This window comes from Stigmatopora argus, chromosome 3, assembly GCF_051989625.1.
Source record: "Stigmatopora argus isolate UIUO_Sarg chromosome 3, RoL_Sarg_1.0, whole genome shotgun sequence".
Classification (NCBI taxonomy): Eukaryota; Metazoa; Chordata; class Actinopteri; order Syngnathiformes; family Syngnathidae; genus Stigmatopora; species Stigmatopora argus.
In genome coordinates this window covers 4315409-4603766 of record NC_135389.1, presented here as the reverse complement: position 1 = coordinate 4603766, position 288358 = coordinate 4315409, and the positions used below count along the sequence as shown (strand labels likewise).

Sequence of the window (288358 nt, the reverse complement as noted above, 5' to 3'; positions counted from 1 at the left end):
GGCCACCATCTACAAATTCCAGTGCTTAAGGAGGGCAAAGAGCATCACCACCTCTTCAACCTCCATACTCAAGTCGAGTTCTGCACCTAGGAGGACCTAATCAAAACTTATCTTGTACTGTACTAAAATTCCATAGGCTGCTAACCACTTTAGTCACTTTTTGTGAACACTTATTCATATTGATTACTACTTATTTATTATGCTGACTACTTATTTATTAATTATTTATTTAATAATATTGATTGATTGATTTATTATTATGTATTGATTATTTATCTGTCGGTTTGATGTTGTGTTGACTACTAATTTATTTATTACTTATTTGTTGAGTATGTATTATTATTTATTGATTATTTATTTGTCTATTTGTTTGTTGTTGTCATTTGTGCACTACATGGTGAAGCTTTAAATCTCATTATACTTGTATCATGACAATAAAAGCATTCATTTCAATAAAATTCAATGCAATTCAATTTAATTACTTACATCTCCACTTTGGAGCCAGTCTTTGAGGGCCTTTGCTGTTTCTTTCGGCAATTTTGTCCTGAGGTACTCTCTGTCTTCCTGTTTAGGCTGGCGTTCCAAAGCAAGTTTGAGGTCCGTAGCTAACTGAATAACCTGCAGTGGTTTGGGACGGATGGCAGAACCAAGGTCATACAAGGCATTTGTGAGGTCCAACTCTGCTGATTTTGAACCTGGAGTGTAGGTGATAAAGAAGAGGGAAAAACATTACTGTGATACATGTGAATTAAATTCTATATATAAGACACGCTGGTCAATATAAATAATCGTACCAATATATGAAAAACAATCCATATAGTAAAACATCAGACGAAATCAAACAAACACCAAAACGTAAATATATACACTTCCTGTATCCAGTAATAAGAAGAAAATTACGTGCTTGAGTTGCTTTCACATTGGCTGGCCTCCCATTCGCTACCAAGAAGCTGGGTCTCCATGATGCCAAAAGCTCAATTGTGTGACATAATGCCCTTTTTCCATCAGGTTTTAATATTTTACGGAACCATGACTGATCAGCTCCGGCCGGCAGCAGTGAGTTCCTGATTCATGTGCCTTCGAGCCTCATTCGTCACTAAGATGTTTCTTGAGTTTTTCTGAGTGTGCGTGACATCACTTTAAGTTGTGCGTTTATGTGTGTGAATACATATTGTAACGAATAGGTATCTAATGTTGTGGTTGTCTTTACATGCTGTTATTGACTACACTGTATGAGCAACGTTCCCTCTAAGCTGTGCAACTGCACAATTGCGCACTGGTCGGATACTCTGCACAGTGAATGCAATACAAATGAATTCTTTATGTAACTTTTTGTCGGTATCATTTTGCTGTGTAATTCAGTGAGTGACAGGTGGCCAGCCAATCCTAGGATACCATGCAATTACGCTACGGAGCATTGACAGTATACTTGCGCATTACAGTACGGCGTAGTTACGTGGTGTTAATGCTAACACTGCTTAATTGAAATGTGATACGTCGACTCCCCAAACCAAAGTAAAAAACTACTGCACTTCTTTCAAGTTGGAATGACTGTCAGAGTAAGTGCAAATAGCCGAACAAGTGGTAACACTGGGTGAGGTCTTTTCTTTTTTAAAAGAGAATGGTCTGCTCTGCAAAACATGCGGCAAAGCTAAAAATGTAAGCGAGTTTTCCGATGGAAAAATAAGGTAAAATTTATGTCAGATTTGTGCATATTCTAGTGACATTTATTAAGATGTTTTATTTATGGATATTAATCATTAAATTTTTTTATGACTAGATCATTTATGGGTAGTAAAAATGCACCTGGTGATGGCAAGTGTGATACTCAGTGTGCTCAGGGAGGTTGTCGGTAAGCCAAGACATATGAAACATTAGATAGAACATTGAATATGAGTGACGAGAAAAAGCAGAAGAGATGCTTTCGGTTTTGTGTTTTTGTTTCTGTGTTACCGACGGCGGACAGTTCTTTGAATTCCAAAATAAATTAATAACCTGACAAAGCTGGCAAATTCTTTGTTGTTACAGTATGTTTACTGAGCTGCTACTTGCAATTCACAGCATTGAAAAATATCTTTGCATTACTTACTCTTTTTAATGATTTAATAAATACATTTGTTGTCTTTTTTCTATAATTTTAATTTTGCATACCGTATTTACTCGCATATAAGCCGCATTTGTTGGACAAAAAATGATGACTGAGATACAGCTTATTCGCACATAAAAAGACGACATGCACGAAACTGCAAGGTATCAACGACGAAATGCCATAACACCATAACGCAATTTTAAGGGTGCGGCTTATACACGCTGGCGGCTTATAAGCGAGTAAATACGGTACACACATTTGCATAAATATTTCATACAAAAAGTACCATTGTTACCAAGTGATGTGACTGCTGTACGGCGTCTTTGCCCACCACGTGCTGTTCCATTTTGTTTCAGTACTGTGATGACCAACATTTTAGTTGTTTTTTTCCCCAAGAAATTCAATCGTTTTATCGGAAATTAATTTAATTGCTGTGTAAAAATCTATGATAGTAGGAATTTAAAGAAATATGTTTGTAAATTCTATAATATGCTTGTCAACTTAGATTTTCCAATTTTAAAAGTTGGCATCTCATAAAAACAAATGTTATATGCAATATGGGTGTTGAGTACTACCGTATTATGCTGTTTAATATACCCCCCCACCCCCATTTGATATACCCGGGTATATTAAACGGCAGGGGTAGGTGATAAAGGGGCACACAAACGGGAAGGTACCATCCACTACGCACGTGACGGGGGTGCATCAATGTTTTGCAGACTATACCTGTATTAGGTTTAAGTAGGTCATGTAACAGGATTAACCTTAATCTGTTTCATTTCTAAACAAAATAAAGGCTGCACTTTAAGTGCAAGAGATTTTGGTACCTTAGCCAAGTTTACTAATTTAACAGTACAATCTACCGTATTTTGCTGTTTAATTTACCCCCCATTTAATATACCCGGGTAAATACGTTATAAGTGATTTTCTGCAGTCACTCATTCAATATGGAAAGCACAAGCAGCACGGAAGCTTTCGACGACATTGCGTCTACTTCCAGCACAGTGAGTAGGAAAAATCGGACGGAACTGACTGTAGAACGAAAGCTCGCCATTCTACACGAGCTGCAAACCACTTTCAGCAACAACAAGCGAAAATGTGCTAGTAAATACTTACTGCTCAATAAAGTCTGACTTTGAATTTTAATGAACTTAAGTATCTATAATTATGCCCCCATGAACACCATACAAATCTTGCCAAAAAAGCTGAGTTGCCATTTAATATACCCGGGTATATTAAACGGCAGGAATATATTAAATGGCGCACAAACGGGAGGCTCAAAAAAGCAAAAATCATTTATTTTTACCCGAGTATATTAAACAGCATATTACGGTGCACAATAAATATTGCTGCACAAACATTAAGGGCATTTTCAGACATCTGGTCCATTTGTTTTGTCACAATTAATAGTTTTGTCTCAGCTTCTGTATTTGCAACTATACCACGTGTAGTTCGTCAAAATTGCAGCTCCACTTGTTGTCACTACAAATTTATATACAAAAACAGCGATAGACACAATGTTTCGCCTCCTGTGAGTGCTATTTAGCTATAGTCCCAAATGACACACCTGGTGAACATTTGAGCTGTAGTAGTAGTAGTATGGCTTTCCATTACCAACTATGACAGGAATCAGAACGAGAAGCGGTCTTTCCATTGATTTATTTTTTTTGCTGGGAAATTTTAATTTGTCAACGGTGTCAACAGACGCCAGGAGAAACACACTGTCTGTCCAGTGCAGTTTTTGTATGTAAACTTGCAAAGACAAAAAAGTTCTCAATTTTTGAGTTTACATAATTGTGTACCACATACTACAATTTTTATATAGTCCAAAAGTGAGCCAAGACCACGCCCTCTCATCTCGGGTTGCATCAATTGTGTTCACGTGCCCAAAACAACCATTCTTTAGGAGGGAACGTTCCCTTTTTCAGAACAAACACACCAAAGAGGACAGCTTGGCAAGTTGAAAAGTGTTACCATAAACCAAAAAACCCAAAACAAATGAAAAAGAAAAAAAATGTTACTCTTAATTAAGTATCAAATAGAGGGATGTTCCGACTGTTCATGTTGGAGCAATTTCCTGCACAACACGTACTATTAAATATTCTCCTGTACAGTATTAGAAACATTTTTCTGATACAAATAATTGAAATTCTAGGGGCAAAAAAGCTTACAACGTCTTTTTGAGTCTGTATCCGTTTTAGCTACCGCAACCAAGATGGCGCCATTCAAGCGGCAGCCGGCGGCGGTAGCTCCGTCCACTCTTGCTCGTTTTGTGTTTTTGCTGCTTTTCTGTCTTAATGATTTGATTTGGTGATTCTCAATGATCCCATTTACTTTGATTTGCTTTGTACTTTGGCTTTGTTGTTCTGTCTAATCACCCTTGCTACTGTCAAGATTAAATATCCCGAATACGGGATGAATAAAGTTATCCAATCCAATCCAATCCAATCCAATCCAATCCAATCCAATCCAAAACGCTCACTACCACAGCAAGGAAACCAAACGGACGTGGGTGATGCGCACGAAAACCCTTGCCTTCGTTTACGTCAGACCAAGTTACTGACTGTGACCTCCTGGCGAACAGCAAAATGGGATTTAAACTGTGTTTTGCGCCTTTTTGGTGCATTTTGTAAACAAAAGCACCATGGGCGGTGTCTCTGTGAAATCTTAGGAGACAGTGGGATTTTAAACAGTTTCCATTAATTAATTCAATATAATGTGATAACATTTTCGACAAACACCAAACAAACAGACAAGCATTTAACACACTAATTCAATACCTGCAATGATGTCATCCATCTGCTCCAGAGCCGCCTCGAGCATGTGACTTGCCTCGGTTTCCATGATAATGTTAGGCGTTATTAGATGTCAGATATGCATCTGCAGGCGAGATATTTGGGAGTACAAATGTGTTACTTTGAAGGGAAAATCTTAAGAAAAATCATCGCACGTGGTATTTCTGAGATACTTCATGAATCGAAAGGATCGTCTACTTGATTGCACATTTCTAAACGGTGTATCCTGCACGTTGACAATTAAAAAAGGAAGTCATGTGAGCAGTACAACCAGGAAATGTGTTCGTAGCAGTCTAGTTTGTCATCCCTGGGTAAGATGGCGGCGCCCTGAGCGAGCAATGGTAGGCACAAGTAAGTGAGTTTTTTCACGTTTTATGCAAGATACGGTTTATTTTTTCTTGAATTTCATTCATAGACGTCAAAATAAATTTTGCTAAGCATTTTATCCGTTTATCTTTTCTCTATGTTGAAATAAATGACCGCATCGGCCGCATTGTCTTGCGTTATGGCGTTTCGTGCATGTCAACTCTCATATAAGCCATACCCTCGATTGAGTCATCATTTTTTTGAGCAACAAATACGGCGCATATGCGAGAAAATACAGTAGATTTAGAAAGCACCAGATTTTTTAATGGGTTTAAGTTGGTAAAACACCATCAGACAAGCTCCCACGAGGAGTAACCAAAGTAATTAGCAGGTAGTATGTTCTTTAATCCTAACTAAAAAATAGGGCTTTCGCCTTTTTTCCACAACTATCCCAGGAGACACACTGTAGTCATGGAAAACAATGCTGACTCATGGACGGTCCATTCCCCGCCCTGGAAAAAAAAAATAATAATAACTGTGTCCCCAGACCTAACATGCCTCATAGTGTGTGCATCCACGAAATGGCAAATGGTTAAACCAGGTCTGGGAAAATTATTATACAAATATCCGCAGCGGGTACAGGTTTTCATTCTAACCAGGACACCTTTTCAATCTGATGGTTTACAAGTGTGATTAATCGTTTTCAGTCAGGTGCTGCTTTCCACAGAATGCCATTGTTAGATTGTTCATGCTGGATCGGTTGGAACAAAAACGTGCACTCACAAATCAGTTTGGAAAAACTCTTGATTTAAAGGATTGGGGTGTTTTTGTTTTTATTGTTTATAAGAGCCACCATGATTCGTTACAATAATGTCCTTAATTGTGAGAATGGAAAGGAACTGCATACTTCTAAAATATATATTGAATGCTTGAGAAATAACAAAAAACTATAATAAGTATAACTGGGCGGCCCGGTGGCTAAGTAGTTAGCGTGTCGGCCTCACCGTGGGGGGCCTGGGTTCAAATCCAGGTTGGTCCACCTGTGTGGAGTTTTCATGTTCTTCAGGCCTGCGTGGGTTCTATGCGGGTACTCCAGTTTCCTCCCACATTACAAAAACATGCATGGTAGCCTGATTGGAAACTCTAAATTGCCCCTATGTAAGAGTGTGAGTGTGCATGGTTGTCCGTCTCCTTCTGCCCTGCAATCGGCTGGCCACCGATTCAGGGTGTCCCCCGCCTCTGGCCCGAACTCAGCTGGGATTGGCTCCAGCACCCCCTGTGACCCTAGTGAGGAAAAAGCAGTTCAGAAAATGAGAAGGGATGAGATTTAAGTATAACTGTGATCTCAACATGAATTTCCACACGTCGAATGTATCCAGTTTGGGATTATCCTTCCATCTCTCTTTGATACTACCTACCCTAATTGAGGTTTTGGCCGGAGGCCATGCCAGCTGGCTTCGGGCAAGATGCAGTATTCACAATGGACTGATCATGAGGCAATTACAAGGTACATATCTAGACAAACAAGCATTCATAGCTAAGGACAGTTTAGTGTCTTCAACAAATGCAACAGATTACTAATGCCAGGTCAAAACCTTTTTTCCCCATTCAGTTTCCGTATTGCTTATCCTCAAAGAGTTTGCGAGGGTGCCAGCCAAAACAGGTTGGGGACATCCTGAATTGCTGGCTAATCACACTCATACATACCTAGAAGCAATTTTGAGTGTTCAATCAGCCCACCCTGCATGTTTTTGGGATGTGGTGGGGAACCAGAGTACCAGGAGAAAACCCACACAAGCCCAGGAAGAACACGCAAACTCCACACAGGAAGGTCCGGTAATAAAACTAACACGTGCGAACCACTCAGTCACGGGGCCCCAAATGAAGACTTAAAAAGTCCAATGTTGGTCAATTTAATATTTTTTCACAAACTGATACATTTGCTCAGTCCCCAAATTGATGTTATTTTTTTCATATCGTTGACTATTTTTCCCAAAGACAGGGGTAGGCAAACCGGTCCTCAAAGGGCCCTGGGGGTTCAGGTCTTTGTTTAAACTGATCAAGTGCAGAGAGTTTAACCAAGGTTTCTGCGCAAACAAGAAGCTCCATCCACAGTTCGCACATTTTCACCAGATAGGTTAAAATGGGTACACGGTCGATTGGTCGCCGGTCTTTTGGTCGCCGATCTTTTGGTCGCCGGTCTTTTGGTCGCCCAGAAGGGAAGTGATAATTACCATTTAAATCGTTGCTCAAATTCCCTAAATACAAACTGCGAATTACTATTTAGTCATACTTAATGCCCTAGTAATTATTAGGCTAAAGAAAAGCTCCAAATTTACCGGACTTTTATTGTTTTTTGTTGGAGAACTTGTTAAGACCCTGACTGACAACTCATGTACATACAAACTCTCATACACTCACACGTCGGCTCAGTGAAACTGCTCATGGCCATTGTTTGCTTTTATTGATGCGTAGACCGTGTTGTTTTACCTTGTTTTGTCGCCGGTCTTTTGGTCGTTGGTCTTTTGGTCGCCGGTCTTTTGGTCGCCCGTTGTCGCGGTCCGGGCGACCAAAAGACCGGCGACCAATCGACCGCACACGGTTAAAATGTGTACACTTGTTTGCAACGAAAACCTGCACCAAAATCCACCCTTTGAGGAATAGTTTGCCTATCCCTGCGCTATTACGTTCATGGCACAACAAAGTAATTTGGGTCACCCAACTTACGTAACGTATATGTCCCCGAGGGCTGTACAGAGCTGTCAGTTTTCATTAAATACACGTGGAATATTCAGAAACAATTGTTCAAGAGACGCCTGATGGGGTAGTGGTTCAGACGCCTGACTTCGGTGCGGGCAGGCCTGCGCTCAATTCAGGTGGCGCCATGTTTGTGAGTGCAAATGATCATTTGTTTCTCTGTGTGCCCTGTAGCTGACTGGCGACTGTGACTCAGATTTTAGTCAAATAAACCAATTGAACTCTCTTGTGAAATGCTGTAGATGGTTGCACAAATATATTTGTTTGTATGTTTACAGGTAACATCGTCTTGCTGAGACATAGGAGAATGCACAGTGAACACAGACCGATTTTATCACCACCAGTGTCAAAAGATGACATTTGCTGGACAAAAGTACATCTACTTCACAAGTTGAGTGTCTGTGGGTGTGCAACTGTTTCTAATACAATGCTCGCAAACAAGAATATATTTTTTCACTTAATTAAACTTCTGTTTGCTTCTTATACCAAGAAGAGTGTAGGACAGGGCGGCCCGGTGCTGTGAGTGTTTAGCGCGTCAGCCTCACAGCTCTGGGGTCCTAGGTTTAAATCCATGTCATGTCCAACTGTGTGGAGTTTGCATGTTCTCCCAGGGCCTGCGTGGGTTTCCTCCGGGTACTCCGGTTTCCTCCCACATTCCAAAAACATGCATGGTAGGCTTATTGGACACTCTAAATTGCCCCTATGAGTGTGAGCGTGAATAGTTGTTTGTCTCCTTGTGCCCTGCGATTGGCTGGCCACCGATTCAGGGTGTGCCCCGCCTCTGGCCCTAAATCAGCTGGGATTGGCTACAGCACCCCCAGCGACCCTAGTGAGGATAAAGCGGTTCAGAAAATGAGATGAGATGAGATGTGTTGGATTTGCTATGGATATATGGAACAATCAATCTGGCGTACCAGCTTGCTCATCGGTAGTCGCTAGATATGGATAATGACAAAGAATACAAATGATATGGGAAGAACTGAGAAGTTTCTTCTTCAATGACCCACCATTGAATATTGAACTTGGGTCTGTTTTACTTGTACAAATTGGTTCCTTTCACAATAAAATCTAAGTCTTAGTCCATATGTGGTATCAATTGTATCCTTTTTTTTCTTGCCTGCTATGTAAAATTTCAAAAATTTAAAATGCTCACTGTTATATTAAACTGCATTTCCTTTAGTTTTACATTCACACAGGGAGACCCTCCTTTTTCCAACTGAAGAGGTTAATCTAGAAAAACTAGTTCAACAACGTTACTTATTTCTTAAAGTTCGGTTAGAGCAAGGGATGCACTGCAATGAAAATTCTTGTTCCAAACCAAAACTGAGGCCGAAAACCAAAACTAGAAATGAAAAAATATTGTTATAACTTATGTAAAAACACAATTGGCATCATTACGCATTCAGAGTATTTTTAGAGGAATTATTAATGTTTAGAATTATAAAAAATATTTACTTGAGTATATTTACTGCTAATGATTTTTCAACAATGCACAACATGAAATTATATTACTAAGTTCAGGGGCTACCACTATATAGAGTAAAATACTAAAATACTAAAATAGTTCAAAATGCTAGTAAGGATTTTTCTATTGGTTCCCAGACACTCCCTTTGTACTTTATTTTCACTATTTGTATAATATATTGGTGTATTGTCGCTTTCATTTGTGTTTCCAGGTGGCAAGTGAAAGGATCATTTATGAAACTCTTTTCTGGAAGTGTCCCTTAAACACACCCTTTACCTGTGTTCACTGCCTTTCAGTTCAGACATTGTGAAAAAAGAGCTTCCCCTCACATGGAAATGAGAGAAAAAAAATCTTTCCAAAGTTGGATCCAAACAAAGTTCTAAGGGTGTGGATATTTACAGGTATAATTGCAATTTGCTAAATTGAGAAGACAATGTGTCAATTAACAGGGCTTTCAAGTCAAGCTGGCTGTTACATTTATTGGAATCTGGGCATCTGCAGTAAACCTCTCCAATGAATTTCTGGCTTGTCATTTCCATACTGTATATCTCACCGCAAAGTAATATGGTACCTAGTTCAGTCTATTCTTCTGTTGTTGCACTTGTGAGGTAGATAATCGCAGCGAAATTTTTCAATATAATAAATATTTCAAACACACATTAGACATCAGGTCCGGTGGTGTGATTGGTTGGTGTGTCGGCCTCACAGCTCTGGGGTCCTGGGTTCAAATCCAGCTCATGTCCATGTTAAGAAATATATTGAGGATTCTTACAACAAATGTTGATGTTATTTAATGTAGAATTCAGCTTTATTTGGATAGCGCAGGTCCTCAAATTAATTATGCAAGTACTACATTTCATTGAAATTATTAAATCAATCAAAATAATTCATTTTTCATTTCATTTTTTTGTATATTATGTGTATATGTATATCTGTTTGATTTAATAATTTCAATACCTCTAGGTACAACATTTTCAAGTTACGAATTTTTTTACATGCAAATGAGTGCCTCGAGATACAAAAAAGATCCAAGTGACAAAATCCCCTAAAAAGTAAATGCACTTCCTTATCCGTTACTTTATTTTGAAAATGTTGTCACGGATGCAATGATCTTCACTTTAGAACATCGCTACCCTCTACTGGGCTCTCATTTCATCGCTCTCATTTTATCTTATATAATGACAATAAATGCATCCCATTCAATTCATTTGGCTGTCTCACAAAAGCCACTATCCATGTTTCAAGATGCTCTCTTACATACCTGTCCACTCCGGCTAAATAATCCCCTTATTAATGATTGCAATTTCCCTTATTAAGCGATTAAAAACCATACAAATGCAACGCCGCACATATTTTCACACACACACATAGGGCACACGTAAAAGTCTAAAATGTAGTACAAAGTGGGCAGCTTCACCATCTGGCGGACAAACACGGGTATTACACCCCCATTATAACAGCCGCGGAGGGAACTATTTCAGCGCTGCAGGGCATATTTCCATATGCTTGATTTGTTTGAAGAAACTAATAAATTATTTTGTGTGTTTCCTCACATCTTTCATTCAAAATTGGGACACTAATTGTAAAGGGTTTAGTTGGTAGTTGTGTGAGGACCGTGGAACGAATTAGAGAATTTACATATAAAGTACACCTCTACTTACGAAATTTTCAAGTTACAAATATATATATATATAATGTTATTATTATTATTATTTTTAAAACTAGAAGCACCTGACTGCAATCCACTGATTTGTGGAAAGGTTTCCTCTTTAGGAGGTTGGAACGAAAGCCCGTCCCCACTGCGTCCCTTTGTAGAATACTTTGCCCACCCCTGGTATATAATTAAATTTGCATTGGTGATGGTGTGTCTGTGTGTTCACTACCAGACAAGGGTGCCGAGAATTAAAGCATGGCAGTCGCAACAATATCAAAGCCCTCGACTCAATGACGGTCATTTATCTTAGAGTCGGAGGGAACAGGCAGGAGAGAGAGAAGCGCGGCTGTACCTGAGCCGAAATAACAGTTTTAAATTGATTTTTTCATGTCGGCCAGTCAGATTAAACAAAAGGACCGATACCGATCTACGTCAAATTCCCGAATATCGATCCGATATATCGGCCGGCCGACTGGCTTAGTCTGTAAATTCTATCCGGCACAAAACTTACAATCCTGAGAATCATCATTGAACTGAGGGAATGTTAAAAAAACTGTCAAGACTGTAATGTTTAGAGAAATAGCTAGATTAGATTAGATTAAATTTTATTCATCCCGAACTCGGGATATTGACTTTGTTGCAGTTAAACAGCTATGCTCAACCAAAAATTTTATTTTTTGATATGCTGTATTAAAATTGTCAATATTATGGAACAACATTACATATACTGTACATATATTTACACAAAGGAAAGCCATGAAAAGCTCTATTTGAACATATACAGAGATCCCAGAGATTTGGAAACAGGGTCACCACTGAAATTCCAGTTACACCAAAACCTTCACAATGAGAAGGAGAATCCCTATGCATGTGAACCGACGTGATGTACAGGAAAAGTTAAATTTTAACACACTTATCTACGCATACGCACACAAAGGGGTGTTTGTGTGAGCCATTCCTCCTCATTTGACTTAGCCTGTTTGGATTAGTGTCAACAGCAAGAGGCCAAATCTTTGCCTCAGGCCGTGAATAGATCTCTGCGTGTGTTTGGTCAATCTCAAAAAGAAGAGCTAATGATTCTTGACCAATTAATATCGAAAAGACAGCATCTCTGACATTTAAGTTTTGGCTTTTCTTCATTATATCCTTCATCTGATCTAAAATGAAAGAATAAATAAAGCTCTATTTGCTTTTTTGTACATAGATGAAAATCTTTCTCCGTGAAAATACATTGGGAATGTTGCTTCATCCAGACTATGTACAGTCGTATGAAAAGGTTTGGGCATCCCTAATCAATTTCAAGATTTTCCTTTATAAATCATTGGTTGTTCGGATCTGCAATTTCAGTTAAGTACATCATAGAGCAGACAAACACTGACATTTGAGAAGCAAAATGAAGTTTATAATTATAATTTCAATAATTAGTACTTCAAAGAAAGTAGGCAGGTGCATGAATTTGGGCTCCCTTGTCGTTATATTGATTTGAATAACTTTAGAACTAATTATTTAAACACAAAATTTGTTTGGTAAGCTCATTGATCCTTGACATACATACACAAGTGAAGTCAATCATGAGTAAGGGTATTTAAGGTGGCCAGTTGCAAGTTGCTCTCCTCTTTGGATCTTCTCTGAAGAGTGGCAACATGGGAACTTTAAAACAACTGTCAAATGACCTGAAAACAATGATTGTTCAACATTATAATTAAGGGAAAGGATACAAAAAGCTACTTCAGAGATTTCAGCTTTCAGTTTTCACTGTGAGAAACAGAGAAAATGGAGGCGAAGGATGGTGAGAACAGTCAAACTCAACCCACAGACCAGCTCCAAAGACCTACAACATGATCTTGCTGCAGATGGTGTCACTGTGTATCAATCAACTATTCAGCACACTTTGCACAAGGAGATTTTATATGGGAGAGTAATGAGGCAAAACCCTTTTCTGCGCAAGGGAGTCACTTGAGGCATGCTAAAGCACATTTGGACAAGCCAGCTTCATTTTGGAATAAGCTGCTGTGGACTGATGAAACTAAGATTGAGTTATTTGGACATAACAAAGGGCAGTGTTCATGGCTGAAGAAGAACACAGCAAGTAAACCCACAGTAAAATTTGGTGGTCTAGGGCACTGTGGCCAGTGCGGGTGCTGGAAATCTTGTTAAACTTGAAGGGTTGCATGGATTCCAGTCAGTGTAGCAGATACTTACAAACTAATTTTAAGAATTAGTGACAAAGTTAAAGTTTCCTTGGGGCTGGATACTTGAAGACAATGACACTAAACACTGCTCAAATTCTACTAAGGCATTTATATAGACGAACAAGTACAACGTTGTGGAATGGCCAACTTAGTCCCTAGACCTGAATATTATTGAAAATCTGCGATGTTATTTAAAGCAGGCAATCCATGCTCGAAAACCATCAGACCTGACTGAACTGGAGATAATTTGTAAAGAAGAATGGTCAAAAATACCTTCAACCAGAATTTTACAACCCTTTTTTTAAAATCATCATATTTTATATTCTTTTTTTAAGTAAGGTAACATTCACAGAACTTTGAAGTTTCAGATTTCAAAAGAAAAGATGTGATAGTTATCATGAGAATTATGGGTAGGCTGATTCATTCATTTTCTGAACCACTGGATTTGAACCCAGGTCCCCCACTGTGAGGTCGACGCGCTAACCACTCAGTTGCCGGGCCGCCCAATTTCAACTCATCTCATCTCATCTCATTTTCTGAACAGCTTTATCCTCCTTAGGGTCGTGGGGGTGCTGGAGCCAATCCCAGCTGTCTCCGGGCCAGAGGGAGGGGACACCCTGAATCGGTGACCAGCCGCTCGCAGGGCACAAGGAGACGGACAACCATGCACACTCACACCCATACCTAGGGGCAATTTAGAGTGTCTAATCAGCCTACCATGCATGTGTTTTTTTGGAATGTGGGAGGAAACTGGAGTACCTGGTGAAAACCCACGCAGGCCCAGGGAGAACATGCAAACTCCACACAGGTGGACCGACCTGGATTTGAACCCATGACCCCAGAGCTGTGAGGCCGACGTGCTAACCAATCAAGCCGCCGGGCCGCGGGTAGGTTGAACACTTTAAATGCCTTTGGATAGGAGTGTGAGCATGAATGGTTGTCGGTCTTCTTTTGCCCAGCGATTGTCTGCCACCAATCCAGCTTGGTGCCCGTAGTTGGCTGGGATATGGTCCAGCAACCCCCCCTCCCCCGAGATCCTTGTGATGATAAGTTGTATGGAAAATGTATGAATGTACCAAAGGCCAAGGTAACTAGGCTACATGAGGATACGATTACACAAGCAGCCAATACAAACTCCAAACCAAGGTGGACAACACCACATGAAGATCAGATGACAGGATAATGTTCCAGTCACATGGAATAAAGTGTGTTCTTCTCGTACTGATGTTCTGGGGTAAAGCGCACTAATCATCAAAGACACCCATTCATACTGAAATCACTTTTCTTTTTTCACGATTTTTTTACCAACATTTTGGAATTAGTATTTTTACCCTACCATGATCACTGCAGTGCTTTACATTACAGAAACAGCTGAGCTGAAGATGTGGTCACGTAATAGATGTTCATGAAAATTGATTTTTTTTTAAAATGTATTATAAAGGTAAATGCCTTCCGTGCACTGCAATAAAAATGTAGGGAAAATATTGGACAATAAGGTGTATCTGCTATCTGGGAAAGAGACACAACCTGGCACACAATTTGAGAATTGCTGCTGGAATAAACACTATGAGCAATTAGAGGAATTTGTTTTAACTTCTTTCTGACAGGTGACTATTGTTGCATTTTGCAGAGCACACTTTTTTCACCTACCGTTTTTTTCCTTTGTCATTTAAAAGACTAAGAGCAACCCACATTTTACGGGAAAAGTTAGGAGTGTGACAATAAATCAAAATGTTTTGATTTATTGGGATACATTGAATCCCAAAAGGTTATCGATGTGTCTGCTAAGAATCGATATATCATTATAAAAAGGTGTCACTGTTGAGAAAAAAAATGAACCATCTAGTTGCTACTAAATAGTGTCTTCATTAACTCATTTGCTTCCATTGGGAAGACGTCCAAGTGATTTTGACTGTGAAATGGTGAATTAAAACACATAAATAGCTCTAAAACCAGAGAATTCACTGTTGATTGCATGTTGCTGATTTTGAGTAACAAGTATTCATTTTGAGACATCTCCAATTAATTTGGTGTCCAGTGACTCAAACACAAAATGACCCAAAAATTCCCCAAAATCAATAGGATGTGACCCAGAAATGCCTGAAATTTAACCTTTTGACTGCCATTTAACAATTATAGAGGTACAATCCGTTTGAAGGGGGATGGCAGCGAATAAGTGAGTTCAAATGGATTTCACATCTACAATTCACAGCAGAGGGATGAAACATGCTTGTTTTTCTGTTTATTAGGGATTGCAGAAAGATTTCCTGACCCATATATCAATAATTGTTGTACCCCCAGTGCTGGAGTGTTCAGCATATCTGCCTCACAGTTTTGAGATCGAGGATTCAATCCCCAGTAGGTTCCAATCTTCCCGTGTGGAGTTTTTTTGTTTTCCCAGTGCCTGCCTGGGTTTTCTTCAGCTTCCACCCACATCCCAAAAGCATGCATAGTTAGGTTGGTTGGTCACTCTAAATTGTCCCAAGGTATGAGTGTGGATGGTTGTGCTAGCAGCCAATTTAGGGTGTCTAATACATGATTTACATACTTTACTATTTTTTTTATCGGCCTTTGAAAATCCCATATTGGTCAACCTCTAATAACTACTTATAACTACTATTACCCTATCCCTACCCTTCCCTTAGCTGTGTGTTTAGACTACCCCGTTGGCAACAGAAATAATGACATGACAGGGCGCCTATCTAAAAAGCACTGACCCAATTTGTGCCATGAGGGTTGCTTATCCCTGCAAAACGCATACTGCATAGTTAGTTACTGGACTGATTTTCCTTGGCAGCCCATCACATTTTTATAAGGCAATTTGTTTCTGTACCACTCACATATCCAAAATATAAAGTCATTCTTTCAACCAATTGGACCAGTTTGTTTCAATCAATGATTGGTTGGAATGGTTGGTTCCAGTGGCAATAGATATGTCTGATGATTGAGACAGAAACTATTCTTAGTGTCGAGTTTATATAATATTTTTTAGTTATTTTTAGGACACTTTTTGACCAGTCGCTTAAAAAAATGTCAACATTTTATTTGCCAAAATGCACATTCTATGGCGGCACCTTAGACAGCAATTGGCATCCAATCCATTTGGAATGGGAAGGGGTTAACTACCAAAAACACATACTTCGTTTCCTGAGCTGGCATTCATTGTGTTGATAACCGTGTGATTCATATTGTCTGAATAAAGCCAGCGAAACAAACAGACAGACAGACAAACAGATAGTGGTGAATAATAGACAATGACGATTATCATTCCAATTTGATCTTTTGCAGGAACAAATTGGAGCGGCCTCGTTATATCATGTCTTGGACTTTTTATTCTGTACTTTCTCCATTTTTATATTTCCTTCCGATTCTTCCTTCTGCTAACAGCAAAGGAGATAACAGCTAAAAAAGCAGTCATTTCAAATTTTGCTTCTTTCTCTCTTTCTGATACTTTTTACCCTTCATCACGACAGTGAGCAGAGGATTAATTCTAGCAGATTAGCAAAAAGACTCTTGTGGTTTCAACTCCCTGACTTATATTTCTGTTACTCTTTGCCTTCCCTCTCTACAACACCTATGTTTTTCATTCTTCTTCAACAGCTGATTACATGAAGAAATTAAACTGACAGAAAATCATATTACAGACGCTCCCCTACTTACGAACGAGTTAGGTTCCGAGCAATTGTTCATAAGTTGAATTTGTTTGTAAGTTGATTCAGTGCTATATTTTGTATTATAATTTATGTTTAAGGCCTATATAAGTATATTGAAGGTTTATATAAGTGCATTTGTATGTTTAAGGCTTTTATAACTAACACGCATTGGTTTGTACTAATAAACATTTAATAAAATGGAGAGAATATGTACAGTACTGTATAGAGAGAGAGATTTATGTATTAGAAACTGGCCGAAAGAAGCGATCTAACGACGATTGCACAGTTTTCTTCTTTTTTTCATCATAAATGATGCGGTAGCACTGTATGGCATCATTAAATTGATTTGCAAAATTTGTGCAACGTTCAATATTTGGGTCCTGCTGCTCGATCTTTCTGTTTATAAATGGTACTGACAGTTGAACGATTCAAGTTGTATCCCCGTGCAACGCTCACCACTCTCACGCGCATCAAGCTTCGTTATTATTGCCACTCGTTTCAAATGAAATGGCTTGCCTCTTCCTTGCACCTCCCTCACTAGAAGCCTTTCGCTTTTCACCAACCATATTGAATAATGGCTGCACGAGATATTTCATGATAAAAATGAAAAAGGTTCTTTCCGCACTGGAGATAGGTCACGCACTTACGCAACTTACGCACTGCAACAAACTGGGCAGAGGAAGGTGGATGCTGGGTGAGCTGAGCGCTCACAGCGCCAGGCGTCGGTATTAGCGGCGGAAAGAAGCACTACTCGGAAAAAGGCGCGCAATACAAAATCGAACTTAAGAACATTTTTCGACATAAACGCAATTTGCAGACATGTTCGTATGTACCTTTGTTGGTAAGTCGTATGTTCGTAAGTAGGGGAGCGTCTGTATGCTGTAAAGCAGGGGTAGGGAACCTATGGCTCAGGAGCCACATATGGCTCTTTTGATGGGTGCATATGGCTTTCCACTAACCTGTGAGGTAAACTATGGAAACTGCTGGTGAGAAAGCAGGAATAGGAGCGTTACGTTGGTATTATGGCATTGACACTACCCCAGCACCTTATAATCATTTTCCCTTACACTCTTTTTCATGGATTTTCTCATTGATACTCATTGATTAGCAACAACGTAACAATGTTGTCAAAAGAATTCAGAGACTTTTTCTACTTTAAAAGTGGTGAAAAAAAGGCATACATTTTCATGTATGTTGACTTTTAAATTCGGAGCATGGCTCTCAAGGATTAACATTTAAAAAATATGAATTGTTTATGGCTCTTTCCATCAAAAAGGTTCCCGCCCCCTGCTGTAAAGCAACAGATAAAAACACTACCCTAGGTATCACGAGGCGCTTTGATCACAGCGAGCATCCCTAGAATCCCCTGGGCCATGTACCTACATAGCTACAACGTCACACAAATTATAGGGGAGTCTTTGTACAATTTTGGACAGGAGGTGGGTTTATAGGGTACTCGGCCGTTTGGTCGCCGGACGTTGGGTCGCCCGGAAGGATTGATAATTACCATTTAAAATTGTTGCTCAAATTCCCTAAATACAAACTGCGAATTATTATTTAGTCATACTTAATGCCCTATTAATTATTAGGCTAATGAAAAGCTCAAAATTTCCTGTACTTTTATTGTGTTTTGTTGGAGAACTTGTTAAGACCCTGACTGACGTAGCTTCTTAAAAGGGACAACGCATGTACAGATGCTCCCCTACTTACGAACATTCGAGTTACGAACAACGGTACATACGAACATGTCTGCAAATTGCGTTGATGTCGAAAAATGTTCGTAAGTTCAATTTTGTATTGCGCACCTTTTTCCATGTAGTGCTTCTTTCCACCGCTAATACCGACGCCTGGCGCTGTGAGAGCTCAGCTCAGCTAGCATCTATCTTCCTCTGCCCAGTTCGTTGCAATGCAGAAGTGCGTGAACGTATCTCCAGTGCGCAAAGAACCTTTTTCATTTGTATCATTAAATATCTCGTGCATCCATTATTGAATATGGTTGGTGAAAATTCGAAAGGCTTCTATTGAGGGAGGTGCAAGGAAGAGGCAAGCCATTTCATTTGAAATGAGTGGCAATAATAACGAAGCTTGATGCGCGTCAGAAAGTGGTGAGCGTTGCACGTGAATACAACTTGAATCGTTCGACCGTCAGTACCATTTATAAACTGAAAGATCGAGCAGCAGGACCCAAATATTGAACGTTGCACAAAGTTTGCAAATCAATTGAATGATGCCATACAGCGCTACCGCATCATTTATGATGAAAAAAAGAAAACTGCAATCGTCATTAGATAGCTTCTTTCGGCCAGTTTCTAGTAAATCTCTCGCTCTCTAATGTATGTATACAGTACTGTATGTATTCTCTCCATGTTATTAAATGTTTTTTTCAGTACAAACCAACGCGTGTTACTTATACAAGCCTTAAACATACAAATGCACTTATATAAACCTTCAATATACTTAAATAGGCCTTAAACATAAATTATAATACAAAATATAGCACTGAGCAACTTACAAACAAATTCAACTTATGAACAATCGCTCGGAACCTAACTCGTTCGTAAGTAGGGGAGCGTCTGTACATACAAACTCTTATACACTCACACGTCGGCTCAGTGAAACTGCTCATGGCCATTGTTGGCTTTTATTGATGCGTAGACCGTGTTGTTTTACCTTGTTTTGTCGCCGGACTTTTGGTCACCGGACTTTTGGTCGCCGGACGTTTGATCGCCGGTTGTTTGGGTCCGGGCGACCAAACGTCCGCGACCAAACGTCCGGCGACCAAAAGTCCGGTGACCAAACGTCCGGTCACGGGTTTATTGAGGTTCCGGGATTGAAGTAATGGGATTTTATTTAGCATCACACTATCAACACCCTGGGCGGCCCGGTCGTGCGAGTGGTTAGTGCGTAGTGGTCCTGGGTTCAAATCCAGGTCATGTCCCGCCTGTATGGAGTGTGCATGTTCTCCTCGGGCCTGCGTGGGTTTCCTTCGGGTACTCCGGTTTCCTCCCACATTCCAAAAACATGCATGATAGGCTGATCGGACACTCTAATTTGCCCCGAGGTACGAGTGTGAGTGTGCATGGTTGTCCGTCTCCTTGTGCCCTGCGATCGGCTGGCCACTGATTCAGGGTGCCCCCCCCTGGCCTGGACACAGCTGCGATTGGCTCTAGCACCCCCCACGGCCCTAATGAGGATAAAGCGTTTCAGAAAAATAGATGAGATGAGACTATCAACACCAAATTTATCAACTGTTGTTTTTAAGAGCCGATTCTATCCCATAAATAGTCTTAATTCACTTTTATAGGGCCTTTCAAACTCCTATCAATTAAATGAGCTATGCAGTAGGAAGAGATTTCACCAGTTGTGGTGGTGTGTATGCATGTTCTGGCTTAGATGCAGCAGATGCTTCAACTAAGGGGAGCCACACATTAGTCTTGATCTGCACCATCATCTCCCCAAAAAATGTGTGTAAACCTACCCTTGCATGTCAGAAATTAATGAGGTACAATTACAGCAGTGGCGGGCCGTCGGGGCCTTCAAGGCCTTCTCTGCTGGCCTAAGAAATATCTGAAGCATATATTATATTTTCTCCATCAATACTTATTAAATAATTCCAAATTGTCTGTTAGCTTCCTTTCATTGCTTTTCCCCCTGGTTGCACTGCTTCCAGATGTGTGGTTTCATATTGAAGCATTTAACCAATCACATTTCAGCCATTATTTGTTGCCAGGGTCAGAAATCTGCCTCAAGGCCTTCACAATCAGTTCTGCAGGCTCTCCTGCATTAAACAAGCATCGATAAGACTGTTGCTTTAACCAATCAGATTTCGAGTTGGCAACACCACAATGCCTTGTCGTAGGCGTAAGGATACGTCATTGCCTTCTCGCAGGCGTAGGGATACGTAATCGCTTTCACCAACTATGATTGGCTAGTGATTAGCTAGGACGAGCTACCAAACTGTATCTGGAGCGAGCTGCACAAGCAAATATATTGTTGTGTTGATTTAAAGCCATTTTCAAGACGGACTATGCCAGAAATACGACAGGACAGGCTCGACTTTCAGCATTAGCTTTGATGGCGATAGAAAAGAAGGAAGAAAGAAAGGAGGATGGATATTGTGTACAGTTAAAAAGGATTTTTGGCGAGTAAAATATGGCTATATTCCTAAATAATATTTCAATTGTGGGCCCGGTTCTGATTTCTGAAAAGCTCCAGTGTTTGTATTTAAGCTCCAGTGTTTGTATTTAATCACTAAATGATGCTAGGAAGTGGATTTTACCCCATTTTAGTGCAATTTTTGTCATTTCGCCATTGACATCCATCGCTGTCTTTTCCCGGTGAAATCACCCCCCTGGCACGGTTGTAATGTCTGAAAAGCTCCAGTATTTGTATTTAATCAATAAATGGTGCTAGGAAGTGGATTTTACTCCATTAGCGCAATTTTTGCCGTTTCGCATATGGACGTATATGGACGTATCGACGCTCATCGCTGTCTTTTTCCCGGGGAAATGATACTCCGGGCCCGGTTCTGATGTCTTAAAAGCTCCAGTATTTGTATTTAATCAATAAATGCTGTTTTCGGCTGGATTTTACCCCATTTTCGGGCAATGCTTGCCGGTACGCCATTAACGTTCATCACTGTCTTTTCCCGGGAAAATCACCCCCCCTGGCCCGGTTGTAATGTCTGAAAAGCTCCAGTATTTGTATTTAATCATTAAATGCTGCTAGGAAGGGGATTTTACCCCATTTTTGTGCATTGATTTATTGATTATTTTTTATGTGTCGCAGCTGTAGCTGCAGTAGAGGTTTTATAGCCATAAAATAGTTTTTGAGGGTTGGATTGATTCGTTGAAGGCGCTACGAGGAAATGCACGGACCGCCACTGAATTACAGTGCATGTGTCATGCGACAGCACATAATTTTATATGATAAAGCTAACAGTACACAAAAGAGCAAAGTGGGATATGAAGATAAACTTTAAAAAATAGATATTATTTTTTATTCTCAGGCTAATATAATGCAGTCAGCTGCGATTGGCTGGCCACCAATTCATTGTGTCCCCTACCTGGTAATCATAGGTCGCCTGGATAGGCTCCAGCACCCCCCACGACGACTCGTGGGGGAAATCTGTATAATCTGGGTAGTGTTTATGATGTTAGACTTTAGTGGAAAGCTAAATTTGCTAGATTGTCCAACGAGGACGCAGAAGGGTTAATGGTGGTGGCTCCCATATTAAAGGAGCAACGCAAAGTGTCAAAAAATATGTGACTCAGTACTGAAAAAAATAATAATGGTAATATTGAAATGGAATAACAATAATATTTGAGTCCAAGATCAGAGTTTTTTTTCCAACTGTGATCACTTAGCCAGATTTTGTCAAAGCGTTCGCAAGTCACGGGTTTGTTTTTGCAACGCAGACGGGGATAACAACACTCGATTATTTCCCACAGACGTCAACTTCACACAAAAATCAGTAAACAGATGTAGTAAATGTATTTACCTTAGTTTCACTTAGAGTGGCGTAAAATCCAGACGGTTCTGGAACGAAATCATTTAGTATGTACGTTTGTAGACGCCTCCCGAACAAACGAGTCCACGCGGAAACACAAACATTCCCAAAGTGACACAACCGCGTCGCACACGAGGTGAGAGGAAGAGTACACTTCTCTTCTCCCCCTTGTAGTCGCTCAACCGTAGCGCGAGCTCCATCAACTTCACTTGCCATGTGACAGCTACGATGCATTCAAATACCCCTCGGAAATAGTACAAGGCTGCCCATGAGTCATGTTGTGATCCTGGTCATCAATAATTGAATTCAACTCACCTCATCTCATCTCATTTTCTGAAATGCGCGCTGGAGCTGTCTCCAGGCCAGAGGCGGGGGACACCCTGAATTGGAGGCCAGCCGATCACAGACCACAAGGAGACGGACAACCATGCACACTCACACCCATACCTAGGGGCAATTTAGAGTGTCCAATTAGCCTACCATGCATGTTTTTGGAATGTGGGAGGAAACCGGAGTACCTGGAGGAAACCCACGCAGGCCCGAGGAGAACATGCAAACTCCACACAGATGGACATGACCTGGATTTGAACCCAGGACCCCAAAGATGTGAGGCCAACGCGCTAACCACTCGCGCGACCGGGCCACCCTGCTTAAAAATCTAAGAACATTTTATTCATTCATTCACCGAAAATGAAATTCGAAAATAACATCAGAAACCATCACAACATCTTAATGCTAGTGTTTTTTTCTTTCGGGTTAGGGTTAGGGTTCAGACACTCGTCATTAGAAAGTTATTTCTGATAGGTTATACATATAGTATTAGTAAAATAGTATACATGTGTGAGCATAGTTGTTTAATTTCCCTTATGACATTACTGATTATCAACCCCCTGTCTATGTACAGTCATACTTCCACTTACAAATGCCTCTGGGTACGAAAGTTTCAGTCTACGATTTTTTTTAATATGCAAATGAGTGACTCCATATACGAAAAAGATCCAAGTTACGAAATCCCCCAAAAAGTAAATGTATTTCCTTATCCATTATTTTATTTTGAATTCTCCTTAACAAGCGATTAAAAACTACAAATGCAACGTGGCACATATTTTCTCTCTCTCTCTCTCTCTCACACACACACACACACACACACACACACACACACACACATATAGGGCACACGTAAAAGTCTAAAATGTTTTACAAAGTGGACAGGTTTGGCCGCTGGTAGAACGGGCTCTTGCCACCATCTGGCGGACCTACACAGGTATTTCATCCATAACGGCCACAGGGGGAAATATTTCAGCGGCGCAGGGCACATTTTCATATGCTTTATTTATTTTAAGACATTAATAAATCGTTTCCTTATAATTTTCTCTCATTTTGTGTGTTTCCTCACATCTTTCATGCAAAATTGGGACACTTTGACCAATTTTAAAGGGTCTAGTTGGTAGTTGTGTGAGGACCATGGAACAAATTAGAGAATTTACATATAATCTACACCTCTACTTACAAAATCTTAAAGTTACGAAAAAAGTCTTGGAACCAATTAATTTCGTAAGTTGGTATGACTGTATTTTAGAAAGATTAGATTTGTCTTTCGTTGATATTGTGTAACTACAAACAGGCAAAACCTGTTCTTTTTGTTGATTTTTTTTCTTCCCACGCAGGCAGTCTTTGCTCCCTGCCAGCATGCGTCGCCTCCACGCCGCCCGAAACCAGTCTTTCGAGCCTCAGCCTCGTCTCTCACTCTCTCTCTCTGTGGTAAACCTTTTTCCCACCGCTGGATCGTGGGAGGTCGCTCACCTACGGAAACCTTGTTACAACTTTTACTTCCTCTAGATCAGGGGTGTCAGACTCGGGTTGGTTCGCGGGCCGCTTTAACTTCAACTTGATTTCACGTGGGCCGGACCATTTTAGATATAATATTTAGATTTTTTTTAAATAAACGGATTAAAAGAACTGGATTAAAAGACCTGAATATTCAGTTTTTTATAGATCTAAAACAATGTTTATTTTTGCTTTTTATATATATTTTTAGATTTTACAAAATGATTTTTGAACTAAAAACACGGAAAAAAATGATTAAAAATTTACAATTATTGATTTAAAAGGGCGAAAATCAGGAAATTGAATATACATCTATACTCTTCATTTTAATTTGATCCTAAAACTGAAAGTCGGCACTCATGATTTACTTTCCCGGGCCACACAAAATGATGCGGCGGGCCAGATTTGGCCCCCGGGCCGCCACTTTGACACATGTGCTCTAGATAGTCATGTTTGATTGTCTTATTGGCGCTGCACCAGGACCGGAAATGACCCCGACGGGGGCGATCCGAGGACCTCACTAAACCATCCAATCGGTAGTAGCGATGGGCGACGTGTACAAAGGGCACGGACTTTATCAATGCGATCTTATGACCCACGCTTACTGGGAATTCCTCATTGGTGGGAAATAGTTGCAATCCCCAGTCCAGTGGTTCTTAACCTTGTTGGAGCGACCGAACCTCACCAGTTTCATATGCCCATTCACCAAACCTTACTTTAGTGTAAAATAAAATACATTTTTTTTTTCAAATTCAAGATACAGTATTACCTATAGTAGTACCAATTTTGTCATATGCAGTTTCTGGGTATGATGACAATGACAAAGCCTATGTATATTATTATCATTATTATTATTATTACCTTGACATACGAGTTCCCCGACATACGAGGAATTTGAGATACGAGTTAAATCCGGAGGAAATGTTGACCTTGAGATACGAGCATACAAGACAGCCAGGTGGCCAGGCCGTGAAAGGCTGCTTATGATTTTTCGCCGCATCTCCCTCGTACAAATGTTATTTATTACTGTGTTAGTAAATGGAGAATTATCTCATCTCATTTTCTGAACCACATTATCCTCATTAGGGTTGCGGGGGGTACTGGAGCCAATCCCAGCTGTCTCCGGGCCAGAGGCGGGGGACTCCCTGAATCGATGGTCAGCCGATCGCAGGTCACAAGGAGACGGACAACCACGCACACTCACATCCATACCTACAGAAAATTTAGAGTGTCCAAGCAGCCTACCGTGTTTTTGGAATCTGGGAGGAAACCGGAGTACCCGGAGGAAACCCATGCAGGCCACACATGACCTGGATATGAACACAGGACCCCAGAGCTGTGAGGCAACGCGCTAACCACTCGCCCCACCGGCCCGCCCCACAATGCACTCGTGTTACTGAATTCTTCCAGTTTACAGTGCAGTTGAATCAAGATGGCAGAAGGCATAGTGATGGCGTGAATTTCGAGGCTTTTAAATTGGCTTTTTTTTTTACTTTTCAGAAATGGTTCCTTCAACACAAAAAAATTACATTAATTTTTTGGGGGGGTTTCCGGAGTTTAGGGAGGTTGTCCGGAGTTTGCGTTGCATTTCCGGAGAAACTCCTGAAATCACGGAGTAGTTGGCAGCCCTGGAATAACGGCACCGGATCGGTGGTCAGCATCGTTAAGGGTAGAATTACGATGGTATCTGATTGTCCACTAACTTTCGTTCTTGATTAATGAAAACATTCTTTGCAAATGCTTTCTTGCGGCAGTCCAAGAATTTCATCCCTAGTGGCACATTACAAATGCTCCCGGCTGTCCCTCTCAATCATGGGCCCAGTTCAGGAAGGAAAACCCACAAAATAGAACCGGTGTCCTATTCCATTATTTCTAGCTGCGCTATTCAGGCGAAGGGGCCTGCTTTTAACACTGTTTTCAAAGTAAACGCTTCAGGCCCCAGAGGTGCGGGACACTCAGTTAAGTGCATCCCGGGGGCGGCCAAGAGGCAGGGGCTGGGACAGACGGTGGCTCGCCTCTCAGCGGACCGTCAGCTCGAACCTGAGATCCAACTATACAAGCTTTTTAACTGTTGCAACTTTAAGATACGCTATTGGGTTTGGAATTACCGCGGCTGCTGGCACCAGACTTGCCCTCCTATGGGTCCTGGGTATATGGTTTCGAGCAGGGGTGGGCAAACTTTTCCACAAAGGGCCGCAGTGGATGCAGGTTTTCATTCCAACCCATAAAGAGTAGACCTTTTCACCAATATGGGGGCCTACAAGTGCAATTAGTGGATTGCAGTCAGGTGCTCTTGTTTTCTGCAGAAATCTCATTGGTTAAAGTGTCTTTGCTGGATTGGTTGCAACAAAAACCTGCACCCACAGCGACCCTCGTGGACCGGTTTGCCCACCCCTGGTTTAGAGCATGCTCATTCCAATTACAGGGCCTCAAAAGAGTCCTGTATTGTTATTTTTCGTCACTACCTCCCCGTGTTGGTAGTGGGTAATTTGTGTGCCTGCTGCCTTCCTTGGATGTGGTAGCCGTTTCTCAGGCTCCCTCTCTGAAATCAAACCCTGATTCCCCGTTACCCGTGGTCACCATGGTAGGCGCAGAAAGTACCATTTAAAGTTGGTAGGGCAGACATTCGAATGAGACGTCGCCGCCACGGGGGGCCAGTGGTCAGCTCGAGGTTATCCAGAGTCCTCGGTGTGGGTTTTAGGTCTGATAAATGCTTACGTTGGCATGTATTTGCTCTCAAATTGCCACAGATATCCGAGTAACGTGGAGCGATCAAAAGAACCAGAACTGATTTAATGATCCATTTGCAGTTTCTCTGTACGGGCCGTGTTTACTTAGACTTGCATGGCTTTATCTTTGAGACAAACATATGCTACTGGCAGGATCAACCAGGTAACCCGGGCGGTGCGGGGCGACAGCGGGCGCCGGTGGGGTTGAGCGAGATGGCGGAGGACGGGGTGCGCCCAGATGTCTCCGTGCAGCCGCCCTTCAGCTAGGGGGTTGGGCGTGTGGTGCCCATCGCAGCGGCAGCTGTGGCGGGCCGGTAACCGCCACCGCTCTGCTGCCGCGAAGCCATGAACAGCACGGTGTGATCGAGAAAAAAATGTTCACCGGAGTTGCTGCCGCCGCTGCTTGGATCAGCCCAGCCAAAAGAGGCCGCCGGGGGAGGCGGCGGGTTCCGCAGTAGGACATCTATGTCAGACAGGGCGTTTCGGTCTCCCTGAAATGGTTCAGAGTGGCGAATTTCAACCTGGGCGAGTGCCCAGAAGGAAGAACCGCTACCCCGTCCTTGGTCAAACGCGCAGGCCGGAGGAACCGACGTGGGTCACAGTTGCATATCGGTCAGAGAAGGGGAAAATAGTGCTCATGGGGCGGATTCGACAGCTGCCCCGCCTTAATGAATTCCTCGTGTAATTCTCCAGAGGAGAGCTTTTTTTTTTAAGTGCGAGCACCGTCCAAAGTCGGCGGGGCGAGTTGGCCTCACAGCTCTGGGGTCCTAGATTCAACGCCAGGTCGGTCCACCTGTGTGGAGTTTGCATGTTCTCCCGGGCCTGCGTGGGTTTTCTCCGGGTACTCCGGTTTCCTCCCACATTCCAAACAAATGCTTGGTAGGCTGATTGGACACTCTAAATTGCCCCTAGGTATGAGTGTGAGCATGAATAGTTGTTTGTCTCCTTGTGCCCTGCGATTGGCTGGCCGCCAATTCAGGGTGTCACCCGCATGTGAAGATAAAGTGGGTCAGAAAATGAGAGAGAGAGAGAAATACTATCAACTCGGCAAAATCCTGGCGCATTTTTAAAAGGTCTGGTTTATTTTTTTACAAAATTGTTAAGGAGGTTATCATTAAGTCTGGATGGTTGAAACGCTATGTCATTTGTATGTTTTTAATTTACTACCTCCATCTCCGACTTTTAAAAAAATAACACCGTTTGAAAACTGGTTCAAATCTGATCAATTTATATATAGTTTCACGTACACGCTCAATAAAAAATGTTGTTTCGCTAACAGCACTGACACAAGATGGCCAGTAATTGATGATGCCGGTCCGAGTTGGCATTCATTGTGCATTATGCATCTGACGTCTACATATATGTCATAACTATGGTCACCACCAGCACCACACATTCGCGCGCAAGTCGCCTCTCCGTTCGCTCGACTGCAAGTTATAATTGGTCAACTCTAACGTCCGTCATGTTTTAGCATCCAAATCGCGTTTCCGATTGGCCAGAGCCCAACCAATGGCGGGAGCGCTACTGCCATTGGTTGCAAAACTAGGTTAGTGGTCCGACAGGCATGACGCTGAAGAGAATCTGGGTCACCGATTGAAAATCGTTTATGTCACAGTTCTTTGACTTTCTATAACACATTACCCAGTGGCCTTCAATGGATAGTGAAATTGTAGCGGACGAAATGTAAGTATAAATGGGAAACTAAGATGCTAATTGCCTCTGTTGTATTTCGGAGACTTTTCTGCTTATCCGGGGGCTCATGGCTTACATGATGTAAGTCGTCGATGTTTTCCCAGCCCTGGGAAGGAGGGACATTAGCTCGCTGCCCAGTTTCTGACAGAAGAGGTTTCATGGCTTGGGGATGAATGCTGATATTAGTCTTGTGTTTGTTGTGGCAAAAAAATGGAATCCACCTAAAGGTTGGGTTTATACATTCATATAGCTAACTGCGTCTTTAAGAAAAACCCTGTCTGCAGTATGTTTGCTAAGTAAGTGCTAACGATCAGGTGAATAATGCTATCTAAAGCTAGGTCGCTAGCTATGTAAACAGGCCTTTGTGGGCCACCTGGACTGGTTTTCTTCGACAGCATCCTCTCTGTTCCGAAAACTTCAAGAGCTGACATGAACTATTTCCGCCAAGCGGACGACAAGGTGTCCACCCTAAAGGCCGAAATGCCTTCTTGATATGACGACAGGCTCATATTTGGTCATGAAAATCGTGACAGCGTTGGCACTGGCTGGAAAATGTGGCGATTGTACTAGTTAGGCTCCCTGCGGAGGATGTTAACCACGTCGGTGTTTAATTAATATTGAACTACCCTTAATGTTTATTCTTCCATGGGCTACGAAATGATACCAACTCTCTTTTAGTCGCACTTTTTCCCCCAGTCGTAGCTTGCGTGATTCGTTTTTTAGATTTAGCTAATACATATTGTTGTGCACTATCCAATCATTCATTGGGGGCTTGTAACTAATTCCCTGATAAATAAATACAATTAAAAAAATACCAGTTTACTTAAGTTGTTGTTGAGTTTGTATTGTAAACCCGAGAGCTCAGTTCTGATTTTTTTTCCTGAACCGCTTTATCCTCATTAGGGTTGCGGGGGGTGCTGGAGCCTATCCCAGCTGGCTTTGGGCCAGTGGCGGGAGATACTTTGTATCGGTGACCAGCCGATCGCAGGGCACAAGGAGAGGGACAACCATTCACACTCATATCTAGGGGCAATTTAGATTGACCAATCAGCCTACTATGCATGTTTTTGAAATGTGGGAGGAAACCTGAGTTCCTGGAGAAAACCCACGCAGGCCCAGGAGAACATGACCTGGATTTGAACCCAGGACTCCCACCATTGAGGCCGACGCGCTAACTGCCGGGCTGCTCAGTTCTGAACTTCAGACGGCGCTTTTTTTTGTCTTCCAGATAGTAATCGTCATTTTGAAAGTTGCCACGAAGTCATAGTGATAAGACATAAATTACTGTGAGTCAGTCAATACTTTCATAATTGTTTGCTGACTTTTCGTGAATACAAATGTTAAAGTTGTCAATGAAATCTTAACAAAAAAATGCAGGTAGCCTATATTGTTAGCATTTATCCAAAGTTATCTTTATTTGCTTTGCTCTTGTGATGAACTGCCCTGAAGACATTTCATTAATCCGACTAGTTATAAAAATATCAACTGACAACTCTTAACTCTTTGGCGACACTTGTAATCACAGAATTGTACTGTTATATCATGTGGACTGCTGTAGATATTTTTGGTGGCACAACTTGGGTCAGAGTTTTATTTTGGTCACATTGAAGTTTAGATGAAAAGATTACCTAGATCTTGAGAAGCCAGAATGGTCAAAAATGTTGTCTTTTGTAAGTTGACATTGGTTCATTTGAGCTACACTTGCCAATAATAAGCATTTCTGGTTTATAGCAGGATTAGATGATTACTGTAAATGTGTACTAAAAAATGAAACCAGTTATGAGATTACTGGCATAAGAACAAAGATTTAACTCAGGTAATTATAGCTACAAACATGTACAGTGGTACCTCGACTAACGAGTGGCCCGACATACGAGCAATTCGAGATGCGAGTAAAATTTCGGGCAAATATTTATTTTGAGATACGAGACAAATTTTGATATACAAGCAGACAGCGGACGCCGTCTCTCTCCCCGCAACTCCCTCGTGTAATGTCTCTGGTCGCAACTCCCTCTTTGTAATGTCTCTGCGAGCACTGGGTATAATCCACCCAAAATGTGAATTATACACCATTCCACTCATGTTTTTGTTCTCCTTTCGTTGTGCAGTTTAGCTAGTGCTACTCCGATGCGACTTATTGTCTGAAAAATTATGTATGTATTGTGTGGTGTATGTTTCCTCCCATATCCCAAAAACATGCAGGGTTGGCTGGTTGAACACTCTTTGGAAATTGTCCTTAGGTATGAGTGCGAGCGTGAATGATTTTTGGTTGTCCCCCGCCTGGTGCCTGTAGATAGCTCAGATGGGCTGCAGCACCCCCCGTGACCCTTGTGAGGATAAGCGGTTCAGAAAATGAATATAATAAAATATGTAATGATTTTCCTCTGATTAAGCTTTTCATCTCTTTCCAGAATTACACTGGCTGCACCTCTTACCTTGGGACCAGATCAGATAGGGAGCACATGACCTACCTACCAGAGACCACATAACATTGACTTTGAGCACCCTGCTCTTTATCCTGATTGGCCAGCTAAGAAGGCCTGTTTCTGTTTCCAGGTAATGCAAGCATCTTTCTCCTAAAATCTTGGTTATGCACTCTCAATTTAAAAGCAGTTGAAGGCGCACAAGATCTTATATTTACCGTGTTTGCTCATATATGAACTGCTTTTGTCGGACAAAAAAATGCTGACTGAATCAAGGGTACGGGTTATATGCGCATAAAAAGACATGCACGAAACTGTGAGTTGACAACGCCATTACACCATAACGTCATGGCCCCATGACGCAAGACAATGTGCCCGATACGGTCATTTATATAAAAATAGAGAAAAGACAATAACAGATAATACGCTAAACAAAATTTATTTTGACATCTATGAATGAAATTCAAGAAAAAAAACTCACTTGTGCCTGTCACTGCTCGCTTGGGGCGCATCCATCTTACCTAGGGCTGTGTGCCAAAATACGGTACGTATTTCATTAAAAAAATGGTAGGTTTTTATCATTTCTATGGGGATTGAGCATAGTATTAAAGACAGTGGAACAATTTATGATAATTCAATATAAAATACGCTTCTACTTACGAAAAGTCCTAATTATGAAACCACATTTGGAACAAATTAATGTTGTAATTGGAGTTACCACTGTACATAATGTGTTTTATGTTCTATATCCATGTATATTATACTAAATAAAATGCTAGGCACTACATTAATGAAAATCAACAGAAGAAGACGAAGTCTGTCATATACCAGCGACATCACTCAGTAACAACTAGTTTTCTGGCCAACAAACATTTTTGAGCTTTTTTTGGTTTATTTTACAAAGAATGTGTTGGGTCAGTGAAGTCCAAGCTATCAGAATCAAGGAAATGAAAACATGTTAGTGGACTTTTTATGTTTATTGAAATATTGCAGCCACAAATAATTGAATAATTGAAGTTCACTTCTTACATATGGCTGCTTTAAGATTCACTCTTTATTAGATTTAGCTGGGGTGTTTTAATACACTATTTAGAAATGTAACCCAAAGGTCATGCCAGCCAGGTTCAACATCCACGTGATTCACAGTGACAAGGCTTTTCCTGCCCCTGATATACAATGACCCTTTTCTCTTAAGTGATACCCAGTATGTACATTGATTCGTTAAACATGTACATCATTAAGAAAATTGTTTATCCTTGTGTTTTTGAGAAACATATGGCATAGGTTTCTTAGTTGTTTGCAGCAGTCAAGGGGACTTCTTTTATATGCATTCTATTATCACTAGTTTCAATCACCAGTATTCCTTAAAGCCTGATTTTTTTTTTATGTTCACAGTCGAGGGTTAAAGAGTGGATGGAAGGAGATGATTTTAACGCAGAGGCTGTGATGAACATCTGTGGTGAGTGTTAGTTAGTTAATTGGTGTCCTCATTTCCCAAACCTTTATTTATTCATTTTAACTTGTCCTGTTTGAATGCTTAGACTTAGCGAATGGGAATCTGAGTCTCTTTAAAGTAGTGTTTCCCAACCACTGTGCCGCGGCACACTGGTGTGCCGTGAGCAATGGTCAGGTGTGCTGCGGGAAATTGCAAGAAGTCATACAATGTAATATTCAGAGAGAAAAACTAATCTGAATAAAAGGAGATTAAAATTGAACTATTACAAGGTTAAAATCAAAATGCAGTAATCCCGCACCATTTCGCAGTTCAACTTTCGCGGGTTCACTACATCGCAGATATTTTTTTTTTAACTTCATAAAAATGTAAAAATCCACGCTGAAACTCGGAAGCAGAAGCAACTCCCCTGTCTTCTGCTTGCTACTAGGACTCCGCACTGAAGAAAAAAAATGTTTTTTTTTAAGTTCATAAAAATGTGAAAATCCACACTGAAACTCGTAACCAGAAGCCAGCTTGCTACTAGGACTCCACACTGAAGGAAAAAAAACAAAACTGTTTTTTTTTTAATAGTTGTGACCCTACTCTGTCTAATGGATATAAAACACAATCCCCTACTACTACTACCACCACTACTCCTACCACGTTTTATTATCTGGTGAGCCTTTATATATGAAACCATTTTTAAAGTGGGCCAATCATTGAAGGTGCGCCCTATAGGAGGGAAAATACAGCAATTCATATATTTTTCACAACACATTTTCAACACTTTCATACATATTTTATGCCTACAGTATGAGTATCCTCAGATAGTAATTTCACAGTTGTGCTTTTCTGTCCCAGATGACCTGATGGCAGACCAAAGGATGGACATTACCTCTACAATGACTGACTTCATGTCCCCAAGCTCCACCGACCTCATCTCGAGCTCGATTAGCACTCCTGGCATGGACTACACGCGGAAAAGAAAGGGAAGCACCACAGAATACCAGTAAGCAACTGAATATGTAAAATAAAACTAGAGCCGTCACTGACAATTTGTTTCATCATTTGTTAGAAGCAATATTTGACAGTATAGGCATTACCACAGTCTCTGACAGCCAATGTCATTTTTGGATGACCTTTTAGTTTTAGTCCTTTGAACAAAAATGCTTATTAGTTTTAGACATATTTTTGTCATTTCTAAATGTATTAGGTTTCATCTAGTTTTAGTCTAAAAGCCTAAAAAGTTGTCATAAAAATATAAAGGTTTTATTTTAAATCTTGAAAAAAAATTACATTACAACCCTGACCATAAATGTCACTGTCATTGCAATTTCAGCTCTAAAATGTATTATTTGTATGTATTTTGTTAAACAAATGGTAAACTACATTTTCTAATTGGAAAAAAACATTTCATTTTGACATAAACAAATGTATTTTAATTTATGTTAACTAAATATCAATAGATGTTACATCAATAGATTTAACTCCACAAAGTTTTGTTTGTTTTAGGTGGGTGTTCTGTAGAAAACATTTTCTTTTTTAAAATCAGCTGTATAGATGAGGAAGACAAAATACCAGAGATCATATCAACTACTGTATTTTCTCGCATATAAGCCATATTTGTAACTAAAAAAAGATGACTGAATCAAGTCTACGTCTTGTATGTGCACAAATTAGACTTGACATGCACTAATCTGCAAGGTGACAAAGACAAAACGCCATAATGCAAGACAATGCGGCCCATACGGTCATTTATTTCAAAATAGAGAAAAGATAAACGGATAAAACGCTAAACAAAATTTATTTTGGCGTCTGTGAATGAAATTCAAGAAAAAAATAAACCGTATCTTGCATAAAAGGTGCATTGCAACCTGAGACTTGGTGATTAGGGTATGACAAAACTAGAATGCTCGCTGTTTGTTCTGCTCATGACTTTCTTTTAATCAAAACTGATCCATAAATATCTTTCTTTTCAGAATCGATGGCTTCTCATTTGAGTAAGTTCAAACATTCAGCAGTTATGAGCCACCTTATTTCTGTCAAATAGCAAGAAGAAAGTTAGCATGCCAAGCTATTTACACTGTTGAAAGTTTTCAATTGTTTAGTTAACAAGTAATCTCTCCTTTTTGTAGTGATATGGACTCCGATAAAGATAAATTGGGAAGGTAAGTTATCATTCTTACATAAAATGTTACAATTATTCATGCTATTCTGAAAGGAATACATACATTGACATTGATGTCCTGTGCCAGCGTTAACTAACAAAGCATCATGTTAGCCTTCAGCAAGTGACTTTGTATCAGGTTCTTATACTGTACTGTATTTGCATAAACTTACCAGTAGTCTTTATTTGCTCAAATGCAATCTAGATATAATATTTGAAGCGGAGAGTATTGGCTCTCTTGATATCACACCAGATCATCTTGAACACTACTTAGATCATGCTATTTTGCAGTGGCGGTCCGTGCATTTCACATCTAGGCCTTCAGTAGTTCTACGTCTAAAATCCAACCCACAATAACAATTTTATGGCTATAAAGCCTTTACTGCAGCTACAGCACATATAAAAAAGTATCAATAATACCCTCATAAAATTGAAATATTATTTAGGAATATAGCCATATTTTACTCCGTTCCATCAAGAAGTTTTTTGCTCTCACCATCGAAGCTAATGCTGAAAGTCGAGTCTGTTCTGTTGGTTCTGTTGCTGAAAATATCTGTTCCCGGTTGTAACAGGCTTGATAGCTTTGGAGTTGTCCGACCTTTTTTAATGATGTCTAGCTTTTCTTGAAAAGTCTGTCTTGAAAATGGCCTTGACGGCAAATCTGCAACCAGATCCATTTCTTCTCCTCCTTCAGCCATTGTGGCTTGACAAACCTGCTATTAAATCAACACAACCACCGCTATTAAATCAACACAACAATATATTTGCTTGTGCAGCTCGGGAGATCGCCATATTTTATATCCATACAAATTCCAAACAATATTTCAGTCTTTTTTTGTTAGAATTTATTGGTGTTGTGGAGGTTTTTATTTTATAATAATAGAAAATTATTATAAAACTAATAATTGAGTATATGTATTTGGCCATATTTTCACTATGCATCTTTTCTTTTTTTCAGTGACCAACCAGGGCGAATAAAGAATGCCAGGTATAACTTTTTTTTTTCTTTCTTTAATTTGACAACACATGCATTCATTTTAAGTCGTCAGGATCAAATCAGTGTAGTACAACTTGGAATAAAACCTCATACAACTCCACATGTACAGTATGTGCTATTGTTCACTATCCTCTTTGCTTCTAAACAGAGAGGCTCACAGCCAGATTGAGAAGCGTCGAAGAGACAAGATGAACAGTTTTATTGATGAATTGGCATCACTGGTGCCAACATGCAATGCCATGTCCCGTAAACTGGATAAACTCACAGTTCTTCGCATGGCTGTTCAGCATATGAAGACACTCAGAGGTTAGAATGGACTACATCACTCAAGGCTTGCATTTGGAGAAAGTCCAGATTAATAGCTTCATAATACTAAAAAAAATTGTGTGTACAATTTCAGAGCAAATTTCAGAAAACCAGATTAGCTGTTGTATTGATCTAGACCAGTGGTTCTTAACCTCTTTGGAGCTACCGAATCCCACCAGTTTCATATGCGGATTCACCGAGCCCTACTTTAGTGTAAAATTAAATATGATATTTTTTCTAATTCAAGATATATAAATTCCTTGCAGCACTGATTGGCCAAGCAATGTCACTTGATCATATGCAGCCAGTGATGATCATGCGCGGCGTGTTATCGTATATAGACATGATGAGTCAATGTGTCTTGACCTCCATGGCAGGGGCTCCACCGAACCCTTAGGGTTTGATTGAACCCAGGTTAAGAACCACTGATCTAGACAGTATCCATCAAGTTCTCCAATTTATAGTACAGTCATACCTCTACTTCAGAAATTAATAGTTTCCGGAACTTTTTTGGTAACTTGAAAATTTCGTAAGTAGAGGTGTATTTTATGTGCGGCCCTCACACATCTACCAACTAAACCCTTTAAAGTTGGTCAACATGTCCCAATGTTGTAAGAAAGATGTGAGACACACACAAAAATAAGAGAAAATTATCATAAAATTATTTATTAATGTCACAAAATGAATAACAAGTATATGTACAAATCCGTCTTAAAACGCATGGGAACAAGAGAAAGCTACCAAGATACAACATAGAGACACAAACATGAACACACATTTAATAAACACAGCATTAAGAATTCAAACAACATTAATCAACAACAATCATTAACGTTTTATGATTTCTTTGAAATTACACCCATTTTATAAGTCACTACTGGTTCTTACCTGCGTCTGCAGTGCTGGTTGATGAACATTTTGAAAAAAGAAATAGAGGGTTACCGTGGTTACCGGGGGAAAAATGGGTCCTAAGCAAGGCGGTGCAATGAAGGGTACCCATTTCAGGGTTAAATTGTGCCCCTGTGAAAAAAATGTTGGTGGAGTAGAAAAAGGATATGCAATAGGATTTGTTAAAATTTGTTCTTGGTTCGAGATAATTGATTTGAATTGAATTGAATGCTTTTATTGTCATTATACAAGTATAATGAGATTTAAACTACGTTTTCTATTGTATGCAGGGGCAGCAAATCCCTATACAGAGGCCAACTACAAGCCTTCCTTCCTTTCAGATGATGAGCTGAAACATTTGATATTAAGGGTGAGTGCTACACTTAAATTCAGTTCTGCCCTTTATCATAAAATATAGCCAACAGAGATGATTCCATTTTAAACTCTTAAATATATGCATGATTTTTGCTACATTTTTTTTTGACTGACAAGTATCAGTGAAAATTTACTCAATGTAATTAGAGGCAATTATGAGTATCTCTAATTCCCCTCCCCCTCAGACACACAGTTTATTAATATATGTTCTAGCTTCGCACAGCTTTTAATTGCTGGATTTGTTTTAGTTAACTAAATTAAAGGACAAAAATGGCAAATTAATTTAGCACTCTAGGTGGAACTGCAAATTCTAAATGCTTTGTGTGCATGATGTGTTCATTGATGCAGGCTGCTGATGGTTTCCTATTTGTGGTTGGATGTGATCGTGGAAAGATTCTTTTTGTTTCTGAATCAGTTTACAAGATTCTTAACTACAGCCAGGTATGCATTGAATGTTTGCAACATACTGTTGAATAGATTTAAAAGCTCATCATGGTTCCTGTTATCCCATGAGTACAAAAACTGTGGATTTAGTTTATTTTTTACTCACAATCTTAACGTAAGCTAGTCCACAGAACTACAATTAAACATGCAGTAAATTGGAGTAATGACTAAGTGTGACTATTGACGTTTGTTTTCTGTTATCTTCTTTCAGAATGACCTCATAGGTCAGAGTCTCTTTGACTACCTTCATCCTAAGGACATTGCCAAAGTCAAAGAACAGCTGTCTTCTTCCGATACAGCCCCCCGTGAGAGGCTTATTGATGCTAAAAGTAAGATCCTTACCAAATTCCTTATCAATGTGTTTTGAACACCCCGAGAAACAAATACAGTGGTACCTCGACATACAAGTGCCCCGACATACGAGCAATGTGAGATACGAGTAAAATTTTGAGCAAATATTTATCTTAAAATACAAGACAAATTTTGATATACGAGTGACTGAATTTGGTTAAAAAAAAAAAAAAAAATCCCCCTTCGCTGGTGCTCTATCCCGTCCAATTCGCCGAGCAAGTTTTATTTTCAAATAAGCGCCACAGCATAACATCGCCCGGGGTTCGCATTTATAAACAAACAAAAAAACCTTCGCTGGTGCTCTCTGCCGTCCAATTCGCCGAGCAAGTTTTATTTTCAATGGCGTAAGATCGCACGGGTCTCACATTTCTGATAAAAATCTATATTTTCATACTATTACCAATAGGCAAAATTACGGCCGAAGGTCTCAATTGTGCTCAAGTATTAAAAATAATTATACTTCTACTATAATGAAAATACGATGGACTGGATTAATTTTAGTTGTGGTCATGAAAAAACAGCCTGAAGTGATCTTTTATTGACTTTCTAAACAATGATGTGTTTTGTGGCGTTTGTGTTGTTTTTTGCAGCTGGTCTTCCAGTGAAGACAGACATCACGCCTGGGCCGTCTAGACTATGTTCTGGTGCGAGACGGTCATTTTTTTGTAGGATGAAGTGCAACAGGCCGTCTGTCAAAGTAGAGGATAAAGACTTTCCCTCAACCTGCTCTAAGAAAAAAGGTAATGTTTCGGAAAAAAATCTTTCTTATCACTATATTTCCCAGAAATGCAATTATTTCAAATACACATCATCAGCTTTACATGCACTTGTTTTAGCTACCTCATAAAACATTTCTTTCCCTGCGTTGATCCCTTTTTTTTCCTTTTTAACGCCACATCCTCGTTATAGCCAGGAATCACGCTTCACTTTGCACATGGATTACACAATAAAGGAAGTTGGCCTTTTAAGTGCATATTCATTTAACCTAAAGAAACAGGGAGAAATTTTACATGCCAAACCTTGATCATCGTAATAATTAGACAGCTTATGCACAACTTGTTCACAACTTAAAATTTGTAATTGTTATAAAAGCTGTAAAAATAGTCATGGCAATTGGTACTTTGAGCAGATATTTAGTTTTCCGAAGTAGTAACTTTAATTCTTGTTCTTTTCAAACGTACAGTAATCCCTCGAATTTCGCGGATAATGTAGACCAGACATCCAATAAACACGAAGTAGGATCACCTTTGTTGTTACTACCATACTATGTTTTCACGCTTATACAAAAATAAAAGTACAATTATCAAGAAGTGTATTTAATAAATGTTAGTTATTTGTATATGAAATGACTCTTCTATATATCTAAGTATAATCTATATATTTACAAACAATGTAAATACTTTAAGTACTGTACTCACACTGAAAATAGTTTCTCTCCATTTAATATAAATAAAAACAAAAAAAAACAGTTTATTGGGAGCTTTGGTCCCAGTCTTATTTTGTCAGCTTCAAGAAGCATTTTCAGGAGGAGCTTTTGCGAGAAGTTTTTGTTGATGTTGATGGGGAGTTGTGATCGCTGTTTCTTTTTTGGTACAAATATGCTTTTGTACAAGGACATGAATGACGCTGTCAAGGCGATTGCCATATTCGATGGTGATGACCATGTTGTCATCAATCTATGGGACACTTCGCTTTAAACTACCACTACGCTCCTCCATGCCGTCCAGCCATTTTACCTGCCCAGAGAGCTCTATTTTTCGATAAAAGAAAATGGCGTTAGCCCGCTGTCATTTTTCACCAAGGACCTGGACAGAATTTATCCATCAGTGCTTATGTACCCAAACTTCCGTACTAAAGTCAAGCAATAATATCATAAAACCTTCAATTTATTCAGTCATCATACTACTACAAAAATAAATATATATTTATTGCATTGCTTGGTTTGTGATTAAAAAAACTATTTCTATAAACTTGACATCTTAGTGACTAATCTGACTTGTATTTTCATTACAGATAGTCGCAAGAGCTTCTGCACCATCCATAGCACAGGGTACTTAAAAAGTTGGCCGCCTACAAAAATGGGTCTCGATGAAGACAATGAGCCTGACAATGAAGGATGCAACTTGAGCTGCTTGGTAGCCATTGGTCGGCTGCACCCCCATATTGTCCCGCAGCCTAGCCTGGCAGACATCAGAGTGAAGCCCACTGAGTATGTTTCCCGTCATGCCATTGATGGCAAATTTGTCTTCGTTGATCAGAGGTAAGTCAAAAGAATGCAAATCAGCAACGTAATCATTTATCATCGTAATTGTTGATTTTCCATTAAGCTCAACTATATTTATTATATTATCATGCACAATTAGTTTTATAGACTAAATAGACACTTTCATAAAAACTTTAATTGTACAGTCAATTAGTCAGTCAATGAGTAAATCCATTAAGTGAAAAAGGCACACACTTTTCACCAATGATGAGTGGCCAGGGATAACGTACACTTCTTACTTGGCAAAAATACTAATTGAATACTGCACCAGCCTTTTATGCTTCAGATTTTACCTGGTTTATAATTTGATACATTTTTACTAAAATATCTCATTTTAGCAGTTATTGTGACTCTTTCCACTGGTCAAAAGGTAAAACACTGGAACCTATTTCTTGAGGTCTAAATTACCTTCCGCTGAATTAGAAAACTGAGATCAACCAGATCTATCACAGAGTCATCGGTTTGTTTACAACAGTGACCTACATAGAATCCTGCCCTGCTGATAGAAATGTGTGTCACAGGTTATGACGCAAATCTTCGTTGACAGAAATATATTTCTCTCCCCCATTTTCAAACTTGATTGAAAAATCTACAGGGAACCACTAGTGGGCACTGCTATAGAGCCGTATGCCGCTCCAGAATTTATGGTTTCTGACCCCCGATCTAGTGGATGCAGAACGCAACCCCCCCACCGCTACTTCCACCACGTCTGTTGTGCCTTATAATGCAGTGCAACCTATATGTGGAAACAGTTTTAAAATAGGCTATCTATTGAAGATGCGTGTTTTAGCGAGGAAAACACAGTACTCTAAGAGTCTATCATTTAATTACGTAGTGCATAAAAATCTGTGATAGTGTGACAAGTGCAAAATCAAGTCTTCTTTTTTTTTCTCTTTAACAGAGCAACAGCAATCCTCGCCTATCTGCCTCAGGAGCTTCTTGGAACTTCTTTTTATGAGTATTTCCACCAAGATGATATTGGCCATCTGGCAGAGTGCCACAGACAAGGTATCTGGAAATGCATTAGTCTTAATAAATCAAATCCACCTTCTTTTTAAAAAAAAAATCCCAGAAATCTTTTCAACGTAACTGTCTCAGATATCTTCAAATTGCTCTCATTTGATTTTTTTCTGTAAATCTAGAGATAAAGGTTAAATAATTGGGAGCATATATGCAGGCGCCCATGCACACAAATGCTACTCTTTTTGGCCTGTGCTGTGTTGTTTTCTTCAAAACAACCTTCCCCTGTGTTGACATTCCATAAAAGTTTGAAAATTATTTTTGATTTTTATAATCACTGGATTCTTGAGGACCATGCTCAAAACAAAAGTATAATGTAAAAAGTAGAATTACCATTTAAAAAAATATATCGGATAATGGCTAATCACAAATTTAGATTTTTTTTTTCTTAACATAACACATCCAAATTCATATTAGGTTTTCTATATGTATGCCTTAGCAGGGTTCCTGCAGGTCCTAAAAAAGTATTAAATCAAAATTTGTGTAATTAAGGTCACTATTTGCAGCTTGCCTGATCAAAGTCACCTGGAGAACCCAGTGTCCGTATGTTATACAATTTGAATAGTCCCACAATTGTCCACGTGACCAGTGGAGCCTAGAGTTGGCTACAATAAAACCACACCCGCTTCCATCGAATCACATTGTTTATGCTTGCCCGGTAATGGTTAGCGACTTAGCACATCTTCACGAACAAATTGCAAATCGATAAAAAATGTCAAATTTCGCCCCATCTGTCTCAAAAAAAGGGCTGCTGAAAGTCAAAATAAAACAGCGGTTTGTATTTTTTACACCTATTCCTCCAAAAACCAATAAAGAACCACATTGCTCGGGAACTAAAATGTCAGTTGCCAGCCATCTGCAACGATTTTAATTAGATTTCATAATAATAATCTGTGAAGCCACAGGGAGCTAATATGCTTGAATACCTCTAGACACCTCGTGTAGAAGCAACAAAGACAAATTGGTTGGACATCTTTAATTTGGGTCCAATCCATAGTTTAAATTCAAAGGTTTGATATTAATACTAGGTTGGGAAAGCTTGGGAAAAATTATTGCACATAAACAGTCAAATGTATTTAAAAAAAATAACCGGTCAGCTATATTTAAACTAAAGCTTGTTGTTTGGTAGTGGTCCAATGTGCAAATTTATTCAGTGCATTTAATTTTGTATGGTAGAAAAAAGCGAAACTCTGGTCATGTGAGTAAAAAAGAAATATTTTTTGGAGCATTCTTGTACAGTTTGATAAAAATCGGGGCTTCTTATATATCTGTCTAGTCTTTGTATTATTTGACAAAATTATTGCCCCGGTTAATGTTCATACCTGAAGCCATATTTTTTCATTCTTGCTGAGCACAGGGCAGTATTGTGAAATGGCGTTCTTCAAAAGCCAATATGCTGTTCAAGTAGGATAACTTGCACAATTGGTGGTTGACTACATACTTATTTGCCCCACTGTATATGTTTGTGTGTGTGTGTGTTATAATGCAGTGCAACCTATACACACTCATTTAATTAATTTATTTTGTATATTGTAGTGCTGCAGATGAGAGAGAAGATTAACACCAACTGTTACAAATTCAAAATCAAAGATGGTTCTTTCATCACATTGCGGAGCCGATGGTTTAGCTTTATGAACCCGTGGACCAAGGAGGTGGAATACATTGTCTCCACTAACACCGTTGTCTCGTAAGTGGCAAAGGGCAAATAAAGGATGTGAAAAAACGTTTTTCAACAGATGACTTCCATATGGTTGTTTCTCACTAGGTGTCCCTTGATGGAAGGATCAGAATACACTCAATCTGCTGCCTCCCCACAGAGTATGGATAGTGTTCTAACTTCAGAGGGTAAGCTTACAATACTGCTTGGCACACTACAGGGTGCAACCATGCCCATTCGTGATTCTTGAGTGGAAAAAACTAATCTCCATTCCGTGTTTCTTTTGAAAAGTCGGTGGAGGAAGACGAGCATTGCAGACTGTGCCTGGTATTCCTGGTGGCACAAGAGCAGGAGCTGGCAAAATTGGAAGAATGATTGCAGAGGAAGTGATGGAAATCCAAAGGTAAGAAAATATTACTCTTGTAACGACATACTGTAGTTTTGTGGCAAAAAAAAGCAGTAAAATAAAGAATATACCGTAGAGCAGTCAACCAGTGGCCCAATGTGTTTTTGTTTTAAAAAACAAACAAAGTGGGCTTTGGACATTTTGACTGTTCTGTTTTCAGATTATCTGTGGGGTCTTTAAAAGACTTTAAAACAAAGTCTTAAATTCAATCATTTGAATTAAAGACCATATCCAAATATTGACGTTTGAGGAAAAAATAATAATCAAGACAACAAACTTAGACCTTATCGCTCAACACTAGTCTAAATGCGTTATTAGCTATTTACATATCATACCTGTGTTTTGATTGCAGGATCCGAGGCTCCTCCCCTTCCAGCTGTGGTTCGAGCCCATTGAACATCACTAGTACCCCTCCGCCGGACACCTGCTCCCCTGGAGGAAAAAAGGTGACACAGGTGCACACAGACACACAATACCTACTCCAAAAGAAAGTCTTGATGTCCTGATCAAGTTATTCATAAGTGGCCCAACAAACGAACAAAAAGGCACTTGGAAATCCAATGCAGAGTTAACTGTGTTCTCCACTGATCAATCGGGAGTCTCCTTCCAAAAATAATTGCTTGAGAAATCAGTCTGCCATTTTTAATTAAAAAGAGGTTTGGTGCTCTCCAATTTTGATCAATTGCCATAGATTAATACATCATTGTTGGTGATGATGGAGATTACTATAAATTGGTGTTTTGTACTGGATTGGAGCAAAAATAGGTTGCTAACATATAGGCTTATATCACTAAGATAAACTGTAAAATATTGAATGATTTTTTTAAACTAACCTGTTTTGAAGCTGTTCTTTTCCACTAGGGGGATTTTTTTTGTTTTTGCCACAGTGTGTGTGTGTGTGTGTATGTATGTATGTATATGTATATATATATATATATATATATATATATATATATATATATATATATATATATATATATATATATATATATAGTGTATATATATATATGTATATATATATATATATAGTGTATATATATATGTATATATATATATAGTGTATATATATATGTATGTATATATAATATATTGACATATATTATATTTACAAATATTATATTTATATATATAGACCTGTATTCTATTATCCAGTAAAATATTGCTTCTTCTGCGCTGAGTGCCACCAATTTTAGCGTCACAGAAGCAGTGCCCTAACTTCCGCCATTTTTCATCTGTCTTCTGCTTGCGAGTTTCAGCATGAATTTTAACAGTTTTATGACCATTTTTGATACTTAATATAAAAAACGCAATGTATTGAAGCTGAAAATGTTCAAGCCGCGAAGTGGTAACAGTATCACACTAGTGTCATCTGATACTTATGATATGTTATGTTGATAGATTCATAATGGAGGAACCCCTGAGCTGGGCAACACTGGGATCCTTCCTGGACCTGATTCCGTCGGCTATCCCTACTCCAACCAGTCCATCATGAGTGAGTATTACAATGACATATTCATTACAGTTCCAACCCAATTACAAATTCAATTCCCAAAAAATTGGGACCTCATACAGATTGTGAATATAAATTCAATGTAATAATATGGAACATCTAAAATTCAATATTTCATTCAAAATAAAACAGACGACAGATCAAAATTTTATCTAACAGTTGAATTTTATCTGACAGTTGTGAGAGGTGTCAGTAAGCGAGAGGCTTTATGAAGTTATTTGCGCATATAACGAACAGCTGAAAGATGAATTTACGGTAAATAGGTCTATTGGTAACATGATTTAGTGTAAAAATGGCTTTTCAGACTGAAAGTCTTTCACAATGGGTCAAGGATTACCAATTCCCCAAATGCTGCGCATAACGATAGTAGGGCAATATCACCAACGTGCTTCCCAGAAAACTTTTGTCATTTGGAAGGGTCAAAGCGAGTCGTGGCTGGTTCGATAATTTTTAAAAACAAACTGTGATACACTCGGTTGTGAGGCATGCGAAAGCGGTACACAGACATTTCGTCGACGGACACTTCGTCCCTGGACGGTTCGTCGAACGGACGCTTCGTCGCCGGACAGTTCGCCTAACCTTAATCACTATTAAAGAAGACAAAGGAAATTCACATTCTTTATTAAAGAAAATAAAACAGCAAAAACTCGCTCGACAACACAAACACATTAACATTTGGGCGTGTGCAAGTACTAAATGTCCTCGTCTCTAAACACACTACGCACGAAACGGTTCCTACGTTGAGCACTCCACGTTTGGAAAGACCCCAAAAAGAATCAACGTGAAATTCACAGATGGGACTTTTTCTTTTTCTTTATTAAAGAAAATAAAACAGCAAAAACTCGCTTGACAACACAAACACATTAACATTTGGGTGTGTGCGAGTACTAAATGTGCTCGTCTCTAAACACAGTACGCACGAAACGGTTCCTACGTTGAGCACTCCACATTTGGATAGACCCCAAAAAGAATTAACGTGGCATCTGAGTTTTTATGTCACAACTCAGCTAATTTGCTAAATCCTGAGCCAAACGGAAAATATAGTGGGCACTCCCTTTATCTTCATGCTCACACTCTGGACTAATTGATGGCATGACTCCCTCCAGGCGACAACTCCCACCTGAGTATCGACATCATGGACGAACCCGGCTCCAGCAGTCCCAGCAATGACGAAGCAGCCATGGCTGTCATCATGTCCCTTCTGGAGGCGGACGCAGGCTTAGGCGGCCCCGTGGACTTCAGTGACCTGCCTTGGCCCTTGTGAAGAAACTCAAGGATGAGACAGAAACCCGCTTCCAGCACCAGAGCCACCAGTAAAGAGTTCAGTCGAAAGGAAATGACTTGCCTCTCATAGTTTCCTTTCTCTTTCCTGCACTTTCCTGCCAGCTCCACTGCAAAAGTCTCATGGTGAACCAAAAGATGGAAAGATGAGCATGAGCACCTTTTCAGTGAGCGTTGCATCCGCAACAACCAAGTAACACTACGAGTGATATTTGGAATGGGGCTTTCTTTCAGCTGCCAGGGTAAAAAACAAAACAGCCAAGTCTGGCACATTTGTGGGCTCCATTGAAGTGTCAGTCGAGTATCAGTGTCCACTTAAGATAATGTGTGGAAACTGGCACGTTTTACCCTATGGATCATTATTGCTAAGAAGACACTTGACTCCACCAATTCCACATGGTGTATTCCATGTCCCCATATAGCAAGGGAGACATCGGGCTGAAACTTCCACTTATTAAACTGCGCATTGCGTCGGGTTTGAGGGACTCCTTCTAAAAGTTCCACATTGCTTAACTGCGTGCATTTGAGTGGGCAATCTTGATGAAGAAAGATATGTCATGGCATTTTCAAGACTCTCCAAACAAAGACCATCTTAGAATTTAACAATATGAGTAGACTGAAGGGCGTTTAGGTTTAAAATTGCCCCTCCAATCATTTATTTTTATTTTTTTATGTTAGCACACGGTCCTGTCAAAGACTTTCCGTAAACTTCTAATGAACGTCAAACTGTTTTCAGTCACTGAACCATTTCAAGACGTCATCGAAAAAGCCCACATTTGTTATTTTTTTTTTTTTAAATGAGCCAAAGAGGTTTAGGGACACAGGAAAAAAAACGGTAATGCTATACTATCCTTTTTTCTTTTTGGGGGGAGGACAAATACATCATGTTTAAGTTTCAAATTGTTCATTTTTTGAGAAACTAGAAACGATCCGGCAAGAAGTCTTAATATTATGAGAATAATGTCAAATTGAATTGTATTTATGTGACTTTTCAGCCCTCGTATCATGTTATTAAAAAAAACATGTCGTATTTTGAAATTAAACAAAAAAAGTCCAAGCTCATATGTGGGTAAACATTGTAATGTTGGAAATTTAAATTCTATCTGATCGTGACCAAAGGAAAAATTGGTTCTGTAATTGCGGATGGAAAAAAAAATCAACATATTTTTACTTAACTTTTTCCCCCAAAAATTTAATTCTCATTAAATAGAATGAAACAAAATCTATAATGTACAACTATCATTTTCTGGGATAGTTTTTGCTTTATTAAAGGGATAGACAACACTCACCAACATATTTAAGTATTTAATCTGTACATTTTTCCGAAAAAAATGTTTCAACTTAAAGAAATGATCCTGATTTTGTGAATCCGTTGTAGGAATCCTTATAAGCGTGGGTAGACTTGAACACAGGTATGAAAAGCTTAAAGAATTATAGGCTCACAATCATTATACTAGATACTGTACCTGTTCAGTATGTTGCTGTCTTTCTTGCTTTTTCCATCTGAGGCAGACAAAGCCCACTTCTTGCATAAATAGTGCAGCCCTCGCCCATCAAACGTCCTGAACACAGTGGCATAATGTCACAATATTTATTCTGTATGAAACAAAGGTTGTGACTTGACAAGAAAAGACAAAAAATGTAGGATACTCTCGTTTAATTTGCTATAAGAGCACTGGAATTTTAAAAGTTCCCCCAATACTAATGACGGCAGCCTCTGGGGAAAATAAAAGCTTTTATTAATGTTTTTACCACTATGAAACATCAGAAAAAAATATTTTCAATTTATTTAACGAATTGTTTTCTGCCAGAATGTGCATGATAAAGGTGTTGTCTTCTCCTTTAATACCACAGTGTCTACTCAAAAGTTGGGATAGGTTTTTCATTGTTACCTGGATGAGCCGTATAGAAGATAAATGAATGTTTGCTTGCAAATTCCCAAACCCCATGAATGCTACTTAAACAAAATGCTCAATGTTGTTATTGCCCCATTGTCTGCTCCTTAGAAGCTTCACATTATTTCTGAATAAGAGTAAAATATTTTGTATACAGAGGGTAAAGTCAATTCAGTTGAAGAAAACTGCAAATGGGTTTTTACTTCAACCCCAGTGCACTCCGAACGCAGTTTTACAAGCCAAAGGCGAATTTACAAAATGAATTTTTAACATGCCACAAAAGCGAGTTCTCTTCACACGGGCAGGTTTTTAATTTCTATTTTATGTCATTACTGTCTTAAAGTCTCTGTATTCCTGTTTGCTAGCACTGCATCATCAGATTGTTAGTGCACCCCCAATTCCAAGCGCTCCTTTTGAGATGAACTAGAAGACAAACAGACCAGTGTCAGGTTGTCCACTCTTTCTGCTGTAGTGCATTTTTCTGTGTTTTTAAAAGCTAGACACTACATTAAAGTGTTTCCCGTGTCGATTACTCATCCCACCGGGACAATGTATCAAACTATAAATATTATGTTAAGAGTATACTTTATGGAAATATATGAGTATGATGAGTGTATTGTATCGCAGTGAAATATTTTTAAAATAAAACTTCATTTCTGTCAGTTCAGATGTGTCTTTGTATTATTTGGAAATTTCAGCCAATCAAATACCTGTTTTATTCCATTTGGGTTGACTTCAAAGATGTCAAACTGCTTTACAACAAAGCAACTTGATTTCATTTTTTAAAAAAACTAGGTACTAAGCACATGCTTTTTATCAGTGTGCTAAATCCTTCAAAATTTAAGTACAGACGCTCCCCTACTTACGAACGAGTTAGGTTCCGAGCGATTGTTCATAAGTTGATTTTTTTTTAAGTTGATTCAGTGCTATATTTTGTATTATAATTTATGTTTAAGGCCTATATAAGTATATTGAAAGTTTATATAAGTGCATTTGTATGTTTAAGGCTTGTATAAGTAACACGCATTGGTTTGTACTAAAAAAACGGGGAGGTAGAGGGGGAGAGAGAGAGATTTATGTATTAGAAACTGGCCGAAAGAAGTGATCTAACGACGATTGCAGTTTTCTTTTTTTCATCATAAATGATGCGGTAGCACTGTATGGCATCATTCAATTGATTTGCAAACTTTGTGTAACGTTCAATATTTGGGTCCTGCTGCTCGATCTTTCTGTTTATAAATGGTACTGACGGTCGAACGATTCAAGTTGTATTCCCGTGCAACGCGCATCAAGCTTTGTTATTATTGCCACTCATTTCAAATGAAATGGCTTGCCTCTTTCTTGCACCTCCCTCACTAGAAGCCTTTCGCTTTTCACCAACCATATTGAATAATGGCTGCACGAGATATTTCATGATAAAAATGAAAAAGGTTCTTTGCGCACTGGAGATACGTCACGCACTTACGGAACTTACGCACTGCAACGAACTGGGCAGAAGAAGTTGGATGCTGGGTGAGCTGAGCGCTCACAGCGCCAGGCGTCGGTATTAGCGGAGGAAAGAAGCACTACTCTGACAAAGGCGCGCAATACAAAATCGAACTTACGAACATTTTTCGACATAAACCCAATTTGCAGACATGTTCGTATGTACCGTTGTTCGTAAGTCGAATGTTCGTAAGTAGGGGAGCGTCTGTATGCCATGTCTTACTACATGTAGTAGATAATAGAACCAGATTAACTTGCTAAATTTAGTGTTAACTGACTAAACCATTGTGTTTATTATCTCATTGACATCAACATGTGCTTGGCTGTACGTACCTAACAAGCAATATTAGATATCTTTACTGTCACATACTCAAATGTATACTTTCACTTGTATTGTATAACCCTTTTTACTTTTCTCACATTGATAATTTAACTTGTTTGTATTGTCACTCAAATCACCGATGTATTCACATTGCCTTTTACTTTTAAATGTTTAATAGGTGGGCACCCCGGCGACTGAGTGGTTAGTGCGTCGGCCTCACAGTTCTGGGGTCCTGGGTTCAAATCCAGGTCGGTCCACCTGTTTGGAGTATGCAAGTTCTCCGCGGGCCTGTGTGGGTTTTCTCCAGGTACTCTGGTTTCCTCCCACATTCCAAAGACATGCATGGTAGGCTAATTGGACACTCTAAATTGCCCCAAGGTATGTGTGAGCGTGAATGGTTGTTTGTCTCCTTGTGCCCTGCGATTGGCTGGCCACCGATTCAAGGTGTCCCCCGCCTCTGGCCCGGAGTCAGCTGGGATAGGCTTCAGCCCCCCCTGCAACCTCAATGAGGATAAAGCAATTCAGAAAATGAATGAATTAATTAATTAATTCCAACGAGAGCCCGTATAAAGTCTGTCTTCCATATCTCCCTCCTCTACCACACCTGAATCAAATGATCAACTCATCAGTAAGCTGTCCAGATGCTTCATACCGATCCCGATTATTTGATTCAATTGTGTTGGTGGAGGGAGACATGGAAAAAAGACTGGATAGGGGCTCTCTAGTACCGGACCTGGCCACCCATGGGTTAGCGCATCGGCCTCACAGTTCTGGGGTCGAGGGTACTCCGGTTTCCTCCTATATCCCAAAAAGATGCATGGTAGGCTGGTTGAACACTAAATTGCCCCTAACTGTGATTGTGAGCTGATTGTCTGATTAGCTGATTGATCATGGTTGTCTGTCTCCTTGTGCCCTGGAATTGGCTGGCCACAAATTCTGGGTGTTCCTTGCCTAGTGTCCATAGTTAGCTGGCATTTCCTTGGATCCCACCATTATTCTCAAGCCTCTGAGTGACAAGACAGTTTAATTGCCAAGAGTCTGCTAAGAAGTGAAAAATAACTCCCTTTTTGGAAGTTCCTAAACTGAAACATGCTCACTAATATATTCGAATTAACGTCCAGTTTTGCCTGCTGGAAAGAAGATATATACTGGAGCCAGATGTCGAATCGAGTGTGCTTCTTTCAATAAATCCTTGCAGTGAGTATGTATGTATGTATATATATATATATATATATATATATATATATATATATATATATATATGTGTATATATATGTATATATATATATGTATATATGTATATATATGTATATATATATATGTATATATGTATATGTATATATGTATATGTATATATATATATATATTATATATATATATTTTATATATATATATATATATATATATATGTATATATGTATATGTATATATATATATTTGATATATATATATATGTATATATGTATATGTATATATATATATATATATTTGATATATATATATTTTATATATATATATATATATATATATATATATATATATATATATATATGTATATATGTATATGTATATATATATATTTGATATATATATATTTTATATATATATATATATATATATATATATATATATATATATATATATATATATATATATATATATATATATATATATATATATATATATATATATATATATATATATATATATATATATATATATATATATATATATATATATATATATATATATATATATATATATATATATATATATATATATATATATATATATATATTTGGTAGGATTTTTGCGTGAAAGTTACTTATGTGCAGACCAGAAACTGGTCCAGGTGAGCCTAACAATCAATAATGATACAGGTGATGAAGAGCGGGGAATGCTCAAATAATTTTGGAATCAGTAGTTTCACTACAGAGTCCGGACACATTTACCGTTGAACCAAACCCGGAACTACCAGCTAAGATATCCTATACGTGTACGTATATTGGACTAGATATACAAAAAATAGTAAAAATGACTCGGCGGCTTAGTGAGCCGCTTACACAGTACTATACAGGTGACTTAAACTTGATGTCTTTAATTGTTTTTGTCGATAATATATCCACGTATAAATAATTTACTGGGTCTTGAAAAATATAATAATTTTAAAATATTTTCTTCGTACTTAAAAAAAGATTATTAAAAACCAAGTCATTTTATAACTGGTTGAACATTTATAAATATTTTAAAAAGACGCTCTGTTACCGGTTTGATTTTAGAACGGCACTGACGCAAAATGGCCAAAAACTGATACAGGCCACCCCGAATAGCTTACAGTGTGCATTTCGCGTCTAGTTGTGCTTATATGGGATATCTATTCGGTAGGCTGCACTCAGGCTCCTATGTAACCTTTGGCTTTCAAAACATGGGCGTTTAGCCAAAATAAAAGACTAAAAGTAAATTATGTTTAACTTGAAAGCACTACAGAAAAACAAGACAGTTAGATATGGAGTGCCAATGCTCGTAAGTATGTGTTTGTATGTTTAATTGCATCTTTGAATCCCAATGTCGTGATTGAAGCTTTGTAATACATTTTGGGAAATTGGAATAAATGTGCTGTTTCTTGATTTCAATGTGAAAGTGATAGTGTGCTATAATTTTTAATAATAATAATAATAATAATGATAATCGGACATAGGCCATGTCGTCATTACCACAACACAAAAGCCTACTTGTCATCACACGCAGAAACTGCGTGTGACGAAATTGATGGTGCTTCTCCATAAGCTACGTTTAATCGGCAAAAGACCTAAATAAGTGTAAGTTACGGACTTGTAATTTGTCATTCCGCTGTTGTGGATACAGGTCGCTTACCTCTCGATTACCGCACACTGTCTGCCACTTACCTTACTTCAAGTCAGCTAGTAGGAGGCAGATCACCAACCAAACATCTATTCATATACCGCAGAAGGGAATGTGTGTTATGTTAGCGCGAGTTTAGATGTCTGATGGATGTGGGGAAAAAACTGTCCTTAAGCCTATTTGTCCGAGCTTTGTGGGACCTATAGCGTCTGCCAGAGGGCAGCAGCTGGAACAGATTGTGACCAGGGTGGTAAGGGTCCCCTATGATGTTCTTGGCTCTGCTGAGGTAACGAGGGCTGGCAATGTCTTCAAGTGAGGGCAGAGAGCAGCCGACAATCCTCTGGGCAGTGTTAATCACTTTCTGCATGGCCTTTTTGTCTGCCGCCGTGCTTCCGGCGTACCACACTGTGATGCCGTACGCCAGGATGCTCTCTACAGTGGTTCTATAGAAGGTTCTCAGAAGATTGGAGCCCAAGTTGTTCTTCCTAAGTACCCTGAGGAAATGGAGTCGTGTCTGAGCCTTCTTCACCACTGCCGTGGTGTTTGTAGACCATGAGAGCTTGTCCGTGACGTGGACCCCCAGGAATTTAAAGGACTGGACCCTGTCTACACATACTCCATTTATGAGGAGTGGGGCCAGATCTGTGCCGTGTTTGCGAAAGTCCAAGATTATTTCTTTAGTTTTCGTGGTGTTCAGTGTGAGATTGTTCACCGAGCACCACGAAGACAAATTGTTGACCTCATCTCTGTAAGCCGACTCATCCCCTCCTGAGATGAGTCCGACCACAGTGGTGTCGTCAGCGAATTTGATGATGGCGTTAGACTGGTGGGTGGGTGTACAGTCGTAGGTGTACAGGGAGTACAGAAGAGGACTCAGTACACAGCCTTGAGGGGAGCCAGTGCTTAGTGTAATGGAGGAAGAGAGGTGGGGACCAAGTCTAACAGTCTGTGGTCGGTTGGTCAAGAAGTCCTTTATCCAGCAGCAGATTGAAGAGGATAGTCCAAGGTGGGAGAGTTTGTCAGTCAGAATGTCCGGTTTTATGGTATTGAAGGCTGAGCTATAGTCGATGAAGAGCATCCTCACGTAGTTCCCAGGGTGTTCCAGGTGGCTCAGTGCTGTATGAAGAGCAATGGCAATAGCATCATCAGTGGACCTGTTTGCTCTATAAGCAAACTGGTGAGGGTCAATTGAGGGAGAGATTGTATTCCTGATGTGGCGGGCTACCAACTTTTCAAAGCACTTCATGATCACAGGCGTGAGGGCAACAGGCCTATAATCATTCATGCTGCCAATGGTTGGCTTTTTGGGGACAGGGATGATGGTGGCAGATTTCAGACAAGATGGAATGATGGATAGTTGCAGGGAACAATTGAAAATATTTGTGAAGACTCCAGCCAGCTGGTCAGCACAGGCTTTGAGCACCTTCCCAGGTACTCTGTCTGGGCCCGCAGCCTTCCTGGTGTTCACAGACCGCATTACCAGTCTCACTTCCTGTTCCCGGAACGTCAGTGTATTGCTGCAGGGTGGTGGTGGGGGTGTTGAGACTGGGTCTGATTTGTCAGTCTCAAAGCGGGCAAAGAAACGGTTCAAATTCTCCGCTAGTGAGGCATCTCCATTAACAGACATATTATTGTTATTGTAGTTGGTAATATGTCGTATTCCTTGCCACATCTTCTTTGGGTTATTTTCTGTGAAGTGCTCCTCAATTTTTTTGGTATATGCTGCCTTGGCCTTTTTAATGCCTCTTTTCAGCTCAGCTCTGGCAGCGCTATATTTTATCTTGTCCCCTGATCTAAAGGCGGAGTTACGGCATTTGATGAGTGCCTGTGTCTCATTGGTCATCCAGGGTTTTTGGTTAGGAAAAACCCGTATTCGTTTATCTATAGTGACGTTGTCGATGCAGTTTTTAATGTAAGAAAGTACAGAGTCCGTGTAGTCCTGGAGGTTGTCGTGTACAAAAAGTTCCCAGTTGGTGCGGGAAAAACAGTCCTGCAGCTGAGAGAGTGCGTTGTCGGGCCAAGTTTTTATTGTCTTTATTTGTGGCGTTGTTTGCCTCCGGAGTGGAGTGTAAGCGGGGGTGAGAGATAGGCAGAGGTGATCTGATCCAGCTAGGTGAGGGAGGGAAGTGGCTTTATAAGCATGTTTGATGTTAGAATAGACATGGTCAAGAGTTTTGTCTCCTCTAGTATTACAATTTACGTATTGAATAAACTTAGGTAAAACAGTCTTTAAACACGCCTTGTTGAAATCACCAGCAACAATAAAAACTCCATTGGGGTGGTCAAGCTGTTGTTTGTTAACAGCCGTTAGCAGGAGGTTAAGTGCCGTGTTAACGTTAGCATTCGGCGGTATATAGATAGCCGTTGCTATGACGACGTTTAGCTCTCTTGGTAGATAATAGGGCCTACATCGTATTGCTAATAACTCTAAATCCGGGGAACAGTGAGTGTCAATAATTTTACTGTCACAACACCATTCATTATGTATATACATGCACAGTCCTCCTCCCTTGCTTTTGCCTGTTAATACTTTAGAACGGTCGTTTCGAAAAAGCGTTCGGCTAGCTAGCGATACCGCCGCGTCGGGGATATGCGGGTGTAGCCACGTTTCTGAGATGATAATAATATTACAGTTTCTAACAAAGCTGTTGGTAGCAATACGAAGTTCCAACTCATCCATTTTGTGGGTGATGGATCGGGCGTTGGTCAAAAGGATACTAGGAAGCGGAGCTCGGTGTGGTTGTTGTTTCAGCTTAGCAGCAAGGCCCGCCCGGCATCCACGCTTCTGTTTCCTGTCCCTTCGCCGCCTTCGACGTGCTTTAGGTGGGCTGGCTAGCCACGGAGATCCCGGAGAGTGTGTTAAGAAATCGGATGTATCGCATATCCTTCGGATAGTGAGTGTTGGAATAATGATTCAAACCTTTTAAATCATTATTAGTAATATTTAATTAAAAAAGGAAAAACATCTTTCAACAAACTCTGCTTACAACTTGCAAGGAAAATGCCATGTGACGCCGTCTTAGTCCCCAGTGCATTCTGAATTGCAGTAACTGAATCATTGTATTTAATCGCGACATTCGAAAAACATGGTTATGTAATCAGTACAATAACACTCTCGCTGGTTAGAAAAACAACAGTGTGAGGAATGCTTTCAAGGTAAACAAAGCAGTATTATACTGTAAGCAAAGCCGTATTTTCAAATCTGCTGGTGGAGTCTCGTCATAACATTTGGTAGAAGTGTCCATAACGCCGTGACCTCTTTTTCTTTGCCCTTGAGGAGTAGACTGTGCAGGAAAAAGTCCATCTTCCCATGACTTGATTTATAGCCTTACTACTTATTGAAAAATGCTTACAACACATATAGAATATTCCATAATAATTCTAACATTCCCTCCTTTTACTATATGTGTGTTATTCATTTTATGACAAAATAAAAAAAGACAGGGATATCTCCGTTGGCTGTTTTAATTTTACCCGCTTAGGCTCTACTCGTTCGGCAGGTCTGAAAAGCAGAAAATAAGATCATTTTCGTCCAATCCATCCTCGTAATTACCATGCTCCTGGAATTCACTGTTAGTGTCAGCACGTTTCATCAGTAGGAGATATAATTCATGCAATTTGGAATTTGTAGGGGCAATCGCAGTGGTTATAAGTCGGCTCATCAAAGATCTTAAGCAGGGAATAATACAACACCCACATAATGTCAAAATCGTAGCAAAAAGGGCCACAAATTAGGCCAAATCATTATTAGTGAGGCCACAAATCTGTCAGCGGACATTATTCTACTCCAGGATGCTTTTTCATCTTGCGGTTTAGGGTCTGCAGGCCATCGTTGGCCCTGGTGTGGGACCCAGTGGGGGGCGTGTTGTTGAGTGCAACATTTTCAAACGTTGCATACGCCCCCTGCTCCTTCAAGAAGCATTTCAACCGCTGCACGATCCTGGAACGCCGTCAGACTAGTGGCTGCCAGTTGTTCCTTTATCGCCACAAATCCCTGTTCAGTATAATTTCCAAGTTTTTGGACATTGTAATGCAGGTAATTTATCCAATCAACATTTTTGTTTGGAGTAATTAAAAGAAAAATATACTCCCAACCTGCTGCGATCTGATTAGCCAACTTATACTCATCTGGTACGCCTCGTGGATGCCAATCGCATCAATGTATGTCGGATCACCCTCTCTCCATGCGACGCCGTCGCGAGGGGCCCGCCATCATACCGGATTTCCAATTGTATCTCTACTGTAGATGGAAAAACAGACACTGGTAATAGCAGTGAGACCAAGGCACAAAGTCCTGCTGTCATTTTAGCAGGAGTCGTATAATTTGTTTTGACCCCACCACCACCATAGGTCAGAACGTGGAATCAGGGGTGCAGTCTGTTTTAGGACGTGGGCACACCACGTCACATTTATCGCTCCCAGTGCCGGACCGTGCCCTGTGAGGACTAAGCAGGTAAAATGATTAAACGCGACATGTGTTAAAAGTTAGGCTTGTCCTTTGCTGCCGTTGTAACTGGGTAGACATTATTCCATTTCATACATTTTGGGCTTACATCTTCTTTTGTCATTATCTCCTTTACACAATCAGGGGTAATTTGCGCGGGTACTACTCTTAAGAGAGGTCGGCCCCCCATACATGTTATACAGGTTTGATACAGGTTTGATTTATAATAGCTGCATTTTCCATCAACAATAACCAATTATTTCTTACCGCCTCCCGTTTGGGAACTCCCCGTTGCAGAAATGAATTCTCTGGTCATCTCAGATTTTAATTTTACTATGGCGGATCCGGGTGTTTCCATCTCTGACGACCTTCTTACCCATGGACTTAGGAAAAACGTCAGACAAAGATCCACAAGTTAATTTGTCAGTCTGAATTATGATTTGCAATGCCCCACCATATGGGTTAATTTTATCGAAGGCCTGATGGTTTTTTCGCACACGTGTGTCATCCAAGCTTGCCAATCTAGACCAGTTTCTGCAACAAGGTTTCCCCAATCTGTTTTAGGACTGTTATGTACCACACATATTCTATAAAATCCATGTGTATCCTTTGAAATGGATACGTAGCTTTTGTAGCTTGACATAAGGGGGAATCGCCCGTGTTTTTGCCATATATCTGCATATAGATTGAATATATAACCTCCCCCTTTTTTGAGGCATGAAATTTACCATGACTCAAAATGGCAGCCCTCCCAGATAAGTCTTTTGTTTTTGTTTAGTCCCCCAGGTTCCCAAAATTTCCCATTGCAGAAATCAAAAAATTTCATTTGGCGAAATTCTTTTCTTTTTGTTTCTGTCCTACTCTGCCACCGCCGTCCTTGAAAGGCTTATCAGCGATTTCAGAAATATTCCACCTTGATATTAGAATATTGATATATCTTGGTGGCTAGCCAATTGAAACACAAAAGACAGACACTCATCCACGCTGGCACTCATAATCAAGGAATTTAGAGTCCTCCCCCAATCATCAAGATTGATGCCTGAAGAAACTAGATAATTAATGTATTAGATTCACATGCCACATATCTAAAAATAGAAATTTGTTCAATTGCCACCGCCCCTTTTTGTATTTTAACCGTTTGTAAAAACTTTATCTCCATGTTCTGGATTAAGTTACACCCCCTTTCAATGTTATCGAATTTTGCCCATTCTAATCAACCCATCTACTTAAAGCATTTCTCCAAGGTTGATATTTTATAATTTGGAGATGTTATTTTTAAAACATAGACATTATTTCACTTGTTTCACACCATGGAAGGCCCTACCAGACTTTGTTGTAGATATTCCCCTTTATCTAAGCTTGTTATTGCCCATCGTTATCACCGTAACATTCAGTTGTATTAACCCCATAATTGCAATGCAGTAAGTTTTGGCTAAATTCTTAATGTGTATGCCTCTAAAGCAATAGACAGCAATAACGTCCCAATAGTCATCAATATGACCTATACCAAAGCATACGCCCCCTTCAGGTCAAACAAGGAACGTCTTTTGTGCACTTAAAGACGCTCCATGCTTCTTCTAGGGCAGGGGTGTCCAAACTATTCCACAAAGGGCCGCAGTGGGTGCGGGTTTTCATTCCAACCCATCAAGATGACACCTTTTCACCAATCGGGTGTCCTACAAGTGCAATCAGTGGATTGCAGTCAGGTGCTTCTTGTTTTCTTCAGAAATCTCATTGGTCAAAATGTCTGTGCTGGATCGGTTGGAACAAAAACCTGCACCCACAGCGGCCCTCGAGGACCGGTTTGGCCATCCCTGTTCTAGGGAAACCATGCCTATCCTTACCCAATTATCTTATCTACCCCAGCCAGGTTCAATTTACCTAACAATTTGGACGAATGCCATGAAATTTCTCATTTCCGCATTGTTAATTTCATGTCTGATTTCTTTAACAACCAAATAACTCTTAATACCTAAGACATAAATTGCAAATCACCCCATAATGTTTACTCAAGATAAGAGCCATTTCTTATAGCTCCCTGTTATCACAAGAGAAATCTACAATAAGTAAATTAGAGAAATCAACCTTTTACCAGGCATTTCCTAATTACAATTTTCAATGCTTAATAAAGGATCCACAAATTGTCACCAATATGCCATAATATTGTAAAAAAATCCATTCATTTTTCTTTAACCAGCCAATCTCCTATATTAAAGTAAAAAGAAAATAATAATAATAGTATTATTCCCAATTCCAAAGCTTTTACCAAATCAATCTTTGCCAAACAGATTTTCTATCACCTCGAAAGACATTTCTGATTAAATCCCAAAAATAAATGCGAAGATAATCGCGGAACTCTGCATCCCTTGCAGACCATGTTTTGTTCTTATTCTGAAATGTTTAAACGGAAGCGCGCCCTTACCCGCTGACTGTGACCTTCACGCTCGCTGCAGAAGCAGCTTATCAATGTTGACATTCCTAAGTGCTCTCTTTTTATTTTTGAGCACAATGCTTCACCTCCTGTGTACAATTATAACGCTTTTTAGAGAAGACTAAATTAATTACTCTCCCGATATCCAACTATATCACAATATTTTGGCAATACCCCATAATTACAATATGCTGCAAGCATAGCAAAACCCATTTCTGCCCTCAAGTTTGCTTCAGCACCCCCAAGGCCAATTATTGTAATGTCTTCACGGAAGGGGTCCAAAAAAATTAGCCGCTCGTGCGGTCTGCGCGCATACTGAATGCCTAACACCGTCAAATCAGCCGCTACGCGGTCCACATGTTTTTTTGCATTCAAATCAGCAGCAAAGACAGCCGCGCTCCCCTGCAGCCAAAGCATTATTTGACCAGTTTAGAGTATGACAAAAAACGCAGGTTTGGCAACCCCGCTAAACATTTAATTGGTCGTTTTGTATTTCTTTTCGACTGTTAACCAAAACATTCCCGTTGACAGGATAAAACCAAGATAATCCGCAATAAGCCATTTCATTCCATTAAATTGACAGTACATTTAGGTACTATTAACAAAGTATGCCTAGGACTTGGAAATAACCATTTTAATTGCCATTTTACAACTTTCAGCATCACACAAAAAAATCCAATTGAATTCATTCCCAAAGAATGTGATCTCTGGTTTAAAATTAGCTCAACATCCTCATGTTCAAAATCCTCATTCAAATCATTTTGAGCAGGCCTGCCTTGTTTTTAGAGACCTTTTTGTCCAGGCAATCAAGCGATATATGTAATATATATAAGTATAATTTGAATGAGCATGCAACACATTTGAATGAGCATGCAACATATTTTTTTAGCTGCTCCTGATAAATGCTGCCCACCGCGTGGTCTTCAGCGAGGCCGCTGTTGGCCTTAAAACAAGCCGTCATCCTGATTTGATATTCTGCAAAAGGCTCACCATCCCTCTGCTTAGCTCTGCTGATCACGGTATAATTAACTTTTGTTTTAAACTTCCCCGTAACCTGATCAATCAGTTCATGCACTCTCAAATTCAAATTACGACCGTCATGACACAACGGCCCACCATTAGCTTTTGGATTCGAACATCCAAATTTAGTAGGAGCCTGCTCCTTGCCCACATTAGTATTAGCAACTTCGATCATGGGATATTGTTCAATAAACACATCACTCATTGGCGGCGCCCCGGCCTGGGGAGATAGTGTTTTCTCCCCATGTCCCCCACGGGCCCTCCCGACCTGGTCATATTTGTCGGAGGGGGCCCTCCTTTTTAACAACAACAACAACACACTTCTTCCCCACCGGGCTAGCCGTCCTCTTTTCTGTGGAATAACACAGCCTCTGTGTTTCCAGTCCCACCGTTATCAACTGATTTAACCCATGTATCATAAACCAATAATAGGTATCATTATATCCCTCCTGCTCCATTTTGTTAAGATTTCCCCCATGCTTAGCACGTATTTTATCCTGCAGTATCAATATCTTATGCATATTAAGCTGGCCAGCAAATCCATATTTATTTATCCATAAGTTTAGGTGTTTAACCCTTGTAGCGCTTTGATTTTCAACAATCCAATCTGTACACGGCAGACGCATCTTTGGATCGTCGTCAATAGCCGCTTTACTGTTTGCACCACCCATTTTTTGAGTGGATTTGTGTGTATCTTTTTAGTTTTTTTTTTTAACAACTACACACACAGCCAACCACCGTCGACGTTTATAGAACACAACGTGTCCACCTGCTAGTGACTAGTATTCGCAGGGTTTTAAAATCGCTATCCCCAGGATGCGAGCCTTACTTCTCAAAATAAGGCCTTCGCGTGTGATGCCCTTCGCGCATTTTGGATCCCGTCAACAATATGCAGCCATCACACGCGGACTCGGCAGAAATGTCGAAAGATGCTTACCCAGAGGATAGTCGTCAACCGATTAGAGAACAGGCGCTGCTGAGAAATAGTCCAGCCTGGAAAAGGGATTCTCGCCGTGCACGGTCACTCCAGATATTAAACTGCAGCGTCTGAGCCTTATCGGTTTGTTGACCCCGGCTACTCGAAGGACCAAATGTTGGAATAATGATTCAAACCTTTTAAATCATTATTAGTAATATTTAATTAAAAAAGGAAAAACATCTTTCAACAAACTCTGCTTACAACTTGCAAGGAAAATGCCATGTGACGCCGTCTTAGTCCCCAGTGCATTCTGAATTGCAGTAACTGAATCATTGTATTTAATCGCGACATTCGAAAAACATGGTTATGTAATCAGTACAATAACACTCTCGCTGGTTAGAAAAACAACAGTGTGAGGAATGCTTTCAAGGTAAACAAAGCAGTATTATACTGTAAGCAAAGCCGTATTTTCAAATCTGCTGGTGGAGTCTCGTCATAACATTTGGTAGAAGTGTCCATAACGCCGTGACCTCTTTTTCTTTGCCCTTGAGGAGTAGACTGTGCAGGAAAAAGTCCATCTTCCCATGACTTGATTTATAGCCTTACTACTTATTGAAAAATGCTTACAACACATATAGAATATTCCATAATAATTCTAACAGTGAGTAAATCCTGGCGACTGTAAGATAACGAACGAAGCCCGAACTGGAGAGCTTGAAGCCGCTGCGTCAGTGCGCGCAATACCTGTCTTGTTGAGCCATAGCAATTGAGTAGTTGATTTAAACTGATGGCTGGGAAGAAAACCTCAATATTTGTTTGAAATAAAGAAAAATAACATGGATTAGATCAAATATAGAAACGTGTTTTCACAAATGTTACCTTTGTTGTTATCTTTCTCTCTAAATTAAGGGAAAACTAAGTTAACACTGAGCACCTAGTACCGTTTACAAGCCTGCTTGTTTAGAACCAAAAGACAATTGTTGCGCTATTAAAAAATAATCTTTAAAAAAATAATCTTTAAAAAAATGGTTCTTTATTAAATACAGTGGTACCTCGACCTACGATCAGCTCTACCTATGACATGCTCGTGGTACGATGAAAATTTCGATCGAATAATTTGCCCGCGATACGATCAGAATTTCGAGATGCGACCAAGCCAGGTGGCCATGACATGAGAGGCTGTTTATCATTGTCTTTTTTGCCTCATCCCTTTCGTGTATAACAGATATCTACGGATACCTTGGGGCAATTTAGATTGTCCAATCAGCCTACCATGCATGTTTTTTTAAATGTGGGAGAAAACCAGAGTATCTGGAGAAAACCCACACAGGCCCAGGGAGAACATGGAAACTCCATACAGGTAGACTGACCTGGATTTGTACCCAGGACCCCAGAACTGTGCCGCCGGGCCGCCCTTCAAAGTTAGTTAACCGAAAATAGTGAAATTAATATGAATTCAAACACAAATACATACTGGTTATGGCCTCAAGTAACATTCTGGAGTTATTTTTCCAAGATATCCTATTCATTTAGACCACGGACACTGGCTCTGAATGCTTATTTTGCATTGTCATTGATGGTATTCATATTTAATTACCGTATTTACTCGAATTAAACGCGCACTCGAAAATAACACGCAGGTAATTTTGGGCCAAAAACATCTGGAAAAACGCAGTAATCGAATATAGTGCGCACCTAAAATTTCCCGCTGACGAAAATCAGAAATCTTACCTTTTTTTCTTCGTTTCACGATTGTTTTGTTCAAAACCGGATAGAGAAATCTTCAGGTACGAGCGTGTCGAGTGTCGTGCAGTTGGTGGAGTTATGCGTTTGAATTTTAGGACAATAGATGATACACAGAGTGGACAAACATATCATGTAGACATGTTATGTTGCAATACCTTTTAGACTTCCTTGAACATTGACTACATTTCAATTGACAATACCATGTTTTAATTCAAATATCTATTGTCATTCTCAAACAAGAAAAGGAACATACAAATTGAATAAATAAATGATTTGAAGATATGCACAATGGAAAAGACTATCACATGTGTTTAAACTACAAGTGTTAATCAAGAGTACACATTTATTCATTAGAATCCTTCAAATGAAGAGTCCGCATCAGAATCTTTAAATAGTCTCTGCAGATATTCCTCTCTCTCTTTGTCTGTCCTCTCATCCGTCTCCTCATACATCTCTTCGTTGAGAATCCTATCAACGTCCACGCTTCCTTCATCCACTTCCTCTTCCTCCCACAACACATCATCCGATTGGCTTTACGAGATGACGTAAAATCCGTGCGTCAAAGTGAGTTTGACAATGCTTTTTTCGATCGAAAATTTGTAATTTATTTTAGTTATTGATTATAACACTGAACTGAGAGAGGGTGAACTGAGACGAGTACGAGGCTAGAGGGGGGCAGTGGTGGTCTCGGCTTTCCGATTTTCGATCGGCTTTAGAGATGACGTAAAATCCGTGCGTCGGCTTTACGAGATGACGTAAAATCCGTGCGTCAAAGTGAGTTTGACAATGCTTTTTTCGATCGAAAATTTGTAATTTATTTTAGTTATTGATTATAACACGCACCCCCATCTATTGGAATTAATTATATAGCAAAAATCTGCGTGTTATATTCGAGTAATTACGGTATCTCTTGCAACCAATATAACCAATATAATATAATAATTCCTCCCCAAGTCTATTAATTATGCATTGTTCCAATCTTGCATGAATTCTTAATAGAGTAGGATTAGAACTTGGTGATACTTCAACATTTACCATTGCTTTTGCTCCTTAGCCCTTATTTAATTCACTGGCATCCATTGATGGTGCTAGAATCGTCATTCCGGGTCAAAAGAGATTGGGAGTCTAGAGCTGTCCTAGCTCTGAGGCAAGTTTAAATTAAATTGTGTCTACAGTAATACCTTGACATACAAGTGCCCCGACATATGAGGAATTTGAGATACGAGTAAAATTCCTTCCAAATATTTACCTTGAGATACCAGACAAATTTTTAGATACGAGCATTCGAGACAGCCGCGAGAGGCTGCTTATGATTTCAGCCTTGTCTTTCTGGCCGCATCTGTCTTGTGCAAAGATCTCTACGAGCACTGGGCGTAGCGTTGCATTTTTTCCGTGTTTTTTTGCGTTAGTCAGTGCAGAAGTAAGGGAAACGATGGATCCAAAGCAAGCCGGTGCATTGAAGGGTAGTGCGAAGAAAAGGCGTATGATGACAATCGATATTAAGTACGAAATAATCGGAAAACACGAGTAGTGCACGCGTGACTGAGCTGGTTCGCCAATACGTATGAAGAAGCAGGAAGTTCGCCTTGAAAGCCGTGGTGGAATATATTAACCTCTTTGCCTTGGTTATTGGACAAGAAGGTTTAGTGTAACGTAAGATTAACATTTTTAAGTGTGTATAGGAATCTAAGTTCATTTAAGTTCGATTTAAAGTATGTTACATTACGAGCGCATCCGTCAAGTCTCTCTCTCTCTCTCCCTCTCTTTCCCATCTGCGAACTCTTCGTTGTATTGAATAATGCCTCATTTTAATATTAATCATCATAACCACTAGTTGTTTGTTACTCTGTTAGTAGATGGTAAATTTCAATCAATAAAAAATAAAAATGTTTTTCCATTGTAATATCCTGTTTTTTGGTGTGTTTTTTTTCCAGAGGGTGGGAACGAATTAATTTGTATTTATAGTTCATTTCTACGGGAAATGTTGATTTGAGATATGGCTAAATCGATATGCGAGCTCAGTCCTGGAACGCATTAGGCTCGTATCTCAAGTTATGACTGTATTGCAATCAACAGCAGACAATCAGTTTAAATTATTTTAAAAACTATTAGATAAACACAAAAGAAAGAAATCAAGTTGATTGTTACTTTGGCCATTAAAAAGTGCATTCATTCTGTTAAATTAATTTTATATAAACAATTTATTCATAATTTTATTTAGTAAACCATAATACAAGATTATATAATTTTGAATAGAGATATGCACAGGTTTTAGATTTTTCAGTTTCCCTTGATTCAGACATAAAATATAGAATAATTAATGGAGCACTTGTACAATCGGGTACTCGGACGTTTCGTCGAAAGACGTTTGGTCCCCGGACGTTTGGTCGACCGGACGTTTGGTAGAACGGACGTTTGGTCACCGGGTTGTTACTGTTGAAACGAGCTCTCAAAATTATAATCATGAGAGAGAGAGAGTGAGTTTAATATCTAAATATCTAATATCAAAATATCAACAGTAAACTCTGTCATAATTTGACAGCGAGCGAACCCGGCGACCAAACGTCCGTTCGACCAAACGTCCGTTCGACCAAACGTCCGGTCGACCAAACGTCCGGTCGACCAAACGTCCGGTCGACCAAACGTCCGGTCGACCAAACGTCCGGTCGACCAAACGTCCGGTCGACCAAACGTCCGGTCGACCAAACGTCCGGTCGACCAAACGTCCGGTCGACCAAACGTCCGGTCGACCAAACGATGAGATTCATACATGGAACAGTCATATAAATATATGTAAAATGTACAATTTTAATGTTTCTGTGGTTTCAGCTTCTGGTAGTTGGCGGTTCTTTTGGCCTGCAGGAATTCACGCAGATTCGCTACGACGCCCAGAAGATCAGGAGAAAAGTGGGTCATAGTTCTTTGTTTAACAAAAAGGCTTGCAAAAGTTACACTTTTATTTCAAGAGGGCAAAGCTCTCTTTTGTAAGCCACTATAACACTGCACCTCATTAGTGGTGAAATGAAAGTGTTTAATAGATTTAATATATACAGTATGTCACAAAAGGGAGTAAACCCCTCTCATTTCTCAATTTTTTAAATTAAACCTTTCCATGGGACAACACTGAAGAAATGACACTTTAATACAATGTAAAGTAGTCACTGTAGAGCTTGGATAATAACAGAAATGTAATTTATCTTCAAAATTACTCAAAACACAGCAATGAATGTGTAAAATGCTGCCAACAAAAGTGAGTAAACTCCAAGTGAAGGTCTCAAAATTAGCCAAAAATTGGCAACATTGGGATTTAATTTAGGTAATCTTGTGAGAACAGATAATTATCGTTATAGTTTTATCGCCCAGCTTTAATTACAAAGCATGACTTGAAAAGTGTTGTATCGAGTTTAATTGGAATTGAATTCAACCCTGACCTCTGAATCACCATAAGAATCATATTGCCAGATATGAGGCAATAAACACATGCAAAGCAAGCTTAGTCGCACGAGAGCGCTCTTTCCCAGCTGAAGTCCTAAATCAAATTCCATATTGAGTGTCATACCTACTTTAGTGTTTTGTTTTCATCTTTAGAATCCTGCATTTATGTTGGTTTCGACTAAAAGTAGTTCGCAATAAAGCAGGTCTGCACTAAAACACGTTTACTTGAGTGCTGCATGAGGTTTCAGAAATTAATTGATGTAAATGTAGTTTTATGTATAAGGTGAAATACAAAAATTGCAATAATCATCTAAAGTGTTGTATCGAGTTTAATTGGAATTGAATCCAACCCTGACCTCTGAATCACCATAAGAATCATATTGCCAGATATGAGGCAATAAACACATTAGCAGTCATTGACCAATCCATTTTGACTTGTAGAACTGTCAGCGAATGATCACTCCAAGTAGAATTGGATTGGACGCCCATTACCGTAAATGGCGGCGATCATTCGTAATACTGAATTATTGTCGCTTTTTTGTTTGTTTTGGTGGTTTCAGCTGGATCCCTCATTAGAGGCCAAAGTGAACATGCAGAAACAGTCGATCGTTTTGGAGCAAGAGTATGAGGTGAGGAAAAAATATTTTGTTCAGATCTGCGGTTTTTGATCAAGTATTGACATTTCCTCTAACACTACATTAGTACATTATACAATTATATTTTCTAAAGACATAAAATAAAAAATGTGTGAGATGCCGACACCATATTTTGAGAAATACTGCAACTTTAAACAACCGTATTTATTCGAGTATAAAGCACAAAATTTTGTACCAAATAACTGAAGCAAAGTTCAGTGTGCGTTATTCATGAGGTCTTCGCTTTTATGACCAAATCCCGGTGAAAAACTGCCCCCCGCCGATGAAAAAGTCCCCTCCACAATAGTTATAATGGGAGATGTAAAACCGCTCTCTGTTCGCCAGATGGCGCACGAGAGCCCCTTCTACCAGAGCCCAAAGAAGGTAAATTTATATCCCCATTCTCATGGGATATAATCGACTTTCTTTTACAAAAGCCAGCCCTCTCCAAATAGCCTTCGGCAAGATTCGTGTGCGGTCGTTTGGTCGCCGGACTTTTGGTCGCGGTCTTTTGGTCGCCCGGACCCAAACAACGGGCGACCAAAAGACCGGCGACAAAACAAGGTAAAACAACACAGTCTACGCATCAATGAAAGCCAACAATCGCACTGAGCGGACGTGTGAGTGTATGAGTTTGTATGTACATGCGTTGTCCCTTTAAGAAGCTACGTCAGTCAGGGTCTTAACAAGTTCTCCAACAAAACACAATAAAAGTACGGGAAATTTGGAGCTTTTATTTAGCCTAATAATTATTAGGGCATTAAGTATGACTAAATAATAATTCGCAGTTTGTATTTAGGGGATTTGAGCAACGATTTAAATGGTAATTATCAATAACCTTCCGGGCGACCAAAAGACCGGCGACCAAACGACCGAGTACCGGCAAGATTATAGGGGAGGATAAAATAAAAAATGTTGCTCCAGAGAAACGTTAGCCGCCCACTCGAGTCCACCCAGGGATTGCTATCCTTGCTCAAGAGGAATGGAATCACTGAATCTGATCATGATGAATCAGACTTTGAAAAAAATTAAATATTATGATGACTAATTAGACTTTAAAGATTTAAAATTGTAAATTCCATTTGAGAATTGTGTTCATACTGGTAGTTTGTTTTACCAGGTTTCCGTACCCTATGTTGTGAATAAATGTTTTGCCATGGGGACGTGTTAAGTAAATGAGTTAAGGGATACAAACAAGGAAATAATCCAGAGGTTTAACAATTAGCAGTGTCACCGATCCAATCCCATGAATAGAAATCTGGTAAATTTTAAATGTGTGAGAGAGATTGGATTTTTAAAAGATTTTTTTATTTTTGCTACAAAGCAACAAAATAAGATGGGCAAATATATTGAATAAACTAACCAAGTATTGTACCAAAAAGTGGTTTAGAGTTTGTGATAGGATGTGCGCTGTCTTTCTCTCAAATGTTTGCGTTTCCGCCTGCATCACCACCATCTTGTTTTGTGGGAACAGAAGATGAAGGAGACCAATTTGGATGAGTGGAGGAATGTCCGTGGCCCCCGGCCATGGGAGGAGTCTCGGCAATACCAGGAGCAGATGCGCAGCAACATCACAGCAGAGAACTAACACATATGGAGATATGAGTTTATTTGTTCCTCAATTTAAATCACGCGTCACAAAGGGTTTTGGGCTTATCTAACTAAACGTATTATGTCGCAAACAGAAAAAAGATTGTCAGGTAAATAATGGAATTAGAGCAAACAAAGTCTATGAATAGCAAAACTAAATGCTTCTAATCTTTACAATTCCATTCTTTTGTTCTTCATACTGAGTTGTGCTCTCTATGCCACGCTTTACACTTGTGCCACCAACCTTTCTTTTGTGCCTGTGAATAAGCTCTCCTACTTTGCCACTTTTCATCTTTTAAAATATGGACGCATTTCTTGGACACTTCTTCTTACATTGGGCCTCTTGCATTTCGAGGTCACTTCCTATTGCTATCAATGTTAATTAAAAAAAAGTTTTTCCCCTGTGTCTCAGCCTTTCTCTTGCTTTGTGCTTCACCCACCTGTTCTCAATGTCTGTGTATTTTAAGTCCCATTTGTTCATTTCTTGTTGCGTCCTTTTCAATGCCACGGCAGTGGTAGGTGTGCATTTCAAGTATGTTTTGTTATACCCTTTAGGTCGATGTTTATAATTTTGGATTCCCTGCTTTTTTTCCACTGTTTTTGGTGTCCTTAATCTGCACGCCCGCACTACGTGACATGCCATGTCTCAAGAGAATCAAGTTAATATATCAAGATCAGTGTTTATTGACAAAAAACATGTTCAAGGACTCTTAATTGACATCAACATGTGCGTGCAGCAGCGCTTAACATGTGCAATATTGTCAAACCAGGCAGGAAAGACCCTTCTGCTTGGTTAGGACTCAAATAATAGACCCTGCTCACAAGTGTAAAAAAAACTAGCTGTGGTGTGGTTTCAGTCCAAGAACACAGTGTAAAAAGTGACCACCAGTGGTCATATTCATCATGGATTCATGAAGAAAGGGAAAACAAATTTCACAGTGACTCCAATTTTGCCACATTGCAGCGACATGCACAATATAATTGGTCATTCCGTAATTGGAGGCTATTTTACATCTCATCTCATTTTCTGAACCGCTTTATCCTCACTAGGGTCACGGGTGGGTCTGCAGCCACTCCCGGCCGACTTCGGGCCAGAGGCGGGGGACACCCTGAATTGGTGGCCAACCAATCGCAGGGCACAAGGAGACAAACAACCATTCATGCTCACACTCATACCTAGGTGCAATTTATTGTCCAATCAGCGTACCATGCATGTCTTTGGAATGTGGTAGGGAACCGGAGTACCTGGAGAAAACCCACTCAGGCCCAGGGAGAACATGCAAACTCCACACAGGTGGACCGACCTGGATTTTGAACCCAGGTCTCCCACTGTGACTCCCACTAGTTTTTGCCAGAGACACAAAGAAATACCCAACAAGGTCTCAGGAATCCTTCATAAGTGATCCACAAATTGAAATTGATCCAGTTTTGCAAGACCTACAGGAAATTACCCCAAATCAACCTAAAACACCATTTATATAAATCAGAATAGCTGGCTGTAAATGCTTATGTTTGAGTGTGAATGACTTTTATTTGCCCTGTCCCAGGGGCAGCGGGATGAGTGGTTAGTGCGTCGACCTCACAGTTCTGGGGCCCTGGGTTCAATTCCAGGTCAGTCCACCTGTGTGGAGCTTGCATGTTCTCCCCTGGCCCATATGGGTTTTGTCTGGGTACTACAGTTTCCTCCCTCATTCCCCAAAAACATGCATGGTAGGCTGATTTGGACACTGAATTGCCCCTAGGTATGAGTGTGAGCGTGAATGGTTGTTAGTTTTCTTGTGCCCTCCGATCGGGTGGCCACCGATTCAGGGTGTCCTCCGCCTCGTGACCGAAAGACAACTGGGATAGGCTCCAACACGCCCCCGTAACCCTTGTGAGGATAAAGCGGTTCAGGAAATGAAGGAATATGCCCTCCCAGTCAAAATGGAATGGACATCGAGCATCATCAATGGTACTGGATTTACAACCCTGTTACTGTGCGAATGCTAAATGTACCGTATTTCTTAGAGTATAACGCGGAACATTTTGTAGCAAAAACTGAAGCAAAGCTCATGTGTGCATTGTACACAAATCCCGGTGAAACACTCCCCTCCGCTGGTGAAAAAGTCCCCTTGCCAGCCGTTAAATTGAGAGAAGTAAGACCCGTCCGTCTGTGTCCGCCAGATGGGGAAGGAGTACCCGTTCTATTGGCCGGTGCTCACACTTAAAAAAAAGAACTCAAGAAGAATGTAATCAATTGTTTGGTGAGTCTGGTGATGATGAATCAGACTTCGAAAAATGTTAAATATTATAATGAATTAGGCTTTAAGGATTTAAAATTGTAAATTCCATTTGAGAATTTGTTCATACTGGTACTTTGTTTTACCAGGTTTTTGTACCATATGTTGTGAATGAATAAATGTTTTGTCTTGGGGACATGTATTCAGCATTTGACAGTTACCAGTACCCATTCAATCCTTGGTGTAAGCTGAGAAAAAGTGGGGGAAAAAATTGGACTATTTTTCGTCACAAATTATGAGTGCGCGTTATACTCGAATAAATACAGTAATCATGCAATTTTTTTTAGAACTGATATGTAAAACTAGCTGATTAAGACTGATAGTTTCTCTTTTATTGATAAATATATAGCATAAAAAAGTCAAGTCTAACTTTCCAACCATTTTTAAGTAAAATGTCCTCCAGTTCTGGAATGACCCTCATATCCAATATGAGTGCATAGTCGAACAAAGCACACAGCACTTCGCTTCGGTCTAATAAATAAAAAATAAAATAACACGTTTTAAAAAAATCCCAAGGCAAAGAGCTCCATTCATGTGCTGTTTGTCCTCAATAAAAAGCTGCAGTCAAGTTGCAACGACAAGGCAAATTGGTTTCTTGCCACAAAAAGGGGAGAGGGTAGGGGGCTTATGTTGCTGACCAAGGTCAGTCTGTAGTTTACTGTGCTTAAAAAATGAGGCACAGTGCCTCAAAGGAATCATGTGACTTGAGCTGGATTCATACATCAATTATTCTGAGATTTTGTTTTCTTCTCGTCCCAGAATGTACAGTACTGCATTTTTAAAACCACTGGTCTAGACAGGATAGGGCAGACTACACAAGGGGGCTAAAAGTGGCACCAAGTGTGAGAAAAAAATGTGGTCTTTCTAGTCATATATACTTTTAAAGCAGCAATATGCAATAATTGCACTTCATTTAATAAATAAAAGGTAAGACAAGTATGTGTACTTGTACCTGTACTGCAAGTACATCAAACCTTGCAACAGAAGGATGTGTATTTGAGTATACTTTTACTACAGGTCCCTGTACATCTTTGTGCTTGTACTGCAGTCTTGTGTACTTGGCCAGCACAGAAAAACTACCTACAAAATTTCTCACAAAATTGCATTGTTTAATTTCTGATTGAAATGCAACATTGTTGTGAAAATGCACCTTGAATCTTCATTGTGAAGCATTTATCTGGCAGCCTAAAGGTGAAGGGAAGTTGTGCGTTTTCCAAATTATTATCCTGGGTGCAGTACCATTTTTGGCCACCAGTCTTACATATTGCTCCTTTAAATGGACCATAAACTAGGTAAGTATTTTGAATCATTTTGGAACGTCCAAGTGTGGTCTCGGAGCCATCTCGTAAAGAGGGCAGGATCTCATGCAGAGGGTGAGGGAGGGTCCGGATGGGGCTCAAGGTGGTAAGATCTCTAAGTGTGCCGCGGGTCGCTCGGCGGCAGACTGTGAACGATGAGGTCCAGCAAGTCTCGAAACTGCCGGGAGGCTTCGCCTTCGGCGGCTTGAAGCGACTGCGTCGGTCGGTGAGTCTGCTGGGGCACGTCCAGCTCGTCCACCTGCGGGCCCGACGGGTGCATGACCACCAACTGGTCTTGTGGGATGTCTGCGGCGGCAGCCGCCAGGTTGGTGGTAGACTTGGACTTGACACACTGGAAGTCTACATGGCGGCTCTTGCCCTCCTCCTTCTCCCACGACATACGGATGAAAGGACGCTGGACATAATTGTAGATGACCTCCGGACGACCTCCGGGACGTCGCTTCACTTTGTCTTTGTAGGTCGGGTAGCCTGGGGAGAAAGAAATCCAAAGAAATCAGAAATATTTTCTTTAAGGTTAACTTATTTAAACTTGTTAAAACACTTGTGTGTGTGTGAAAGAAGGGTGCAATGTCTACATACCTTCTATTCCCAGTCGGATCTTCTTCAGTCCTCTGTCTTTCAACACCGACTTGGCCACGTCTCTGTTCTCAATGTATTTGAAGAAACGGTATAGTTTGGTGCTGTAAAGTACTGTTAATAGACAAAGACAGTTGGTTTAGTGAAACTGTCATCAAATCAGCACAACCTCAAGGTCTGATGAGTCGAGAAAAGGGCTACTACATTCACACTTAAGCAGGGGGGGGGGGGGGGGGGGGGGCAATTCTAGGTTCGAGAGTTTGATCCCGACTGTGTGCAGTTTGCATGTTCTTCCCGTGGGTTTTCTGTGTGTATTATGGATTCCTCCCACATCGCACAAACATGCAGGGTAGGCTGGTTGAATACTAAATTGACCCCAAGTATGAGTGTAATTGTGAATGGTTGCCCGTCTCCTTGTTCCCTGCGATTGGCTGACCACCGATTAAGGGTGTCCATAGCTGGCTGGGATAGGCTCCAGCACCACCCGCGAGCCTTGGGAGGATAAGCAGTTCAGAAAATGAGTGAATTCACACTTAAATATTGGAAGCTTTGTGTCCACAAGAGCAACAACAACAGCTTGAGTGGTACCTTGACAGGCCAGCATGTAAAACAAATATCCTCTTTTAAAAAAGACATTGCGTATTGGAGCTTTAATTTACTATACAATATTAGTCAATAGTCTATAGACTATTTTTTATTATGAAAACACATAATACTGTAACACTCACCCATAATTGCCAGGCCTCTCTATGAAAACTGTCATACACATGCAGGCATTGGGATTAAACCCAAAATATGCCTTACCACCAAACCGTTAAAATTACGTGAAGCGTATAGTACTTCAAGATTTCAACTCAATGGTGATAATGTTTGCATTTCGCCATCACATCGCCTCCTGTGTGTTTTGCTCATAAGTCTGTTGGCCCATCTAGTACATCCGGCCCGCCGACGTTGTCCAAATTATTATTATTATTATTTTAATGCGGTCAAAATACAGGAAATCACTGGATGACCTGCATGAGCAATTCTGCCGTCGGTTTTGTGATTTTGGAAAAATTGACAGGTGGTGTCATGTCCTTTCTCACAAGACCCGGAAACGGTTCCACAGGAGTTGCAGTTGGAACTGATTGATCTCCAATGTGACAAGTTCAACTCCCTGAAAGTCTGAGTTTTAGGCTTCATTAAGTGCAGCCAAATTTCCAAACATCCAGAAGATGGCACAGAGGATTCTGGTGTTATTTGGCTCTACATGTGTGTGAACAGACTTTTAGTCTGATGAAAACCATGAAAGCACCCCATAAATCCCAGACGAGTGATGAGTATGTTCATACTTTAGTCCTTTTTTTCTATTTATGTTTCATATGTACTGTTAACGGATGCAGTTTTTTATATGTATCGTATCTTGTGCTGACCCGGCACGCCTGTCAATGTGGCCCCCGGGCCGAAAAGTTTGCCCAACCCTGATCTAGTATGACAACTAGACAAAAACTCAATATTGCACAATAAATATTTAGCGTGTAAACCAAATGTCAAACTGTCAACCAATACAACTAATAAAAACGTTTGGGTTACATAAAAGGTGACACGTAGTGACTGAACTGTTTGATGATATGCTCTTAACTACACTCAATATGGATAATCTCATCTCATTTTCTGAACCGCTTTATCCTCACTAGGGTTGCGGGGGGTGCTGGAGCCTATCCCAGCTGACTTCAGGCCAGAGGTGGGGCCTGAATCGGTGGCCAGCCGATCGCAGGGTACGAGGAGACGGACAACCTTTCACTCACACCCATACCTAGGGGCAATTTAGAGTGTCCAATCAGCCTACCATGCATGTTTTTGGAATGTGGGAGGAAACCGGAGTACCCAAAGAAAACCCACGCAGGCCTGGGGAGAACATGCAAACTCCACACAGGTGGACCGACCTGGATTTGAACCCAGCACCCCAGAGCTGTGGGGATGACGTGCTAACCACTCAAGCCGCCGGGCAGCCCATAATATAAAATAAAAATTTAACTCATAGGGAATATAAATAATCTATAACAAATAGAAAAAAAGAAAAGAAAATTATTTAAGTCATTAAAATTAATAATAAATGCAAAGACATTTTCCAACGTGGTGGAATTGTGAGTGGCAGCTGAGTAAATATATGTACACACGTACGTAAACAGACTAAAGATAGACCGATTATGGGGACTGATCTTTGGCAATTTGACCTATACCGGCTTTTGGCCTTTCAATTTGGCACCCTTTGTTTGGTAATGATAATAAGAAAAAGTCTCACTCTGAGAATACTCTTCTCCCATCTGTGGAGGGTACTCTTCATCCCAGTCCACCACGTCATCATCAGTCAGCACCACCACGTGACACTCCCTCTCTCCGCTCTGTGCGCTGGCCACCATCAGAGGCAGTACCATCTCCTCGAGGTAACACTCAAACTGACGCCTGGCACCGTCATTAGACAGCTCATGCATCAGGGCACCTACAAGGACAATGGCGATGAGGAAGGGGAGAATCTAAGTAGGCTTTCTTAAACAAATGGTTTGAAGTATCACGTAATCAGACATGCTTGACTGCCATTGATGGCGATAGAGATGTCCAATCCATTTTGATTGGGAGGGCCTGCAGTGATCATTCGATGGCTGAGTAAACTGGTGTCAATCGCAGTGAATGACATGAGGGCTAGAGGCAACAAAATAATCCAGGGGTATTACGTATCATGTCATTTTTAGAAGAGCAGAATTGGGTAAACAAGATTTGGTTTTCCAATTTTATTTTTAAAAAAAAAATGGACATATATTGCCGTCAGTGAAACATGATCACTCTACCAACGTTCAAACAAACACATAACACACTAAACTTAAGATCTATGTTACATTTTGTGAAATATCGATCTTTATGTTTATAAATGGTACTGACGGTCAAACGATTCAAGTTGTATTCCCGTGCAACGCGCATCAAGCTTCGTTATTATTGCCACTCATTTCAAATGAAATGGCTTGCCTTTTCCTTGCACCTCCCTCAATAGAAGCCTTTCGCTTTTCACCAACCATATTGAATAATGGATGCACGAGATATTTAATGATAAAAATGAAAAAGGTTCTTTGCGCACTGGAGATACGTTCACGCACTTCCGCATTGCAACGAAGTGGGCAGAAGAAGGCAGATGCTGGGTGAGCTGAGCGCTCACAGCGCCAGGCGTCGGTATTAGCGGCGGAAAGAAGTACTACTCGGAAAAAGGCGCGCAATACAAAATCGAACTTACGAACATTTTTCGACATAACGCAATTTGCAGACATGTTCGTATGTGCCGTTGTTCGTAACTCGAATGTTCGTAAGTAGGGGACCGTCTATATATATATATATATATATATATATATATATATATATATATATATATACATACATATACATACATATACATACACATACACACACATACAGTGGTACCTTGACATACGAGCATTTCGAGATACAAGTAAAATTTCAAGCAAATAATAATCTCTAGATACGAGAAAAATTTCGAGACACGAGAAAGCCAGGTGGCCAAGACATGAGAGGCGGTTTATCATTGTAGCGCACTGGTCTTTTTTGCCGCATCTCTTTCGTGTATAACAGATATCTACGAGCACTGGGCGGAGCATTGCATTTTTTTCAGTGTTTTTTTCCCGTCACTCAGCGCGAATGGCGTAGCGATCGCTAGTACGAGTATATATTACTTCTCGTTGGCAAGTGGTCATGCGTTATCCTATTGTGAGGACATTTGTGTGCATCATTTTCGGAATATTTTGAAGGGAATACAAAAGCAAACAGCACATCGATAGAGAAAGTCAGGGTGAAGGCGGGGCAAATACAGCTTACCCAGCCGGTATCAAACTTAAATACAAAATTAGAATTAAGTTTAGTGTAAGGTTACATTAAACTTATTTTTGAGTGTGTCTGCATCGTAATCCAAGTTCATTTATATTTGTTTATGTTATTAAACGAGCGTGTTGCCGTGCAAAAAGCGCCCCCTCTCTCTGTCCCGTCTCTCTCTTTCCCCCCTTCGAAATCCGTATAATTTTAGTACTATTAAACACATTTTAGTAATATTAAACCACTAGTTATGTGTTACTTTGTTAATAGATAGCGAATTAGAAGAAATTAAACATTTTTTCCAATCTAATATCCTGTTTTTGGTGTTTTTTCAGAGGGCTGGAACAAATTAATTCGTTTTCAGTTCATTTCAATGGGAAACGTTCGTTTGAGTTACGAGAATATCGACATACGAGCTCAGTCCCGGAACGAATTAAGCTCGTATCTCGAGGTACCACTGTGTGTGTGTATGTATGTATATATGTATATGTGTGTATGTGTGTATGTGTGTATGTGTGTATGTGTGTATGTGTGTATGTGCGTATGTGCGTGTGTGCGTGTGTGCGTGTGTGCGTGTGTGCGTGTGTGCGTGTGTGTATGTGTGTATGTGTGTATGTGTGTATGTGTGTATGTATGTGTATGTGTATGTGTATGTGTATGTGTATGTGTATGTGTATGTGTATGTGTATGTGTATGTGTATGTGTATGTATATGTATATGTATATATATATATATATATATATATATATATATATATACATATACATATATATATACAGACGCTCCCATACTTACGAACATACGACTTACGAACAACGGTACATACGAAAATGTCTGCAAATTGCGTTTATGTCGAAAAATGTTCGTAAGTTCGATTTTGTATTTTTTTCCGAGTAGTGCTTCTTTCCGCCGCTAATACCGACGCCTGGCGCTGTGAGCGCTCAGCTCACCCAGCATCCACCTTCCTCTGCCCAGTTTGTTGCAGTGCGTAAGTTGCGTAAGTGCGTGACGTATCTCCAATGCGCAAAGAACCTTTTTCATTTTTATCATGAAATATCTCGTGCAGCCATTATTCAATATGGTTGGTGAAAAGCGAAAGGCTTCTAGTGAGGGAGGTACAAGGAAGAGGCAAGCCATTTCATTTGAAACGAGTGGCAATAATAACGAAGCTTGATGCGCGTGAGAGTGGTGAGCGTTGCACGGGGATACAACTTGAATCGTTCGACCGTCAGTACCATTTATAAACAGAAAGATCGAGCAGCAGGACCCAAATATTGAACGTTGCACAAAGTTTGCAAATCAATTGAATGATGCCATACAGTGCTACCGTATCATTTATGATGAAAAGAAGAAGAAAACTGTGCAATCGTCGTTAGATCGCTTCTTTCGGCCAGTTTCTAATACATAAATCTCTCTCTCTCTCTATACAGTACTGTACATATTCTCCATTTTATCAAATGTTTTTTTCTGTACAAACCAATGCGTGTTACTTATACAAGCCTTAAACATACAAATGCACTTATATAAACCTTCAATATACTTATATAGGCCTTAAACATAAATTATAATACAAAATATAGCACTGAATCAACTTACAAACAAATTAAACTTATGAACAATCGCTCGGAACCTAACTCGTTCGTAAGTAGGGGAGCGTCTGTATACCGTATTTTCACACCTATAGGGCGCAGTTAAAAGTCTAAAATTTGAAGAAAAATGGAGGTGGCCCCTCCCACACACTCCAGAACAAGCCGATATGATATTCAGTCCCACGCAAATATGAACCCATGCATGACTGCAACAGGCAGATTTTATGTCTAAACTTGCAAGTTGCAACCTTTTAATGAAGTTGATTTGAGTGTCAAATTTGACATGCGGTACAACCAACACTAAACAAAGTCAAAGCGGACTCCAGCGGCACTTACCGAAAGCAGCACCACAACGAAAGCAAGTAGTGCATTGACGTACAGCTTCACACAGTCTGTACGGTGTGGGTACTTACTGAGGTCTCTGCACTTGATGGTGCTGCAGTTGAAGGAGATACACAGGTAGTCACATGCCTCCCTCAGCTCAGGAATGGAAATACCATCAGGGCAGCGGATTATCCCCGATTTGTAGTAATCCTGCCAGTTTCAGCACCATGCAGCCAAGTAAAGCAGGAAGTGGGGAGACGGGTGTTCACAAACAGACACACATAGAGGATGGTAAACAAAACGCCATTATTGATGCTGCTTCACTCGCCGAGGGGGGGCGGATTGAGAGAAAGAGAGAGAGAATGTGTGTGGGAAATAGAGGAGAGCAAGTGGAGTGGTGACGAACTTAAAAATTTTGTAGCGTCATTAGCAATGAAAAGGGACTCTGAGGGTAGGGAGTGAGTAAGGATAAAGGGTGAGGAGGAGGAGGAAGCTGCTGTCGTCATACTGCCTGGTCCACTTTCCCTGCGTTCAGCCTGTCTAAACGTGGCTGAGGAAACGCCCTCAAGTACAAGCGACTGATCAACGATGCCACAAAATGTTATTAAATCTGCCTCAATCGATCGGTCTGCTGATCGATTGGCGTATTTGTTATGACTGGATTGCTGGTTGTTCTGAGTTACATTTAATGGTATCTGATAGAATTAGCACATTTTAAAATTACCCAAACAAATTACATCAATCAGAAAAATTTACTTTTATTGCTTCCAAACACTATCAAGGCATGGTTAAATGAAATTGGTGTGAATAAATAGAGTAAAAAAGGTAAAACCACACAACACCTGAAACCCATTTAAAACTTTTAGAATGAACTAGAGCACAAATTGTGACTGAGGCTCACTGGTCAAACATAAGCATCTTCCCTCGAAAAAGTGATTAGCGCTTTGGCCTCACAGCTCTGGGGTCCTGGGTTCAGATTCAGGTCACGTCCACCTGTGTGGAGTTTGCATGTTCTCCACGGGCATGCGTGGGTTTTCTCCGGGTACTACGGTTTCCTCCCACGTTCCAAAAACATGCACGGTAGGATGATTGGACACTCTAAATTGCCCCTAGTTATGGTGTGAGCGTGCATGGTTGTCCGTCTCCTTGTGCTCTGCGATCAGCTGGCCTCCGATTCAGGGTGTCCCCCACCTCTGGCCCGGAGTCAGCTGTGATAGGCCCCAGAACCCCCGTGACCCTGATCAGGATAAAGTGGTTCAGAAAATGAGAGATATGTATTATAAGTATTTTCTAAAATGGAGTTTACATACTCGTATTGGGTTATGAACAGAGCTGTAAGCAAATTGCGTACTTAGCCAAACACTAAATCAAAGAAGCAAGGAGAAACTCGAGCACAACCTAGATGCGATAAAGGGAAAAGAAAGAGTAGTGTGGCAACGGAAAACAGGAAGGCAAAGAAATGAATCAAGACTACATGTGAAACTGAACTGCAGTTCTTACCAAAATGGCTCTAAAAACTGTGGAGCTGATACCATCAGCGACCTCAAACTCTCCTTTTTCATTGGGCCTAGTGAAATTGTTCTCCCGCCCCGAACCAAACATCCTGTAAACAGATGAGAAAGAAAAACTAAGCTTCTTTGACTACTTGTAAAAATTAGCAAAAGTTGGACACTGCTTTTGAAGATTTGTTCAGCAGAATCATTCAAATAATATCGGACATACACACCAGCTAGAGACAAAAGTAACATGTTTTGATGTCATAACACTAAAATAGGCTACAGAAAGCAAACTCATTTAAGGAGATTCAGTTATCTTTCATCCCGGTTATCTTCACGAGAGTTGCGGAATTGCTGGAGACTCTTCCATCTAATTATGGTCAGTAGTACACTCTAAATTGGTTGCCAGTCAATCTATAAGGGCACAATAAGACAAAAAACCTTCAAGGAAACTACAGGGAGTGCAGAGTTATTAGACAAATGAAAATTTTGACCACATCATCCTTTTTATCCATGTTGTTTTACTCCAAGCTGTGTAGGCTCAAAAGCCCACTACCAATTGGGCATATCAGGTGATTTACATCTCTGTTATATAAAGGGGTATGGTCTAATGGTACACGGTCGATTGGTCGCCGATCTTTTGGTCGCCGGTCTTTTGGTCGCCCGGAGGGTAAGTGATAATTACCATTTAAATCGTTGCTCAAATTCCTTAAATACAAACTGTGAATTACTATTTAGTCATACTTAATGCCCTAGTAATTATTAGGCTAAAGAAAAGCTCCAAATTTCCCAAACTTTTATTGTTTTTTGTTGGAGAACTTGTTAAGACCCTGACGGACGTAGCTTCTTAAAGGGACAACGCATGTACATACAAACTCTTATACACTCACACGTCCGCTCAGTGAAACTGCTCTTGGCCATTGTTGGCTTTTATTGATGCGTATACCGTGTTGTTCTACCTTGTTTTGACCGGTGACCAAAAGACCGGCGAACAATCGACCGCACACGGGTCTAATGATATCTGTGTACAGTGATCCATCGAATTTTGCAGATAATGTACACCAGACATGGCCGTGATAAACGAAAAACTGCGAAGTAGGATTACTGTGCAGAATTAGGGGAAAAACAATGGGTCCAAATAAAGCCGGTACAATGAAGGGTAGAGAGAAGAAAAAACGTATGATGACAATCGATATTAAGCACAAAATAATCGAAAAACAGTGGTGTATGCGTAACTGCGCTCGCTCACCAATACAAGAGGAGTACTTCGACAATATTACCATCCTTAAGCAGAAGGATGCTATAAAGGGTATCAAGCCCTCCAAAGGACTAACCATAATTTCCGAGCTGCGCAGTGGCATTCATAAGGAGATTGAGAGCCTTCTTTTAATATGGATAACAGTTAGAGGGAGATAGTGTGACCGAGTCAATAATATGCGAAAAAGCCAGCAGAATTGACATGAATTTAAAAGTAAAGCAATCATCTGAAAAAGGAAGTCTCCAACACCACCAGAACCCTTCATTGAAGTTAAATTTCAATCTATGTTTATGTTATGTTACGAGCGTGTTGCCGTCTGTCAAGTCTCTCTCTCTCTCTTGTGCTCTCTCTCTCTCCCTCTCGCTCTGTCTCGCCTGCTCTCTCACACTGTCTTTCTCTCTCTCTGTCTCTGTCTCGCCCGCTCGCGCTCTCTCTCTCCGGCGCTCTCTCTCCCCTCTCTTACCCGCCCAGAGAATAATATTTTCCGGAAAAAAGCAACGACGTCCGCCCACTGGCCAGACTTAGACGGAAACTCAACTTCTACTTTGCTTCTCTGCGGCATCCAGCCGTCTTGGTCGTCCAGAAAGCTCTATTTTCGAACAAGGGCGACGGCGTCCGCCACATCGTCACCCGGAGCTTCCACGTTGAAACATTTCTGGGAAATTCCACCATCAGTTTTGCAACCCAGAGGCTCCCTGTCGTCCAGTCCCCTAAGCGATCTCTATTTTCGGTTAAGGGCAACAGCGTACGTCGTAAGGTCGCTTGAAGCTCGCATTTAAAAAAAAAATCCAGCTTCACCAAGGCTCTCTGCCGTCCAGTCCGCCCAGAGAGCTCTATTTCCAGATAAAAGCGACGTCCACCGCCTGCCCCCCCCCCATTTTTGTTCTTCGGTGCTAAGTTGAGTGACAGTGCCCTGTTTTCCGCCATTTTCTGAGTGGCAAGCAGAAGACAAGGAAGTGTCTTCCCCTTGCGAGACTCAGCGTGAATTTTGACATTTTTAGAACATTTTTCATTTGGATACTTAATATAAAATACCCAATGTTTTAAAGGTGCGAAGTGGTGAATGATGACAGTATAATTATTAGGCAACTTTCTTTCCTTTGGCAAAATGGGTCAGAAGAGTAACTTGCCAAGCTCTGAAAAGTTCAAAATAGTGAGATATCTTGCAGAGGGATGCAGCACTCTTAAAATTGCCAAGCTTCTGAAGCACAATCATCGAGCAATCAAGCGTTTCCCTTAAGGGTAGCAAAAAGCGTGAGGTAAAAACGAAGTGTTACATCTTGTGCGGCGTTGAGCGTGGAACGTAGAGAGGAACCAAATGCAGGAAAGCAATCAAGGGATGAGTGAGTGGAGTGATCGGACAAAAACTTTAATGACTGAGGCAGGAGGTGATTCAGGAAAATAACAAGGAATTAGAAAAAAATAACAAAAACCAAACCTGACATGGGAGACATGGGGAAACGAAGAACTTGGAACATGACATGGCAACTTAGCATAACGCAAACAAAGCAGACGATCCAACCAGGACTCACAAACACACCAAAACCCCAAATTACCCCTAACACCAAAATGCAAAATAACTGCCAGTGAACTGAGAAAATGTGCAGCTGCCAGGATGCCGCTTGCCACCAGTTTTTGCATATTTCAGAGCCACATCACTGGAGGTGTACAATACTCAAAGACATGGACAAATAAAAAAGGCCCAAAAACAACCATCACTGAACAAGACACCCAAGTTGAAATGTCAAAACTGGGCAAAGAAATACCTAGAGACTGTTTTTTTTAAGGTTTTATGGACTGATGAAATGTGTCTGTGCCTGGAACAGTAAAGGGCAGAGAGCTCCAGTCCGACTCAGACGCCAGTAAGTTGGAGGTGGGTTATTGGTATGGGCTGGTATCATCAAAAATGAGATTATGGGGCCTTTGCGGGTTGCGGATGGAGTCAAGATCAACTCGCAATCCTACAGACTGTTTCTGCAAGCAGTGGTACAGGAAGAAGGCTGCAGTTGTTCAAAAATAAAATTAATCCACAAAAATACATTTTATCTAATAATTCTGCACTCCCCGTATTCAGAAAAACCATAGACAAGCAGGTTAGTAGTAACCGGCATAGTGGAACATTCACCTCACAGTTCAAAAGTCGTGGATTAAAATCTAGCCTCTGGATTTCCAGTATGGAGTTTGCATATAACGGACAATAGTGGATTTTTGTTTTAGGTTTTAGTAACCCGACATGTTTCGGCATGTTACTTTTCAGTGACACTCTGAAGAAGGCCACCAAGATGGCGCCGTTCACGCGGGAGCCAGTGGCACTCTGTACACTTCTGTTTTTCGTGTTTTACAGCCCTTCTATACTTTTTTAAATTACATTTTAATATTTCTTAATACATTCCTTTTTACTTTACTTTGTACTTTATACTTTTTACTTTAATGTTTTTACAACTTTCCTTGTTCTGTTAGCCTGGCTTCTTTCGGCTACTTCTTGTTTGGAACCATTCAGCCATGCCTACGCTGTCACACACATGGGACTAGCTGTTACAATACGCAGCAGAAGGAGCAACACCTCGGTGCCGCCGGAGTTTAGGAGCTGGACAAAAGTGCCGGGAGAAGAGGCAACGCTTCTGACCAACCATTCCATCGTGGGATAAGATGGAAGAGCTGTCGGCGCTTACCAGCAACGGAGTCGAGGAGTTTTGCCCTGCTGCTGTTTTCTTCAGCTCCAGACTACTGAGGAACTGTGCGGATGAGCTTGGAAGAGCGACTCTGCATATTCTCTACCTCGGTCACAGTCTGCAGAAGTTCCCCATCTCGTGGAAGACTTCCTGTGTGTGGTTCCAGTTTTTGTCCAACTTTACAACGTCTTTTTGAGTCTATCTGTTTTTGCTACCGAAACCAAGATGGCGCCGTTCAAGTGGCAGCCGGTGGCGGTAGCTCCGTCCACTCTTGCTCGTTTTGTGTTTTTGCTGCTTTTCTATCTTAATGATTTGATTTGGTGATTCTTAATGATCCCATTGACTTTGATTTGCTTTGTACTTTGTGCTTTTGCTTTGTTGTTCAGCGGCCTTTGCGACTGTACTGTCTAACTTATAACTATGCCTTTTCTTGCTACTGTCACAATGAAATTTCCCGAATACGGGATGAATAAAGTTATCCAATCCAATCCAAAGTAACATGCCAAAACATGTCAGGTGACTAAAACCTGAAAAAACCCCACTACTATCTGTTATAAATGAACTGTTCAAAACAGAACAAGACAAAATGAACTTAGTACAACTAATAATTAGTTCATTTGCACATTCAAACTAAAATTGTACTAAGAAATCTGTATAGATCATAAAAAATGAGTACACCCCTATCAAAGTATTTGAACAAGGTTTTAACCACAGATGAATTCAAATTCTCATGACAAAGTTTCCAAGCAGAGAGCTGACTGTAAAGGGTGGTTGACAATGAGGAAAACCCTCACCTGTTCATGCGGTCAGAAATGGCAGCAAATGGATGACAAATGACAAAATGTCTCAAGATTTTAGGAAGAAAATCATTAAAGCTACACTTGTCAGTCAAAATACTTTACCAAAAGTGGTAAATAGTTTTGTTTTTTGTTTTTAAATAGGGGTGACCCTACTTCGCGGTTTTTCGTTCATCATGGGCACGTCTGGTCTACGTTAACAGCGATAATCGAGGGATTACTGTATATCCTAAAAATGCTACTATTACTGCATGCCCTTGTTTGTCCATCAGTTTTCCAACATGACAACAGCCAATGCCATAGTAGCCTTTCTTAACAACAGCGTAAGAGTGATTCAGTGGTCAAGCATGTCTCCTGGTCTGAACCCAATTGATCACCTGTAGGGAATTCTGAAGAGGCAAGTGGAGCGTGACTCTCTCCAACAATCGGCAATTTAAAACAGGTCATTCCTGAAGAACTGAAAAAATGTAGATGTATCCCGTCAGAATCGTGCTATTCAAAACCTCGGAAACCTGTTGATGTCTTAAGTCATGGAGGTCATACAAAATACTAGATATGGCCTTTCATAACAGCAAAAAAGGCAAAGTTACTCCCGGTACACAAACACAGACAAGAACTAAACATTTTCTTAGCAGAAACCATGGCGCTGGGGACTAAATAGTGGATGAGGCACGGATGCCTTAAAGTTGAAACGTTGTTCGGGAACATTGTAACCTAAAGACTTGCTAACAATTGTATACAGCGTTTTTACCAAACCTTGGCACATACTAAAGTAATAGGATATTGTATTTTTGTTGCATCCATTGTGTCAGAAAGAGAAACAATATCCAAATAGACATATATGAAGTGAGAGACAGAGAAAACCTCTTAGTTTTTACCTGCCGAGCATGGTGTTGGGTTGAGCTGTAAAGATGTTCGGATCCACGACAAATCTTGTATTGTCCACAATAAGAGTCACTCGCTTTCCTGCTCGATGACTCCCACGGTGAACCTCTTTATTGCTCAAGTCATAGATATAGATATCACATGGTCCTTGGCCAGGGGTCTTGGGGAGATTGTCATCAACAGCGGTTCCAAAGGAGCGAGGTAGGTGCCCCACAAACAGACCTCCTCCAGCATTTGAACAGGGAAGTGAGCTCCTGGGTGGACGTGGACTGGAGGATCTGGAGGATGAACCGCCATCACCACGTTCTCGATCTGCAGAAAACAAGAGTATCGTATTTTTGGGACTATAAGTCGCATCGGAGTAGGCCTGGGCAATATGACAAAAATTGTGTTCACGATAAAAAAACATTATCATGTTGATATGGATAATTATCATGAAAACTATCACATATTTTTTTCTTTCAAATTTAAAACTTCTGTTAATAAGGAAATAAATTACTTTCCTCGGTTTTCAATTCTGAAAGTAACTGTTACCTTACTTTAATGAACAAAATATAAAATATGAGGATTTTAAAAAGGTATCTTTGTTGTTCTGTTTTACAATAAAGACACCGTATTTTCACGACTATAAGGCGCACCCCGAATGAATGACACATTTTATTTTTTTCCATATATAAGGCGCACCGCATTGTAAGGCGCACCGCTCCGCATTACACTGGTCTACCGCACAGCATTATACGGGTCTACAGTAGAGGCTGGGGTTACGTTATGCATCCACTAGATGGTGCTGCGCTAAAGGGAATGTCAACAAAACAGTCAGATAGGTCAGCCAAACTTTAATAGATTACAAATCAGCTTTCTGACAACTCCATTCACTCCCAACACGAATAAACAACAGTTTTTATTTATTTTCTCCGAGGTTAAAGTATTAGTATTTTTGTGACACAGCAATAGCATAATAACTCATGTTGAACAGGTGGGCGAATGCGGCATCCAACACGCATGTCTCCGTCTCACCAAAGTCGTCATTAATCGAGTCAGTAATTTCTGCCTTCCTGAAAGCTCGGACCACAGTTGAGACTTCCACTGGGAATGACGGCGAACATAGAATTAATGTGCTAGATCGAGCTCAACCGAAATGAAACGCCGTTTTATATATCTCAGCATTCAATGCGCACCGGAAATAGAGTCGGGGGCTGCTTGCCGTAGTTGCAAGAGCTGTTGCAGCTCAAGACTGATCCGTATCTAATATATTTCACAGTCTAGCTTTGAATGCTCTGTTGGCGCCAATCTAGCGGCTGGAGTTTTTTTGTCAATCCAGCCGGAATGACGGCGAGCACCAAATTAGTGTGCTCGTCGTCATACTGGGTGTATTGACAAAAGAACTACATATCCCAGCATGAACCGCGCACGGGGGAAAATGAAGTCGGAGGCTGCTTACTGTAGTTGCGAGACCTGTAGAGGATGGTGTACCCTATCGACTGTTTTTATTTTATTTTATCATGATAACAATTTTAATATTGGTCCATATATAATGCGCCCTGTTTATTTTGGAGAAAACTTAAGACTTTTAAGTGCGCCTTATAGTCATGAAAATACGGTAACTCCCTCATTACACTATAAAAGGTAATGAATTTACTGTTATTGTTGATTCTTCAGCTCCAGACTACTGAGGGACTGTGCGGAAAAGCTTTGAAGAGTGATTTAGCATATTTTCAACCTTGGTCTCAGTCTACAGAAGTTCCCGACATTGTGAAAGACTTCCTGTGTGTGGTTCCAGATTTATCTAGCTCTACAATGTCATTTTCTTGTGTCAGTATCCGTTTTTGCTACTGCAACCAAGATGGCGCCGCTCAAGTGGCAGCCGGTAGCGGTAGCTCCGTCCGCTCTTGCTCGTTTTGTGTTTTTGCTGCGTTGCTATCTTTTTTTAATTGCATTTTAATATTTCTCAATGCTTTCCCTTATACTTTGTGGTTTTTGCTGTGTTGTTTTGCGACCTTTGCGACTCGACCCCACCCGTTGCGTGGCTTGGTTTCTTTGTGCTAGTCCTAGACGTCTTTGGACCCGTTCAGCCGTGCCTCCGCTGTCATGCACGAGGGATAAGCTGTGAGCAGTGGACAATAATTCCGGGATAAGAGGCTACGCTTCGGACCGAGCATTTCATCATTGTTAGGGGAGCGTGAGATGGAGGTCAGATGGAGGAGCTGTCTGTGCTTGCCGGGCTGCAACGGGAGAGTTGTTTGCTTGTGTGCTTTGAAGCCCCCCACCGGCCTCTTCACTGCTGCTGGTGATAGGACAGCTCAGGAGGATCTAGACAAGGAAGATGGTCACCTCCAGACTACTGAGGGACTGTGCGGATCAGCGTGAAAGAGCGATTCTGCATATTGAATAAGGTCCCCACCTTGTGGACTTCCTGTGTGTGGCTCCAGTTTTTTTTACCTAGGTCTACAATGTCCCCTGTGTCTGTGCTTGCTACTGCAACCAAGGAAATTTCCCGAATACGGGATGAAATAAAGTTCTAATCTAATGTAATGAATAGTAAAAAAATAATGGTAGTGTCAACGCTTGGAAAATGGACTGAAGCCATGGATCGAACACAATTTAACAGCGAGGAGGAACAGCTTTGCTAAGGACTTGGGAGTGATGAATGTCGGATGGCCGCCAACAAGAGGTTCCATTCAAACTGGTCAGGCTGGAGGATAGACGCATCTCCTGGCGCTGGCTGCTCTGACTCCCTCCTTCAGCTGAAGCTAGATAAAACTCATCATGGCCGACTCTGTGTGCATCCTCTAATTCGAAGTTATTGAATGTTTATGAATTAGTTCCAACATTTTCTGGTGCCTTAGAAACCCGGGAGATTCATTTCTGAATTTTCGGACCGCGGTGGACTGAAAGCCGAGAATTACTGATGTCAGCTGCTCTTACTTTGAAAGAGAGGGCATTTCGGTCGATTGCAGCCCGTTTGAAGAACGAACCCCCATCGAATTAGAGGAAGCACACAGAGTCATGATGAGTTTTATCTAGCTTCAGCTGAAGGAGGGAGTCAGAGCAGCCAGCGCCAGGAGATGCGTCTATCCTCCAGCCTGACCAGTTTGAATTCCCTGCCTGCCTCCAACATATCCACCAGTTTTATTGACAAAAGGTCATGTGACATAGGTACAAACTTTAGGCGGGAAACTGTGAACAAAGAAATGGGTGTGTCATGGTAGATGACGCGCCCCTAACTCATAGGCGTCGCGGACGGAAATTTCCACCAGGCTATGCAAAATTCTATTCTAGTGACTACACTAAATAAACCAATTGACTAACAAAAAGCATAAGGAATACATTCCATACTCCACAGCAGGCAGCATCAGACGAGTTACGTGAGGATTTGGAATGGATTGTCAATGCCTAGGTGAAAGTGCCGGTGAGCACTGTAGTTTGGGCTTTCGTCAAAGCTGGAATTATTATTAAGAAACCCCACGACGAACACGCTGACCCTGACAATGTTATGGAACACAGCTTTGTTGGCCAACTCTTTATGTCGGATACAGCAGATGAGTCAGACTTTGACAGATTTGTAAATGTTTGAATACTTTGACTTATATTTTTGCGAATATACATTACGTCAATAAAACAAAATTAAACGTAGTTTTGCTCCTGTTTCCGTTTTTAAAACATACGCTAGCATGCATGCTATGTGCTATGCTGTGGTATGCTTGCACAACCATAGCAGCGCGTTCTTCAAAACACAGTGCCCTATGTATTGACAAAAAACAAAAATAGGGTTAAATTTGTTTAATGGGTGTGAAAATACAGTAAATTTGTTTGTTATATTACAAGTGCGTTGCCGTGCAAAAGGTTTATCTCTCTCTCCTCCTCCTCCTCCTCCATCCCACACTCCACATTGCACTGAATAATGTCTCTTTTTAATATTCAACATCATTACCAATAGATAGTTATTAGTTATCCTGTTTTTTGGTGTTTTTTCCAGAGGGTGGGAATTTTTTTTAAATAAATTGTATTTAGTTAATTTCTATGGGAAAAGTTGATTTGAGATACAAGTAAATTGACATATGAGCTCGGTCCCAGAAGGCATTAAGCTCGTATATCAAGGTATTACTGTACTCACTGTGAAAATAGTTCTTCTCCGCTTGATATAAAACAAAAAAAAACAGGTTAATGGGAGTTTTAGTCCAAGTCGTCCTGCACAGTCCAGACCTCGAAGGGCATCCCCTTTTCAGCGAGGTACAGCGTTGTGTTCGCGATGAAACAGTTTAAGAACCGGTCCTTTGTGAGGGCTTCCGTGACCCAGGCTTTAAGGTTGCTCATCCAGTAGACACCCAGCAAGGAATTTTTCTAGTTTTGTAAAGAATGAGGACAGTCGAACTTGTAAATTAAGGTTGGCTTTACAATGAAGGAAGCAGCATTCCCACACATGATGATGATCCGCACTTTCAGTTCATCTTTGCATAAGAATGTCCGGAAAGGCTTCCTCTTCCGAAAAAGGCCACTCTCATCCATGATAAAAGCTTGCTCCGGAAGATGACCTCTTGAATTACGTGAGAGAACTCTTCCTCGACGTACCATTTCGCTGCCTCTTCGTCTGCCGAGGAGGCCATACCTTTTCTTAAACTTTTCAAACCAGCCCTTGCTTGCAATAAAACCACAAGGCTCACCTGCAGCACTGGAACAAGGCTGAGGTTCAAATCAAATCAAAATCAAAAGCCTTTATTGTCATCATACACAGCTGCGTATAACGAAATTGGTGGTGCTACTCCAAGCTTTTCAAAGTGTGTTTTCCCAGTGAAAAAAAACATAAATAGTAGTATAAAAGTATAAAAAGTCACACCCCGGCTAGGTGAATTCTAAAATATTGCACAGATTCTGAAATATTGCACAGATTCTAAAATATTGCACAGATTTCTAAGATATTGCACATAGTTATTGCACACCCGGCAGTTATTGCACAGAAGGTATTGTGTGTCGTGCTAGCTCAAGTTCAGTCCTGATGGCTGTGGGAAGAAAACTGTCCTTAAGTCTATTTGTCTGTACTTTGTGAGACCTGTAGCGTCTGCCATAGGGCAACAGCTGGAACAGGTTGTGACCAGGGTGGTATTGGTCCCTGACAATGTTCCTGGCTCTGCTGAGGTAGCGAGGGCTAGCAATGTCATCCAGTGAGGGCAGAGAGCAGCCGATGATCTTCTGGGCAGTGTTGATCACTCTCTGCATGGCCTTTCTGTCTGCTGCCGTGCTTCCAGCGTACCGCACAGTAATGCAGTATGGCAGGATAATCTCCACAGTGGCTCTATAGAAGGTTACCAGAAGCTTAGTGTCCAAGTTGTTCCTCCTGAGTACCCTCAGGAAATGGAGTCGCTTCTGGACCTTCTTCACCACTGCCATGGCGTGGCGTTGGTAGACCAGGAGAGTTTGTCCATGACGTGGACCCCCAGGAATTTGAAGGACTGGACCCTGTCTACGCATTCTCCATTTATGAGAAGTGGGTCCAGATCTGTGCTGCGTTTGCGAAAGTCCAGGATTATTTCTTTCGTTTTTGTGGTGTTTAGTGTGAGATTGTTCACCAAACACCAAGAAGACAGTTTGTTGACATCTCTGTAGGCCGACTCATCCCCTCCTGAGATTCCAAATTTGATGATGGAGTTAGACTGGTGGGTCGGTGTACAGTCGTATGTGTACAGGGAGTACAGAAGAGGACTCAGTACACAGCCTTGAGTGGAGCCAGTGCAGAGTGTAATGGAGGAAGAGAGGTGGGGACCAAGTCTAACAGTTTGTGGACGGTTGGTTAAGAAGTTCTTAATCTAGTAGCAGATGGAAGAGGATAGTCCTAGGTGGGAGAGTTTTTCAGCCAGAAAGTCCAATATTATAGCGTTGAAGGCTGATCCATTGTGTGTGGTCGTTTGGTCGCCGGTCTTTTGGTCACCGGTCTTTTGGTCGCGGTCTTTAGGTCGCCCGGAAGTTTGGTCGTCGTCTTTTGGGTCGCCGGTCTTTTTTGTCGCCGGTCTTTTGGTCGCCTGATCGGCTGCTGCCATCTACTGTCAATTTATTAAATAGCAGATGGTGTTTTTATTGAAGCAGTCCTCTCTGGGAGAACTTGCAATGTTGACATACTTTAGATTAGATAGTCATTTTTATCAAACAAATAAAAGTATTAGTATACTTTTAGTTAGACAGTACTTAGATCGTTTCAACAGTATTTAGACTCTAAATACTGTTGAAACGATCTAAATACTGTTGAAACAATCTAAATACAGTTGAAACGATCTAAATATCTAATATCAATAAGAGCACTCATTTAACACATCGGCTGCTGCCATCTTCTTCTTCTTCTTCTTCTTTTTCACCTCAGGCGCCTGAGGATTACCCTCAGCAGCGCTAGGGCTGCCACTGGAACACGGATAAGTTCATCCAGGGAGTTGCCCAAGCCGCGATGGTAGCGTTCGGTCATTAAGGCCGGACAGCGGAGCCATAAGTGTTCAGACGACTCCGTTTCCTCGTCGCACAGGCGGCAGCGATCCGAGTCGGATTTCCCCACAAGGTGGAGCCAACGGCGGAGCAGGGGGTGGTGTCCACTGCGGAAACGGATCAGGTCTGTGCGGTCTCCTTTCGATAGGGCAAGTTCTTCCTCTGTGACTTTTGTAGTGTAGGTCTGCAGAAGGCGGGGGTGGGAGAGGGGGGGGGAGCGATCTTCACGTTGGATGATGGCACGTCTTGTGGCTGCGTCCGGGGGGGTATTGGTTTGGTCATCTAACGAGCCAAGTTTAGCTAGGGCATCAGCCAGGTCGTTTCCGCATATGTTGCAGTGGCCCGGGATCCACAGTAGCTGCAGTCGCTTAGGCGGAGGGAAAAGGGCGATGTCACCCTGTAGTCTCCGAATGGCGGGGTCTTGCGTATGGGGGTTTCCCATGGCTTGGACCAGCGATTTGCAGTCACTGAGGATAATTGATGTCTGCCAGTCTGCTGTTTCCCTCAGCCAGGAGAGTGCCTCGGTCAGTGCCACTTTTTCAGAGTGGTAGGAGCTGCTGCGGCTGCCAGTGGCACCATGCCATTGGTGGATGATTGCACTCTCCTTAATGACGACAAAACCTGCACCACCGTCCGCAGTGCCTTCTTTGGTGGATCCATCTGTGAAGATCTGTAGGTCCGGTTTGCCCATGCTTCTGATGAGCTCTTCTGCCTTGTCTCTTTGGGTGATGGTCGGCATGTGTTTAGAGACTGCGGTAAAGGCGGTTTGGATGGGGGGGGGTAATAGCCAGGGTGGGCAGGGATGGGAAGAGTATGTGCAAGGGGTATGGAGTTCGAGAGCGGTAAGACGGGGAAGGGTCGATGATCGCCAGTCTGGCTTCTTTTGCAAACGCATTTTAACGTTTTCATGGAGGAGGCGGTGTCGGGGATCAGAAGGAGGCAGCTGGTTCCAGGCATCCGCCTTAAGAAGTGCTTGTAACTTGAGGCGGGATGAGAGGGGTGTGAGATGTGCCTCATGTAGGACTGCTTCGGTGGGGGTAGACCTGAGGTGGTGGGTTATGGCGCGGGCTGCTTCCAGTTGGGCGGTTTCAAGGGATTTGAGGTGAGTTTGGGCCAGCCAGGGGGCCCATGCCGGTGCTGCGTACTCCGCAAGACTTCTCTGGGTGGCAATATACACCGTTCTAAGGTCGTTTGGTTGCCAACCCCAGGATGTGCCACTGAGTTTGCGGAGGAGGTTCGTTCTTTTGGACATGGTTTGGCGGACCTTTTTCGCTTGCTCTGCAAACGTGAGTTGTCGGTCAAAAGATACGCCAAGAAAAGTGGGGGTGGGGTTATGCTTGAGGGTGGCGCCATTTATTAAGATCTTTGGTTGCCATTTGGCCTCAGCTGAGTCCAGGCTAAAAAATGACGCCTCACACTTGGTGGTGTTAAGGTTTAGGTGTGCCTCGGAACTCCACCTCCAGACTTTTTCCACCTCCGCTTGAAGTCTGCTTTCCACCTCCTCTTTGTTCCTACCCCGACAAGCAAGAGCCAGATCGTCTGCATAGGCGCTGACCAGGGTGGAGTCGTTGAACTTGTCGAGGAGGTCATTAATGTAGATGATGAATAAGAGGGGTGACAGGACCGAGCCTTGGGGGAGCCCTTCTTTGAAGGTTCTGCTCCTGCCGATGGTATTGTTGATCCTGACCCTGGCTGTGCGATTTGTGAGCCAGCTGGCGATCCATCTGATGAAGCGGTAGGGGACCCCCAGGTCTGCCATTTTTTGTAAGAGACCTGTTCTCCATACCTGGTCGAATGCCTTGCTGAAGTCAAAGAATGTTGCAAGCGTGCGTTGCCGTTGAGTCGACTGGAAGCCATCAGAGATGAACTGCGACAGTCGCAAGGCCTGGTCCGTCGTGCTTCTTCCCTTTCGAAAACCGGCTTGCCAGTGGCTGAGAAGCTGTTTATCTTCCAACCACCAGGCGAGACGGTTCACGATGAGCCTTTCCATTGTTTTGCTAAGCGTAGAGGTGAGGGCGATGGGTCTGTAGTTCCCAACGTCCTTTGGTGACTTCCCTTTTTTGAGGAAAGGGATGATGGTGGCCACTCGCCAAGCTTGTGGACACCAGCCCTCTAGCCAGCTGGTGTTGATGATATGGAGTAGTTCGGGAAGGATGTTTGCCGGAAGATTTTTTAGAAGGTCCGGGGCTATGTCGTCGGGTCCAGCTGCCTTGCCCGCTTTAAGTTGGGACAGCGCTGTCTGCAGTTCAGCATCGGTGAACGGGAGCTCGAGGACTTGTCGCGGTGAGCCGAGCAGTCTGCGGGTAGCTGTACGTATAGAACGCACTGCTCGTCTGCTCCGCTTGTCACTCTTGCGTCCGCTGACCGAGGCATATTCCCTGATAAATGCTGTTGCTTTGGCTCGGTCACTCACGTACTCCTTGTTCTTGTAGACCAGGGACTCGCCAGATTGTTGTGTTTTGGTACCTGAGAGGGATTTTACTAAGGACCAGGCTTGTCCCGTAGATCTTGTCTCGGCGATCTTGGTGAGGTGTAAGCGCCATGCGTTCCTTTTCGCTTCAGTGGTTTTTTGTTTGATCTGTTGACAGAGTGCTATCCATTCTTTCCTATTTTGTTGGAGGTCTCGACGTAGTCGATTCCTTTCACGGATGAGGTCCTTCAGGTCCTGTGTCAGCCATGGGAGCTCCTTCTGGCGGATAACTTTGACCGGTATTGTAAGTGCTGCTGCCTCTTTCATGTGTTGCACTAAGAGGGAGAGTTTTTCCGGGGCTGTGGCTGCTGCGGAGATTACGGGTAGGCGATCCATGAGGATGGTACGGTACCTCTTCCAGTCAGCTTTCGAGAAGTTGGGTCGTACTCTTCTTTGTTGGCATTCGACACGGAGAGCACGGTTCCACCTAATCAGAATCGGTCTGTGGTCGGAGGTCATCTCGTCGATGGGTTCCCATTGCAGATGTTCGGCCGTGGTGGGGTCAGTGATCGTTAGGTCGGGGGCACTCATGCCTGCTCCTTGTTGGTATCTGGCAGCCCGTGTCCACGCGCCGTCATTAAGGATGGCTGCTGCCATTGACTGTCATAGGCGTCCAATGAACCTTCATTCTCTCTGGGAGAAATAAGAGCACTCATTTAACACATCAGCTGCTGCCATCGACTGTCATTTTAGCTCCAGTATTTGTATTTCATCACTAAGTGCTGATTTTACCGCATTTAGTGCATTTTTGGCACTTTTGCGAATGGTCGCATTTCGTCGCGCCGACTTTTATCGCTGTATTTCCCCCGGGAAAATTACCCCCAGAGCCCGGTAGTCATGTCTGATAAGCTCCGGTATTTGTATTTCATCAATAAGTGCGTATTTTACCCCGTTTTAGTGAAATGTAGGCCCTTTCGCAAATGGTCGTCGCATTTGGTCGCGCCAAGGTTTATAGCTGTCTTTCCCCCGGGCAAATCACCCCCAATTAATGTCTGAAAAGCTCCAGTATTTGTATTTAATCATTACATGCTGTTTTAAAAACTATTACTCCGCTTTTGGAACACTTTTCTGGGCATTCTTAACCATTTTTCTACCTTAAGAGAGATTCTCCCATTCATTCTCCCATTGGACGCCTATGACAGTCGATGGCAGCAGCCGATGTGTTAAATGAGTGCTCTTATTCATATTTTGATATTAGATATTTAGATCATTTCAACAGTATTTAGATCGTTTCAACAGTATTTAAATCATTTCAACAGTATTTAGATCGTTTCAACAGTATTTAGAGTCTAAATACTGTTGAAACGATCTAAATACTGTCTAACTAATAGTATACTAATACTTTTATTTGTTTGATAAAAATGACCATCTAATCTAAAGTATTTCAACATTGCAAGTTCTCCCAGAGAGAATGAAGGTTCATAGGACTGCTTCAATAAAAACACCATCTGCTATTTAATAAATTGACAGTAGATGGCAGCATCCGATCAGGCGACCAAAAGAACGGCGACAAAAAAGACCGGCGACCCAAAAGACGACGACCAAACTTCCGGGCGACCTAAAGACCTCGACCAAAAGACCGGTGACCAAAAGACCGGCGACCAATCGACCGTGTACCCTGATCCATAGTCAACGAAAAGCATCCTCACGTAGTTTCCATGGTGCTCAGAAGGCTCAGTGCTGTGTGTAGAGCTACGGCGATGGCGTCCTCAGTGGACCTATTTGCTCTATAGGCAAACTGGTGAGGGTCAACTGAGGGAGGGATTGTATCCCTGATATGGCGGGCGACCAATTTTTCAAAGCACTTCATGATCACAGGCGTAAGTGCGACAGGCCTATAATCATTCACGTTGTCAATGGTTGGCTTTTTAGGGACAGGGATAATGGTGGCAGATTTCAGGCAGGATGGGATGATGGATTCTTGCAGGGAACAATTGAAGATCTTTGTGAAAACACCAGTCAGCTGGTCAGCACAGGCTTTGAGCACCTTCCCAGGTACTCCGTCAGGGCCAGCAGCCTTCCTGGTGTTCACAGTACCTGTCTCACTTCATGTTCCTGAAGCTCCAGTGTACTGATGCAGGGTGGTGGTGGATGTGTTGAGACTGGGTCTGATTTGTCAGTCTCAAAGCAGGCAAAGAAACGGTTCAGTTCCTCTGCTAGTGAGGCATCTGCTTTAACATACACGTTATTGTCATTGTAATCGGTAATATGTCGTATTCCCTGCCACATCTTCTTTGGGTTATTTCCTGCGATTATTTCCTGGGTTATTTCATCTTCATTGTCTTTGTCAGGAGCTAAGCTGATCACTTGTAAAAGGTCTTGGCTTTGGTTCTAATCATGTTGGTTTCCAGAGGAATCTTCTCCTGCCATTCCAAGATCCAAACCCATAGGGCATTCTCCATCTTAACGATTTTATTCCTTGTGGTTACAACTCGCTTGGTGTCCTTGGAAAAAGATATCGGTATCATCGTCCAAATGTTCGATTCTTCCATTTTTAATCTCCTATCTTCCGCTTTCGAGTTTCAGCGTTATACACAGCAGATACTGCAACATGCTACATAGGTACCAAATTATAATGACAATCAGTTGACGAATGACGGATGAGTAGGACTCCAAAGTTAGTGTCTACAAGTAGAAGAACTACTAATTAACTGGCGACATCATAGGCCTTCAATTTGTAAAAATGGAACTCTGATCCTTGAAACGATTCATTGTTTTGACTGCTGTCACTTATTTGTCCATGTATTCTTAGAATTTTCTTTATTCAAAATTTGTTGTGGATTTTTCTTTATTTGGAAGTTAATATTCTAAAGCACCTGTGTCAAAGTGGCAGCCCGGGGGCCAAATCTGGCCCGCCGCATCATTTTGTGTGGCCCGGGAAAGTAAATCATGAGTGCCGACTTTCTGTTTTAGGATCAAAATAAAATGAAGAGTATAGACGTATATTAAATTTCCTGATTTTCCCGCTTTTAAATCAATAATTGTAAATTTGTAATCATTTTTTTCTGTGTTTTTAGTTCAAAAATCATTTTGTAAAATCTAAAAATATATAAAAAAGCTAAAATAAAATTTTTTTTAGATCTATAAAAAACTGAATACTCAGGTCTTTTAATCCAGTTCTTTTAATCCATTCATTAAAAAAAAATCTAAATATTATATCTAAAATGGTCTGGCCCACATGAAATCAGGTTGACGTTAACGCGGCCCGCGAACCAACCCGAGTCTGACACCGTTGTTCTAAAGGATAATTTGTTTTGATCCTTTTCTATGGATACATATCGCCATAACTGGCTATCAGTGTCTTCTTCATCTCTTCACTGTTCTGTATGGCTCACTGGGTTAGGTGGGGTTAAATGCGTGATGCCTTCTTCCAACTATGCTGCTAGTAAGAACTTGATTTATCTGGCATGATTCACCTCTGAAGTACAGTATATCAACTATTTTCCCTCGACAGTCACTGTAAAGTTATTACAGTTAAAGTGTACATTTTATATTAGTCACAAGCATAATCACGCTTTACCTTTCATAACCGAAAGAGTGTGGCTGATAGAAATGTGCTTAATTCATTTTTCTGGGTTCCTCACCATGTTGTCGAGTAGGGGATGTTACATTTCGGATGCATGGTGTCAGCTGACTCTCTGCTCTCTCGTGAGACGAATCACGTGAACGGTCACTGGAGCGCCGCCGCTGGTCCCAGTAATATTCGCTTCCTCCTCTCACTATACTGCTGGCATCAACAGCGGCATCATCCTCATGCAGACTCATTGTCCCAGTCCACCTCTGCTGTTTCTGGTCACAGTCCACCACTGACACACCACACTGCCTATGATTAGGAATGCCACACAAACATATCAGAGACAAACAACACTGATAAAGTAAATCATCATAATGTAGAATGCAATTTGTTGTAGTAATTGAATCATAAACGTAAAGCTTTGCCTTTTGTTCCTGGCAGGATTTCAAAGGACTTGAGTCACAATTAAAAAGTTAAACGTTAACAAATACAAATTGTACCATTGTAATAAAATATTGTATACTGTATAGCACACTGTGTACTGACTATTTGTCATATCCCAATCTGATACTCAGAATCGGTATAAGTGCCTGATGCAGCTATTTTGGGAGTATCAGACTGTATTGGATTTGGTCATAAGATCGAATTCAGAAGTCACGTGTGTTTTCAGTCTCATCTTGCTTTTCAGCTGGTATAAATTAAACCACAACGCAAATATATCCGCTGAGTGGGAATCTAATTATAGTAACAGAGCATCATTAAATATTTGTAATCAGAGCATTTTCTGGGGAGGTACAAGCAGGGCTCAGTTTAATACAAAATACACGGATTTGTTTGCTGGTTACATTATTTTACTAGTTTAAAACTATCTGCAAAACAACTTGGACAAAATCGGATCCAGTCAGAAAAATTTGAATCGGCACATCCCTATTAAATAGAGACACAATATGAATTACATACACAAATATGATGTGGCACTCGGAAGCATTATGTAACACAATAATTGAGAATATTTTTGTTGTGTTTTCCTTGTGTTTATGACTTTAACTAAATGTAAAAATAAAAATCACTCAACTTTTGTGTCCCACCTCCTTCTTATTATTTGTAAATATATGTGTCCTGTCCTGTCTGAGAATGCTCCAATAAGAGATTTTGTGCTAAAGAAGTCATTCAGACAAGCTTGGATGCATCGCATGTGATCTGGGCAAAAACGACATTTGACTTGCTTTCATGTATGTTAATGAAGACCAGATGCCATTGGAGGGCAGGTAATAGGCTGAAGGCACTCGAACATTGGTTACTCTGCTAAAGCCTGAGATTGAAAGAAAAATCTAAAAGCGATGGGCGGATACCGCCACGTTGTATGTACACGATCAACAAATTTCAACTAACGTATTTTCTCAAATATAAGCCGCCTCGCATATAAGCCGTACCCTAAAAATTGCCTTAAAATCGTTGAATTTGACAATTTCTCGCATATAAGATGTGTTACTTTGAAGGTAAAATCTTAAGAATAATCATCGCACGTGGTATTTCCGAGATACAGTGGTACCCCGAGATAGGAGCTCAATTTGTTCCGGGACTGCGCTCGTATGTCGATATTCTCGTAACTCGAACGAACCTTTCCCATTGAAATGAACTAAAAACAAATTAATTTGTTCCCACCCTCTGAAAAAACACCAAAAACATGATATTGGATTGGAAAAAATGTGTTATTTCTTCTAATTCGCCATCTATTAACAAAGTAACACATGGACTGCTGATTTGCATATTATTAGGGTCAATATCATAAAGCACTTAATATGCCAGTCTTTATAAATGCAAAATATCCAAGTATTCAATTTGAAAAAAGAAATAAGTACCTTGATGAGAACCGGATGCATTTTTAATGACAGAATAATAATAATAATAATCGGACAAAGGCTTTGTCATCATCATTACCTCGACAAAAGCCTAATTGTCATCATACCCAGCTGCGTATGACAAAATTGGTAAAAGAAATTACAATTGTCTTACCAGAAGTTGAATATGTTGTGGTGGCAGTATTGCATCTAATGTCGTAATACCTCGATTCTTTCGATGGTTCATATTACTCAAACAGTTGTCACTTCCGAACAAGAAATAAGAAAAAAATTCAAAGCGGAATTTTGTTGTATTTCATAATCACAAACATACAGCTAAACCTTCCAAAAATGTTTTTCTGTGTTCCAAAAGGGTGTTGCCTGCACGTAGACAAATTCAAAAAATGAATTCACAAGTACATCCAGGAAGTGTGTCTGTAGTGGTCTACTTTTCCCCAACTCTGTGGGTGCAATAGCAGCATGAGATACATATTACACAGGTATCAAGGCTGATATTTAAATGATCGACCGCAAGACCTTCTATTAGCCTTAACAACTATCAGGATGTGTTGACATGGTAAATGCTAAGAACACATCTGTCAAGGCTACTTGCGTCTGGCCAGTCAGAGCACGATTAATTATGGTAAGATGGCGACGGCCTGAGCGAGCAGTGACAGGCACAAGTGAGTTTTTTCACGTTTTATGCAAGATACGTTTTTTTCTTCTTCTTGAAGTTCATTCATAGATGTCTAAATAAATTTTGTTTTATCTGTTCATCTTTTCTCTATTTTGAAATAAATGACTATATCGGCCGCATTGTCTTGCATTATGGCGTTTCGTCTTTGTCACCTTGCAGTTTCGTGCATATCAAATCTAATTTATGCGCAAATGAGCCCTACCCTGGATCCAGTCATCATTTTTTTGAGCGACAAATACGGCTTACATGCGAGAAAATACGGTAATTTTGAGACTGTTGTTTTGAGAATTTTTTGCAATTGACATGTTGGGCCCCTCTACTCTTAAGTATTATGTTACACATGAATGATAAGCAAGTGGTGATATAGAGAATCTTCTTGAAGGAATTATTAGTAAGAGTAGAAAATGAAAAAATATTTAGAAAAAGCAAGTAAGAGAAAAAAACTCAAAATGTCCTTGTGTGAACTCCATGGCAATGGAACACACAAAGTAGACATCACTGACTTGATGATCATTTAGAAATCCAAACAACAGGCTGTTTAATATATTATCAGGTTTCAATGCCAAATAATTTCCATATCCATGACGACATAACAATTTTCTGCCTTTAAACATTTAGAAAATGTAAGTTATTGAAACGCGTTGATTTTTTTATGTGCAGTGGTAAAAATCTGATTAAGGGGTACCATCACAGAGTCCAACATCCACTGTGAACATGTTTAACTTATTTTTGACAACATTGGCTCAGCTCCTGCTCTAATTGGACAGGAACCATCTCGCCTGTCATAACATGCCACAGACTTCAGTACTGTTTAATTTCTTTTCCAAATTCAATACAGAACTGAATGTAAACGTGTAAACGAAAGATACAAGTTATTTCATTTCAGACCTCAATTATAAGTACCTACCTGTCAACTTGTACGTTTTCCCATATTTTACACGTTTTTTTATCATTTCAAATTGTGTACGCCGTGTAACAACTTTGTACTGAGAAAAAGATGTTTTTTTTTTTTAAAAAAGTTAAATTTTTGGTAAAACCGATTTCGTCTTCCCCATTTCGGCTCTAATCCGGATCATCTCGGTCACTGGTAGCAGACGAAAACATCATCGTCGATTGTTAATTTTGTTATGCTTTGAGCATGATATGTGCACGTGGGTGAGTCACTTCCACCCTTTTCATTATATAATATAGCGTGTCAGCAAGCAATGTACCCAGACGGTCAAGCTGTCAGCGTCATACAGCGACATCTAAAGAATCTTGAAATTGGTGCATACAAAAGGCATACCGACTGATTGGGCACCCCGTTCACCTTGGGGAAAATTTTAGACTTTTAAGTGCACCCTATGTGAGTAAATGTGTGCCGCGTTGCATTTGCACAGTTTATTATCACTTAATAAGGGCAATTTGAGATACGAGTAAAATTTCGAGCAAATAATTACCTTGAGATACGAGACAAATTTTGATATACAAGCATACAGCTAAGTGTGGCCAACGCGAGAGGCTGCTTTTGAGAACAACAAGGGCACTGTTTTTCCTGTCGCAACTCCCTCGTATAATGTCTCTACGAGCACTGGAGCGTTGCATTTTTTTCAGTGTTTTCCCCCCCGTTAGTTAGTGCAGAATGGCGGAGCTTGCTCGCTAATACGAGAGGAGTATACTACTTCTCGTTGGCAGGTGGTCGTGTGTTATTCTATTGTGATGACATTTGTGTGCATCATTTTCAGAATATTTTGAGGGGAAGACAAAAGCAAACAACCCTCGAAAGGTTGCAGGTGAAAGTCAGGGTGGAGGCGGGACAAATGGAGCCAACCCGGGAGAAGGAATAAAAATGTAAAACAAAATTAAATTAAGTTTAGTGTAGGTTAGATTAAACTAATTTTTGAGTGTCTGTATTGTAATCCAAGTTCATTTAAATTTGTTTGTTATGTTATGAGCGCGTTGCCGTGCAAAAAGTCTCTCTCTCCCCTTCGCGAAATCCGTCTAATTTTAGTACTATTAAACATCATAACCACTAGTTATTTGTTACTCTGTTAATAGATGCCGAATGAGAACATATAAAAAAAAATTTCTAATCCAATATCCTGTTTTTGGTGTTTTTTCAGAAGGTCGGAACGAATTAAATTGTTTTAGTTAATTTCTATGGGAAAGATTGATTTGAGATACGAGTAAATCGACATACGAGCTCAGTCCCGTAACGCATTAAGCTCGCATCTCAAGGTACCACTGTATCACAAAAATGGTTTCGTATCTCAAGGCAAATATTTGCTCCGAATTTTACTCGTATCTCAAATTCCTCGTATGTAAATACATTTCTAATATTTTGGAGATGAGAACTAGGTAGATGTGTCAAATTCTGACTGAAGGAGCAGGTGACTCAGCTCATTTCAAAATTCAAGACAATGCAGTCCCTTATACTGCAAGGTATGCTAACTAATGTAGGACATTTGATGGAAATTCTCAAAAATAAACTTGTTCTTTGGTACATAATAAGAAAGCAAGGTTACGAACACTAACATGTTTGTCATATGAAATACATATACTATATAAAACTCTTATTTGGGGTAAATTGTGTCGACATAATACATGATATATAAGGGGGATAGCCTAGTAAGAATTGTAATTGTGTGTTTAAAAGAATGAATACTTTTCATCACAGCTGCAATGTCCTTGAAGAAAAGGGTCACAGCAGCAGATTACAGTATAAAGACTCGATAACCTCCTGTGCCGAAAAAGAGGAGAAAATGCACTCGCCTCGCTTCTCCATATATTCAAGTGTATTCTTAGAAGTGATTCTAATCACTGGCTGAAATTGGATAATAAAAACAAAATCAGACAAACTGGCAGACAGCCATTCAGTCAGACCAGCGTGGGGAAGGGAACAAAGGAACTGAGGCTTCTGCATAAATATATCCTACATGAAAAGATGCACATAAAGATAAATCTTCACTAAGAAAGCTTTTACTCTAAGTACAGGCGCCTCTCTACTAGACAGCAGTAGATATTTGTGCCTTTTATGACAATTTAACATCATCCTTACTATATCCATGCCTCCAAACACGTGGGTGTGTAGATGTAAAAGCTTCACTATACCAAAGAGAACTTTAAATAATACCGCCTGTCATGACTATCTATTAAAAGTAAGAAGTAAAAGACTCAGGAGGTGAGGGTATCATCAATTATTTAGAGGTTGCTGATACAGACCCACAGCCAAAAGCGATTTGAGCACCAGCGTTTAAGAGGGACATGCACAACAGAACATCGTTTACAACAGCGAACCCAAATGTCAAATTTTGAAAATATGTATTTTAAATGCAAAGAATGTTAGCGTTTTCATTCATGACGATCATTGTAAGAAGAAAGTCAGATTGGGTAGTGTAGTCAGTGCCTTTATAGGAGCACCGTAATACAACTGGGGGAATGCAGAAGCTTAGCCAAGTGCGAGCGTGATGGAAAAGCGAAATCGATCCAACTTACCGGTGTCTATAAGCCGGCCAAGTGTAGATAAAACAGCAAGGGATGAGACATGGGACGACAGCGGCACAGAAGCCTCGCGCTGCTCCGAACAAAGCGGGCTTGCCGTCAGTTTCAGCATCCTCGCTCATTACTTTCCAACTTCATCGGCATCGTTTCACAAACTACACTTACGGCGCTCCTCCCAAACCTTCGTAGTTATCTCCGTAAAAGATATGGATGGAGTGCACCGGTGAGTGTTTCAAAGCCTGTGAAGGACTGCGATCAAGCCAGCGGACGTTCGTGTTTACGTGGTCAATAGAGGGGACGTTCAAAATAGCCCGCCCGCTTAGTCCAAGCATTACGGTAATTACATTCAAAACAGAAGAGTGGCGAGGCAGTGGTGACTTCCGTGTGTTTGTAGCGATTTGAACCCTCAAAATTACTCTGAACAGTCAAAAAACAGCATTGCATAGTTCATGATTTTAAAATGAAATAATGTAGCTCGATTAAAAAACACAACACTTCGCTCCACAAGTACAGTATTCTGTGAATCCCCTGATTTTTTTTGATACTGTAACTGTAGATAAAGATTTTTCCAATATTTCAAGCCAAGGGGTTTCAATCCTAGTACTCCTCCATGACTACTCACATACTCGAAATTATGCAATTTCACAGTTTAAATTTAGAAAAAGGCAGCCTGGTGATGCGAGTGGTTAGTGGAGCGGCCTCACAGCTCTCTGGGTCCTGGGTTCATATACAGGTCATGTCCATCTGTGTGGAGTTTGCATGTTCTCCCCGGGCCTGCGTGGGTTTCCTCTGGGTACTCCGGTTTCCTCGCACATTCCAAAGACAAACATGGTAGGCTGATTGGACACTCTAAATTGCCCCTAGTTATGGGTGTGAGTGTGCATGGTTGTCCGTGTCCTTGTGCCCTGTGATCGGCTGGCCACCAATTTAGGGTGTTCCCCGCCTCTGGCCCGGAGTCAACTGGGATAGACTCCAGCACCCCCCGCAACGCTAATGAGGATAAAGCGGTTCAGAACATTTGAGAATTTGGAGAAAATTGGAAAGAAAGTTGCTGTATGCGAATGTTGCAGGTCCCATTTTTGTGGTACTGTAAATCAAGATTTTTTTCCTATTTTCCAGGCAAGATGGGTCAATCATAGTAGTAGAGCTCTCTGACTACTCAAATATTCAAAATTATGCAATTCCACAGATTAAATTTGGACAAAATTGGAATTAAAAGTTGCTGCATGCATACTTTGTTTAAGGTTGCAGGTCCCATTTTTGTGGTACTGTAAATATACATTTTATCATAGTTTCCAGGCAAGATGGGTCAATCATAGTAGCAGACCTCTCTGACTACTCAAATACTCAAAAATTATGGAATTTCACAGCTTAAAATTGGAGGAAATTCAAATTCAAATTGCTACATGTATACTTTGTCATGGTTGCATTTTTCATTTTTTTTGGTACTGTAAATAGACATTTTTTCATAATTTCCAGGAAAGGTTGGTCAATCCCAGTAGTAAACATCTCTCACAACTGACATACCGTATTTTCACGCCTATATGGCGCACCACATTTAAAGGCGCAGTCTCAGTAGTAAGTGCTATTTCTGTATTTGACACACACACAAGGCACACCACACCATACACGCAGCCAGGTATGGCAAAACATACACGCAGCCAGGCATGGCCAAACATATACCATCTTAAACATACACCATCTTAAACATACACCATCTTAAACATACACCAGCTTAAACATACGGACACACGCTAAAACACGTTTTTAAAAAGGCAACGGAAGCAAAACTGAGTTCGGTTGTACTTTATTTAGCCATTTTACAATGTAATCACCTTTTTTGATCAATCATCACACACAAATCCTCAAGTCCTCATTTTCTGTGTCCGAATTGAACAATTGTCCAAATGATTCATCAAAAACGCCGGGTTCCCTCTCTTCGTTGTCGGAGTTACTCACATTGCCATGTGGCTACACGGTGCTCGGATGATTCGCCTAAAGACGTTTCGCAGACGGACGTTTGACAGACGGACAGGTCGCCGAATGGACGTTCCACCGTTGAGCGGAGGTTTCGCCGGCGCACTCGCCCCGCCCCCGGATCGTGTGTGTACAAGTTTTTCAACCTCGGCCCGCGGGCCATATACGGCCTTTACAGATAACATTCATTTAGGAATAACAAGGGCATGTACTGCCCCCCGCAATAACAAGGGCATGTACTGCCCCCCGCTGGGCATATTTCTAAATACAAGTACACGGCATATAATGACAGCAATCATGTTAAATCCATTCTAAAACAGCATTTAATGATCAAATACAAATACTGGAGCTCTTTGGACATTAGAACCGAGCCCAGGGAAGTGAATTCCTTGGTAAAATGTTGCGATGATGTCGCGATAAGGCAAAAAACGTCTATATACGACCATTCGCCAAACGGCTCAAAATGCGATTAATGATTAAATACAAATACTAGTATTGTATGTACAGTGGTACCTCGTCATACGACCGCTCATCATACAAAATGCTCATCTTACGGGGGAAATTTCGATCGAATAATTCGGCCGTGATGCAGTCAAAATTTCGTGATGCGACCAAGCCAGGTGGCCATGGCATTTTTTTTGCATATCTTTCGTGTATAACAATATTTACAAGCACCGGATGAGTTATTCAGACCATGGAACGCACAACGCGCATGCGCGGGGAAAAGAGGGCTTTCTGGGTAATGAAGTATACTCGTGCGCACAACGCCGACAGGCAATGGCACTCTATCATTGGCGCCGTTCGAGGGGATGCGAACACAGATGCTACAAGCTAAAAGGAGCCGCTAGCCAGCGCCCCCGAAGCTCCCATGCGAATCCAACAAAACCACCCAGAGCTGCCACGCAGGAACGTGGCGCCCTACGTTTTTCATCCAGCCGGAGATATTCGCACTACCTCACACCTCCGGCTACCCCCTGGATGAACTAATCCGCGTTCCAGTGACAGCTCTAGCGCTGCTGAGGGTAATCCTCAGGCGCCTGAGGTGACCCAACAACAACAACAATAACATGAGCAGCGGCGCGATCGCTGATAAAAGACTGCTGCTCGTTGGCAAGTGGTCGTGCGTTATCCGATTGTGAGGACATTTGTGTGCATCATTTTCGGAATATTTTGAAGGGAATAGTACGACAGCAAACAGCCCATCGATAGCGAACGTGAGGGTGGAGTGTTTGTTCCGTTTACGAGTGCGTTGTGTGGAAAAAAAACCCGAAGCCCCCCGCCCCTTTTGTGCCCCTCTCCCCTCGGCGAAATCCGCCCAATTTTTAGATTAAACACTTTATTTCTATTAAACCTCTCGTTATTTATTACTTTGTCAATATATGGCGAATTATAAGAAATAAAACATTTTTTTCAATCCAATATCCTGTTTTTGGTGTTTTTTTTCAGAGAGTTGGAACGAATTAATTTGTTTCCCATTCATTTCAATGGGAAACTTCCGCTCAAGTTACGAGAATCTTGTCATACGAGCTCAGTCCCGGAATGGATTAAGCTCGTATCTCGAGGTACCACTGTATTGTATTTTATTTAAAAGAAGACAAAGGAAATTCACATATTCTTCGTCGTTTTCCTTTTTTTTGCTTGGTATTCCCATAGGTATCGTGTATACAGACTAGATATCCGATGCGCGTTGTGAGGCAACGGAGCTAGACATCGTCGCTTGTCGGCCATTTTAAGAACAGGGCCATTCGCCAAACGGCTCAAAATGCTCTCAAATTCAGTCAAATCCAGCCGAAAACAGCGTGTAATGATTAAATACAAATACTAGTATTTGTATATACAATACTAGTATTTAATCATTAAACACATTTTGAGCCGTTTGGCGAATGGTCGTATATAGACGTTTTTTTTTTGCCTTATCGCGACATTTTACCGAGGAATTCACTTCCCTGGGCTCGGTTCTAATGTCCAAAGAGCTCCAGTATTTGTATTTGATCATTAAATGCTGTTTTAGGATGGATTTCACATGATTGCTGTCATTATTTGCCGTGTACTTGTATTTAGAAATATGCCCAGCGGGGGGCAGTACATGCCCTTGTTATTGCGGGGGGCAGTACATGCCCTTGTTATTCCTAAATGAATGTTATCTGTAACAGCCGTATATGGCCCGCGGGCCGAGGTTGAAAAACTTGTACACACACGATCCGGGGGCGGGGCGAGCGCGCCGGCGAAACCTCCGCTCGGCCGAACGGCCGTTCGGCTGATTGACCGTTCGGTGGAACGTCCATTTGGCGACCTGTCCGTCTGTCAAACATCCGTCGGCGAAACGTCTTTAGGCGAATCATCCGGCCACGGGCTACACAGAAATGATGCCAGCTTTGGCAAAAGCTCGAACAACAGTGCAAGCAGACACGTTAGTCAAAGCGGCCACAATCCATTCGAAAATAGTGGCGTAACTAGCCCGGCGCTGCCTCCTACTCTTCGTGAAGCTGTGTCGGCTTTGGCAAAAGCTCGAACAACAGTGCAAGCAGACACGTTAGTCCAAGCGGACACAATCCATTCAAAAATAGTGGCGTGACTAGCCTGGCGCTGCCTCCTACTCTGCGTAAAGCTGTGTTTGTCACCTATCATCCATTGTTCCCATGCCGCTCGCAACTTTGCTTTGAACGCCCGGTTGATGCCGATGTCCAGCGGTTGGAGTTCTTTAGTTAAGCCTCCGGGAATGACGGCAAACTTGAGTTCATTTTTGTGACTTGGTTTTTCATCGCTGCTGTGAGATGGGCACGCATGGAGTCGCAAATCAAAAGTGACGGCGAGCCATCCGGTCTCTTAACATACACCTTGCGTAGCCAACCTCTCATTTTCTCTTCGTCCATCCAGCCCTTTTGGTTTGCCTTCACGATGACGCCGGCTGGAAACTTTCCTTTCGGCAGCGTCTTTCGCTTAAAAATCACCATAGGTGGTAGTTTCTGTCCATTAGCATGGCAACCAAGAACGACAGTAAAAGTGTCTTCTTAAACACACCCCCTCCGCATGCCTGACCCCACACACGTACGCCTTTTCTCTATATAAGAAGCGTGTCGGCCGGAAGTGCTCTGTCAGGCTTTGGAGCGAGCTCGGAGCATACACACGGCGCTCCGCATTATAAGGCGCCCTGTCTATTTTGGAGAAAATGTAAGACTTTTTAGTGCGCCTTATAGTCGTGAAAATACGGTAATCCAAATTATGCAATTTCACAGATTAAATTTGGAGAAAGGTGGAATTAAAGTTGCTAAATGCGTACATTGTTCAAGGTTGCAGGTCCCATTTTTGTGGTACAGACGCTCCCCTACTTACGAACATTCGAGTTACGAACAACGGTACATACGAACATGTCTGCAAATTGACCTACCGTATGCATGCATGTATATTTATGTGTATGTATGTATATATGTGCTAAGCAACACGCTTATTTATTTATATATTTATTCATGTATTTATTTATTAACTTACTTTTACCTATCTATTTATGTCTAAAATGCATTTCCTATTCCTGCATCCTCACCCTCTTGCTACTGTGACAACAAAATTTCCCGAATACGGGATGAATAAAGTTATCCAATCCAATCCAATCCAAATTGCGTTTATGTCGAAAAATGTTCATAAATTCAATTTTGTATTGCGCGCCTTTTTCCGAGTAGTGCTTCTTTCCGCCACTAATACCGACGCCTGGCGCTGTGAGAGCTCAGCTCACCCAGCATCTACCTTCCTCTGCCCAGTTCGTTGCAGTGCGGAAGTGTGTGAACGTATCTCCAGTGCGCAAAGAACCTTTTTCATTTTTATCATTAAATATCTCGTGCATCCATTATTCAATATGGTTGGTGAAAAGCGAAAGGCTACTATTGAGGGAGGTGCAAGGAAGAGGCAAGCCATTTCATTTGAAATGAGTGGCAATAATAACGAAGCTTGATGCGCGTGAGAAAGTGGTGAGCGTTGCACGTGAATACAACTTGAATCGTTCGACCGTCAGTGCCATTTATAAACATAAAGATCGAGCAGCAGGACCCAAATATTGAACGTTGCACAAAGTTTGCAAATCAATTGAATGATGCCATACAGTGCTACTGCATCATTTATGATGAAAAAAAGAAAACTGCAATCGTCATTAGATAGCTTCTTTCGGCCAGTTTCTAGTAAATCTCTCTCTCTCTCTCCCTAATGTATGTATACAGTACTGTATGTATTCTCTCCATTTTATTAAATGTTTTTTTTTCAGTACAAACCAATGTGTGTTACTTATACAAGCCTTAAACATACAAATGCACTTATATAAACCTTCAATGTACTTATTGTGAAATATAAACTGTATTCTTATATTTAATCTTGAATTTAGTCACTAGAATAGAATTTTTACTGACACCTACAGGTCAAGGCCTGTCATCACTTTGTATATACACACCCCTTTTTCTGGTCCCGCCTCCGCCTAAACTTCTATTAAATACTATAACCGACCAACTGGACGGCGTATCTGGATGGGAGGCCTCGAGGTGGTCGCTTGGCTCTGTCGAGCGCTGACCCCTTCTTAGGAAGGGTGGGGGCTAGCCAAGGGGGCTAGCCAAGAACAAAGGAAGCGGACCGAGCGGCGACCATTTTGAGAGCCATCGAGATGGGGCCTCCTGTGCAGATAACCTCCATTCGGCCGGGAGCTAAAAACTACCACGTGTTTTGCTGCTTCCTCTGTATAAAGATGATTGTCGAGGCAAACCAGCTTTGACATTTTGGTGCCTGAAACCCGAGATTCTTCTCTGCTTTCCGGCCACGGCAGATCGACAGAAGGATGGATGGCTTGACGTCGGCTACTCCAGCCTTGAGAGAGGGCGATCTGGCCTGCTGGCCCGGGAACAGATTACGAATTATCCTTTCGTACAGAGGAGGCACCAAAAAATGGTAAGGCACTTTTTAAAATTAATTTGTAGAATCTAACCCACCAAGTCCCAAAAAGAAAAGTTGCGTATACTCTTCTCTGTGTGTCGGAGATTCTTCTTTCTGTGTGTCGGAAAGACATTTTTCTGTGTGTCGGAATAATGTTTTAATAGTATACAGCACGATAAAAGGCTGTGTGTCGGCCATCTGCCTGGAAAGCAGACAAAATGGGAGGTAGCGCCTCCCCGCGAAGGGACTTCGAGGGTTGTGTTAAAAATATAGAAGAAATATATTGTCATACAGTGCCAAGATAATGAAAGAGCTCGATATAAAGAAAGAAAAAAAAAAAAAAAAAGAAATAGAATAAAACTATAAACGCATGCAAGTAATCTTCATATGAATAGATATATAGATATATATAAGTACGCTATGACGCGTTCATAAACGATATAAGTATGATTGCCGCGAAAAATAGGAGTTTAATCGGCGAAAAAGAATACTTAGACGGATAAAAATAAGTATTTAAGAGAGGGTGCATTGGTACAGGATGGTGGGGGGGGTTGAAAAGCAGACCACATGTGAGAGGAAAAATGGCCGAGCCCACAGACAAAGAGAAAAAATGGCGGCGAGCCAACTGAAGTTAAAACTGCCTTTCTTCCCCAGCGTTCCACTAACCCAAGAAGATATATATATATTAGGCCTGTTCAACAACAGTGCCCCCCTTTGCTCAGCCCACTCTTCGTGCCAGGTTCCACTCGCAGAGGCCAGGAGCACGAGGGGGGGGATTGGGGGACTGGAATGCAAGAAATCTCAGGTTACATCTCACATTCCACACGATGAGCAAGGAGGAGGAGTGATGAAGAGACATGAGCAGAGAGAGTAATAGAAAGAAAATAAGACAGAAAATTGACAATATAACATATTAGTGACAAATTATGGGTCCTCTAATAAACACTGAAATTTATCATTAGGAAATGATTAAGAAATTGCTAAGTAGAAGGTTAGTTTCTCTAAATTTTAATTGTGGTAAGAGTGAGCTACAAAAAATGGCTCTTATATTAAATAAGCATAGTGCTTGGAGCAGAACAGCAATTCAACAAGTGCAATTTAGCTATCTTAGCAAATAGAGAGGGATTTGCGATTTAGACTTAAGGATTAGGAATCATCCAAATTATTAATGATATCAAACATGAAGACAATGCAGAAATGGCATTGATCCAAATTATTAGGTAAAATGTAGCTGGCAAGTTTAGATAAAATAATTAATTTAGGATAGGCATAATTTCGCTGAGATGCAATAAACATCATGACTTGTCACCAGTGCACGGGTGGCAATTCATTGTTTTGCCCATCAACAGGTGGAATATGTTTTAGCGTGGTTCATATTAATGACCATTAGAATATTAATTGCATTAGAATCGAACAATTGATGCCAACCAAACAACATTGACCTATTTCCTTTTAGAATGACTTGCCATGACACAGCGAAAGGTGGTTAGCTGCCAAGAAGCCCCAGGACTGGGGATGGCGCTCTTCACCAGTGATAAAAAAAATTTGCAGACCACGGATGTCTGAAAATGAGTGAGCGTGAATGGTTGTTTGTCCTTTTGTGTTTTTGATTGGCCGACCACCGAGATATGATCAATCGGTTAGGTATCAAGGTGGAAAATGATTTAGCAAATTGGAATCGATTTCAGAATTTGCCAATAAGCCGTTTCACGGATGGCAACGCCAAATTATGGAAAAATATGTCGTCCAAGGAAATTTTTAATGAAAAAGCAGCAGTACTCCAAATGTGAAATTTGAAGTGGAGAAACAAATCTGCTATGCGAAATTTAGGAGCACTGAGAAAAACAAAAAACAGACAGTGCTTGATACGAAATTCCAAAGTACTATTGATTTATTGTGATAATGGCATCCAAATTGTGTTAACAGAATAATTGACTGAATTGAAAAAAGGTTCCATATTTCGTTATGAAGTCATTGCGCCTACATAACGAGGTCAACCGGACAACAAAATATGGACATCCTATTAAGTAAACCATACCAAACGCCATTATTCACTATACGATTGGAACTAGAGGATGAGGCTAATCTGGCTATCTGCATAAAAGGAAAAAAAACTTTAAAGGAACACACTGAATTTGGGTTAGCAGGAGGAGACTGTGCTTCCTAACAGAAAACAGACTGGACCAACGGCGGTCCCGGGAGCCTGGGTGCTCAACACACGCGTTCCTGACCAAGAGCAGACATGAAAATAGCGGGATCCATTTTGTGCACTAAAAGAAGGTTCTCTCAGTTGAAACGTTTATAGGAGACAGGTAAGATAAACTTTTTGACGTAATCAGACGAAATGGCAAGCACTCAAATATTGATCGGAAAGATTATTGCTCGGGGAGCGATGCTGTAAGCCATGAGGAACTTTTTATATTGGTTTTATTGTCTCCATAAAAAAATGAAAGCGTTTCAATTGAGACTAAACCTTCTTATAGATAGTTAAAGTAAACAATTGAGATTAGATTTTCTTACAGATTTTTAAAGTAAACAATTGAGACAAATCTTCTTACAGATTTTTAAAGTAAACAATTAGAGAGAAAATAAACTACAATGGATAGAAATGTTACTAGATTTTAATTTTATGCCTGACTATTGAAAAATATTGATTAAGAAAGTTTTATAGGAGATGATTGACAAACTCCAAAGACAATTGAATGTTACATTTGATAAAAAGACTACTAGATTGGGATATTTTGAATTTCAAACAACTGAGTTTAATATGCAACGCGATACACATTCTTAAATGAATTGGGACTTGATTAGTATGCATTTTATAAGTAATGAGTTTTAATTGCTTTAAAGGATACAATTATGCTACAATATTAACCTTGACAAACAAGGGGTGATTACAATTTAGTGGGTTCAATTATATTCAGAATTATAAATGTGTGCATTTTGTTTCTGAATATTAATTTATGTGAATCTAAACTGTTACAGAGAACGGGAAAGCTGTTTTCCTGAGGAGAAAGCAGCCTGGTTTACTTTTTGTGTTTTTCCTATTTTTAGTATGATTAGTTAATTTGTGTAATTAGAGGAAAGGGAAAAACAAATATGGTTCTTGATCTTAACAAAGAAGCAGTGATCATAATAGAATACCAGCTAGCATATTTGATTTTGACTGATAAGGCATTTAAATTTTCACAAACTATAGTGATGGAATAAGTAAGATTGTTGCGATTTTTATTCATTGGGGTATTAAGCCCAACAAAATAGCCGTAAGCAAATGTTAAGCACGTGTTGAAGACAACGACAGAACACAGCAGCTAAAGCAGCAGCGCAAACACTTACTGCACAGCATACACAACAACAAAACTGAGCCGATCTCAAGAACAGTCAGCAGACGAACTGCACACAGCTAAAGGCCTACCGTGCCTACCAAAAAATTATTCCAAAATTGAGCCATAAATGTCTCAAAAGGGAGGAAAAGATATGATGGACATCGAAATACCTACTTTTAAAATTTTTGAAGGAACTGTTTAATTTGTTATTTTGTTGATCTGTAAAGAACATGGGATCTCCAGAATCAGCTGGAGTAACAATGGAGCTAATTTTGCAAACAGCATAGTGCAAAACATGGCAAAACACCTAAGTAGAGCGAACAAATGGTACGATAAAACCAAGGCTTAAGAAAACCATGGGGGAGATAAATAAGCCATGGCCAGAACGCCTAACACTGGCCAAAACGTATACAAAGATAGTACCAACTAGCTTGGGATTAACACCTTTTTGAGATAGTTCATGGAAGACCATTCTAACTTCCTCTATGGGAAGAGTAACCATGACGAGAGACTAAGGAAGGAGAGAAACTTATCCAAAGAACATGTAAGCTGCCGTGATCTTTTTGTCTATCTTGCAGGAGGTGGTGAAGCCAGGTGACTGGATCCTGATCCGAGTCATAAAAGGAAGTCCTGGTTCTCTCCACGATGGGAAGACCCATTCGTGGCCCAACTCACCAACCTCCACAGCAGCAAAGATCACTGAAAAGTCAAAGTCGATTCACCAAGGTCGGTTCAAGGTCGTTCGAGACAGGTGACTCTGAGTGGACTAAGTCGGACGGTGTCAAAACCCTTGTCCGTGAAGAAACTCATCTGACGTCTACTCACCTGCCACGAGCACCCCTCACTTAACCCTGACCTCCCATAGACTTTGCACCTCTATACAGAAGCCACAGTGAAAGCTGTTGCCACCCACATCACAGTGACTGGACTGTCAGTGACTGCACTGTCAGTGACAACCTGGGCGTATCTGAACGCCCCGCCCACAGAGACTCGAGTTGGAAAACAAGTGCAGGAAACGTCCTGCCTCATCACTGGAAAGGCAGAGCCAAGCGGTCCGCTCTTGGACGGGGACCCAACCTACATCAACATCGGGGTTCCCCGCAGCATATCAGATGAGTATACACTCGCTGACCAAATTGCACGACTCCAGAACAGGACGGAGGAAGGGTTTGCAGCCATCCATGAACAGAGCTGATGGCCTTCCAGAACAGAATTGCTGTTGACATGCTCCTGGCAGAGAAAGGTGGCGTGTGCTCCATCTTTGGCGACCAATGCTGCACGTTCATCCCGAACAATACAGCAGCTGACGGGAGTTTAACCAAGGCCCTGGAGGGTCTTCGATCCCTCAACAGCAAGATGAAAGAACAATCTGGAGAACTACTATGAAGAAGACGTGTGGTATAATTTCATGGTGTTCCAGAAAAAACTGATTGTTGCGAATGAAAGTTGTTATGTGTGTAGCCGTATACCCATTTCCACAGATCCTGACATCCTGAATTCACTGGGTCGAGGCGTCACATTTAAATCTGCAGTCGTGCAGATGGTCTAAGATGCATTCCTTTTAAGACGAGTGAACATAACAGTAAGATATCAAAATCAGTGCAAAATCAGTGCAATTCAAACCACGTGATTCAATCTGGTGCGATGATGTTCCTGTTGACCAAAGGTTGTGGTCCACCCCCCCCCAGAAAATCATGTGTAAAGACATTGAGCTGTTACATGAGTGTTCATTAACCAAACTGTCAAGGCCCTACAGGGTATAGCAGATGATTTAAAAGCCCTTAGGGAAGTTGCAGGACCGATAGTCCTGGATCTGATAACAGCCAAAGATGGAGATGTGTGTGCCATGATGGGAGAACACTGCTGCACCTTCATCCCAGATGAAACCAGTACATTACTCGTGCCGTAGCTGAAATAAAGGCCCTAGTCAACACCATGGCCCAGGATCATTCAGCCGTAGGTGTATCATTGTGGTCGTGGTTAATAACCGGGTCATGATTCTCAATTCTGTTTAAAATTGCAACCTTGCGGTTTTTGCTACTGTTCTGTATTTTTTCTATGTGTGTAATCCCCTGTATGAAAGTTATGATTCAAAACACAATCCAGCACATGCTAGTAGGTTATAGTGACACAGTATCACCGCATGACAGACCATACTGGAGATTATCGCATTCTTTCGAAGTGTGACGAGTCCTCTATGCAAATGTGTTTGTCTTGATTTAAATATTGGGTTCGCTCATTAAGAGGGACGTAGAGGAATTTTTACCACTGATTACATCATTTCTCGCCTCTGCTTTTACATGTGATTTTGTTATTTTCCATACCCTGTTGAGTAACTGTCAATGATATTTGTATTCTAGAACCTGGAGGGGAGGGATACAAATTGATATGTTTAATGAAAATTCTTTCAAGTTACAACAGGGGGGAAATGTGAAATATAAACTGTATTCTTATATTTAATCTTGAATTTAGTCACTAGAATAGAATTTTTACTGACACCTACAGGTCAAGGCCTGTCATCACTTTGTATATACACACCCCTTTTTCTGGTCCCGCCTCCGCCTAAACTTCTATTAAATACTATAACCGACCAACTGGACGGCGTATCTGGATGGGAGGCCTCGAGGTGGTCGCTTGGCTCTGTCGAGCGCTGACCCCTTCTTAGGAAGGGTGGGGGCTAGCCAAGGGGGCTAGCCAAGAACAAAGGAAGCGGACCGAGCGGCGACCATTTTGAGAGCCATCGAGATGGGGCCTCCTGTGCAGATAACCTCCATTCGGCCGGGAGCTAAAAACTACCACGTGTTTTGCTGCTTCCTCTGTATAAAGATGATTGTCGAGGCAAACCAGCTTTGACACTTATATAGTCCTTAAACATAAATTATAATACAAAATATAACACTGAGCAACTTACGAACAAATTCAACGTATGAACAATCGCTCGGAACCTAACTCGTTCGTAAGTAGGGGAGCGTCTGTACTGTAAATAGAGATTTTTTCATAGTTCCCAGGCATGGTGGGTCAATCTTAGTAGTAGACCTCTTTCACTAAACCCATACTCAAATTTATGCAATTTCACAGATTAAATTTGGAGAAAATTGAAAATAAAGTTGCTACATGTCTACTTCGTTATGGTTGCATTTCTCATGTTTGTGGTACTGTAAATAGGTTTTTACATAGTTCAGGGCCAGGTGGGTCAAACCTAGTAGAACACCTCTCTCAATATTCACATAGTACATAGTACTCAAAAGTATGCAATGTCACAGATTAAATTTGGAGAATATTGGAAATAAATGTTCAATCTTTCCTGCCGATATGCACAGTTGTGTTCATTATTGATATACTTTGTGAGTATATGTGACATATTGACTTTCTAAGTGATGGCAAAAGCAAGGGAGCTCAACAGTAACAGGGGAGTTCACACTTTATGGGGACTTGGAAATTTTTTCAAATCGGTCAATGCCCTCATTATTCCATCAATTAGAACTGATTTTTCTGGGCGTAATTGTAACCCTTTTGTTAAAAATGATGACTGCCATTTGAAGTTATTCAAATTTTAAAATGTGATCTGATTTTCACTATTCTGCTATAAAAAATGCAAAGTCTCAGTACTTAACATAGATTTTGTGGACAACATTTTCAGATTTAAAGCACTAAATTAGATGTGATATGCCGTCATCAGTATCTTGATTGATCCCCAGTGACATAACATTGAAAGTACATACAATGATAAAATTGCCCAATAATCAGTTGTTCTGGTCACACTATGTTCAAGGAGTGTCTTAAATATACATCATGTCTTCTTACCATTCATGGTTTATTGTCCATCTCCACTGCTGGCATATTATTCCCTTGTTTCCCAACCCTGTCGGATGTACAGTGGTACCTCGACATACGATCGTAATCTGTTCCGAGACTGAGATCGTATGACGAGCTTTTCGTCACTCGAGCGGACGTTTCCCATTGAAATGAATTGAAAACAAATTAATTCGTTCCAACCCTCTGAAAAAACACCAAAAACAGGATATTGGATTGGAAAAAATGTTATTTCTTCTAATTCGCCATCTATTAACCAAGTAACACATAACTAGTGGTTTAATAGTAATAAAATGTGTTTAATCTAACTAAAATTGGGCAGATTTCGCCGACGGGAGACAGAGACGCACAGAGGGGGTGGGGTTCGTTTTTTTTTTCCACGACAACACACTTGTAAACGGAACAAACAAATTTAAATTCACTTGGACTAATATATATATATATATATACACACTCAAACATACGTTTAATATAACTTTACACAAAACTGAATTCTAATTTTGTTTTAATCTTTTTTTTTTACCTTTGTTCTCTTCGGGTTAGTTGTTTGCCACGCCTCCACCCTCACGTTCGCTATCGATGGGCTGTTTGCTATTGTACTACGTATTCTCTAGAAAATAGTCCGAAAATGATGCACACAAATGTCCTCACAATAGGATAACCCACGACCACTTGCCAACGAGAAATAGTCTTGTAGTACATATTAGCGATCGCGCCGCTGCTCATAAGAACATCAGGGGGACTGGCTCGCAACTCCCTCGTTGTAATAGCTCTGGTCGCAACCGCTTTGAACGGCGCCTATGAGAGAGAGCTGCGACCAGAAATATTACAAAGAGGGAATTGCGAGCCAGTGCCGCTGGATGTTCTTATGAGCAGCGAACGAGAAGTAATATAATACTCCTCGTATTCGATAATAATAACAGGAAATGCAACTGCTGAGCTTACCCACGTATTGATTGTGAGTAATGAAGTTTTATTCTGAGAAAGAGTGCCATTGCCTATTGGCGTTGTGTGGACACGAGTATACTTCATTACCCAGAAAGCCCTCTTTTTGCCCGCGCATGCGCGTTGTGCGTTTCCTGGTCGATGCGTAGGAGAAACTCGTCTGAATTAATCGTTCAGTGCTCGTAGATATTGTTATACACGAAAGAGATGCGGCAAAAAAGTCATTGCGCTACAATGATAAACAGCCTCTTATGTCATGGCCACCTGGCTTGGTCGCATCTCGAAATTCTAATTGTATCGCAAGCGAATTATTCGATCAAAATTTTCATCGTACCACGAAAATGTCGTATGACGAGGTACGACTGTATATCAATAAGTAAGGTTCTCCGAGTGCACTTAAGGGTGAAGCTTTAAATCTCATTGTACTTGCATAATGACAATAAAGACATTCAATTCAATTTAATTTGAAGCACACGTGCTGGCTGACTGAAGTCGCCGGGATTTGGTTGCGCTCGGAGGGGGAGATGCAATGTATCCATCACGGCAGAGTCCCAACGAGTCTGAAATTAACCACCAGGATCTCCGTGGATAGTAATAATATCTTAGATTAGGCAATTTAGGCATTTTTAGTATTTACCTTAACAGGATGTGATTCTTATATTTTTATATTACTTATTTTGGCCTTTTACCGGGAAAGCGCACTTTGTGGCGTAGCACCACCAATTTCGTCATACGCAGCTGGGTATGATGACAATTAGGCTTTTGACGAATCAATGATGATGACAAAGCCTCTGTCTGATTATTATTATTATTGCATTGAACAAATCTCTAGGCACACCACCATCTGAACATTTAAAAAACAGTCAAATATATTAACAATATAAAATAATTCTCATCCAACTTTTATCAACGGGAATCAATAAAAACAAAAATATTTAAATAAATAATTTTCAGACCGGCCTTATGTCACCAAGAGTTAAAGTCCGTGGACCAGTTCATGTAACATAAAAAGAAGAAACTAAAGGACTTTAATCTCATGACATTGCCATGTTTCGCTTGTAATATTCATTCATTTACCAAACCAAAATGTTTGGTTCATAACAAAGTAGCAACGTGGCTTGATTTAGGATCAATGTTGGAAAAAAAACATCTACCGTGTTTTCTCGCATATAAGCCGCATTTGTAATTAAAACAATGATGACTAAATCAAGGGTATGGCTTATATGCGCACTAGTTACAGCGTTGCTTTACTCTTTTTCACCAGAAGATGTCGGCAAATTAACATTTACTATTCGTGGTTATTCTCTGTTTTGCAGTAAGAAAACAACCATTACTGGATGAATTACTAACTTCTTTATGATATTGACCTTAATAATGTGCTTTTGATTCATAGATTATCTCAGAAAGACAACGTGCGATGATTTTTCTTAAGATTTTCCCTTCAAAGTAACACATTTGTACTCCCGATTAAAACCATGAATATGGAGGTGAAAATTGCAAATCAGGTGGCAGCTTATATACGAGAAATTGTCAAATTCAACGATTTTAAGGCAATTTTAGGGGTGTGGCTTATATGTGAGAACATACGGTAAATAAACACAATTACTTTTACGTACGCAATTGATGTACTGCTTCTCTCACGTTTATGAAGAACAAAGCCATTTGAAAAGTACCAATTTATATTTCAAAGAAGTCCACGCTCCCTTGAGGTTAGGTGTCTCGAAAGGACAAGTGATGATACCCTTCCCGATTGGCTCGAATCTAGCTGTCTCCATATATGATGTCTATGATGTCACCCGCGTTTTGGTCAGTAAAACGTGTAATGAAGAAAATCTCACAAAATGTCATTCTATCATTTTACTTTGAGAGATTAAAATAAACAGCAATTACTATAGTAATTTAACTACACGCGCTTGGTTTTACCTTATGAATGCCTCTTCCCGTGTGTCTGTGGGTGCGCCGTCGTTCATCAATAGGTCAACCTCGGATTAGTGTTTAGTTTTCAATTGGAAATTCGGAATATTGCCACCACCAGCAGACAGAAGGAAGGAAACGCTCATTTAGACTCCAAACGCTAAATAATACAGTTTCTTCTTATCATCTGTGTGATTTGTATCACGTTTCAGCGGGTGTCACACTTTTCATTCATCTAAAGCAGGCATCACGAAACCTTCACATAAAAAAATCCCAATTTTAGTTATACTTAACGACACCAGTGGTTAATATTGTTTCAATAAACAAACGTTGACATACTTGCCTTTTTACTCTTGAAGCTTGGCCAAGTCGTCTTGCTATGAACTATAATGCTCATTACTGTACTATACTTCGGTTTGTTGTGGTTGCCGATCTGACATCTCACGAGACATCACGAGAGAATATTGACTTTCAAAGGTTTCATAGTCTCAAACCGGGACGTTGGTTATCACTTGGCGGCCATTTTACAACAGTATCATTCAGTGCTACATAACATTAGCGCTGCAAATTTCGCACCTAGAGGCATTCGTAAGTAGAGGTATGACTGTATATAGTTTTCAGTGGAAAGCGCATCTTACAAAAATAAAATTATAAAAATCTAAAAATAAAAAAATATTTTCAGCTTCTATCATCTCTCCCCAAATGAAATAATCACCAATGCAAGAATGTAGTTATTGTACAAATATATAATTTTAATGAGGTTATATTAATGACATTATTGGTCCACCAAATCTTCATTTTGAAAATAAATAAATACAAAATAAACCGAATAAAGTGCCTACTCAAGTCATTGGTCTGTATGCATTGTATGCATTAGTCACTTCTTAAATAAGAGTTTAATAAATACAACTACAAGTAACATGAAAATATAAATGCATAAAACTTACAGTAGTGTGTAGAAGTGAGACCAAGGAGGAACAAGATAACAATGTGACAACATAAACCCAGGAATTGTTGCAGTAGTTGGTTTGATTGTCTTGTGTCGAGTTAACTCTCAGGCTCACGTGTATTTGGAGTTGAGCAGCTTCTCAAATATTTTCAAGGCTTCCTGGAGCTCCTCTGTTGTCATGCCGGCAAATTCAGGCAGGTCGTCCGGAATCCATCTCATGCTCGGCCGGCCCACCTCCCATCGGCTGTGACCCGGGGCAGTGAGGATGCCCTGGAGCTTCAACTGCAACCAGTCCCGGCGCTCCTGCACTTGTTTGTGCTCCCCGAGGTTGTGCATGAGCTGGACTTCGCTCACTGTTCTTTTCCTAGATAGCATGTATTTTGTCTTTATTTTAGTTGTACCAATGTGAAAACCATGCCCAATTTCCTGTGAATGTTAAATAAATTTGTACACAGCGGTGTTACCTGAGGAAACGCCCTTCGGTGACAACAGAGAGGTTCAAAATGCACAGAGATATGAAGAGGACCTGGCGTTGAAATCTTTTCATGATTAACTTGATAACCTATTTAAATAAAACAGAGATGTCTAGGCCTACAATACATTTGGTTTACCTAAACAGAATGAGTTTAACATACCTGCCGTGGCCTTTATCCTGAGTAATTAATATATTAAACCAATACAATAATAGTTTAATTCTACTTTGGTTAATAGTGGCTATCTGTGATAACAAGAGCTCTGGACTGGAGTTCCTTTTATAGCCAGTTGGTCCAGCCATTGATGACTTAGCGTCATTAGTGATGATGTCACACCACTCACTGGTGGTGGCAGCAAAGGAATGGCAACACCTCCTCTTCGCTGTTGGCTTTGACCGTTCTCATACCGATCCAAAATACCCACACGCACCAAAGGCGCAAACTTTTTAGCACCAAAATTCCAAGCTTTATAGCAATGCATGCTTTTCACAGGCCAGCAGCATCCTTCTTGTCCTTCTTTTGGTATTTGTAAAGACATTTGAGCTGTTTTCCACATGGTGATAATGCATTAAATATACAGTTTTAGTTGCCAAAAATAGCTTAAAAAATCTTCAACCTCAATATTCAAGAGTAACTATTTTCTCTGACGTGGACTTGCCATTTCAATTTGTTCACATCTGACGCCCTTTGTCTGACTCTTAACCTTCCACACAACAATAGTTCCCACATTCGGATGGATTTATGACTGTCTTTGACCATTAGCAAGTTTCCTTGGTTACATTGGATCTTTACCCAAGAATTAGCATTGTTTAAACAGTTTGCCTCCAGAAAAGGAGCTTTCACACTGATTTGACGTCAGAGAAAAAGTTCTGAATGAAAGAGTATGTAGAGGTTTGCTGGTGGCGTCAGTGGGTATCCCGTAGATCGTCACGCTCATTATTATTCCCGATGAGTGTATGTGTCCCCACGGCTTTTAGTAAGAAAGTCATTTTTGATTCATTATATGGTTGTCATGTTTCAGATTTTAATCAATTTAGTTCATATTGCTTATTTCATACAGTATATCATCTATAGACGGCTGAGACCTAAATAATTATATTATCTAATCATGGTCATATTGTAATCAAATTACTGTTCTAATTTGTTGAAAGCATATCGTTAAGATGGAAATGACAAAAACAAAAAATGTGTACAATCTCAATGAAAAATGTTCAAAATAGGGATGCAGTTATTTGAGGTTAAGTTGAAGAAAATTATTTGATGATAAGATGGCGCCGTTCACGCGGGAGCCAGTGGCAGTAGCTCTGTACACTCTGCACACTTTTTCGTGTTTTACAGCCCTTCTATCTTTTTTTAAATTACATTTTAATATTTCTTAATACATTCCATTTTACTTTACTTTGTACTTTATACTTTTTACTTTAATGTTTTTACAACTTTCCTTGTTCTGTTAGCCTGGCTTCTTTCGGCTACTTCTTTTTTGGAACCATTCAGCCATGCATAAGTTCCCCATCTCGTGGAAGACTTCCCGTGTATGGTTCCAGTTTTTGTCCAACTTTACAACGTCTTTTTGAGTCTATCCGTTTTTGCTACCGAAACCAAGATGGCGTCGTTCAAGTGGCACCCGGTGGCGGTAGCTCCGTCCGCTCTTGCTCGTTTTGTGTTTTTGCTGCTTTTCTGTCTTAATGATTTGATTTGGTGATTCTTAATGATCCCATTGACTTTGATTTGCTTTGTACTTTGTGCTTTTGATTTTGCTTTGTTGTTCTGCGGCCTTTGCGACTGTACTGTCTAACTTATAACTATGCCTTTTCTTGCTACTGTCACAATGAAATTTCCCGAATACGGGATGAATAAAGTTATAAAGTTATATTAATGTATTAAAGAACAACCATTTATTGATTTGCTACTTTTTATGTCTGAATAAACCCACACGACAGGCAGCAATAGTCATCTTAATATGTCTTTTCTGTCCTCACCAAATGGCTAGACAGAGAGGAAACAAGACAATTTTTGATTTTTTGAATGTCTTTATTTTACTTGGTTTAGTTTTTCGACATTTAGATTTTTTCAAAGCTGCATCTATGTGAATGAAAAACTATGAGCAACTTGACAAGCGTTTCGACAATAATTTCCTTAAAACAAAATAACTGGAGGTTAGATGTCAAATTAGTCCAATTCTTACGTAAAGTTTGTATGTCAAAATTAACCTAGTTTAGCTTAGTTTACGCTTAAACTATCTTAACTTGTATAAATTTGTATGTGGTCATCGCCGCCGAGAGGGTCTCCGCCCTCGGCCTCATAGTCCTCGCCACCGAAGGGGTCTCTGCCCTTGGTGTTATAGTCCTCGCCGCCGAGGGGGTCTCTGCCCTCGGGCTCAAAGTCGACGCCGTCGTTGGTGCCCCCGCCAAGAGAATCACCGTCGTTGGGCGCACAAGAGCGGGATCAGGGTGCCGGGATGGGAACACGGGGAACGGGACGCCGGGACGGGAACACGGGAACGGGGCGTCGGGACGGGAACACGGGAACGGGGCACCGGAAAGGGAACAGATAGGCGTCTCGCTGGAACGGGAACACATGGGCGGCTAGCCGAAACGGGGACTAGCGAACGGTTAGTCGGGATGGGCGCTTGGGCACGCGGCGTCGGCACAGGAACACGCGGCACCGGCATGGGTGCATGATTACGGGGGGCAGGAGTTGGTCCCAGCGAGTAGGGAGCTTGAACCGGTGAAGGTGAGCGAGAGGCAGGGAGTGGAGCTGGCGAACGGGGAGCCGACTTGGGGGCTTGGGCGTCGAGCCATTCCTTCTTTCTCCCTCCCCGCTGCGGCGCCTGCTGCTGCCTCTGGAAGAACGGCGTAGCCCGACCCTCGTTCTCCTCCGCGACATGGGAATGGTTTCGTCGCTGCGCCTTCACTCCCCAAAAAGGGCGATTTCCCGGTCGCTAGCGGGCCCCGCCGGCCACGACGCGGTGGTCCATTGTAGATTGCCATACGGGAACCCAGGTAGGGGTCAGTGGGAAAAGTGTCCGGGTGAAGACTCCGGGGGGCATAGTCAAACAAAAGGACTAATCCACATACATTTTCTTGTCTTGTTCATTCATCCATCTATTATCTGTACCGGTTACCCTCACAAGAGTCGTGTGGGGGGTGCTGGAGCCTATCCCAGCTAACTATGGGCACCAAGCAGTGGACACCCTGATTTGGTGGCCAGCCAATCATTGTTTTTTTTCCTGGCTTGTTCAACAGCTCAACTTTACTGGCATATAGACTGAGGTGACCAGAAGAGAAGTCAATAGTTTAAGGCAGGAGTGCCCAACATGGGTCCTTGAGAGCCCCTTTTGATTCTGATTTCCATGTCTCTCTCCACCAACATACCCGAATCAAATAATCAGGATTGTTATCACGCTTCTGGACAGTTTACTGATGAGTTGATAATTTGATTCAGTGTGTTGGTGGGGGGAGACATGGAAAACAGACTGGATAGGGGCCCTCGAGGTCTGGATTTGGGAATGCCTGTTGTAAGGTATTCTTTAATTTTTCTTGTTGTTTTTGTTTTTAGACATGCTAGCAGGGGTGGGCAAACTATTGCACAGAGGGCTGCAGTGGGTGCAGGTTTTCATTCCAACCTCTAAAGAGGAAAGCTTTCTGTCTGTGCTGGGTCGGTTGGAACAAAAATCTGCACCCACAGCGGCCCTTGAGTACCGGTTTGTCCACCCCTGAGCTACAGCCTTGATGGGTGTTTACATCTAACTACGTTGCTGTCATACAATGACCACCTGGGCCAGTTCTTCCTTCATTGCGTACAAAATGAATTCAGTATATGGCCCTATGAAATAACTTTTGTGGACAATAAAGCGTATGTGTTTGGTCAGTCTATGCATGTTGAGTCTATCACTATTCAACCTACTGGGTTACAATCTACAAAACAGAGTAAAGGCCAGGATTTTTAATTTGCACTTAGCTTGGACATGAAATGCCTGTGTTTTGTCGATTATATTACAGACACTCCTCAACTTACGAACGCAATTGGTTCCGAGCGATTGTTCATAAGTTGAATTTGTTTGTAAGTTGATTTAGTGCTATATTTTGTATTATAATTTATGTTTAAGGCCTATATAAGTATATTGAAGGTTTATATAAGTGCATTTGTATGTTTAAGGCTTGTATAAGTAACACGCATTGGTTTGTACTGAAAAAAAAAACATTTAATAAAATGGAGAGAATATGTACAGTACTGTAGAGAGAGAGATAGATTTATGTATTAGAAACTGGCCAAAAGAAGCGACCTAATGACGATTGCACAGTTTTCTTCTTTTTTTCATCATAAATGATGCAGTAGCACTGTATGGCATCATTCAATTTATTTGCAAACTTTGTGCAACGTTCAATATTTGGGTCCTGCTGCTCGATCTTTCTGTTTATAAATGGTACTGAATGTGCAACGCTCACCACTTTCTGACGCGCATCAAGCTTCGTTATTATTGCCACTCGTTTCAAATGAAATGGCTTGCCTCTTCCTTGCAACTCCCTCAATAGAAGCCTTTAGCTTTTTACCAACCATATTCAATATTGGATGCATGAGATATTTAATGATACAAATGAAAAAGGTTCTTTGCACACTGGAGATACATTCACGCACTTCCGCATTGCAACGAAGAAGGTAGATGCTGGGTGAGCTGAGCTCTCACAGCGCCAGGCGTCGGTATTAGCGGCGGAAAGAAGTACTACTCCGAAAAAGACGCGAAATACAAAATTGGACTTGCGAACATTTTTGGACTTAAACGCAATTTGCAGACATGTTCGTATGTACCGTTGTTCGTAAGTTGAATGTTCGTAAGTAGGGGAGCGTCTGTATATAAAAAGGCAAAAGCAATTCATTCGGATTTGTTATAATTACTTTATGCAGCACATGGGAAAGAGGGTAAAAATTAAATAAGCAATAATAAACAAACAATGAATTAAATGAAAGAAAAAAAATTATGTGTCCTGTCGGCTTAGTGGTTAGCCTGTCGGCCTCGCAGTTCTGGGATCTATGGTTCAATCCCAGGTCGGTCCTCACTGTGTGGAGTTTACATGTTCTCCCTGGGCTTGTGTGGGTTTTCTCCAGGTACTTCGGTTTCCTCCCACATCTCAGAAACATGCAGGGTTGGCTCGTTGAACACTAAATCACCCTTAGGCTGGACACCGACTCAGGGTGTCTCCTGTATGGTGCCTGTAGTGAGCTGGGATAGGCTCCAGCACCATCTGTGACCCTTGTGAGGATAAACGGTTCAAAGGACGAACAAATTTAAAAAAAAAGAATACCTACATGTTGAAATTGGGGCGGCCCGGCGGCTCGAGTGGTTATCACATCGGCCTCAGAGCTCTGGGTTCCTTGGTTCAAATCCAGGTCGGTCGACCTGTGTGGAGTTTGCATGTTCTCCCCAGGCCTGCATGGGTTTTTTCCAGGGTACTCCCGTTTTCTCACACATTCCAAAAACATGCATGGTAAACTGATTGGACAGTCTAACTTGCCCCTAGATATTAGTGTGAGAGTGAATGGTTATCCGTCTCCTCGTACCCTGCGATCAGCTTGCCACCGATTCAGGGTGAACCCTGCCTCTGGCCTGAAGTGACTGAACTTGGATAGGCTGCAGCACCCCCCACGACCCTATTGAGGATAAAGCAGTTCAGAAAATTAATGGACTAAATAATCAATGAATAGGTAATAATATTAATTATTTATTGATTATGTAGTTGTCTGTTTGTTGTATTTGCGCACTTCGTGGTGAAGCTTTAAATCTCATTAGACTTGAATAATGTCATTATTAAAGCATTCAATTCAATTTAATTACGAGGATGCGCGGTACGGAAAATGCAAGGCTGAAGTATATGATTAAATTTCGATAAAAAAATGAATATTCATGTTGAACACTGCGTATTCTTGTCAGGGTCGTGGATAAAATTTCATATTGAAATAAATGAATAAATAAAATGTTAAATATTACATTTTATTTAACAGTTTCAGGAACAGTAGGAACATTTGTAAAGCATACTGTCGCATTTAACAATACAGCGTTGAAACAGCATTATTATGTCCACAAATGGTTCTCTAAATGTTTCTTAATTGTTCCATTTTTTTTAAAGTTATAACTTTATTTTTTAATGGCTCCTTCAAAGTTACACGACGTAAACTAGCTGGACGCGTTATGTTCTTGAATGCAACTCAAGCTAGGCGGTGTCGTCTGAAGATTTTGATATCGACTTGATCGCTACTTTTAGCAAAATATCAGGTATGCTCGTAATTTTGATACCATAAAACAGTACTATTTGCTTGCATATGCTTGTAAAAGGAAGGTGTTAAGGTGTGGGTAAACATCTTCTCGAAAAGTGTACAATCGTGAAAAATCTAGCACTTTTACCGAGGCTCTTTGTTTTCGTAATTGCTACACTTCACTCTGCACGTCGACTTCTCATTATTTTCACGAATTTAACAACGCCATGAAACACGCATCTGAAGAAATTAAGTTATTTGCACTCTACGTAATCCGTGTAATTGGTTCTCTAATTGGACTTGTCAATAGTCGTTTTTTCGGGGTTTTCGTGAAAATGCGAAAATTGGAGGAAGTTTGGGCTTCAAATTTCTTTTAAAATGATGTTATCCCGTTTAACTTTTATTTTCTACCATTTCCATCTATAATAGTTAATAATATACTACCAAAGTTTTTACTAACTCATTTTAACCAATCCATGGTAGCCTATACATTTTAGGACATGATTTGTTTGTTATATGCAATACGTAGCACGATCACTGTATATATAATAAGGTTGTGAGTATTCATTCATTCATTTTCCGACCCGCTTTATCCTCACAAGGGTTGCAGGGGTACTGGAGCCTATCCCAGCCAATTTTGGGCCAGAGGCGGGGGACACCCTGAATTGGTGGCCAGACAATCGCAGGGCACAAGGAGACAAACAACCATTCACGCGCACGCTCATACCTAGGAGTAATTTAGAATGTCCAATCAGCCTGCCATGTATGTCTTTGGAATGTGGGGGGAAACCGGAGTACCCTGAGAAAACCCACTCAGAGAACATATAAACTCCACACAGGTGGACCGACCTGGATTTGAACCCAGGTCTACCAATGTGAAGACGACATGCTAACCACTCATCCACCGGACCGCCCCAATTATAATCCAGTTATCTGTAATTTAACATTCACTCAATTTGAGATGACTTGAAAAGGCATAGTCAAACAAAAAAACTAATCCACACATTTTCTTGTCTTGTTCATTCATCCATCTATTATCTGTACCGGTTATCCTCACAAGAGGGGGTGCTGGAGCTTATCCCAGCTAACTATGGGCACCAAGCAGTGGACACCCTGATTTGGTGGCCAGCCAATCACGAGGAGACGGACAACCATTCACACTCACACTCATATCTAGGGGAAATTTAGAGTGTCCAACCACACTACCATGCATGTTTTTGGAATGTGGGAGTACCTAGAAAAAACCCACACAGGCCTTGGGAGAGAACACGCAAAAACTTCACACAGGTGGACTGAGCTGGACCCTGGACCCCAGAACTGTGAGGCTGATGCGCTAACCACTCAGCCGCCGGGCGTGGTTGCGAGTTCGAAGTTTGCAAATCCATGCCAATGTTAACTTTTTCCCAGAAGTATAAGATCGCAGCTAGCTGTTTATCTAGCTGTTACTGGTGAACAAAAGGACATTGATTTGTTCAATTCCTGAAACGCTTCTATTGGAATTTTATGTCCACTACCAAATTGCCCCTAGCTATGTATGAGCATGAATGGTTGTCTGTCTCCTTGTGCCCTCCGATTGGCTGGCCACCGATTCAGGGTGTCCCCCGCCTGGGGCCCGTAGTTATCCGGGATAGGCACCAGCATCCCCCGCGACCCATGTGAGGATAAACGGTTTCAGGAAATAAATGGGAAAAAAGTTTACAATTTTGCATAACCTAGACAAACACCCATTGGTGTTTTTTAAAGCACTCTATCGTTCCTGTTTTGCAGGCCAATGTCGGAGGAGGTGTCCTTTTGGGAGTCGTTTTCTGCGGACAAAAGTAAAAAGGAAAGGAAATCAAAGAAGAAAAATAGGTCAAAAATGAAAAACGACATAACTCTAAACATGAATGACATTATCCCTAACAAGAAAATCTCAAGGTTTAAAGATGTAATGAAATCAAAGAATAAAAAGAAGAAGAAGAAGAAGAAGAAGCTGTTAATGGATGCAAACAGTTTGCTTGGCAGCAGCAATTCTACTCCAACACTAGGATCAAATCTTGATATGTCATTTCTGAGCGGCAGCACGAAGAAGGACCGTTCAGACCGTGACTCCAAGAAAAAAAGCAAAAGAAAAAAAGTGGTGTTTCATTTGCCATATGACTACTTGAGTGTCAAACGTCCCAATTTTTCCCACACACATCATGAAAACTCTGCAGAGTTGATGAAACCTTGTTTTAGAGATAGTGAGAATTCTTTTTTGCTCAATGAAATAGTGCAGCATCAGTCTTCAAAAGAAGATGACATTCAGATGCAAGATAGCAATAGCCAGGACTTGTTTATTACGCAGAAGACGTTCAGACTTTCCTCCCCAGACTCCACTTACAACCCTAGGAATATAATATTGGAACCAACAGAAGTATTACACAACTATCCGCACCAGAAAAAATCCCAAAACAAGGATATTTATCAGTATCCCAGAAAAAAGAAGCTGAAGAAGGTGGAGAAGCACAAATCAAGCTTCCAAAAGAAGACCCATTCCTTCCAAACAGAAGAAGCAGTCCCCAAAAGGGACATAGATCCCTCATGTTCTCTGCCATCAAGGCAATGCGCGATGAATTCTCACATGGATGAGAAGGGAGTAGCAAACAGGTCACCAAAGGTTGCAAGGTCAATTCAATCTCACACTGAGGAAATTCAGCAGGCTCTTTCAAACTCCCCCCGAACACCCCTCAAGGCCACAACATGCACCTCAACCCAGACTGAGAACGTTTTCACTGCTAAATTGTCCTCCTACTTCAAGGCCACAACATGCACCTCAACCCAGACTGAGAACTTTTTCACTGCTGAATTGTCCTCCTACTTCTCATTCTCGACAAAGACACGAATGGCTGTGGGGTCTGATTGTGAGAAACCTCTGGACCTAAGTTTGCCGCATAGGGCCAGGAAAGACCTCGGCAGATTTTTCCACGCGAGTGAAGTCACTCAAAACAAACCCTCAACTGGAGAGATCAATGCAGCTCACCGCTGTCCATCAGCACTGAAAGATCTGAAGTTTAAGAAAGCGGTTAGTGTTAGTGACAAGAAGAAAGGAGAGACCTTGGCGAGTCTTATGGAGTCCGAGCCCAAGTCTGGAGACACGACAACCTCCAGCGAGTGCAATGAATCATCGTGCCGAAGCAAAAAAAAACACCCGAGCCAGGTGATAACAACCAACATGCGTGTTTCCGTTATTCACAGTCATTTTGTTACATTTTCTAGTCTGATAGAGTATTTTTAGTCACATTTGTAGAGGCTGAAGGCCTGTCAAGTCACCACTCGAGTTGTAGATGTCGACAAATTAACATTTACTATTTGTTGGTTATTTTCTGTTTTGCAGTAAGAAAATAACCATTACTGGATGAATTAATAACTTCCTTATGATATTGAGCCCAATAATGTGCTTTGATTCATACAGTATCTCAGAAATACCACGTGCGATGATTTTTCTTAAGATGTTCCCTTCAAAGTATAACACATTCGTACTCCTGTTTAAAACCATGAATATGGAGGTGAAAATTGTGAATCGGGGCAGCTTATACGCGAGAAATTGCGTGTGCGGTCGATTGGTCGCGGTCTTTTAGTCGCCCCGACCGCGACAACGGGTGACCAAAAGACCGGCGACCAAAAGACCGATGACCAAAAGACCTGCGACAAAACAAGGTAAAACAACACGGTCTACGCATCAATAAAACCCAACAATGGCCATGAGCAGTTTCACTGAGCCGACGTGTGACTGTATAAGAGTTTGTATGTACATGTGTTGTCCCTTTAAGAAGCTATGTCAGTCAGGGTCTTAACAATTTCTCCAACAAAAAACAATAAAAGTCTGGGAAATTTTGAGCTTTTCTTTAGCCTAATAATAACTAGGGCATTAAGTATGACTAAATAGTAATTTGCAGTTTGTATTTAGGGAATTTGAGCAACGATTTAAATGGTAATTATCAATTACCTTCCGGGCGACCAAAAGATCGGCGACCAAAAGACTGGCGACCAATCGACCGTGTACCAGAAATTGTAAAAGACAACGATTTTAACGCAATTTTAAGGGTGCGGCTTAAACGTGGGGGAGCTTATATGCGACAAAATACGGTAGTCTTAAAAAAAGAACCAACAGATTCCTACTAAACCTTTTCCTATAGAATAGTGTCTCGTATGGTAACTCATTGGCTGCCATTGATAGCAGTAGACGTCCAAATCATTTTGACTGGGAGGGAGGATTCATTTTTACCTTTGCTTTGTAAAAGGAGAAGAGCCAATTTAGGACCTCTCCTATTATTTTTTTTCTTTAAAATATATTTAATAAAAATAGTTTGCCTTGATTGAACGTTTCACTTTAACTCTGTAAAGCTGTTAGGCATATGAGAATAAAGCAATTATTATTTTTTCTTTGAGTATTTGCTTGGTTGATAGCAACAACTAGATTTGCAACATTATTAGTGATCATGCCTAATATTATAAATGATCTCCCAAAAAATTAGGCAATACAAATGATACCTTTTATCAGCTAATCACAACTTTACAAGTTTTATTACCTGTCCTAGCTAACATTTATGCTTGTGTGCATTTTTTAAGTATTCGAATAACATGAATGTATGTATATTTAGGCGTAATTAACAATGACCATTGCCATAATAAATTCACATAAATGTCTTGTTTGCTTCCAGCAGATGAAATTGAATGAATCATTCTTCTTCAAGCCCAAAGGAGATGTAGGTTCACCCAGAACAGAGTCACCACTGTTGAAACTTTCTGAGAGCAGAGAAATTGAGAAAGGCAGGAAAGGCAAAAAGCGACAAGGTTTTTTTCATGGTATTCATGGTATCAAAAATTGATTTGTGTGACTAAGGAAACTTGATTTAATGTTCGAGTTGGAATGGCAATTTAATTGTTCTTTTGTTTAGAAGAGAATGGGAAGACTGGCAACAGTTTCAGCTCAAGTAGTCTTATGCTAAAGTGTTTGTGCCCAAAAATAATTCTGTATTAAAAATTTAAATGACATGTTATGAGCAGTTTATTTCATGATACCATTACTCAAAGTTGCTGTTCATCTTTCCTAATAAAGCAACACATGACTTGAGGTGCTCGAAAAAATAAAAGGAACAATGTGAATAAACAGTTGATGCTTTAATGTTATAATGATTTGACTCAATTACAGTGGGGCACCTGGGTTCAAATCCAGGTCAGTCCACCTGTATGGAGTTTGCATGTTCTCCCCAGGCCTGTGTGGGTTTTCTCCAGGTACTCCAGTTTCCTCCCACATTCCAAAGACATGCATGGTAGGCTGATTGGACACTCTAAATTGCCCCTAGGTATGAGTTTGAGCGTGAATAGTTGTTTGTCTCCTTGTGCCCTGCGATTGGCTGGCGACCAATTCAGGATGTCCCCCGCCTCTTGCCCAGAGACAGCTGGGATTGGCTCCAGCACCCCCCACAGATGAAGCGGTTCAGAAAATGATGAGATACAATGCAAATAACCAGTTGAAACTTTAATGTTAGACATGATTTGATTCAATTAATTATGCCTGAAAAGCTTAATTCCCATCCAGCTCCACAGGTGGAAGAAGACATATACTGGTATGGTGACAGGAAGCAACAGACTGTAGAAACATGGATTGTTGCTGCTAGTGCAGCCCTGAGGAAAGTCATCATCCACTGCGGCCGAATAGAACAAACCAAAGAGAGACACAAGGGGGACCAATCCTACCATCATAGACAAGGAGAACATGATGCAGGTGGGTAAATGCACTTCAAATCAATAATGCTAATGAAAGTGGTCTAGTTAGGAGGACCTCTCACTCTGCTTTTGTCAATGTTGTGTATGATTGGGGAACGTCTATTCTTGAACAGGTGGGTTTGAATCTGTTTTTACGAGTCTGGCCTCCTGGGGTATCATGTTGGGGATTCCGTCGGTGATGGAGTAAGCGATGCCGAGCTCGTCGTTGATCAGCTCATTAGTATTGGCTTCAAATCTGGAAGGCATAAGACATGATGCACTTTGAAATGAGTTTGCTTTTTGGGAGGGATGTTATGGGTCACGTGACCAGGACAACATTGGATAATACTGTAGCAAATACAACCAATTCAGGTGTAAAATATTTTACCTTAGTGGCTTCTTGGACAGTGGACATATTAAGAATTTGAGAAGGGACGTGTCAAATGCCTGCTGGGCCTCGTCCTTCCCATCCGTGTAGTTTCTCACCGAAGGAAAAGCGAATAAAACTGTCCGAATCAAAAGTTTAGTTCTCACGTCGTAGTGCGCACAAACCCTCTGAGTCAAAACTCTGCCCAAAACATGACGCAGCATGACCACAACAGCCAAAGAATTGTTTACTAACCAGTTCCGGATGTACGCTTACGTGCAACTTTAATTGAAGTCCATTTCCGGTTCACATAGCTTCTTTTTTAAAATCTATTTATTTACGATGGTAATGTATTATTTTTTCAGGAAATAAATCCATTTTGCTGAGATTGTGCTCTGAAAATCACATTTTTTTCTGAAATTAAACACTTAATTTTATGTTAAGGCATTTTTAAAGGCAGACACATGGTTGTAGGTTTCCGCATTTGTCCACGTGATGGCAGCATTATTCTGGAACGCAGTGTTACCCAACCCTTATTGAGGTGCGGGGCACTTTTTGCATTGAAAAATCTCAAGGGACACCATCATCTGAAAATCTTTTAATTTAAAACTATGTCGTCCATATTAACAATTGTCATTCTCATCAAACTTCTATCAGCAGGAATCACATAAACCTCCAAAATTATTCCAAAATCTAATTTTTCACACTGACCTAATGTCAACAAAAGTTGATGTCTGCGGACCCTGAACAACTTCCGGTTTGAGTGATGCAAAAGTAAATAATGTAACGTTTTTTTTTTAAATCGCATAATTTTATGACTTTTCTCAAAATATTACTTACTACGCAAAAAATGTAGTGCTCACATAGATTTTACGTCGCCAAAAGTTGATGCCCTAGAAACCAAACAACTTCCGGTTCATGTTAGAGAAAAATAAGCAACAAATTACCGTTTCGCAATTTGAATCTTATAATAGTCTCTCATTTACTGAACCGCTTTATCCTCACTAGGGACACGGGGGATGCTGGAGCCTATCCCAGCTGACTTTGGGGCAGAGGCGGGGGACACACTGAATTGGTGGCCACCCAATCGCAGGGCACAAGGAGACAGACAACCATTCACGCTCACACTCATACCTAGGGGCAATTTAGAGTGTCCAATCAGCCTACCATGCATGTCTTTGGAATGTGGGAGGAAACCGGTGTACCTGGAGAAAACCCACACAGGGTCATGAAAACTCCACACAGGTGGACCGAACTGGGATCAAACCCAAGACCCCCACTGTGAGGCCAACACGCTAACCACTCAGCCGACGGGCCGCTCTTGTGACAGTATAATCTATAATTTAATGTTTATCACATTTTGATTTTTCATATTAATTTTTCTCTCTGAATAATACATTGTATGACCTTGCAATTTCCCGCGGCACACCTGACGATTGCTCACGGCAGATTGGTTGGAAACACTCCTGTAACACACTGAAGAATATTTTTCATTAGTACTTTTATTGATTTACTTTTACACTTAATTCTAAGCCAAACAATTTCATGCATAGTAACCATGGGCACAATAACATTGCTTAATTTTCACATTAGATGCAGCAGGGGAACACTTAACTCTCCAACAGATCGGTCAAATAAAATAGACAGCGAACAAAGATAAAAGTAAGGTCATGCATGACAATGGTCAATTCATGTCCGTCACTTTGTGCCCTGCGATTGGCTGGCGACCAATTCAGGGTGTCCCAAGCCTGGTGCCCTTAGTTAGCTGGGATAGGCTCCAGCACCCCAGATGACCCTTGTGAGGAAAAGCGGTTCACAAAATTAATGAATGTATGAAAATATACTTTTTAAAAGTAATCTGTACTTAACAAGTGGGGTACCTGGTTTCAAATCCAGGTTGGACCACCTGTGTGGAGTTTGCATGTTCTGCCCGGGCCTGCGTGGGTTTTCTCTGGGTACTGCGGGTTCAACCCACATTCCAAAGACATGCATGGTAGGCTGATTGGACACTCTAAATTGCCCCTAGGTATGAGTGTGAGCATGAATGGTTGTTTGTCGCCTTGTGCCCTGCGATTGGGTGGCCACCAATTCAGGGTGTCCCCCACCTCTGGCCCGAAGTCAGCTTGGATAGGCTCCAGCACCCCCTGCGACCCTAGTGAGGATAAAGTGTTTCAGAAAATGAGATGAGATCTGTACTTAACAAGTAGCCTCCAGCATCAAATATAAACACATGAATTATTCAATTAGAAAAAAGATCAAATAATTAATTTTTCAGGTGCTTCATTTAGCTGTAGCAACAAAAGCAATATTTGCTGTTAAGTTATTGTCAGGTCTTCATTGAATATTGAATTTTGATGATGGCAGAACCCCACCCCACACCATACAAAATACAATTATTTCTGTGAAATTTGTAGACTTGGAACTTGTTTTTATCTGTACAGCACAGTGATATATATTACCTTCTCCCCAAAAAATGACAGGTGATGAACCATACTGCAGTCTGCATTTTTTCTTTTCTTTTTGGATTTTTTTATTCATGAGCTGTATCACTCAGCTGTCTGGAGCATTGGGCTGAAATTACACTGACACAGAAGTGGAATGTATACAAAAGATGACTAAGTTTGACCTCTCCCATTGACAACTCACTGGAAACTAAAAAATAATCCTAATGCAGTATGATACTATCACAGTATACTGTAAAATTTAAACTTCTGTTAATGTTTGAGTTTTATATTTGAAACACATTTGAAAACAAGTTTATATTAACTGTATATCACTCAAGTATTATACACTGCATTGTTTTATTAATAAATTGCAGTTTAGTTTTTATTTTTTGCAATTTAATTTTGAATGAGGAAAGGCTACAGTTGGGAGGCGACCAATTTGGGATGAATGTTTGCCTTGTCCAATGTCAACAGGGACAGAAATGGATAGATGAAATGGAGGAATCTTAGGTGAGCTCAGGTTTCAGATGAGAAAACTAAGAATAATCTGAGAAAAAGAAAGTGAATTCAATTTGCTTCTACTAATGGAAATTGGTACATGAATCAGTGATGGGACAGCCCACTTTCTCAAACATCTGTGGCTATGCAGCAGTTATCCGCTCCTCGCCAGAATGCTTCAAATCACAACTGTCAGTCACGATCTCTCTGCCAACAGCAGAAATACTCTTATTTGCACGTTGCCAACAACTGGCTTTCCAGTCTCTCTCTCTCAAAAAACAAAAACAAAAACAGCATACATAGGGTGGCCCGGCTGCTGAGAGCTTAGCGCGTCGGCCTCACAGTGGGGGTCCTCGGTTAAAATCCAGGTCGGTCCACCTGTGTGGAGTTTGCATGTTCTCCCTGGGCCGGCGTGGGTTTTCTCCGGGTACTCCGGTTTCCTCTAACATCCCAAAGACAGGCGTGGTAGGCTGATTGGACACTCTAAATTGCCCCTTGGTAAGAGTGTGAGCGTGAATGGTTGTTTGTCTCCTTGTGCCCTGCGATTGGCTGGCCACTAATTCAGGGTGTCCCCCGCCTCGTACCCGAAGGCAGTTGGGATAGGCTCCAGCACCCCCCCCCCCGCAACCCCTAGTGAGGATAAAGCGGTTCAGAAAATGGAAAAAAAACAGTATAGATTAAATCATAGCAGGGATCTTCACATCACTTGACATTCTCTGCATTTTTTAAGGAAAAGTAGCCGTGAAGGTGTCACCCAGAAGCAGAAACCAAAAAAGACAGAAGGGAGTCTGCCATGATGTATTTTGACAGTATTTAGGACTCCCCTTCACAGTAGTGATGTTTGACAAAGGTTTCATCAGTCTGACACATATGTGACCTTTTCAGAGTCATTCAAACAGTCATGAGATATTTGTTCACTGTAGGACTTTTCTGATTACTTCGCGTTACGTGATTGAGTGTGTTCAAACAGCCTACCATGCATGTTTTTAGGATGAGGGAGGAAACTGGTGTAAAACCCACCCAGGCCCAGGGACAAGATGCAAACGCCTCACAATTTAGGAGTTCTTGAGTTACAAGCAGGAGAGCCCGGCTGTGCCGGTTCCACCTGCTTGTTTAGAACCAAAAGACAATTGTTGCGCTATTAAAAAAAATCTCTTTTGGAAAATGCTTGTTTAACAAATAAAAGATTGAGTTTACACACTTCGAGAAGGTGAAGAAATTCATTCACTCGTCTATTACGATCCGAGAGCCGTTTCTGGCCACCATAAATTTTTTTTAACTGTCTACGTTGCACGGTTTGGACAAACGTAGTGAGAGAACCTTAGCACACACACACACACACTCACTCACACACCCACAAATCACGCTTCATAAGGATTATAGATGAGCCGTCATTCAGATAATTTATTGCTGCGACGTCCGTGTTAAAATTTTAAAGACAGGAGCTGTGTGGACCTGGTGAATTCAACTCACTACAAAAGAAACGGCTAGCAGAAGAATTTTTCAGAATATTAATCCTACTTTATATTGGTTTCAAGTTACCGAACTTTCGAGATGATACATCCCATTTTTTATAGTTTGGCTGAACCTGTAACTTATATCTAGGTGCGAATTACTTACTTTTTTTCCCTCACACTGACAGGCGTGAAAAGGGCACACAAGGCGACGCCCTACTAATAGAGTTGAGGCTGATTGTGCAGAAGTGATACTGATGATGGATGTTGCAGTAATTTGGAGTGAGATCACAAGCTTAGTAAACAATTTGGTGTGTTGTTTTAGCGTTTTTTTGTGGTATAATTGTTAACATGTTATGTTTTCTGGCACGTAGCCTGTTATTCTCCATTTTATTATTATTTCCTTTTAAAATGTTTGATCTTGGTTCTCCAATAAAACAAAAAATTCTCCCAAATTTTTACTCCAGACTCTGTTTTTTCAGCTACAAAAAGATATCCATTCATATATATATATATATATATATATATATATATATATATATATATATATATATATATATATATATATATATATGTATATATGTGTATATATATATATATATATATATATATATATATATATATATATATATATATACACACATATATACATATATATATATATATATATATATATATATACATATATATATATATATATATATATATATATATATATACATATATATATATATATATATATATATATATATATATATATATATATATATATATATATATATATCAGTGGCAGGCAGTGCATTTTCTGGTAGCGCCTTCAACGTATCAATCCACTTCCTAGCAGCATTTCATGATTAAATACAAATACTGGAGCTTTTCAGACATTAAAACCAGGCCAGAGGGTGATTTTCCCGGGAAAAGACAGCGATGAACGTCAATGGTGTACGGGCAAACATTGCCCGAAAATGGGGTAAAATCCAGCCGAAAACAGCATTTATTGATTAAATACAAATACTGGAGCTTTTTAGACATCAGAACCGGGCCCGGAGTATCATTTCCCCGGTAAAAAGACAGCGATGAACGTCGATACGTCCATACGTGAAATGACAAAAAATGCACTAAAATTAGGTCAAATCCACTTCCTAGCAGCATTTATTGACTGAATACAAATACTGGAGCTTTTGAGACATTACAACCAGGCCAGAGGGGTGATTTCCTTGGGAAAAGACAGCGATGGCCGTCAATGGCGAAATGGCAAAAATTAAACTGGGATAAAATCCACATCCTAGCAGCATTTAGTGATTAAATACAAACACTGGAGCTTAAATACAAACACTGGAGCTTTTCAGATATGAGAACCGGGCCCACAATTGTAATATTATTTAGGAATATAGCCATAATTTTACTCACCAAAAATCCTTTTTAACTGTACACAATATCCATCCTCCTTTCTTTCTTCCTTCTTTCCTATCGCCATCGAAGCTAATAATGAAAGTCGAGCCTGTCCTGTCATATTTCTGGCATAGTCCGTTTTGAAAATGGCTTTAAATCAAAACAACAATATACTATTTGCTTGTGGAGCTAAGTTAGCACACTGAAAGTGCCGCACACACCATTTTCCCGGCTGTAACAGGCTTGCTAGCTTCGGAGTTGACCGCCCTTTCTTAATGACGTCTATTTTTTTCTGGAAAAGTCCGTCTGGAATATAGCTTTGTGAGAGAAATCTGCAACAGAATCCATTTGTTTTTGCCACTGTCGGCCATGTGGGTAGAGTTTGCGATCTCTGGCTGCTTTGGCCCGCCTACTAGCCAATCATAGTTGCTGAAAGCAATGACATGTCCCAGCCAGCAAAATGCTAACGCCTATGAAAAATCATTGTGGAGTTGCCAATTCGAAATCTGATTGGTTAAAAGCAACAGTCTTGTTTAATGCAGCAGACCCCACAGAACTGATTTTGAAGGCTTTGAGGCAGATCTGATCTGGCAACAAATAATGGCTGAAATGTGATTGGTTAAATGCTTCAATATGAAAACACATCTGGAAGTAGTGCAACCAGGGGGGGAAGCAATGAAAGGAAGCTAACAGACCATTTGGAATAATAAGTATTGATGGACAAAATATAATATGATTCAGATATTTCTTAGGCCAGCAGAGAAGGCCTTGAAGGCCCTGACGGCCCACCACTGATATATATATATATATATATATATATATATATATATATATATATATATATATATATATATATATATATATATATATATACATATACATACAGTGGGGCAAAGTATTTAGTCAACCACCAATTGTGCAAGTTCTAGAGAGGCCTGTAATTCCCAACATGGGTAAACCTCAACCATGAGAGACAGAATGTGGAAAAAAACCCTGAAAATAACATTGTTTGATTTTTAAAGAATTTATTTCCAAAGTGGAAAATAAGTATTTGGTCACCTACAAACAAGCAAGATTTCTGGCTGTCAAAGAGGTCTAACTTCTACTAACCAGGTCTACTGAGGTCTCCACTCGTTACCTGTATTAATAGCATCTATTTTAACTCATTATCGATACAAAAGACACCTGTCCACAACCTCAGTCTCTCACACTCCAAACTCCACTATGGCCAAGACCAAAGAGCTGTCGAAGGACACCAGAGACAAAATTGTAGACCTGGGGCCGTGTATCGGGTGATTGAGTGAAAGTCTCCTTCCATCAGCAAGGACATTGAAGATGAGACGTGGGTGAGTCTTTTAGCATGACAATTATCCCAAACACAGCCACGGCAACAAAGGAGTGGCTTTGTTAGAAGCATTTAAGGTCCTGGAGTGGCCTTGCCAGTCTCCAGACCTCAAACCCATAGAAAATCTCTGGAGGGAGTTGCAAGTCCTTGTTGCCCAACGACAGCCCCAAAAAATTACTGCTCTAGAGGAAACCTGCATGGAGGAATGGGCCAAAATACTAGCGGCAGTGTGTGAAAAGCTTGTGAAGAGTTACAGAAAATGTTTGGCCTCCGTTATTGCCAACAAAGGGTATGTAACAAAGTATTAAGATTAACTTTTGGTATTGACCAAATACTTATTTTCCACCATGATTTGCAAATAAATTATTTAAAAATCAAACAATGTGATTTTCATTTTTTTTCTCCACATTCCGTCCGTCCTGGTTGAGGTTTACCCATGTTGGCAATTACAGGCCACTCTAATATTTTCAAGTAGGATAACTTGCACAATTGGTGGTTGACTGAATACTTATTTGCCCTACTGTATATAATGCTATTTAATGATTACATGCATTTAATGTATTCTAATCGACTGCTGTCATCAATCCATACAGTTGCAAGTTGCATGTTTGTTTTGCAGTGTTTTGCTACTGAGGTTAGTATAAAGCCAGAGAAATGGTGGGTTTCATAGACAAAATAGCAATCAATGAAAAAATATATAGTAGAAATTGATCATGAGGACTTTCCTCACAAGCATATTGGAACCATTGTTATTGAATTTGCTGTCGATTACATCATAATGGGAACATAGTTGGTCCAAATGTGCTCAGAGTTATTTCAAGCAGAGATTCTGCAATGACCGAAGGGGTTACAAGACTTATGAGTCTGTTCCCTGGAATGTGAAACTGTATTTTTTATTCCCACTGCAGAGCAGGTAATTTTTACTCTATTGTGTCATTGGTATAAAGTGGTTACAAAGAGACTAATAAATAGTATGTTTCTCATTAGAAAATCCTTTTTTCAAGCTGTCTAATTAAAAATATGACGCAGATAAAAGCTTGTTTATGGACACATTGTATTTTCCAGCTTTAAAAAAAATGCAAGAGACTTATTTTCAAAACAACTAAAATGTATTCAAAGTAAGCCACAGCTGTCCGTTTTTGGATTTCATTGAAGTTGAATTGTCTTTCTTTCTTCACCCTAGTAAAGGTGTCACTATGTACGTTCATTGGGGCAGAAGAGTTAGGATGTTAGTGATTGTCCACTTCTGTCCGCTGCAGTTTTGAATGGCCAGGTGTAAACTAAACTCTGACTGAGTGCTTTCCAATATTTCAAGACAGCGCTGAGACTCTGTGTTCCGGATGGAACCGTCCTAGAAAGAGAGACAAAATGAGAAGACAAGAAAGGGTTATCTGTGATCTTAAAATGATTCTGCTTTACGGCTACATAATTTAGACAAAAAGAAAAAATAATTTTTGTGGGGATATTGCACAAAAAAAGTTTATGCATGCTGTCGCAGATTAAGGTTAGGGATATTGAAGTGTATTTTACCCATTATTCAGTAAAGTGCTTAATATGACATCCAATTCTACTTGTCGTTCTTTTTGTCATTGTCATGAAAGTTAAAAAAACACATAGTGCTTTGGTGACACAAAGATTACATTTATTTTGACTTTGTCAATACATTATACATTGTGATAGGGTATTTGCCCAAATGAATAAAACAAACACCGCTTTCTTTGCACGATCCTTTGATCAAATATTTTCATTGTTCAAAAAGACATCAGAGAAAATCTCTCTTTCAACATTAAGTTTTTCCAGTGGCGGGCGGTGCATTTTCTGGTAGCGCCTTCAACGTATCAATCCAACCCTCAAAAACTATTTTATGGCTATAAAACCTCTACTGCAGCTACAGCTGAGACACATAAAAAATAATCAATAAATTAATGGACAAAAATGGGGTAAAATCCACTTCCTAGCAGCATTTCATGATTAAATACAAATACTGGAGCTTTTCAGACATTAAAACCAGGCCAGGGGGTGATTTTCCCGGGAAAAGACAGCGATGAACGTCAATGGCGTACGGGCAAACATTGCCCGAAAATGGGGTAAAATCCAGCCGAAAACAGCATTTATTGATTAAATACAAATACTGGAGCTTTTTAGACATCAGAACCGGGCCCGGAGTATCATTTCCCCCGTAAAAAGACAGCGATGAACGTCGATACGTCCATACGTGAAATGACAAAAAATGCACTAAAATTAGGTAAAATCCACTTCCTAGCATCATTTATTGATTGAATACAAATACTGGAGCTTTTGAGACATTACAACCAGGCCAGGGGGGTGATTTTTCCCGGGAAAAGACAGCGATGGACGTCAATGGTGAAACACCAAAAATTAAACTGGGGTAAAATCCACTTCCTAGCAGCATTTTGTGATTAAATACAAACACTGGAGCTTAAATACAAACACTGGAGCTTTTCAGATATCAGAACTTGGCCCACAATTGAAATATTATTTAGGAATATGGCCATATTTTACTCACCAAAAATCCTTTTTACATAATATCCATCCTCCTTTCTTTCTTCCTTCTTTCCTATCGCCATCGAAGCTAATGATGAAAGTCGAGCCTGTCCTGTCATATTTCCGGCATAGTCCGTTTTGAAAATAGCATTAAATCAACACAACAATATACTATTTGCTTGTGGAGCTAAGTTAGCGCGCTGAAAGTGCCCCACACACCATTTTCCCGGCTGTAACAGGCTTGCTACCTTCGGAGTTGACCGCCCTTTCTTAATGATGTCCATTTTTTTCTGGGAAAAGTCCGTCTGGAAAATAGCTTTGTGAGCAAACAGAATCCATTTGGTTTTGCTTCTGTCGGCCATAGTGGGTGGAGTTTGCGATCTCGGCTGCATCGGGTACTGCTTTGGCCCGCCTACTAGCCAATCATAGTTTGTGAAAGCAATGACATGTCCCAGCCAGCAAAATGCTAACGCCTATGAAAAATCATTGTGGGGTTGCCAACTCGAAATCTGATTGGTTAAAAGCAACAGTCTAGTTTAATGCAGCAGAGCCCGCAAGAACTGATTCTGGGGCAGATCTGATCTGGCAACAAATAATGGCTGAAATGTGATTGGTTAAATGCTTCAATATGAAAACACACATCTGGAAGCAGTGCAACCAGGGGGAAAAGCAATGAAAGGAAGCTAACAGACCATTTGGAATAATAAGTATTGATGGACAAAATCTAATATGATTTAGATATTTCTTAGGCCAGCAGAGAAGGCCTTGAAGGCCCTGACGGCCCGCCACTGAGTTTTTCTTTCCAAAAGATTAATACATTTCACGTTTGTGGCAAATGTTTCTTTCATGTGTTCGCGCTTTAATTTGCATCACTGTAATTGATTTGAGCTTTCACTGTTCCTCAGAGAGGCACAGACAAATTATGAATGCAGAAATGTGTTTGTGTTCTAAGCTTGTTCACACCACTTTGAATAAGTGAAAAGCTTTACTATAATTTATTATGAGCATGCTTACCCCTACCCAAGTGCTGTGCATATAATTGCAGGAGATTTTAATTAGGCAAATATCAAAACTGTTCTTCCAAAATGCTACCAACAGAATTGGTGCTTTCACCAAGGGAACAACAGTAGGTTTCTCGTGGAGAATGTGAGCATCGATCCCACTGCCTCTCACATGATAAGCGTGCACTCTACCACTTGAGCTGATTCTCCTCCAATCCCTCCGTGCCTGCACAGAAGGCAAATGTCACTCAAATGTAAAGATTTGGGCGCTATTTGTCACTCCCAATTACTCTTAATCAGTGCTATCCAATGAGGTGATGACCAGACCAAGAGGCTGGTGAGCAGTCACAGTTTCAATGAAATCTGGTCTCTTTGTTAAAGGATGTCCATAAAAGCAACAACGTTGGTCAAATTTGAGTACCTGATTTTGGGCCTACTCAATTCCAGCAAAATGATACTGCCTTCGACTCTTCAGAAATTTAAAACACAATAGACTTGGTGCTTTGACCAAGGAAACACCAGTGGGTTTCCCTTGGAGAATGTGGGCATCAATCCCACTGACTCTCACATGCTAAGCGAGCACTCTACCACTTGAGCTAATACCCCTCATGCTATGCATTCCTGGCACCCGAATAAAAGTTATTATATTCTACGGATTCGGGGGTAATATGTCACGCCCATTGATTCCCACGTACAACAGCACATAGGCAATGAGGTGACCGAGAGGCTAAGGTGATGGACTGCTAATCCATTGTGTTCTACACACATTCGCTCGAATCCCATCCTCATCATGTATTGCTCTGATGTCTCTCTGTGCCAGTTTGCATGGGTGAAGTCTGAACCTCAACAACATAACACTAGGTTGGAAAAGGACCTACCTTATAACTGTGCCCAATGAATCAGCAGTAGGTTTCTCATGGAGCATGTGGGCATTGATCCCACTGCCCCTCACATGCTTAGCGAGCACTCTACCACTTAAGCTAATTCCCCTTCTGAACCTCCAGCCTGCCTGGTCTCTTTGTTGAAGGATGTCCATAAAAGCAACGACGTTGGTCAAATATCTTCAATGTTACAGCAAACTTTCAAAATCCAGTTCTTCTAAATTTCACGAAAACACAAACATGCTTCTAAAGACTTGTCTCTTTCAGTAATGAAGGCATTGTGAAGTTGCAATTGGAAACTGGGGGTAATTTGTCATTCTTCCTTGATCTGTGGGTCTGCTCGAAATTCAATGTGGACTCCTTAATGTTTGTGCGTGACCGGATGATTCGCCTAAAGACGTTTCGCCGACGGACGTTTGACAGACGGACAGGTCGCCGAATGGACGTTCCACCGAACGTAGATTTCGCCGAAACGGGATTCGCGCGCTCGCCCCGCCCCTGGATCGTGTGTGTACAAGTTTTTCAACCTTGGCCCGCGGGCCACATACGGCCCGTTAGGATTTTTAATCCGGCCCGCCGAGTAGGTAAATCATATCCCTACGGTCATCGGAGGGGTTTCTCCCCGGGAAAAGTGCATTGTGGGCAGATTTTAATGACACATGCTGAGTTTCATTATCGAGCTCCATGTATTTCCCGAGTTTGAGCACTTTAAAAATCGGCGGGGGTTCCCCCCGAGCCTATCCGAGAATAGTGCAGCGTGAGCGGACTGGGTTGGACGACGCCCCGCTGAATTTCTGCAGCTCCAGAAATTTTTCAAATTTGAGCCCCACACACATTGGAGGGGTTTTTCACCGAGCACAGTGCTCTGTGGGGGGACAGAGGTGACACATGCCCCGCTGGAATCCTGAGCACCATAATTTTTTTCTAAGCGTGAGCACCACACACATCGGCAGGTTTTTTTCCCGAGCGTATCCAAGGATAGTGACACATGAGCAGATTGGGTTGGCTGATGCCCCGCTGAAATCCTGAGCTCCATAAATTTTTCTAAGTGTGAGCACCACACACATCAACGGTGTTTTCCCCAGTGCCTATCCGACATTTGATGTCGCAAATACAAATACTAGTATTTGTATTTAATCCTTAAACGCTGTTTTCGCCTGGATTTGACCGAATTTGAGAGCATTTTGAGCCGATGGCGAATGGACGTATATAGACGTTTTTTTGCCTTATCGCGACATCATCGCGACATTTTACCGGGAAATTCACTTCCCTGGGCTCGGTTCTAATGTCCAAAGAGCTCCAGTATTTGTATTTAATCATTAAATGCTGTTTTAAGATGGATTTGACCCAATTGCTGTCATTTCACGGCTCGGTTCTGCTACATCTGCCCGCCCAAGAGTGCTTATTCCCGGGCTGACATGCCCGCCCAAGAGTGCTTATTCCCGGGCTGACATGCCCGCCCAATAGTTCTTTTTCCCGGGCTAACATGCCCGCCCAAGTGTGCTTATTCCTGAATTTGCTCAAATTTGAAAAATTTCCCGTGCTGCAGAAATTCAGCGGGGCGTTGTCCAACCCAGTCCGCTCACGGTGCACTATTCTCGGATAGGCTCGGGGGGAACCCCCGGCGATTTTTAAAGTGCTCAAACTCGGGAAATATATGGAGCTCGATAATGAAACTCAGCATGTGTCATTAAAATCCGCCCACGAAGCACTGTTCCCGGGGAGAAACCCCTCCGATGACCGTAGGGATATGATTTACCTACTCAGCGGGCCGGATTAAAAATCCTAATGGGAAGTATATGGCCCACGGGCCGAGGTTGAAAAACTTGTACACACACGATCCGGGTGCGGGGCGAGCGACAAGTTAACACTCATAGTGAGGAATGTGAGGTCCAAGGGTGCTATCTCTCCTGAGGAAAGAATTTACATTCTCCCAAGAATCAATTCCTCAATAACAGAAAACTTGGTAAGGCAAAGTCTTGGATACATTACAGACTTTTTTAAGCATGGGTGCTAACTTTAATCAAGGTATTGACTCTGGTCCAATCTGCCCACCATAACAACGATGGCCACTAATTGGGGCAACAGAACTCTTGCAAAACATTGTGTCTTTGAATGTTTTCAGAAATAAGAATCATAAAAGCCCCAAAACTGGTAAAGATGAGTCTCGTCACGAGATTAGGGTATAGTTTTTCATCGTACAAAGTCTGCTGGGATAGGCTCAAGCACCCTGCTACCCTGAACAGAAAAAGCAGTGTTAAAAATGAATGAATGATAAATTTCGACCACACATTGAAAGTCAAATTTTCTTAAAAGCCAAGCATACTAAATCATCCAAGCGACGACAAAAAGGAGTTGATTGGAGAATGTGGGCATCGATCCCACTGCCTCTCACATGCTAAGCGAGCACTCTACCACTTGAGCTAATTCCCCTCATGCTGTACAGTCTTTGCACCAGAAAATAAGTTATTATATTCTACGGATTTGAGGGCAATATGTCACTATAATTGATTCCCACGTATCTCAACATCATAGGCGATTAGGTGACCGAGAGGTTAAGGTGATGGACTGCTAATCCATTGAGTTCTACACGCATGGGTTCGAATCCCATCCTCATCGTGTGTTTGCTGTCATGTCTCTTTGTGCCAGTTTGCATGGGTGAAGTTGGATCTTCAACAACACAACACTGGATTAGAAAAGGACCTACCTACACTTAAGAAGCATTAGTGACATTTTTACTTATGATTTTTTCTCTGCTCCATTGTGCCCACAATACTAAAAATGCATCTACAATGGGCCTATTCAATTCCTGCAAAATGATACTGCCTTCGACTATTTCCAGAAATACAAATTTAAAACACGAACAGACTTGGTGCTTTGACCAAGGGAACAACAGCAGGTCTCTCATGGAGAATGTGGGCATCGATCCCACTGCCTCTCACATGCTAAGCGAGCGCTCTACCACTTGCGCTAATTCCCCTTCAAACACTGCATGCACTTCTGGTCTCTTTATTGAGCTACGTCAACAAAAGCAATGACATTGATCAAATTTATTCAATGTTACACCAAATATTCAATGTCCAGATCTAAATTCCACGAAAACACAGACATGCTTCTAAAGACTTGTCTCTTTCAGTAATGAAGGCAATGTGAAGTCGCAATTGGAAAGTGGGAGTAATTTATCATTCTTCCTTGATCTGTGGGTCTGCTAGAAATTCAATGTGGAGTCCTTAATGTTTGTGGATGTTATGCATAGTCCTAACAGAATAAACGGCACCTTTCTGTTAATTACAATTAAATTTTGGTTAAGTAAAAATACTCAAAGTGTTTCTGCATTCGGACATCATCCATGCTAGAAATTCAAATGTGGAGTCTTTGAAGTTATGCATTGTCCTAACAGAATAAAGGGCACCTGTCTGTTAAATACAATTCACCTTTAGAAGCATGAGTGGTACTTTTACATTTGATTTTTACTCTGCTCCATTGTGCCCACAATACTTAAAATGCATACACAACGGGCCTATTCAATTCCAGCAAAATGATACTGCCTTTGACTGTTTTCAGAAATATAAATTTGAACCAAGGAAACCCCAGTAGGTTTCTTGTAAAGAATGTGGGCATTGATCCCACTGTCTCTCACATGCTAAACGAGTACTGTACCACCTGAGCTAATTCCCCTTCTAATCCTTCATGCCTGCCTGGTCTCATTGTTGAAGGATGTCCATAAAAGCAACGACATTGGTCGAATTTCTTCAATGTTACAGCAAACTTTCAAAATCCAGTTCTTCTAAATCGCACAAAAACACAAACATGCTTCTAAAGACTTGTCTCTTTCAGTAATGAAGGCACTGTGAAGTAGCAATTGGAAACTGGGGGGTAATTTGTCATTTTTCCTTTATCTATGGGTCTGCTAGAAACTCAAATGTGGAGTCCTTAATGTTTGTGCAAGTTATGCATTGTCCTAACAGAATAAAGGGCACCTCTCTGTTAAATACAATTCACCTTTAGGTTAATTAACGATACTCAAAGCGTTTCTGCATTCAGACATCATCCATGACATTTTAGACAAGTAAACACTCATTTAGTGGGGAATTAGAGGACCAAGGGTGCTAGCTCTCCTGTGCAAAGAAATTACACTCTCCCAAGGTAATACAAAGTCTTGGATACATTACAGACCTTGTTAAGCATGGGTGCTAACTTTTAATGAAGGTATTGACTCTGGTCCAATCTGCCCACCATAACAACAATGGCTACTAATTGGGGCAACAAAACTCTTACAAAACATTGTGTGTTTGTCTTTGAATGTTTTCCGAAGTAAGAATTGTAATATATTGATAATGATAGTTGCCTCGGGTTATGGAAGTGTGTTTAACCACGCCACCTGGAGCCGTGGGGTAGCACAGCGTAACCCGGACGTAGTAATGTTGTGTGTCCGGTTTGTGTGTGTGTGTGTTGTTGGAGAGTGGCAATAAAGAGCTACACGTGTGTTAATCTGGGCTCCGCCGTCTATTGCTGTTATGGATATATTTACAGTTATATAAACTGCAAAGTTATTACAGTGGCGACGAGGATGGGATCCCTTTCCAGCGGTAGGGATTAAAAGTTTCGGACGAGGAGATTAAGGCGTTACAAGGAGGTAACGTGACTTTGCAAACTAGCATTAGCAAGAGTTGCTAAGCTAACGGCGGCGCTGCATCATGGCCAGATTCTTTGGAAATATCGGCGAATACGAAGAAGTTAAAGAAGATTTTGAATCTTACTTGGAACGTTTTGAGCAATGGATGATCATCAACGAAGTGGAGGAAGGTAAAAAAACCAACGTGTTCCTGTCTATAATAGGTGCAGAGGCCTACGGACTGTTGAAGGGCCTTTGCATACCAGAGAAGCCTAGTAGCCTCTCATATGAGGTGCTAAGTGGAAGATTAGCATCTCATTACAACCCGAAACCGCTGGTGATCGCGGAGCGATTCAAGTTTCAAAAGAGGAATCAGAGAGAGAACGAGTCTGTGTCGGATTATATCGTGGCGTTGAAGCAGCTATCCAGCCACTGCGAATTTGGTCTCCATTTGGACGAATCAATGAGAGACAGATTTGTTTGTGGATTGAGAGTGGAAGCTATTCAGAGAAGATTACTCACAGAGCAAGATCTAACATTTAAAAAACATGTGAACTGTCGTTGTCCATGGAGATGGCATCAAAGAGTACGTTGGAGTTCGCTAGCAAAATGGAAGAACCTGCCACATTAAATAAGATTGACCAGGAAAAGACAAGCAAAAGTGCGTGGAAATACCAACCAGCCACCAGCGATTGGAAAAGTAAAACCACAAGTGGAAAATTCAGACCACAGAGAAGAGAAAATCACCAACCCTGTTACAGATGTGGACTAAGCAACCACGCCGCTCATGAATGCAGGTATAAAGGAGAGACATGTTACAAGTGTTCAAAAGTAGGACACATAGCAAGGATGTGTAAAACTAAAAATTGGCAAGGACACACAGTATGTAAAAGGAAATAAAAATGAGACAACAGGAAGTGCGGATGAGGAACTGTGGGAGTCATATCCCTTGAATGCCGTGTATCCCACAAATGCTGTCGGGAATTGGAAGAAGGAAATGACAGTACAGGTCATATTAGAAGGAACTCCTCTAGAGATGCAACTGGACACAGGGGCGGCGGTAACACTTGTTTCGGAAATTGTGTATAAGAAGCATCTCTCTCATCTGCCTTTGGAAGTAAGTAAAGTGCAGCTGTCAACTTTTTCCGGAGAGAACATTCCTTTGATGGGACAAGTGACGGCCAAGGTAAAATATGGGACCCAGGGTGGGGAGCTACCATTAGTGATCGTAAAAGGTGACAGACCAGCCCTACTTGGCCGTAACTGGCTCAAAAACTTCAAACTGGACTGGGCACGCATCTTCTCAGTTATACCAGCAAGGGGCGGTAACGATGCAGATGAGGAGTATGGTGACTCAAAGCCCAAGAAAGTGCGTGCAGTACCCCGTGAGCAAAAGCACAAGCGCTCCAAGGATTCACAGGATGAAAGTGAGGACTCCGAGGAAAAACTCCCCAAAACCAAAAATGATTCAGCAGATGACTTTGGTAGTGATGACCAAGACAACGACTTTGGAGAGGAAGATGAAGACGGAGGAAGTGACTACAGTATAGAGTACAGAACGTCAGCAGAAAATGCCAACGCAGATGCGTTATCTAGACTGCCGGGGAAGGGGAAGGATAACACTGCGGAGGAAAACAGCATCTTCTATTTCTCAGTAGTAGATGAGCTTCCCGTGCAAGCTACAGAGATTGCACAGAGCACTCTCAAGGACCCAGTCCTATGCAAAGTACTGGAGCTGACTCGGTCTGGATGGCCAAGTCAAAACAAGGACGAGAGACTGAAACCATACTTTTCCAGGAAAAATGAACTGTCGGTGGAACAAGGTTGCATATTGTGGGGAATTCGAGTTATCATTCCACCAGCACACAGAGAGCGACTACTGCATGATCTTCACCTAGGACACCCCGGAGGGTGCAGGATGAAGGCCTTGGCCAGGAGCTATTTGTGGTGGCCGCAGTTGGACAGTGACATAGAACATACAGTACAACAATGTGACGCCTGTCAGAGTGTGAGGAAACTACCTGCAACCGCACCTCTACACGTCTGGAAATGGCCGACTAGAGTGTGGCAGAGAATACATATTGACTTTGCAGAGAAAGACCAACACCACTTTTTAGTACTAGTGGACAGTCATTCAAAATGGCTGGAGGTCATCGCCATGGCAACAACCACAGCAGCCAAAATGATTGAGGTGTTGCGGAACATTTTTTCTTCCTACGGGCTTCCTGAGGAGATTGTTTCTGACAACGGACCTCAATTCACTTCGCAGGAGTACAAGACATTCCTGCTGAGCAACGGAATAAAACAAACTTTGGTACCAGCTTACCATCCCGCTTCCAATGGAGCGGCAGAGCGAGCAGTTCAGACAGTGAAAGCATCACTGCTGAAACAAGTACTCGAGGAGAAGAAAAAAAGGTCACAATAACTATGCAGCACAGGCTAGCTAACTTCCTGATAGCATACAGGAGTACACCGCACACTGTTACAGGATGTGCACCAGCGGAACTGTTTTTAAAACGTCAAATCAGGACCAGGTTCAGCTTACTGAAACCAGATCTCGCTCGAGTGGTGGAAGCAAAACAAGAGAAGCAGAAACACTATCATGATAGAACCACCTCCAAGCTGAGACATCTGTCTGAGGGTGACTCAGTTCTGATCCGGAATTTCCGTGGAGGGAAGGAGAGGTGGACAAAAGGAACAGTGGAAAAGAGACTCGGACCAGTCACCTACCTGGTGTGGAATGGTGTGAGCCGACGCTCGATCCACATTGATCATCTGCTGTACAACCAACCGTCCAGACCAGAGACATTGGAGCTTCCGGATGAGCAGCTGGACATCACAAACAAGTACCCTGTGGTGGTTCACGCAGATGTGGGGGGGAAAGGCACACCTGGAGCAGTAGGTGGTAGCCCGTACTCACCTGAAGAGACACGTGTAACATCTTCGCCAGGCTCAGTGGCCTGTGACAAGACAGTTACACCTGACAACCGAGCAGTCAGTTCCCCAGAGGTGTGTGGGCGCAGATACCCAGTGAGAGATAGAGCACCTCCGAAGCGACTGAATTTGTGATCGGTCAGTTGTGAGGAACTTCGTTCCTAAAATAAAAGAGTTCCTGTTCATACAAAAATATGAAAAGAGTTCCTGAGATTGAAATGTCAAAGACTGGAATATTGAGTCTAATGGTTGTGTTAGCAGTAATAATTTAGTTACAAGTTGAGAAGTAAAATTATAAAAAGTTAATGAGGCAAAGATAATTGTTGGAGTTGAGTGCTAAGTCTAAATAGGAACTTCATAGTTAAAGGGGGAGGAGTGTAATATATTGATAATGATAGTTGCCTCGGGTTATGGAAGTGTGTTTAACCACGCCACCTGGAGCCGTGGGGTAGCACAGCGTAACCCGGACGTAGTAGTGTTGTGTGTCCGGTTTGTGTGTGTGTGTGTTGTTGGAGAGTGGCAATAAAGAGCTACACGTGTGTTAATCTGGGCTCCGCCGTCTATTACTGTTATGGATATATTAACAGTTATATAAACTGCAAAGTTATTACAAGAATGATAAATGTCCAACGACTGTTAAGGTTTAGTCTAGTCACGAGTTTAGGGTATTGTTTGTCATCATACAGAGTCTGCTGGGATAGGCTCAAGCACCCTGCTTCACTGAACAGAATAAGCAGTGTTAAAAATGAATGAATGATAAATTTAGACAACACATTTAAAATATTTTTTTCATAAAAAGCCAGGTTGATAATTCATCTAAGCAACAATGAGAAGTTGTTTGGAGAATGTGGGCATCAAAACACATTAGACTTGGTGCTTTGACCAAGGAAACAACAGTAGGCTTCTCATGAAGAATGTGGGCATCGATCCAACTGCCTCTCACATGCAAAGCAAGCGCTCTACCACTTAACTAATTCCCCTCAAGCTAAGTATTCCTGGCACCAGAATAAAAGTTATTATATTCTACAGATTCAGGGGCAATATGTCAGTCCTATTGATTCCCACGTACATCAGCACATAGGTGATGAAGTGACCGAGAGGCCAAGGTGATGGACTGGTATTCCATTGTGTTCTATACGCATGGTTTCGAATCCCATCCACATCGTACGCCGCTCTTATGTCTTTCTGTGCCAGTTTGCATGGGTGAAGCTGGAAGTTTGATCCTCAACAACATAACACTAGGTTAGAAAAGGACCTACCTACACTTTAGAAGCATGGGTGGTACTTTTTCTTATGATTTTTACTCTGCTCCATTGTGCCCACAATACTTAGGTCAGGGGTCTCGAACTCAATTTACCTGGGGGCCGCTAGAGGCCGAGTCTGGGTGAGACTGGGCCGCATCAGGATTTCCACAAGAAAAGCACTGATAAAACATTCCAACGTTATCAAATATCTTTATTTTTTAACAAAAAATAATGAATTAAATAAATTAACTTAAAGATGAATAAAAAATAAATCAATCAGTAATACAAAACCAAATAATACTAATGAGCATACAGTAGATATACACTGGCTGGCTAAGTAGAGAAAATGAATTATTTTTATTCCGTTTCAAATGTCTGTATTAACAGCTCTTTAACCTTTAACTTTCTGAACTTGAATGGAACATTGAACATGAAATATTCTGAACACGGCTTCTCTTGCCTACTCCTTGCTGCTAGAGACCTGGCAGCGCTTCTTCTCACATAGTCACATTTGGCTTGAGGGAGGAAGCAGTGGAGACCCTCAGTAGAGCTTGAAGATGCTCATCAGTAAGTCTGGACCTGTACTTGGACTTATTGAAGTTCAAGGTGGAGAAGAGCTTCTCACACAAGTATGTGCTCCCAAAAAGGCACATGGTCCGCTTGAACCTTCGGGAAAGTTCAGGGAAGCTGGGGGTCAACTCTCTCAAAAATTGCCCAAGCTTGTCTGCTTCTCCACTCACCTCCCTGAACTTGGCTTTGAGTGCAGAGTTGCACTGCAGGTCAATGAGCTCCATTTGAAGCTCAGGAGGGGCATCTTGCACATCAAAGGAGAAGGGGTCCGCAAAAATTTGAAATGTGGCTTTGTGTGTCTTGAAGTCTGCAAATCTGTGATCAAATTCCTCCTGTAGCTTCGAAATGGCCTCAACATACTTCTCACCACTGAATGGTGTGCCTGCATCCACGAGAGCCTTGCATGCTGGGAAATGGCAAAGGTTTGTCTGAGAGAGCTGGGCTTTCCATAACACAAGTTTAGTGCAGAATGCTCTCACGTTGTCATAGGCAGCACTGACAAGTTGCCCCTGGCCTTGTAGCTTCTTGTTCAGTACATTAAGCTCATGTGTGATATCAACAAGAAAAGCCAAGTCCATGAGCCATTTGGGATCACTTAGCACAGGATCAATCAACTCACAAACGGCGTAGCTAGCTTTGACTGCTGCATTACTGTCTTTGGTAGCCTTCTTGAAGAGATCCTGTTGCCTCATAATACGTGTTTTAAGACTGGCAACCTGGTTGGCTCTCTCATCTCCCTGGTATTTTTCGTACTCCTCAGCATGTCTCGTAGTACAATTACGTTTCAAATTGTATTCCTTGTGCACCGCAACTTTTTCAGTGTGAATGAGACACGTCGGGGTGCCCCTGTGTTCAACAAAGAAATATTGCACTCCCCACTTTTCTTGAAACTGTCTGTGCTCATCACCGACCTTTCTCTTCACGGCAGTCTTTGAAAGAGACATCTCTGGGGCTCTGTAATATGTTTTTCCACTTGGAATGAGTCTCGGGTTGATCTTTCACATTCAGTCGCGCAGGTTTGTGGCGCATGTGCACTTTCGCTCTCCGTTTCAATCGCGGAGATGGCTACAGACACTGACACAGGCTGGATCACGGATCATAGCGCCTCATTCAGTTCTATGCTGAGAGCAGCGGAGGAGTGTGCGCGCCGAGCAGAGTGATCGGCCTCACGGCTTCTCCTCCGCCCAGCTGATTGGAGGAATGAATGAGTGAGTGAGCGAGGCACTGGACAGCCCGGCCGATGTCCCGCCCTCCAGAGCCGTATACCTCACCGTGATTGGTTCATTCAGCTCCGAACCAAAGTTCCCTCTAATTTTTTGTTGGTCTGAGCAGAAAGACAACCTCCCTGAGCGCACTGAGTACCAGTGTGAGCGACATCATCGGTACTCGGATAATTCGCCTAAAGACGTTTCGCCGACGGACGTTTGACAGACGGGCAGGTCGCCGAATGGACGTTCCACCGAACGTTCATTCGGCCGAACGGAGGTTTCGCCGAAACGGGATTCGAACGCTCGCCCCGCCAGATCGTGTGTGTACAAGTTTTTCAACCTCGGCCCGCGGGCCATATACGGCCCGTTAGGATTTTTAATCCGGCCCGCCGCCGGTGTTGTCCAAATTATAGTAAAAATCAATGTTCGTCTACCATCAATGGCAGTCCGGGAATAAGCACTCTTGGGCAGGCAGATGTAGCAGAACCGAGCCGTAAAATGACAGCAATCGGGTCAAATCCATCCTAAAACAGCATTTAATGATTACATACAAATACTGGATGATATCGCGATGGAGGCAAAAAACGTCTATAGACGTCCATTCGCCAAACGGCTCAAAATGCTCTCAAATTCGGTCAAATCCAGCTGAAAACAGCGTTTAATGATTAAATACAAATACTAGTATTTGTATTTAATCATTAAACTAACAAATACTAGTACGACCTGTCCGTCTGTCAAACGTCCGTCGGCGAAACGTCTTTAGGCGAATCATCCGGTCACGACATCATCATTGCTCGCTATCGGCACACCAGTATCACACCTGCCACAAGCAGGTGCATGTCAATGTTCCCTCTAATTTTTCATGTAAAACATGCTGTAAAACAAGAAAAACATGAGTGGACAGAGCTACTGCCACTGGCTGCCACTTAAACGGCGCCATCATGGGGAAAGGGGTAAAATATATATATATATATATATATATATATATATATATAAAAAAAAAAAAAATAAAAAATAAAAAATCGATCTTTCATATTAAGACGGGGGCCGCAAATTATCGTCCCGAGGGCCGCAGTTGGCCCGCGGGCCGCAAGTTTGAGACCCCTGACTTAGGTGATGAGGTGACCGAGAGGCTTAGGTGATGGACTGTTAATTCATTGTGTTCTGCACACATGGGTTTGAATCCCATCCTCATTTTATTCTTGTATTTTGTATTTTCTTGAATATTTTTCTGTATCAGTTTGCATGGTCGAGGTTTGATCCTCAACAACCTAAAACTAGGTTAGATAACGACCTACCTACATTTTAGAAGCATGAGTGGTACTTTGAAGAATTAATTTTACTCTGCTCCATTGTGCTTAAAATACATATCAAATCTGTTCTGCCGAAATTTTACCAACATGTGAATTGTCAAACAAGAGCTGATAAAACACTGGATCTTGCTTACTCGAACATCATAGGAACATACAGAGCCGTACCACGCACACACTTGGGACAGTCAGATCACACCTCTTGGTTCATGGCACCAACTTACACTCCCTTTAGCCGACAGTGGAAGCCAAAAAGACGAACCATTATCAAGTGGCCTGACGACGCCCTCCCCCGACTCCAAGACTGCTTTGAACAGACACAGTGGGAAACATCCATGAGGACCTGGGAACCTTCACAGACACAGTACAGTCTTACATCAAATATTGCATGGCTACGGTCACCGTGGAGAAGACAATCCAGGTGTACTCAAACCGGAAACTGTGGATGGCCAGCCAGATTCCGATCATTCCTCCGGGCCTGAGTTGCAGCCTTCAGATCCAGGGTTGACAGGGCACTCTACAGCGCCAACCTGAAGAGAGGCATTAAGTCTGCCAAAGCAGACTACAGGGGGAAGATAGAAGGGCAACTTGACGACCCCTATATATACATACAGACCCTCACCAACTACAAGGGCCGAGCTGCCACTCCTGCGGACTCAGATGCGGGACTCGCAGAGGACCTAAACAACTTTTTTGCCCGCTTTGAGTCCCAAGCCCACCACCCCGTCACACCACATAAACATCGAGTACAGCCCACACCAAGCTCAAGAAGAAGCCCCACCCCACTCATTGTGGAGGTAGTGGACGTGATACGTGTGCTCCGAGCAGTCAACCCCTGGAAGGCCACAGGACCAGATGGAATACCAGGCAAATTACTTAAGGCCTGTTCTGACCAACTAGCACCAGTCTTCACAGACATTTTCAACTTTTCACTGGAACAAGCTTCCGTCCCAGCCTGTCTGAAATCGGCCTCCATCATCCCAGTACCCAAGAAGTCACCCTCTAACAATCTGGGTGACTACTGCCCAGTAGCTCTCACACCAATCATCACTAAGTGCTTTGAAAAATTGGTAATGAAACACATCATAGCCTCTCTTCCCGTCATCCACGACCTACATCAGTTTGCATATCGGCCAAACAGATCCACTGAAGTTGCTATAACCACCACCCTCCACGCTCCACTGATTCAATAGAGGGAGCTATGTAAGGATGCTTTTCATCGACTACAACTCAGCCTTTAACACAATAAGATATTCTTTTCCCCAAGTTGGCCAACCTGGGGCTCCCACCTTCCACATGCTCCTGGATTGAGGATTTTCTGATCAATCGACCCCAGCACGTGAAGCTGGGTCGCCACCTCTCAATTCCCCGTATGCTAAGCATCTGCTCACCCCAAGGCTGTGTACTTAGTCCACTACTCTACTCGCGCTACACACACGACTGCAGACCCACGCACCATGAGAAAATCATTGTGTAATTTGCAGACGATACAATGGTAGTGGGGACGATCACAGGGGAGAATAAGACAGCCTACAGAGATGAGGTCCTTAGACTCAGCAAGTGGTGCGCTCTCAACAACAGCTCAAATTCCCTAAATACAAACTGTGAATTATTATTTAGTCATACTTAATGCCCTATTAATTATTAGGCTAAAGAAAAGCTCCAAATTTTCCGTACTTTTATTGTGTTTTGTTGGAGAACTTGTTAAGACCCTGACTGACGTCCCTTCACACGTCCGCTCAGTGAAACTGCTCAGGGCCATTGTTGGCTTTTATTGATGCGTAGACCGTGTTGTTTTACCTTGTTTTCTCGCCGGTCTTTTGGTCGCCGGTCTTTTGGTCGCCCGTTGTTTGGTTCCGGGTGACCAAAAGACCGCGACCAAAAGACGGCGACCAAAAGACCGGCGACCAAAAGACCGGCGACCAAAAGACCGGCGACCAAACGACCGCACACGTACAAATCCAGGTGCCTTATAGGGGCAAAGAGCATTATAAAAGAAAATATACATCCCGGCTTGCACCACTTCAATCTGCTGTCGCCGCCGCTTATGGGCGGGTGAGAATTTGGCGGGCGGGATTTTGGCGGGCGGGAAGTAGGCGGGCGGGAACTAGGTGGGCGGGAACTAGGCGGGCGGGAACTAGGCGGGCGGGAACTAGGCGGGCGGGAACTAGGCGGGCGGGAACTAGGCGGGCGGGAACTAGGCGGGCGGGAACTAGGCGGGCGGGAACTAGGCGGGCGGGAACTAGGCGGGCGGGAACTAGGCGGGCGGGAACTAGGCGGGCGGGAACTAGGCCGGCAGGAACTTGGCGGGCAGGAACTTGGCCGGCAGGAACTTGGCCGGCAGGAACTTGGCCGGCAGGAACTTGGCCGGCAGGAACTTGGCCGGCACCGGAAGCCCGGTTCGCGGCTTCGGCACGGGTGTGACTGTCGGCCCTGCTGGCACGGGAAGCCTGATTCGTGGCTTCGGCATGGGTGCGACTGGCGGCTCAGCCGGCACGAGAAACCTGGTTCGTGGCTTTGGCACAGGTGCGACTGGCGGCCCAGCCGGCACGGGAAAGCGGCAAGGGGAGTATTGTGGGTGGTTTCGGCACGGGAATACAGGAATCTTGGATTGGCGAGGTCTAGCGAGGAGCTTGGACGGGCGAGGTCGAGTGAGAAGCTTGACGGGCGAGGTCGAGCAAGGAGCTCGGACGGGCGAGGTCGAGCAAGGAGCTTGGTCGGGCGAGGTCGCGTGAGGAGCTTGATCAGGGACTCGAGCGTCCAGGCCCTCCTTCCGCTTCTCCCTGTGGGGCGGCGCTCGCCGCCTCCTCCGGGAGGACGGCACAGCACGCCGGCCGCCACGTGTTGGCCCATTGTAGATGGCAAGGCGCCACGGGGAAAAACCTTGCTGCTGCGCCTCCCCACAAAGACAAGACGGGCAGTGTTTGAAACTCCTACCTCGAAGTCCGAATCGGCTGAGGGAATCACAGTCTGAATCAGAATCTCCAGCCCACAATCAATTAGCTCACGGTCATCCTCACAACCCCAAAAATCCGAGTCCCAACCGACATAGATGCGGCGTTCCAACGGGGCCGATGGAGGCTGGGGATTCTCCCTCCATTGAGGAAAAGAATAGCTGGAGTTCGAATTCAGATAACTCTGGGGATGAACAGGGGTCGTTGGAATTAGGGTCTTCTCACTTAGCTGTGCCATCCGCCCAGCGCGATGGAGTTAGCGATGGGGCGGGTTATCGGTGAAACCACGGCGTAGTCATTATAAATTCCCTAAAAGATTTTGGCGAGCTTCCCGCTGAATTCAGGTGGTTGGTGGGATGTGAGCTGGGTGGCTGGCGTCGACGAGAGCGTCGGCGCGAGCGTCGGTGGCTTCCCGCTGGGTCCATGTGGTCGGATCGTTCTGTTATGATCGCACCGAGACGTCGTGGCGCGATCGGAGGGATTTGGACCCAGTAGCGGGGAAGCAGGAGGGGACGAGACGAACTGTGCTCGTGACAGTAACTTTAATGACTCAAAAGCTTTACAAAATAACAAGGACTTGTACATCCCAAAACGAAACAAAACCAGAGCATGGAGAACAGTACCTTTGCAGCGATGTATGCAGTGTCACTCAGGACAATCCGACAATGACTACCGCTTCCGTGGTGCTTAAATACCCACATCAGGAAGTAATCAAGAATCACTCGCAGCTGCTCTAGCCTAACGGCAAGCCAGGAGGGACAAACGAGCTGCTCCTGACACATTACTATTTAGTGATTAGTATTTACTTATCATTACTATATATTGATTTTCTATGTGTTTGCTTGTTTGTTGTTATGTCCATAGACTCAGCAAGTGGTGCAACTAGGCGCTGGACGTCTCCAAAACCGTGGCACCCCCCGCGACCCTAATGAGGATAAAGCGGTTCAGAAAATGAGATGAGATGAGACAGTAAAACTCCTCCTCCACTAAACACCATTCAGAGGTTAACTGTTCATAAGATTATTTGAAAAAGACTTCATTAGTCTAACCCTGGTATACTTGTCAAACAGTGGATCAATAAAATGCGCTTTACACAATTTAGTACTCGAACCAAATTATCTTTACTGATTTGTGTTAGGAATCAAGATCTGGGTACTATTTAAGAATGTTGTTACGTCTTAGGCAAGACGTCGAGTCGAGAAAACGTTAATAACTTAGGCAGGAGGCAAGGAAAGTAACAAGGGACTTGGCGAGAAATAACGAAAATCAAACCCCACTTGGAAAAACACGGGGAAGCGAGGCACGAGGCAACTTGGAACATGGAATGAGACCATGTAGAAACATGGCATGGCAAATAAAAGCAGACGATCCAACGAATGACATAACAATCATTGGGGTTTAAAGATACAAAACAGGAACTAATTCTAAATGACGCGCAGCTGCGCACAAGGAATGGTAAGTCAGGAGGGACAAACAAGAGTAGGAAATTGAACATAAGAACAAGGAGAAAACAATGAAATAACAATAACAAGCCAATCCTAAGAGATGTAAACAATTTTCAAATTTAAATAGCTGAATTCTTAATAACAAAAGCATACATATTGTTTCGTATCATAAATTAAAAACAAAGTGAACTCAATTTAAGATGTCCTCAAGTGACAAGAATAGATCCAAGTCCAATAAGAACATCAATGCACGAATGCAAAAGTTCAATGCGCCTGTAAATGAGGCATGCGATTGACTTTGGAAAAGCGTGCTTTACAAGATGCCCTTAAATCAGTACAACAGTACAGCTCTGCAAAACCTATTGATTTCCATGTCCTTTGCAGGGAGATGATGTGCCACCATCATTGGGCTGTATAAGTGGGTTTGTGTGACAGATTTACTGTAAGTGTCCACACTCAACACGCTTACACATACACATAGGGAATCAATATTCTGGTCCAGAGAGCCTTATTTTCAACAGACTACAATGGCCACTGACCTTTGTGTTGCTTTTTAGTGATCAAATTGCAAGTAGTAGCTCAATTAAAAGAAGGCCATGGAAATTAAGCTGTTAATTGTGGGGATAAATTGCTTTATACAACATACATACATACATCTGTAACTCATCTCATCTCATTTTCTGAACTGCTTTATCCTCATTAGGGTTGTGGGTGGTGCTGGAGTTTATCCCAGCTGACTTTGGGCCAGAGGCGGGGGACACCCTGAATTGGTGGCCAGCCCACTCACTCTCACACCCATACCTAGGGGCAATTTAGAGTGTCCAATCAGGCTACCATCCATGTTTGTGGAATGTGGGAGGAAACCTGAGTACCCGGAGAAAACCTACACAGGTCCAGAGAGAAAATGCAAACTCCACACAGGTGGACCGACCTGGATTTGAATCCAGGACCCCAGAGCTGTGAGGCCGACGCACTAACAACTCAAGCCGCCAGGCCGCATAGCAATTGTTTAAGCAAATGTATTATTTTGAACGCATCTCCTTTATAGCCCAATTAGATTGTACAAAGTAATCACCTTGATTAAATCAATAATTTAATCTTTTAGGGGTTTGAGAAGTCTATGCATTGCTGTGCTAAAAAAATACATGCAGTGATGTGTTTATTATTTGATTGGACCCCTTCCTACTGGGTATGCAGGGTGCATATTTGACTGGCATATTTAACTGAAATGGTTTTGTAGTTCTCGTGTCTATTATTCATCGAAAATAAGATGAATATCCTGAGTCATTCTCGCACGTGCCGTTTTTGCCTGAATATGAGATGATTTTTTTTGCATTGAAATGATACTGAAAAAGTGTCAGTCGTCTTAAAATCAGGGTCTAGACATTGTACCCATTCACAAAAGTACATGGTGTTAGAAGATTTTCAAGCAAATGCTGAACACTTTGATGGTTAATTGAATTGAATACATTTATTATCATTATACAAGTACAATTAGATTTAAAGCTTCACCATGAAGTGCACACATAAATAATCACTAAATAATCAATACATAAGTAATAAAGTAAAGTAAAGTAGTCAACATAAATCAGCAGTCAAAATAGATTACCAATCAACATGAATAAGTGGTCACATTAGTAATTAGTCAGGTACAAAAGTGACTAAAGTGGTTAGCACCCTATGAGGTTTTAGTGCAAGTACAAAATAAGAAGTTAGTCTAGATTAGGGCCTCCTAGGTGCAGAACTCGAGTTGAGTCAGTTATTGCAATTTTGTTGCTTTATCACAGTAGATTGGTTAATTTACATTTAAAAACTCAGAAGCGATTCATTTACAAATGTGATTGCACTTTGGTTTACATATTGAAATGTTCAGATATTAAGATGTGATAGTTTTTTCATGATTTGAATGAGGCAAAATAACATAATTTTTCTCTCGAATATATTGCTTTAATCTTTTTTTTCAGAAGTACTGTCGATATTTTGTGTAGATTGTGTGTAAATTGAATTTGGTGTTCAAAAAGTCTTTTTTCAAAGTCTTTTTCTTGAAACAAAGGGGGTTGTCTTATATTTGGGGCAATACGGTAATCTCTTGGTGGCCCGATACAACTTCCCTCGTGACCCTTGCGAGGAAAAGCGGTAGGGAAAAAAGAATGTAGGTAACTACGAATTTGTAGGTTTAAGAGCAGATATGGTTAACAGGTACTAAATCCCAGATAGATCTGGGGTTGTCCTTGTTAGAGCTGCTTGGTTTTATACTTTTTTCGCCCTTGTGTCCTGTCTGAGTGATTGCCCATTGTGTTCAGCTGTCGTTTCTCCGCCCCGGTGTATTTCCTGCCTGCTCCCTCGTGTGTTTCCCAGGTGTTCCTAATTGTCTTATCAACCCATGTCAGTCTATTTAAAACCCACTGATTGTTATGTCATTTGTTGGATCGTCATTTCATTGCCATGTGTCTGCGTTACCTCGTTCCTCGATTCCCCGTGTTTTCCCTAGTCAGGTTCGGTTTTGTGATTTGATTTCTAAGTCTTTGTCATTTTCTAAGATCCTTCCTAAGTTATTAAAGTTTTGGTATGACCACTACTTCCCTCGTCTTCGCCTGCTTCCCCGCGTTTGGGTCCTATTCCTCGTTACCTTGCCAAAGACGTAACAGTCCTTTATCTGCCACAGTGTCAAAGCAATGTGCAACATTTGAATATTTGGATAATATCCACATCTTTTTCAATTATAAATATCCCCAAAAGAAAACGCTGTACTGATATCTGGTAAATAAGTGGCAGAAGTAGCTAAAAAAGTGCATACAAAAAACTAGTTTTTTTAATGAGGAAAAAAAAATAAAAACAGAATAATAAGAATACATTTTGAACAGAAATGGATTATGTGAACATCAGATATTTTCATTGAATGAAAGTTGTCGTTACCGGAGTGAAAATCCAGGTTAACTTCATGTGCTTGGTGGCTGCGTAGGCACATTCCAGCAATCTAGGTTTGCTATTTACATCCACCAAACACTTGTTGTCATCATCATCGATAGTTGGACTGAGCACTCCCAGACGAAGCTGCTGGGAACTAGTGTAGTACACATTCTACATGGAAACAGAAACAATTAACAACATATTACAGTAGCCAGCACAACATTGAAAAACAGGACTGATTGACAACAGTTACTTAATACATTCTTAATACATTCAGTCTTCAATGAATTTTCTGTTTTGGTGAATATTATTTTTTGATTTTAAAAAAATTAATAACCAACCTGTCGCCATCACGTTATTTGAGTGAGCGGGTGTGTAAAGGGAGATTGACTGAATCACAGGGAAAAACAGGGCAGGAACTGTGGCGGTAACTCAAATAGTTTAATTTAAGAGACCAAATAAAGGCAGTGAATCAAAAAATACCAAGGTAAACCAAAAGCTACAGAATGAAACATACCAAGACTGATGTGACATTGACAAGGACGCTTCCAGAAATGAACAAAAGGGACTTAAATACACATATATGGGTTAACGAGACATGGAGAACACTGACACACAAGGCAGCAGACGCTTAGGGGAGGCAACAACAGGCGAACGCAATGGACAATTATAGTTACCGTATTTTCGTGCATATAAGCCACATCCTTAAAATTGCCTTAAAATTGTTGAATTTTACAATTTCTCGCATATAAGCAGCCCCCGGATTCACAATTTTCCTCTCCATGTTCATTCTTGATGAGTCTTTCACAATGCTTAGGAGAAATTTTGGCCCACTCTTCTTTGCAGAATTGGGTTTTCTAGCATGAACAGCCCGTTTCAGATCACACCACAGCATCTCAATAAGATTTAAATCCACACTTTAACTTGGCCCATTCAAAACCATAATTTTGTCTTTTTTTAGCTATTCAGAGGTTGACCTGCTGGTGTGCTCTGGATCATTGTCATGCTGCATGCTCCAAGAGCGCTGGAGTTTGAGCATACGAACTGAGAGCTGGACGTTCTCCATCAAAATTTTCTGGTAGACAGCAAAATTCCTTCATCCATCAATTGCAGCAAGTCATCCAAGTCCCGAGGCAGCAAAGCAGCACCAGACCATCACACTGCCACTACCATGCTTCACTGTTGGTATAGTGTTCTTTTGGTGGAATGCTGTGCCATTTTTTCGCCAAATGTAATGGGCCACACACCTTCCAACAAGTGCAAATTTTGACAGAATGTTGTTCCAAAAGTGTGGAGGATTATCAAGATGTTTTTGGCAAACACAAGGGGAGCCTTTATATTCTTTTTGGACAGAAATGGTTTTCGCCTTGGAACTCTGCCATGGATGCCATCCAGTGTTTTACTTATAGTAGAGCAGAGCTGCCAACCTCCGTCGACCCCAGTTCAGGAGTACACTTGTCCCAGTTCCAGAGTATTTCCGGAGTGAATGCAATTAGAGCAAAATCGATATATAAAATGTAAAAAAAATAAGCGTAGGACAATTTAAATCAAACTGTTATCATCACGTTTTTACATTAATTGAAATATGCAAAGTTTATCTTTGTGTTTGGGTCCTTCTACATATGTTTTACAGTCAGTAATTCCACCATGTGTCACGCTGTAGTCACATATGCATGTTCTGCAATGTGCAAATGTCGGTCCTTTTGGAGACGGCCTCAACATGGGATATTTCTTCAAATAAGAAGCAATAAAGTTTTGCGAGTGTCTGAATTTCTTAAAACTTTCATCCAAATTGCGGTCCATTTTGTGCTTATTCCGAGGAGGCATATTGATAAGACTTATCAATGCTGTCTACTCCTACTTCCTTTAGAACAATACCGGACATGATAGGATTTGTTTGTTTCAAAACAAAAAACTTGTGGTTTAGTCAGTCTTAATAATACTTGCTTCCCTTATGAAAAAATCGAAAACGAAAATTTTAAAGCGATTCTGAATCGATTGCCACGCTGAAGTCGCACAAGACGAATCATATGTCAGAACTTGTAACTTGGATGATTCACAAAACATTCGTGTTACCGAATTCTTCCGGTTTACAGTGCAGTTGAATCAAGATGGCGGAGGCCGTAGCGAAATTGGAAATGTTCCTTCAAAAAAACGTAAGTGAACATTTTTGGGGATTTCCGGAGTTTAGGTAGGTTGTCCGGAGTGCCAGAGTTTGAGTTGCACTTCCGTAGAAACTCCTGAAATTCCAGAGTAGTTGGCAGCCCTGAGTAGAGTCATGAAGATTAACATTAACTGAGGCCAGCGAGGGCTGCAGTTCTTTTGATGTTTTTCTAGGTTCTTTTGTAACCTCCTGGATGAGTTGTCGTCGCACTCTTGGAGTAAATTTAGCTGGCCGACCACTCTGGGGAAGGTTTGCCACTGTTCCCAGTTCTCTCCATTTGTGGATAATGGTTCTGACAGTGGTTTGCTGGGGCCCCAAAGCCTGGGAAAGGCTTTGTAACATTTTCCAGACTGATAGATGTCCATCACTCATTTTCGCATTGCTTCTTGAATTTCTTTGGATTCTGGCATGATTTTCTGATCTTGTAGCCTACTAAACTTTGTCTGACACATTCTATTTAAGTGTTTTCTTGATTCAATACATGTGGTGATAATCAGGTGTGGTTGTGACCTGTGAAATTGAACTCAATTTTCCTCCAATTGTGATTAGTGACAGTTATTTTGTGATTTAACAAAGAGGGGCAATTATCTTTTCACAGAGGGCCAGACAAGTTTGTAAATTTTCTGCCTTGCTAAATAAAATCATCATTAAGAAACTACATTTTCTCTTTCCTTGGGTTGTCTTTGTGTCATACAAAAATTGATTTGATGGTCTGAAACCTGTGTGTGTGTGTGTGTGTGTGTGTGTGTGTGTGTGTGTGTGTGTGTGTGTGTGTGTGTGTGTGTGTGTGTGTGTGTGTGTGTGATAAATATGCAAAAAACACAGAAATCAGGAAGGGGTCAAATTGTTTTCCACAGCACTGTATATAAATTGTTTGACAAAAATAGAATTAGAATACCTTTCCTGCTCCATTAAAACAGGCACATGCACTGAATAATGTATATGTATTGTTTTCTCACATTCGTGTCTGAGGCTGATTTGGATTTGGAACTAAGTCTCCTGAATGATAAATTTAGGTTTACATTTTTGGAGTGGTAGGATAAAGGGAATTGGAGTGAGATGACAGTTCACTAACCTGTGATGTTATGCCATGACAGAGATACATGATTGGAATGTTGTCAGTGTTTTGTCCTTGGTCCAAACACAGGTCATTTCTCAGACTATTTTTCAACTGGAGAAATTCAGGAGTGAAAAAGAACAAAGCAGAGATGAATAAAAAACAAGAGCAACTCTCTTATCAAGCATGTAAAAATGGCTACCCTGCAATTTTATAATAGTTTGTCAAACATCTGAAGGGAAACATATGGACACAGACATTGCAATTAAAAATACTCGCACATCTGGCTTATTAAAGGATTTCTTTAGGACTGAAAATATGCCCATTTACCCACAGTTCCTTTTGGCTCATTGACAAATGGGTATTAGACTTAATCCCTTATGTGTACTCCCTTTTTAAAAGGACATGCTAAATAGCAGAAAGACCTCTGCCGTAAAACATTAAGATGACCTCATTTGCCTTTTGACCAATCTTTCAAACATTGTGATCAAAATTAATCTGCCTGAAAACCTTTCTGCTCTACCAGGCTTTATACACAAGAGTGAAATATTGTTTAATATGGAAGGTCGATAATGCTAGCTGATGGTGAAACGGCAACGCACTCGTAACCGAACAAACAAATTTAAATTAACTTCGATTAATATATACAGACACACTCAAACATACGTTTAATGTAACTTTACACAAAACTAAATTCTAATTTTGTTTTACATTTTCTTCTGGCCGGGTTAGCTGTTTGCCACGCCTCCACTCTCACGTTCGCTATCGATGGGCTATTGTATTCCCTTCAAAATATTCCGAAAATGATGCACACAAATGTCCTCACAATAAGATAACGCACGACCACTTGCCAACAAGAAGTAGTCTTGAATGAGCGATCATGGGAGCTAACAGGCTAAGGAAGGAAAAACAACAGCTTAGCCTACCCACGTATTGATTGTGGGTAATGAAGTTTTATTCTGAGAAAGGGTGCCATTGGCTATCGGTGTTGAGTCCACGAGTATACTTCATTAGCCAGAAAACTCTCTTTTTGCCCGCGCATGCGCATTGTGCGTTTTCTGGTCCATGTGTAAGAGAAACTAGTGTGAAGAAATCGTTCAGTGCGTATCTGTGCGCTACAATGATAAACAGCCTCTCATGTCATGGCCACCTGGCTTCCTCGCATCTTGAATTTTTTCTCGTATCTAGAGCGAATTATTTGCTCGAAATTTTCCTCGTATCTCGAGCATCTCGAATGGTAGAGCTGCTTGTATGTAGAGGTACCACTGTACATGTATAATTACAAAAAAGCTTTCATTTCAAGAAACAGAGAAAACAAAAGAGATGTATTCTAAGCAAACTAATTTGTAGCACCAGAAAACTCAATTTCATATCACTTCTTTTCTCTACCTTTTCTCCATTCCTTATGTCTCAAAGTAATTCCAGCCTTCAAAGTTTAGAGTCATTTTTAGAATAACTCTCAAAAGCCATCTCATTTTCTAATTTACAATATCTCATAATTTTACGGTTGTACCTAGAAATAAGGCCAGGGGCAGTGAATTAAGGCATTAGTAGGAAAACACATTCATGCATTGTTCATTTCATTGTATTCTTTTAATAAATTCTCTTCATAGTTTGTTGTCTTCATTTCATCATGGGCACCGTTCAAAGCGGCTGCCAGTTGCAGTAGCTCCCTAAACCCTCACTCGTATTCTGTTTTTACAGCTTTTTAAAAGATTTTTATCCTTTATTTTTACGTTTTATTGTCTCTTAAGATTTTACTTGTTACTTTACTTCATATTTTATATTCCATACTTTAATGTTTTAAGACTTTACTTTCAAGACTCTACTCCAAGACACAAGTTGTGCGAGAGGCAGTCTTTGATCTATTTGTTTAGTTTTTCTTTGCAAATTCTGGACATTACATTTTTGACCCACTCACCCATGCCTCCGCTTTTTTACACAAAGGATCAGCTGTTAGCGCCACGCAACACCTGGATGCCCCTGAACCTGGACCTCCCCGTGGAGTTAAAGAGGAAGAGAAGAGGATGCAGAGCTGGACAAAAATGTCAGGAGAGATGACAGCGACAATATCGGAAAATCTGCATTATGTGCTTCACGGAGACCTGGCTGAATGAACTAACACCAGACTCCCTCGTCTCCTTGGATGGCTTTCAGGTGGTGAGGGTGGACAGAAATGCTGAGGAGAGCGGTAGGAAGAAAGGTGGGGGACTAGCTGTTTTTATTAATAGTAGATGGTGCAGCCCCGGGAAAAAGACAGCGCTGAACGTCGATATGTCCATATACGTCCATACGCAAAACGGCAAAAATGGCACTAAAATCCACTTCCTAGCAGCATTTATTGATTAAATACAAATACAGGGAGCTTTTCAGACATTACAACCAGGCCAGGGGTGTGATTTCCACAGGAAAAGACAGCGATGGACGTCAATGGCGAAATGGCAAGAATTGCACTAAAATGGGGTAAAATCCACTTCCTAGCAGCATTTAGTGATTAAATACAAACACTGGAGCATAAATATAATCACTGGAGCTTTTCAGATATCAGAACCGGGCCCACAATTGAAATATTATTTAGGAATATAGCCATATTTCACTCACCAAAAATCCTTTTTAACTGTACACAATATCCATCCTCCTTTCTTTCTTTCTTCTTTTCTATCGCCACCGAAGCTAATGCTGAAAGTCGAGCTTGTCCTGTCGTATTTCTGGCATGGTCCGTCTTGAAAATGGCTTTAAATCAACACAACAATATTTTTGCTTGTGCAGCTCGCTTCAGATACAATTTGGTAGCTATGGCTAATCACTAGCCAATCATAGTTGGTGAAAGCAATGACGTATCCCTACGCCTCCGAGAAGGCAATGACGGATCCATACTTCTGCGAGAAGGCCTTGGTGTCACCAAATCGTATTCTGATTGGTTAAAGCAACAGTCTTATCGACGCTTGTTTAATGCAGCAGAGCCTGCAGAACTGATTGTGAAGGCCTTGAGGCAGATTTCTGACCCTGGCAACAAATAATGGCTGAAATGTGATTGGTTAAATGCTTCAATATGAAAACACACCTCTGGAAGCAGTGCAACCAGGGGGAAAAGCAATGAAAGGAAGCTAACAGACAATTTTGAATTATTTAATAAGTATCGATAGACAAAACATAATATATGATTCAGATATTTCTTAGGCCAGCAGAGAAGGCCTTGAAGGCCCTGAAGGCCCGCCACTGCGTTTTATATATCTCAGCATTCACCGTGCACCGGAAATAGAGTCGGGGGCTGCTTGCCGTAGTTGCGAGAGCTGTTGCGGCTCAATATTGATCCATATATATATAGTTTACAGTCTAGTTTTGAATGCTGTGTTGACGCCAACATCTAGTGGCAGGAGTTCTTTTGTAAATCCACATTAAATGACGGCCGCCATCATTCTGTTGACAAAAGAACTAAATATCCCAGCATTCACCGCACACTACTTCTTCTACTGGGGAAATGGAGTCAGGGGGAGCTTGTTGTAGTTGCGAGAGCTGTTGCGGCTCAATATTGATCCATATATAATATATAGTTCACAGTCTAGCTTTGAATACTCTGTTGACGCCAATCTAGCGGCTGGAGTTCTTCTGTCAATCCACTCGGAATGATGGCGAGCACCGAATTAGTGTGCTTGCCGTCATAACCGGTGGATTGACAAAATAACCATATATCCCAGTATGCACCACGCACAGGGGAAAACTGAGACTCCGGCTGCTTATCCTAGTTGCGAGACCTGTTGCAGATCAATATTGATCCATATATAATATATAGTTAGCAGTCTAGCTTTGAATGCTCTGTTGACGTCAATCTAGTGGCTGGAGTTCTTTTGTCAATCCACCCGGAATGATGGCGAGCACCGAATTAGTGTGCTCGCTGTCATACTGGGCGTATTGACAAGAAGACTACATATCCCAGCATGAACCGCGCATGGGGGAAAATGCTGCAGGCTGCTTACCATAGTTGCGAGACCTGTAGAGGATGATGTAGCCTATCGACTGATATCGACTGATTTTTTTATTCTATCGTGATAACAATTTTAATATTTGTCCATATATAAGGCGCACTGGATTATAAAAATAAAAAAATTGGAGGGTTTTAGGTGCGCATTATAGTGCGGAAAATACGGTGTTCAGATTCCACAGTCCAATTTAAGTAGTAATAATAGTGACAATGAATAAAATAAGTAACTGAATATAAAATTAATCTCACCACTCCATAAGCAACTGTGTTGTTGTACGATCGCAGCTCCGGGTAGATATTGGCAAGGAACCAGCTGAATGGTTGGCACTTGAGTCTGGATCGCAGGGCCTTTCTCTCAGTCATGTCTCCAATATTGATTCCGGAGTTCTATCAAAATAATAAATACATCAATTCAATTACACATTATTTTCCCTTAAAACTTAAGTAACAATGGAAATAAACAATGGAACGGAACTGAAGTTGTAGAATTTGCTGTTCAAACCACACTTTCTGAACAGGGAAAAAAACCTGTTAACAGTAGAAAAATAAATCTTATGTGAAAAATGAATAAAATATTGTGATTGAAATTATTTGTTGATTATCTTTTCAAGGTCTCCTGTGAAATTTAAGACATTATGTGGGGTTCCAGCTGACGACCAAGCTCAGTGTTTTCTTAAGAATTTGTATCAATGTAATCTTTCTAACTGAGCAGATAATTTATTTCCCTAATTAATGTAAATCATAAACAAGGCTTTGGATAATATGTTCAAACAACAACAAACACTTAAATATAAAATGACGAAAATGAGAGAAGTAGGCGGCCTTGGCCAGCCAGGTTTTCTCCCATGGTTGTGGTACTTGGGATGTAATGAAACAGATTTTCTCATCTGAAATGATTAGCAGTCTGGAATCAAATTTCTTTCTTGATGATGAAAATGATCTGGTGTGAAGCAGCCCATTATTTCTCATTACGGAAAATAACATTATTAAATACTAGTAGCTGAATTTCAGCACATTGTTTGAGATTATTTTGGTGATTAAGCTTAATTTAGAGCTGCTCCCGTTTTACTTTTGCACATGTTCCATGGCACCAGAATTTTTTTACTAGTTGTCTCATTGGTACCAAACAATTTAACCACACAAAGATATTATTTGTCATTGATAAATGTTGGTTTCTCTGGGGGACACCTGCTGGTGCAGTGGTTCTTAGCCTGACTTTGGTACAGGCTGCGTCACATCGATTTCCGCTCAGTAGAGGTGTGATTGTGAGTGTGAATGGTTGTCTGTCTCTATGTGTGCCCTACAACTGGCGGGCACTCAGATTAGGGTGTAACCCGCCTTTTGTCAGATGGAATAGCCTCAAACGACTCACGGCCCTGACAAGGATAAGATGAGTTGAATGAATGTTTTTTCTCTACCCGAAATGGAATATTCCAAGCCATGTAGACATGATTCTTATATTCGTCCATCCAGACCTCCGCCACTCTTAAAGCATTACGACGCACAAGGGCTGTCAGGTTTTGTGTGTAAGGCTTGTGAGCTCTTTCGATGTGTGCAATCCTAGAGCAGGGAAGAACCTCAATGCTTCCACCACACAGCCATATCTTAATGAAAGAGAGAGAGAGAGAGAGACATAAATGAGTTTCAAGCACTAAGATACAATAATGTATATATTGTTAGAAATAACATCATCATTATTTAAAATGAGTAAGAAACTTATAATTAATATAAATGTACTAATAAGCACAAATACCTGTATATATAGCCACAAATCAATTTGCATTCCTTTTGATATGGCAGACGTGGAGTCTATATTTCCTTTTTTATCCTCAACAAAATAAACCTGTGGTGAATTGCTCGAAAAAGCCTTTTTCTGTTTGTGTGGGTGCAATAAATATTTGCAACTGGGCCTTCCTTCCTCCACTTATCTTTGTAACAAATGGACCTATTGCTGAAAAACAATACAGCAACACTATGCCTGTGGCCTGCAGAAAATCAATCCCATAAAATAAACAAGCATATCTAAGAATTCTCGATACATCTGTTCATCAAATTATTTTTATTAGGGAGAAGGTCATCCTGGAGCTGATTTTTGGAGACAAGACACTACACCCTGAACTACGTGCCATACAATCGCATCTTGGAATATTAGAGGAAGAAGAAATGAGATTGCCATGACAATAAATGCAGAAACATATGGAAATGAGTGGGGATTCAAAAATTAAGCGGCAAATAAAATGGGTTGTGCCAAAATGAATGAAATTGCACTGAAACATGCAGAATTTACTTCCTGTCCTGCTTTTCCCCCAATTCAGTATTCACTTTAATAACTTTATCCCTAAATAATATATTTGGCTGCTTTTTAAAAAAGATTGATTACCCTGCAGCAGTACACTGAAGTTTCAGGAACATGAAGTGAGACTGGTAATGCGGTCTGTGAACACCAGAAAGGCTGCTGGCCCCGACGGAGCACCTGGGAAGGTGCTCAAAGCCTATGCTGACCAGCTGGCTGGTGTTTTCACATAAATGTTCAATTGTTCCCTGCAACAATCCATCATTCCATCCTGCCTGAAATCTCCCACCATTATCCCTGTCCCTAAAAAGCCAACCATTGACAGCCTGAATGACTACAGGCCTGTTGCACTCACGCCTATGATCATGAAGTGCTTTGAAAAGTTGGTCGCCCGCCATATCAGGAATACAATCCCTCCCTCAGTTGACCCTCACCAGTTTGCTTATAGAGCAAACAGGTCAACTGAGGACGCTATCGCCATAGCTCTACACACAGCACTGAGCCACCTAGAGCACCATGGGAATTATGTGAGGATGCTTTTCATTGACTATAGCTCAGCCTTCAACACTATAATACCGGACATTCTGGCTGACAAACTCTCCCACCTTGGACTATCCTCTTCCATCTGCTGCTGGATAAAGAACTTCTTAACCAACCGACCACAAACTGTTAGACCTGGTCCCCGCCTCTCTTCCTCCATTACACTGAGCACTGGATCCCCTCAAGGCTGTGTACTGAGTCCTCTTCTGCACTCCCTGTACACATACGACTGTACTCCAACCCACCAGTCCAACTCCATCATCAAATTTGCCGATGACACCACTGTGGTCTGACTCATCCACAGAGATGAGGTCAACAAACTATCTTCGTGGTGCTAGGTGAACAATCTCACACTGAACACCACGAAAACTAAATAAATAATCCTGGACTTTCGCAAACACAGCACAGATCTGGCCCCTCTCTGGCCCCACCCAGTATGTGTAGACAGGGTCCAGTCCTTTAAATTCCTGGGGTTCATGCCTGTTTCACCCATGGGGCACAGCCCAAATAGGTTGCGTGGGTTCCCCTTCCCAATGGCTCTAATGGTGGGGGAAGATGTTGGTCCGGCCCGGGAGAAACAAACGTTTTGTGAGGGTCTGCCTTGAACACCTGGTGTACCCTTAAAATTGCCTTAAAATCGTTGAATTTTACAATTACTCTCGTATAATATGCCCGCTGATTCACAATTTTCACCTCCATATTCATGGTTTTAATAGGGGGTACAATTGTCTCTGGGTGCAATACTAATAGCATGAGATACAAATTACGCAGGTATCAAGGCTGATATTTTAATGATTGACTGCAAGATGTTCAATCAGCCTTAACAACTATTCGGATGTGCTGACATGGTAAACATGGTAATTTTTAGTGTGTAAAAAATCGTGACAGTGGGACTGTAATCGGCATGCTGAAAATGTTTCAGAATACCTGATTGTGTATGCTGATGACTTCATTTTAAGTCTAGGCTGTTTTTAGTTTTTGAAGGACTTTCCTTGGTTATTAGAGGCACATTTTTGCTTAATGCTGGCCATAAAATGGATGCATTTTAAAGTGTTTAAACTCACCCTAATACTGAGTTCCACATTCTCCCCTCCATAAATGTCCATTCCTTCATCTAATAACCCAATTTCCTCAAAGTACTTCCTTTCAACCACAAAGCATCCAATTAGAGCAGGACTCCTAAAAGGAGAAAAGGGTAATCAATCAAAGATTATCAAGATTATCAATCAAATGCAATGTTTAAATGGATAACTTCTTGACATATTTCTTGTCAAATCTGAGTCAGGCTTCACATAAACCGCCACTGTCCAGCGCTGAGTATTTTGTACTGAAACACGTGGAAGAAAAACGTTGTCTCCAATTATGAAGAATGTAGTCACGACTGAAGAAGAGGACAGATTAATTGTCATAATATTAACTCCTGTAAAACTTGATCAATGGTACCATGGGATTACAAATACGTGTAAAACATTTGAATGCGAGAGAAACCTGATTCACCGTGTATGTCTCGATTTCCAAGCTGCTTTATTTTTTGAAAACCGTTGTGTATACTGTGTTTTGAGCAATATAACAAAGACCCAAGTACCCTGTCTAGCAAAACTTTTTATGATAAGGATATATCCGGATTTGTTTACAGCTAACTCAAAAGCCATTAGGGTGATTGCTTTGTCTTAAAAGGGAGACTCAAGTGTCCTTGATACAATCAGTGAAAGAACATTGTGTTTCACGTTGGGACAAAAAAGACCTGTGTGATCAATGTTAAAGCACTGGAGAAGAAGCGTGGACACCATTAACGAACTTGAACAAAAATACATAGAAAACTTAAAACTATGAAGTATGATGTTTCTGTTCTTTGTCTGTTTTTATTATTATGATTAATTATTATTTTCCTTATTTGTTTTACTTAAATTCACCTTTAAAGACGCCCCATTATGTGGGGGGACACTTTACTGAAATCAATAGATCGGGCTTTGCTAAGCCACAACCCATATCTTTTTTATTTGTAAAATGCACAAAAAAAGTTTAAATCCCATTCCGCTGTTGGCGAGAATACGACAAAACCACTACCGAAAGATGTAATGAACACATAGGCTTTTCGCGTACACTTCCTCTTCCATTTTGTTTCATTACTGTGGCGCCCAGTGTTTTAGGGTTTCTCCCAAAAAATTCAATTGTTTAATCGGAAAATGCTAATACATGTTCTGTAGAAAATTGGAACAACACTTACATTGCCAATAATCTACTTTTTTTCCGTATGACAAGGGGATCAACTTGGTGAACTGGACACATACAAAGATGTGAAGAACCTGGTAATTTTATTCAGTTGTTTTAACTTGAATATTTTCTTCAAGACTATTTTGACCAAGTAACAAATGATGTAAGGCGAATGAGTTTTTTTTTTTTGTAGACCCAAGGCTCGTAAATGTAAGATATTTACTAGTCAGTAGCCCTGATGGCTCTGAACTTGCACTAGCACGACACACAATCCCTTCTGTGCAATAACTTCGGGGTGTGCAATAAAATGTGCGATATCTAAGATTGTGCAATATTTTAGAATTTCCTTGTCTGGATGTCACTTTTTAAATTACTTATTTATGTTTTTACTGGGAAACACGCAGTTTGTGGAGTAGCACCACCAATTTTGTTATACGCAGCTGTTGTATAATGACAATAAAGGCTTTTGATTTGATTGATTTGATTACTAAATACTATACGACATGTTTTCGTTTTCCATACAAAAGTACACAAGTACAATTATGAAAAAGTGTATTTATTAAATATTAGTTATAGGCCTACAAAAGGACTGTAATGTATTACTATCTAAATATAATCTTTAAATAAACAAATTGTCAATAGTCTAAGTACTGTACTCACAGTGAAAATAATTCCTCTCCGCTTGATTTAAATAATTATAATCAGACAAAAAAATGGTTAAAGGGAGCTTTAGTCCAAGTCCTCTTCTTCTGATTCGAGAGCCATTGGATCATTGATGGAATCTTTAGGAGGCGCCATAGGGGAGCTTTCTTCTTCAGCGCTGAGTGCCACCCAATTCAATGTGGAAGAAGAAGCTCTGACTTTCGTTGCGAGTTTGAGCGTTGATTTTGGCTTTTTTTTTAAACTTAAGATAAAAAACACGATGTACTGAAGCCGGGAATTTTGAAGCCGCAAAGTGGTGGAGGATCACAGTACTTCTGTCATTCCTTAATCAATAAATACTTTTAAAAAAGGAGCAAATAATTACATCATAAAATTATTGGACGACAAAACCTTGGATGGGAGTTAAACGGTTGGAAAAATAATTCTCCATGTTTTTACCTGATAGGTACTGTGTGGTTATGCATTGTCCACCAGGATTTGGGTGGGTTGAGGTACCGACACCATAGCTCCCAGTCGAAGCCTTGAGCAGACAGCGGGTACTCTTCCATTTCAAATGTGTCATATTTAATGTTGTCAAAAGAGGGTGACACCACACGAGTCCGCTTTTCTTTTATCCGCTGAAGAACTGGCTCTGACCTGTGGAAGGCCAACCACAGACTTAACTAGATGTTTGAAACTTGAATTCAGAAAAGTTTAATTCAATATATATAATAATAATTAAATATTGTAAACTTGACCCTCTTTTAATGCAACATAAGAATACAGATGAAACATCAGAAGCCAGTATAATTTTTAATCTAATTTTTTTTTTTTAAAGAATGTTCCAAAATAGGACTAACATTTCTCATTTTCAACTACAAGCGTTTAAGAGTTTTAAAGGAACCTGGTATACGTGGGTTCCAAATACCTGCTGCCTTTCTGTTAATAAAAGAAAACCCCTCAGTGGTGACAGAAATGCCCAATGGGTTTGTCAGGGTCAGTCTAGACAGAAGAATCACAGGACCTTTTAAATGTGTAATACAGACAGACGTGACCTAAGTGAAAATTGCAAAATGCACTCTCCAAGTGCGCACAGCTGCCCTACAGTGAAAATGCTTAGGTTCAAATCAAAGATTGGGCCAGTTAAGTGTGGCACTTGCTTATTTATAATTATGTGTTTTTCTAACTCTTCCACCTACTCGGCTTTTAAACATGTGGATAGGTCATTTTAGAATTGGTGGACACTGGCTCCAAAATTCTTGAAAAATAAACATTCACTTTCACACCACAAAAAGTGTTATTCCGATCATATGCACAACAGGGACAAGCATGCATGAAGTAGACTGAGATACAGTATTATGAAGTCTATTTTTTTAAATGAAAACATAATTTCCTGTATATCTGCATTCTCACCCTCTTGCTACTGTCATAATGAAATTTCCCAAATACAGGATGAATAAAGTTATCCAATCCAATCCAATCCAATAAACCACTAAGTGGTCGGCCTGGCGACTTGAGTGGTTAACACGACGGGCTCATAGCTCTGGGGTCCTGGGTTCAAATCCAGGTCAGTCCACCTGTGTTCCCCACGGGCCTGTGTGGGTTTTCTCCGGGTACTCCGATTTCCTCCCACATTCCAAAGACATGCATGGTAGGTTGATTGGAGGCTCTAAATTGCCCCTTGATATAGGTGTGAATGGTTGTCCGTCTGCTTGTGCCCTGCGATCGACTGGCCACCGATACAGGGTGTCTCCCGCGACTGGCCCAAAGTCAGCTGGGGCAAGCTCCAGCACCCCTTGCGACCCTAGTGAGGATAAAGCAGTTCAGAAAATGAATGATTGAACAAATAAAACACTGAGTGAGGAAATTAATTTACTCAACCCATTCGTTTGGCAAACTGTCAATTAATTAATTGATTCATCCTTTCTAAAAGATTATGGTAACAGGATGGTCTGCATGTTTTAGGTCCCATGATCAGATAATATTTGAAATATGTTCCATAAAACAAAATGTAAATGTTATTTGAAATGTTTTACGTAAGATTAAATCTGGAAATTATCTTTAGGAGGCACCAAAGGGGCAGCAGGAGAAGCTTCTTTCTGCGAGACGTTTTCAGCGCACAAGGAACATGGCGACCGCCGTTTCTCTTCTTGTACAAATATGCTTCTGTAGAAGGACATGACACTGTCAAGACGATTGCCAAATTCAGTTGCTCCGACCATGTTGCCATTAATCTCTTGGAGCTGTTGTTGCAAACTGCGTGCCATATTGAAGATCTCCTGCAGATGTCTCATCATGTCAGCTTTGTGGACGAATATAAAGCGTAAATCCCTTATAATGCTGGTTAATTTTTTTATACATAGTGATTACCACCCACTCACTGTCCGTGGAAAAGGACATTGAGGCCGTCTTCCAAATGTTCACTTCTTTATCTCCTGCAGATATCTCATCATGTCAGCTTCATGGAAATATATAAAGCGTAAATCCCTTATAATGCTGGTTAATTTTTTTATACATAGTGGTTACCACTCGCTGACTGGCCTTGGAAAAGGACATTGAGGCCGTCTTCCAAATGTTCACTTCTTTCTTGGTAGATTCATTTATGCCGCAATGGCATGCTACGCCTTTAGCATAGCAACGTCAATTTTCCTGACAATGTCATAATGTCTGGTTCTTTCTTGGGCTCATTGATACTTAGGAGGCATTTTCAAGGATGATTCAAAATCCAAACAAAGCTGGAATAGGTTCAGCGTAGTGTTTCTCCACAGGTAATGTGCGCGATTTGAGATGTAACCCGAAGAAACCATGAAATAGCAAGACGTCGTCCTTCTGTGTCTTTTATATTATTCAGGCATTCTTCTTCTATGGTGAAATGTTGCTTTTTCTTCAGCGCTGATTTCCACCCAATTCAGCGCTTTGTCTTCCACCATATTTTTATCCCATCTTCCGCTTGCGAGTTTCAGAGTGAATTTTGACATTTTTATGAACTCTTTTTATACTTATTATAAAAAACCGCGATGTACAGAAGCCGCGAATGTTGAAGCCGTGAAGTGGTGAAGGATAACAAAGCTCTAAATTGCCCCTTGGTATGGGTATGAGTGTGCATGGGTGTCCGTCTCCTTGTGCTCTGCGATTGGCTGGTCACAGATTCAGGGTGACCCCCGCTTCTGGCCTGGATACAGCTGGGATTGGCTCCAGCACCCCACCGTGACCCTAATGAGGACAAAGCGGTTCAGAAAATGAGATGAGACTATATATATATATACATATATATATATATATATATATATATATATATATATATATATATATATATATATATATATACATATATACAGTAATCCCTCAAATATCGTGGATATTGTAGAACAGACATGGCCTCGATAATCAAAAAACTGTGAAGTAGTATTATTACTACCTTACTACATGCTTTCGAGCCTATATAAATCAACAGTACAACACAAGTAAAATTATCAAGATGCGTATTTATCAAATATTACAGTTATAAGCATATGAAAAGACTAATGTATTAATCGAAAAATAATGTACCGTAATTTCTCACATATACACTGTACTTGTAGCTAAAAAAATGATGACTGAATCAAGGGTACGGATTATTTGCGCACAAATTAGACTTGACATGCCTGAAACTGCAAAGTAATACGAACAAAATGCCATAATGCAAGATAATGCGGCCGCTACGGTCATTTATTTCCAAGTAGAGAAAAGATAAACAGATAAAACGCTGAACCAAATTTATCTTGACGTCTATCAATGAAATTCAAGAAGAAGAAAAAATGTATCTTAACGCGAAACCTCCAGAAGTTCTTTGACAACACCGCTATTGTTGGACGAGTGATGGATGGGAATGACCTAGAGTACAGGGGAGTCATCACAGCCTTTGTTGACTGGTGTAGGCAAAACCACCTCTACATCAACGCCAGTAAGACAAAGGAAACAGTGATCGAATTTCGGAGGAAAAAATATTGTTCTATGGGGAAAATATACGTCCAAACAAAAAATACTTGGATACTTTTTTCCCACATTTAAAAGAAGTAAAGTCAAACTCACCACCCAGTGTTAAATTCCACATGTGCGTCAAAAAAAGCAACCACAGCTGCTGAAGCAACCCTCCACCCACTCACTCTGGATCTGATAAGTCCTTCTTGTTTCTGGTGATGGACCACTTTGATGAACTCAGGTCCATGTTGAGCATTCATCTCATCTACAAAACTTTGAAGGTGCTCTTTGAGTTCCACTGGGGAAAAAAGTCATGCTATTTCAGTGAAGCTAATAAAAATTATAAAGACTCAATTTCTATGACTAAAACCTTAACAATGATCGGTTGTAACATTACACGTGGCTATAGCAAGGAGAAAACAAATACATAAAGAAATTGTCATCATTGTTGTTGACATCGCAATGCCCTCTTTGTAGTGACATATTTTGGTTGGACTGCTAGGCTTCGGGTCCCATTTGTGACTGTTTAGTGAAATAAACATGTCATCTGTTCAGCCATTTAAATTTGAACCCGAGTGAAACATTAACAAGCAGAACAGCATCAATAATGTTTCACAAATCGAGCAGAAAAATTAAGAATAGGAAAGACAGGATGAGACAAGAGTGTGTCAAAATAGGTAGTGTATGTGCAACATTCGTGTTAGAATTATAATGGGAAGGGAGAATGTGTTGGTCTTCAAGAACTCCTGTTTTTGTTTTCAGGTTTTTATGGTAAGCTATTGCGTGATTAACCGTATTTTAATATCAATCTAAAGATTGGTATGTGTCATGTGCTTTACAGATAATAAGGATATACTGTGAAACACAACAGTAATAATAATTTTAACAATAATTTTTGTAGATATCCCACATCATATTTAAACTGCAGTTTACCTCACCTGAGACATCTTACAGGCTGGCCTCGCCAACCTCCATGTCTGGGAGAATGCGGCCTTTACTAATCATAACCAGGTCACCAATGGGTAGCTACCATAGTCATGGAAAAACGCTGTCCAGAGTTATGATCATCCTGTCAGTCAGCTAGAAGCAACTACATAGCTTTAGTGGTCCAGCTGTGTTGGTGCAAGTGTAGTGCACTTTGCTTGCTACTAGAGGCAACATGTTTGGTAAGTCAGGTTATGTTAGCTCAACCACAACTATTAGCAATTACCTCCTCTGAACAGCTAACTAAAGAGGTAACCTTGCATGTTAAGCACTTGAATGGTGGTGGGAGTTTGACCCAAAGGCACGGAAGCAGGCCGAGACGACAGAATGGGGTGCACTAAAGAATTCTGTAATTCTAATTAATTCTGTAACACAAACTTCACAAAAAGGAAACAAGCAAAAGCAGAGTAACTAAACTTGGCGGGACCTGAGGAGCATTGGACTCGAACAGTGGTTCTTAACCTTGTTGGAGCTACCGAACCCCAGTTTCATAAGCGCACTCACCGAACCCTACTTTAGTGTAAAATAAAATATATACATATTAAAATTCAAGATATATAAATTCCTCGCAGTACTGATTGGCCAAGCAATGTCACATGATCATCTACAGCCAGTGAAAGTCAAGCGGGGCATGTAATCGTAGTGGCGGGCCGTCAGGGCCTCAAGGCCTTCTCTGCTGGCCTAAGAAATATCTGAATCATATTATATTTTGTCCATCAATACTTATTATTCCAAATGGTCTGTTAGCTTCCTTTCATTGCTTTCGCCCCTGGTTGCACTGCTTCAAGATGTGTTTTCATATTGAAGCATTTAACCAATCACATTTCAGCCATTATTTGTTGCCAGATCAGATCTGCCTCAAAGCCTTCAAAATCAGTTCTGCGGGGTCTGCTGCATTTAACAAGACTGTTGCTTTTAACCAATCAGATTTCGAATTGGCAACCCCACAATGATTTTTCATAGGCATTGGCATTTTGCTGGCTGGGATACGTCATTGCTTTCACCAACTATGATTGGCTAGTAGGGGGGCCAAAGCAGCCAGAGATCGCAAACTCCACCCACAATGGCCGACAGAAGCAAAAACAAATGGATTCTGTTGCAGATTCGCTCACAAAGCTATTTTCCAGACAGACTTTTCCAGAAAAATAATGGACATCATTAAGAAAGGGCGGTCAACTCCGAAGCTAGCAAGCCTGTTACAGCCGGGAAAATGGTGTGTGCGGCACTTTCAGTGTGCTAACTTAGCTCCACAAGCAAATAGTATATTGTTGTGTTGATTTAAAGCCATTTTCAAAACGGACTATGCCAGAAATATGACAGGACAGGCTCGACTTTCATCATTAGCTTCGATGGCAATAGGAAAGAAGGAAGACAGAAAGGAGGATGGATATTGTGTACAGTTAAAAAGGATTTTTGGTGAGTAAAATATGGCTATATTCCTACATAATATTTCAATCGTGGGCCCGGTTCTGATATCTGAAAAGCTCCAGTGATTGTATTTATGCTCCAGTGTTTGTATTTAATCACTAAATGCTGCTAGGATGTGGATTTTATCCCAGTTTAATTTTTGCCATTTCGCCATTGACGTCCATCGCTGTCTTTCCCCGAGGAAATCACCCCCCTGCGCTGGTTGTAATGTCTCAAAAGCTCCAGTATTTGTATTCAGTCAATAAATGCTGCTAGGAAGTGGATTTGACCTAATTTTAGTGCATTTTTTGTCATTTCACGTATGGACGTATCGACATTCATCGCTGTCTTTTTACCGGGGAAATGATACTCCAGGCCTGATTCTGATGTCTAAAAAGCTCCAGTATTTGTATTTAATCAATAGATGCTGTTTTCGGCTGGATTTTACCCCATTTTCGGGCAATGTTTGCCCGTATGCCATTGACGTTCATCGCTGTCTTTTCCCGGGAAAATCGCCCCCCTGGCCTGGTTTTAATGTGTGAAAAGCTCCAGTATTTGTATTTAATCATGAAATGCTGATAGGAAGTGGATTTTACCCCATTTTTGTGCATTGATTTATTGATTATTTTTTATGTGTCGCAGCTCTAGCTGCAGTAGAGGTTTTATAGCCATAAAATAGTTTTTGAGGGTTGGATTGATACGTTGAAGGCGCTACGAGAAAATGCACCGACCACCACTGTGTACTCGTGAATAGACGAATAGTCCACTGAACCTCTGAGACTGACTCATTGAACCCAGGGGTTAAGAAAGACTAGACTAGAAGTATATAACCAGACACGAAAAAACATGGGCAGACGATTTGACAAAGGGCTGACAAAGAGTTTAAATAGACACATAGGAATTGACGAGACAATCAGAAACAGATGGGTGTCACGAGAGGCATCGACTAGGACAGACACCAGGGGTGGGAATCGACAGGTCAAATCAATGGGTAATCACAAGGACAAGTCATGAAGGGAAACAGCCAAGTTTATACAATAACCCAAACTAAAGTCCCACTGAACCTATACCTAACAATGCATCTGTTATTTCACCACTTTTTAATTTGTCTTTTGGCCTTTGTTTCCCAATATTAGGGTTTTGTTTTGGACAAGAATTTTTATTTCTGTGGATCCCTATTGCATATTGTGCAGAGGTAACTTGCATGTTCACAACATCCATTCATTCATTCATTTTCCTGAACTGCTTATAATCGGTGGACAGCCAATCGCACGGCACACGGAGAAGAACCATTCACGATCACACTCATACCTGGGGGCATTTCGTGTTCAACCAGCCTACTCTGTATGTTTATGGGATGTGGGAGGAAACTGGAGTACCTGAAGAAAACCCACGCAAACCCCTGAAAAATAAAAATCTGAAATTTGCCTATGCTGGCTCATAAATAAAATTGCCTAAAACTAAAATAATTACAAACAAGTACCGTATGCAGAATATATGTGAATTTTTTCATAGTTTAGCGAGGCCAAATACTCAAATGCAACTTTTATTTTCCTCTATGACCAATGTTGTGTTTTTTTAGGCTGTAGTTATTTGAAAAATTGTTATGCTAACTGACACTTATTTACCCTGTTCTTCTCAATTTTATCATTGTTACTTCAATGTCTGTTTCTTTCTTGGTTTCTGATGACATAAAAGATTTCCCTACCAAAAATGTTATTCATACTCCAGTGTGACTATATATATATATATATATATATATATATATATTCTTTTTCATTGTGTATTCACTGGCTGGGCCGCCTCGTGGTGTAGAGGTTCACTCGCCTGACTTTGGTGTGGGCAGACATGGGCTTGATTTCCGCTGGTCGCGGTATGATTGGCAGTGCGGAAGGTCGTTTGTCTCTCGGTGTGCCCTACAACTGACTGGCGACCAGATGAATGAATGAATGAATTCACTGGGTGGTGCGACTTATTCTCAGGTGCAACTTATCACCCGAAATCGATAATGAATATGATGTTAGCAGTCTTAAGCAATGTTCCCTCTAATTTGTTGTTTGTCTGGGCAGAAAGACAACCTCCCTGAGGACACTGAGTACCGGTGTAAGCAACGTCATCATTGCTCGCTATGGGCACACACCCGTATCACACCTGCCATAAGCAGGCGTATGTATACTACACATAAATGATTTAGTAATAATAAAATGTAATGATTAATATCTATATATCTATATATCTATATAATATATATGAATGGGCGGCCCGGCGGATGAGTGGTTCTCGCGTCGGCCTCACAGCAAAAAAAAAAAAAGGGATTTTATTTTGTGCGCTCCATAGGATTTGCTGTGCGCAGAGAAGACGAGAGTAGTGCGTAATTGCGCACGCGCGCAACTTAGAGGGAACATTGGTCTTAAGTCAAGATAAAAAGCAGGGAGAAATCTTAATCATCCTTACTATTGGTGCTGTGGTCGTCCACTAGTATTATTTCCTTGAGTATATGTGATGGAGTTCTCTGGATTGCAGTGTTCACAGAGCGTAGCAACACAGACAAGGCCTCATTGACAAAGATGAAGATGATACTCAGTTCAGGAAGGTCAGAAGAATACCACATGTTCTTACATCTGAGACATAAAAGCGAGGAATTAGACTATAACACACCGCTATAAGAGTAGATACCACCCATTAAGGCAGCTGTCAGCGATGTGACTTACTGACCCGTCAGGGCGAAAATCCGGGATTGGCCGCGTGATGGAGAGCCTGTCACTGAGGTAGCTGTTATAACCAAAATACCGAAACTTTTTGATGGCAACCTTTCGACTCCCTGGGCCCAGGTGGTGACCCCAGTGATCAAACATTGAGGAGCTGGGATCTGTGGCTAATGAAGATGAAACATCTTCACCTTCCTTCTTGGGTTTATCTGTGGGGATAAGAAAGTACATGATTTCGCATTTCAATGCTCCAGTTTTCTCTCCCTCTACTCCTCAAGCTCCATCACTATTGGATTGTATTTGGTTCTGGGACAATTGTGTCTCCTGTGCAACCAGAAGATGAATAATACAATTCTGAATCCTGCTGCATTCAAATTATGATGTTAAGTGACAGTAAGCCAATGTTTTTGTTGTGTACATTTGCAGGGTGGCTTCATACGTGAGTTATATTAACTGATCACTTGTTTTGCTGTTAAGATTTGAAGAGCTTTAGTATATAAAATCATTGCATACTGCTTTATTACTAAAGATGGGGTAGCTGCTGTTGTCGTCATGGCAACAGTTGAGCACTGCAAGCGAAAACATTTTATGTGGGTTGAAGTTGATTTGCTTTCAAGCACCACATGCAGTTCCTCTGATGTAACAACAACAGTGACATCAATACCACTATTACTTGAATCCCCTCGCCTGCAGAGACAACGTTTCCTTCCTCCACTGTTCAAGCAGCTACTTCAAGTGAGGGTGGCTTTATTTGTGAGTTTGAGTATGATTGTGGGCCAGTTATTCGAAACATTTTGCCACAAAAAACAGTTGCAACAGGTAACAAAATCCCCATTTTATGAACAAAGTTTACACAAACGATAAAAAATATTTGACTTATTTACCAGAAGGGACCCTCAACAGTTTGATTCACATAAAAGCAGACAAATACACACTTAGTTCGGGTCAAAAAAAGCTACTGACAATACCAACAAATATAATAATAGATAATATCCCATATTCCAAAAACATGCATGTATGTAGGCTGGTTGAATTTTTTTTTTTAATTCATTTTCTGAACCGCTTCATCCTCACTAGGGTCGAGGGACATCCTGAATCGGTGGCCAGCCGATGGTAGGGCACGAGGAGATGGACAACCATTCATGCTCACACTCATACTTAGGGGCAATTGACAGTGCCCAATCAGCCTGTCCAATCAGCCTGTCCAATCTGTGGCTAGGGCTTTGAGGCTGAGGGCGAAGACCCTCTTGGCAAGATCTTTGAGGTCGAGGGCGGAAACCCTCTCGGCGAGGACATTGAGGCTGATCACGGAGACCCTCTTGGCGAGGACTTTGAGGCCGAGGGTAGAGACCCCCTCAGCGATGGCAAGGACTTTGAGGCCGAGGGCGGAGACCCTCTCGACGAGGACTTTGATTCCGAGGGCGGAGACCCTCTCGGCGACAACAAGGTGCAGGGCTGAGACCCTCTCGGCGATGGCGACAATGGCGACAACGAGGCAAAGGGCGGCGACCCCCTCGGGTGAGTTGCTCCGCCACTTCGACACAGGAAGTCCACAAGGTGGGGATCTTCTGCTGAGGTTAAATATGCATAATCACTCTTTCAATATGATCCACACAGTCCCTCAATAGTCTGGAGCTGGTCATCTTCCTTGCCTAGATTCTCCTAAAATGTCCTACCACCCAATCAGCAGCAGCGGAGAGGCCGGTGGGGGGATGAAGAACACAACTCTCCCATTGCATCCCGTGTTCATGACAGCGGAGGCACGGCTGAACGGCTCCAAAGACGTCTAGGACTAGCACAAAAAAACCAAGCCACACGGAGTGTGGAGTCGAGTCGCAAAAAAAACAACAAAGCAAAAAGCACAAAGTACAAAGCAAAGTATAGGGGGAAGCAATAAGAAATACTAAAATGCAATGAAAAAAGATAGAAAAGCAGCAAAAACACAAAACCAGCAACACCAAAAAAAAACGTGTTAGCGTGTCGGCCTCACAGTGGGGACCTGGGTCGGTCCACCTGTGTGGATTTTGCCTGCGTGGGTTTTCTCTGGGTACTCCGCTTTCCTACCACATTCCAAAAACATCCATTGTAGGCTGGTTGAACAGTCTAAATTGCCCCGAGCTATGAGTGTGAGCATGAATGTTTGTCCGTCTCCTCGTGCTCTGCGATTGACTGGCCACCAATTCAGGGTGTCCCCCGCCTTGTGGCCGAAGTCAACAGGGATAAGATCCTGCCTTTCCTTTGCGGCTACTTAGTTCTAGTGAGAAAAAAGCTTGGAACAATCTTTTTCTGTGACTGCCAATGAAACTCAGATCAATCTGAGTAAATGTCAATTTTACACAAATTTTTAACATAGTCCATCACATAACATCATGTCCTCCCTTACTTAAAATACACACCAGTGTCAGTTGCTGTTTGGATATTTTAAAATATGCAACAAAAAATGAATGACTTTTACTCCTCTGAACAAAACATTTGCATTTGTAGAAATATTTTTTGGCTCTGACAAGATAATGCGCTTAACCTCTGTGGGAATGATCTAAAGCATAAGAGAGAATGAAAACAGTGCACTAGAAAACATGTTTGTTTCAACAAGCTTATGAAAAATGAAAGAAACGGGAGAAGTAGATCAATCTGGACAGGACCAAAGGAGATAAAATTAGATGGCAAGTGGAGTTTGTTTCATTAAATTCAACCACACAAAGCAGACGAGTCTGATGAAATAGTAACCCTATGCCAACTGAGGTTCATAGTTTAAGGAGGTTAGCGCTGTTACATAATCCCGATGGACAGTGTCATAGCAGACAGAATCAAGGGGAAAAAACAAGCCAGAAGATTTAGGATGTTATCTGAAAGGTGCAGACATGCTTGGTAAATTATAGCCCATTGAGACTGCAAAGCCACATAAGCAGAAAGAAAGAGTATCACAGGGTGTGAGCACAGATAAACAATTTGGTGCAACCACCATCTTTGTGAGCTTGTTCACCTAAGAGAAGGGCAGATGCCTTACCCTAAACTAATTCAATTACTATTTAGCTTTTGTAAATGTGTAAGATCAAGAGAGCACCGATCCTAAATCATCAATAATCATTATTTTGCACGAGTTCCATAGAAAATGGGTTTCGGTGAGAGAGTAACTGCTGAAACCCAGACAGATTCATGACAATATAGCATCATCTTATTTAACATTAACTTGACTGTTTTTCAAAGCAAGAAAAAATATCCTTTTACTGAGGGTCTGGAAATTTTAAAAGTTTCTGTAAGGTCAAATTATTCATTCATTAATTTTCTGAACATCTTATCCTCACAAAATAAAATAACGCATAAGGAAATGCATTTACTTTTGGGGGGATTTCGTAACTCGGATCCTTTTCGTATCTCGAGTCAATCATTTGCATATAAAAAAATTGTAACCTGAAATTTTCGTACCTAGAGGCATTCGTAAGTAGAGGTATGACTGTACTGTAGAGGTTTGACTGTACTGTACTTTGGCTGCTCCGGCGACTAATACTTAAGTACGATTTGTCGTTGAGGCCACCGAAATGCTATGATGTTTTTTAGGCTGTGGTTATCTGAAAGACTGTTATATTAACTCCTCATAAATGGAGTATGTGTAGACAGGGTCCAGTCCTTTAAATTCCTGGGGGTCCACGTCACGGATAAGCTCTCCTGGTCTACAAACACCACAGCAGTAGTGAAGAAGGCCCAGAAATGACTCCATTTCCTCAGGGTACTCAGGAGGAACAACTTGGACACTAAGCTTCTGATAACCTTCTATAGCGCCACTGTGGAGAGCATCCTGGCATACTGCATCACAGTGTGGTACGCTGGAAGCACGGCAGCAGACAAAAAGGCCATGCAGAGAGTGATTAACACTGCCCAGAAGATCGTCGACTGCTCTCTGCCCTCACTGGAAGACATTGCCAGCCCTTGTTACCTCAGCAGAGCCAGGAACATTGTCGGGGACCCATACGACCCTGGTCACAACCTGTTCCAGCTGCTTCCCTCTGGCAGACGCTACAGTTCTCACAAAGTACGGACAAATAGCCTTAAGGACAGTTTTTTCCCACAGCCATCAGGACTCTGAATTGCAGTAGCACAACACACAATCCCCTCTGTGTAACAACTTCGGGGTGAGGAAACATGAAGGACGTTGGGGGGCGATCTGCCTCCTGCTGGCTGACTGAAGCACGACACAATCCCTTCTGTGTAATAACTGGCTAACTGAAGGTAAGTGAGGAGACAGTGAGAGGTAAGTGATCCGCTTGGGGGGTGATGCGATGTATCCATCACGGCAGAATGCCAACGAGTCTGAAATTATCACTTATTTGGGCCTTTTGCCGGGAAAGCGCACCTTATGGAGAAGCACTACCAATTTCGTCATACGCAGCTGAGTATGATGACAATTAGGCTTTTGTCGAGTCAATGATGATGACAAAGCATATATCCGATTATTATTATTATTGTAAAAACGTATGCCAGAAATAAGACAGGACAGGCTCGACTTTCAGCATACAAAGAAGGAGGAAAGATTTCGGGGGGACTTTAGCCACGGCAACGCACACGTAACCGAACAAACACATTTAAATTAACTTGGACTAATATATACAGACACACTCAAACATACGTTTAATGTAACTTTACACAAAACTGAATTCTATTTTTTTTTTTACCTTCATTCTCCGGGTTAGCTGTTTGCCATGCCTCCACCCTCACGTTCGCTATCAATGGGCTGTTTACTGTTGTATTTCCTTCAAAATATTCCGAAAATGATGCACACAAATGTCCTCACAATAGGATAACGCACGACCACTTGCCAATGAGAAGTAGTCTTGAATGAGCGATCGCGGGAGCTAACAGGCTAAGGAAGGAAAAACAGGAAATGCAACAGCTCAGCCTACCCACGTATTGATTGTCGGTAATGAAGTTTTATTCTGAGAAAGGGTGCCATTGGCTATTGGTGTTGTGTGCACGAGTATACTTCATTACCCAGAAAGCCCTCTTTTTGCTCGCGCATGCGCGTTGTGCGTTTTCTGGTCCATGTGTAGGAGAAACTCGTGTAAAGAAATCATTCAGTGCTCGTAGATATCTGTTGTACACGAAAGAGACACAACAAAAAAGACAGTGTGCTACATTGATAAACAGCCTCTCATGTCATGGCCACCTGGCTTTCTCGCATCTCGAAATTTTTCTCGTATCTAGAGCTAATTATTTGCTTGAAATTTTCCTCGTATCTGGAGCATCTCGTAGGTAGAGCTGCTCGTATGTAGAGGTACCACTGTATATAAAATATCATAAGAAGCAGAGAGCCGGGAGCCGCATGTTTGGCACCCCTGGCATATGAGTTGTGTAGATATTCGCTCTCTGGGCGTATGTTGCCCTCCTGTCTGTATTTTCCAGCTTCAGACACGCTTTCAAAATGTATGGATCTTTGTTGGTCCTAAAATAGTGTTTTTTTTTAAACAAGATTCAATTGATGAGTAAGTGTGGAAAAAATATGACAATAGTCATAGTTAACAGGAGGCACTCCAGGGGGGCTGTTCATCCTCTACCTCCTAGAAGGAGAAACTGGTTTGTTCCAGTTAAAGGTCACTGCATGAGTGGATGAGGAAACACTGGCTGACCTCACTGGCAGATTACATGAGTTCAGAGGGTTCCTGGCATTTCATTCAAATTTATGGATATAGCACACCACACATTTCTGCAAAACTTCACGTCTACTAAAATATTTTCTTTTCTCCCTCTGAATTGTCATCTATGCCCAGCCTGCTGATTACATTTTTCAATACACCCTGGCACAAATTTCTACTCTTATCACATTTTCCACCAAACCTTACCAGTGTGGTATAAAAAAATTGAGAAAATACAACAAACTGTTTCACAATTTTATTATTGCATTTAATTTTGATGAACATAGCTGATCAATGATAATGATAAGATTTATATATGGGTTGTCCCAATTATTTGAGTGCCAGGTACATTTTAATGACAATTCATCTTATTTTGAAAGTTAAAAAGACTTTATCCACGGCGACGCACTCGTAACCGAAAAAACTAATTTAAATTAATTTGGATTAATATATACAGACACACTCAAACATACGTTTAATGTAACTTTACACAAAACTGAATTCTAATTTTGTTTTAATCTTTTTTACCTTTGTTCTACGGGTTGACTCCACCCGGACGTTCAGTCTTCAAAACGTACGCATCAAGAGTTGTTTGTTTTTGCCTTCCCTTCAAAATGTTTCAAAAATGACGCGCACAAATGTCATCACAATACGCTAACGCGCGAGCACTTGCCAGCTTGTCAGGGTGCCTCTTTTCTACAAAATCCGAAAACTCTTGCCACTTCGTTGTAACTTTCCTGGGTGATAATGGAGGCAAATGTCTTGATAAATTCCACCGCGGCTTTCGAATTGGAACTTGCTGCTTCCGCGTGTCTGATTACCGAGTGTATTCCAGATCTTTTTTTAAATTTTTCGAACCAGCCATGACTCGCTTTAAAGGGTTCTGAAGGTGTTGAAGACTCCCCCTTTTCAGATCCTTTCGTTGTCATCAAATCCATGTAAATTCCGCTGGCTTTTTCACATTTAGTTGACTCGGTCACACTATCTCCTGCTAACTGTTTATCTTTTATCCACAATAAAAGAAGGCTCTCTATCTCGTCATGAATGTCACTGCGCCGGCGGAAAAGCAAGCTAGGTAACACGTACACCACTCTCATATTTTTCAATTATTTTGCGCTTAATGTTGATTGTCAATGTTCGCCTTTTCTTTGCACAACTCTGCAACTCTGTTCACTTTGTATGTATTATTATGCATTGACTAATGGGGGAAAATGCAAAGCTCCGCCCCGTGCTTGTAGATATATTTTATACACTAAAGAGATGCCATGGCCACCTGGCTTTCTCGCATCTCAAAAATGTTCTCGTATCTAGGGCAAATCATTTGATCGAAATTTTCATCGTAGCTTGAGCATCTCGTAGGTAGAGCTGCTCGTATGTCGAGGTACCACTGTATCACAAACATTGATTAAAAAAGTTTGTGTACCGCGCAAAATGGCATGTCTTCATGCGACATGGAAAGTAGCATTTTTGTTTTGTTTTGTTATGATGCATTGTAATCTTTCTTTTTAATATTGGTCCATTAAGGCGGCCCGGTGGCGCGAGTGGTTAGCACATCGATCTCACAGCTCTGTGAGCCTGGGTTCAAATCCAGGTCATGTCCATCTGTGTGGAGTTTGCATGTTTCTTCTGCATACTCTGATTTCCTCCCACATTCCAAAAAACATGCATGGTAGGCTGATTGGGCACTCTAAATTGGCCCTTGTTATGGGTGTGAGAGTGCATGGTTGTCCGTCTCCCTGTGCCCTGCGTTCGGCTGGCCACCGATTCAGGGTGTCCCCCGCCTCTGGCCGGGAGTCAGCTGGGATAAGCTCCAGCACCCCCCGTGACCCTAATGAGGATAAAGTCGTTCAGAAATTGAGATGAGAACAAAATACCAGTACCTGATATGTACAGTCATACCTCTACTTATGAATGCCTCTAGGTACGAAATTTTGAGGTTACAATTTTTTTTTAAATGCAAATGAGTGACTCGAGATACGAAAAAGATCCAAGTTAAGAAATTCCCCCAAAAAGTAAAGGCATTTCCCTATCTGTTATTTTATTTTGAAAATATTGTTGCAAATGCATTGATTCTCACTTTAGAGACATCGCTACCATCTACTGGGCTCTCATTTCATCGCTCTCATTCTATCTCATATAATGACAATAAAAGCATTCAATTCAATTCAATTGGCTGTCTCACAACACCCACTATCCATGTTTCAAGATTCTCTCTTTCATAACTGTCCAGCTCAGCTAAATGCCTCCTTATTAATAATTGCAATTCCCCTTATTAAGCGATTAAAAACTGTACAAATGCAGCGCGACACATATTTTCATACACACACACACACACACACACACATACACACACACACACATACACACACACACACACACACACATATGAGGCAAACGTAAAAGTCTAAAATGTAAGTAGTACTACAAAGTGGGCTCCTTTCGCAGGGCACACCTTCACAGGGATTTTTGGCCACAATATACATTTTAAGACATTAATAAATAATTTTCTCATAATTTTCTGTCATTTTTGTGTGTTTTTCACATCTTTCATACACGATTGGGATACTTTGAATAATTTTAAAGGGTTTAGTTCAGGGTTGGGCAAACTTTTCGGCCCGGGGGCCACATTGACTTTAAAAATTTGACAGGCGGGCCGGGTCAGCACAAGATACGATACATATAAAAACTGCATCCGTTAACAATACATATGAAACATAAACAGAAAAAAAGGACTGAAGTATGAACATACTCATCACTCATATGGGATTTATGGGGTGCTTTCTTGGTTTTCATCAGACTAAAGGTCTGTTCACACATGTGCAGCCAAATAACACCAGAATCCTCTGTGCTATCTTCTGGATGTTTGGAAATTTGGCTGCACTTAATGAAGCCTAAAACTCAGAGACTTTCAGGGAGTTGAACTTGTCACATTGGAGATCAATCAGTTCCAACTCCCACTCCTGTGGAACCGTTTCCGGGTCTTGTGAGAAAGGACATGACACAAGCTGTCAATTTTTCCAAAATCACAAAACCGACGGCAGAATTGCTCATGCAGGTCATCCAATGATTTCCTGTATTTTGACTGCATACAAATAAAAAAAATAAACAAATAAACAAATAAAAATTACATTTTTTTATAAGAATTTGGACTACGTCGGCGGGCCGTATTAAAAGGTCTAACGGGCCGTATATGGCCCGCGGGCCGTAGTTTGCCCATGCCTGGTTTAGTTGGTAGTTGCGTGAGGACCGTGGAACGAATTAGAGAATTTACATGTAAAGTACACCTACTTATTAATTGATTATTTTATCACTTGTTTAGCATATTTCTTCTAAAAGATTTTACTGTTTTGTTTTTGAAAAAAAGTATTTTTATCTGCACTGTCAAATTTTTATGCTTAGAAATTCATTCCTCTTTCACAGCAAGGGTTGCGCGGGTTTCTGGAGCCTAAACCAGCTGACTTCGGGTGAAAGACAGACTACATCCTAGACTGGTCTCCAATCAGCCGTAAGGCACGCAGAGAGACAAACGAGCATCATCTGCACTCACAATTATTGCGACACCAGCGGGAATCAAGCCCGCACCGAAGTCAAGAGGGTGAACCTCTAAACCACGAGGCAGCCACACTAATAAATTGTTATTATTGTTAGTATTCAGAAATGTACTAAAATAGGTTACCATTTTATCTTGAAAAAGTATATTTTTTTTATACTGCCAAATTTTTATGCTCATAAATTATTATTATTTTGGCAGAGGCCTGACCAGATTAATGGCATTGCCCATCAGTTTTTAGCTATGGATGAGATCAACGAACAAAGAAACTCACTGCGCAAGGCACTAATGTACTTATGTTTCCGAATAACTTGCCCACCGATCTAAGATGTTAAATTATAATTATGACATTCAGAAAGCAACAATATCACGTCAAGCCTTAGTCACCTCTAAATTAACCAACCAATCCCAAATGAAACACAAGCCCCTCTGAGAGAAAACAGTTATCCTGTCCCAGCAAGACTACATAATATACATGTGCAGTGTTTATTCACTGTCCTGTCCATCCTCTCTTCCTGCTAACATAATACTGAAGTCATCTGTGTCTGCACTCCCATAGGTCAACACATTATCAGAATGATTTAATATCACCGCAACGGCCCCAACCCTCATTTTCAGTGCGTTGTAGGAGACGAAGCACTCAAGGGTGATGATAAAAATGCTTTTAATTGCTGTTTTAACAGAGGTGTTATAGAATGCTTTAAATCAATCATTTGATTATTCTTTGTTCAGCTATTAATTCAATATATGTACACTATGTATAGTAAATCTAAGAACAAAATTAGCTTCATGAGATAGGTTAGGGTTAGATGATAGTTAAAGTACCTGTCATGATTTGCTTAGGGTGCGCTGCGAAGTAGAACCCAGGAGGTGAGAAGCAGGCAGAAAACGGCGAGGAAAGTTGTGGTGCACAAGTTATGGAATTTTAATACAAAAGTACTCATACAAAACAATAAACACTGGGACCACATCTGGACACCAGAGGCGAAACGCACACAATCACCCGGACAGCACACACAGGAAAAAACACCCACACATCCACCCAAAAACCCCAACAAAACGTGATTGTACCAATCTACATAGATGGCCTTTAAAATGGCGGTCTTAAATTGGAATTATAATTTTAAATTTTATTCGATTAGTTTAATTTGCCTGGTGGACGAGTGGTTAGCACATCAGCCTCACAGTTCACAGATTGAGGGGTTAATCCCAGGTTCGGACCATCCTGTGTGGAGTTTGCATGTTCTCCGCAGGCTATTATGGGTTTTCTCTGGGTACTCCAGTTTCCTCCCACATTCCAAAATCATGCAGGCTAGGCTGGTTGAACACTCTAAATTTCCCCCAGGTATGGCTGTAAGCGTGTATGGCTGTCTGTATCCTTGTGCCCTGCGATTGACTGGCCAACAATTCAGGGTGTCATCCGCCTGGTCCTCATAGTTGGGTGGGATAGGCTCCAGCACCACCATGACCCTTGTGTGGATAAGTGGTAAGGAAAATTAATTGAATATGCTTCAAAATCCCTTTTCATGATAGTTTTGTGTTACGGTTCGCTCGGTTGTGGAACGTGGTTGGACCAAATGCAGGGAAGCAGGCCTATGTCCGATTATTATTATTATTATTAATGGGTGAGTTTCCAAAGTCTTCAATGCCTGTCTTGAACTCAGACGACAGGTCAAGAAAGTTATATTTAACCCATTTAATAATGATCTTCATAATACAAATCATGTCGTATGGTCAAAAAACTGAGGCTATCAGAAGGCTGCTTCATCTGACTGGAGAAACGGGCTACATTTCTCAATACAGTGGTACCTCGATATACGAGTGCCCCGACATACGCGCAATTTGAGATACGAGTAAAATTTCGGGCAAATATTTATCTTGAGATACAAGACAAATTTTGATTTACGAGCATACAGCGGACGCGACAGGCTGCTCATAAGAACATCATCATCACTGTCTTTCTGGTCGCAACTCCCTCGTGTAATGTCTCTACGAGCACTGGGCAGAGCGTTGCATTTTTGTGTGTGTTTTTTTTCCCGTTAGACAGTGCGAATGGCGGACCGATCGCTAATATGAGAGGAGTATATACTACTTCTCATTGGCAAGTGGTTGTGTGTTATCCTATTGTGAGTACATTTGTGTGCATCATTTTTGAAGGAAATACAAAAGCAAACAACCCTAGATATGTTGCATCTGAAAGTCAGGGTGGAGGTGGGGCAAATAGAGCCAGCCCGGGAGAAGAAAGGTATCAAAATTTAAAACAAAATTAGAATTAAGTTTAGTGTAAGGTTAAATTAAACTTATTTTTGAGTGTCTGGATCGTAACTCAAGTTATTTTTAAAAAAATTATGTTATGTTACGAGCACGTTGCCGTGTAAAAAGTCCCCGTCCTCCTTCTCCCCCCCCTCTCTCTGTCCGCCTCTCCCCTCCGTGAAATCCGTCTAATTTTAGTAATATTGAACACATTTTAGTACTATTAAACCACTAGTTATTTGTTACTTTGTTAATAAATGGCGAATTAGAACAAATACAAATGTTTTTCCAATCCAATATCCTGTGCGGTGTCTCTCCACTTGTGAGTATTATATTTAATTTTTTTTCCATTTATGATTTTATTAACCATTTCAAGAATTGTGATTGCTTACTTGAGAAAAGGCATATGTTTACATTTCTTAAACTTTGTAAACGAAGGCTGTCAGCTAATCTCTGGCGGTATTAGCCGAGGACATTGCGCTGCCTCAAGCAATGTTCCTTCACCAGTCTACACAGAGTTGCTTCTATGTCACCCTGTCTCTTCCAACTCGTTTACACACTTGCACAAGCACAGTTCCCCCAACACCAGCCACACACAGACACACAAAATCAGACCGGATTAAGGGAGCAATGACCCTCAGTTTGCTGATATTCCCTGCTGTCACTCATGCAGCAAGTTAAAGAGAATTAGAGAGGACAAGGACAAGTGAAAAGGTTCAATGGTGTTTGGTAAGAGCACAAATGTGAGTAGGTTTTGGGCATTGAGTGTCCAACCAAGCTATGAAGGAACTATTTTCTACGGCTGAGGTTTGGACTACATACAGCCAAAAAATAAAATAAAATATGCCACTTACAGAGGTTGAAAGAGGAATGAACAGCAATGTCTAGTTAGCAGTCACCTTGTCATTGTTTATTACTTTGGTGGTTGAAGCTGCTCTTTAAGAAACCCCTCTAAGAACACAAAGATGCAAAGAGAATTTCCCTTGTAAATTGAATTGCACTTTCGAAAAGAATATTCTTATACAGGCAATCGTCGACTTACAGGCACATTCTGTTCCGACAGACCAGCAACGCGATCTAGTCGTATGTCGATCCATGTTGTGGCTACTGTGCTGTATGACAAGTTTTACATGCTGTATCATCTTCGAGCTATTTTGTTTCTTGTTAATCTTTTTATCCATTAATTTTTCGACTATACTTTGAACTCTTTTTTTAGCTATTGTATTACACCGTACAGTCGTATTTCTACTTACGAAATTAATTGGTTCCAGAACTTTTTCGGAACTTGAATTTTTCGTAAGTAGAGCAGTACTTGTGTCCAATTTTATATGAAAGATGTGAGAAACAGAAAAAAATAGAGAAAGTTATAATAAAATTATTTAACAAGCCATTAAAATGAATAATAAACATGCAGATTCTATTCATGTTGAAGTGCAGGTGCACAAAAGTGAGGAAGCTAATGTTGGGCAACAGAGACAGAGCACACGAACATATGAACACACGCCTAATAAAAAGTGCACTTCGTGGAGAAGCACCTTCAATTTCGTCATACGCAGCTGGGTATGATGACAATTAGGTTTTTGTCTAGTCAATGATGACGACAAGCCTAAGTCTGATTTTATTTATTTATTTATTTAATATACTTAAAATTAAGAATTAAATTGAACTTTTAATCTATTTCATTAACCTTTTAGGATTTCTTTGGCATATAATTTTTCACCCATTTTACTGTTGGCCACTGGTTCTTACCCGTTTGGCTTTAAGCTCCCCTTCGGCAGTGCTTATTGATTGACATTTTTAGAAACAACAATCTAGAGACCATTTTCTTTGACAACTTATAATAATGTTTTTAAAATGTACAAGACAAACGTCGTCAAAGTAGGCGATCGCATGACTCATTAACACTTTTTCAATTTGATTTTTAAAAATATATTCTTCTGCCGCTTCGTTGCCTCCACTTGATGCCTCACACCTAAGTGGATCCAAGTCCTTTTCTTAAAATTTTCAAACCCGACACACGAGGCTAAAGGGTATGCTTGGTGTTTTGAAGAACCGTCACCCCAACCCTCCATCATTCATTCATTTTCTGAATCGCTTTATCCTCACAATGGGTGTGGGGGGGTGCTGGAGCCTACCCCAACTGACTTCGGGCAAAAGGCAGGGGACACCATGGATTGGTGGCTAGCCATTCACAGGACACGAGCAGGTGGACAAGCATTCACGCTCACACTCATACCAAGGGTAATTTAGAGTGTCTAATCAGCATACCATGCAGGTTTTTGGAATGCGGGAGCAAAGCGGAGTACCCACAGAGTCCCGGGGGGAACATGCAAACTCTACACAGGTGGACTGACCTGGATTCAAACCCAGGAACCACGAACTGTGAAACAGGAAATATATTGATGTTTTGGGGGATTTCATGACTTGGATCTTGTTTTCATATCTTGGGACACTCATATGCATATCAAAAGGTTTAGTAACCCTAAAATTTTCGTACCAAGAGGCATTCGTAAGTAGAGGTGCGACTGTATTTTTTTTTCGTTTTCGGTATAAGAAGACAAAAAAATTGGGATTTCTTTTGGTCGCCAGCTGTGCGCTTCCGGCAGTGAAACCAACTGCCGTAGGTAACACTCACACTGCACTGTCATGAATCCTGCTTTATGACGTTTGCGGTCGTAAAGTTGAAGAGACGTAACTTGGATAGGTCGTAGGCAATGTTTCCTCTAAGTTCGCAAATGCGCACTGGTCATACACTCTCAGTGCACAAGAAAACCTATCCAGCGCAGTGAACGCATTGCAAATATATTAGTATATAACTTCTTTCTGTATCATTTTACTGTGTAATTCATTGAGTGGCAGGTGTCCAGCCAATCATTGGATACGATGCAATCACGCTAAACAGCCAATTATGGCATTGACAGTACTTGCGCATGAGGCTTAAGCTAACTCAGCTAACATGAATGTGCTACGTCGACTTCCCAAACCAGCGTTAAAGAAGAACTGTGCATCTTTTAAGTTGAAATGGCTGTCGGAGTATATGCAAACAGAAGAACAAGCGTTGAAACTGGGGGACATCTTTTGTTTTTCGAGGGAAAAAGGTCTGTCCTGCAAAACATGCAACAAAGGTAAAGTTGTGAGGGAGTTTTCCGATGGAAAAATATGGACTAAATGGAAGCGAGAGTACCTCAAGGACAAACGTAAAAAATAAGGTAAGTCAGATTTGCACAAATTCTAGAGTCATTTATTGAGATGTGTTATGTATGGATATCAATAATTAAATGTTATGGCTAGATCATTTATGGGTAGTAAAAATACACCTGCTAATGGTGGTCAGTGTGCTCAGGTAGGTTGTCTGTATGCCCTGATATTTGAAAAAATTGAGGGAACATTGGTTGTAAGTCATCGACTGCCTGTATCATATATTGGTGTGACAAAATAGAAAGAAGACAAAAAATGTCTGAACTCAATGACTGGTATTGTAATGCGATACACAACTCAGAGTTGCATCTCATTGTTTCGGGGTTGTATATCGTAATACTGCACATTAGTATTATAAAATTATTAATACATTATAAAAGTATACAAATTTGTATGCAATTGTATGCATCCAAAAAAGAGACAAAAGATAAGAACATTATTTATTAGTCCATGCAAATGAATAAGTGCAATAAATGCAAAAACAACAGCCAGTGGGAGGCCAACGAGGTGTTGGGAGATAGCCAATGGGAAAACAACTCTACCACAGCAATTTATACAAAAACAATTTAAAAAAAAATAATTAACAAGGAAAATATAAAAATATACGATTACTTTGATGCACCACTTGCAAACAGGTTTATCAACATTTATTGGCTTTCCATCCTCATTCCACTTATAAGCAAAAATAAAATTCCATGCAGTGCTTTTGCTTTTTTCATGTTATGTTTACATTTGCAACGTTGCAACAGAACAAGCTATGCTTAACTATTATTTGTAAAGCCTACACTTGATTGAACAATAAAAATTGTCCATAGGTATGAGTGTGAGCGTGAATCTTTGCTTGTCTCACTGTGCACCTTTTGAATGTCAAACTCAGTGGCGGTCCATGAATTTCCTAGTGACGCCTTCTGCTGTTGGAATCAATCCAACCCTCAAAAACTATTTTATGGCTATAAAACCTCTACTGCAGCTACAGCTGCGACACATAGAAAATCATCAATAATAACCTCATAGAATTGAAATATTATTTAGGAATATATCCATATTTTACTCACCAAAAATCATTTTTACCTGTACACAATATCCATCCTCCTTTCTTTCCTCCTTCTTTTCTATCGCCATCGAAGCTAATGCCGAAAGTCGAGCCTGTCCTGTCGTATTTCTGGCATACGTTTTTATTCGATTTAGTGCTGAAAATGTTCGTTCCCGGTTGTGACAGGCTTGTTTGCTTTGGAGTTGTCCGACCTTTCTTAATGATGTCCATCTTTTTTGTCTTGAAAAGTCCGTCTTGAAAATGGCTTTGACAGTAAATCTGCAAACAAATCCATTTCTTCTCCTCCTTCAGCCATTTCTGGTTGACAAAACCACTATTAAATCAACACAAAAATATATTTGCTTGTGCAGCTCGCTCCAGATACAGTTTGGTAGCTCTGGCTAATCCACTCTATCACTAGCCAATCATAGTTGGTGAAAGCGTCGACGTATCCCTACGCCTGCGAGAAGGCCTTGGGGTCGCCAAATCGAATTCGGATTGGTTAAAGCAACAGTTGTGTCGTCGCTTGTTTTATGCAGCAGAGCCTGCAGAACTGATTGTGAAGGCCTCAAGGCAGACCCTGGCAACAAATAGCTGAAATGTGATTGGTTAGATGCTTAAATATGAAAACACATCTGGAAGCAGCACAACCAGGGTAAAAGCAATGAAAGGAAGCTGACAGACAATTTGGAATTATTAATAAGTATTCATGGACAAAGCATAATTAACATCAGTCTGTGATTCAGATATTTTTTAAGCCAGCAGAGAAGGCCTTGCAGGCCCTGACGGTCCACCACTGGGTTATGGTGAATAATATGGTTTTAATTGTGTGTGGGGCGGCTCGGTGGAGCGAGTGTTCGGCACGTCGGCCTCACAGCTCTGGGGCCCTGGGTTGAAATCCAGATCGATCCACTTGTGTGGAGTTTGCCTGTTCTCCCTGGCCTGCGTGGGTTTCCTCTGGGCACTCTGGTTTCCTCCCACATTCCAAAAACATGCATGCTAGGCTGATTGGACACTCTAAATTGCCCCTAGGTATGGGTGTGAGGTTGTCATTGGTCTTCTTGTGCCTTGCGATCGGCTGGCCACCGATTCAGGGTGTCCCACTCTGGCCTGGAGTCAGCTGGGATAGGCTCCAGCACCCCCGCGACCCTAATGAGGATAATGCGGTTTAGAAAACGTTATGAGATGACATAATTGTGTGTGTGTGTCTGTCTATTTTGACAGGTCACTGCGTGGTGTGGTTCTTTGACTCTCACAGTTTAAAATGTTTGCTCTTTGTGCCTAACTTCAGGGCGGCCCGGGAGCTGAGTAGTTAGCACGTCGGCCTCACAGTGGGGGACTTGGGTTCAAATCCAGGTCGGTCCACCTGTGTGGAGTTTGCATGTTCTCCCTGGGCCTGCGTGAGTTTTCTCCGGGTACTCTGGCTTCTTCCCCCATTCCACTGACATGCATAGTAGGCTGATTGGACACTCAAAATTGCCCCTAGGTATGGGTGTGAGCGTGAATGGTTGTTTTTTTCCTTGTGCCCTGCGATTGGCTGGCCACCAATTCAGGATGTTTCCCACCTCTGGCCCGAAGTCAGCTGGGAAATGCTCCGGCACCCCCCATAACCCTAGTGAGCATAAAGGCGTTCAGAAAATGAGATGATATATTTTTCATTCAGTATTCAGTCAGTACCACAAATGAAAATTTAGCAAAAGCTAATGAATCTGTGTCATGCTCATCAGTGTGCCATGGTGATTCTGCCTCCATTCGAACTTCTGTTAGAATCTCTTGGGAATCATGTTGTCTGGGACTTACTTCCTCCTCTGACCCACTCTCTATTTCATATTCCAATTCATCGCAGGATGAAGTCAACGATTCTAGACGACTGCTTTTCATTGCCTCATATAATCGTCCTGCAATATTTCCCATTTCATATTCAGTTTTAACTATACAGAGGCAAATACGTAGCTACAACATTTTTGGGGGCACATTTGAATTGTTATGTATTGGTATGAGTCTTGAGAATAGATTGTTTTTCATTTTGACGAGATGTATTGATTATCTTAATTTAGTGTGGAAAAACGGTGAGTACTTTAATGTACATTACAATAACTGGGTTTATTATAGCACAGAACATAATCCACCTATACAGACGCTCCCCTACTTACGAACGAGTTAGGTTCCGAGCGATTGTTCATAAGTTGAATTTGTTTGTAAGTTGATTCAGTGCTATATTTTGTATTATAATTTATGTTTAAGGCCTATATAAGTATATTGAAGGTTTATATAAGTGCATTTGTATGTTTAAGGCTTGTATAAGTAACACGCATTGGTTTGTACTGAAAAAAACATTTAATAAAATGGAGAGAATATGTACAGTACTGTATAGAGAGAGAGAGAGATTTATGTATTAGAAACTGGCCGAAAGAAGCGATCTAACGACGATTGCACAGTTTTCTTCTTCTTTTCATCATAAATGATGCGGTAGCACTGTATGGCATCATTCAATTGATTTGCAAACTTTGTGCAACGTTCAATATTTGGGTCCTGCTGCTCGATCTTTCTGTTTATAAATGGTACTGACGGTCGAACGATTCAAGTTGTATGCCCGTGAAACGCTCACCACTCTCACGCGCATCAAGCTTCATTATTATTGCCCCTCGTTTCAAATGAAATGGTTTGCCTCTTCCTTGCAACTCCCTCAATAGAAGCATTTCGCTTTTTACCAACCATATTCAATAATGGAGGCACGAGATATTTAATGACACATATGAAAAAGGTTCTTTGCCCACTGGAGATACATTCACGCACTTCCGCATTGCAACGAAGAAGGTAGATGCTGGGTGAGCTGAGCCCTCACAGCGCCAGGCGTATTAGCGGCGGAAAGAAGCACTACTCGGAAAAAAATACAAAATTGGACTTACGAACATTTTTCGACTTAAACACAATTTGCAGACATGTTCGTATGTACCGTTGTTCGTAAGTTGAATGTTCGTAAGTAGGGGAGTGTCTGTATATGTAAATGTATATTGTGTTTCCTAGATCCAGTTCCTTTTTATTGGACGTTCCAGATGTATGTCGAAAACCCCCTTTTTTTCTTGTTGTTATTCTTTCTTCTAGGGGTGGACACTAACATAAATTGCTCCTCCTATAAACGTGGATGGATGGATCAGTATGAAATTTGGCAGGTATATTTTTGGCATTCATTATTTTGACATCAATCCTCTAAGCCTAATGTTTTATATTTTATTAATGTCTCTATATTTTCATTAATTAATTGCAAAATTAAGTTTGCCAATCCTCTGTTAATTGTGAACAGATGAGGATGAAATTAGTTTGGCATATTCTATGGATGGATTCACATCCAGTATCCTATGCAGTTCATGTTCAGAGGCAATTTGTTTGGAGTTGCGTTTGTATGCTTGTGTGTGTGTGTGTGTGTGTATATGTGTAATCGTTTACCTCCAACCTGCACAAGGGACTAAAGATTAAAATCAGCCCTTGGCTACAATCTTACATACAGTAACATCAATATGAATATGTTCAGTAACGTGCTGCCCCTGATTAAATAAATCAAACTGAACTGTTGACTGTGAGGCCTTAAGTTTGATGCGCTAAAGAAAGTTTGATAAAGACATCAAATAATGTGGGTGCTATGGCTTAGCTGGTCAAAGTGCCTGTCTGGGGAAGAGGAGATCCTGGGTTTGACTTCCAGCAGTACCTGATTGTACTTATATGCTGCATTCAGAACATGATGTTATAGTTGAAAAGGGACCTCAAGAAAAATAGTATCTGTTGACCAATAAAAGATTCCACCCTAACTTTGCTCTGAAATTAAAAGACATCAAAATGCAAATGTTCTACCACTGATCTACCACCAACATCCCCCTTGTTTTTCTCTGTCTATTTCAGGGTCTGGTATTTCACAAGAACATTTTTTAAACTCAGGAATTTTATTCAATATTGGTGTTCCATTTTGCTAGTTGTTTTGTAATTGTTTCGAATGGGCACATTTCCTGGCAACCAGTGTGTCTGTGGGGTAAACGGATTCTTTTAGCAATAGAAGTATTTGGATACCCAGCGTTTTTAAAATTGGTAGCTTATTTCACGCTGATCTTAAAATCTTCAAATTATTTGAAGAAAGTTGTATTAACAAGCCTTGAGTTTGATGCACCAAAGAAAGATTTATAAAGCTTTCAAGCATTGTAGGTTCTGTGGCTTAGCTGGTCAAAGTGCCTGTCTAGTAAACAGTAGATCCTGGGTTCAACTCCCAGCAGTACCTGATTGTCCTTTCATGCTGCATTCAGAACATGACTTTTACATTGAAAAGAGACATTTCTCTGGCTCTCAATGAAAGTAGTCCCCGGTTGCACTCTAACTTTCCTTTGAAATTACAAGACATATTAATGCTAATTTTCCGCCACTGAACTCCAAAATCTCACGTTTTTCTCTGTCTATTTCGGAATCCGATATTTCATGAGAATATTTTTTAACACATGGGAATTTAATTCAATTCTTATGTTCCATTGAGCAAGTTGTTTGGTAATTGTTTCCAATTGACACATTCTTGACAACCGATGTCTCTGTGGTGCAATCGGTCAGCACACTCAGCTGTTAACCGGGAGGCTGGTGGTTTGGACCTACCCAGAGAGGTATATCAGTCGGACAGAGTAGTCAGCTATTTCCAAGATGCTGTAGGTTCAACCCCACCCAAAGATGTCAGTCAATCAGACATAGCTTCTAGATGTTACCGAGAGAGGGCTTGTTGTTCAAATCTGCCCAAAAATTAGAGCCAAATGGCAATAGCAGAGCAGAGTTTTTAGGCCAACCAGAGAGGAGAGTCAATTGGCCAGAAAACTCAACTGTTGACTATGAGGTGGGAGTTTTAAACCCAACTGGAGTTGTTTCTCTTGAGAGAATTTCATTGTGTGATTTGATATTTTGCTTTGTGAGTTCCTTTTCGCAACAGAAGGATTTGGATACCCATCATTTTTTAAATTGGTAGGTTATTTCAAACTGAGCTTAAAACCTTCAAATTATGTGAAGAAATTCTTGTATTAACAATCCTTAAGTTTGATGCACCAAAGAAAGTTTAATAAAGACATTAGATATTGTAGCTGCTGTGACTTTTCTGGTCAAAGTTCCAGTCTAATAAACAGGGGATCCTGGATTCCACTTCCAGCAGTACCTGATTGTCCTTTCATGCTGCGTTCTGAAAATGACTCTTACATTGAAAAGAGAAATTTCTTTGGCTCTCAATGAAAGTAGTTCCTTTTGACCAATACAAGGTTGAACCCTAACTTTCCTCGGAAATTTCAAGACATATGAATGCTAATTTTCTACGGCTGACCTCGAACTTCTCACGTTTTTCTCTGTCTTTTTCAGGATCCGATATTTCATGAGAATACTTTTTAACACAGGAATTTAAATTGATTCTTATGTTCCATTGAGCTAGTTGTTTGATAATTGTTTCCAATGGACAAACTTCTTAGCAACCCGTGTCTATGTGGTGCAATCGGTCAGCATGCTCAGCTGTTAGCTGGGCGGCTGGTGGTTCAAACCCACCCAGGGACGTATGTCAGTCAGGCAGAGTACTTGGCTTTTACCCATAGGCTCTGGGTTCAAACCGAGTCAAAGATGTGATTCAATCAGACAGAGCTCCCAGATGTTATCCAGAGAGGGCTAGTTGTTCATACCTACCCAAAATTGAGAGTCAATTGGCCAAAACACCCAGCTGTTGACAAAGGCTCGTTGTTTGAGTCCATCCATAGAGCAGAGTCAATTGGCTAGAGAACTTGACTGTTGACTGTGAGGCGACAGTTTTAAACCCTTGAGTTGTGTCTCTTGAGAGGATATCGTTGTTTCATTTGACCTTTTGCTTTTAATGTTCCTTTAGCAATAGAAGTATTTGGATACCCATCCTTTTTTAAAATTGGTAGAATTTTTTCAAGCTTGAGCTTAAAACCTTCAAATTATTTGAAGAAAGTCTTCTTTTAACAAGCCTTAAGTTTTATGCACGAAAGAAAGTTTGATAAAGACATTGGATCATGTAAGTGAGCTTTTCTTTAGCCAAATAATTACTAGGGCATTAAGTATGACTAAATAGTAATTCACAGTTTGTATTTAGGGAATTTGAGCAACAATTTAAATGGTAATTATCGCTTACCTTCCGGGCGACCAATCGACCGTGTACCGATTTTCCTTTCATGCTGCTTTCCAAAAATGACTTTTACCTTGAAAAGAGAAATTTCTCTGGCTCTCAATGAAAGTAGTCCCTGTTGATCAATACAAGGTTGAACCCTAACTTTCCTCTGAATTTACAAGACATCAAAATGCAGTTTCTCCACTATTGACCTCCACCATCTCCCATATTTTTCTCTGTCTATTTAGGGATCCGATATTTAATGAGAACATTTTTTAAACTCGGGAATTTCATTCAATATTGATGTGTCTTTTATACCAGGGGTAGGCAAAACTTTTTGAATGGCAGCTTATTGATAATGTGTTTAATTTGGGGGCGGGCCGAGGTTGAAAAAAATGTACACACAATCCGGGGGCGGGGAGAGCGCGCGAATCCCGCGACGACAAAACGTCCGGTCGACCAAACGTCTGTTCTTCCAAACGTCCGTTCGACCAAACGTCCGGTCGACCAAACGTCCAGGGACAAAACGTCCGGGGACCAAACGTTTTTCGACGAAACGTCCGGTCACGCTTTGGGATTGCCCATTCATTCCACCTATTTTATCTCACATACATACTCCACACAATGATGACCCACCAGGGATCGAAACCTCGACCACTGGATATATAAATATAATATAAATCGTTAAAGAGAACAATTTTATCAATCTTTGTTAACTTTAGTAAATACTTACCTATCCTTCAATCTACTTCAAGATTATACCAGTTTTATGATAAATCATGTCAAGATTGTTTTGACGAGCAATATTTAGGGTAAATCATGTGTCCATGTACATGTCACATGTACACATAAATTACAGTGGTACCTTGAGATACGAGCTTAATAAATAAATAAAATAAAATCAGACTTAGGCTTGTCATCATCATTGACTAGACAAAAGCCTAATTGTCATCATACCCAGCTGCGTATGACGAAATTGAAAGTGGTTCTCCACAAAGTGCGCTTTTCCCAGGCAAGAGCCCAACCAAGTGATAGTTTCATACTTGCTGGCATTCTGCCGTGATGGATACATCGCATCACCTCCCGAGCGCAACCAACTCCCGGCGACTGCGAAAAGGTTTGCCTCACCGATGCCAACAAAGAATAAAATGGATCACTTGCCTCCCACTGTCTGCTTACTTACCTTCAGTCAGCCAGCAGGAGGCAGATCGCCCCCCAACGTCCTTCATGTTTCCTCACCCCAAAGTTGTTACACAGAGGGGATTGTGTGTTGTGCTACTGCAATTCAGAGTCCTGATGGCTGTGGGAAAGAAGCTGTCCTTAAGCCTCTTTGTCCGTGCTTTTTGAGACCAGTAGCGCCTGCCAGAGGGAAGCAGCTGGAACAGGTCGTGACCAGGGTGGTCCGGGTCCCCAACGATGTTCCTGGCTCTGCAGAGGTAACGAGGGCTGGCAATATCTTCCAGTGAGGGCAGAGAGCAGTCGACGATCCTCTGGGCAGTGTTGATCACTCTCTGCATCACCTTTTTGTCTGCTGCCGTGCTTCCAGCGTACCACACTGTGATGCCGTATGCCAGGATGCTCTCCACAGTGGCTTTATAGAAGGTTACCAGAAGCTTAGTGTCCAAGTTGTTCCTCCTGAGTACCCTCAGGAAATGGAGTCGTTTCTTGGCCTTCTTCACTACTGCCGTGGTGTTTGTGGACCAGGAGAGCTTGTCCGTGACGTGGACCCCCAGGAATTTAAAGGACTGGACCCTGTCTACACGAACTCCATTTATGAGGAGTGGGGCCAGATCTGTGCTCTGTTTGCGGAAGTCCAGGATTATTTCTTTAGTTTTTGTGTTGTTCAGTGAGGTTGTTCATCGAGCACCACAAAGACAGTTTGTTGACCTCGTCTCTATAGGCCGCCTCATCCCCTTCTGAGATGAGTCCGACCACAGTGGTGTCATCAGCAAATTTGATGATGTAGTTAGACTGGTGGGTTGGTGTACAGCAGGGGTCACCAAACTACGGCCCGCGGGCCGGATACGGCCCGCCGGCACATTTGGACCGGCCCTCTGAACAATACCAGAGACGCTATCGTTTTTTTTTATTTATTTTTTTAAAAAATTTTTTTATTTTATTTTATTATTATTTTTTTTTTGGGATGCAGCCCGCCGGCACATTTGGACCGGCCCTCTGAACAATACCAGAGACGCTATCGGATTTATTTTCCTATTTGGCCTTGAAGACTGGGACGTTTTAATCTTGTGTTTGGTTCATTGCACCCCTGCTGAGCCCACAAATCATCCCAGTGAAGCGGGCCTTCGCATTGCTCCTTTGGTGACATGCGCGGGGAGAGTGTTTGCCTTTGATGCAAGCGGGCATTCCACCGTTGCATGCGTGAGCAGAGTGTTAGCGAGACATCTGGACGATCGCAGGTGAGGGCGGAGCCCTGGTACCATTGCTATTGCGATGCTATTCAAGCATATAAAAACTGTGCAACCTGAACCTGTTTGAGAACGGAATAATGGCGAAAAGGTTAGTTAAGAGAAAAATTGATTCAGAATGCAGGGTATTTAACCTGCAGTGGACAAACGATTATTTTTTTGTTCAATGCAAAGAAAAGGCTGTTTGTCTCATCTGTCAAGAGACGGTGGCAGTATTCAAAGAATACAATCTTCGCCGGCACTACAAATCCCGTCACAAGGACAAGTACGATAGCGTGCAAGGCCAAATACGAGCAGACAAACTCTCAAAGCTAAAAGTTGGACTATTATCTCAGCAGACTACATTTCTACGCCAAGCTCAGCTGAACCAGGCATCCGTTCGGGCCAGCTTTTGGGTTGCTAAACTGATAGCAAGCAACGGTAAGCCTTTCACTGACGGAGAGTTTTTTAAGAAATGTATGGATGTTGTCGTGGAGGAAGTGTGTCCCGAGAAGAAAGATGCATTTAATGCCGTAAGTCTGTCGGCGAGTACAATCACCAGACGCGTTGAAGAAATCGGGAATAATGTCTATGCCCAGCTGCAGCAGAAGACGAAAGAATTTGACTTTTTTTCATTAGCACTGGATGAAAGCACGGACGTGCAAGACACAGCGCAACTGCTCATTTTTATTCGTGGAGTTAGCGCAAACTTTGAGATATGCGAGGATCTGGCAGCCCTCCAAAGTCTCAAAGGGACCACAACGGGAGAGGATATTTTTGACAAAGTGTGCCAAACCATGGAGAAGTTGGACCTGGACTGGTCAAAGCTGGCTAGCATCACGACTGACGGGGCTCCTAGCATGGTGGGCGAAACTCGCGGTTTAATAGGACGCATGAACCGTGAGTTGGAAAAAAGGGGTCTCACCGCCCCGCTACGAGTCCACTGCCTAATTCACCAGCAAGCACTGTGCTGCAAAGTGTTGACGTGGGATTCTGTAATGAAGGTTGTGGTGTCGTGCATAAACTTCATGAGGGCAAAGGGACTTAAACACAGGCAGTTCCAAGAATTCCTGTCTGAACTGGAGTCTACGCACGGAGATGTGCTGTACTACACAGAGGTCCGATGGCTGAGCCGGGGCAGAGTTTTGAGGCGTTTTTACGAGCTTCTACCCGAAATTAACGCATTTCTTCATTTAAAAGACAAAACGGTCCCAGAGCTGATCAACCCAGAATGGAAATGGCACCTCGCATTTTTAACAGACGTGACAGAAATACTTAACCGCCTTAACTTGCAGCTACAAGGCGAAGGGAAACTCATTTGCGACATGTATTCACACATAAAAGCATTTGAGGTGAAATTAGCGCTGCTTTTGGAACAAGTGAAAAAGCGCAACTTTGTCCATCTTCCTGCTACCCAAAACCTGTCGACAGAGAACCCAGCGGTCCCGTTCCCAGCTGAAAAGTGCGTGGAAGCACTGGAAATGCTGAAGGCGGAGTTCGGTGTGCGATTCACTGAACTACATGTTCATGCAAAAGAAATCCGTCTTTTTCAGAACCCCTTTGTTGCCGACATTGATGAAGCCCAGCCTTCATATCAGTTTGAGTTGGCTGAGTTACAGAACTGTGATGTTCTGAAAGACGCATTCAAGATCAACAGTCTCATTGACTTCTATGCCTCCCTCCCAAACGACACATATCCAAACATCAAAAAACATGCAATGAAAATGTCCTCAGTTTTTGGCAGCACGTATATCTGCGAGAAAACCTTTTCTCGCATGAAACTGCTGAAAACTCCGATGAGATCAAGATTGACAGATGAACATTTGCATCAGTGCTTGAGACTGGCTGTAACTAGAATGGAACCTGATATTCAACTTCTCACCAGCCAGATGCAGGCCCACAGTTCACACTGATGAACAGACATAGGTAAGCTCACTTTTCTGACTTGAATGAGTCATTCTGAGCATAAACAAATATAATCATAATAAAATCTACTGGGATAAAATCCATCTTTACAACCATACTGGTAGTGAAATGTATTGTGCTGTGTAGGTGCGGTTTCACTTAGTTCAGTTTCTCAACCTGCTTCCTTTGTGGTTTTCACAGGGAAGTTGATGAGAGAGCTGCAAACAGCGGTGTCTACAAGCCTATTGGAACAAAAGGATTATAAGGAAGAAACACAAGAACTTTAGGAGACTGCTCATATGTGTCAGAGAGATTCTGCTCTGACAACTGAGCTGAACTTTTATCTGTTAAGATTGTGCATGGCACAACAGAAAGTTAATGTTCCATGGCTTTTTTTCTATGAAGAACCCAGAGAGAGTTATTTACTTCTTATTTATTTCATAAATAGTGTTATTTATTTCCTGTTTTTTATGTGAAGAACTCAGAGAGGGTTATTTAGTTATTATTTATTTCATTAATAGTGTTATTATTTGTTTTCTGACTTTTTTCTGTAAAGTTCCTGGAAAGGGTTATTTGGTTATGTGTGGCTTTCTGGAAAACAATAAAAAAAAATTAAGCTCCCTGTTGGGGTAATCATTATTATAAATGTGTTTGCAATGAATATAAAGCCTTATAATATACATGCTTACTATATTAATCAATATATTTGTTTATTAGGAATAGTAATGCTCATCCTAAATGTGTAACTATATTAAACAATATAGTTATATGTGTTGATCGCTTTCAACGAAGACAAACGCTTACGCCAAGGTCGCTCTCCAGGACAGCTGGGTCCAGCGAGAGATACAAGTTCGAAAGGACATAAAACAATCCACTGAGTTCTTGCTCCGAGGACTGATTACTGGAAGATACGCCTCAACCCCTTCCCCAGATGCGAGTTCGAAATGAAGATCGGTGAAGGACGCTTAAATTGTTGTTGGGTCAGCGGATGGCTATCAAGCATATTGTTTTAATTTGTGACGCTAGTTTGACGCTAGGTTTGCTTGATTATGGAATTGTTTTGTTTCTTGCTTACGCAAATGGAATCGATAACCTTGTAATTGTTTTGATTTGAAGCCTTAAATGGGCAGGACATAATGCCGCTCTTTAGAATAATCTTGATCGGCGGAGCGGCGGGATGTATTCTCTTCTTGCAAGAATTAAATGTGATGTGACTACAGATGCCTTTTTTATTGAAAGCTGAATTGGAAAAACCTAAGGATAAACGTACAATTGGATGAACCTAACACTCCCCTACGATCGTCACACTTTTTCTGTTACAAACTGACACCGGCCCCCCATCAGAGAAGGGAAAAGTTATGTGGCCCTCACAGGAAAACATTTGGGGACCCCTGTTGTACAGTCATAAGTGTACAGGGAGTACAGAAGATCACTCAGTACACAGCCTTGAGGGGAGCCAGTGCTCAGTGTAATGGAGGAAGAAAGGTGGGAACCAAGTCTAACAGTTTGTGGTCGGTTGGTTAGGAAGTTCTTTATCCAACAGCAGATGGAGGAGGATAGTCCAAGGTGGGAGAGTTTGTCAGTCAGAATGTCCGGTTTCATGGTGTTGAAGGCTGAGCTATAGTCAATGAAAAGCATCCTCACGTAATTCCCATGGTGTTCCAGGTGGCTCAATGCTGTATGTAGAGCAATGGTGATAGCATCCTTAGTGGACCTGTTAGCTCTATAAGCAAACTGGTGAGGGTCAACTGAGGGAGAGATTGTATTCCTGATATGGCGGGCTATCAACTTTTCAAAGCACTTCATGATCACAGGCGTGAGAGCAACAGGCCTATAATCATTCATGCTGTCAATGGTTGGCTTTTTGGGGACAGGGATAATGGTGGCAGATTTCAGGCAGGATGGAATGATGGATTGTTGCAGGGAACAATTGAAGATTTTTGTGAAGACTTCAGCCAGCTGGTCAGCACAGGCTTTGAGCACCTTCCCAGGTACTCCATCAGGTCCAGCAGCCTTCCTGGTATTCACAGACCGCATTTCCAGTCTCACTTCCTGTTCCTGGAACTTCAGTGTGTTGCTGCAGGGTAGTGGCGGGGGTGTTGAGACTGGGTCTGATTTGTCAGTCTCAAACCGGGCAAAGAAACGGTTCAGTTCCTCCGCTAGTGAGGCATCTGCGTTAACAGACGTATTATTGTTATTGTAGTTGGTAATATGTCGTATTCCCTGCCACATCTTCTTTGGGTTATTTTCTGTGAAGTGCTCCTCTATTTTCTTAGTATATTCTGCCTTGGCCTTTTTAATGCCTCTTTTCAGCTCAGCTCTGGCAGCTCTATATTTCATCTTGTCCCCTGATCTGAAAGCGGTGTTACGGCATTTGATGAGTGCCTGTGTCTCCTTGGTCATCCAGGGTTTTTGGTTAGGAAAAACCCGTATTTGTTTATTTCTGGTGACGTCGTCCATGCAGTTTTTGATATAGGAAAGTACAGCGTCCGTATAGTCCTGGAGATTGTCGTGTTCAAAGAGTTCCCAGTTGGTGCGGAAAAAACAGTCCTGCAGCTGAGAAAGGGCATCCTCGGGCCAAGTTTTTATTGTCTTTATTTGTGGCCTTGTTAGCCTCCGGAATGGAGTGTATGCTGGGGTGAGGGCTAGACAGAGGTGATCTGATCCAGCTAAGTGAGGGAGGGAAGTGGCTTTGTAAGCATGTTTGATGTTAGAATAAACATGGTCAAGAGTTTTGTCTCCCCTCGTGTGACATTTTACGTATTGAATAAACTTAGGTAAAACAGTCTTTAAACATGCTCTGTTGAAGTCACCAGCAACAATACAGACTCCACCGGGGTGGTCAAGCTGTTGTTTGTTTACAGCCATTAGCAGGAGGTTTAATGCCGTGTTGACGTTAGCATCAGGAGGAATATAGATCGCCGTTACTATGACGACCGTTAGCTCTCTCGGTAGATAGTAGGGCCTACATCGTACTGCCAATAGCTCTAAGTCCGGGGAACAGTGAGTGTCAATGATCCTACTGTCACCACACCATTCATTATGTATGAACAAGCAAAGTCCTCCTCCTCTGCTTTTGCCTGTGAGTTCCTTTGAACGATCGTTCCGAAAAAGCGTTCGGCTAGCTAGCGACACCGCAGCGTCAGGGATTTGCGGGTGTAGCCATGTTTCCGTGATGAGAATAATGTTACAGTTCTTAACAAAGCTGTTGGTAGCAATTCGAAGTTCCAACTCATCCATTTTGTGGGTGATGGATCTGGCGTTGGTCAAAAAGATACTCGGAAGCGGTGCTCGGTGTAGTTGTTGACTTAGCTTAGCAGCAAGGCCCGCCCGACAACCGCGCTTTAGCTTCCTTTCTCTCCGCCGCCTTCGCCTCCTTCGACGTGCTTTGAGTGGGCTGACTATCCACGGAGATCCCGGAGGTCTCGAGATGCCCTCGGGGATATCGTAGGTTCGTTGGTAGTTCGTTGTGACATCAGATATATCGCATCTCCTTCCGATAGCAATTAAGTCGTGGCGACTGTAGGAAAAGTTTGCCTCGCAGATGTTGGTAAATAACGATAGGATTGAGAAAAGAAAACACCAAACTGGAGAGCAAAAAGCTGCTGCATCCGTGTGCGCCGCCATTTTGGATTGTGTTCGGGGACTGAGCTCGTATGTCGATTTACTCGTATCTCTAATCAACGTTTCCCATAAAAATGAACTAAAAAACTAATTAATTTGTTCCAACCCTCTGAAAAAAACACAAAAAACAGAATGGAAATAGAAAAACATTTTTATTTGTTCTAATTTGCCATCTATTAACAGAGTAACAAATAACTAGTGGTTATGATGTTTAATAGTCCTAAAATTACACGGATTTCGCGGAGGGGAGAGAGAGAGAGAGAGAGAGAGAGCGAGAGACTTTTTGCACGGCAACGCGCTCGTAACATAACATAAACAAATCTAAATGTACTTGGATTACGATAACAGACACACTCAAAAATAAGTTTAATCTAACCTTACACTAAACTTAATTCTAATTTTGTTTTACATTTATATAACCTTTCTTCTCCCGGGTTTGCTCTATTTGCCCCGCCTCCACCCTGACTTTCATCTGCAGTTTTTAAAAGGAACCTATCGAGGGTTGTTTGCTTTTGTCTTCCCTTCAAAATATTCCGAAAATGATGCACACAAATGTCCTCATAATAGGATAATGCACGACCACTTACCGATGAGAAGTAGTATACTCCTCTCGTATTGGCGAGCAAGCTCAGCCATGTCTACACCATTCTGCACTGGGAGGAAAAACACAACACTCCACACAGTGCTCGTAGAGACATTTACACGAGGGAGTTGCGACGGGAAAGACAGGGCCCATGTTGTTCTCAAAAGCAGCTTCTCTCGTTGGCCGCACCTGACTGTATGCTCGTATATCAAAATTAGTCTCGTATCTCAAGGTAAATATTTGCTCGAAATTTTACTCGTATCTCAAATTGCTCGTAATTCGGGGCACTCGTATGTCGAGGTATTACTGTACATATATTGCTCGTCAAAACAATCTTGACAATAATGTGACATGTACACATAAACAACTTCAAATTATGAATTCAAAACACCTTAGCATTAAATAGAACCCCAAAGGAGTAAAAGTCTCTCTATGTTGTCGTTCAGTACAGAGAGGCCATGCCAACGAGTCGTCGCTTTTAATACTTCCTTCTGCTTGAATAGAGTAGTGATGCTAATTGGTGCGTTACAGCCGGTTGCATTACCTTGCAATATCAGTCAAACACACGCCACTTTCACCTCTTCTGTTTTTTGATGAGTAACGGCCCGTTAGTTCTTAAATAAAGAACTACGTGATGACAAACGGCAGTCAAAAGACAGTTTTTGTTGTTCTGGGAGGCTCCAGGCGGAAGTAAACAATCTGCAATAATGTTACTAGAATAATTTCTAAATAAAATAACGGATACAGGAAATTCATTTACGTTTAGAGGGATTTCGTAACTTTGATCTTGTTTTCGTATGTTGGGATGGTCATTTGCATATCAAAGGGTTTTGTAACCTAAAAATTGCGTAACTGGAGGCTTTCGTAAGTCGAGGTCCGACTGTATTATTCAATGAGCAGCAACCGATTAAGCGTGTCCCCTGCGTAGTGCCCATGGTTGCCTGGTAAAGGCACCAGCATACGTGCAACCCTTGTGAGGATAAACAAGATGGAAAATTATTGAAAAGGAAGATATTGTTTTTGCAACTTTTAGAACAAATAACAATGTTTTGGATGATTCATCTATTCCAGTGGTCCCCAAACTATTCCAGAAAGGTGCGGGTTTTCGTTCCAACCCATGAAGAGGAAACCTTTCCACCAATCTGGTATTCTAGAAGTAAAATCAGCGGATTGCTGTCAGGTGCTTTATTTTCAGCAGAAACCTCATTGGTTAAACTGTTTGTGTTGGATCGGTTGGAACAAAAACCTGCACCTATAGCGGCCCATCGAGGACCGGTTTGGAGACCTCTGATCGAATCTATCTTTTAAAAAAAACATAACAAAACATCCCTTTAATCTAGTCGTGATAGTTCACAATATTTATCATGTATCATTAAGCCTAAGTGTGTGAGGCTGCTGGGGGAGCAATATCCATCTGCTTCATAATGAACTCAGACTGAGAGCAAAACATCCCCGAGCCGCATGCGCTGACCTTTGATGTGCTCATTGACGATGCTTTCCAGCTTGTCCAACCTCTCCATTATCCTCAGGGTCTCCCCTTTGCTGTCCTCGTCCAACTTTCTCTCCAGCTCGACGTCCGTCTCTTCAACTTTAGGACTGCTGTTCGCCATGAAGTTGGTGATCCAGCCGACGTAGAGGAGACAAACGATGTTGGTCATGCCACTCAGAACCACGCATGTCGATACCAAAGTTTTAGTCCTCCTGCTGAACCACATCGCGACATCCCTCCTTCTCCTGTGTCCGAAGCGCGCGGGTTGTCGGTGTGAGGCAAAAACAAAGAAGTGGAGTCAGAAGTCCTCCTCTGCTTTCACCGGTCCCGAGTGAGACGTGGTCCAATTTTGCCAAAACTCTTTAAATTCACAGTCAAAATAACAGCAATTCCTCTGATAGCACTAACAAGAGAATGCTGCTCCTCGATGGCTGAGCATCCAGCAAGTCAAGCTTTGCGAGCCGTTGCAAAGCTGTCTGATGATCACTCTCTAATCCTCCGGTCCAATAGGATGGAGAGGAGGCGGGCACAGCTGGAGCACAAGGTAAAACTAGGTGGGGGTTGTGTGGGACGACAAGAGGATGCTCAAGTGTATCTACATACCCTTGGAAGGCTTGGTTAAAGCTCAGATGGAATTTTTGCTTAGGGGTCATTCTTTAAAAATAAGATTTCACAGCTCTCATTTTCTGCTCCATATTCATCAATAATAAGTAATAAACTAGCAAAGGCTGGATTAGTATATCAATTTGCAGATGAGTGGTAAAATTATAATTGCATGATTTGTTATTTACAATACTGGGCATTATCAGTAACAGGATTACAAATGTTAGCTTTTTCAGGAGTAGAAAATAGCTGTTAATATAAAAATTCATTCTATGTAAAATTAAAATTAATGGTTTTCTATACTGGAAGCACCTCCTGGTGTAGTTTCACTAGCCTGACTTCGATGTGGGCAAGCGCGGGCTCAATTCCCGAGGGTGGCAGTATGATTGTGAATGCGGATGGTTGTTTGTCTGTCTGGACTGTGACTGGCTGGTGACCAGTCTAGGGTGTAGTCTGCCTTTTGCCCAAAGACAGTTGGGTTAGGCTCCAGCAACCCCCGGAACCCTTTCGAGGATGGGTGGTATGGAAGATGAATAAATGAATGAAGTGATATTCTATAGTAATTATGTATATAACAATTAGGGTTGAATGAGACAGTCAATCATGGCTGACGACTGTATATAAAAATATACAAAATAGAAAACAGGGAATAAGCCGGTCCTTCGGTCTCTTTTCAATATCTCCCTCCACCAATACACCTAAATCAAATAATCGGGGTCAGTATCAAGCTTCTGGACAGCTTGCTGATGACTTGATCATTTGATTCAGGTGTGGTAGAGGAGGGAGATATGAAAAAACGAACCAGATAGCGGCTCTGAAGGACTCGAGTTGGCCACCCCTGTTTTAGAAAATTGATCAAGTCCACTAAATAAATGATGTTATTAACTATTTTCTTCTACCATGATAAAAAGATGTTGTGGGCCACAAGTCCCATGCATATTAATTCATATTTGACATTTTATGTTTATTAGATCACTTACCGAACCGATTAAGAGTTGTGGGGGTGCTGGAGCCTATCCCAACTAACTACAGGCATCAGGCGGGGGACACCCTGAATCGGTAACCAGCCACTAATAAGGCACAAGGAGAGAGACAACCATACACGCTCACACTCAAACCTAGGGGCAATTTAGAGTGTTCAGGTAGCCTACTTTGTATGTTTTTACGATGTCGGAGGAAACCAGAGTACCCCTTAGAAAACCCATGCAACCCAGGGGAGAGCATACAAACTCCACACAGTGAGGACCGCCCTGGGATCGAACCCTTATCCCCAGAACGGTGAGACCAACGTGTGAATTACATTCTAACTGGGCCGCATTTTATGTTTATTAAATTAATGATACTTTGAAAAAAAATGTAACTTAATTTTAATTCATGTTGGTGCCTAAGAGTTTTGGAACAAAAGAAAATGTCATTTTAGAAGGAATTCCAGATATATTGGTGCCCCCCAAAAAATCATGGGCACAAACTGATCACAATTGGGCATTGAATCCAAGTTACAGCCAGAAACTCTTTTTTGTATTGATTTTTGCCTGCATTTTTCAGCAGGTCAAGAACATTCCTGGATTCCCCGCTCTTGGGTCCTCGACCAGTCACTTTTGAGGAATTTCCACTCTCTTCATCCTGCAAAACCAGGGGGTCCGCTAGGGGAAGCCCGTTGAGGGAGGGTACTCACTAACATGTGTCAGGCCCAGGTCCAGACAGGTAGATGGATTCGCTTGTCTACCAATCACAAGTCCAGTACCAGATGAGTCGAGAATGCCAGGAGTGGCTCATCTATAATCACTGAGATATTTAAGTCACCCACAGATTAGACGTCGCTGGATCGTCTTTATCAGTCCACTGTAAAGTACCTTCTCACGATACCTCCTTGTTTGCCTCACCTGATCTCTGACCTCTTGTTTTGTCCTTGGAACTCGACCATGTTCACGACCACGCATCTTGTACCTTTGCTCTGGACCCCTCTATTGACCTCTCGGCTATCAACCCCTGCGCTACGTATACCGACTTGCAAACCCTGCGCTACGTATACCGACTTGCAAACCCTGCTCCCCTTGTACCTTCGCCCGCAATAAATAGAAGACGCTTCGTCAAATTTGTGTTTGTGCCTGCTTTGGGGCCCTCTGCCTACGGCCGTGACAACATGTTTCTTTTCAGCAGCTGATTTGGCCAACGAGGCAGGCCGGAATTGGTGCAGCCGGTATTTAAGAACGGATGCCACAACCAGCGGGTTGTAGAAGTATTGCGTGCCTTGCCCTTGCTTATCGCCTTGTTTGACCAACACTTCGCAGAGAATTTTTACGTTTGTATTTTGTACTTTGAAATCCTTAGTTTATTCGCCGACTCAGTCATGCTGTTTTATTGTACTTTTTGATCCTTAGTTCTATTCGCACGACTCAATCGTGCCTTTGTTTTATTTGATACTTGTGTTGTTGCGTGCTCCCTTTCTTCAATAAATACCAAGTTTTGTAAATATCAATCCCTTCATTCCTGAGTTGTGTGAATCTCTCTTTCAGAGGCTTGCCGATCAAAACACCTGCTAGCGACTGATAGGCCAGTGTTTTCACCTTCTTGCTACTGCAACAAAGTGAATTTCCCAAGTACATGATGAATAAAGTCTAGTCTAGTCTACTCTAGCCTCCGCTACTCTACTCGAGTCTACTCTCCTTCCCTCTAGCCTACTGTACTCTACTCTGCTCCCACCCCGCTCCCTCTTTCAGGAAACAATTTTCTTTTCAGGAAAAAAAAAAACCTGAACTCTCAAAATAATCCTATAAACCTGGGCCATTAATTCTCCGATAGATGAGTTCATTTGTTTTAACAAATTTGTCAAATTTGTCGTGGGGCTGAAACATCCTCAAACAAATGTAGTCTTCAGTACCCGATAACAAAGTTAATATAGGGAGGACTTTAAAGTGTGAACTCTTTATTTTTGGTGATAACAATTATTTGTGAAAAAGGGTTAGGTTACAACAATTATAAACATATGTACTTGCATGTCCTATTACTACAAGTATGTGTGCTAGTACTTAAAAGTCTGTGTAAAACGACTTGCATTAATATAAGCACATGTAGTTGTGTGCATTAGTACTGCAAGTACATGTACTTGCATGAACTTGTTCTATACGTATACCAAACAGTGCACAAAAGTTACCCATGCAATTTCACCAGAACTAGCATTCTCTAATTTGTGAATAAAATTCAACATTGATAGGATGAAGCAGCCTGATTCTCCATTGGGAAACAGTTATCTGGTAGGCAAAAGGATAGAGGATGTTGTGTGCTTCAATTTTTAATCCTAATTGCCGTATAATTTCTTACACATTGCTCCTTTAACATTTCAAACCTACTGCTTTGTTTTTTTTCCACCCTCAAATCGAAGTAATCGAATCCAATGCAAAGATCATACGCGCCATCTGCAGGCATACCATAGTACTCCATAAATAAAGTTGGAAATTTCTCTCTCTCATTTACTGCACCGCTTTATCCTCATTAGGGTCGCGAGGGGTGCTGGAGCTTATCCCAGCTGACTCAAGGACAGAGGCAGGGGACACCCCGAAACGGTGGCCAGCCGATCGCAGGGCACAAGGAGATGGACTGATAGTGCACACTCATACCTTGGGGCAATTTAGGGTGTCCAATCAGCCTACTATGCATGTTTTTGGAATGTGGAAGGAAACCGGCGTACCCAGGAGAAACCCATGCAAGCCCGGGGAGAACATGCAAAATTCATACAGATGGACATGACCAGGAATTGAGCTCAAGACTCCCATTGTGAGACCGATGCACTAATCACTCATGCCAATGAGCCATTGTGAAATTTTATAATTGTTATGTTAATAAATTTTGTTTGATTTTGAAAATGACAGGCCATCAAGAAGGGTTTAAGACACAGAGTATTTCAGCTGCTTAGTTATTAGGAGTAGTTCAATATTATATTTTTTACATTTATACAAAGTACACGTATAAAGATTTTCAGAATAATCTGACACCTTAGTTTACACAATTTATTCATTCCACACTAGGTGATGACAAGTTATTATTTTAGTTCTTATATTGTAGTTGAAAGAAACCAGGCATCATATATGAGCCATCGGCCCTTACTCCACCTGACAAAACCCACTCTTGCCCTCCTTTCACACATAAAACAATGTGCGTATGTAGTAGTCTTATTTAAACCTGTGTTACTTATGATCAAAGGAAGACCCACTCCACCACCTGCGCCAAGGCCACCCCAATAAAACACTGGCTAAATGCCAAGCAAGTTGAAAACTCACTGTTGCAGATATGTGGGGCCTGCCTTAATAGCAAAGTAAGCAAGACGTTAACAGTTTGATTTTGACGCAGTGGCGATGCCTTTCCGGAACAGATGAAGTGACAGCAGGGACGGCTATTTACAGGTGTGTTTAGTGAGCATTTGGCAGCAGATCAGTCGTGGCCTTGGTAAACTCTGGTCTCGGGCAAGTGTTTGACTCAGTTAGAACGAAGTCTTGAGCACAACATTTTTATACGTACATACCAGTGGTGTGCCGCCAGGGGCTTCAAGGCCTTCTCTGCTGGCCTAAGAAATATCTGAATCACAGACGATTGATGTTAATTATATTTTGTCCATGAATACTTATTAAATAATTCCAGATTGTCTGTTAGCTTCCTTTCATTGCTTTTCCCCCTGGTTGCACTGCTTCCATATGTGTGTTTTCATATTGAAGCATTTAACCAATCACATTTCAACCATTATTTGTTGCCAGGGTCAGAAATCTGCCTCAAGGCCTTCACAATCAGTTCTAATGCTCTGCTGCATTAAACAAGCGTTTATAAGACAGTTGCTTAAACCAATCATAATTCGATTTGGTGACAGCAAGGCCTTCTCGCAGGCGTAGGGATACGTCATCGCTTTCACCAACTATGGTTGGCTAGTGACAGAGTGGCCTAGCCAGAGCTACCAATCTATATCTGGAGCGAGCTGCACAAGCAAATATATTGTTGTGTTGATTTAAAGCCATTTTCAAGACAGACTTTTCAAGAAAAAAAAGCTGGACATCATCTCACGCCTGTGATCATGAAGTGCTTTGAAAAGTTGGTAGCCCGCCATATCAGGAATACAATTCCTGGTCTACAAACACCACGGTAGTAGTGAAGAAGGCACCCAAACATGCTGACCGATTGCGCCACAGAGACAGACAGTGTTAGCTCAGAAATGTGTCAATTGGAAACAATTAACAATCAACTTGCTCAATTGAACATAACAATTGAATTCCTGTGTTAAAAAATATTCTCATGAAATATCGGATCCAGAAATAGAAAAAAACATGTGAGAAGTTTGAGGTCAGTGGTAGAAAATTATGATTAATAAGTCTTGTAATTTCAGAGGAAAGTTAAGGTGCAACCTTGAATTGGTCAACAGAAAATACTTTTTTCGAGAGCCAGAGAAATGTCCATTTGCAAAGATATAGTCATATTCCGAATGGAGCACAAAAGGCCAATCAGGTACTGCTGGGAGTTGAACCCAGGATCTCCTGTTTACGAGACAGGCACTTTGACCAGCTAAGCCACAGCACCTACAAGATCTGGTGACTTTATCAAACTTTCCTTGCTCTATATAATTTAAGGCTAGTTAATCCAAGACTTCAAATAATTTGAAGGTTTTAAACTCATCTTAAAAATACCTACCAATTTTAAAAACGGGTATCCAAATACTACTATTGCTAACGGAACATTCAAAGCAAAAAAAAATTGCTGATGACACCACTGTGGTCGGACTCATCTCAGAAGGGGATGAGGCGGCCTATAGAGACGAGGTCAACAAACTGTCTTTGTGGTGCTCGATGAACAACCTCACTGAACAACACAAAAACTAAAGAAATAATCCTGGACTTCCGCAAACAGAGCACAGATCTGGCCCCACTCCTCATAAATGGAGTATGTGTAGACAGGGTCCAGTCCTTTAAATTCCTGGGGGTCCACGTCACAGATAAGCTCTCATGGTCTACAAAGATCACGGCAGTAGTGAAGAACGCTCAGAAACGACTCCATTTCCTCAGGGTACTCAGGAGGAACAACTTAGACACCAAGCTTCTGATAACCTTTTATAGAACCACTGTGGAGAACATCCTGGCATACTGCATCACAGTGTTGTATGCTGGAAGCACGGCAGCAGACAGAAAGGCCATGCAGAAAGTGATTAACACTGCACAGCAGATTGTCGGCTGCTCTCTGCCCTCACTGGAAGACATTGCCAGCCCTAGTTACCTCAGCAGAGCCAGGAACATCATCGGGGACCCATAGCACCCTGGTCACAATCTGTTCCAGCTTTGCAGTAACTTCGGGGTGAGGTAATATGAAAAAATGTTTGGGTGGTGATCTGTCACCTACTGGCTGACTGAAGGTAAGTGATCCGCTCGGGGGGTGATGCGATGTATCAATAACAGCAGAATGCAAATAGTCCGAAACTATCACTTATTTAGGTCTTTTGCCGAGAAAACGCACCTTATGGAGAAGCACTACCAAATTCGTCATACGCAGTTTCTGGGTGTGATGACAATTAGGCTTTTGTTGTTGATGATGACAACAGGGCCTATGTCCGATTATTATTATTATTATGTCCGATTATTATTAAGAAAGGTCGGACAACTCAAAAGCAAGCCTGTCACAACTTGGAACGACCATTTTCAGCACTAAATTGAATAAAAACATTCAGCCGGTTCTACTGAGAGGGAAACTGGAAGAGGCTGGAGTAAGGAACCACCTAGCCGCATGGATCATCGACTTCCTCACTGACAGACCACAATATGTGAGACTCCAGGACTGTACGTCTGATGTGGTAGCTTGCAGCACGGGGGCCCCACAAGGCACAGTGCTCTCTCCACTCCTCTTCTCCCTCTACACATCGGACTTTAAACATAATACAGACACCTGCCACCTCCAGAAGTTCTCTGACGACACCGCTATTGTTGGACGAGTGACGGACGGGAACGACCTGGAGTACAGGGGAGTCATCACAGCCTTTGTTGACTGGTGTAGGCAAAACCACCTCTACATCAACACCAGTAAGACAAAGGAAATGGTCATCGATTTTCGGAGGAATCCTCAACAGACCACTCAGGTGAACATCCAGGGTACAGACATTGAAATCGTGGAGAATTTTAAGTACCTGGGTGTTCACCTCAACAACAAACTAGACTGGTCCACAAACACAGATGCCCTGTACAAAAGGGGCCAGAGCCGCCTCTACCTACTGAGGAGTCTACGGTCCTTTGGAGTGTGCAGGACACTGCTGAGGACTTTCTACGACACTGTGGTGGCCTCTGCAGTGTTTTATGCAGTGCTTTGTTGGGGATGCGGGAGTACGGAGAGGGACAGGAACAGGCTGAATAAGCTGGTCAGGAGGGCCAGCTCTGTTCTGGGCTGTCCTTTGGACTCTGTGGAGGAAGTGGGAGAGCGGAGGATGCTGACCAGGATGATGTCCATCATGGACAGCACCTCCCACCCCCTGCATGAGTCTGTGGAGTCCCTCCGAAGCTCCTTTAGCAATAGACTGCGGCACCCTCATTGCAGGAAGGAGCGCTTCCGCAGATCCTTCCTCCCATCAGCTGTCAGGCTCTTTAACAAAAAAATGGCTGCGTGTTAAGACCTACCGTATGCATGCATGTACATTTATGTGTATGTATGTATGTATATATGTCCTAAGCAACACGCTTATTTAATTATATATTTATTCATGTATTTATTTCTTGACCCACTTATTACCTATCTATGTATGTCTAAAATGCCTTTCCTATTCCTACATCCTCACCCTCTTGCCACTGGAACATCGAAATTTCCCGAATATGGGATGAATAAAGTTATCCAATCCAATCCAATGCCAGAAATACGACAGGACAGGCTCGACTTTCAGCATTAGCTTCGATAGCGACAGAAAAGAAGGAAGAAAGGAGGATAGAAAATTGTGTACAGTGAAAAAGGATTTTTGGTGAGTAAAATATGGCTATATTCCTAAATAATATTTAAATTGTATGAAATTCCCGGGGAAAGTCGTCCCCCGGGCCCGGTTCTGATATCTGAAAAGCTCCAGTGTTTGTATTTAAGCTCCAGTGTTTGTATTTAATCACTAAATGATGCTAGGAAGTGGATTTTACCCCATTTTAGTGCAATTTTTGTCGTTTCGCCATTGACGTCCATCGCTGTCTTTTCCCGGATAAATCACCCCTCTGGCCCAGTTGTAATGTCTGAAAAGCTCCAGTATTTGTATTTAATCAATAAATGCTGCTAGGATGTGGATTTTACCCCATTTTAGTGCAATTTTTGCCACCCACCCAGAGAGCAGACACTGAGCTCTGACAACTCAACTGTTGACTGTGAGGCAGGAGTTTTAAACCCACCTGGAGTTGTGTCTTCGGAGAATTTCTTTTTAATGTTCCTTTAGCAATAGAATGATTTGGATTTCCATCGTTTGTAAAATTGGTAGATTTTTAAGCCATTTAAGCTCCATTCAGAACATGACTACATCTTTGCAAATGGACATTTTGTTACGATCTCACCGCGTCGTCGCGGCGTGATCGGGAATATATTAGGACCCATCCGCGGGAAACGGGAGTTGAATCGACACAGTTGGCTTCAAACGACATCCTGTAATAAATCAACAGGGATCAACAGGGATCAATAAGTCAACAATGGCATGGAAACAAAACGGCAGCATTCTGCGCGCATGCATGAACAGAAGAAACGATCCGGCAATGGTACTCTGACTCATTGCTCTTTAAATACCAAAACAGGAAGCAATCAGCCGATTGACTGCAGCTGCTCTCTGACGGCACGTCAGGAGGGACAAACAGGCCGCTCCTGACACATTTCTCTGGCTCTTAAATAAAGTATTTTCTGTTGACCAACACAAAGTTGAACCCTAACTTTCCTCTGAAATTACAAGACATATGAATGATAATTTTCTACCACTGACTTCGAACTTCTCACATGTTTTTCTCTGACTTTTCCAGGATCCGATATTTCATGAGAATATTTTTTAACATAAATTATTATGTTCCATTGTTTGGTAATAGTTTCCAATGGACACCCTTCATAGCAACCTGTGTCTCTGTGGTGCAATCGGTCAGCGTGCCTGGCTGTTAACCAGGAGGCTGGTGGTTCGAATCCACCCAGAGATGTATGTCAGCCAGGCAGAGAAATAGGCTTAAACCAAGATGCTCTGGGTCTAATCAATCAGACAACGCTCCCAGATATTATACAGAGAGGCCTAGTTGTTCCAAACCACCCAAAATTGAGAGGCAATTTGCCAAAGCACTCTGCTTTTGATAAAGGCTAGTTGCTTGAGTCCGTCCATAGAGCAGAGTCAATTGGCTAGCTAACTCGACTGTTGAGAGGTGAGGCGGGAGTTTTAAACCCATTTGGAGTTTTGTCTCCAGAGAATTTTGTTGTGTGATTTAATCTTTTGCTTTGAATGTTCCCTTAGCAATAGAAGTATTTGGATACCCTTTTTAAAATAATTGGTAGGTTTTTTAAAGCTGAGTTTAACAAGCCTTAAATTTGATACACCATGGAAAGTTTGATAAAGTCATAAGATGTTGTAGGTGCTGTGGCTTAGCTGATCAAAGTGCCTGTCTTGTAAACAAAAGATCCTGGGTGGTTTGTTCTTTTGCTTTGTGAGTTCATTTTCACAACAGAAGGATTTGGATACCCATCATTTTTAAAATTGGTATGTTAGTTCAAGCTGACCTTAAAACCTTCAAAATATGTGAAGAAATTCTTGTATTAAAAAGCCTTACGTTTGATGCACCAAAGAAAGTTTGATAAAGACATTAGATATTGTAGGTTCTGTGGCTTAGCTAGTCAATGTTTCTGTCTGATAACCAGACCCCACCCAAAGATGAGAGTAAATCAGACAAAGCTCCCAGATGTTATCCAGACTGGCCTAGTTGTTCAAACCCAACCGAAATTGAGAGTCAATTGACCAAAGCACTCAGCTTTTGACAAAGGCTAGTTGTTTGAGTCCATCCATAGAGCAGAGTCAATTGGCTAGGGAACTGTTAACTGTAAGGCCTGAGTTTTAAACCCACCTGGAGTTCTGTCTCTTCAGAGAATTTTATTGTGTGATTTGATCTTTTGCTTTGAATGTTCCGTTGGCAATAGTAGTATTTGGATACCGGTTTTAAAATTGGTAGGTTTTTTTAAGATGAGTTTAAAACCTTCAAATTATTTGAAGTCTTGGACTAACTAGCCTTTAGTTAAATGGAGTTAGGAAAGTTTGATAAAGTTACCAGAATTTGTAGGTGCTGTGGCTTAGCTGGTCAAAGTGCCTGTCTTGTAAACAGGAGATCCTGGGTTCAACTCCCAGCAGTACCTAATTGTACTTTCATGCTCCATTCAGAACATCATTTTTGACAAAGGCTAGTTGTTTGAGTCCATCCATAGAGCAGAGTCAATTGGCTAGGGAACTGTTGACTGTAAGGCCTGAGTTTTAAACCCACCTGGAGTTTTGTCTCTTCAGAGAATTTTATTGTGTGATTTGATCTTTTGCTTTGAATGTGCCATTAGCAATAGTAGTATTTGGATACCTGTTTTTAAATCATAGGCGCCGTTCAAAGCGGCTGCTAGTTGCCGTGGCTCCCTAAACCCTCACTCGTATTCTGTGTTTTTAGGGCTTTTTTAGAGCTTTTTTATCCTTTATTTTTACATTTTATTTTCTCTTAAGATTTTACTTGTTACTTTGCTTTATATATTATATTCCAAACTTTAATGTTTTAAAACTTTACTTTCAAGACTCTACTCCGAGACTCAAGTTGTGCGAGAGGCAGTCTTTGAGCTATTAGTTTAGTTTATCTTTTGGGAATTCTGGACATTATATTTTGACCCACTCAGCCATGCCTCCGCTGTCTTACACAAAGGATCAGCTGTTAGCGCTACGCAACACCTGGATTCCCCTGGACCTGGACCTGGACCTCCCCGCGGAGTTAAAGAGGAAGAGAAGAGGATGCAGAGCTGGACGAAAATGTCAGGAGAGAAAGCGACGCTTCAGACCCAGCATTCCATCTATTATTATGGGGAACGTAAGATCTCTCCCCAATAAGATGGAAGAGCTAATGGCGCTGACCAAACAACAACGACAATATCGGAATATCTGCATTATGTGCTTCACGGAGACCTGGCTGAATGAACTAATTCCGGACTCTCTCGTCTCCTTGGACGGTTTTCAGCTGGTGAGGGCAGACAGAGATGCTGAGGAGAGCGGTAGGAAGAAAGGGGGGGGACTAGCTGTTTTTATTAATAGTAGATGGTGCAGCCCCGGGCACATTACTGTGAAGGAGCGACTCTGCACTCGAGATATCGAGCTAGTAGCTGTTAGCATCAGGCCGTTTTACATCCCCCGGGAGTTCTCGCACGTTATCATAATAACTGCGTATATACGTCCCTCGGCCGATGCGACAGTCGCCCGCGAGCTGCTTCACGCCACTGTGTCCCGGCTGCAAACGTCACACCCCCAGTCTCTCCTTCTCATCTCTGGTGACTTTAACCATGCTCCCTTGGCTTCTACTCTCCCCACCTTCACTCAGTTTGTGAAGTGCCACACCAGGGAACAAAAAACTCTGGACCTGCTGTATGCCAACACAAAGGAGGCATACAGCTCAGTCCCCCTCCCCCCACTGGGCTGCTCAGACCACAACCTGGTCCATCTGATCCCCACCTACATCCCTATGGTGAGGAAAATAAAACCTACCACGAGGATCATACAAAGATGGACCGAGGAGACCAGCATGGTACTGAGGGACTGTTTTGAGACCACTGACTGGGAGGTGCTGTGCAATTCACATTGTAATGACATTGACAGCTTGACCCACTGCATCACAGATTATATTAACTTCTGTGTTGAGAACATTGTACCCTCCAAGAAGGTCCGTTGTTTCTCCAACAATAAGCCGTGGGTCACCAGGGATCTAAGGGCCCTCCTGAACAAGAAGAAGAGGGCTTTTAGGTCTGGGGAGAAAGAGAGCCTGAAAATGGTCCAGAAGGAGCTGAAGAGAGAGATAAGGAAGGGTAAGACCATCTACAGGAGGAAGCTGGAGAACCAACTCCAGAGAGGCAACACCAAAGAGGTCTGGAGGAGCTTGAGGACTATTTCGGGCCATGGAGGCAACAGCGAGAGAGACCCGGAGTCTGGCGGCAGGGAGTGGGCCAATGAACTGAATCAGTTCTTTAACAGATTCAGTCCTAACCCCACTCCCCTGACCCCCCAGACCAGAAGCAACGCTCCCCCCTCGTTCTCCTCCTCCTCCTCTTCCTCCCCCTCTTCCACCGGTCTCTGCATTACTGTCGATCAGGTGATAAAACAGCTCAAGAAGATCGAGGCAAGGAAGGCTACCGGTCCAGACGGCCTCAGCTCCAGACTACTGAGAGAGTGTGCGGATCAGCTTGGTATAGTGATTCTGCATATTTTCAACCTCAGCCTCAGTCTGCAGAAGGTCCCCACCTTGTGGAAAACTTCCTGCGTGGTCCCAGTTCCTAAGACTGCGTACCCCAGGGAGCCAAACCACTTCAGGCCGGTAGCATTAACCTCTCACCTGATCAAGACATTGGAGAGAATCATCCTCAATCACCTCAGCCCCCTGATGAATGCAGAGCTGGACCCTCTGCAGTTCGCCTATCGTCCAGGCATTGGTGTGGAAGATGCTACCACCTACCTGATGCACAGGTCTCTTTCACACCTGGAGAATGCGGGAAGCACGCTGAGAATGATGTTTTTTGACCTCTCCAGTGCCTTCAACACCATTCAGCCGGTTCTACTGAGAGGGAAACTGGAAGAGGCTGGAGTAAGGAACCACCTAGCCGCATGGATCATCGACTTCCTCACTGACAGACCACAATATGTGAGACTCCAGGACTGTACGTCTGATGTGGTAGCTTGCAGCACGGGGGCCCCACAAGGCACAGTGCTCTCTCCACTCCTCTTCTCCCTCTACACATCGGACTTTAAACATAATACAGACACCTGCCACCTCCAGAAGTTCTCTGACGACACCGCTATTGTTGGACGAGTGACGGACGGGAACGACCTGGAGTACAGGGGAGTCATCACAGCCTTTGTTGACTGGTGTAGGCAAAACCACCTCTACATCAACACCAGTAAGACAAAGGAAATGGTCATCGATTTTCGGAGGAATCCTCAACAGACCACTCAGGTGAACATCCAGGGTACAGACATTGAAATCGTGGAGAATTTTAAGTACCTGGGTGTTCACCTCAACAACAAACTAGACTGGTCCACAAACACAGATGCCCTGTACAAAAGGGGCCAGAGCCGCCTCTACCTACTGAGGAGTCTACGGTCCTTTGGAGTGTGCAGGACACTGCTGAGGACTTTCTACGACACTGTGGTGGCCTCTGCAGTGTTTTATGCAGTGCTTTGTTGGGGATGCGGGAGTACGGAGAGGGACAGGAACAGGCTGAATAAGCTGGTCAGGAGGGCCAGCTCTGTTCTGGGCTGTCCTTTGGACTCTGTGGAGGAAGTGGGAGAGCGGAGGATGCTGACCAGGATGATGTCCATCATGGACAGCACCTCCCACCCCCTGCATGAGTCTGTGGAGTCCCTCCGAAGCTCCTTTAGCAATAGACTGCGGCACCCTCATTGCAGGAAGGAGCGCTTCCGCAGATCCTTCCTCCCATCAGCTGTCAGGCTCTTTAACAAAAAAATGGCTGCGTGTTAAGACCTACCGTATGCATGCATGTACATTTATGTGTATGTATGTATGTATATATGTCCTAAGCAACACGCTTATTTAATTATATATTTATTCATGTATTTATTTCTTGACCTACTTATTACCTATCTATTACCTATCTATTTATGTCTAAAATGCCTTTCCTATTCCTGCATCCTCACCCTCTTGCCACTGGAACAACGAAATTTCCCGAATACGGGATGAATAAAGTTATCCAATCCAATCCAATCCAAAATTGGTAGTTTTTTTTAAGCTGAGTTTAAAACCTTCTAAAACCTTCAAATTATTTGAAGTCTTGGATTAACAAGCCTTAAGTTTTAGAGAGCAAGGAAAGTTTGATAAAGTCATCAGATATTGTAGGTGCTGTGGCTTAGCTGGTCAAAGTGCCTGTCTTGTAAACAGGAGATCCTGGGTTCAACTCCCAGCAGTACCTAATTGTACTTTCATGCTCCATTCAGAACATCATTTTTGACAAAGGCTAGTTGTTTGAGTCCATCCATAGAGCAGAGTCAATTGGCTAGGGAACTGTTGACTGTAAGGCCTGAGTTTTAAACCCACCTGGAGTTTTGTCTCTTCAGAGAATTTTATTGTGTGATTTGATCTTTTGCTTTGAATGTGCCATTAGCAATAGTAGTATTTGGATACCTGTTTTTAAATCATAGGCGCCGTTCAAAGCGGCTGCTAGTTGCCGTGGCTCCCTAAACCCTCACTCGTATTCTGTGTTTTTAGGGCTTTTTTAGAGCTTTTTTATCCTTTATTTTTACATTTTATTTTCTCTTAAGATTTTACTTGTTACTTTGCTTTATATATTATATTCCAAACTTTAATGTTTTAAAACTTTACTTTCAAGACTCTACTCCGAGACTCAAGTTGTGCGAGAGGCAGTCTTTGAGCTATTAGTTTAGTTTATCTTTTGGGAATTCTGGACATTATATTTTGACCCACTCAGCCATGCCTCCGCTGTCTTACACAAAGGATCAGCTGTTAGCGCTACGCAACACCTGGATTCCCCTGGACCTGGACCTGGACCTCCCCGCGGAGTTAAAGAGGAAGAGAAGAGGATGCAGAGCTGGACGAAAATGTCAGGAGAGAAAGCGACGCTTCAGACCCAGCATTCCATCTATTATTATGGGGAACGTAAGATCTCTCCCCAATAAGATGGAAGAGCTAATGGCGCTGACCAAACAACAACGACAATATCGGAATATCTGCATTATGTGCTTCACGGAGACCTGGCTGAATGAACTAATTCCGGACTCTCTCGTCTCCTTGGACGGTTTTCAGCTGGTGAGGGCAGACAGAGATGCTGAGGAGAGCGGTAGGAAGAAAGGGGGGGGACTAGCTGTTTTTATTAATAGTAGATGGTGCAGCCCCGGGCACATTACTGTGAAGGAGCGACTCTGCACTCGAGATATCGAGCTAGTAGCTGTTAGCATCAGGCCGTTTTACATCCCCCGGGAGTTCTCGCACGTTATCATAATAACTGCGTATATACGTCCCTCGGCCGATGCGACAGTCGCCCGCGAGCTGCTTCACGCCACTGTGTCCCGGCTGCAAACGTCACACCCCCAGTCTCTCCTTCTCATCTCTGGTGACTTTAACCATGCTCCCTTGGCTTCTACTCTCCCCACCTTCACTCAGTTTGTGAAGTGCCACACCAGGGAACAAAAAACTCTGGACCTGCTGTATGCCAACACAAAGGAGGCATACAGCTCAGTCCCCCTCCCCCCACTGGGCTGCTCAGACCACAACCTGGTCCATCTGATCCCCACCTACATCCCTATGGTGAGGAAAATAAAACCTACCACGAGGATCATACAAAGATGGACCGAGGAGACCAGCATGGTACTGAGGGACTGTTTTGAGACCACTGACTGGGAGGTGCTGTGCAATTCACATTGTAATGACATTGACAGCTTGACCCACTGCATCACAGATTATATTAACTTCTGTGTTGAGAACATTGTACCCTCCAAGAAGGTCCGTTGTTTCTCCAACAATAAGCCGTGGGTCACCAGGGATCTAAGGGCCCTCCTGAACAAGAAGAAGAGGGCTTTTAGGTCTGGGGAGAAAGAGAGCCTGAAAATGGTCCAGAAGGAGCTGAAGAGAGAGATAAGGAAGGGTAAGACCATCTACAGGAGGAAGCTGGAGAACCAACTCCAGAGAGGCAACACCAAAGAGGTCTGGAGGAGCTTGAGGACTATTTCGGGCCATGGAGGCAACAGCGAGAGAGACCCGGAGTCTGGCGGCAGGGAGTGGGCCAATGAACTGAATCAGTTCTTTAACAGATTCAGTCCTAACCCCACTCCCCTGACCCCCCAGACCAGAAGCAACGCTCCCCCCTCGTTCTCCTCCTCCTCCTCTTCCTCCCCCTCTTCCACCGGTCTCTGCATTACTGTCGATCAGGTGATAAAACAGCTCAAGAAGATCGAGGCAAGGAAGGCTACCGGTCCAGACGGCCTCAGCTCCAGACTACTGAGAGAGTGTGCGGATCAGCTTGGTATAGTGATTCTGCATATTTTCAACCTCAGCCTCAGTCTGCAGAAGGTCCCCACCTTGTGGAAAACTTCCTGCGTGGTCCCAGTTCCTAAGACTGCGTACCCCAGGGAGCCAAACCACTTCAGGCCGGTAGCATTAACCTCTCACCTGATCAAGACATTGGAGAGAATCATCCTCAATCACCTCAGCCCCCTGATGAATGCAGAGCTGGACCCTCTGCAGTTCGCCTATCGTCCAGGCATTGGTGTGGAAGATGCTACCACCTACCTGATGCACAGGTCTCTTTCACACCTGGAGAATGCGGGAAGCACGCTGAGAATGATGTTTTTTGACCTCTCCAGTGCCTTCAACACCATTCAGCCGGTTCTACTGAGAGGGAAACTGGAAGAGGCTGGAGTAAGGAACCACCTAGCCGCATGGATCATCGACTTCCTCACTGACAGACCACAATATGTGAGACTCCAGGACTGTACGTCTGATGTGGTAGCTTGCAGCACGGGGGCCCCACAAGGCACAGTGCTCTCTCCACTCCTCTTCTCCCTCTACACATCGGACTTTAAACATAATACAGACACCTGCCACCTCCAGAAGTTCTCTGACGACACCGCTATTGTTGGACGAGTGACGGACGGGAACGACCTGGAGTACAGGGGAGTCATCACAGCCTTTGTTGACTGGTGTAGGCAAAACCACCTCTACATCAACACCAGTAAGACAAAGGAAATGGTCATCGATTTTCGGAGGAATCCTCAACAGACCACTCAGGTGAACATCCAGGGTACAGACATTGAAATCGTGGAGAATTTTAAGTACCTGGGTGTTCACCTCAACAACAAACTAGACTGGTCCACAAACACAGATGCCCTGTACAAAAGGGGCCAGAGCCGCCTCTACCTACTGAGGAGTCTACGGTCCTTTGGAGTGTGCAGGACACTGCTGAGGACTTTCTACGACACTGTGGTGGCCTCTGCAGTGTTTTATGCAGTGCTTTGTTGGGGATGCGGGAGTACGGAGAGGGACAGGAACAGGCTGAATAAGCTGGTCAGGAGGGCCAGCTCTGTTCTGGGCTGTCCTTTGGACTCTGTGGAGGAAGTGGGAGAGCGGAGGATGCTGACCAGGATGATGTCCATCATGGACAGCACCTCCCACCCCCTGCATGAGTCTGTGGAGTCCCTCCGAAGCTCCTTTAGCAATAGACTGCGGCACCCTCATTGCAGGAAGGAGCGCTTCCGCAGATCCTTCCTCCCATCAGCTGTCAGGCTCTTTAACAAAAAAATGGCTGCGTGTTAAGACCTACCGTATGCATGCATGTACATTTATGTGTATGTATGTATGTATATATGTCCTAAGCAACACGCTTATTTAATTATATATTTATTCATGTATTTATTTCTTGACCTACTTATTACCTATCTATTACCTATCTATTTATGTCTAAAATGCCTTTCCTATTCCTGCATCCTCACCCTCTTGCCACTGGAACAACGAAATTTCCCGAATACGGGATGAATAAAGTTATCCAATCCAATCCAATCCAAAATTGGTAGTTTTTTTTAAGCTGAGTTTAAAACCTTCTAAAACCTTCAAATTATTTGAAGTCTTGGATTAACAAGCCTTAAGTTTTAGAGAGCAAGGAAAGTTTGATAAAGTCATCAGATATTGTAGGTGCTGTGGCCCAGCTGGTCAAAGTGCCTGTCTCGTAAACAGGAGATCCTGGGCTAACTCCCAGCAGTACCTAATTGTGCATTCATGCTACATTCAGAACATGACTATATCTTTGCAAATGGACATTTCTCTGGCTCTCAAAAAAAGTATTTTCTGTTGACCAATTCAAGGTTGCACCTTAACTTTCCTCTGAAATTACAAGACATATTAATCATAATTTTCTACCACTGACCTCAAACTTCTCACATGTTTTTTTCTATTTCTGGATCCGATATTTCATGAGAATATTTTTTAACACAGGAATTTAATTCAATTGTTATGTTCCATTGAGCAAGTTGATTGTTAATTGTTTCCAATTGACACATTTCTGAGCTAACACTGTCTGTCTCTGTGGCGCAATCGGTCAGCATGTTTGGGTGTTAACTGGGAGGCTGGTGATTCAAAACTATCCAGAGATGTATGTCATTTGGTCAGAATACTGACAGCTCTGGGTTTTAATTAACTCAATGATGTGAATCAATCAGACAGAGCTCCCAGATGTTATCCAGAGAGGGCTAGTTTTTCGAACCAACCCGAAATTGAGACTTAATTGGCCAACGTACTCAGCTTTTGACAAAGGCTAGTTGTTTGAGTCCATCCATAGAGCAGAGTCAATTGGCTAGGGAACTCTCCTGTTGACTGTAAGGCAGGAGTTTTAAACCCACCTGGAGTTTTGTCTCTTCAGAGAATTTCGTTGTGTGATTTGATCTTTTTCTTTGAATGTTCCGTTAGTGTTGCACCCTGCATTTTATCTTGAAACACAGGGAGAAATAATCACAATAGTGATTTGTTGTTGCTTTCTCAATCCAGTTTACTAGAATGTTTATCAACACAAAACCCCATAATATACAATTACACCCATATATATATATATATATACATATATATATATATATATACATATATATATATATATATATATATATATATATATATATATATATATACATATATATATATATATATATATATATATATATATATATATTAGCAACACGTTAGAACCCAAAACATAATGTACAATTACACCCGTTCAATATACGGTCATAACTTGTTTTATCTTTTCTTTTTACAACTTCGAGAAGTCCTTCTCAACTATTCAACAGGGTAAACAATGAAATATCAATAACATAAATTCCTTGCTATGACCGTCATAGACACTCTACTAATAATGGTAACGGTAATGGCGGCCGAAGGTAGCGAACTAAATGTTACGTACATGTGCATGACCCAGGACTCGCACATTCACGCTCGCAATTCAAAAGTAAATAAACATTACTAAACATTATCTTCTTTGTCACACGCTAAACAGTGTACAGTGGTACCTCGACATACGATCATAATCCTTTCCGAGACTGAGATCGTATGACGAGGTTCTCGTAACTCGAGCGGACGTTTCCCATTGAAATGAATGGAAAACAAAGTAATTCGTTCCAACTCTCTGAAAAAACACCAAAAACAGGATATTGGATTGGAAAAAATGTTTTATTTCTTCTAATTCCCCATCTATTAACAAAGTAACACATAACTAGTGGTTTAATCGCACAAAAGGGGTGGGGGGGCTTCGTTTTTTCTTCCACACAACGCACTTGTAAACGGAACAAACACTCCACCCTCACGTTCGCTATCGATGGGCTGTTTGCTGTTTACTATTCCCTTCAAAATATTCCGAAAATGATGCACACAAATGTCCTCACAATCGGATAACGCACGACCACTTGCCAACAAGCAGCAGTCTTTTATCAGCGATCGCTCCGCTGCTCATGGGAACTTCGGGGGCGCTGGCTAGCGGCTCCCTTTTAGCTTGTAGCATCTGTGGTCGCATCCGCTTTGAACGGCACCTATGATAGAGTTGCTACCGGGGATGCTATTGCGGGGAGTTGCGAGCCAGTGCCCCTGATGTTCTTATGAGCAGCGAACGAGAAGTAATATAATACTCCTCGTATTAGATAAAAATAACAGGAAATGCAGCAGCTGAGCTTACCCACGTATTGATTGTGGGTAAAGTTTTATTCTGAGAAAGAGTGCCATTGCCTGTCGGCGTAGTGTGCACGAGTATACTTCATTACCCAGAAAGCCCTCTTTTTCCCGCGCATGCACGTTGTGCGTTTCCTGGTCTGAATAACTCATTCGGTGCTCGTAGATATTGTTATACACGAAAGATATGCAAAAAAAGACAATGCCATGGCCACCTGGCTTGGTCGCATCACGAAATTTTGATCGCATGACGGGCGAATTATTCGATCGAAATTTCCGTCGTAAAACGAGAATATTGTATGATGAGCGGTCGTATGACGAGGTACCGCTGTATATTGCAAACCACAAACTCAACCGGCCTCTACAACAACCAGCATACCTTGAAACACAGGGAGAAATAATCACAATAGTGATTCGTTGTTGCTTTCTAAATCCAGTTTACTGGTATAAAGAAAAGTCTCCCGTTTTGGACATGCCGCGTGCATAAGGCATCAACAATCGAACACCGACATACATTTTAACATGTCACACTGTGGATCAAGGCATCAATAATCGAACACCGATAAACACTCAATCCAAACTAGTTGTACATCCCTAACATGCAATCGTTGATAACTTAAACACTTTAAAACGCTTTAGCATGTCACATTAGCAATAGTAGTATTCGGATAGCCGTTTTTAAAATTGGTAGGTTTTTTAAAGCTGAGTTTAAAACCTTCAAATTATTTGAAGTCTTGGATGAATAAGCCTTAAGTTTTAGAGAGCAAAGAAAGTTTGATAAAGTCACCAGATATTGTAGGTGCTGTGGCTTAGCTGGTCAAAGTGCTTGTCTCGTAAACAGGAGGTCCTGGGTTCAACTCCCAGCAGTACCAAATTGTACTTTCATGCTCCATTCAGAACATCATTTTTGACAAAGGCTACCGATAAACACTCAATCCAAACTAGTTGTACATCCCTAACATGCAATTGTTAATAACTTAAACACTTTAAAACACTTTAGCATGTCATATTAGCAATAGTAGTATTTGGATACCCGTTTTTAAAATTGGTAGGTTTTTTAAAGCTGAGTTTAAAACCTTCTAAAACATTCAAATTATTTGAAGTCTTGGATTAACAAGCCTTAAGTTTTAGAGTGCAAGGAAAGTTTGATAAAGTCATCAGATATTGTAGGTGCTGTGGCTTAGCTGGTCAAAGTGCTTGTCTTGTATACATGAGGTCCTGGGTTCAATTCCCAGCAGTACTAAATTGTACTTTCATGCTCCATTCTGAACATTACTTTTGACAAAGGCAAGTTGTTTGAGTCCATCCATAGAGCAGAGTCAATTGGCTAGGGAACTGTTAACTGTAATGCCTGAGTTTTAAACCCACCTGGAGTTTTGTCTCTTCAGATAATTTTATTGTGTGATTTGATCTTTTGCTTTGAATGTTCCGTTAGCAATAGTAGTATTTGGATACCCGTTTTTAAAATTGGTAGGTTTTTTTTAAGATGACTTTAAAACCTTCAAATTATTTGAAGTCTTGGACTAACTAGCCTTAAGTTATATGGATCTAGGAAAGTTTGATTAAGTCACCAGAATTTTGAGGTGCTGTGGCTTAGCTGGTCAAAGTGCCTGTCTTGTAAACAGGAGATCCTGGGTTCAACTCCCAGCAGTACCTAATTGTACTTTCATGCTCCATTCAGAACTTCACTTTTGACAAAGGCTAGTTGTTTGAGTCCATCCATAGAGCAGAGTCAATTGGCTAGGGAACTGTTGACTGTCAGGCCTGAGTTTTAAACCCACCTGGAGTTTTGTCTCTTCAGAGAATTTTATTGTGTGATTTGATCTTTTGCTTTGAATGTTCCATTAGCAATAGTAGTATTGGGATACCTGTTTTTAAAATTGGTAGTTTTTTTCAAGCTGAGTTTAAAACCTTCTAAAACCTTCAAATTATTTGAAGTCTTGGATTAACAAGCCTTAAGTTTTAGAGAGCAAGGAAAATTTGATTAGGTCATTAGATATTGTAGGTGCTCGGTCCTAGCTGGTCAAAGTGCCTGTCTCGTAAACAGGAAGTCCTGGGTTCAACTCCCAGCAGTACCAAATTGTACTTTCATGCTCCATTCAGAACATCATTTTTGACAAAGGCTACCGATAAACACTCAATCCAAACTAGTTGTACATCCCTAACATGCAATTGTTAATAACTTAAACACTTTAAAACACTTTAGCATGTCATATTAGCAATAGTAGTATTTGGATACCCGTTTTTGAAATTGGTAGGTTTTTTTAAGATGAGTTTAAAACCTTCAAATTATTTGAAGTCTTGGACTAACTAGCCTTAAGTTATATGGATCTAGGAAAGTTTGATAAAGTCACCAGAATTTCGAGGTGCTGTGGCTTAGCAAGTCAAAGTGCCTGTCTTGTAAACAGGAGATCCTGGGTTCAACTCCCAGCAATACCTAATTGTACTTTCATGCTCCATTCAGAACTTCACTTTTGACAAAGGCTAGTTGTTTGAGTCCATCCATAGAGCAGAGTCAATTGGCTAGGGAACTGTTAACTGTAATGCCTGAGTTTTAAACCCACCTGGAGTTTTGTCTCTTCAGATAATTTTATTGTGTGATTTGATCTTTTGCTTTGAATGTTCCGTTAGCAATAGTAGTATTTGGATACCCGTTTTTAAAATTGGTAGGTTTTTTTAAGATGAGTTTAAAACCTTCAAATTATTTGAAGTCTTGGACTAACTAGCCTTAAGTTATATGGATCTAGGAAAGTTTGATAAAGTCACCACAATTTCGAGGTGCTGTGGCTTAGCTGGTCAAAGTGCCTGTCTTGTAAACAGGAAATCCTGGGTTCAACTCCCAGCAGTACCTAATTGTACGTTCATGCTCCATTCAGAACTTCACTTTTGACAAAGGCTAGTTGTTTGAGTCCATCCATAGAGCAGAGTCAATTGGCTTGGGAACTGTTGACTGTCAGGCCTGAGTTTTAAACCCACCTGGAGTTTTGTCTCTTCAAAGAATTTTATTGTGTGATTTGATCTTTTGCTTTGAATGTTCCATTAGCAATAGTAGAATTTGGATACCTGTTTTTAAAATTGGTAGTTTTTTTCAAGCTGAGTTTAAAACCTTCTAAAACCTTCAAATTATTTGAAGTCTTGGATTAACAAGCCTTAAGTTTTAGAGAGCAAGGAAAGTTTGATTAAGTCATTAGATATTGTAGGTGCTCTGGCCTAGCTGTTCAAAGAGCCTGTCTCGTAAACAGGAGATCCTGGGCTAACTCCAAGCAGTACCTAATTGTGCGTTCATGCTACATTCAGAACATGACTATATCTTTGCAAATGGACATTTCTGTGGCTCTCAAAAAAAGTATTTTCTGTTGACCAATACAAGGTTGCACCCTAACTTTCCCCTGATATTACAAGACATATGAATGCTAATTTTCTACCACTAACCTCTAAAATCTCACGTTTTCCTCCGTCTATTTCGGGATCCGATATTTCATGAGAATATTTTTTTAACACATTGGAATTTAATTCAATTCTTATGTTCCATTGAGCTAGTTGTTTGGTAATTGTTTTAAATGGACACACTTCATAGCAACCCGAGTTTCTGTGGTGCAATCGGTCAGCATGCTCGTAAGTTAACCGGGAGGTGGTTCAAACCCTCCCGTAGACAGGTGGAGTACTTGTCTATGTCCGAGGGGCTGTGGGTCCAAACCCACCAATGCATGTGAGCCTTTCAGACAGAGCTCCTAGATGTTACAGAGAGAGAGAGCTTGATGTTCAAATGCACCCAAAATTGAGAGTCAATTGGCCAAAACACAAAGCTGTTGACTGTGAGGTAGGAGTTTTAAACCCACCTGGAGTTGTGTTTCTTAAGAGAATTTTATTCTGTGATTTGATCTTTTTATTTTTAATGTTCCTTTAGCAATAGAAGGATTTGGATACCCATTGTTTTTAAAATTAGTAGGTTTTTTTCAAGATGAGGGTTGAAAGTTTCAAAATTTTTGTAGAAAGTCTTGTATTAACAAGTCTTAAATTTGATGAAATTTCCAATCTTTACACGGCAGACGCTGTTTTGGATCGTCTTCACAAGCCGTCTTGCTATTCGAGCTCCCCATTTTGAAGTTAGTTGGTGTGCAATTAGGTAGTAATTTTTTTCCCACCTTTGTTTGTTTTCCTTAGGTTATCACTACACACCCAACACAAGTATACTCTCCAAGTATACTTTTGGAGTTTAAGTACCGACCGACTTAGGTACAGGACACAGACGCCCTTCAGTTTTATAGACTAATGCTCCTTCTCTTCACCTGTTAGGGACTAGTATTCACAGGGTTTTACCGTCACCGTCCCCAGGACGCGAGTCCATTCCCCAAAATGGACCTTCACGTGAATGCTCTTTCCCCGCATTCGGAAACCGTCACAAATGCAAACATTCACATGGACTTACCAGAGATGTCTTCAACTCTTTTAGGATGAGTCTTCAACCGTCATTAACCCGGGCGCTCAGCTGAATTCCAGGCTGCAAAGGGTTTTAGATGCCGTGGCCACGGTCTTTCCCAGATGTCGACTAAGCGCCTGGATTCCTTCGGTATATTGACTCCCAGGCTCGATGGACCAATATGATGGGTTCAGCAATAGGCATTCCCTAACCCTAACCCTGCACGCACAAATAAAGAGACAAGACAATCTTCTGGGTTTTCTTGCAAGAGAGAATCGAACCTACAAGCCTCTGTCCAGGTTCTTTCTGGTGTCACACGCATCTTTTCCCTGTTTATTAGCTTCAAGGACCCTAGTTACAATGGACATCTAAGCTCTCAAGGGAGGGGTGGGAAACAGGAGTGAGATGTCAAATAGTCAACGACCCTAGTTTCAATAGACGTCTTAGCTCTCAAAACAAATGAAGGTCATGTAGAGCCGAAGATTCTTCTCCACATTCCAGCAGTCCAAGAGGATTCGACCTTCCTGTTGTTTGGTCTAACTAAGGAGCAAAGCATTTACATCAGGGGTCTCGAACTCAATTTACCTGGGGGCCGCTCGAGGCCGAGTCTGGGTGAGACTGGGCCGCATCAGGATTTCCACAAGAAAAGCACTGATAAAACATTCCAACGTTATCAAATATCTTTATTTTTTAACAAAAATTAATGAATTAAATAAATTAACTTAAAGATGAATAAAAAATAAATCAATCAGTAATACAAAACCAAATAATACTAATGAGCATACAGTAGATATACACTGGCTGGCTAAGTAGACAAAATGAATTATTTTTATTCCGTTTCAAATGTCTGTATTAACAGCTCTTTAACCTTTAACTTTCTGAACTTGAATAGAACATTGAACATGAAATATTCTGAACACGGCTTCTCTTGCCTACTCCTTGCTGCTAGAGACCTGGCAGCGCTTCTTCTCACATAGCTGAGTCACATTTGGCTTGAGGGAGGAAGCAGTGGAGACCCTCAGTAGAGCTTGAAGATGCTCATCAGTAAGTCTGGACCTGTACTTGGACTTATTGAAGTTCAAGGTGGAGAAGAGCTTCTCACACAAGTATGTGCTCCCAAAAAGGCACATGGTCCGCTTGAACTTTCGGGAAAGTTCAGGGAAGCTGGGGGTCAACTCTCTCAAAAATTGCCCAAGCTTGTCTGCTTCTCCACTCACCTCCCTGAACTTGGCTTTGAGTGCAGATTTGCACTGCAGGTCAATGAGCTCCATTTGAAGCTCAGGAGGGGCATCTTGCACATCAAAGGAGAAGGGGTCCGCAAAAATTTGAAATGTGGCTTTGTGTGTCTTGAAGTCTGCAAATCTGTGATCAAATTCCTCCTGTAGCTTCGAAATGGCCTCAACATACTTCTCACCACTGAATGGTGTGCCTGCATCCACGAGAGCCTTGCATGCTGGGAAATGGCAAAGGTTTGTCTGAGAGAGCTGGGCTTTCCATAACACAAGTTTAGTGCAGAATGCTCTCACGTTGTCATAGGCAGCACTGACAAGTTGCCCCTGGCCTTGTAGCTTCTTGTTCAGTACATTAAGCTCATGTGTGATATCAACAAGAAAAGCCAAGTCCATGAGCCATTTGGGATCACTTAGCACAGGATCAATCAACTCACAAACGGCGTAGCTAGCTTTGACTGCTGCATTACTGTCTTTGGTAGCCTTCTTGAAGAAATCCTGTTGCCTCAGAAGACGTGTTTTAAGACTGGCAACCTGGTTGGCTCTCTGATCTCCCTGGTATTTTTCGTACTCCTCAGCATGTCTCGTAGTACAATTACGTTTCAAATTGTATTCCTTGTGCACCGCAACTTTTTCAGTGTAAATGAGACACGTCGGGGTGCCCCTGTGTTCAACAAAGAAATATTGCACTCCCCACTTTTCTTGAAACTGTCTGTGCTCATCACCGACCTTTCTCTTCACGGCAGGCTTTGAAAGAGACATCTCTGGGGCTCTGTAATATGTTTTTCCACTTGGAATGAGTCTCGGGTTGATCTTTCACATTCAGTCGCGCGGGTTTGTGGCGCATGTGCACTTTCGCTCTCCGTTTCAATCGCGGAGATGGCTACAGACACTGACACAGGCTGGATCACGGATCATAGCGCCTCATTCAGTTCTATGCTGAGAGCAGCGGAGGAGTCTGCGCGCCGAGCGGAGTGATCGGCCTCACGGCTTCTCCTCCGCCCGGCTGATTGGAGGAATGAATGAGTGAGTGAGCGAGGCACTGGACAGCCCGGCCGATGTCCCGCCCTCCAGAGCCGTATACCTCACCGTGATTGGTTCATTCAGCTCCGAACCAAAGTTCCCTCTAATTTTTTGTTGGTCTGAGCAGAAAGACAACCTCCCTGAGCGCACTGAGTACCAGTGTGAGCGACATCATCGGTACTCGGATGATTCGCCTAAAGACGTTTCGCCGACGGACGTTTGACAGACGGGCAGGTCGCCGAATGGACGTTCCACCGAACGTTCATTCGGCCGAACGGAGGTTTCGCCGAAACGGGATTCGAACGCTCGCCCCGCCGGATCGTGTGTGTACAAGTTTTTCAACCTCGGCCCGCGGGCCATATACGGCCCGTTAGGATTTTATATCCGGCCCGCCGCCGGTGTTGTCCAAATTATAGTAAAAATCAATGTTCGTCTACCATCAATGGCAGTCCGGGAATAAGCACTCTTGGGCAGGCAGATGTAGCAGAACCGAGCCGTAAAATGACAGCAATCGGGTCAAATCCATCCTAAAACAGCATTTAATGATTAAATACAAATACTGGATGATATCGCGATGGAGGCAAAAAAACGTCTATAGACGTCCATTCGCCAAACGGCTCAAAATGCTCTCAAATTCGGTCAAATCCAGCTGAAAACAGCGTTTAATGATTAAATACAAATACTAGTATTTGTATTTAATCATTAAACTAACAAATACTAGTACGACCTGTCCGTCTGTCAAACGTCCGTCGGCGAAACGTCTTTAGGCGAATCATCCGGTCACGACATCATCATTGCTCGCTATCGGCACACCAGTATCACACCTGCCACAAGCAGGTGCATGTCAATGTTCCCTCTAATTTTTCATGTAAAACATGCTGTAAAACAAGAAAAACATGAGTGGACAGAGCAACTGCCACTGGCTGCCACTTAAACGGCGCCATCATGGGGAAAGGGGTAAAAAAAAAAAAAAATAAAATAAAATAAAAAAATAAAAAAAAAATAAAAAATAAATAAAAAAAATCGATCTTTCATATTAAGACGGGGGCCGCAAATTATCGTCCCGAGGGCCGCAGTTGGCCCGCGGGCCGCAAGTTTGAGACCCCTGATTTACATCATTGCAAGCAGATGTACTATAATACTTTTCTTATGTTAATAAGCTAAATAAATCAAAGCGTTCTTCATTGCGAGCAAATATATAATAATGTAAGCCTAATAACCCTAACAGGAAGAAAGTTTGATAAAGACATCAGATATTGTAGGTGCTGTGGCTTAGCTGGTCAAAGTGCCTGTCTAGTAAACAGGAGATCCTGGGTTTGATTCCCAGCAGTACCTGATTGTCCTTTCATGCTGCATTCTGAAATTACCAGTATTTTGAATAGAGACAGTTCTCTGGCTCTCATTAAAAGTATTGTTAATTTTGACCAATTCAAGGTTGAACCCTAACTTTCCTCTTAAATTTCAGGACATGAATACTAATTTTCTACAACTGACCTCCAACATCGCTCGTTTTTCTGTGTCTATTTCGGGATCCGATATTTCAGGCGAGTATTTTTTTAAAACATACAAATTTAATTCAATTTTTATGTTCCATTAAGCTAGTTGTTTGTTGGGTGGCCCGGTGGGGCAAGTAGTTAGCCCATTGCCTCACAGCTCTGGGGTCCTGGGTTCCAGTCCAGGTCAGTCCACCTGTCTGGAGTTTGCCTGCTCTCCATGGGCCTGCGTGGGTTTTCCTTTTGGTTCTCTGGATTCCTCCCACATTCCAAAAACATGCATGGTAGGCTGATTGTACACTCTAAATTCCCCCTAGTTATAGGAGTGTGTGCATGGTTGTTCATCGTTTGCCCTGTGATTGGCTAGCCACCAATTTAGAGTGTCCTCTGCCTCTGGCGCAGAGACAGCTGGGCTCCAGCACTCCCCGCAACCCTAATGAGGAGAAAGTGGTTCAAAATATGAGATGAGATGAGATTTTCTACCCAACTCTCACCTATTCGTTTACCTGCTTTAGGGTCACCACCCCACATCCTTAGTCTTTGTTAGGGCATCGTCAGTGGTGTCTTGTTTCTAGCCTTTGAGTTTCTTTGGATTTTAGTCTTGATGTATTACATTGTATTTTATTTTATATTTATGTAAATATTTTATTACTAAGTATTTAGTTTACACATTTTATTGTGAACAAAATTTGTAATATACCACAATTTACTTAATGATTAGGCAAGTTCATTTTGCTCTGCCGAATATGACAATCTTACCATCCCAAACATGTCCTACTAACTTTATTTACATTTTTTATGCGCTTTTATTTCAACAACATCTGAAACAAAGTCATTTACAGATCATGACATTACAATATAGATGAATAAATAAAATTGAGTGACAAATAAAAAGAAAGAGACATTTAAAAAAAACAATAGAGCCAGATAAGCAACAGCTCTGTCACCTCTGAGTTTCCATTTCGCTTTGGGCTCAACAGGAGCTAATCAGCAAACCTCAGAGAACAAATGGGTGAGTTATTTGTGAAGCAGCTCAGCTAGGTAAGGTGGAGCAAGGACGGTTAAAGATTTGCAGAGAAATATAACTTTGAAATAGACTCTGCAATGCATAGGAAGCCAGTGGAGTGAGGCCAGAATTCGTAAGATGTGACCGCTCTTTTGCACCCCAGTTTAACTTCGTGCAGCAACATTTTGAATCTGCTGGAAATGAGAGGAGTATTGAATGACTCCAAATTAAAATGAATTAGAGTTATCCAACCAAAATGTCTAAAATGTTTGGACTCTTGTTTTAAAGTTTCCAATAGAAGGGATGCATTTTACTTTTACAATCTGTATTGGGTGGAATACATAGGACTTTAACGCTGCACTAATTTGCTACTTTCAACTGAAATCAGTCTTTTAAAATGTAGTTCCACAACCTTTTGCTTTACATACTACTCTGCCAAGTGGCTTAAATCAAACAAGTAGACCAATGATGACTTTCAAATTTTTCACAAAAGGAACTCATAATGCTGGCTGCAAAAGTTTAATGATCCCTTTTACGACCTATATTTGAACTAAAAAGATGTACTGGTTATTAAAGATTAATTATTGATTTAGTTTAAAAATTAAAATAAAAATGTCCTTCCTTTCCTAGTACTACACCATGTTAATTCAGCTTGATCTGATTGTGGTGTGTTTTAATGGATCATGTAATGAGTCTTGCTCTTGGACTGTTCATTGAACCTGACCTCTTACATGGCCTGAAGCTTTTCCTGGTCTGTCTCAGGTCAAATATAAAAATGACCAGCACTATGAACCCTCCTCCATATGGTCTAAACAAAAGAATGGCTTCATCTGCTTGATTTTCCAGTTTGAGCGGATATATTAATGGGGTATATTTTTAATTTGAATGGAGCTACAAGTTATCAACGATGGCATTCAGCTCTCTGCGCAGAGACCCAGAATTCTTCAATCAGTGAAAAACGGGGAGACAACCCCCGGAAGCTATGAATCCGAATATTATAATCACTATGGAGATGGCAGTCAAGTTGAGTCCTGTGGGTCGACTGTCCGAAGTGGATATGATACTCTGGATGCCCCACCAAACTATGACTTCTACACCAACACAGAAGTTTGTGGACGGCGAAAGTGCTTCAGGCCGTCGCTATACCAGCTGTATGCCAAACCTGAGGTGAAGTTTTATGCAGTCATCCAATCAGTCGTCCAATTTTAATATTAGTATAGGGGCTTTCTTTTCATTCTGAATTCAATGTGTAATTGTTACATTTCTGCTTCAATTATTTGTCTTTGTATGTATTTATATGCATTTACAAGAATGACTCTCAACCACCATTGTATGAAGAGACAGCACGTGGAGGCACGCAAGGCGAGAGTTCTGAGGAAGAGGAGGAGGAAAATAATCCTTTGCCTGAACCAACACGATTTGGCTGGATTCATGGAGTAATGGTTAGTAAAAAAGTGAGAGGGAAAATGCTGTGAGGTGGAGCAAAAGACACAAACAATCAGAAATTATTAAATGCAAATGGCATAGTGACCATGACTATATAGTGAGAAAACTATCATCATACATCTTCATAATTTGGAACTGTCAAGTTCTCTGTTACCTAAAATAGTGTTTCCCAACCGTTTTTGAGCTGTGGCACACTTTTTGAAAAAATTCATAGGCACACCACCCGCTGAAACTCTTCAAATTTAGAACACTGTCACGTTACGTCACCAAAAGTTGATGCCTGTTAAACCAAACAACTTCAGTTCAGGTTACATTAGAAATAAGCAACACAACGACTTAAGTCTTGTAATATTATACATTTGAATCTTGTAATATTGCAATATGCACTTATTGTTTGTTATATTTCAAATTTAATCTTGTAATATTAAAATTTAATTTCCCAGGGCTCACTTGTGCCATAAGTGATTGTCAGGTGTGTTGCACTGTGGTTGGGAAACACCGTGTGAGAGCCAAACAAATTAAATTTGGACTCTGCATAAAAATCTTGTTCAGAAAAACAGTTGTCAAACTTAAAACTAAAAATTGTGTTGCCCAATGTGATGTATTATTGCGGATTTTACACGAGAAGGCAATTGAGTATGAAGATTTTAGTCCCAGAAAAAAGGACATTTTTATTTCTTCTACACAATAATTTTTACCTGTATAATTTTCTATCGTTCATAATTTAACGCTTTTGTCTTTAAATGTGATGTTAATAACTTTATGTTGAATTGTGCCATATAATTGTGCCGAAATTCAATATAAAAGTGGCAAATAGACGCATACAGTAAACCTGATGATAGGAAGTTGACGAAGAAGAGAAAAAAAGCACTAGGTAAAATATGGTACAATGGCTGATTAGGCCAAACATAATCTAAGATTTGGTACAGTCCAGCTACATTGAATTATAAATTAAGTAATTTAGTAAGTAAGTAATGATGTCAAAATAATCTTTTTGGACATCTCTAAAGTCATACAATATCTAAAGTCAAAGCTAATGACTTCATTTCATGGTGAAGGTAAGCATTATTGTCAAATCTTCACAGGCACCAGACACAAAGAATTTCAAATTGAAACACAACAGCTTAAGTTTCCAGGTGCAACCTCAAAGAAAGGCATATCTTTAAAGAAATAGCTGATATTTGGTATACAATTTTGGTAAACAAACTTTGAAAACAATATTTATGCTTCAGTTCAAATAATGTGCATGTTCAACAAATAATGGAGCCTGTTTATTTAGCCCAAGTAAGTCAGTTGTGTCTTTTTAGATCCGTTGCATGTTAAACATTTGGGGGGTGATCTTGTACCTCAGGCTCCCTTGGATTACTGCACAAGCTGGTATAGGCAAGTAAAAAAAGACCACCATTGACCTTACACACACTATTTATCATCCAAATCATGGGCAAAAAAATAATAGCACAAGTCATGTATTTTTAAATGTTTTTCTTTTACTCTTCTGTTGAACCAGGTCTCACCTGGGTTATAATCCTTCTGTCCTCTTGTATAACTGGCATCACCGGGCTCTCTACATCTGCCATTGCTACCAACGGCAAAGTCAAAGGGGGTTTGTTGCATCTATAATCAATCAATGACTGATACAAGCAATATTGAGACTAAGCCACTTTGGAGAAATGTATATTTCACTGATAATAATAATGAGAATAATAATAAGCAGCACTCCTGATTGCAGTTGACTTACAGTATATTAACCTAACTTTAATGATTGACCAGAATTAATGGCTTATCTATATTGTTTAGGTGGGACCTATTTTCTGATCAGTCGTAGTCTTGGGCCAGAGCTGGGAGGGTCCATTGGTCTGATTTTTGCCTTTGCCAACGCTGTAGCTGTGGCTATGCACACCGTGGGCTTTGCTGAGACAGTTGTAGACCTTATGCATGTAAGTAGAATATAAAGTGATACAGAGTGTAAAAAAGATTGAATTTCTTATAATGATGACTTTTAATTATGGTTCGATTCAAACTGTGGGGAAATATCCCCCACAACTCAATATGATCTTGAGGGGTGCTATGAAGTTTTGAGCAAGTGAAAAAATCTAAATGAATACACTAAAGTAATTTTTGGGGTAAAAATACAATTTCATAATTATTGCATGAAAAACAATGCCTAAAAGAAGGCCTGCTTTTTCCCGCAATTCATCACAACCAATATTGATTATGTCTAGCTTTTTGTGCTAAGTTATCTAATACATGTTGACAGAACGGTCACTTTTTTTGGTAAAAATACAATTTCATAATTATTGCATGAAAAACAATGCCTAAGGAAGGCCTGCTTTTTCCAGCAATTCATCACAACCAATATTGGTTATGTCTAGATTTTTTGAGCTAAGTTATCTAATACATGTTGACAGAACAGTCACTTGGCAAGAAGAGAATAGAAAGCCAATGGATAGCATGCTAGTTGGCTGCAAAAAAAAAAAAACTGCTGCGCAATCTGTGTGTCATCTCATCTTCTGTTTGGAGATTTTTTTGGTGGGAAGAGCCAAGTTAGATGAGAAAAGAAGAATAATTAGTGGCAAATGTCATGATTAAACCATCTTGGTCACTTTTTGGGATGAAATCATCTCCAAAATATGCTGTGCTTTCATTTCAAAGTCACTTGCTGTAGTATTTTATTGTGCATTTATATAAGTTGTTTGGCAGACATTTTTGTTTTGTTTTCATTTTTCATGTTTTGTTTCATGCTTTATTGTGTGTTGAATATTGTTTTTCAAAAGTTTGGGTTTCACTGGGCTTTACTTTTGCCCCAAAGGAAAATGGCGCTGTGATGGTGAACCGAATCAATGACATCCGCATTATTGGGATCATCACAGTAACATGTCTTCTTGCTATCTCAATGGCGGGCATGGCGTGGGAGTCAAAGGTACACTCAACTAAAACGTTTTAACAATAGATTACAATTGTTGGTGATACTGTATAATATTCATATATTTTGACTTAGTATTCAAATTTTTCTTTTCATTTTTATTAATAAAGTAACATGTTTTGTAATTCAATGCTTCTCATAAAATGGTGCAAACAAAGCTGTGGTACAAAGTTAATAAATATAATCTTTAAAATAACTAACTTTTTGCATGTATAGTAAAGCTATATTTAACTCCAGCTAAATGGTTTTAGCTCTGTATCCTTACAAACATTTACATAATTACATTGTCAATTGAAGTACTGTCAAGTCAAATCTTATCTATATAAAGCCCTAAATTAGGAGAAAAAACAAACAAACATTAGTTAAAAACAATAGATTTTAACTGCAATCGGCTGGCCACCAATTGGGGTGTCCCCCGGAGTCAGCTGGGATAGGCTCCAGCACCCCCCGCGACCCTAGTGAGGATAAGGCGATTCAGAAAATGAGATGAGAATAGATTTTAAACCACTGCCTCATGGTTTAGAGTTGGATTTATTTTCAATCTCCTTCAAACTGCACGTAGGGTCGGCTCAAAATTCTATACTATATACAGTGGTCTACTTACGAAATGAAGTGGTTCAAGAACTTGTTTCGTAACTTGTTCATATCATTCACACTAATACATTTAAAAGAAGAACTCCGTAACGACTAACGGCAATCAAAAGACAGTTATTGTTGTTGTGAGGCTCCAATGGGAAACCAGCAGAGCTACAATTTCAAAATAAAGTAACGGATACAGGAAATGCTTTGGGTAATTTTGTAACTGATAGGTCTGTAAAACAACTTAAGGAGCAGGTTAAGAAAGAGTGAGACCAATTTAAAGGAGATTCAGTTTATTACCAGACTGCAGAATGGGGAGAGCTCAAACAGCGTGAACCGCTCACAGTCTGTTGTCCTGCAACTCTCTCTGAATGACCAGTGAGTGAGTCTTATATACAGGCAAAACTGACAGTTGTCAGCAGGACTTTGGACAGATACGTTTTAGTCATTTGCAGGGCAAAAAGTAATTGATCAGTGTCGGACAGTTGAGTGTTTGTGCTGACATGTCAACCCAATCACAAGACTAAGATTGATTAATCAGTCAGACAGTTGAGTGTTTATGCTGACATGTCAGCCATTCACAGTTTGTATGAGAATGATGCTTTTATACTCACAAAAACTGATATAATCTTACAGTAACTAAGATCTTGTTTTTGTATATTGGAACATTCATTTGAATATCAAAGGGTTTCGTAACCTGAAGTATGTGGAAGCATTCGTAAGTAGAGGTACCACTGTATATAAACTTAGGACTAATTAATTACTAAACTCAGACTTATTCTTGCCAGCCGAAAGCATGCACGTTCTCCACATGTGCTTATCGTGTCTCTGGGCTGATGTTACTTTGTTGGGAACCAGCTGGTGCTATGAGAGCTGAGTATGTTTTTAGGGGTGTATAATATTTGAGAAACACTAATGTAGTTGAAGATTGCCAGAGGCGCAAAAACGGCATATTATGGAGTTAATATTAATATGACTAATTATTAATAATTAATATTACTTATTAATCAATATTAATTAATATCATTGAGAATAGCCTGTTAGTCACACAGTTCACAATCCATTCAAAGAAACTGTCTATTGTCCTGATAATCCTTAAGAACAAAATGAATTTTGTTTAAACAATCAAAAATTGAGCCGCCGTCATTTGGGGTGTCTTGTGAAAACCAGGCACAACATCAAGTCAGTTGAATGTTAGGTTTTCTTGTCACACGACTTTATTCAAACATCTCAATTTTCACAAAGCCAAGTGTATTTGAAATTGTAAAGGATGATGCTAAATAGATAAAGATTGACATATTCTTAAACAATCTACAATGAAGCAACTTTAGAAAAAAAACATTTGATATGCAGTATTTCTGTTTTTTTGTTTTGTTTTCCAAAGGCCCAGATTCTCTTTTTCCTTGTCATCATGGTCTCATTTTCCGGTTACATTGTTGGAACCATCATTCCCGTGTCACCACAGAAGCAGGCCAAAGGTTTTTTCAGCTATAAAGGTCAGTAAACCTTTTTGAAACAACATTTGTCGATAAAAGTTTATCCTATTAGTTTGTGTGACTGAATGTCTCATGGCATGGCAAATAATAAACAAATTTTATTTTGATAGTGGACATTTTTAAAACCAATTTTGTTCCCAATTGGCGGGGGAATGAGGGCAGCTTTTTTGGCATGTTTTCCATTTTTTTTCCTTCTGCAACTGGGATCCTTGCAGGAGCTAACATCTCTGGAGATCTGAAGGTAGGTGACATATTCATGTGTCATCTTTTATATTTCACTGTGTCAAATGTCCAACTGTACATCTTTGTTTGTACTTTTTCTACCTGTGCCCTTGTTAGGATCCAGCAGTGGCCATCCCGAGAGGAACATTAATGGCTATATTCTGGACCACCTTGTCATACCTCATAATCTCTGCTACCATAGGTATTGTAGGCCTTCACCGAAAACTAAATATGTTTTCATTATTCATTCGTTTTGTTGAGGATTAAAATGAATTAATTAGCATAACATAGGTTTTGTCTGATTATGAGATATACTCAAACAAAAGTGATTCAAAATGTTAGAATGTTTGAAAGTAGAGAAATCACTTTTTTGAAAGAGGATCCAGATGGATGAGGCATCTGGAGAGGAACGTGGTTGAAATATGATAAAATAATTATGTACAGTAATGAATAATAGAAAATAGGGGGTGCATTGCCTCATATCTGGTGATAGGATTTGGATGTTTTTATTACATTTTAAGGCGATTATTGTGATTGTTGTATTAAACTTTGGAAAGAATAATCACAATGGAAAAAAAGTATATTTATATGCATTTATTTCTGAACCCTCATTCAGCACTAAAGTAACCGTGTTTTTGTTTTATGTTTGGGGCGGCCCAACGGATTAGTGGCTAATTCGTCAGTCTCACAGTTCTGGGGTCGAATCTTCATGTGTGGAGTTTTGCAAGTTCTCCCAGGGTTTTCTCCAGGTTCTCCGGTTTCCTCCCACATTCCAAAAACATGCATTGTAGGCTGGTTGGACACTCTAAATTGCCCCCTAGTTATGAGTGTGAGTGTGAATGGTTATCCCTCTTCTCGTGCCTTGCAATCGGCTGGCAACCTATTCAGGGTGTCCAGCCCAAAGTCAGCTGGGATAGGTTCCAGCACCCCCCATGACCCTAATGAGGATAAAGTGATTCAGAAAATAAGATGAGATGCGATTTTCTCAATTTATGTGTAGATCTATTTTAGTGCAAACAAGTGGATCGATCTGGATTTGAACCCAGGGCCCCAGAGCTGTGAGGCCGACGCGCCGAGTATAGTAGAATGGATTTTTAAGTTGGAAAAATTGGGTATTTTTGCGCTAAGTATTCCTTTTATATACCAGGGTCCTGTGTGGTCAGGGATGCGTCTGGACTGGTAAATGACAGCTTGTCCTCCTCAAACTCAAACAGGACTTGTGTTGGATTAGCTTGTCAGTATGGTTGGGACTTCAGTGACTGCATTAACAACAACACATGCGTCTTTGGCATTAGTAATTACTATCAGGTAAAAAAAAAACATTTACTTCTGTGTACTTTCTTGACTTATGAAAATAATGAGAGAAGTAAACAAAATCTTTATTTTTACAGTCAATGAGTATGGTGTCAGTGTTTGCTCCACTCATCACTGCAGGCATATTTGGTGCAACACTCTCTTCCGCACTGGCCTGCCTGGTGTCAGCACCCAAAGTGTTCCAGGTACTATACTCAAACAGTTCTCACCAACTGTCACCAACTCCGGTGCCCAAAGGCACTTACACAGTCTGGATCCAATGTCTCCTCTCTCAAAACTCACTTCAATCAAATGATCAACACCTCATCATTCTCTCCACAAACCTGATACAGACACTGGTTATTTGATTCAGTTTTCTTGGAGAAAGGAGATATGGAAAAAAGAATGGGCAGATGCGCTGGAGGACTGAAGTTGGAGACCCCTGCTTTTTTGTGATGCTCTCAAATGAATACTGTTAAGGTTACGGTGATGGGATTGTGGAGTTAATATTAGGCAAGCAAGTTGGCAAAGCAGGGAAGCAAATGTGAACTAAAATATAGTTTATTTGTAAAAAAGCCAAATCTCAGAAATACTATAAGTACAAAAAAACAAAAAACACGGAGTAAATAAACCTACTTAATGAGAGGCAACAGGACTGGCCAAGGAATGAGGCATAAAATGACACGACGTGCGATATGGACAAAACCAAATAAGGACAACATCAAGGAAACCGGGGAATTAGATAAAGACAAATTGACAAGAAAAGGAGCAACACCTGCACAGAATTCAAGTGGCTAAGGGGAAGTTTAAACAAGGAGCAGATAAAAAAAAGTAATGGAGGAAACAAGACCCAAACAAAAAACTGAAGAACATAAAACAAAAGCCAGGAATAAAATGAAAATACAAAAACTTAACTATTCCTCTCAATTTAGTGAGCACATGAAACATTCATAACTGGAGCTGTTATTACCTTATAGGCAGTTCCTAGAAATGTATGAATTTTTAAATGACCCTAAGAAGGAAATGATCCTACACTTGTTCTGTGTTTGTGTTGATTATACTTTTTTTTCTTTTACTATAGAGAATTGGTATTGCTGAAGTTGTAGTGAAAGCACTTATAAACAATACATTAACTTGACTGACTTGATTGTCAAATTTAAGGTTCAGTTCAAAAGACCATTAATCCCAGATTTGGAGACACTATATTTGTGTGACAGTTTGATTTATTTAGTTTCTTTTTTGTGAACTTCTTGGTGTGCCTCTAAATTGTCTATCTTATTCTGTCTCTCTCCTGTAGTGTCTTTGCAAAGACAAGCTCTACCCTCTCATTGGCTTCTTTGGCGAAGGTTATGGCAAAAATGACGAAGCACTGCGAAGCTACCTCTTAGCATACATTATTGCGCTCTGTTTCATTCTCATAGGTGAGAAAAGAACAGATTTTTCTCAACATAGAACACATTGTTTTGGATCACATATGCAGGATATGAAACCTGTAAGAAATTTTACACATGCTTCATTTAAATGGAAATGTACATGTTTTGGCGACCCGGCAACTGAGTGGTTAGCGCGTCGGCCTCTCAGTGGTAGACCTGGGCTCAAATCCAGGTCGGTCCACCTGTGTGAAGTTTGCATGTTCTCCCTGGGCCTGTGTGGTTTCCTCCCACATTCCAAAGACATGCATGGTGAGCTGATGGGACGCTCTAAGTTGCGCCTAGGTACGAGTGTGAATGTGAATGGTAGTGTGTCTCCTTGTGCCCTGCGATTGGTTAGCCACCAATTCAGAGTGGCACCCGCCTCTGGCCCGAAGTCAGCTGGGATAGGCCCCAGCAGCCCCTGCAACGCTAGTGAGGATAAAGTGGATCAGAAAATGAGATGAGAGTTGAAATGAGATATATACATGTTTTTAAAATGACTTCTTAAAGAAAGGTGAAATAAGTATAATACTTGTGACATATAAAGCTGAAAGTTGTAATTATCAGTATTGTTTGTATTTTGAAAAAAAAAGGATTTTCTGCAACTGTCCTTTTTTTGTCTCTGCAGCCGAGTTGAACACCATAGCGCCGATTATCTCCAACTTCTTTCTCTGCTCCTATTGTCTGATAAACTTTAGCTGCTTCCACGCCTCCATCATCAACTCACCTGGTAATACTGTATAAATGATTATCTTGACTAAAATGCTAGGGCAAATTTACACTTTTTCTACTGTATAAAATAATGAAAATGTCAAGTGTCCAACTTCCCTATACCTGTAATGTTTAAAGAAATAGCCAAGGAAAGTATTGTAAAAATGTTTACAGAACAAATACTTTAAAACCCTGACTTTGAGAAGTAATGTAAAGCCAAAACTGGAATTAAATTGTCTATTTTTTTTGTTTTACAGGTTGGCGTCCATCCTTCAGGTTTTACAATAAATGGTTGTCTTTGCTGTGCGCAGTGTGTTGTCTAGTTATAATGTTCTTGTTGACTTGGTGGGCAGCTCTCATTGCCTTTGGGGTTGTCTTGCTCCTGTTGGGATACACACTCTACAAGAAGCCCAGTAAGCAAACAACACAATTCAGTTCTCAGAGCGCAAGCTGTGGGTTACTCATGTGCATCCATTTCTATACTTTGCGCCTAGCTGTGAACTGGGGCTCATCAGTGCAAGCCAGCTCCTACAACATTGCACTGAATCAGTGTATGGGGCTTAACCAGGTAGAAGATCATGTGAAGAACTACAGGTCAGTGACTCAACGCTATACCCACAGTTGCCTTAACCAATATTCCTTGTCATGGAAAAGTTTATATATAGAAATTTCCCAAAAATTCCAATGAATTTGCGTCTGTTTTTTTATGTAACGCAAAAATCAAATGTATTGATCGGCAAAATCTTTGTAATATGTATTCACCTGAACACACAACAAAGAAAATGTAGATGTTCAAACTGATAAACATTAGTTTTGTTGTTGTTGATATCCCTTTTATATATATATATATATATATATATATATATATATATATATATATGTATGTATGTATATATATATATATATATATATATATATATATATATATATGTATATATATATATATATATATAAACCCTAGAATTACTACTTCTTTCCCGCAACTTATCCTTCCTCCTTACTTGGGTTTTTGGTTATCCCGATGCAAATTCTCATTTATCGACACTTCTCCCATCCCACCATTTCACTCTCTTCCCAGCTTTCACGCCTATTGGCAGGAATTCAGTCCTTATATTGGGGGGGCTAAGGGTTAGGGGATATGAGGCTCAACTACTTTGTTATATATATAGAAGAGGACTGGGACAATTGCAAAATTGGTGGTTGACTAAATACTTATTTACTCCACTGTTTATATATATATATATATATAAACAGTGGAGCAAATAAGTATTTAGTCAATACTTATTTACTCCACTGTTTATGTATATATATATGTATATATATATATATATATATATATATATATATATATATATATATATATATATATATATATATATATATATATATATATACATAAACAGTGGAGTAAATAAGTATTGACTAAATACTTATTTACTCCACTGTTTATGTATATATATATATATATATATATATATATATATATATAAACAGTGGAGCAAATAAGTATTTAGTCAACCACTAATTGTGCAAGTTATCCTACTTGAAAAGATTAGAGAGGCCTGTAATTGTCAACATGGGTAAGCCCCAACCATGAGAGACAGAATGTGGAAAAAAAGAGAAAATCACAGTTTGATTTTGAAAGAATTTATTGGCAAATCATGGTGGAAAATAAGTATTTGGTCAATACCAAAAGTTCATTTCAATACTTTGTTATGTACCCTTTGTTGGCAATAATGGAGTCCAAACATTTTCTGTAACTCTTCACAAGCTTTCCACACACTGTTGCTGTTTTTTTGGCCCATTCTCCATGCAGATCTCTAGAGCAGTGATGTTTTGGGGCTGTCGTTGGACAACACAGACTTTCAATTCCCTCCACAGATTTTCTATGGGGTTGAGATCTGGAGACTGGCTAGGCCACTCCAGGACCTTGAAATCCTTCTTACAAAGCCACTCCTTTGTTGCCCTGGCTGTGTGTTTGGGATCATTGTCATGCTGAAAGACCCAGCCACGTCTCATCTTCAATGTCCTTGCTGATGGAAGGAGATTTTCACTCAAAATCTCTCGATACATGGCCCCATTCATTCTTTCCTTTATACAGATCAGTCGTCCTGGTCCCTTTGCAGAAAAACAGACCCAAAGCATGATGTCTCCAACCTCGTATTTCAAAGTGGGTATGGTGTTCTTTGGATGCAATTCAGTATTCGTTCTCCTCCAAACATGAGAACCCGTGTTTCTACCAAAAAGTTCTATTTGGGTTTCATCTCACCATAACACATTCTCCCAGTCCTCTTCTGGATCATCCAAATGCTCTCTAGCGAACCGCAGACGGGCCTGGATGTGTATTGACTTCAGCAGGGGGACACGTCTGGCAGTGCAAGATTTGAGTCCCTGGCGGCGTATTGTGTTACTGATACAAGCATATGTTACTGTGGTCCCAGCTCTCTGTAGGTCATTCACTAGGTCCCCCCGGGTGGTTCTGGGATTTTGGCTCACCGTTCTTGTTATCATTTTGACACCACGGGATGAGATCTTGCATGGAGCCCCAGATCGAGGGAGATTATCAGTGTTCTTGTATGTCTTCCATTTTCTAATAATTGCTCCCACAGTTGATTTCTTTCCACCAAGCGTTTTACCTATTTCAGATTCAGTCTTCCCAGCCTGGTGCAGGTCTACCATTTTTTCTCTGGTGTCCTTCAACAGCTCTTTGGTCTTGGCCATAGAGGAGTTTGGAGTGTGAGAGACTGAGGTTGTGGACAGGTGTCTTTTATACCGACGATGAGTTAAAACAGATGCTATTAATACAGGTAAGAGTGGAGACCTTGTTAGACCTCGTTAGAAGAAGTTAGACCTCTTTTACAGCCAGAAATCTTGCTTGTTTGTAGGTGACCAAATACTTATTTTCCACTCTAATTTGGAAATCATTTTTTTAGAAATCAAACAATGTGATTTTCAGTTTTTTTCCACATTCTGTCTCTCATGGTTGAGGTTTACCCATGTTGACAATTACAGGCCTCCCTCTCTAATCTTTTCAAGAAGGAGAACTTGCGCAATTGGTGGTTGACTAAATACTTATTTGCCCAACTGTAGCTCCTCAATGGTGGTAACCTCTGTCCAGATGGTAATTTCATTACTTTCCAACCATCTGTCTTGCTCCAATACTGATTACCTCAAAGGCTGCCACAAAGAGGATTGGAGATATAGCACACCCCATTGCAATTCCCACTTCTAGCTGCTGTCACCCACAGGAGAATTCCTGTAGGGCAAAGCACATCTGCAGGTCGCTGAAGTAAAGTGGAACCAGTTTTTTTTATGCAGGGGGCATATGGAAGAACTCCAAGGTATAACTGATCAGCAGGTGTGGGGCAGATCCATACGCATTGGCGAAGTTGAGCCAAATGACCAGCAGGTCGGTCTTCTTCCGCTTGGCATTCTGGATCTGGTCCCAGATCATGGCAGAATGCTCTATGCACCCTGGGAAGCCTGTGTTTCCTGCTTTTTGGCAGTTGATTTTGATGTAGCCATTCTCTAGAAGGTAGGTGGTCATCCTTCTGGCTAGCACCGAAAAGAACATCTTACCCTCTACATTCAGCACGGCGATGCTTCTAAATTGGCCTATTTGCGCCTTGGTGTCGGCTTTATGTGGACCCCTTCTCCCCGAATGCTTTCCTGGATAATGAGTCCGCGAACGCCTACTAGGTTTCGCGTTTGGCCATCTACCTTGGTCCTCCGCATGGAGGTCTACGGGGAGGCCAGGGTAAACATTGCGTCCAACCGACTGACCCTCGCCATGACCCCGAAGAGGACGGCCGGACTATATCACCAGCTCAATGGTGGCGGCATGCGCCGCGGCGGGGGAAGAGAAGCGGATCGGACTCCGGTGACGGTTTTCGGGCGTCAGGCACCGGCGGCCGCCTTCGAGGGGCGAATTCCGGCAGCCGCCTTCAAGCGGCAAGTTCTGGCGGCCGTTTTCAGGTACGGGACTTTCAAGTGCGTGTTTTGGACGACCACTTTCAGGCACGGGTTTTGGAAAACCACCTTGAAATGTGGGACAATCACGACAGTCTCTCGTAGGTACCCGTCCTGGCTAGCCACTAACCAATGCCCGTCCCGGCTAACCACTCACTAGCTGCTCACTACTGCCCGTCCTGGCCAGCCGCCCATGTGCTCCTATTCCGCCGACCCACTATTGTGCGCCCGTCCCAACGGTGACCCTCTCCGTGGGGGCCCCGACGTCGGCGACCCTCTCAGCGACGGCTATGGTGACAATGGGCCCCAGGGCGGAGACCCCTTCATCGAGGGCCACAACGAGGCCGAGGTCGGAGACCCCCTCGGCAGCAGCGACGGCCACGACGAGGTGGAGGGGGAGACCGCCTCGGCGGCGACTCTGATAGCGATCACCCTTCAGACGTTCCGGACGAGGCGACCAGCAAAGACGCCACGGTTTTGGTTGAGTCGCTCCACCACTTTGCAGTCACGCACCAAGGATACCGTTCAGGGGGAGGCGACTTGCGATAGTGCCGTCGCCCCTCCAGAGACTGCCCAGGGCGAGAGGCCGTGCTACTGCCTAGCGGGACTACCCGGGCGACTCCCTGACGGGACCGTGACCGGACATTTCGTCGACGGACACTTCGTCGACGGACAATCCCCTGACGGGACAGCTCGCCGCTTCTTCGCGGGTCGGCCGAGAATGACTTCCTATTTCAGGTTTTTACTGGGTTTTTTGACATTCAGGGGTTATTTTTTTTCTCTTTCACGTTTGGACGGCATGTTTGCCCTCCTCCGGGCCCTGCCACCCTCCCTTAGTTCTCCTGCCTCAAAGCCTTCACAATTTTTTTTGCGGGCTCTGCTGCATTAAACAAGACTGTTGCTTTTAACCAATCAGATTTCGAGTTGGCAACACCACAATGCTTTTTCGCAGGCATTGCCATTTTGCTGGCTGGGATACGTCATTGCTTTCACCAACTATGATTCGCTAGCTATAGAGAGTAGGCGGGCCAAAGCCATAGTGAGGCAGCCAGAGATTGCAAACTCCACCCACAATGGCCAACTTAGGAAAGCAAATGCATTTGGTTGCAGATTTGCTCACAAAGCTATTTTCCAGACGGCCTTTCCCCGAAAAAATGGACATCATTAAGAAAGGGCGGTCAACTCCGAAGCTAGCAAGCCTATTACAGCCGGGAAAAGGGTGTGTGCGCCAGTTTCAGTGCGCCTACTACAAAGAGCTACCAAACTGTATTTGGAGCAGGCTGCACAAGCAAATATATTGTTGTGTTGATTTAAAGCCATTTTCAAGACGGACTATGTCAGAAACACGACAGGACAGGCTCGACTTTCAGCATTAGCTTCGATGCCGATAGAAAAGAAGGAGGAAAGAAAGGAGGATGGATATTATGTACAGTTAAAAAGGATTTTTGGTGAGTAAAATATGGCTATATTCCCAAATAATATTTCAATTGTATGAGGTTATTATTGATGATTTTTTATGTGTAGCAGCTTTAGCTGCTGTAGAGGTTTTATAGCCATAAAATAGTTTTTGAGGGTTGGATTGATTCCGATAGCAGAAGGCGCAACCCCAAAATGCACGGACCGCCACTGCCTTCGGGTAAGTCATGTTTTTGCTTCTTGTGTGTGTTTTGCCTCTTGTGTCCCTCGGGGGCTCCCCTTCCCTTATGTGGCCAGGTTTGTGTGATTGGTAATTGTCCCTTGTGTATTTAAACCCCTGTGTCTGAAATGTCTGTTGTGGGAGTATTAACTAGTGCAGAGGTCTCCAAACCGGTCGGTCCTGGAGGGCCACTGTGGGTGCAGGTTTTTGTTCCAACCGATCCAACACAAACAGTTTAACCAATGAGGTTTCGGCTGAAAAAAGAAGCACCTGACTGCAATCCACTGATTGCACTTCTAGGATACCAGATTGGTGGAAAGGTTTCCTCTTACCGGTTGGAACGAAAACCTGCACCCACTGCGGCCCTTCCTGGAATAGTTTGGGGACCACTGACCTAGTGTTTCGTTTGGTCTCCTTCAGGTAAGTCATGGTTTTGCTTCTTCGTCGGTGTGCGTTCCCCCCAGTTAGTAGCCATTTTTTGTCCCACAGTTTATCATTTTGTACGATTGTTTTTTGTCATTAAACTCCTAAATTGTGCACCAGCACATTACTGCTTCCTGGTTTCTGTCTATAATGACTTATTTCTAATATATTGACAAATCCATGCTTACTGGTTAAACTTTACTCCTCTGCTAAATATGTAAGCAAGATAAGAATATATATATTTGAATTCTTATTAATCCATAGAATTTTGCAATCCAAAAAAGCATTCCCCATTTTCTCTTGGGAATCTGAATGTTAAAGGATTTTATTTACTTACATGACCACTTATATTGCACTTGATTTATGTTAGAGCTTATCTGTATTGCAGGCCACAATGTTTGGTGCTGACCGGACCTCCCAGCAGTCGGCCAGCGCTAGTGGATCTTGTCAGCTGTTTGACAAAAAATCTTAGTCTCATGATATGTGGCCACGTAATTACTGTGAGTGAAACTGAAGTAGGTCTCATTAAAATGTGTTTTTGCCCATAGCTAGTCATGACTGCATGAACTCCTTAAATTCCTAAATAGAGGTTTGTTCTGCAAGCCAGTATATCCTTGAGCGAAAATAACAATATCGTAGGAATTTCATCTCTAACCAGATGTGCCCTTGAAGAAATTGAAATAATGTAGTTAGTGTTTCTGCCGGTTCATAACAATAGCACACTGTTTTACTGGAAAATCCCAACCTAAGCATAGTCTCGGTACCTCCTTCTTGAGAGAATAAAGATGATTGTAAGTTGTCTGTCTGCGCGCATTTATGGATGACAGCCTTTTATGTGGCTCACCTGTGCCCAGAACATTCTGTAATAAAAGCCACAAAGTCACTGTTCATCTCCTCCAGCCGGTAGTTGGACAAACAACACCTTCCACATCCGAAATTAATCAAACCCAAGATAGAAGAGCTCTCTTCCTTCAACAAAACCCAGTGCAAAACAATATATACCGTTATAATTTTATCTCACTTAATTTATATACTATATTAGAAAATCCAACACACGTTTTAAATTTTGGATTTGAACCTTGTCTCCAGCTTTACTTTGTAGAATTTTCATGTTTATTTATTTATTTGAGTGTTCTGTGGCTAATGAGATTTGAGCCCACATTTTAAAACAAGAATGTTGGTCCCATTTAGGAATCTACATTGTCCTTAGCTGTGCATGTAGGTGTAAATATTTCTTTGTACTTATATGTCTTGAGTACAATGTGTCAACCAGTCAGTTAGTGGCATAGAGGTTGTGGAGGAATTATTGTTCCAGATATCTTAACATGTTTGTCAATATCATCTTTTTTTCCCTCATACTTGTTCAGACGGATCTCGCTCCACTAATTCAAAGTGACACTCACATTTCATGGTTGCTTCAAAGAACGGTGAAGGCCTTTTACAAAAATGTGATGGCCGAAGACCTCCGATCAGGGGTGAACATGCTGTTACAGGTCAGATACATCAAATTTTGTCGATTATTCTCATTCACTACCCTATTAAATGACAACTTTGCTGTCTAACCCACTTTATTGTATATTTTGTATATAATTCATTTCCTATGTTGCAATGTAAACACTAGGGCTCAGGATTGGGTCGAATGCGACCCAATGTCGTGCTGATGGGTTTCAAGACCGACTGGCGCGACTCACCTCAGACCGCATACAGTTACACACAGATATTGCAGTAAGTGTTATTCACGTGCATCAACTAGAATACGTGACACTCAGAATACAAATTCTGGCTTGAAATTGTTGTGTGACTAAATATTTGTTTGTCTATTTCTCTCCAGGGATGCATTTGACTTTCACTATGGTGTCTGTGTGCTAAGGACGAGAGAGACAATGGATGTCTCTCATCTATATCAATCACACGGTGAGAGTCTCTAGTTTTAAAAAAAGTACAAATTAATTTAAAAAGTAATATTTAAATAGAAGTTTTCACATATGATTAAATAATAATATACTATATTGCTAGTTTTTATAGCGCTTGCAAAACCTCCAGCTTTGTGTTTTGTTTTTTAAACAGTAAATCCCTGCTTTAATGGAGGACCTGAAACAATAAACACCACCTACTCTACAGCAGGAAACATTTTACGTATGAACCTGTTCCTTCTTGTACTTCAATAATTTACTAATGCATCTGGACAGGAATAATCTTAGTGTCATTCAAAACAAATACTGAATAAATACAGTCTTTATGCTTCTGACTTTAATCTGTATAACATCCACATGTGATTTGCAGCACTTGAGCCAGAGTCTTGGCTGAGTAGGCCTTCACTGTTTCAAAAAAACCAAGGACGGAAGACAATTGATGTATACTGGCTGTCTGATGATGGAGGTCTGGTCGTATATGTTGTGCCACGCTATACTATACCGTTGGTCCTTAATATAAAACCTAGTTTCTTAAATATGTTCCCAACTAGGTCTTACCCTGCTGCTCCCATACCTGCTAACTCGAAGGAAACGTTGGGCCAAATGTAAAGTTCGAGTGTTTGTGGGAGGAGACAGTTTCAACAAGGACGAGAGGAGAGAAGAGTAAATAATTGTTGTTTCAACATGATCACTGTATCCTTTTCTGAAGTTTAGCACAGCCCTTTCTTTCGCCTCTCCCTTAGTGCAGGAATGTCTGGTGGAACCATGAGAGCATTTTATTGATCAAACCTTGGAATCTTGATATTTTTTGCAGCAAGCACAAAATTTCCATCTTTCATTTAGAAAGGCTTGGAGTTTTACATGCTTGTCGCTTTCTGCTTTTCTTTCTCACCCAGTCCATCTCAAATTATCCAGACACTTTTTCCCAAAACCGACCTTGTGCATACCGTGTGCGGTCGTTTGGTCGCCGGTCTTTTGGTCGCCGTCTTTTGGTCGCCGGTCTTTTGGTCGCCGTCTTTTGGTCGCCGATCTTTTGGTTGCCCGGACCCAAACAACGGGCGACCAAAAGACCGGCGACAAATCAAGGTAAAACAACACGATCTACGCATCAATAAAAGCCAACAATGGCCCTGAGCAGTTTCACTGAGCAGACGTGTGAGTGTATAAGAGTTTGTATGTACATGAGTTGTCCCCTTAGGAAGGGACGTTAGTCAGGGTCTTAACAAGTTCTCCAACAAAACACAATAAAAGTACGGAAATTTGGAGCTTTTCTTTAGCCTAATAATTAATAGGGCATTAAGTATGACTAAATAATAATTCGCAGTTTGTATTTAGGGAATCTGAGCAACGATTTAAATGGTAATTATCAATAACCTTCCGGGCGACCAAAAGACCGGTGACCAAACGACCGAGTACCGGGCATACAGTGTTGATGACAGATGATAGAACCATTCAAATTTAATTATCTGGTTCTTTTGTAAACAGTGGAATGTTATACTCATCCATTATTCACTGTGCTGATGCACACCTATCATTTTATCTAATCTAAACTATTATCTATGTGTATGTGTGTATCTGTCTGTGTTTGTGTGCGTGTATCTGTTCGATCCCTATGGACTCTGAAACGGCTGAACCGATTTTTATGAAAATTCACACAGTTATACTTTAGGCGTCTGGGAGTGTCATAAGCTAGGTTTGTGTCAAAGACCCCCGATAAGTATCGAAAATCGATAATCGAAAAATATCTGGTTTTCAAAACAATTGTCTGATTCAGACCAAATTCGACACATTTGTAAGCTCCTGTCATAAGTGTTAATCTGGAGAACATGGGTCTCTTAGCAGCAAAGAAAGTCAATAAAATAAAATAAAAAAAACCATTTCAACTACAATCGGACTGCTAATTTGACCTCCATGGATTTTTGGGCTAAGATGCTCAATGTTTAATTTCACTGCTTCGGTCCCCGAAACTATTATTTAGGAATACAGCCATATTTTACTCACCAAAATCCATACTCCTTTCTTTCCTCCTTCTTTTCTATCGCCATCGAAGCTAATGCTGAAAGTCGAGCCTGTCCTGTCGTATTTCTGGCATAAGTTGTTATTCGATTTAGTGCTGAAAATGTTCGTTCCCGGTTGTGACAGGCTTGCTTGCTTCGGAGTTGTCCGACCTTTCTTAATTATGTCCAGCTTTTCTTGAAAACTCCGTCTTGAAAATGGCTTTGACAGCAAATCTGCAAACAAATCAATTTCTTCTCCTTCAGCCATTGCAGGTTGACAAAACCGCTATTAAATCAACACAACAATATATTTGCCTGTGCAGCTCGATCCAGATACAGTTTGGTAGCTCTGGCTAATCCACTCTATCACTAGCCAATCATAGTTGGTGAAAGCGATGGCGCATCCCTACGCCTGTGAGAAGGCCTTGGTGTCGCCAACTCAAAATCTGATTGGTTAAAGTAACAGTTTTATCGACGCTTGTTTTATGCAGCAGACCCTGCAGAACTGATTGTGAAGGCCTCAAGGCAGATGACCCTGGCAACAAATAATGACTGAAATGTGATTGGTTAGATGCTTAAATATGAAAACACACATCTGGAAGCAGCGCAACCAGGGGAAAAGCAATGAAAAGAAGCTGACAGACAATTTGGAATTATTTAATAAGTATTCTTGGACAAAACATAATTAACACCAGTCTGTGATTCAGATATTTTTTTAGGCCAGCAGAGAAGGCCTTGCAGGCCCTGACGGTCCACCACTGCTGTTTAGAATGTCTAAGATTGTTCTAATCAAAAGTTACGGTGTACACTAGGGGTGCCCAACTCCGGTCCTTGGGGGCCCTATCCAGTCTGTTTTCCATATCTCGATCCTCTACCACACCTGAATCAAATAATTAACTTAATAGCAAGCCGTGCAGAAGCTTGATAATGATCCTGATTATATGATTCAGGTGTGTGGGTGTAGGGAGATTTGGAAAACAGACTGGATTGGGCCCCTCGAGGACCGGAGTTGGGCACCCCTGGTGTAGGCAGTTAACTTAATTTTTTTTAATCCATTTTGAATGTGCAGTGCATTTCCCCCACTAACCAATACAAGCAAAATACAATACGAATGACAATTCTAGATAATAGCTGCGCTCAATTGCTGTCAGAAAGGGGGTGCTTACTTTAATGACCAGTGAGAAAACACTGGCCCACCTTTGTGACCCAAAAGAGGATAAGCAAAATAGAAAATCGATGGAAGGATGGATTGGTGAGATTATTTTTTCTTTTCTTTCAAGGGTCATGGCACTAATCAAGAAGTTCCGCCTTGGGTTCAGTGATGTGACGGTGCTTCCTGACCTCTTTCAAAAACCTCAGCCTGGAAAGTAAGCCTGCCAGTTTATTAACCAGAGCTAAGATGGCTGACTCAGAAGGCCCATTAAGACTTTTGTTGGGTGCAGAAAAAAGTTACACCACACAGAAAATTTGATAAGAGTAATAATCTAGTGGAATAAAATGAAATGACAGTTAACTTGAAATTGATTAAAGTTACTAATTATATATGAACACTGAAATAATTTTCTGGTACAGTAAGTGTTGAAGTCAAAGATTTTGTAATCTAAAAAGACAAACAAATCTATTCAAACCTTTAATTAAACCTATAGCCAGTTAGTTTGAACCATTCAGAGAGATGAAATATAATTGAACAATTTTAATAACGCGGTTGCACTAGTCTTCACACCCGCTTATAAGCCGTTACATTCAAAAATATGTTAAATGGAAATCACATCATACCTGCTTTCATTTTAATCTTGCATCACAAACTATGGGCCGCTGAGACTTTCTGCTGTCTAAGATGGACTTTTTTCTTCAAAATCATGATAGTACTAATAATAATGATGATCATAACAATTATATCAATATTAATGACAATAATATCTTATATAGGGGACATTTTAATGTAATAGTTTTAAAGTAATTTCAGTGACCACTATAACTTTGCGTTAATGAACAGAAGCGCTCAAGTTATATAGTTATATAACTATATAACTTATATAAGTTATATAAATACATGCGTACATCATAGAAATAGTGGAAAAAGAATTGTAATTATTTATTTTGTCTGAATTTCTTCATCCTGGAAATATACCTGGCATTTAAACTGGGGTGTGCAGACTTTTTTTGGTACCCAATATGTATGTTTTCCACAATTTTACTCTCAGTTCTTATTGTTTGCAACAGTATTGATCGGTTTGAGAATATGGTGAGCTCCTTCAAATTGAACACATACCCTGAAAATGAATCTGACAATGGCTCATCAAGAGTACAAGAGGAGCCCTTGTGGATCACTGACCAGGATCTGGAGAGGAACAGAACCAAGGTCTGAAACATGTCAAACACAAACATTTTGATTTCTTTGTCTGATGAGGACTGATGATTTTTTTTCTTTTTGCATAAATTGGGACCATAGTTGGGAAGAGAAATTTTCCTCATGTAAGAGTGGCATAATTTTTAAATAATATTACACAAACAACAATAAAAGTACTCGTCACCCCCAAAACATTACTTAATTACAAGAAGAAAAAAAAGGTATCTGGAGAAAAAAAACGTCATCTGTACCAGTGTTTCCCAACCACTGTGCCACGGCACACTGGTGTGCCATTAGAGATGGTCGGGTGTGCCGCGGGAAATTACAAGTCATACATTGAAATGTCCTGAGAGAAAAAATCTTTAAACTTTTACGAGATTAAAATACAAATAATGAACATTTAATGATAGATTGTAATATTAAGAGATTCAACTCATAATACAATGAGTCATTTTGTTGCTGATGTTTGGTAAGGTGAACCGGAAGTTGTTTAGCTTCATGAGCTTCAACTTTTGTCGACGTTAAGTCTGTGTGAGCACAAAACTGCTCTTTGCGTAATGTTAGGAGATTTAAGTCATACTGAGAGTTTTTTTTGTTTTCTGGGGGTTCAACTTTTGGCCACGTGTGTGTATGTTTGTGTGCATGTGTGTTTGAGTGTTTGTGTGTTTGTGTGTTTGTGTGTTTGTATGTGTGTGTGATCGTGTGTGTGAGCACAACATTGCTTTTCGCGCCATGTTAGCAGATTTCAGTAAGATTGGGAGTAAAAGTCATACAATTATGAGATTTCAAACGTTACATTACTTACTTTTACGTCAATTAAACCGGAGGTTGTTCAGGGTGCCCAGACATTGATATTGGTGATATTAGATTGGTGTGAAAATGTGATTTGGGAATAATCTGGGGGATTTATTTGATTCCTGTTGACAAAACTTTGATGAGAATGATTTTATATTGTTAATTTAGGGGACATAGGTTTAAATTGGAAGAATTTTAGCTCCAAATCCAGGTCGGTCCACCTGTGTGGAGTTTCCATGTTTTCCCTGTCCTGCGTGGGTTTCCACTGGGCACTCCGGTTTCCTCCCACATTCCAAAAGAAACATGCATGGTAGCCTGATTGGTCACTCTAAATTGCCCCTAGGTATGGGTGTGAGTGTGCATGGTTGTCCTTCTCCTCATGCCCTGCGATCGGCTGGCCAACGATTCTGGGTGTCCCCCCTGCCTCTGGCCCGGAGTCAGCTGGGATAGGCTCCTGCACACCCAGCAACCCTAATGAGGATAAAGCGGTTCAGAAAATGAGATGAGATGAGACATTCTGGCAGCTATGATGACATCAGTTGGAAGGTGCTTTCAAATGAAAGCAGACCATATTTTGGACACAAATAATCCAGAAGATTTTCAGAAAAGGCTCAATTTGTCTTCTTTTCTCAGCTGCCTTGGCCCCTCTCAAAAAACAAATCTCCAAACACAAGATGTCACACCCAGAACGAGCTAAGGTATCATTGAAGGCTGCTAGTAATCTATCCATTGGCTTTCTATTCTCTTTTTGCAGTTTGACCATGGAGTCAACGTTTACCTGCTACCGCAGCGCTAGAAAGTTAGACATGATCATCACTTCTGGTTGTGACATCTCAGAAAAAAAGTGGGCATTCTCTGGTTAAATCAAGGCGAAAAAAAATTAATTTCTTTGACAAATTAATTTTCGACATGAAAAATTACATTAATATGCACTTATTTTCATTTGTTTACCTGGCCACAATTTCACAGCTCAATTAGGAGAATTCTGTGATTGTGAGACATCTTGCATAGATGAATGCTTTCTATTATTGAAATCTTTTACTAAATGTCCACATTTCTGTTGGAATCAGTCTTTCCGTCAGATACGCCTAAATGAGGTTCTGCAGGAATTCTCCCAAGAAGCCGGTCTGATTGTTATGTGAGTACTACAATAGTATTTGTGCGTATTTTATGACAATGAATTCAACATACAACTTTAACCCAGCTTCATATCTATACAGCACCATGCCAGTCAGGAGGAAGGGGATGTGTCCAAGTATCCTGTACATGGCATGGCTGGAATTCCTGTCACAAGACTTAAACCCTCCTGTTCTATTCGTCAGAGGAAACCAAGAAAATGTTCTGACCTTCTACTGCCAATGAATTTTCTGCATGAATAGCATTTTATAAGTTTTCTTTTAAAAGACTGACAATCATTTTAAATGTTAATGAAAACGTTAATTTCATAACTTCATGCTGTCACAGATATTCTATTTCATCATTAGAAATCCAATGATTAAAATACATAAGCATAAATTGTGCATGTAGTATGGAGCTAGTATGCCTCATTTGTTTTTAATTAATCATTAGCATCAATCTTTGTATAGTGAAGCAGTTCTCCAACTTTTATTACACCCAAACAAATATTGAGCTTGCAAGTGTTACAAAAATGGAAGTATTTTTAAAATATTTAGCATTGTTTATATCATATGCAACAGTAACATCGGCATTTGAACAATAACCCTACACTTAACCCTATATAAAAGTACCTCATCTTAAACTTGATCAAATTAAAATTAGTACTACTTTCCTTAGGCTAAATTTGTACCTAAAGGTTTTTTTTAAAGAAATTTAACATGTTACTGTAATTAATATTGCCTTTGGATTTTTTGTGCACAATATATAACACGCTTTTCTGCTGGTTAATGCATGGTTCTGATTATTATTCACAAAGTAAACATTTATACCACTTCACTACACAGTTGTTTTCCTATTATTGTGTCTGAGGATTATTATTATTATTAGGTCATGGTTATACGCGCCACTGTAATTTCTACTGACAAATTCTTCTGGGATCAGGAAGTTATGTTTCCTTTAGTTTTAATCCCCGATCATAAAAAAATAATTATCATTTCAATCTTCTGAATAGTTGAATTTACATCATCTCTGGTATAATTAAATCTACTGCACTCTCAAAATGAATAATGTTAATCTAATTCATTTCAGAACATTTCTTAGTTACATTGACTTTATCAATGTAACATTGGTCAAACAACCCATCTCAGTGTGTCTGATGCCTAAATGAAACATCTCAGCACACGCTTTTGGCTTGGTAGATACATTCGTATGAAAAACTTTGGGCACCCCTGATCATTTTCAAGATTTTCCTTTATAAATCATTGGTTGTTTGGATCAGCATTTTCAGTTAAATATATCACATAGCAGGCAAACAGTGATATTTGAGAAGTAAAATGAAGTTTATAGGATTTACAGAGTGTGCAGTGGCGGGCCGTCAGGGCCTTCAAGGGCTTCTCTGCTGGCCTAAAAAATATCTGAATCATAAAAATAAAAAACCTGTCCTTAAGCCTATGTGACATGCTAGAGTGTTTGATTTATTAACGATTGGATGTTGAGAATGTACAACTAGTTTGGATTGGATGTGTGTATCGGTGTTCGATTGTTGATCCTTTGATCCATATGGCAAGTGTGTGGCATGTTAAAGAATATCGGTATTCGATTATTGATGTCTTAGCACATAGCTTCAGGCACGGGAGATTTGTAGTCTTTACAGTAAAAGTTGGATTGAAGAAACAACAACGTATCACTGTTGTGATTATTTCTCCCTGTGTTTTAAGATTAAATGCAGGGTGTAACATTTGGAGGCACCGCTCGGATTGCTGTTCAGATGTCCAGCGTCCATGACCTGCTCACTGAATTCTGAGCCAGCTAAATCCCCCCAAACACTACAAACCACGCAGATGGCAGTGAGAGGAGGTGTTGCTGTTTAAGAAGAACTGGAAGTTGGCGGTTGAGCACTTGTCATCTGAGGCCAATACGAGATCATCAGCGGGACAGTAAAGACGTGCCAGTTCAGAGTTCACTCCTGTACAATCAACAGAACTCCTACATCGTCAACAAAATGGAACACTTACTCGAAGAGGTGGTAGGAACATTGAACAACCTGACGGAAAATGGCTCCCCAGCCCCAGCCCCAGCCAAGCTCAGACTGGCGCAAGGACTTCAAAATTGCCGGCCAAATAGGTGAAGCAGGCCAAAGGGACAAGCTGACATTCTCCAGCCTTGCTCATCAAATTGAAAATGAACTGAATAGGGGTTACCTAGATGTGGAAATTATTGATGCAGTTATCAGAGCTATCTCCCCGAGTTTGCAGTTACGTAATTACTTGGAAGAAAAACCTAATCTCACTCTTCTCACACTCAAACGCATCCTACGTGCTCATTTTCAGGAGAGGAGTGCTACCGACCTCTATGTGCAGTTAGCTTCAGAAGTGCAGCATATCAAAGAGACTCCTCAAAGTTTCTTAATGTGAGTCTTAGTTCTTAGGCAGAAGGTACTGTTTGCATCTCGAGAATCAGAATCAGGACTCCAGTATGACCCAAGTTTAGTCCAGCGTATGTGCTTGCACACGATACTCCCTGGTCTCCAGAGTGACAGTGTTAGGGTAGAGTAGATATGCAGCCTCTCTTGCTGGACTGTAAGACTTCAGATGAGCTGTTACAAGAGTGGTTAAATGTAGCCTGTGCTAATGAAACGGAAAGGAGAAATAAAAAGTTTAGTGCCCTACAGGCAGCGACACATGTTAGCAAGGTACAGTCAGAAGACCTACAACCTACCAATTGCCCTGGAGAAGAAAAACCAAAAGTGTCCCCTGAGGTACTAGCGGAGTTGACTGAACTTAAGATAAGTGTTGCTTCTCTTAAAGATCTCAGTGCAGAAATAGCTCAAATCAAAGAGACACTACAGCAGGCTATGTTTCAGCCTCAGTCCTACCTCCCACCTTCAGTTAGAAGACCAGTTAGGGAGCCCCAGCCACCTTCTGCAAAACAAAATTACTGCAGCAAGCCCCCAGCACCCCACTGGAACACTGGCCGCCCTGCTTATGTCCCAAGGAGGTGTTTTGCTTGTCAGCAGGGAGGGCGAGATGTGAAGTGCACACACTGTTATCGGTGTGGGAGTGGAGAACATTTCCAAGCTGGATGTAAAATCCGAGGAGGCAGACCACTAAAAGAAGAGACTATAGCAGAGCTAACTCTGGAAAGAGAAGGTGTGGTTCGTGTGCTTTGTGGCACATCCAGTCCAGGCCATCGTCAATCCTCCCAGCATGCAACAGCAGCAGGTGGGAACTCAGCAATCAAAGCTGACAAGCTGGTGAGTGAGGTGGCACGCTACAGGGAGCAAATGCACAAGATGGAGTTTTATAAGGCCAAAGTGGAGAAATGGAGACGGGGGATGGAGGAGGCGTACACCATTGCCACCGTGAGTGTACAGAAAGCTGCAGAACGAGGTAAAAAGCACTATGACACCAAAGTGAGGAGCTCCGTGCTACAACCAGGAGAGCGCATCCTGATAAAAAAAAACTTGACACCAGAAGAAGGAAACATTGACAAAAGTATGCAGAGAAATAAACAGCAGCCGGTATCTCATCTTCAAGAGACAGATGAAGACAGTGGTAACGAAGATGACATTCACTACGAGCCCTTCCAGGTGCTAAATGAGAGAGATGCCCAAGGGATGGAGTCTGAGCACAGGCCACTGCCAGCGGATCAGAGACTTGAAGTGAAGGGCCCTGCTTCCGGACCAGTACAAGCAGAAGATGACTATCAGCTGGAGGACCTGCCTGGTGAGGGAACAAATCTGGCTGTTGAAGATCCTCGTGATGATCATTTATCAGAGACCTCTCCGCCAACCGCTGTGACTGAACCTGAGGCGTTGACTTACGAACGGCCAAGAAGGGAGAGACATCCACCACGACGCACGCATCAGCTTGGTGTCCCCTCCTGTTACAGTACTCAGTCACCACATCAGCTGCTACCTGCTTACCCTGCACCAGGAGTGGTCCCTTGGTTAGTACACCTGCAGCCATAGTACATTCAACCACCCTTTATGTATGGACTCTAACAGGCTTGAGCCTACAAGGGTGACATGTATTATGCGGGCATGGACTGTTACGGACTGTGATTACAGTTTCCATCCAGTAAACGTGGACCGTACGAGTTGTGGATTGTATTTGAACTGTGGCCCTTGCCGTCTGGAGTTTTCATGAGTATCAGCTCACAGAACAGGATGTGAAATGACAAGTTCTCTAGACTGTTCAGAATAACAACCAACAAGGGGAAGATATTTGGAATGTACTGATGTCGAGACGACATTTGTTTTTGTGGGAGAGAGTGTGACATGCTAGAGTGTTTGATTTATTAACGATTGCATGTTGAGAATGTACAACTAGTTTGGATTGGATGTGTGTGTCGGTGTTCGATTGTTGATCCTTTGATCCATATGGCAAGTGTGTGGCATGTTAAAGAATATCGGTATTCGATTATTGATGTCTTAGCACATAGCTTCAGGCACGGGAGATTTGTAGTCTTTTCAGTAAAAGTTGGATTGAAGAAACAACAACGTATCACTGTTGTGATTATTTCTCCCTTTGTTTTAAGATTAAATGCAGGGTGTAACACCTAGTTGTCCGTGCTTTGTGAGACCTGTAGCGTCCGCCAGAGGGCAGCAGCTGGAACAGGTTGTAACCAGGGTGGTATGGGTCCCCAAAAATGTTCCCGGCTCTGCTGAGGTAGCGAAGGCTGGCAATGTCTTCCAGTGAGGGCAGAGAGCAGCCGACAATCTCCTGGGCAGTGTTGATCACTCTCTGCATGGCCTTTTTGTCTGCTGCCGTGCTTCCAGCGTATTGGATTGGATTGGATAACTTTATTCATCCCGTATTTGGGAAATTTCATTGTGACAGTAGCAGAGGGTGATTAGACAGAACAACAAAGCAAAAGCACAAAGTACAAAGCAAATCAAAGTAAATGGGATCCTTAAGAATCACCAAATCAAATCATTAAGACAGAAAAGCAGCAAAAACAAAACGAGCAAGAGTGGACGGAGCTACCGCCACCGGCTGCCACTTGCACGGCGCCATCTAGGTTGCGGTAGCTAAAACGGATACAGACTCAAAAGGACATTGTAAAGTTGGACAAAAACTGGAACCACACACAGGACAGGAAGTCTTCCACAAGATGGGGAACTTCTGCAGACTGTGACCGAGGTAGAGAATATGCAGTCACTCTTCCAAGCTTATCCGCACAGTTCCTCAGTAGTCTGGAGCTGAAGACAACAGCAACAGAGCAGGACTCCGCTTCCGGCTTTGTAAGCGCCGACAGCTCTTCCATCTTATCCCATGATGGAATGGTTGGTCAGAAGTGTTGCTTCTTCTCCCGGCACTTTTGTCCAGCTCCGAATTTCCAGCGGGATTGAGGTGTTGCTCCTTCTGCTGCGTATTGTAACAGCTAGTCCCATGTGTATGACAGCGTAGGGAGGGCTGATGGTTCCAAAAAAGAAGTGGCAGAAAGAAGCCAGGATAACAGAACAAAGAAAGTTGTAAAAACATTAAAGTAAAAAGTATAAAGTACAAAGTAAAGTAAAAAGGAATGTATTAAGAAATATTAAAATGTATTTAAAAAAAGATAGAAGGGCTGTAAATCACAAAAAACAAATAAGAGTAGACAGAATTCCACGTGACGGCGCCATCTTGGGAAAAAAAACTCTAATGCAGTATGCCAGGATGCTCTCCACAGTGGCTCTTTAGAAGGTTACCAGAAGCTTCGTGTCCAAGTTGTTCCTCCTGAGTACCCTCAGGAAATGGAGTCGTTTCTGGGCCTTCTTCACCACTGCCGTGGTGTTGGTAGACCAGGAGAGCTTATCCGTGACGTGTACCCCCAGCAATTTGAAGGACTGGACCCTGTCTACGCATACTCCATTTATGAGGAGTGGGGCCAGATCTGTGCTGCGTTTGCGAAAGATCAAGATAAGTAAGAAATAAATACATAAGTAGTCCAAGTGATATCATCAGAGCGGAGCGGCCTTGTTCCGTCTGAAGTCCAGGATGAGTTGCATGGTTTTGGAGACGTTCAGCTCCAAGTTGTTGAGAGCACACCACTCACGGAGTCTATGGACTGAACAACAAACACATAATGATGAATAAATAATCGTAGTAAATAGTCAGACAAGAAGGACGGCAACATAAATAAGTAGTAGTCAACATGGGCAAGCGGTATAAAGTGAATTAAGCAGTGGTGTGCCGTCAGGGCCTTCAGGGCCTTCTCTGCTGGCCTAAGAAATATCTGAATCAGAGACTGATGTTAATTATATTTTGCCCATGAATACTGTTAGAATTATTATGGGGTGTTTCTATATGTTTTGTAAGCATTTTTAATAAGTAATAAGGCATTTTAATTACTTTTGTATAAGAGTGTCTTTAATTTGAGACTGGGACAAACTCGAGGTCACCCTGCTGGCTCCAGCTTGTTGACATAACACCTCACCCTCCAAGGACTGTTTACTGGGAGATAGACCTCGCAACCCAGCCACCCGGATGCAAGTTCGCAATGATCTACGAAGGACTCATAAATTGTTTTGTCTGGGACACCGGCAGTTTACCTTATAAAGAAATTATTATGCTTATACTGCAAATTCTTACGCAGGTGTTTTTCTTTCAATCTAATAATGGCAATTGTTTAAATCAGATTACCTTTGAATGTTTTGGTTATGTGCCGCTAAATGGACCGAAGAGTATGCCGCTCGTCAGAATGCACTGTGGACTGAGACGGCGTCACAAGGCATCTCCTTCGAAGTTGTAAGCAGAATTTGTTGAAAGATGTTCTTCCTTTTTTAATTAAATATTACTAATAATGATTTAAAAGGTTTGAATCATTATTCTAACATTTGGTCCTTCGAGTCGCCGGGGTCAACACACCGACAAGGAATCCAGACGCTGCAGTTTAATATCTGGAGTGACCGTGCACGGCGAGAATCCCTTTTCCAGGCTGGACTATTTCTCAGCAGCGCCTGTTTTCTAATCGGTTGACGACTATCCTCTGGGTAAGCATCTTTCGACATTTCTGCCGAGTCCGGGTGTGATGGCTGCATATTGTTGACGGGATCCAAAATGCGCGAAGGGCATCACACGCGAAGGCCTTATTTTGAGAAGTAAGGCTCGCATCCTGGGGATGGCGATTTTAAAACCCTGCGAATACTAGTCACTAGCAGGTAGACACGTTGTGGTCTATAAACGTCGACGGTGTTTGGGTGTGTGTGTGTAGTTGTTAAAAAAACCTAAAAAAGAAAAAAAGGTACTACGGGGATACACACAAATCCACTCCAAAAATGGGTGGTGCAAACAGTAATGCGGCTATTGACGTCTGCCGTGTACAGATTGGATTGTTGAAAATCAAAGCGCTACAAGGGTTAAACACCTAAACTTATGGATAAATAAATATGGATTTGCTGGCCAGCTTAATATGCATAAGATATTGATACTGCAGGATAAAATACGTGCTAAGCATGGGGGAAATCTTAACAAAATGGAGCAGGAGGGATATAATGATATCTATTATTGGTTTATGATACATGGGTTAAATCAGTTGATAACGGTGGGACTGGAAACACAGAGGCTGTGTTATTCCACAGAAAAGAGGACGGGGAGACTGGCCCGGTGGGGAAGAAGTGTGTTGTTGTTGTTGTTGTTAAAAAGGAGGGCCCCCTCCGACAAATATGACCAGGTCGGGAGGGCCCGTGGGGGACATGGGGAGAAAACGCTATCTCCCCAGCCTGGGGCGCCGCCAATGAGTGATGTGTTTATTGAACAATATCCCATGATCGAAGTTGCTAATACTAATGTGGGCAAGGAGCAGGCTCCTACTAAGTTTGGATGTTCGAATCCAAAAGCTGATGGTGGCCCGTTGTGTCATGACGGTCGTAATTTGAATTTGAGAGTGCATGAACTGATTGATCGGGTTACGGGGAAGTTTAAAACAAAAGTTAATTATACCGTGATCAGCAGAGCTAAGCAGAGGGATGGTGAGCCTTTTGCAGAATATCAAATCAGGATGACGGCTTGTTTTAAGGCCAACAGCGGCCTCGGTGAAGACCACGCGGTGGGCAGCATTTATCAGGAGCAGCTAAAAAATGTGTTGCATGCTCATTCAAATGTGTTGCATGCTCATTCAAATTATACTTATATATATTACATATATCGCTTGATTGCCTGGACAAAAAGGTCTCTAAAAACAAGGCAGGCCTGCTCAAAATGATTTGAATGAGGATTTTGAACATGAGGATGTTGAGTTAATTTTAAACCAGAGATCACATTCTTTGGGAATGAATTCAATTGGATTTTTTTGTGTGATGCTGAAAGTTGTAAAATGGCAATTAAAATGGTTATTTCAAAGTGCTAGGCATACTTGTTAATAGTAACTAAATGTACTGTCAATGTACTGGAATGAAATGGCTTATTGTGGCTTATCCTGGTTTCGTTCCCGTCTGCTAGCGGGAATATTTTGGTTAACAGAAATACAAAACAGCAAATTAAATGTTTAGCGGGGTTGCCAAAACTGCGTTTTGGTCAGACTCTAAACTTGCCGAATAATGCTTTGATTGCGGGGGGAGCGCTCTGTTTTGGTGCGGCTGAATATTACAATAATTGGCCTTGGGGGTGCTGAAGCAAACTTGAGGGCAGAAATGGGTTTTGCTATGATATAGTTGTGCTTGCAGCATATTATGATTATGGGGTCTTGGCAAACTATGGTGATATAGTTGGATATCGGGAGAGTAATTAATTTAGGGTAATTAATTTAGTCTTCTCTAAAAAATAATTGCTCACAGGAGGCGAAGCATTGGGCACAAAGAAAAGAGAGCACTTTGGAATTTGTAAACAAAAGATAAGGATGCTGCTTCTGCAGCGAGCATGAAGGTCAATGTCTTTCGAGGTGATAGAAAATCTGTTTGGCAAAGATTGATTTGGGGAAAGCTTTGGAATTGGGAATAATACTATTATTATTATTTTATTTTCTTTTTTGTGAAGTTCAAAGGGCTCTTAATTGAAGAGAGCTAGTTTTGGAGGATAAAACGATATTATTACTGTTTTTGAATGGTTGGCTGGTTAAAGAAAAATGAATGGATTTTTTACAATATTATGGCATATTGGTTACAATTTGTGGGTCCTTTATTAAGCATTGAAAATTGTAATTAGGAAATGCCTAGTGAAAGGTGGATTTCTCTAATTTAATTATTGTAGATTTTTCTTGTGGTAACAGGGAGCTATAAGAAATGGCTCTTATCTTAAGTAAACATAGTATGGGGTGATTTACAAATTATGTTTTAGGTACTAAGAGTTATTTGGTTGTTAAAGGAATCAGACATGAATTTAACAATGCAGAAATGGCATGAGAAATTTCATGGCATTCATCCAAATTGTTAGGTAAATTGAACCTGGCTGGGGTAGATAAGATAATTGATTTAAGATAGGCATAGTTTCCCTAGAGGAAACATGGAGCGTCTTTAAGTGCACAGAAGACGTTCCCTGTTTGACCTGAAGGGGGCAGATGCTTTGGTATAGGTCATATTGATGACTATTGGGACGTTATTACTGTCTATTGCTTTAGGGGCATACACATTAAGAATTTAGCCAAAACTTACTGCATTGCAATTATGGGGTTAATACACCTGAATGTTACGGTGATAACGATGGGCAATAACAAGCTTAGATAAAGGGGAATATCTACAAAAAAATCTAAATTCAGGTGGGGCCTTTCATGGTGGGAAACAAGTGATGAAATAATGTCTATGTTTTAAAAATAACATCTCCAAATTATAAAATATCAACCTTGGAGAAATGCTTTAAGTAGATGGGTTGACTAGAATGGGCAAAATTCGATAACATTGAAAGGGGGTGTAACTTAATCCAGAACATGGAGATAAAGTTTTTACAAACGGTTAAAATACTAAAAGGGGGTGTGTGTGTGTTTCAATGTGTCACAACTTTTCCGTTATTGCATTATTGGCGAATAGATAGTTAATCACAGCCACTCGCATGGCAGTCTACATGCTGACTGACTGGGGTAAGGGGCGGTGGCAATTGAACAAATTTCTATTTTTAGATATGTGGCATGTGAATCTAATACATTAATTATCTAGTTTCTTCAGGCATCAATCTTGCGGTTCGAGGATCTACTAATGCGGAGTGGATCCAGATCTTCCGGAGTGTGGAGTATTCCTGGTGTCCTCAAGAATTCGTAGGTTTTCTCTGGGTACTCCAGTTTTACTCCAACAAACCAAAATTGTGGATGATTGGGGGAGCACTCAAAGCAAATTCCTGGATTATGAGTGCGAGCGTGGATGAGTGTCTGTCTTTTGTGTTTAATTGGCTGGCCACCAAGATATATCAATATTCTAATATCAAGGTGGAATATTTCTGAAATCGCTGATAAGCCTTTCAAGGACGGCGGTGGCAGAGTAGGACAGAAACAAAAAGAAAAAAAGAAAACAGATTGGGGAAACCTTGTTGCAGAAACTGGTCTAGATTGGCAAGCTTGGATGACACACGTGTGCGAAAAAACCATCAGGCCTTCGATAAAATTAACCCATACGGTGGGGGCATTACAAATCATAATTCAGACTGACAAATTAACTTGTGGATCCTTGTCTGATGTTTTTCCTAAGTCCATGGGCAGGTGGAACCATGTCTATGGAGACGGTGGGAAGGTCGTCAGAGATGGAAACACCCGGATCCGCCATAGTAAAATTAAAATCTGAGATGACCAGAGAATTCATTTCTGCAACGGGGAGTTCCCAAACGGGAGGCGGTAAGAAATAATTGGTTATTGTTGATGGAAAATGCAGCTATTATAAATCAAACCTGTATCAAACCTGTATAACATGTATGGGGGGCCGACCTCTCTTAAGAGTAGTACCCGCGCAAATTACCCCTGATTGTGTAAAGGAGATAATGACAAAAGAAGATGTAAGCCCAAAATGTATGAAATGGAATAATGTCTACCCAGTTACAACGGCAGCAAAGGACAAGCCTAACTTTTCAACACATGTCGCGTTTAATCATTTTACCTGCTTAGCCCTCACAGGGCACGGTCCGGCACTGGGAGCGATAAATGTGACGTGGTGTGCCCACGTCCTAAAACAGACTGCACCCCTGATTCCACGTTCTGACCTATGGTGGTGGTGGGGTCAAAACAAATTATACGACTCCTGCCAAAATGACAGCAGGACTTTGTGCCTTGGTCTCACTGCTATTACGTGTCTGTTTTTCCATCTACAGTAGAGGAGATACAATTGGCTGCACAGAAATCCGGTATGATGGCGGGCCCCTCGCGACGGCGTCGATCGGAGAGGGTGATCCGACATGCATTGATGCGATTGGCATCCACGAGGCGTACCAGATGAGTATAAGTTGGCTAATCAGATCGCAGCAGGTTGGGAGTATATTTTTCTTTTAATTACTCCAAACAAAAATGTTGATTGGATAAATTACCTGCATTACAATGTCCAAAAACTTGGAAATTATACTGAACAGGGATTTGTGGCGATAAAGGAACAACTGGCAGCCACTAGTCTGATGGCGTTCCAGGATCGTGCAGCGGTTGAAATGCTTCTTGAAGGAGCAGGGGGCGTATGCAACGTTTGAAAATGTTGCACTCAACAACACGCCCCCCACTGGGTCCCACACCAGGGCCAACGATGGCCTGCAGACCCTAAACCGCAAGATGAAAAAGCATCCTGGAGTAGAATAATGTCTGCTGACAGATTTGTGGCCTCACTAATAATGATTTGGCCTAATTATTAGCCCTTTTTGCTACGATTTTGACATTATGTGGGTGTTGTATTATTCCCTGCTTAAGATCTTTGATGAGCCGACTTATAACCACTGCGATTGCCCCTACAAATTCTAAATTGCATGAATTATATCCCCTACTGATGAAACGTGCTGACACTAACAGTGAATTCCAGGAGCATGGTAATTCCGATGGATTGGGCGAAAATGATCTTATTTTCTGCTTTTCAGACCTGCCGAACGAGTAGAGCCTAAGCGGGTAAAATTAAAACAGCCAACGGTGATATCCCTCTCATTTTGAATTTGTCATAAAATGAATAACAAACATATAGTAAAAGGAGGGAATGTTAGAATTATTATGGGGTGTTTCTATATGTTTTGTAAGCATTTTTAATAAGTAATAAGGCATTTTAATTACTTTTGTATAAGAGTGTCTTTAATTTGAGACTGGGACAAACTCGAGGTCACCCTGCTGGCTCCAGCTTGTTGACATAACACCTCACCCTCCAAGGACTGTTTACTGGGAGATAGACCTCGCAACCCAGCCACCCGGATGCAAGTTCGCAATGATCTACAAAGGACTCATAAATTGTTTTGTCTGGGACACCGGCAGTTTACCTTATAAAGAAATTATTATGCTTATACTGCAAATTCTTACGCAGGTGTTTTTCGTTCAATCTAATAATGGCAATTGTTTAAATCAGATTACCTTTGAATGTTTTGGTTATGTGCCGCTAAATGGACCGAAGAGTATGCCGCTCGTCAGAATGCACTGTGGACTGAGACGGCGTCACAAGGCATCTCCTTCGAAGTTGTAAGCAGAATTTGTTGAAAGATGTTCTTCCTTTTTTAATTAAATATTACTAATAATGATTTAAAAGGTTTGAATCATTATTCTAACAAATACTTATTAAATAATTCCAAATTGTCTGTCAGCTTCGTTTCATTGCTTTCCCCTGGTTCCACTGCCTCCAGATATGTGTTTTCATATTGAAGCATTTAATCAATCACATTTCAGCCATTATTTGTTGCCAGGGTAAGAAATCTGCCTCAAGGCCTTCACAATCAGTTCTGCAGGCTCTGCCGCATAAAACAAGCGTCGATAAAACTGTTGCTTTAACCAATCAGAATTCGATTTGGTGACACCAAGGCCTTCTTGCAGGCGTAGGGATACGTAATTGCTTTCACCAACTATGATTGGCTAGTGATAGAATAGGTGGGCCAAAGACAGAGTGAGCGAGCCAGAGCTTGCAAACTCCACCTACAATGGCCGACGGAGGAAAACTAATGGATTTGGTTGAAGATTTGCTGACAAAGCCATTTTCCAGACTGACTTTTCCAGAAAAAAATGGACATCATTAAGAAAGGGCGGTCAACTCCGAAGCTAGCAAGTCTGTTACAACTGGGACAAGGGTTTGTCCGCCACTTTCAGTTCGCTAACTACGAGCACTACCCCTGGCTCACGGGCTCCGAGGAACACTGCAAATTGTATTGCTGGGAGTGCTTGTTTTTTGCCACCGATCGACATGATGTTTGGAGCAACACTGGATTTGCAAATTTGACTTGTTTAATTAAAGCAGCAACGAGACACGAAAGCACTGCCGCACACTTACAAGCAACGGTGCTCTTCAAAACTTTTGGGGAAACCCGAGTGGAGTTACAGTTCAGCGAGCAAGTGCGCAGGGAAACGGAGCGCCACAACGAAGAATGTGTTTTTCTTACATTTGTGAAAGAAAATTATGTTTCAGTTTTCTGATCCTCTATTTTGCCAATATTCATAAAGTGTTTTTTATGCAATTACAGGTGTTTGAAGTCAGCAAAATGACTCAATGACCTACAATATATAAACACATTGGCAAGGGTGCAAGCGCAACATTGTAACAGTGGCGGGCCGTCAGGGCCTTCAAGGCCTTCTCTGCTGGCCTAAGAAATATCTGAATCATATCATATTTTGTCCATCAATACTTATTATTCCAAATGGTCTGTTAGCTTCCTTTCATTGCTTTCCCCCCTGGTTGCACTGCTTCAAGATGTGTGTTTTCATATTGAAGCATTTAACCAATCATATTTCAGCCATTATTTGTTGCCAGATCAGATCTGCCTCAAAGCCTTCACAATCAGTTCTGCGGGCTCTGCTGCATTAAACTAGACTGTTGCTTTCAACCAATCAGATTTCGAGTTGGCAACCCCACAATGCTTTTACATACGCTTTCGCATTTTGCTGGCTGGGATACGTCATTGCTTTCACCAACTATGATTGCCTAGTAGGCGGGCCAAAGCCATAGTGAGGCAGCCAGAGATCGCAAACTCCACCCACAATGGCCAACAGAGGCAAAAACAAATGGATTCTGTTGCAGATTTGCTCACAAAGCTATTTTCCAGACAGATTTTTCCAGAAAAAAATGGACATCATTAAGAAAGGGCGGTCAACTCTGAAGCTAGCAAGCCTGTTACAGCCGGGAAAATGGTGTGTGCGGCACTTTCAGTGCGCTAACTTAGCTGCACAAGCAAATAGTATATTGTTGTGTTGATTTAAAGCCATTTTCAAAACGGACTATGCCGGAAATATGACAGGACAGGCTCGACTTTCATCATTACCTTCGATGGCGATAGGAAAGAAGGAAGAAGGAAAGAAGGATGGATATTGTGTACAGTTAAAAAGAATTTTTGGTGAGTATAATATGGCTATATTCCTAAATAATATTTCAATTGTGGGCCAAGTTCTGATATCTGAAAAGCTCCAGTGTTTGTATTTAAGCTCCAGGGTTTGTATTTAATCACTAAATGCTTGCCATTTTGCCATTGACATCCATCGCTGTCTTTTCCCAAGGAAATCACCCCCTGGCCTGGTTGTAATGTCTCAAAAGCTCCAGTATTTGTATTCAATCAATAAATGCTGCTAGGAAGTGGATTTTACCTAATTTTAGTGCATTTTTTGTCATTTCACGTATGGACGTATCGACGTTCATCGCTGTCTTTTTACCAGGGAAATGATACTCCGGGCCCGGTTCTGATGTCTAAAAAGCTCCAGTATTTGTATTTAATCAATAAATGCTATTTGCCATTGACATTCATCGC

The 288358-nt window shown here is 41.2% G+C and overlaps 8 protein-coding genes, 1 long non-coding RNA gene and 11 other non-coding genes across 47 annotated transcripts in view; 15 read left to right on the top strand and 5 right to left on the bottom strand.

Annotated features, from left to right (window-relative positions):
• Positions 1–22629, bottom strand: part of ppfibp2b (PPFIA binding protein 2b) — a 77105-nt gene extending 54476 nt beyond the window's left edge. For 21 of the 23 annotated variants that reach the window (XM_077595221.1, XM_077595223.1, XM_077595222.1 and 18 more), the window contains exons 1-3: positions 22412–22629; positions 4870–4969; positions 487–695 (exon numbers count right to left, since the gene is read on the bottom strand). In XM_077595221.1, coding sequence (XP_077451347.1) covers positions 487–695; positions 4870–4933 — 273 coding nt within the window. In that variant the 5' untranslated portion in view covers positions 4934–4969; positions 22412–22629. Of the gene's footprint in view, positions 451–486; positions 696–4869; positions 4970–22411 lie in introns of those variants that run through there. The other 2 variants (XM_077595242.1, XM_077595237.1) reach the window with 2 other exon arrangements.
• Positions 22630–28500: 5871 nt separating this feature from the next.
• Positions 28501–48730, top strand: LOC144071452 (basic helix-loop-helix ARNT-like protein 1). Of its 3 annotated transcripts, none has more exons than XM_077596592.1 (20): positions 28501–28659; positions 31080–31224; positions 32487–32550; positions 33388–33535; positions 34506–34526; positions 34662–34694; positions 35652–35681; positions 35839–35996; positions 37175–37254; positions 37608–37700; positions 37915–38032; positions 38645–38794; positions 40068–40314; positions 41219–41325; positions 42874–43024; positions 43103–43182; positions 43286–43397; positions 43753–43846; positions 44799–44892; positions 46017–48730. In XM_077596592.1, exons 3-20 carry the CDS (start codon positions 32505–32507, stop codon positions 46172–46174), a joined length of 1920 nt encoding a protein of 639 aa, XP_077452718.1. In that variant the 5' UTR covers positions 28501–28659; positions 31080–31224; positions 32487–32504; the 3' UTR covers positions 46175–48730. The 3 variants fall into 3 exon arrangements, with proteins under 3 accessions (XP_077452718.1, XP_077452716.1, XP_077452717.1); XM_077596590.1 differs by having other exon boundaries at positions 43753–43855; XM_077596591.1 differs by lacking the exon at positions 28501–28659 and adding an exon at positions 28798–28964 and having other exon boundaries at positions 43753–43855.
• Positions 48731–52197: 3467 nt separating this feature from the next.
• On the top strand, positions 52198–69381 carry cox16 (cytochrome c oxidase assembly factor COX16). Its single transcript, XM_077597049.1, has 4 exons — positions 52198–52416; positions 66145–66222; positions 67311–67379; positions 68860–69381. Exons 1-4 carry the CDS (start codon positions 52357–52359, stop codon positions 68971–68973), a joined length of 321 nt encoding a protein of 106 aa, XP_077453175.1. The 5' UTR covers positions 52198–52356; the 3' UTR covers positions 68974–69381.
• A 2961-nt stretch (positions 69382–72342) lies between these two features.
• LOC144071045 (BTB/POZ domain-containing protein 10-like) lies at positions 72343–121831 on the bottom strand. 4 transcript variants are annotated; one of them, XM_077595757.1, is made up of 9 exons: positions 121719–121807; positions 121385–121631; positions 98545–98783; positions 86019–86337; positions 80418–80520; positions 79007–79127; positions 75434–75631; positions 73153–73263; positions 72343–73041 (listed from the first exon to the last, which is right to left on the bottom strand). In XM_077595757.1, exons 2-9 carry the CDS (start codon positions 121429–121431, stop codon positions 72668–72670), a joined length of 1512 nt encoding a protein of 503 aa, XP_077451883.1. In that variant the 5' UTR covers positions 121432–121631; positions 121719–121807; the 3' UTR covers positions 72343–72667. The 4 variants fall into 4 exon arrangements, with proteins under 4 accessions (XP_077451883.1, XP_077451884.1, XP_077451885.1 ...); XM_077595758.1 differs by lacking the exon at positions 121385–121631 and having other exon boundaries at positions 98545–98779; positions 121715–121831; XM_077595759.1 differs by lacking the exon at positions 121385–121631 and having other exon boundaries at positions 121715–121773.
• A 7057-nt stretch (positions 121832–128888) lies between these two features.
• LOC144071814 (uncharacterized) lies at positions 128889–134195 on the top strand. Its single transcript, XR_013299738.1, has 3 exons — positions 128889–129068; positions 130817–132227; positions 133732–134195. It is a non-coding gene; the product is annotated as an uncharacterized LOC144071814 (long non-coding RNA).
• Positions 134196–134539: 344 nt separating this feature from the next.
• Positions 134540–134942, bottom strand: LOC144071813 (phosphatidylinositol N-acetylglucosaminyltransferase subunit Y-like). The gene has a single exon (XM_077597233.1). The coding sequence runs from the start codon at positions 134789–134791 to the stop codon at positions 134579–134581; it is 213 nt and encodes a 70-aa protein (XP_077453359.1). The 5' UTR covers positions 134792–134942; the 3' UTR covers positions 134540–134578.
• Positions 134943–142804: 7862 nt separating this feature from the next.
• LOC144071216 (polypeptide N-acetylgalactosaminyltransferase 18-like) lies at positions 142805–220085 on the bottom strand. Its single transcript, XM_077596117.1, has 11 exons — positions 219584–220085; positions 187815–188016; positions 187554–187720; positions 182820–183006; positions 179208–179405; positions 176957–177071; positions 174478–174663; positions 173309–173446; positions 169096–169191; positions 165863–166027; positions 142805–143630 (listed from the first exon to the last, which is right to left on the bottom strand). The coding sequence occupies exons 1-11, from the start codon at positions 219825–219827 to the stop codon at positions 143484–143486; spliced, it is 1845 nt and encodes a 614-aa protein (XP_077452243.1). The 5' UTR covers positions 219828–220085; the 3' UTR covers positions 142805–143483.
• Positions 149204–149285, top strand: trnas-gcu (transfer RNA serine (anticodon GCU)). The gene has a single exon. It is a non-coding gene; the product is annotated as a tRNA-Ser (tRNA).
• On the top strand, positions 207662–207735 carry trnat-agu (transfer RNA threonine (anticodon AGU)). Its single transcript has one exon. It is a non-coding gene; the product is annotated as a tRNA-Thr (tRNA).
• LOC144071217 (general transcription factor II-I repeat domain-containing protein 2-like) lies at positions 211574–214433 on the top strand. Its single transcript, XM_077596118.1, has 2 exons — positions 211574–213926; positions 214107–214433. The coding sequence occupies exon 1, from the start codon at positions 212102–212104 to the stop codon at positions 213911–213913; it is 1812 nt and encodes a 603-aa protein (XP_077452244.1). The 5' UTR covers positions 211574–212101; the 3' UTR covers positions 213914–213926; positions 214107–214433.
• Positions 220086–225689: 5604 nt separating the features above from the next.
• On the bottom strand, positions 225690–225763 carry trnat-cgu (transfer RNA threonine (anticodon CGU)). The gene has a single exon. It is a non-coding gene; the product is annotated as a tRNA-Thr (tRNA).
• A 3525-nt stretch (positions 225764–229288) lies between these two features.
• On the top strand, positions 229289–229362 carry trnan-guu (transfer RNA asparagine (anticodon GUU)). The gene has a single exon. It is a non-coding gene; the product is annotated as a tRNA-Asn (tRNA).
• A 1121-nt stretch (positions 229363–230483) lies between these two features.
• Positions 230484–230557, top strand: trnat-ugu (transfer RNA threonine (anticodon UGU)). The gene has a single exon. It is a non-coding gene; the product is annotated as a tRNA-Thr (tRNA).
• A 3730-nt stretch (positions 230558–234287) lies between these two features.
• trnat-ugu (transfer RNA threonine (anticodon UGU)) lies at positions 234288–234361 on the top strand. The gene has a single exon. It is a non-coding gene; the product is annotated as a tRNA-Thr (tRNA).
• A 6545-nt stretch (positions 234362–240906) lies between these two features.
• Positions 240907–240980, top strand: trnat-cgu (transfer RNA threonine (anticodon CGU)). Its single transcript has one exon. It is a non-coding gene; the product is annotated as a tRNA-Thr (tRNA).
• A 297-nt stretch (positions 240981–241277) lies between these two features.
• Positions 241278–241351, top strand: trnat-ugu (transfer RNA threonine (anticodon UGU)). The gene has a single exon. It is a non-coding gene; the product is annotated as a tRNA-Thr (tRNA).
• A 339-nt stretch (positions 241352–241690) lies between these two features.
• On the top strand, positions 241691–241764 carry trnat-ugu (transfer RNA threonine (anticodon UGU)). Its single transcript has one exon. It is a non-coding gene; the product is annotated as a tRNA-Thr (tRNA).
• A 1121-nt stretch (positions 241765–242885) lies between these two features.
• trnat-ugu (transfer RNA threonine (anticodon UGU)) lies at positions 242886–242959 on the top strand. The gene has a single exon. It is a non-coding gene; the product is annotated as a tRNA-Thr (tRNA).
• Positions 242960–248041: 5082 nt separating this feature from the next.
• trnat-agu (transfer RNA threonine (anticodon AGU)) lies at positions 248042–248115 on the top strand. The gene has a single exon. It is a non-coding gene; the product is annotated as a tRNA-Thr (tRNA).
• Positions 248116–250164: 2049 nt separating this feature from the next.
• slc12a3 (solute carrier family 12 member 3) lies at positions 250165–274400 on the top strand. The gene is made up of 26 exons (XM_077595621.1): positions 250165–250446; positions 250590–250721; positions 252033–252108; positions 252233–252328; positions 252523–252662; positions 253535–253645; positions 255612–255723; positions 255834–255964; positions 256063–256147; positions 257093–257253; positions 257337–257444; positions 258536–258659; positions 259279–259380; positions 259619–259774; positions 259856–259955; positions 265778–265889; positions 266757–266882; positions 267011–267114; positions 267221–267303; positions 267457–267525; positions 267673–267768; positions 267854–267965; positions 270580–270666; positions 271523–271661; positions 273515–273582; positions 273665–274400. Exons 1-26 carry the CDS (start codon positions 250165–250167, stop codon positions 273804–273806), a joined length of 3054 nt encoding a protein of 1017 aa, XP_077451747.1. The 3' UTR covers positions 273807–274400.
• The last annotated feature ends 13958 nt before the right edge of the window (positions 274401–288358 follow it).

Coding starts and splice junctions, on each gene's coding strand:
- LOC144071452 (XM_077596590.1), top strand. CDS start 32,505: ATGGAAGGAGATGATTTTAACGCAGAGGCTGTGATGAACATCTGTG. Junction 32,551..33,387: donor GGCTGTGATGAACATCTGTG/GTGAGTGTTAGT, acceptor TTTCTGTCCCAG/ATGACCTGATGGCAGACCAA. Junction 44,893..46,016: donor CTCCAACCAGTCCATCATGA/GTGAGTATTACA, acceptor GACTCCCTCCAG/GCGACAACTCCCACCTGAGT.
- cox16 (XM_077597049.1), top strand. CDS start 52,357: ATGTTTAACTTGAAAGCACTACAGAAAAACAAGACAGTTAGATATGGA. Junction 52,417..66,144: donor GATATGGAGTGCCAATGCTC/GTAAGTATGTGT, acceptor CTGTGGTTTCAG/CTTCTGGTAGTTGGCGGTTC. Junction 66,223..67,310: donor CCCAGAAGATCAGGAGAAAA/GTGGGTCATAGT, acceptor TGGTGGTTTCAG/CTGGATCCCTCATTAGAGGC.
- LOC144071045 (XM_077595755.1), bottom strand. CDS start 104,614: ATGAGCGAGGATGCTGAAACTGACGGCAAGCCCGCTTTGTTCGGAGCA. Junction 98,784..104,486: donor TGGCCGGCTTATAGACACCG/GTAAGTTGGATC, acceptor TCCTAATCATAG/GCAGTGTGGTGTGTCAGTGG. Junction 73,264..75,433: donor GGGAGAAGAGTATTCTCAGA/GTGAGACTTTTT, acceptor GTCTATTAACAG/TACTTTACAGCACCAAACTA.
- LOC144071813 (XM_077597233.1), bottom strand. CDS start 134,791: ATGTTCTCCTTGTCTATGATGGTAGGATTGGTCCCCCTTGTGTCTCTC.
- LOC144071217 (XM_077596118.1), top strand. CDS start 212,102: ATGGCGAAAAGGTTAGTTAAGAGAAAAATTGATTCAGAATGCAGGGTA.
- LOC144071216 (XM_077596117.1), bottom strand. CDS start 219,827: ATGTGGTTCAGCAGGAGGACTAAAACTTTGGTATCGACATGCGTGGTT. Junction 188,017..219,583: donor CGTCAATGAGCACATCAAAG/GTCAGCGCATGC, acceptor TTATCCCCACAG/ATAAACCCAAGAAGGAAGGT. Junction 169,192..173,308: donor ACACAGTTGCTTATGGAGTG/GTGAGATTAATT, acceptor GAATTTCTCCAG/TTGAAAAATAGTCTGAGAAA.
- slc12a3 (XM_077595621.1), top strand. CDS start 250,165: ATGGAGCTACAAGTTATCAACGATGGCATTCAGCTCTCTGCGCAGAGA. Junction 257,254..257,336: donor GCATTAGTAATTACTATCAG/GTAAAAAAAAAA, acceptor TTATTTTTACAG/TCAATGAGTATGGTGTCAGT. Junction 266,883..267,010: donor GGGTGAACATGCTGTTACAG/GTCAGATACATC, acceptor TGTAAACACTAG/GGCTCAGGATTGGGTCGAAT.